This window comes from Accipiter gentilis, chromosome W (genome assembly GCF_929443795.1).
Source record: "Accipiter gentilis chromosome W, bAccGen1.1, whole genome shotgun sequence".
Lineage (NCBI taxonomy): Eukaryota > Metazoa > Chordata > Aves > Accipitriformes > Accipitridae > Astur > Astur gentilis.
The window spans coordinates 35,807,814-36,062,395 of NC_064918.1; the positions used below are offsets into that span (position 1 = coordinate 35,807,814).

The window sequence follows — 254,582 nt, forward strand, 5'->3', positions numbered from 1 at the left end:
ATTAATATGAGTAACATCAGATTGCCAAATCTGTAAAGCTTGTATACCTCTGGGATTAGTACCAAAATACACTGGAGTGTGAATTCCTTGACAATCAGGACAAGCAGCTACAATAGAACGAGCTTCAGCATGGGACAGACCAAATTGCCTTCGTAAAGCTCGAAAACCTTGGTGAAAAAATTGATGTGATAATATAGCTTGTTGCTTGATGTTAGGAACAGTAGCCAAAGCCATAGCAGAAGCAAGAGCATCCGCTCTGGCATTACCTTCCGTGTAAAAACCTGGTAAATTGGTATGACTACGGATATGCATGATAAAATAAGGTTCTGTTCATAATTGAATACTTTTCCAAAGTTCTAAAAGCACATCAAATAATAATTGATTGTCTGACATGGTCAAAGCCACTTTGTCTAGTCGAGAAACTAGATTAGCTACATATGCTGAGTCAGTTACAATATTTACAGGAGCAGAAAAAATAGAAAAGGCAACAGCCATTGCACGTAGCTCTACTACTTTTGAGGAACCATTTTGATGTACCGCTTTGCTGTTCCAATTGTTGTTCTCGTACCATACTACTGCTGCTTTACCCGTTTTTCCAGAACCGTCCGTGAAGACGGTAGGACCTTTCACAGGTTCCGGCTGGCTTAAATTTTTCTGACCAAATGGTATATCTCGAGCAAATTTCAGGAGCGGGTGCGACGGTAGATGATACGAGATCTGTCCTTGAAAGCCCGCCATAGCTGCTTGCAGCTCGTAATTGTTCGCCAGACACCATTCAAAGTACCAATTTTGAACAGGTAAAACAATCGTAGCTGGATCACGTCCTGTTAGTTCTACACAGTGTTTCCTGGCTTTTATGATTACATCAGCAATAAGTTCAAACAAGCCAGGAGCAGTTTTTCGTGGTCGGAATGACAAAAACATCCATTCTAAAATATGTAACAGATCATCCCACTCAGAATTCCACTGCACCAAGGCACCAAATGGCACGGTTTTGTCAATTAGTACAAAGAACTGCACCAATTGAGACAGATCAATTTGAGAAACAAATTTCTTGTATATACATTGTTCCACCATGTGAATTACATTTAATGCTTCCTTATTTAATATTCTGGGTTCTGTTGGATCATTGGAATGTTGTAATAAGTCCAATAGAGGTTGTAACTGCGAATTAGTCAGTCCAAGATAGGGCCTGATCCAGTTCAAGGACCCCATTAATTTCTGTACATCATTGGGGCACAACCTGTTTGTTTGTAATTGTCATTCCCAAGTATTTCCAGGGTGCTATTACTTGCACTTTTTCAGGGGCAATAACTAACCCATATTGTTGTAGTGAATTCGTGGTCAAATTTTTCATGTCATTCAACTGCTCCTTGTTGTCTGATGCTAACAGAATGTCATCCATATAATGATAGCAATAACTAGTAGGGAATTTTTCCCGTACAGGTGACAAAGCTTCTGCAACAAACGATTGAAAAATGGTTGGTGAATTTTTCATGCCCTGCGGCAGAACTCTCCATTGATATCTTTTTGCTGGTTCTGCATGATTGATAGAAGGCACGGAGAATGCAAATTTTTCTTTGTCTTGGGCAGCTAATGGAATTGTAAAAAAGCAATCCTTAAGGTCCATGGCAATGATTTCCCAATCGTGAGGGATCATGGCAGGTGAAGGCATGCCTGGTTGCAGAGCCCCCATCGTGGCCATGACAGCATTGACCTGCCGCAGGTCATGCAACAATCGCCATTTACCTGATTTCTTTTTATCACAAACACTGGAGTATTCCACGGACTATGAGATGGTTCAATATGTCCGGCAGCCAGTTGTTCCGCTACCAATTCTTGCAGGGCATTTAATTTTTCAATTGGTAGGGGCCACTGATACACCCACACAGGGTTATTCGTTAACCAGGTTAGAACAAGCGTGGATTGTTTAACACCCTGCAGCAGAGTGGCCCCCGTTAAAAATCCGTGGTAATTTTCACCCCCCATTGCGACAAGCAATCCCTCCCCCATAAAATGAGGGGAGCCGCCGCCACATATGGTTTAAGAACTGCCTGTTGGCCCTTGGGATTGGTAATCAGAACTGGAGTGGCTGCTACCTTTGTAGGCGTGGACCCTCCCAGCCCCAGTACTCCCACACCAGCCTCCTCTGTGGGCCAGGTGGATGGCCACAAATAGTCGGCTATAATAGTCGCATCGGCTCCGGTGTTCAGGAGCCCTGCGAGCCTTACTGTATTTGGCATTCTTCCATGATTCGACACGGTGCACGTCATATGTGGTCGGGATGATGAGACAGTCTGGGACCAGCAGACCTGAGGGGGTCCTGTAGAGCCGAAGCTTCCATCGCATCGCAGTCGCTGTTCTGCTTTCGAAACAGAACTCAAAAAGGGAACAAGTTGAGCAATACGAGTACCTTTAGGGATTGTTACTGGTGGATAGGGGGTTGAAATCATCGCGCAAATTTGACCTGTAAAATCAGCATCAATAACTCCCACATGTACAATTATTCCATTTAACGTGCTACTTGATCTTCCCAATAGTAATGCACTCAGTCCTCGTCCGATAGGACCCCTTGCATTAAGAGGGACCTTAACAATGTCTTTCGTGACTAGAGTTACTGTGTCGGCGGTGGATACATCCAGCCCTGCTGAGCCAGCTGTTGCGGCTGACAGTTGTTCACAGAGGGGAGTTGGCTCGTTGTTGGAGGGGGATTTGATGTCATCGCGTGCCCTCCCGCGCTCGTTTTGCGGTTTCCCTGTAGCGGCTGCCCATTAGCATGAAATTTAGAACGACACTGTTTGGCAAAATGCCCTGATTTTCCGCATTTCTTGCAAATAACCTCCGGTGAGTGGTGTACCGGGTGTTTACGTGGGGATGTTTTGTGTGGAGAAGTTACATCGACACGCCCTTCACTGCCACACCCAGAGCACTTTCCAGAATCTTTGATAGCATTGGCTATGGTGGTCACTGTGTGTACCAGCGTCCCAACTTTAGAACATGCAGCTACCATGTCAGGGACAGAAGGATCTCCTGGAAGAGCCTGTATGATCTTTTGACAGTCCTCATTAGCATGATCTTTTGCCAGCTGTTTGCATAACATTTGTCTTAAGACCTCATCGTCTACCTGTTTTTCCAGGGCGGCAGATATTTTTTCTACAAATCGTAAAAAGGGTTCTGTGGGGCCTTGGCGGATAGTGGCATATTTTTGCTTCGGAGCTGCCAAATCCATGGTTCTCTTTATTGCCAGAAGGCCTATATGTTGTGCCTGTTCGAGAGCCAGTGGAGGCCATGTAGCCTGTAGCTGAGGGTTACTATACTGCCCTTCACCAAGCAAGGCTTCCTCTCCCAGGCCCACTCTCGGGTCGTCCCGTGGCAGTCGTGAATTATGCAGCGCCGCCGCGCGTGCCATCTGCCTCCAGGTGGATTGAAATACTTGCAACTGTACGGGCTGAAACAGCACTTGTGCCAGATGCATTATGTCATATGGACACAGCAGATCTGTGCTAATTATACTAAGAAGTTGCATCACCTCAGGAGAATTAATTCCGTATTTTTGTACTTTATTCTGCAAGTCCTGCACTACTCTCCAGCCGATTGGAGTGTGCTCATCTTGCCGGTTTGTGCCCGCAGGAGCTTTGAAAACAGGAAATGTAACAAGAGCCCCTGCTGCGTTATCTAGAGGCTTTAGAAATGCAGGTGTTAGAGAGCACGGGCTGAGGCGTTCTACTAGATCCCAGTTGCCGGAGTCGGCAGCATATCTTCTAACTCCCTCCCAAAATTGATCAGGGGATCTCGGGACCACAGTTACTGTGGACGGAGGGAGAGTCCATGGCAGGGGTTCTTTTGGTATGGTTTTATCTGCGAGCTGCAGGGATCACATAGCCTCAGTTAGAGATTTTTCTGCCTCAGTTTCATTTTTGCTCTCATTTTCCGTGCGGCCCTCACATTCGGTTTGAGTCTCACCATCCTTTCGGCCCTCACGTACGTTACGGCCCTGGTTTTCTGTACGGCCCTGGCTTTCGGTACGGCCTTGGCTTTCGGTACGGCCCTGGCTTTCGGGCTCAGTGTTAATCGCCACTATTTTCTCTTCGGGGGGGGCTGATGGAGTCACCCCTTCTGCCGCCGCACCAGTAGGTGAGGAGGGCCCCTCATCGCTCGGTAAAGTGATTAATGGCGTAGGAGGAGGAGGTGAATAAGGGTATGATCTAATTTTGCTCGTGAGGGGTTTTCTACCCGCAACTGCTGAAATTGCAGCATCGGCCGCAGCTGTTGCTTGAGCCGAAGCTGTTTCCATGTTACCATTTACTGATTTCTCATCATTCTTTTGTTGATCTTTCGCATCACATTCTGCTTTCCCGTCCTTCAGAGTCTCAGTTAATAAACGCCATATGACAGCCAACTCGCACAGGTCTGTCTGCCCCTTAGAAATCTCCTCAAACATTTTCAAGGCCACAGATTGCCATGCTCCCACACTAAACGCAGTAAGTGTTGTGGCTTGAAAGCCGTGGGTCTTACACCATAATAAAATCCTCCTCAGGTTTTGTTCGGAGGTTTTAACCCCTTTTCTTTTTAACAGGGCTTTCCAGGTAGACAAAATTGTCTCCTCTTCCTTAGTTAATTGCTGCCCCATTCTAACAGTTTTAGTCCCCGGTGGCTCACCTCATTAGGTGTCTAGGCTCAGGTCCGGACCAGGCAGATTCTACTGCTCTCAGCTTCACCGGGCTCCGTCTCCGCAGCTTTTTTCTTGCTGCCGGTATACTCTCTCGCAGCTCTCGTCGCCGCTGGTATACTTCTCTCTAGTGCTGGATTTATCGCCGGTAGATGATCTGTTCGCTCAGGCGCATCGGGGTCACCATTTGTCGTGATAGAGACGGACACGACAAGTAATAGATCACACAAAATGGCTACTTTATTGTTCTAACACACCTTTTTATACCCTTCTTTAGAGTATGTGTTAGTATATGATTGGTTTGGTTAGTAACTAACAATTCATGATTGGTGAGTTCGTTAGGACGGTTCTTCTTATCACTATCTTGTTTTTGTACCGGTCTTCTCGGATCTTTCCAGACTCTTCAAGGATATACTACAAGCTGCTCGAGGTCACGCTGTTCTCGAACTGTCAGGAATTCCGTAGATTCGTTACATTCCCCGACAGTATAGCGGGCCTCGGATCCTCTGTACCCCGACTCCAAAACCCCAGGGGTCAGCCTTGGGTCTCCCCAGGTGCTTTCTGCCAGAGGCTCCAGGTAGGGCCATTCTCCCCGGCTATGGTATAGATCACATTTTTAACATCTTGTCCTGTCCAGACTAGCTCAAGGGCTACTGCATGAACAATCTCCCCTTTAATTTGTTCAAAGGCTTGTTGTTGCTCAGGGCCCCATTTAAAATCATTCTTCTTCCAGGTCACTTGACAGAGAGGGATTACAATCAAACTGTAATTTGGAATATGCATTCTCCAAAAACCCACAACACCTAAGGCGGCCTGTATTTCCTTTTCATTCATCGGTGGAGACATAGCTGCTATTTTGTTAATCACATCCATTGGGATCTGACAACGTCCATCTTGCCATTTTATTCCTAAAAACTGGATCTCCCGTGCAGGTCCCTTAACCTTGCTTTCTTTTATGGCAAAACTGGCTTTCAGAAGGATTTGGATGATTTTCTTCCCTTTCTCAAAGACTTCTGCTGTGTTGCCCCATACGATGATGTCATCAATGTATTGCAGGTGCTCCGGAGCTTCACCTTTTTCCAGTGCAGTCTGGATTAGTCCATGGCAAATGGTGGGGCTGTTTCCACCCCTGGGGCAATCAGTTCCAAGTGTACTGGACACCCCTCCAAGTAAAGGCAAATTGTGGACGACACTCTGCTGCCAGAGGGATTGAGAAAAACGCATTAGCAATGTCAATTGTGGCATACCACTTGGCTGCCTTTGACTCTAGCTCGTATTGAAGTTCTAGCATATCTGGAATGGCAGCACTCAGCGGTGGCGTAACTTCATTCAGGCCGCGATAGTCAACTGTTAGTCTCCACTCCCCATCAGACTTCCACACTGGCCATATGGGACTATTAAAAGGTGAGCGAATGTTGATGATCAGCCTTTGTGTCTCCAGTCGACGAATGAACTTGTGGATGGCAATCAGAGAGTCTTGGTTGGTGCGATATTTCCACCAGTGCAATGTTGTGGTAGCAATTGGCACTCGTTGTTCTTCAACCCTAAGCAACCCCACAGTCGAAGGGTCTTGAGAGAGACCAGGCAGGGTAGAGAGCTGTTCAGTGCCCTCTGTCTCCAAGGCAGCTATACCGAAAGCCCACCGATACCCCTTTGGGTGCTTGAAATACCCACTCCTGAGGTAAGTCTATGCCAAGGATGCACAAAGACTCTGGACCAGTCACAATGGGGTATTTCTGCCATTCATTTCCAGTTAGGATTACTTCAGCTTCCAATACAGTTAACTCTTGGGATCCCCCTGTCACACCAGAAATACAAATGGGTTCTGCCCCTTTATAACTTGATGGCATTAGAGTACACTATGCACTGGTGTCTACTAGAGCCTTATACTCCTGTGGGTCTGATGTGCCAGGCCATCGAATCCACACAGTCCAATAGACCTGGTTATCCCTTTCCTCCACCTGGCTGGAGGCAGGGCCCCTCTAATTCTGGTCAGAGTATCCAGTATTCACTTCTCGTAAAATTGGTTCAGAATTCCCTTCAAGAGGATCAGAAATAAGATCAGCCCTTCTACTCTGTTTGGAAACTGGAGTGGCATTTTTCCTGGTAGAATCCCCTTTTGTGGGGGTTTTTCCTCGCAGTTCACGTACCTGGGCATTTAGGACCGAGGTAGGTTTTCCGTCCCATTTCCTCATGTCCTCTCCCTGATCACATAGGTAAAACCACAGGGCACCTCGCGGTGTGTACCTTCTATATTCTGTCTCTCGGGCAGAGGAACGCTCACTCCTGATAGCTGAGATACTTCTCTGTGCAGGTGGGGAGTAGGACATATCCTCTTTGAATTGCTGGAAATCCCAAGAGAGCTTCTCCACAGCCGAGATGCAGGCTTGTAGGTAGGAAAAGAGATTTTCTTCATATTGCTGGAGTTGGCCAGCCTCTTCGTCTTTCCAGGTCAGTATCGCCAGTGAGTTGGCATAGGATGATCGTGCGCTCCGTACAAACTTCCGCCACATGGGTCATGTGCATGGGGCTTCGTCTGGATCTTTGGGTAATTGTGGTTTGTCGGAGTCATAATGAATCGTCTCTAGCATGGCTAATTCTCTCAGATATTGGATACCTCTCTCCATGGTGGTCCACTTGCCTGGTTGAAATATAACATCTTCCTTAAAGGGGTACCTTTCCTTCACGATTGACAGGAGTCACCTCCAGAGGCTGATGGCTTGTGTCCCTTTCCCAATTGCCTTCACAATGCCCCCTTCTCTGGAAAGCAATCCCAGCTTCTTGGCTTACCTACCCTCTAATTCCAGGCTACTAGCCCCATTGTCCCAGCATCAGAGCAGCCAGGTGATAATGTGCTCACCTATACAACAGCTGAAATCTTTTTGCATATCCCCACACCTCACTCAGGGATAGGGATCGGGTGATTACTTCTGGTTCTGCCTCTTCCTCCTGTTCCTGTGATGACTCTGGTTCACTTTCATCCTTCACTAAGCGAACTGAATTTTTGTATATTTCTTCTGTATGGGGGCAACTGATACTGGCGCGGGTTGGTCCACTGGTTCAGTTGCAGTACTGCTTGCCGAGGTTTGGGTAGCTGCAGTGCTCATCATTTTGTTGTTAGATCCAGAGACCTTCTCTTCCCCTTGAGGATACTGAATAGTGTTCAACAGGACTCTATAGGCATGGGCCAGGCCTCAGCACATTGCTGTAATCTGTATCTGCCTGGAGTTGCCAGGGCAACAGCATACCTTTTCCAAATATTTTACTAGTTCTTCCGGATTCTGCACTTGTTCAGAGGTGAATTTCCAAAACACTAGAGGTGCCCGCTGTTCTAGGTACTTGCCCATACTACCCCACACACCCTGCCACTCATAATTATCCAGCCTCGGGGCAGAACTCTGGGTGATCTTCTTAAGTAGTTGTTTAACCTTAAACAAGAGCTGAACCACATTCAGGAGCATGCTAATTCCTAGCAGTAGGGCTAGGACCGTGCTGGTCTCAACATCCCAAGAGTATTCAAACTTTTCAAAAAGTTCCCAAATGCCACTGAAACTGGACTGAAGGAGAAGGGAAAGGGGAAGAAAGGGACCCCACCCATAGATTGGCTCTCTGAGGAGGAAAGGTAAATGGTGTAATTATTAATAGTTTCCCACAGATGGCTCCTGGAGTATAGAGGTGATGACAACGCTGAGTGCAAATACCAGATTAATCCCATGACCGATGACTTTATCATACCATAAACCAGTGTTACACAATACATCAAAGCAAAAACCTTAATCCACCTCCCACGGATGATAAACAGCAGAAAAGGGACTACATACAGCAAGCGAGGTGATACATAACAGAACTCTAAGAATGAGTGTCACAACTCTAAGAACGCTTAAAACATACTGACCAGCAAGTATTAGACCAGTGTAATGAATACTTTTAACAAATTTGTTTTAACCAGCTCTGGTCAGGTTTGTCGTTATCTCAACCCTTCGTGCCCCACGTTGGGCGCCAAAATGGACTGTCGTGGTTTAACCCCAGCCAGCAACTAAGCACCATGCAGCCGCTCACTCACTCCCCCCCCACCCAGTGAGATGGGGGAGAAAATCGGGAAAAGAAGTAAAACTCGTGGGTTGAGATAAGAACGGTTTAATAGAACAGAAAAGAAGAAAATTATAATGATAATGATAACACTAATAAAATGACAACAGTAGTAATAAAAGGATTAGAATGTACAAATGATGCGCAGTGCAATTGCTCACCACCTGCCGATTGACACCCAGTTAGTCCCCGAGCGGCAATCCCCCCCATCCCCAGTCCCCCCAGTTTATATAATAGATGTGATGTCACATGGTATGGAATACCCCGTTGGCCACTTTGGGTCAGCTGTCCTGGCTGTGTCCCCTCCCACCTTCTTATGCCCCTCCAGCTTTCTCGCTGGCTGGGCATGAGAAGCTGAAAAATCCTTGACTTTAGACTAAACACTACTTAGCAACAACTGAAAACATCAGTGTTATCAACATTCTTCTCATACTGAACTCAAAACATAGAGTTGTACCAGCTATTAGGAAGACAATTAACTCTACCCCAGCTGAAACCAGGACAAGATATTGGCAGCATATGAAGTAATTCGAGCTGATTGGTTCGGCCTTGGCCGGTGGCGGGTCCGTCTTGGAGGTGGCTGGTATTGGCTCTGTCAGACATAGAGGACGCTTCTAGCAGCTTCTCACAGAAGCCACCCCTGTAGCCCCCCTACTACCAAAACCTTGCCACCAAATCCAATACAGACTCAAAATATTTATTCACTTTTCTTTGTATTAATAAGCTCTTGACTATTTATCTTTTTATTAATTCAATTCTCTGATGTGTAAATTATGGGTAAAACAGGTAATGCAGGCAGTAGTGAAGTTGCTGTATCGGGGTTTTTTTTGGTCTTGAATCTGGTGTAAAGATTTAAGAGCACAGCATGTATTTGCTTTTCTGAACCAACTACTGACAACTTCATTTGGCATATGTTAAGCCCTATATTTTTTGTCTTTAAATTCTTTTTATGTCTTTATAATCAGCAGCATGCCAAAACCTATGTGGGCCCAAAACTTCATTTTTCAATTATGTGCGTAACAGTTATTTTATTAAAAGATATCATCTATTCCCATACACTTTGCCTCTCTGCAGATGCAAAGAATTTAACATGTATAACTCATGTCATTGTTCTTTCTTTTTCAGCAACTACCAGATTCTGAGAAAACTATGACTTGTAGCTTTGAGTGTGAAATATTGCTGTTGCCATTAGAAATTATGTCTGAATGTTGTGGCTTAATTCCAGCCAGCAATGAAGCACCATGCAGCCGCTCACTCGCTCCCCCCCCTGCCCAGTGGGATGGGGGAAAGAACTGAAAAAATGGTAAAACTCATGGGTTGAGATAAGAACAGTTTAATAGAAGAGATAGGAAGAAACTAATACTGATAATAACAATAATAAAGTGACAATAATAATAATAAAAGAATTGGAATATACAAAACAAGTGATGCACAATGCAATTCCTCACCACTCGCCGACCAGTGCCCAGTGTATTGGGTTTGTGTGGCAAGGTTTTGGTAGCGGGGGGGTTACAAGGGTGGCTTCTGTAAGAAGCTGCTAGAAGCTTCCTCTATGTCCAACAGAGCCAATACCAGCTGGCTCTAAGACGGACCCACTGCCGGCCAAGGCCGAGCCAATCAGCAACAGTGGTAGTGCCTTCTGTGATAACATATTCAAGAAGGAAAAAAACTGCAGGGGGCACAGAAATGGCAGCCAGAGAGAGGAGTGAGAACATGTAAGAGAAACAGCCCTGCAGACACCAAGGTCAGTGAAGAAGGAGGGGGAGGAGGTGCTCCAGATGCCAGAGCAGAGATTCCCCTGCAGCCCGTGGGGAAGATCATGGTCAGGCAGGCTGTCCCCCTGTAGCCCATTGAGGTTAACGGTAGAGCAGATATCCACCTGCAGCCTGTGGAGGACCCCACGCTGGAGCAGGTGGGTGCCCGAAGGAGGCTGTGACCCCGTGGAAAGCCTGCGCTGGAGCAGGGTCCTGGCAGGACCTGCGGATCTGTGGAGAGAAGAGCCCACACTGGAGCAGGTTTTCTGGCAGGACTTGTGACCCCACAGGGGGACCCACGCTGGAGCAGTGTGCTCCTGAAGGACTGCACACCGTGGAAAGGACTCATGCTGGAGCAGTTCATGAAGAACTACAGCCCATGGGAAGGACCCACGTTGGAGAAGTTCATGGAGGACTGTCTCCTGTGGGAGGGACCCCATGCTGGAGCAGGGGAAGAGTGTGAGGAGTCCTGCCCCTGAAGAGGATGAAGTGGCAGAGACAACATGTGATGAACTGACCCCAACCCCCATTCCCCATCCCCCTACGCCGCTGTGGGGGGTAGGTAGAGAATCTGGGAGTGAAGCTGTGCCTGGGAAGAAGGGAGGGGTGGAGGGAATGTGTTTTGAGATTTGGTTTTATTTCTCATTACCCTACTCTGGTTGAATGGCAATAAATTAAGTTAATTTTCCCCAAGTCAAGTCTGTTTTGCCTGTGACGGTAATTGGTGAGTGACCTCTCCTGTCTTTATCTTGACCCACAAGCCCTTTGTTATATTTTCTCTCCCCTGTCCATCTGAGGAGGGGGAGTGTTAGAGTGGCTTTGGTGGGCACCTGGCCTCCAGCCAGGGTCAACCTACCACAGAGTCTTAAAGAGGAGTGCTGTATAGGTTGCATCCATGATGTCATGGTGTGAGAGACTGAAAGAGTTAATGTCTCAAACATTGTGGTGGGGCAAGTTCTGCATAAGGACAAACTCTACATGACAACAAACCCCACATAGCAAGGAACCACAGGTGAAAAGAAGCTGAGTGGTGACACATGGTGAGGCTGCTGAGCCTGGTAAAGCCTGTGGACTGTCACCCATTCCTGCTATTTCAAGTAGGGTCGAATGATGCTGCAACAAGGCAACTCAGAAATATCAGAAGAGACTTTATGTCCCTCAGAACTATGTTAAAGAGATTGCGAACACAGGTGGTGTTCTCCTCTATCATCCCAGTCGGAGAAGGGGGTTTGAGAAAAAGGAGATGAATTGAATAGGTGAATGACTGACTGCATAGCTGGTGTGATGCTCAAGGTCTCAGCTTCTACAATCTCAGGCGTACCTTTGAGAAAATGGGTGTGTTAACAGCTGACAGGGCTCAACTGACCAAGTGGGGCAAGAGTGTTCTGAGCAATAAGTTGTCTGGATTTATAAACAGAGCTTTAATCTAGGTTTAGCGGAGGAAGGGGATGGTGTTCTAAGCACTCGAGAAGAGCCAGGATCTGCTGATACATTAGGAAGCAACAGGAAAACACCTGTGAATTGCCTCAAGGGAATTAGGGAAACCTCCTCTAAAAAGGTGATGTGACTGATAGCCCAGCTGAACTGCCTCTATACCTGTCACAACCTGGGCTGGACAGACCAGGGAGTTGTGTTGAGTTCAGATTTCCCTCCTGCTAAATTAAGGTGAAACGACACCAAACAAACAGTTAAACATTTTATTCATGGCAAAAGCAAACTGAACTTGGGAGGCATAACAGTAGGTGGCAGGGTTTCTCTCAACAGGAATTGGCATGAAACTACCTCAGTAACCCATGTAACCCGTGGTAACCATATACCTCAATTCAGGGAATAAGGAGATCCCTCCCATTAAGTCACGAGGTTCAGAGTGGACGCCCTTGCTTTCTAGACTCCTTCTCAGAGAGGAGCCTAGGGGCAGCTAGATCCACTCTTAGTCCCAGACTTGGTCAACGGTTTTATGTCTAAAGGGATGAGGTGTAGGGATTATGGAAAAGGAAAGAGAAAGAGAGAACAAGACAGAGAGAGAAAAAAGGGAAAGAGAAAGATTTCACCAGTCATGGGTCCAGCATTGGTTCAGTCAGCCAAGGGGTCCAGTTCTGGTGGGTGCAATCACGTGGAAGGGACCCATGCTGGAGCAGTTCATGAAGAACTGCAGCCCATGGGAAGGACCCACGTTGGAGAAGTTCACGGAGGACTGTCTCCTGTGGGAGGGACCCCACGCTGGAGCAGGGGAAGAGTGTGAGGAGTCCTGCCCCTGAAGAGGATGAAGTGGCAGAGACAACGTGTGATGAACTGACCCCAACCCCCATTCCCCATCCCCCTACACCGCTGTGGGGGCTAGGTAGAGAATCTAGGAGTGAAGTTGTGCCCGGGAAGAAGGGAGGGGTGGAGGGAATGTGTTTTGAGATTTGGTTTTATTTCTCATTACCCTACTCTGGTTGATTGGCAATAAATTAAGTTTATTTTCCCCAAGATGATTCTGTTTTGCCCATGACGGTAATTGGTTGAGTGATCTCTCCTGTCCTTATCTTGACCCACAAGCCCTTTGTTTATTTTCTCTCCCCTGTCCAGCTGAGGAGGGGGAGTGATAGAACAGCTTTGGTGGGCACCTGGCATCCAGCCAGGGTCAACCCACCACAAGTGGTGTAATTCCATTGAAGATGATGTATTTACAGTTCTTTAAAACTTGAATGAAATCAGAAGTAGGCTGCATATACCAAATAATAGACTGTAGGAGAAGTGTAGGGTTTAGGGATTAATCCGTGCGGGGCCCGGACGACGGAACACCAATGTGATGATTAAAGTCGCCAGTTTATTGAGCTTAGCTGATCATTTTTATACAATTCTCTAAGTTGTTTAGAAACTTTGATTGGCTACTACATGCAAGCACTTGGTGTCCACACACACAAGCATAAGCGGTGATTGGTTACATCAGTACTGTCCACGCGCACAAGCATAAGTGGTGATTGGTTACATCGGTACTGTCCACGCGCACAAACACAAGACATAATTGGTTGTGTTAATTAAAGCATACAAGACTTGTCTTAGTCCAATTGGTCAAGATAAGCCCCTGAATTGAGGTTGTTTGTGCCAAGTTCCCTTTATCGTGGAATGTGCACCTGTGTTTTTCTAATTGGGATCTTTCTTCTTCTATCTACTTATTTATTCTGTTCAAGGCCTTCTAAAGGTGCCTGGAACAGTCTTGTGACCATGAGCTATTTTCAGGCCCAATAACTAAGTTCCATATAACTGAACCCTACATCTCCCCCTCTCTTTTTTTTTTTTTTTTTTTTTTTTTTTTTTTTTTTAATATATTGCTGTCTTGTTCCGCAAACTTAGCCCAACAATCAGTAGGTGTCAGTTTTATGTGGGTGTCCCTACAGAGGCAACTATGGTTTTGCTGCACACCAGCCTGATGCTCTTCGGAAAATCCCGGTATTTATACATTTGCAGAGGAATGGATTTTAGCACACGTGGCCAGCGGGTGCCAAAATCCGCCTCAGTTGAAAACCTATGACGCATGCACTCGCTGGCCAGGCGCACTGCAGGAGTCATAGTTATCTTATCAATTGGTTCATGGGCTTTGTGATGCGGTTGTAATGCACTGAGAATTTTAACCTGTTATGTTAGCTAAGATGACCTACGCATTAGTTTTTGGCTGAGGTGGTATTCGTATTGCCACACCATCTATGATGCTTTGGATGATGATGGTCGTATAAATCAAACAGAAGTCCATCGTGGGCTTGCACCTGTGAAAACACAAGCATAATCTCACCCCGAGGTTATTAATGAAAAATGGACTTTCCCATTGCCCTATTTCTAGATTCTTAACTGAGTCTATGACCTTACTTCTAATTTTAGTTTTAAGTAACTGTTAACAAAAATTATTTTTTTTTAATTTTTTATTTTTTATTAATGAATAAATGTCTACATATCAGGGTATCTTAAAACTACTTCCACACTCGGCTCTTATGAGTAATGTTTCGCCGAGTGTTGATTGACATTAAATCATATATATATATATTTGCTATAATAACTCTAAACTGCTTATTCTCTATACGATTAGTTATAGGTTAGTAGGTTAGTTGATTAGTTAAATGTCTGTTACAATGGTTACAAAAAAAAAATTATTTTTTTTTTTTACTCTTAACTATCTTTTCTACCCACTTGCACTAAAATACATATCCAAACCCGATATCATACTCCGTGTTTTTTACACGCATTCTTAATCTCCGCATTGACTGTCGGTCTCTGTCGTGATTTGTCTAGTCGGTCTATCTAGGGCTTCGGGACCTGCTGACGTCTCCGCTGCCTCTTGCTCTTGCTCTTCTGAGTTGTCTGTGGCATCTGGTCGCTCAATCCATGGCTTGACCCATTTCGCCAGTATCCAATGGGGTTGTTCGTTACCTGTGGAAACACAAGCATACCCTCTTCCGCACGTAAATAATTTGCAAGGTCCTTGCCATTGCTGTAAAACTGGATCGAATACTGAAACTTGCAGCTGATTTTTATCAACATTTTTGTTCCCACACATATGCCTATTAATTGGGATCTGATCCTCAGTACCACGTGGCTGTAGCCAATTCAAAACATACAGTGCTTTGCTTATTAACTCTTGGGGGGTACAGTGCCGCATGTCTTCCCCCGTTTTTAAAATGTTTAAACGATCCTTTAAGGTCTGATGTGCACGTTCAACAATAGCTTGACCAGTGGAATTATGGGGTATGCCAAAATTATGAGCTACATAATTACATCTGTAAAAATGTTTCTAATGACTGTGCATGATATCCCGGGCCATTGTCTGTTTTAATTTCTGTTGGCACTCCCATGGCGGCAAATGCTGCCAAAAGGTGCTTAATTATGGTCTTAGCATTGGTTGATACATGAACAGTAGCCCACATAAGGTTTGAATATGTGTCAATAGATACATGAATAAATTTATATCTCCCAAAACTGGGATATTCCATAACATCTGTTTGCCAAATTTGCAATGGTGATAATCCCTGGGGTTTCACCCCTTGTGGTTGTAAGCTTGGAATATTCACACAGTCTGGGCAAGCAGCAAGAATAGCTCTGGTTTGCTGCAATGGAAGATTAAATTGTTTACTCAGCGCTTTTGCCGACTGATGATAAAATTTATGGGATAGCAGTGCTTGTCCAAACAAATCAGGTTTGGGTGTATTAAAATAGATGTTTGCATTGGCTACTACCAGTTGATCCGCGTGCGCATTACCTTCCACAATGAATCCCGGCAGCATTGTATGGCTATGAACATGATCGATAAAAAATAAGTCTGTCCGTTTTTCTAGTAACATCCATAATTTCAAAAGTGTCATAAACAGCTGCTTATTGTTTACAGCTTTTAGTAGGGACCTATGCATATGTTTGACTATCCCCACGACATATTGAGAATCCGAAATAATGTTGACATGTGTTTTATCCCACTTTTTAAAAACAGAGCATACGGCTAATAACTCGAGCACTTGTACTGACCCCTCTGACAGAATGACTTTGGATTTCCAGGATCCATCCTGGAAATATACAAATCCTGCTTTACCCATCTTGCTGCTAGCATCAGTAAAAACAGTAATGGCCTCCAGCAGCTTATTGCTGCAAATAGAGTGTGGTTCCATTGTTAACATTGTTTTAAATAATGGGTGAGGGGGGTAGTGATTATCCGCTTCCCCCTTGAAGTCCAGCAGAGCTACTGCAAGGCAGTCATTTTTCATCATGGCATTACTCACAATATCAAGTGACATAGGTAAAATGATTTTGTCCATTTGCCTCCCTGAAATTTGTATCACCCTTACACCTGCTTTTTGAATGCACATCCCCAGAGCTTCAATTCTAGTGACTACTGTTTTTGACATGCTAGCAGGCAAGAATATCCATTCTAGTATTACCAATGGGTTTTGTTTCCGCCGCTCATCCCACTGACCCAAAATTCCCACAACTTCTTTATCTGAGTTATACACATATAAATTTATGGAGAAATCAGGGATGTATCTGCCAGACATGGATGATGTGATTTTTTGCTCAATTGCTGTCAAGGCTTGCCGCCTGGGCGCACTTAGATGTAGTACAGAAGTTAGGCTATTGCTGCCCCGCCATAAGTCCAACAGTGGTTTTAAGTCCATATTTGTAATACCACAATAAGGCCGGATCCACTGTAGGTCTCTGACAAGTTTTTGTACATCACGTATATTTCATATGTCTTTGTGTAGGGACAGCTTTTGTGGACAAACAGAGGCTTCCGCAACATGCAAACCTGGATATAGTGTTAACAGTGTTCCGTCTTTTTTAAACCTTGATCGACAGTCGCTGTCTTTGTGTCCGAACTTGTCGCACCTCTCACAGACCCCAGGAAAGTTGGATCGGCTGCTGTTAGTCTGTGTCGGCACAGATCGAGGCTGCGTTGAGGGCATGCACGTCTCAAATGCCCTGGTTGACCACACCGATAACACGCTAAGGGGTCTTTGTGTGGGCCGCGGTCTCCTTTTCCCTGTTGCACTATTGGTCGTAATGCTACCGCGAGCGCTGCAGTGTGAGCTTCAGCATGTATTTTAGCTTTCTCTTGTTCCTGTATTAGAGGTAAGCGATTACAAGCCTCGATGATATCCACTAATGTAGCTGTACGTGGAAGTGACGCAATGATTTGTCTGCATTTTGCATTCGCGTTTTGAATAGCTAAGTCCTTTCTGACCGCAGCTTTCGCTTCGGGGGTTAAAGTGGGTGATGCATCGACAGCAGCTTTCAAATGGTCAAGGAATTTCATGTACGGCTCCTCTTCCCCTTGTATGATTTGAGAATAGGGTGGAACCGGCTTACCCACTTGCGGCACCTCTGAAATAGCTTCCAGAGCTAGTTGTTGTGGCAATTGTAAAACCTCTGGTCTTAATGCAGCCTGAACGGGGCCAGTAGCAAACTGTCCCGTGCCGAGTAACATATCAACACTGACAAATGCAAGTGGATTTTGTGCCCCAGCATCTAAATTTCTCACCTGGGCTTCCTCTGCTTTCTGTCTCCACCGATCGTGAAACAGCAACCTCTGAGTTGGTTCGAAGAACATTTCCACCAAAACCTTTATATCCGCTGGCACTAAGGTTTGTGCCTTGAAAAATTGTTGTATCATTTGTTGTATGTACTTATTGTCTATTCCATATTGCATGATGGCTTTTTGCAGTTCTCGAACCGTTTTCCAGTCCAGAGGCGCCCATTGTCGTTTTCCTCCTGGTTCAGTGAACACGGGAAATGAGCTGATAGTGGGTGGCAGTATGACTCCTTCTATAGTGGCTTGCTCGATAATCCCACACCAGCATTGTCCCGGCAAAAAAGACGGATCGCTGGGTGGTGGTGGGGGGGGTGTCCTGCCCGGGCTGGTTCTGTGTTTCGTGAGGGCGGGTCTGTTAGCCGTCGCATTCCTTTGTATCTATCCTCGTATCTCCCTTCAGACCCTTTCCCCTCATCGGGCATTAATTCCCCCTTTTGTACACACAGGTCAATCAGTTCTTGCATTTTATCCCTGGGGGATTTTTCTTCCCCATTGCCCACCACTTTAGCAAAAGAATCCATACTTTCTATGATCGCAGTTGCTGCTTTCTCATATGACTTTCTCGTCAATGGCTGCCCACCTTTACCCCCGTCTCTTTTCCGCCTTTCCTTTAACAATTCTAACATTGTCTCTTTTTGCTCTATTATTACAGTAGCCAAGTCCTTGTTTGCATTATTTGAATCAGGGTATATGCTAGGTATAATTTGTTCATGTTGAACGGTGGTATCTGGGGGCTGTTTTCTCGTAGGCGGATTTTTACTCACTCCCTGATTCTGTAGGGTTTCCTTTAATCGTATGGTTAGGGAGGCTTGGGAACTGTCAGATGGTTGATTAATATCGGCAGTCCCAGGGAGTGGAGCAGAAGTCAAGGGCACAGGAGGAGGCGGACAAGCTCCAAAAGTCTCTCTCGCTGCATTATGTTTTTCTCCCCGCTTTTCCCTTTCGCTTGCGGTTGGAGAGAGAGAGCAGCAAAAGCAGACGCAGACACTTTACGATCTGCTTTCATTTCTTGCAGAGTTGTCTTAATCAATTTCCATAAAGTTGCAAGACCTTTAACTTCTTTAGACCCATCACTAATTTCATCCCATAGGGAGGTTCCGATAGCATTCCAGGTACTAAGCTCAAAAGCTGTACCCACACTAACTGAAAGGTTTCTGTCCTTTTTAATATTTGTCTCTGTTTTTTCAACCAGCCTCATAAATATCTTTCCGGCTGCCTTTTCCCTCGCAGATGCTGCGATACCCATGCCGCCCTTTTTACCAACGTAAGCTTACGATTTTACCAGCTTCTCCTGAGCAGTGTCCTGCCTCTCTCGAGCACTGCCTGCGCTGTCTTTCAAGCCACCATGGTCCGCGGCAATTCCCCCGCCTTTTCAGTAGCGTTGCCTCTTGTTCCTCTTCGGATCACGTTGGAGGTTGCCAAATGTAGGGTTTAGGGATTAATCCGTGCGGGGCCCGGACGACGGAACACCAATGTGATGATTAAAGTCGCCAGTTTATTGAGCTTAGCTGATCATTTTTATACAATTCTCTAAGTTGTTTAGAAACTTTGATTGGCTACTACATGCAAGCACTTGGTGTCCACGCGCACAAGCATAAGCGGTGATTGGTTACATCGGTACTGTCCACGCGCACAAACACAAGACATAATTGGTCGTGTTAATTAAAGCATACAAGACTTGTCTTAGTCCAATTGGTCAAGATAAGCCCCTGAATTGAGGTTGTTTGTGCCAAGTTCCCTTTATCGTGGAATGTGCACCTGTGTTTTTCTAATTGGGATCTTTCTTCTATCTTCTTATTTATTCTGTTCAAGGCCTTCTAAAGGCGCCTGGAACAGTCTTGTGACCATGAGCTATTTTCAGGCCCAATAACTAAGTTCCATATAACTGAACCCTACAGAGAAGAGTAAAAGCTACAGCAGGAAAAGAATGTTTTTGGTCTTAGATACATATCCCAAGCATCTAATGTTGTTAACCCAGAAAAGCATGAGATGGCTGCAAATAAACTAGTCAGTACACAAAGTGTCTATAGGTTAATAAGAATGCATGATCATATGCCCAAGAGTTTGAGTTGCACAAAAATAAAAACCCTATAAAGAATAAAAGCTGCCTTTTAAAAAGTTGAAAGGAAAGGATAGATGTACTTGAATGCTGAAAAATGTGATAAATAAGCATAAAAGGAATCTTGATAGAAGTGACAGTATTCCTAGTCTGTCAAAATACAGATTTATAAATTAGGTTGCTTGGCATCCATTTCACGATAAAGACAGTAGATAAACAACAGGAAAAAAGTCATCAAAGAAGTGGCAGATGCTCATATTGAACACTTAACTATCTCCCTTTTCTGAATTGCTGAATTACTGTGGTATCAACTTGTACTCTACCGATGTAACGGTGTAATTTGTGTCATATGGCTATGTCAAGTGTTTTTTCATTGCTGGAACTTAAGATCCTTTTCCACCAGACCTATGTGGACTATATGGGAACAGTTGGCTGATACAGCTGATCCAGTGGCTCATTGCCACAGAAAGGGTGGTCCCACCTCCCTGCCATTTCCCTTGCACTGGTTCTAAGATTCATCTGAACCTTTGGGAAGCCAATTCAACTCCTATTCCAATGTAATTCCTGAGCGCCAGAGCTGGCAAGAGAGGAAGAGGATGAGATGGTGCAGAGTAGGGAAGGGAGCGACAGAGGTTGATGGAGGGAAGGATCTCCCTCTGTCTTTTCTGTCCCACTTGACTGCACTGTGAGCACCAGAGCCCTCTTTCCACAGAAGCCATATCACCCACAGAGCCCACTGCTCATGGCAGCCATCTCACACTGTCACAGTCCACTTGAATCTCTCAAATTTACATGACATTACTCTGTAAATCAAACTTTATTTCATGAGCTCATTAGGTTAAAAAACCCCCAACCATCAAATCAAACAAGGGCTCAATCCCCTTTGTACAGACTAGTCTAACAAGTGAATTTGCTAATTCATTACTTCACTAATTCATGAGCCCGCTGCCCACAGGAGCCATCACGCACACAGAGCCTGGCACCAGGCCTCCATGTCTTTTTTGCCCCTGCAGTTGCCATGGCACCTTCCCTTCTCATCAGCCTCTCTCTACACTCTTGAGCCAGAGGAAAATTGAGCTGTGGACAAGACTTTATACTGCCCTGACCTCAAACTACCTCTCTTCAGTAGAGACACCAGAAGGCAAATAACAGGCCATAAGAGACATTTTACAGAGGATTTTCTCTTGGCTACAAGGCACAGTTTCTGGAAGTAGCTAGTATGTCACAGTAAACCAATATGGCAATGTGCCCCCTGTTGGGTGCCCAGGACAGATACAGCATGATGCAAGGTGAACAGTACACAAGGTACTATTCCCCATGCAAAGCCAAGGAGTACTAATGCTCACCGCGCTCGGGATTTGAACTGAAAAGCAATGATAATAACATCATAAGGGTCCTTGAGTGAGGGACGGAGGGATAAGTTACTATTCCCGTTTCAAAGAAGGAACAGGAAAAGGGCAGGATCACCGTGTGTACCCTGGGCACCGTTCTCTCTCCCTCCTTCTGCCCTGGCTGGTGTAGCACGGGCTCACGGGGGGTAATCCGGGTCAGCAGGGAAGCCGGGTTGCGCGGGGCAGTGGCATGCCTTCCAGCCGGCAGGTGGCGCCGCAGCTGCGCCGCAGGGGCGTGGCACCTCCTCAGGGCCGCCCCTCAGTGGAGGCTGGCTTCCCTTCTCCCTCAGAGAGGGGCGCCCAGGGGCACGGGTGTCGCCCCGAGGGAGGCACATCACTAACACCCATCAGGTTCTACCTAAATGCTCTCAAAATGCCTTAGTTTTTACAAGTGAGGGAAGTTGTAACAGGGTTTAAACATTCTTCAAGAAATAAAATCTCCCATTAGTTTTACACAAACATATATATACATACATACACAAACTTTCCTTCTTTCAAATGTTCTATATAGTCAGAAAGATACGTAGGATACATCTGCGGTGTACTGAACCCAGCTCTATGCACAACATAGGAGTGAGGCTATATACTTGCCTGGCAAGCAATCCCCTTCTGATAGTTTCTCTTGTGTGTATTTTATTTTCCTTTCTGTGTTGCATTGTCAACAAATTAAAAAATACTTTTTTAACCCTTTCTTAGTCATTAGTCTATACCTTAGGACCTTGGCAGATAGCTATTACTTCTAAATAAATATCACTGGGGAACTCATAAACAACATACTGGAACAAACTGATTATTTCAGTTGAAAGGATTTGCAAATACTGAATATTACTCATTTAACAGTAGACAACCAGCAGATACAATTTGTTCTTCAAAAAAAAAAAAATTATTAGGAAGGCATACTGGAAGGGTAATTTGCTCTACTCAGACATACTGATGGCCTCTAAATTAATTGTAAGCACTCAAGACTGAGATATAATTATGCATAGCACTGTGAAAACATCTTCCTAATGCACAATGGCAACCAAAAAGGACTTGTAAAATATTCCATTGCTTAAGATGGGATGTTGACTAACAATAAAAATCAACAATGCTGTTATATATGGTCTGCTGGTTTACTGTCATGCGAGTACCGAGTTCAGATGCTAGTTGCAATCTTTCAAAACATCACAGAAAACATATCTCAAACAATAAATATCTTTAGGTATATGGAAAAAATGAAACACTGGGCTTGATTAGTGCAAAGAAAGATACAAATATGATAGTGTGGTGGTTCCCCAATCTTTGTTGGCTTGTGAGCAAGAATACTGAAGATGCAGCATGTTTAATATCATACTTTGCTCCCTCTGACAGTCTCACTTTTAACTTTTAAATTCCTGTGACAGTGAGAAACATTAAAACATCTCGCAGGCAATGGGTTTGCTATAAGACATTACTTGGATAGAGAAATATGAAATTATTAATGTTACAGGGAAGGTTTATCAGGAAGTATCTGTACAGGATTAGGTAACAGTATGGATAATATCTACGGATAATAATCTGCATGGGTAATAATTGTATCTGTTATTTATTGACAGTTCTTATTAGGATAAAATATTTATAAAGGTTGTTCTGAGACGGGAAACCAAAGAAACCTTAGTAGATATAGTAGATATATGAATGTAGATAGGAATTGTTTAATAATTATCTAGCTTATAATGAAGTTAAAGAAGTTTCAATAAGAGGTAGACATGGCCCAAGGGGATGAGAAGTGATGTTTAACGCTTGCATTGTTGAGGCTGGCTGGGACAGGAGATAGTCCCTGATAAGAAGCAGCAGTCGACCCCAAGAACCAGCCAAGACCGGCCTTGGGATTTGGACAAATGCCAAGGGACAACTGAGTCTGCACAGGGACAGAAGGTTAAGAGTTCACCGTGAAGAAGACATACAGCCTTCATCTTCAAGACCACCAGACGACCACCATAAGGAGGCACTGCGCAAGCGCAGTTGAGAGGAGGCTATGGAAATGACTTCCTGGAGCTAATTTTAATATGAAGCGGGGATAGGTAATGCCTATGTATAGGCGTATTGCGAAACTCTATGTATATGTAACACTTGACTGTATAAATTTAAAGTGAACTGCCAAATCAGGCGTGCATGACTTTGGTGGGACTACCCCCCGTGCTGCCCAGCGCTGAATGAACATACCTACTTTACAATCTCACTGATTGTGGAGTCTGTTTTCCGCACGTCAGTTCCATGTTTCAAAACAAAAGCCAACCATTATGGAGATGAGGGCTGAAAAAAATTTACTCATAGGTTTATTATCACATAATTGTCCATTATGGGAGTTCTAACTTCCACTAAGTCACAAAGCAAATGGGTAAAACTGTGTAATGACTATCAGCTGATGCCTGATTCAGGACTACATGGCTCATCCATTAAGAATCTGAAGATATTTATTAAGTAGTGATTTTGAATCCATGATGTCAATAGGAGTGGTATATACAGATTAAATTTATGGCCCCTGGGGTGTCTTTTCTCACTAAAAATGCAAAATTAAATTACTGTTTCACATTTGAGGTACACAAAGTGCTCATGCCTTCTACACTGAGCATGTAAAAGAGTTGGTTAAGAAAGCTGAGTCAGACTTCATCTATTGGGGAAGGTTACAATATTGTTTGAGGTATGTAGTTTTTTCATAGGACTGCTGTGCCCTCAGTTTGGGGAGGGATTTTGATCAGTTGATCCATATGTCACAAAATCATTGACCCATTATAGCCTTTCTTTAGACTTGACACCAGATGCTGTTTGCTGTGGACTTGAACTCAGTGCAGCAATGTTTCAGGCACAGAGCAGTTGTACATCCATTGAATATTTCTTGTAACCTGCACCACACACCCATTTTCATCTTTTTGGGCCACAACTTTTAGGAGGAAATTCTGATATGTTGAGAATTTATTTAATGAAGAAAAAACTTTTCCCTTCAGTTACTTATTTGCATTTTTACATTTATCATATTTGTAATTCAATGTATAGAAATCTTTATCACTGAATTTAATATTAACACATTAATCTGGGACCACAAGATAGATAAATACATACATATACCTACATACATATGAATTTTAAAATCCACATCAGGTAAATAAAGAAGATGCTTTTACTGAAATATCATTTTTGATTAATAAATAGGATTACAGATTTTAGAATAAAATTCACATATTCATTTACTGGAATAAGAAACATACTTGTAAAAATATTCCAAATTTTCTCAAATGCTTTTATACATTATACATAAAAATACAATATAGATCTAAACAAAAATAATGCATTTTTAAAGTAACAAAAGACATTTTCATGCTTTAAAAACTGAGAACTATATTATTCTATTGATTATTACATTTTCATTTTTTAATTTCCTCTTAGTCTTACACCTTATGATGGACTCTACTTAATTGATATTGTCAGCGTATATGAACAGTTGTAAGAAAGAGCATGTGATTTTCAAAACAGATGACAACAGGTGCTGGAGAGGACAGCACACATGAAACTAGAAGATAGAGTGATTCACCCCTCTACCTACTTAATAGACTACTGTGACTTTCCTGGAAGATTTTGCAACATTCCCAGATAGCTAATTTAATATGGAGGTGGGAAAAGGTAGGGCAGGTGTGGGAATTTTGAAATATTTTACAAATCCATGAAAACTAGAACTTAATATGTCCATCAAATTGTGTGCTATCACTCTGGGGTTATGTTAAAGGTTATGTTAAAGACAGGCTTTCTAGTACTGGAATCAAAAGCAAGCTGGTCTGGGGTTCTGAAAAAGGATAGTAGTTAAAAGCATTGGTTAAATAAAGGTCACAACAACAGAATATAAAATGCAATATATTGATGCCTTGATAGAATATTAGGTTCTTATAAGCAAGGGAAGTATCCTACTGTTTTTATTTGTTGTAAACATCTTTTATTTCTTCTGTATATGACAGAACTATTCAAATACCATTTTCAGGATTGTCAGCATAAAAAGTTACTAGTGTCTAGTATACTTTTATCCCCCACATTTTAATTTCCAGCTTAAGGTGGAGAAGATACTTCTCCCCTCATATAAATTACTACATTTTCCCCCTTTTTCTATGAACTGAAGACATCTCTTCTAGGAAGAGAATGCAAGGGTATAATAAAAATGTGCATTATCGAATAAAACCAAAAGTAGCAAAAGCAAATAAAACGTGCAGAATGTAAAAAAAATATCTGCCCCACAGGACAAATAAGAGAAGGCTGTGTTCCTCGCGGCTGTTTGGTGTGAGAGACCGTCTGCTCCCCTCCCGTCTCATCCCCTCCCCGACGGCTGCAGGCCTGGCCGCCCCTGCCTTCGAGCGCCGGGCTTGGTCGGGGGCAGCATCCCGGGAGTTCCTGGCTCCACCAGCCGCTCATTCCCGGCGTGCAGCGGCGCAGGAGAAGAGTGGGAGAGGCAGCGGGAGAGAGTCCGCCATATTTCTGCCTCACCACGCCCGCAGAGCCAAGCCATTGAAAAGCCCGGCGAGCTGGGCTCACAGTGTGCATGCCCCAGTCTCTGCCTGCCTTCTCTTACTCTCTGGTGGCGCCCTTTCTACCCTCCCCCTCTCTCTTTCTTACTGTTAGGGCAGGAACGAGCCGCAACAGCTCTTTGGTAGCAGCTCTCCTTGCGAGAGAGGCGAGCGACCGTGCCTGGAAGAAAGGTCCACCGTAGGAAGTTATCCCGCCAGGCGCACGCCGAGATTGCCGGGCGGAGGCAGGCTTGCCCACTTTCGGAGGAGCCCAACTGTCGCTTTAGGACAGAGGGAGCGACAGGGAAGTGGGAGGGAGGGATTAACGGCCATTAGTATTTCCGTGGGGGGGGGGTGGTTTGCGAGGGACACTCGGGGACCGTGTTGGTTGCAGGAGGAAGTGGTGGCAGAGGTAGCGGTGAGGGAAGGAGAGGGGTGACTGTGCCGAGCAGCTTGGCTCGCCTAGATAGCGCTGCTGTCGCCGCGGCTGCTGTGGTGGATGTTTTCATGTTGCTTGGTGCATAATTTAGAGGAGGAGTTGGAAGCGGCGACTATTAGAGGCAGGGAACGGGGAATCTGCTGCCGGGGGCCTCCCTCTCTTCTTGCCCGTGTGTGGCATCGAGGCAGCTCCCTGCACTTGCCCTGCAGTGCCCGGGTGGGGGCTCCCGGCCAGAGAGCGTCTGCGTCCCCTGGGGCTAGTGCTCGGGTGGGGGTGTGTGTGCGCGCGCGTTTTTAGGGTGGTGGGGGGGGGTGGGGGTTGTGGGTTGTGTCTGAACCAGTTAGGAAGAATGACTTTGGAGTCCATCATGGCGTGCTGCCTGAGCGAGGAGGCCAAGGAAGCCCGGCGGATCAACGACGAGATCGAGCGGCAGTTGCGCCGGGACAAACGGGACGCCCGTCGGGAACTGAAGCTGCTGCTGCTGGGTGAGTGCGGGCCGTAGTCGGCACACACGCCTTAAGTGCCGCTGGGGGTGCATCGCCGCCCCGGGCTCCCTCCGGCTGGCCCCACCGGTGTGTTACATGGCGCGGTCGGTTCGGTTTCCCCCGGGCGCTCGCCACCTTCGCTGCGGGGCGGCCGTGGTGATGGCGACGGTGACCCGCTCATCGTTCCTCCGCCGCCTCGTTGTGTGTGTGCGCGCCCGTGTGCAGGCTTCACGGAGGCGCTCCTATGGGTGGGTTTGATATGGTAGGGAACTTGAACTTCCAAAATGGAGAGGGAAAGGATGGCTGGTGAGTGAGGGGGTTTTGGGGGAATATCGGTGATGGTAAGGAAGCAGATTAATGAAATAACTCGCAGGGGGAGTTGCTTTGCAGATTGATGGTGACAGGATTTAATATCTGCATTGTTCTGTGAGCCTTGGAAAGGTTGTCGGGTCACCGGTTGCATTTTTTAAATTGTGATTTTTATTTAAGGAGGCAAACTGGGATAAGGGGCTTATGCCCGGACTGTAGACTGATTTTTAAAGCAAAAGGAGAAAGAAACCATAAAGACCCAGATGCACCCATGAAGCTGAAGAGTAACCTTAAGTATGCTGGAGGATAACAGGATCTTTAATACCTTTGGAATCCACCCACTGTTAAGGAAATAAAAATCTAATATCATTTCTCTTTAGTTAAAACAGAGGTTGTTATTTTGGAGCCACAAGTGTGCAAAGGCAATGTTGTTTAATAGGAATTTGGCTTGTGTTAAAATAAGCCTTTTGAATTAAAATACATTTGTCTATATCTGATGTGGTCTACTACATTGTGTAGTTCTTGTGGTAATACAGCTTCTGACTTAGACTAGCAGGCATTGAAATATGTCTGCACCAGTGTTTGGTGTGTGGACGAATGGGAATGTTCCAAGTGGATGTGGGGTGTTTATGCTAAATAATTTTGTCTTGGATCATGTACATGAAAGTAATGATTTATATTGGGGGAATAAACTGCCTTTTCAATAAGGTGAGTTGAAAGGAAGTCAGAATTTATTTTGATGCTTGCTTATTAATGTGGAGAAAGGTATTGGGATCCTTAACTGATGTGGAAAAAGGAGGGGTGGAGACAGATACAATGCTACCAGCAATAACGTTCTGTCTCATTTTGGCCTAATTTTTGGTTGATGGAAGTGTGTGTTGTGGCTATTTCAAGATCCAAACCCAAGATAAAATAGAGGACGGATAGCTTGCATTTGTTTAATTTTATGGATGTTTAAGTATAATTACTAAACTATATACATTTGTTACAGGAAAGGCAGTTGACATTTGACCTGTTACTCAGGTCCAAATTGTTTCTGCATTTCCTGATTTTCTTGCAGTAATGCTAGAGGTTTCTCCCAAGTTTTTAAAAATGCATGAAACTTTTTGAATGATACCAACATATACCACCCAGAGAAGGAATTCAGAGATTTGGTTCTACAATCAGTAGTGCAGAACTTGTATTGTTTTATAAGATCCACCCACTCTAATATTAAGTGTATGGATAATGGTAGATTAGGGCCTAATTGTGGCATTACTTTAGACCAAATGTAATAAGGTGTTTTCAGAGCAAATAGATAAGAAGCTATCACTTAGAAAGCTTTGGAAAAAACTCACTGATTGCCTGTATGAACATTTTCTGCATATATCAGTATCAGTATAAACCATGCTTCTGAAGATGTAAGCATGATGTATGAGAAACCGAGGTAAACATTCTGCTTCATACTTAATAGCATATCTGTATTTGAGTAGAAACCAGTATAGAAATTGTTATTGTGTACACATTTTTCATATTGTACTTTATCAGCCTCAGTCATATATTTAATTGAAAGTGTTTGTGCATGTGCAGCTGTTTAACAGTTAATGATCTCATCTTGTAAAATGCAGTATAGCAGTGAACCACTGTTGAAGTCATGGGGGTGGATAGAGGTTCAAATTTCAATTTACTAAAAAAAAAAAAGCCCCTACAACAAAACTTTCTAAAAATTTGTTTTAATTAGCGTGTTTCTCTTGGGTATCTGACAGTACTTCTTTCAGTCACTTTCACTGCTTCCCCAGCATAGTCATTTGTTCAGTTCTTAACATTGTGTGTTTGGGTCATTCATATGGTTGAGATGGACAAAACCATTTTAAAAATAGGAAAATAATAATTAAAATGGTGAGACTGGGAACATAAATGTCTGAAATTGCTTAAAGTTATCCATTTTTTTAATTGACTTGACCTCTACTGTCCTATTACATATCTTTGTCCCTGAAAACTTAAAGTAGCAGTATTGCTTAACTCTATTTTATGTAAATGTTAGGCAAACTTTTTTCAAAAGTGCCAACTTCTCAGTCCCACTTCGAAAAATGTTGTTGGACTTAGAAGCCTAAGTGAGTTAAAGGCTTTTAAATATGGGACAAAGGTATATCCTTTTGATCATAAGGAGAGAACACAGCTTAAGCTGATCTGTGTTAATTGACCATGTGTGCTCTTTGAACTTGTTGCAAGTGCAGAGTAAAAGGTATTAACTCAAAAGGTTTTAAGGAACAAATGAGCATATCTATGCCATGTTTTTTTTCTTGTTTAAAAATTAGATGTACATACAAATGTACATATGTAGCAAATATAAAGAAAAAATTCTGGGTCAGAAAAGAGGTGTGGCTTTTTTTTTTTCTCCTCCTCAACTTGTAGAAATCTAAGTGCTTCCTTGCAAAGTGAAATATTTCCCTCCTAACTGTGTAGGTTACTGTTACTGTGTGACACACACTATGCTGTGTACACCCTTCTTGTGTATTAATAATGATATCTTTTTACTTTTCATGGGATCAAAGAGTTTAAAACGTTGAAAGTAATTTCTGGAAAACTTTTTTTGCATGGTAAGATTATTTTAAATTGTTAGTTAAAAAATAAACCCTCTCCATAATTAAACATTAAAATAACACTTTTAAGTACTGCATTGAACATCATTGTCCTGTTCTAATCTATTCTAAAAATTAATTAAAGTATCTTTTTTATTATAATTCTAAAAAGTGAGAACTCTAACATATGCACTAAAGTGTATTACAAAGACATAGTAATAGTTCAGCTAGCATAACTTGGCTGTACTGTTTAAGGTACTTTGGAACAAATTCAGTCTTCCACTGAATTTGGTTTTAATCTCCTGTATTTTTCAAATTCTTCTGGATTTCATTACTACTGAACATTTTGTAAAACCTTATGATTGTTCTCCAGAGCGTAAAGTTGTTAATATCCATCTGTTGTTTGCTGTTGTAAAAACATTTAATGTTATAGTACGAAAAAAAAGAGGTGTTTTATATTGGTATGTACCAAACAATGTACAGTATTCTGCATGCTTGTGTTTTAAGCATGTATGTATGTATTTATTGTTAAGTAGTAAGAGCCGTGTGCTCTAGCTTTCTATGTATATAATTTTGACTGTCATCAGTGGAAGCTTTGCCTGGTCTCAGAAAACAATGTTTGGGCCTAAATGTTAGATTGTAGCCATAAACTTTCACTATTGGACATACTATGCCTGTACACTGTATATACTTATGCATTATTTTCTCATCAGGAAAGTATCTGGAGTATCTAAGAAAATAATTAGCAATATCTTGCTAGCTATGTCTTGTCTATATATCTATAAGCTTTGGCAAAATTAAGTATTGGAGGGCTTGACAGTGCGTTTGCTATTTTGTATCATGCTTGAAGGTATTGTGACATGTGCAAAACATGGCTCTTAAGGCAAAGGTGTTCTTTCTATTTGAAATAGCATATGAGTCAGTGAAGCAAGGTGTCAAATATGAGTATCCTTTCATTCTCTATATGTTACCAAAGGAAACAGGTGGGAGGTAAACCATTTGAATTTAGCATGAATTGCAACTAGTCTTAACTAGAAGACTTTTTTTTGGTTCTCCAAACCTACAGGAGATATATATATATATATGTTTGGTTGGGTTAGTTTGTTGGGTTTTTTGTGTTGTTTTTTTTTTTTTTTTTTTTTAAATACCTGTGTTAGCTGAATGAAAGAACTGTCGTGGTTTAACCCCAGCCGACAATTAAGCACCACACAGCCGCTCGCTCACTCCACCCCACCCAGTGGGATGGGGGAGAGAATCAGAAAAAAAAAAAGTAAAACTCATGGGTTGAGATAAAGACAGTTTGATAGGACAGAAAAGGAAGGGAAAATAATAGTAGTAGTAATAATAATAATAGAATATACAAAACAAGTGATGCACAATACAATTGCTCACCACCTGCTGACCGATGCCCAGCCAATCCCGGAGCTGTGGTATCCCCTGGCCAACTCCCCCCCAGCTTATATACTGGGCATGATGTCATATGGTATGGAATACCCCTTTGGCTAGTTTGGGTCAGCTGTCCTTGCTGTGTCCCCTCCCAGTTTCTTGTGCACTCCCAGCCTCCGCTGGCAGGGCAGTATGAGAAGCTGAAAAGTCCTTGACTTAGTCTAAACACTGCTTAGCAACAACTGAAAACATCAGTGTGTTATCAACATTATTCTCATCCTAAATCCAAAATACAGCACTATACCAGCTACTAGGAAGAAAATTAACTTTATTCCAGCTGAAACCAGGACAAGAACTCAGTGAATTAGCAAAGACTTAGACTTAAAAAAAACTTGAAGAGGAAGCGGGCCCATCAAGCCAACAATGAATCTTCCTTCCGTGCTGTAATCTGAAATACCTATGCAAGTAGACAGTCTCCTCTATTTATATAAGTAGGTAAATGGATACTATGCATGTTTCAGTTTTATGCACACAAGAGAAAAATGCTGATATTGGATAGTGTATTCTAATTGGCTATTTTCTTTTCATTAAAGCAGAAAACGTAATTATTTTGAAACAGCATTGCAACCTTTTCTTATTATCTTGTATTGATCCATACTTATATTCGCACAGAACACTTGAAAATAATTTTAGGTAGTTCCAACAGTATGTATTTACGATGAGAAAACAAACAAATACTTAATATAAATCTTGATGATATGTGTTGAAACTAGACTGGTAAGTATCTCTTACTTTGGAGAAGCTGTTTCTAAGGTTATCTAATTTGATTCTGGGTGACAAACACTGATATAGTCTATTATATATAGACATATACATCCATATATAAAAATAACTGGTTTTGAGGATAACATGAATCATCATCTTGGTATCAATGTGATATCATGATTTCACATTTTCTGGAAAAGAGCATATTATTTTTTTTTAATGCATGATAAAGGAATATTTTATTTTCAGCACTTATAAAGGATTTTCTTGTGGGTTGGGTTTTTTTTGTTTGTTTTGATTTTCCTTCTTTAGAAGTGATCTACTGTAGTTAATGGAAATTAGCTTAGAACCTCAGTAGTCAAAGAATGCTGACTAATTTAATTTTGCTCATATGTCAAAAAGCCAAGGGACCCCAAATTTGTACTTCCCATTAAAAACAGTATTGAATTTGTACAGGAGGGAAACATATATGCTGAACAGAGGAATCTCTTGAGAAGGGACTTTTGGGTATATATTGTAATGTTAAATAATTCTGTGTTTTTAGCTGCTTCAAATTATTTTTGTTGGTGTATAAAGGCAATGGCAATTTCATAAGGGACAGCATTTCTTTTGAAGTAATTTTGCAGAGATTGTCATATTAATCCCAGGAAGGTGTGAAAACAGCATTATAAGGTAGATGTGTGTTTCTTGCTCTGCTGAATGGAATAACACTCAGGAAAGATGTGTTCTCATACTTGAACAAGACTGTATGAACAACTCTTGCTAATAAAATTATGGGAAGTTTTTCAACATTCACCTTTTATTTGCTCTACTTATTCTTGCTAGTCAGAATTTTAAAATCAAGAGCAAGAAAGCAATATCAAATCTGGGGAAAGACTTGAATGTAGGAAATACTATGAAGCCATATATACGGTATTCTTAAGATCAAAGAAGTAAGCGTGCAGCAGGTTTTAAGTATTGTGTTAACCCTATGCAAAGAAATGAGATACATTAATACTGAAGGGCATGAGTCTTAAGTGATACTACAGTTTGGAAAGTTTTAAAAGTTACTAGGGAAGTTCCAGGAACAACATAGATGTGGGTGTTTTGGTTTTTTTTTTTGTTTAGGTTTTTTTTTTTTTTCAAGCTAAATTTAAGAATAGAATAGAATACTTCAGTTGGAAGGGATCTACAATGATCATCTAGTCCAACTGCCTGACCACTTTAGGGTTGACCTAAAGTTAAAGCATGTTATTAAGGGCATTATCCAAATGCCTCTTAAACACTGACAGGCTTGGGGTATCGACCACCTCTCTAGAAGCCTGTTCCAGTGTTTGACCACCCTCTCAGTAAAGAAATGTTTCCTAATGTCCAGTCTAAACCTCCCCTGGTGCAGCTTTGAACCATTCCCACGCGTCCTATCGCTGGATACCAGGGAGAAGAGATCAGCACCTCCCTCTCCAATTCCCCTCCTCAGGAAGCTGTAGAGAGCAATGAGGTCACCCCTCAACCTCCTTTTCTCCAAACTAGACAAACCCAATGTCCTTATCCACTGTTCATAGGGCATTCCTTGCAGCCCTTTCATCAGCTTTGTTGCCCTCCTCTAGACACATTCAAGGACCTTCACATCCTTCTTAAATTGTGGGGCCCAAAACTGCACGCAGTACTCAAGGTGAGGCTGCATCAACACTAAATACAGAGGGATGATCACCTCTTTTGATTGGCTGGTTATGTTTTGTTTGATGCACCCCAGGATGTGGTTTGCCCTCTTGGCTGCCAGGGCACACTGCTGAGTCCTACTGAGCCTGCTGTCAACCAGCACCCCCAGGTCTCTTTCTGCAGGGCTACTCTCCAGCCACTCCTCTCCCAATCTATACTTGTGAGAATATTTCAACTCTTAAGTCTTTAATCTGAATGTTAATTCTCTTGCTCATGTTAGAGAATGTTGGATAAGAATGCCTGAAACTATTTCAACCCATGTTTCTGGGTAAATGGGAGTTGGCCAGAAAGTCAGACAGAAGGTTTCCGTAGCAGCAAATGCTAACTTATAAGGCCAGAAAAACTTAAATGCATAAAAGTTGGGAAAGATGCCATCGTTCCTTGTACTTTTAGGAACCTATCAGGCTTGGGAATACTGAGGATCTTATATGGGACTTTTTTTATTTTTTATTTACTATGATATTGGATTTACTAAGCACTATGTGTGCCACTTCATGTCATAGACCAAAAAAAATTAAATGCTTGTACTGGGTCTGGCTGGGATGGAGTTAATTTTCCTCATAGCAGCCTGTATGGTGCTGTGTTTTAAATTTGTGACTAAACCAGTATTAATATCACCAATTTTTTGGCTACTGCTGAGCAATGCTTTCACAGTATCAAGATTTTCTCCTTTTTTTCCCCACTCTGCCCGACCCCCCACAAGTGAATAAGTGTGTGTGTGTGGGTAGGAAGTTTGGAGGAGACACAGACAGCACAGCTATTCCATAACATATGATGTCATGCTCAGCAATACAAGCTCTGGGAAAGAAGGAAGAAGGGGGGAAATGTTCATGGTTATGGCATTTGTCTTCCCAAAGAACCATTGTACATGCTGAGGCCCTGCTTTCCAGGAAGTGGCTGGACATCTGCCTGCTGATGGGAAGTAGTGAATTAATTCCTCTTTTTGCTTTGCTTGCATGTGAGGCTTTTGCTTCACCTATTAGTCTGTCTTTATCTTGATCCACAAGTTTTCAGCTTTTGCTCTTCTGATTCTTTTCCTCATCCTGCTGTGGGGGGAGTGAGCAAGTAACTGGGTGGGGGCTCAGCAGGAGCAGGGAGGTGATTGTTCCCCTGTACTGGGCACTGGTGAGGCCACACCTCAAGTACTGTGTTCAGTTTTGGGCCCCTCACTACAGGGAAGACACTGAGGTGTTGGAGTGTGTCCAGAGAAGGGCAACAAAGCTGGTGAGGGGCCTGGAGCACAAGTCTTATGAGGAGCGGCTGAGGGAGCTGTGGCTGTTTATTTTGGAGAAGAGGAGGCTGAGGGGAGACCTTATCGCTCTCTACAACTACCTGAAAGGAGGCTGTAGTGAGGTGTGTGCTGGTCTCTTCTGTCAGGTCGCTGGTGATAGGATGAGAGGAAATGGCCTCAAGGTGCGGCAAGGGAGGTTGGATATTAGGAAAAATTTCTTTACTGAGAGGGTTGACAAGCATTGGAACAGGCTGCCTAGGGAAGTGGTTGAGTCACCATCCCTGGAGGTATTCAAAAAGGGCATAGACAAGGCACTTCAGGACATGGTTTAGTGGGCATGGTTGATGGTTGGACTTGATGACCTTAAAGGTCTTTTCCAACCTAAATGATTCTATGATTAGCTGCTGGCCAGGGTCAACCCACCACAGTGTTAAAAATAAAGGAATGGCTTATGCATCTTCAGCAGGTTCTGAGGGGGAGGGGAGAGAGTGAATGTGAATGCCTGAGGGTTAATCTTCTACAGTGGCAAGTAGTTGAACTTGTGGCCCACTATTTAAAGGTGTTGAGCATTCACCTGTCCATTGGCTTTTAGAGGGTCAATGCGGGTGTATGAATTCACCTGTATAAAAGCTTTTGCGATATATATGAACCTATAAGAGAAAAGAAGACTCTGTGATTTTTTTTTTTTTTCTTCAAATAGGAAATGTATGACCAAGACCATTAATTTTAGGGCAAAAAATGCAGTCTTGAGCTAAAAACTCTTAGAGATGGAGGTACTTGCACAATTCTTGGTATATTATAAAAAATAACTTTCCCCTGTAAAACATTGTCCCTGTTCTTAGCTTGGATTTATCCAGGATTTACTTCTAGTCACTTGTTATTATATCTTGTTTATTTTGACCTCTGATATTAGATATCTGACCAGTGGACACTTAGAAACTGAGACCAAGATACTCATTAATCTTTGTATCTATTGTGGAGCTAAATGAATTGATTTCCTAATGCTAACTGTAGGGTGAATTTTTGAATCCTTTAATCATTCTTATAGTTCTCTTTTTAATCCTTTCTAACATTACTTCTGAATTACAGACAATGAGAAATGAATGCTGAGTCGTATATATTCTTTACTACAAGTACAGAAGTAAAATTTCTCTTCTGCTAGTTGAGATTTCTACAAGAAATACAACAGCCTTTTTAGTCATGGCATCAAACTATTTGTGTTTAGATGACTATCTACCATAACTAAAATATTTTTCAAATTAATTGCTTTTCAGGGTGGATTCATTCATCATTTGCAACGTGCTTTCTCTGTTCCTGTGTAGTTAACCTTACATTTGGCTGTATTCAGAAGCACAGTCTCTGCCTGTTCCTGGTTTACGGGTTATTCCAATTACTTCACATCATATCTTCTTCTTAATTTACCAGTTCACAGCTTTTGTGTCACCTATAGGTATTGTCAGTAATAATTTTAGATTTTTCTTCTATCTTGTGGGTAAAGATACTTTAGTTTCTTATCAGGATGGGGGTATCACTGGGATGCTATTAGAAACAGAGCTGTCCGAGGACTTTCTCTTATGTAATTTAATACTTACTGCTTAAACAACTCTAATGCGTGCTACGTTTGTTTGTTGTATGACACCAAATCAGTTGCTTAGCAGAAGTCTAGTTCCTCAAAACTGCTGCATTTATAAACCAAACCATTAGAACTGTTGTAACTGCATAACTCTTGGTATGCAATCTGTCTCTCATCCCATTCCCATCCTTGCGTGTTTTTTTTTGTTGTTTTTTTTTTGTTTGTTGATATTTCAAGACTTATAAGGCAGGAGGGCTTCTCAGTCAGTTCTTCTAAAACTCTTTGATAAGAGGTGTCTTGACCTGCTGAGTAACAGTGTTCTAACTTTAGTAACTGCTCTGTAACATCTTAAGTAACTGCTGTAGTGGAAACTCTTTCATTGTCACTTTAAATATGATCTGTGTTTCCCTAAAAACAAAATAAATATTTACAAACTATGTGTGAATTTTCTATGTTAATATCTATTTAGTAAAGGACTAATGCTGTTTTAAGTATTTTTTTCTGTATGAAAATGTGAAGTTTAAAAAACAACACTACCAAAAAATAATCTCTGGAACCCTTGAGTTTTTAATTTGACTTTTTTTTCTTCCCCGCCCCCCACAATTTTTAATACTTCCCAAGGTTTTGGCTTACCTATTTCAACTTTCTCTTTTTATCTCCCCTGTTATCCAGACTGCTTTTATTGTTTTTCAGGCTTGCTTGTTTTGTGGAATTGAGGCCCTCTAGCTAATTAATGAAGTGTTCTGAAATGACTCTCAGTTGTTCCCATTTTAAATTTAAATGCAGTTCTTCTCACTCCTAATTCTGTTGGGTTTTGTTCAAGTATCTCTCATGATACAGAAAGTATTTGTACTACTGGTTTTGGACTTCTTTTGCTTGCACATAGCAAATGTAATGGAGTCATGATCACATCCTCTAAAAGTTACTTTTTACTTCAGTTCTGCCACAAGTTCTTTCTCTTAATATGCTAAAATGTATTTCTGTATGGTGCTTTTCTGTGTTAGAAAATTATAATTTCTGAAATACAGAAATTCCAAGGTCATTTGCTTGAGACTTTTAGCATCAGTTACGTGCCCCTGGGAGACTATTACCTCCTTCCCTTTTCATTAAACTTAACTGTTTAAAGAGCCCCACTTAGTTGTCTGTCAAATCAGCTGTGACTTGGTCATCTGTCATGGCTCCAGCTTTTGTATCAATTTTTGTATCTATGTGGTGGGTTGACCCTGGCTGGACACCAGGTGCCCACCAAAGCCATTCTATCACTCCCCCTCCTCAGCTGGACAGGGGAGAGAACATATAAAAAAAGGGCTTGTGGGTTGAGATAAGGACAGGAGAGATCACTCAACCAATTACCGTCATGGGCAAAACAGAATCATCTTGGGGAAAATAAACTTAATTTATTGCCATTCAACCAGAGTAGGGTAATGAGAAATACAACCAAATCTCAAAACACCTTCCCTCCACTTCTCCCTTCTTCCCGGGCACAACTTCACTCCCGGATTCTCTACCTAGCCCCCACAGTGGTGCAGGGGGATGGGGAATGGGGGTTGGGGTCAGTTCATCACATGTTGTCTCTGCCACTTCATCCTCTTCAGGGGCAGGACTCCTCACACTCTTCCCCTGCTCCAGCGTGGGGTCCCTCCCACAGGAGACAGTCCTCCACGAACTTCTCCAACGTGGGTCCTTCCCATGGGCTGCAGTTCTTCATGAACTGCTCCAGCATGGGTCCCTTCCACAGTGTGCAGTCCTTCAGGAGCACACTGCTCCAGCGTGGGTCCACCTTGGGGTCACAAGTCCTGCCAGAAAACTTGCTCCAGTGTGGGCTCTTCTCTCCACAGATCTGCAGGTCCTGCTAGGAGCCTGCTCCAGCACGGGCTTCCCACGGGGCACAGCCTCCTTCAGGCACCCACCTGCTCCAGCGTGGGGTCCTCCATGGGCCACAGGTGGATATCTGCTCCACCGTTAACCTCCATGGGCTGCAGGGGGACAGCCTGCCTCACCATGGTCTTCCCCTCGGGCTGCAGGGGAATCTCTGCTCTGGTGCCTGGAGCATCTCCTCCCCCTCCTTCTTCACTGACTTTGGTGTCTGCAGGGTTGTTTCTCTTACATGTTCTCACTCCTCTCTCTGGCTGCCGTTTCTGTGCTGCCGCAACTTTTTTTCCCCTTCTTGAATATGTTATCACAGAGGCGCTACCACTGTTGCTGATTGGCTTGGCCTTGGCTGGCGGCAGGTCCGTCTTAGAGCCGGCTGGCATTGGCTCTGTTGAACATAGGGGAAGCTTCCAGGAGCTTCTCACAGAGGCCACCCCTGTAGCCCCCCTGCTACCAAAACCTTGCCACGCAAACCCAATACAATCTATTAGAATTTAAACTGAAAACCTTAAATATCACTGCCTAGAAGCCAATTTTCAAGCACAGAAATGTTAATCGCTGAACTTTCACTCATGTAAATCTTTGCTTCAGTTATACTTCTCTGTTTGAATTTAATCTGTATATTAGCAAATTTTCAGGTTTATCACCTACACATCTAGCATTTTTGTACGGACAGTTGAATTTCCTCTATTAATTTGATGCTTTGTTTAATTTTAATCTTATTTGTTTGTTTTTTTTTTTTTTTCCTGCCAAATAAGTGCACTATTTTTTTCCCCTCTTAATCTTCCCTTTCAGTAGTGAAATGATACTCTGGCCTCTTTGGCCGGTCTGTCTTTCTGAATGTTGTTCCTTTTAACGATGAGAACTATCCAAACTCCACAACTCCAACTTCCATATATGTCCAGTGACTGTTCCGCAAAACAAAACTCTCTATTGTATATTCTTTACCTGTCCAGGAGTTCACCACTAGGTTTTGTGGTGGTTTTTTTTTCTCCTGGTATGGAACAGGATTGTTGTTTAAATTGGGTGTCAAGCTAATAAATGTGGGTGTTGTGGTTGTGGGTGCCTCTGGACCAGTCACAATGGGGTGTTTCTGCCATTCATTTCCAGTTAGGCTTACTTCAGCTTCCAATACAGTTAACTCTTGAGATCCCCCTGTCACACCAGAAATACAAATGGGTTCTGCCCCTTTATAATTTGATGGCATTAGAATACACTGTGCACCGGTGTTTACTAGAGCCTTATACTCCTGTGGGTCTGACATGCCAGGCCATCGAATCCACACTGTCCAGTACACTCGGTTGTCCCTCTCCTCCACCTGGCTGGAGGCAGGGCCCCTCTAATCCTGGTCAGAGTATCCAGTATTCACTTCTCATAAAATTGGTTCAGAATTCCCTTCAAGAGGATCAGAAATAAAATCAGCCCTTCTACTCTGTTTGGAAACTGGAGCAGCATTTTTTCTGGTAGAATCCCCTCTTATGGTGGTTTTTCTCGCAGCTCACGTACCCGTGCATTTAGGACCGAGTTAGGTTTTCCGTCCCATTTCCTCATGTCCTCTCCATGATCACATAGGTAAAACCACAGGGCACCTCGCGGTGTGTACCTTCTATATTCAGAGGAATGCTCACTCCTAAAAGCTGAGACATTGGTCCTTACAAGTGTGGAGTAGGACGTATCCTCTTTGAATTGCTGGAAATCCTTGAACAGCTTCTCCACAGCCGAAATGCAGGCTTGTAGGGAGGAGGAGAGATTTTCTTCGTATTGACGCAGTTGGCGAGCCACTTCATCCACTGTCGGTGCCTCTTCGTCTTTCCAGGCCATTATTGCCAGTGTGTTGGCATAGGACGATGGTGCGCTCTGTACAAACTTCCAGCACATGGGTCGTGTGCATTGGACTTCGTCTGGATCTTTGGGTAATTGTTGGTTGTCCAGGTCATGATGAATCGTCTCTAGCACAGCTAATTCCCTCAGATATTGGATACCTCTTTCCATGGTGGTCCACTTGCTTGATTGACATATAACATCTTCCTTAGAGGTATACCTTTCCTTCACACTTGACAGGAGTCGCCTCCAGAGGCTGATGGCTTGTGTCCCTCTTCCAATTGCCTTGTCAATGCCACCTTCCCTGGCAAGCGATCCCAGCTGCTTGGCTTTCCTACCTTCTAATTCCAAGCTATTAGCCCCATTGTCCCAGCATCGGAGGAGCCAGGTGATAATATGCTCACCTATACGGCGGCCAAAATCTTTTCGCATATCCTGCAGCTCATTCAAGGATAGGGACCAGGTTATTACCTCTGGTTCTGCCTCTTCCTCCTGTTCCCATGATGACCCTGGTTCACTTTCATCCTTCGCTAAGTGAACTGATTTTTTTGTATATTTCTTTTTCTGTACGGGGGCAACTGATACTGGTGCGGGTTGGTCCGCAGGTTCAGTTGCAGTATCACTTGCCGGGTTTTGGATAACCGCAGTGTCTGTTGCCAAGGTTTGGGTAGCAGTAGTGCTCGTCGGTGGGGCTGGAGGGGCTGCAGTGCCTGTTGTTGAGGTTTGGGTAGCCGTAGTTCTCGTCACCGGGGCTGGAGGGGTCGCGGTGCCTGTCGCCAAGGTCTGGGTGCCTTCAGTGCTCGTTGCCGGGGCTGGAGGGGCCGCAGCGCCCGTTGCCGAGGTTTGGGTTGCTGCGGTGCTCATCGTTTTGTTGTTAGGTCCAGAGGCTTTCTCTTCCCCTTGAGGGTACTGAGTGGTGTCGAACAGGGCTCGATAGGCATGGGCCAGGCCCCAGCACGTTGCAGTGATTTGTATCTCTCTGGAGCTGCCAGGGTGACAGCATACCTTTTCCAAATATTTAACTAGTTCTTCTGGATCCTGCACTTGTTCAGGGGTGAATTTCCAAAACATTGGAGGTGCCCACTTTTCTAGGTACTTGCCCATACTACCCCACACACCCTGCCACTCATAATTATCCAGCCTTGGGGCAGATCTCTGGGTGATCTTCTTAAATAGTTGTTTAACCTTAAACGAGAGCTGAACCACATTCAGAAGTATGCTAATTCCTAGCAGTAGGGCTAGGACCGTGCTAGTCCCAACACCCCAGGAGTATTCAAATTTTTCAAAGTTCTCAAACACCATTGTAACTGGAGTGAAGGAGAAAGGGGAGGGGAAGAAAGGTACCCCACCCATAGACTGGTTTTCCATGGAGGAAAGGTAAATGGTATAATTATTAATAGTTTCCCACAGATGGCTCCCGCCGTATAAAGGTGACAATGCTGAGTGCAAATACCAGATTAATCCCACAGCCGATGACTTTATCATACCATAAACCAGTGTTATACCATACATCAAAGCGAAAACCTTAATCCACCTCCTATGGATGATAAGCAGCAGAAGAGGAACTACATACAGCAAGCGAGGTGATACATAGCAGAGCTTTAAAAGCCAGAGCAACAGCTCTAAGAACACATAAATCAACATAATGAACGCTTAGAACAAATTTGTTTTAACAAGCTCTGGTCAGGTTTGTCGTTATCTCAACCCTTCGTGCCCCACGTTGGGCGCCAAAATGGACTGTCGTGGTTTAACCCCAGCCAGCAACTAAGCACCATGCAGCCGCTCACTCACTGCCCCCCATCCAGTGGGATGGGGGAGAAAATTGGGAAAAAGAAGTAAAACTCGTGGGTTGAGATAAGAACGGTTTAATAGAACAGAAAAGAAGAAACTAATAATGATAATGATAACACTAATAAAATGGCAACAGTAGTAATAAAAGGATTGGAATGTACAAATGATGCTCAGGGCAATTGCTCACCACACGCCGACTGACACCCCGCCAGTCCCCGAGCGGTGATTCCCTGCCCCTACTTCCCAGTTCCTTTATTAGATGGGACGTCACATGCTGTGGAATACCCCGTTGGCCAGTTTGGGTCGGGTGCCCTGGTTGTGTCCTGTGCCAACTTCTTGTGCCCTGGCTGGGCATCAGAAGCTGAAAAATCCTTGACTTTAGACTAAACACTACTGAGCAACAACTGAAAACATCAGTGTTATCAACATTCTTGCATACTGAACTCAAAACATAGCACTGTACCAGCCACTAGGAAGACAATTAACTCTATCCCAGCTGAAACCAGGACAGTGGGGTATTTAGATATTTATGATTTGGAAGAATCAACATTATTGGTTTCATAGTAAAACTGAAGTATCATCAGTGGATACTCACAGATGACATATTCACATATGTTCAATTTTGCTGTCATTTTCTGTGTTAAATATAGTCATGCAAGTCCCTTGATCTATTGTCAGGGATCCAAATAGAGTGCACTTTAATGGAATAGCTATCCCCGCCATATGTACCTACTCCTTGGGATACCTGCACATTTATCTTATGTACTATATGCACTGTGCTCGTTGCTCATGTACCGCATGAGCACTATATGACTATACACCAATGCCTTTGTGCAAGGGGCAATGCTTGGTGAATGTTGGCAGCGGCTGTTTAGCACTTCTGTGAAATATGAAAAAAGTGTTATGTTACACCTTGAGAAACAGTGACTTTGGAGGACTGTTATAAGGCCTTCTGCATTTTCTGCAAAGGGTTCAAGTGTGTCCTTAACAGCTGTGTGGTTCTCCTGAAGGAATTGAATGCTCCAGGAAGAGTCTGGGATGCTTACAGTGTATCTTCTCTCTCTGATCATAGTCTAGCTTTTGGTCATGGCCAGACTTAATCTTACCAAAATTAGGGTTTGGGGCCTGTGGGACTACGTTGTCCTACGTGCCTGTGGTGACCAGCAGGTTGTGCATAATTTTCATATGTGGATGAACACAGCTGAAGCATGGTTGGGGTTTGACTCCTGCTCTCCAGCACTGATACATGCAGCCTGAGCTCCTGTACCCCCTGGAAATTAGTTTCCTCGTCTAGTAGAACATTTAAACCCCTGACTCATTCTGCGGTGGGCAGGGATTTTGTGGTTAGTGAGTCCACAGTGAATGTGCTGCAGCATCATCTTGCAGATGTGTATGAGCTATGTTGCTAGTTCACCCAGAACCTTTAATTAGCGTGGCTGGAATCTTACTATGCTGCCCCTCACTTATCAGTTGCTCATGTGTTTAAGGATTTAAAAAAGATTATTTTGCAGACACTCCTGGGCCACTATGACTGGCTACTTGAGGAAAATTAGTGAAACCCTTAGTTCTGCAGTTTGGAGGGCTTCCAGCAGTAGTAAGCCAGTACACTTCTCGGGGAATAGCAGCCTCTGTGCTGGTAATCTATCATGTGGGGTAGACAGCAGGATATCTTGTTACTCTGGATTATGGGCTCTATTGGGTAGCCTAGGTCTACGTTTCAACTGAGCCCTGAACTTCTACAGGATTGAGGCAGAATGTAGCTTCAAGTAGTTGACTGTAAGCCAAGGCACCTTCAGGACTGACCTGGTGTCAGTATCCCCAGCGTGGTCAGCATCATTGTGCAAGGAGTTTGGCAAATAATTACTAATGGAGTGGTCACAGCAGGACTGAGACCTTCCAACTCAGGTACACACAGGTTGGCAATGCCCCTAATGCCATATGTGAAGTACTTAATGATACTGTGCACATAAGCCCAGGTCAGTACCAACACATCCTGATAAATAATGCTTGATCATGATAAAAAACTTGGCTCTTCTGCCCAGTGCTCAGGTGCTCTCTGTCTACTGCCAGCAAATTCCCTTTGTGCACAAAACAAAAACTTTTTTAGGTAACACAAGATAAAAACACTTTCTTCTCTTTCCCTCCCAACACTCTTGCTAACATAAATGTGCTACAAAGTCAGGAGATCTTGCAAAGGCCAAGATCTATCTGTAGGTTCCTTTTTTAATGTAAAACTGATGCTCAGTGCTCTTATGGTAACTAGGCAGTGAAATCCTTGAAGAGGGTTAGGCCTCAACAAACAGGAGATCTCCTTTAGCCTTCAAGTAGTCATGCTTGGCTCTTTGCCATTATTTTCTAAAAAGGGCAGGCAGACTTCTGATTTTTCCTTTTATATTCCTGTGTTTTGTTTTTATTTGTAGTGGTCTTCTGAGCCCTCAATCTGTGGAACTTCTTTGCATCTTGAGCTGAAAAAGCAAATAATGACAAGTCATTTCCCAGGCTCTCCTTAGCTGTTTCCAATAATGGCTATTAGTGGAGTTGGCTTTTTGATGCTATACTATTTTCTTTCTCTCTGAAAATCCATAAATTATAAGAAAAAAATCAATTTGAATACTGGATTATCTTTTTCCTGTCCTTTCCCAGTAGCCTGCTTTAAATGTACTAAGACCTTTGTTTGCTATAAAGATTCATCTTTCAGTCTCTTTCTCTACAGAATAAATTTTTTAAACACCCCCCCCAAAAAAAAACTTCCATATTATTGAATAGAAGAAATGGAAAAAAACCTTGAAGCTTTAGGTGTGCACTTTTCCTCCAGCCAAGTATAGTGAACATGTTAGTTTTCAAATATATCTTCTCCTATGATGAAGTATTCTAGAATATCCCAGGTTTCCTTCATTGAGAGGACTGTAATGAGGAAGTCTAGAAATTAAGTTTAGGATTGCAGTTGTAAATGAAGGTTTTCCTGCCATTCTCCTTTTTTATTTAGTTGCCTTACTAATGAATCCTCTTTCTGGAGATCATAGGTCAGGATCTTTCTCACTCTCTTCCAATTTGGATAGTTTAATTGAAGAGATTAAGTCTATAGGAAGGCTACTTAAAACCAGACAGGAAATATTTAATTATTTTCCTTAGCATTTTCTTTCAGAGCAGAGGGGAAAATGATTCTCTCCAAGTCTTTTTGAAGTGGAAGACCTCCCTGACCAATTGATATTGCAAATTCAAGCATTTAATGCTTTCACAGTAATCTTGTTCTGGATTTGGGCAGTCCTTTAAGTCTGTCAGCAAGCAAGGTAGATTGTTTTTCTAATAATGCAGACTATTGCAATTCTATATTGTGACATAAATGTCACCTAGGAGTGTTTCTTCTTTTCTTAAGCTAACAGTATCTCTGTAATGATAAATATTGTGGGTGTTATTCTCCTCCCAGTAATCTCATTGTAATTATAATTCTTCATAAAAATTCTGGAAATGACACTAGGCTTTGTTCCTGGATCAATTTAATGAATCCACACTCACCATCATTTCTCAAACAAAACACTGATTCAGGCTGATCTAGGTTTTGAGTGTTGGGTTTTTTTTGGTAGTGGTGTTTAGTGTTTGGGGGTTTTTTTTGTGTGTACGTGTGTGTTTTTTTTTTCTTTCCTATTTGCTTTATAGTGCATTTGATATTGTAAATTATCAGGGAGTCAGACCAACATTGCAATTTGTCTTTGAACCACTTAATTACTATGGCTTGGATCCTGCTGGATGATTCTATTTCTAGATGATCGGGAGTTTGCCTTCAACTGAGGACTCTGGGTCAGTATTTTCATATAACAACTTTTCTCTTTGGAAAAGTATCATACTGACATTAAGTATTTGAGTTGGGGGAGGAGAGAAGAGGAAGGAGATATTACTCTTGTAGATGATACTGTTCCCCATCTATCTTATTATCCAGTTTATATGCTGAGATGGAGAAGAGACCAAGGTACCAAAGCGGTAGCTTTTAGTAATTTATGTTGCACTAGAAATGCTTGCCAAGGAGTAGTAAGATTTTCATGTTACCCAGACTTCACTAAATGTCTGAACTAAGCTTCACATTTAAATATATTGGGAACATCATCTTGTTATAATTCCATTAAAAATTGCTATTTATAGGACTTCCTTGAAAGATGCAACAAAGGATATAAATATAGAGATTTCTGTAAACTAGTTTGCATGAGTAAAACAGCAGAGTAATCCAGCAACTATTGCTTGTAAATATTTCTGAAGCTTAGAAATGTTCATGAAGAATTAGACAACAAGTTGTGTTTTAAATAAGTTGCAATAGTTCAGAAAATGAAGGGAACCAGAAGTCAAGAAAACAAAATATAACAATTAAATATAGCTATTCAAAAGTGAGGGGGAAAAGAAAATTTACAGCAGTTTGCAAAAATGCAGGTGACAAAAATGCTTTTATTTCACCTGTAGCATTGTGTGGCTGTGTTGAAAAGAACCTAGTTAATCAGCAAATCTACCCTTTCATTATCTGTATACACTGTTTGCACGTGTCAGTTGTCTGACCGAAGCAATCTTCCACAAGAGGATGGGGTTGATCTTGCTGCAGCTGGAAGAAATAATCCTAGTTTCAGCACACAGTCTGCTGCCCCCAGTGCTGGCTCTGGTACTTAGCAGACCCCTCATTTCAGCTCTCTAAACTGGCAGAAAACTTTTCACCCTTTTGTACTGATTACTGAGAGGTACTAATATTTTTGGTGACACTGGTAGTCATTTGTTCTGAAAAACCTTATTATGAGATGTTCTAGACTATGCAGTCATACTGGTGTTTGGAAAGAATTTTGACTAATATTTTTGAATGTGTATATGGAAGGTCCTGTCACTGTCTCCTCTAAATGTGTTTAAAACCACTGAAATTCAAGGCGTTTATTTCTGGTACATCTGTCTTTAGTTACTGGCTCCTCACACTGCAGCTATTGGCAGACTTGCACACCTGAATGCATGCATTTATCCTCATCATGTCACATTGTGTAGATGAAGAATCTATTTCAAGAGATTCCAGGATTCTCAGAGAGAACTGGGTCCTCCATCAGGGAGCACTTCAGTACCTGACTTATTTGCCCATTGACCTGATTTAGAAGCCTAGGCAGAATAGGATTAGTGAGTAGGTACATGTATAAATAATAAGAACTGTGAGGTCAAGGCAGAATCAGAAGCCAGGACTCTACCTTTTGACTGATGATGAGAACATGGTTCCTTTTATCTGATGATGCTTCCTACTTTTTAATACATGGAAGAAAGATATACTGCAGTGTAGACTGATAGTGAGTTTGCTTTCTTGAGAGATTGAAGATGGGAGTTTGAATTGTATTAGGCAAATTAATTAAAACTTTTCCACATTCAGCATGACTGCTAAAGACTAAGCTGTTTTATGTAGAAGAGGTTATTGCCGCCTCTGTATTTTGAAGCAGAGAAATTGCCCTCACACTGTATGACAAGCTTGCTTTGGTAGATAAAACTCTGGTAAAAAGATGTTTTAGTTTCTGGACTCTGGTGCTTAAGAATGTGGGACTAAACTCCTTTGTCTTGTCAACAATGGGATGCTTTAGGATGTCAGAAGCAAAATCCTAACCTTCTGAGGACCTTAAATGTAAAAACCAGAGGCAGTATGGATTTTTTGCACAGTAGAAATACAAAACAGCAGAGCAGATATGTAGAGACTTTGCATTTGTGGAGTTGGGCCTAAATCCCAAACCATTCTTTCTTGTTGCTGTGAAGGGAAATTCAGACTGAACATGTCTTACAGTCATTGACAAAGGCCCCGCTAAGGATAATCAGTGAAATTCTCAAAAAGAACAGCAGGACTCACATCTGGAGTGTAAGTCAAAGCCTCAGTTCTGAGCCCTAGTTTCCAGGTAGAAAATGTGTTCTCATCATATACCTAATGAGTGACTTTTTGTAATAGTATGTGTATTGCTCTAGCATCTTCTGCCTCACATTCAGGGGTCTGCAAGTTTGGGTCTTCAGATTCACAGCAGACTATTGCTGTACTGCCAAATCTGACTAGTTAAGGAACTTTGGAAGCCTAAATATAATGCTAAATAGATATGTTAAAGATATTTTTGAAAAAGCTGTTTTGTTAATTAATATCCACACATTCCTTACATAATCTTTGGTCAAATTAAGCAAGAATTAATAAATAGAGTAGATTAACAAAATACTAGCTGGTATTTGTTGCTTCTGGTTTTGTAGCAATGACATTGAGAAGGGTTCAGTTAATTTTTTTATTTTTTTTTTTTTATTCCTGGTTGGTAGGTATTAAATATTCTTCTCAGGCCTATGAAAAACTTTTACTATATAAAGGGCAGACTTCTACTTTACAAAGCAGTATCCTAACTAAAATCAACAACACACTTTGTGTGGATGTGTCAGAATTTTATCAACTTTTATGAAATAAATATGCTATGATCAGAGTTTAATCAACTGGAACAAAGTTTAACAGTAGAGAAATTGAAGATATTCCAAATTAATTCTTGCTTTCATTCTGCTTTCTTTTTGGATGGTAACAGCTCAATAGTATTTGTAATAAAAGGGAATAGTTATTTAGCACTTTACATGTTCAGTGTGTTGTACATCCACTAGCTAATCAGTCTGTCACCTTGGTGAGGCAGGTAAGTAGGTAATTATTATCCCAGTGATTGTAGGTGGGGCAATGGAGACAAAGGCTATGTCTACATTAGCAAGTAATGTGGACAGGAGAGAGTGGGTCTGTAGGGCAAAACAGTATGTGTTGAGATCCAGATGTCCATGTTCCAGGGCTTGGGGTTGTTTGTTTTTTTTTGCTTCAGATCAAGTCTAGTCTGATCTCAGGGACTAAATGCCTATTTGTGGCTAGAATGTATTAAGTGTGGTCTTGGAGTACATATTTCAAGATGTATTTAGTTTCCATTTCCCTTCTTAATTTCATTCTAAAGGAATCCAGTTCCTCACTTGGGGATTCTTAGTTGCTAATGAATAGTATATGCATAGTAAGCAGGGACAATTGGGAGGTTCACTTCAAAAGTGTGCTCCTGAACCTAACTTAGGTCCAAAGGGATACTCTGGAGAGTGATTTCAAGTGGGAGTTTTGCCATGCCTACAGACTGAGAAAGCCAAGCATTCATTTACGGTTGGACCCGATGATCTTAAAGGTCTTTTCCAACCTAAACAATTCTATGATTCTATGATTTTCAGAGCTGCTAAGCACAGCTCAAGTGGCAAAAGGCTTATGTTTGCTTGACATCTCTAAGTAGTGTTTTATGTACACAGAATAAAAACTTGGCCCTAGTGATTGAATACTACTTTGCACAAAAGTGGTAGAACTGGCATTTCACCTCAGGAACTTTCCTTCCCTGTTAGTGCTGGGTGATAATGAAATATTAATCCTTTAAATAGATCGTTTTAGTTTTAGAAACATCTGTTAATTACGTCTGATTCTCATGAAGAACTTGAACTGTGTATTCTCTTTTTTCTGTATATCAGTGTCAGTAATAACATCAAAATCATTAGTCTGTTAGGTGAAAACACTTTGAATGTTTTGTACTCTTTATGGTATTTCTATATTTTAAATTGTCTAAGCCATTGACGGTGTTTCACTTGTCCATTGCCTTGCTTTCCACGTTAGACTGTAGAAAGTTTATATAGTAACCTAATTGATTAGGGAAGTTTTTATTCTTTGATTAGGCAGTGTCAAAACTATTCAGTTATTTGTCTTTGTTGACACCTAAATTACCAGTCTTTTTTTGTTTGATTTGACTTCCTTTCAGGTAATGGTTATAACTACTGTCAATTCACATCACTGAATTCAAGGGAAGCATCAGTGAAGTAGGAGACTAGAATTAATGTTTCTGATGGTTTTAAAAATAAGAAAGCAAGCAGGGAAAACTGCAAACAAAATTTTCAGGCTGTCTTTGTCAGGAAGAAACAAAAGACAGCTCCCCTTCTGCTTCTCTTTGCATGTGCATGTATATTCACACAGCCTTTAAATTAACTTTGACCTAGGCAATATGTGTAGCTGCACAACAGTATTCTTAGATTGAGAGGTTTGAAGTTGACTTTCCCATGTGTCAGTTCTAAGTCTACCAAAATGACCCTGACTTCTGAATTTTCTCCTACACTTAAACTGAGCCAGGTGTCTGTAACTTGATTTACAATTATCTTTTACACATTTCTCAGAAGTGCTTTACAAAGGTTATTGGTCACCAATAAAAATGGAAAATGAACAGTTTAAGTTAATAAAGAGATGGGAAGCTTTTGGTCAGATAGATAATAGAATAGGTTTAGAGTGTTGGAGAAGTGTGTCTCAGAAAATATCCTAGATTAATTAGAAGGGGAAAAAAAAAATCTTACTCAGCTGAGTTTGTAAGGAAGTGAACTATTACATTCTAATGTTATAAGAATCAAATACTCCCCTAATTGTGGTCTTCTTGACAGCAAAAGGCTCCCATCCTTAGGTAGGCTATAGAGCATTGCTATAGGTGATGTATTATTTTTAAATAATAAGAAAAATAGTTGTTTCTTAAGTGAGATGAAGAAGACAAAGCAAATTGGGTGGAAACTGAGACAAGACTGGATTTGGACCTAGGAAATGAGCTAGCTGAATTCACAGGACATGGAAATATAAAACATGAACTTTCTTGTCGATCATTCTCCAACTTCATGGACCAAGAGAATCTCAGACAATTTTTCTCTTATGGTTTCAAAGAAAATTAATAAATATCTCCTGAATTTAATTAGAAAGATGATAATTTCAAGTAAACAAATCATAGTGTAATTGCATCATGCATTAGTTTCTAAGATTGCCAGTAAAATTCATAATGGTAAATATGAACAGATGCATCTTTTTATGTTAGCAATCCTTCCTAGCAAAAGCCAAGACAACATTATTCTTTAATAACATCTCTTTCCCTGTATTGGGTTTACATGGGGGGGGGGGGGGCTGCGGGGGTGGCTTCTGTGAGAATTCACCAGAAGCTGCCCCCATGTTGGGCAGAGCCAGTTTCGGCCAACTCCAAGATGGACCCGCTGCTGGACAAAGCTGAGACAATCAGTAAAGCTGGTAGCGTGTCTGTGATAACGTATTTAAGAAAGGGTAAAAAAACACTGCACAACAGCAGCTGAGAGGAGTGAAGGAAGTGAGAGAAACAATCCTGCAGACACCAAGGTCAGTGAAGAAGGAGGGGGAGGAGGTGCTCCAGGCACCAGAGCAGAGATTCCCCTGCAGCCTGTGGGGAAGACTGTGGTGAGGCAGGCTGTCCCCCTACAGCCCATGGAGGACCCCACACCACTGCAGGTGTATATGTCCTGAAGGAAGCTGCAGCCCACGGAGAGCCTATGCTAGAGCAGGCTTCTAGCAGGAACTGCAGCCTGTGGAGAGGGGCTCACACAGGTGCAATCTGTTCTTGAAGGAAATGGACCCATGCTGGAGCAGTTTGTGAAGGACTGTCCTGTGGGAGGGACCCCATGCTGGAGCAGGGGAAAAACATGAGGAAGGAGCAGCACAGAGGAAGTGTTATGAACTGACTGCAACCCCCATTCCCCTGGGCTGTCCTGGGATGGCTGGGGGGAAGGATGTAGAAGAGTTAAGTGTGAAGTTGAGCCTGAGAAGAAGGGAGGGGTGGGAGTAAAGTGTTTTTAGTTTTGTTCGTATTTCTTACTATCCTACTCTGTTACAATTAATTGGCAATAAATTAGATTAATTTCCCCAAGTCTAAAGATGAAGTCACTTTTCAGGACAGCATTTATAAAGCTTGGTATTTGTACATAACTAAGTTATACATGCAAAAAAAATTATTGTGGAGCAGCTGATATGTGATAACTATTCACACCATGGTAACTTGGTTCTTGGACTCCTCCTTCCTTCCCTTTTGAAAAAGCTATTTAGATACTTGGGTTACTAAGTGATGTGCAGAAATTTTTCTAAAGCATCTAATGCTTTTTATTCTTTATTTTTAAAGAATGCCTCTGAAATTATTAAAACCCCTTGCAATATATTATCTTTATAAGTTTTCTACCCTTATTTACATTAATAGAGCCATAGTTTGCAGTAATCTGTTGGGAATACTTAAAGAGTAAGGATGTAAAAATAAAATCCTTAATAAGGTTTCTATGATTAACCTTTCCTGAGGTCATTATCACTTTCCTTAATTTATTTTTTCCAAGCTGTTCTGTAACTTAATTTTTTTAAGAAGTGTGACTGTATATTTGCTGTACTACTGAAAACAGTAAAATTGGTAACAGGAGATCATGAAATGGTTTATTATTATTATTGAAAATGGTCTGAAACTCTCTTCTGTTCACTTACATGGTGTCCTGGTTTCAGCTGGGATAGAGTTAATTTTCTTTCTAGTAGCTGGTATAGTGTTATGATTTGAATTTAATATGAGAAGAATGTTGATAACACACTGATGTTTTCAGTTGTTGCTAAGTAGTGTTTAGACTAAAGTCAAGGATTTTTCAGCTTCTCATGCCCAGCTAGCAAGAAGGCTGGAGGGGCACAAGAAGTTGGCACAGGACACAGCCAGGGCACCTGACCCAAACTGGCCAAAGGGGGATTCCATACCATGTGACGCCATGCCTAGTATATAAACTGGGGGCACTGTGGCCTGGTGGGGGTGGATTGCTGCTTAGGAACTAACTGGGCATCGGTTGGCAAGTGGTGAGGAATTGCATTGTGCATCACTTGTTTTGTATATTCCAATTCTTTTTATTATTATTGTCATTTTATTATTGTTATTATTATCATTATTAGTTCCTTCCTTTCTGTCCTATTAAACTGTTCTTAACTCAAGAGTTTAACTTTTTTTCCCCATCCCACTGGGGAGGGGGGGGGGAGTGAGTGAGCAGCTGCATGGTGCTTAGTTGCTGGCTGGGGTTAAAGCACGACACATGGTTCAAAGATCTTCAGGGGGACATTGAACAGCTGGATGTGGGTTTGTATGAAGGAGCTATGTCTGAATGGCACACAGTCAATGGAGGTGATACTTCATTCTTTGGTGGTGAATGGGGATCTCTAAATTGTAAATTCTGCAAAATGATATCCAAAGCCATATGGGGAGTCTGTAAATCAGAAATTATGAAGTTAGTGGAAGGCGTAGTGTTTATATTAATATTTTTCCTTGTGTTGAAAAATAGTAGTTTTCAAAGGGACTTTTATAATAAAAGATTGAAGGCCTTTAGGGCAACAGTAGTGTTATGCTGTTATTTTTTTATACATCTAAAAGGGCTATTTTTTTAGTCATTATAAGTATTATCTGTAGTTTCTGTCTGTGTGTCCAGGGCAGGCCTGAGAACAAAGAAAACATTCTTAACTTCTGTTGTATTTCCCAGAGTTTGTTTTTCACAAGACACAGTGTTCCAATCCCACTTAAACTGTAGCCTCTAAATCTGTTTTATCTGATTTAGAGACTAAAATTCATCAAAAAGTTTTTCTATTTTTAACTTAAAATAATTTAAGATCAATTAGGCTTCCTCCACAAGTTCATGTACATGTGCCTTCTTGCAGTTGCTGAAGAAGGACTTACAGGCTTGGTGTAATTTTAAATAAGCCAGTTGACAGCTGTTGTGTGTTGTTATTGACAGCTGGTTGTGTGCCTGGTTACTTGTTTTTTTTGGTTGAACTGAAATTATAATATAAAAAATTTATGAAGAATGTTGACTTGTGTGGATAACACTTTAACAGCTGAAAATGTAAGCTAAAAATCTGGACTTGAACACTCTTCATTTGACTGTTGTGAAAAGGAATGACATAAAATAAATGTTTATTTCCTGGAAGTAAAAGTTTCCTTTCGAAAAAGGAAGAAAAAAAAAAAAAAAAAGACAAACAAGCTACAAGTCCTCCCCTCCTTGTGTGAGCTGAAATTGCGTTATGATTTTTGTCAGGATATCAGAATAGGAAATGATTCCCTACCTAAGTATGTTCTTAAGTATCTTGTTCCCTAACAAATAAAAATGACTAGAAATATATTTGAGTCAATTTTGCAAAACCATAAGTAAGTATATGTATTGGGTTTGTGTGGCAAGGTTTTGATAGCGGGGGGGGGGGGGGGTTACAGGGGTGGCTTCTGTGAGAAGCTGCTGGAAACTTCCCCTGTGTTCAACAGAGCCAATGCCAGCCGGCTCTAAGACGGACCTGCTGCCAGCCAAGGCCAAGCCAATCAGCAACAGTGGTAGCGCCTCTGTGATAACATATTCAAGAAGGGGAAAAAAAGTTGCGGCAGCACAGAAACGGCAGCCAGAGAGAGGAGTGAGAACATGTAAGAGAAACAACCCTGCAGACACCAAGGTCAGTGAAGAAGGAGGGGGAGGAGGTGCTCCAGGCACCAGAGCAGAGATTCCCCTGCAGCCCGAGGGGAAGACCATGGTGAGGCAGGCTGTCCCCCTGCAGCCCATGGAGGTTAACGGTGGAGCAGATATCCACCTGTGGCCCATGGAGGACCCCACGCTGGAGCAGGTGGGTGCCTGAAGGAGGCTGTGCCCCGTGGGAAGCCCGTGCTGGAGCAGGCTCCTAGCAGGACCTGCAGATCTGTGGAGAGAAGAGCCCACACTGGAGCAAGTTTTCTGGCAGGACTTGTGACCCCAAGGTGGACCCACGCTGGAGCAGTGTGCTCCTGAAGGACTGCACACTGTGGAAGGGACCCATGCTGGAGCAGTTCATGAAGAACTGCAGCCCATGGGAAGGACCCACGTTGGAGAAGTTCGTGGAGGACTGTCTCCTGTGGGAGGGACCCCACGCTGGAGCAGGGGAAGAGTGTGAGGAGTCCTGCCCCTGAAGAGGATGAAGTGGCAGAGACAACATGTGATGAACTGACCCCAACCCCCATTCCCTGTCCTCCTGGGGGAGGGTAGGTAGAGAATCCGGGAGTGAAGTTGTGCCCGGGAAGAAGGGAAGAGTGGAGGGAAGGTGTTTTGAGATTTGGTTTTATTTCTCATTACCCTACTCTGGTTGAATGGCAATAAATTGAGTTAATTTTCCCCAAGCTGAGTCTGTTTTGCCCATGATGGTAATTGGTTGAGTGATCTCTCCCTGTCCTTATCTCAACCCACAAGCCCTTTTTATATATTTTCTCTCCCCTGTCCAGCTGAGGAGGGGGGAGTGATAGAGTGGCTTTGGTGGGTACCACTAGTGAAAAGTAGAAATATTGAAATACTTATAAAACCTTAATTATCCAGTGGCTTAAGTGAATTTATGATTTTTTCTCAGATGCAGAGTTAAAGCAGTATTTATAATGTTAATAACTTTTATGCCAGTGAACAGCTTGTGGAGTAATATTAAACAAAAAGCCACATAACATTTCAAGTGAGAGCAGAACTATGACGAAAATTTGGGAGAGAAAGGAGATGGCTTTTTATAAGATACATAAAGCTGTACCTCATTAGTATAGCTTATTTGCTAGAGCTGATGCTGTTTGAATAAAACAGTAGTTGTAACTCAGTGCTTCTAATTCTTGCATTCATTAAGACTTCTCATACTGTAAAAGTATCAGTGAGTAGATACTGTTTCTGAAAGGCAACAAGGAAGACTGCTTATCTATAATTTCCATTGTGTTCTGATTGAGATAATCTTATGATTTTTAATGCCTTTTGAATAGGGAGCAGTTATTAATCTAGCCATTTTTGGTTGATATTTTATGTGTGTGTTTATATAAATTCTATAAAAACATTGCAAAAAAATTATAAAAACTTCTTGAGGAGTTGCTGATTTGGTATATACAAGGTTATGTCATCAAATCTAAATAAATACGTACTTTCAGCCTATAACAAGCTGCTAGGTAATTATAAAGAGAAGCAGCAGCTTTTCTTGAAGAGAATGTTGGGAGTATTAGAACCATTAGTTTTGATTTGTCTGAAAAGGCCGGAAACAATTTTCCTTTTAGCTACTGAATTAGCTCAGCTGAGCAGGTGGACAGAATGGAGCTGAATTCAAGCTAGTCTGGCTGAATGGGCACTACAGGTGAATGCTGTCTGCATAATAATGCAATGCTCTGTTGTGCTGCTAATAATTTTGCAGAAGAAATGGAATATTATGCTGTTCTTTTCAGGCATAGGAAAGCAATGCTTTAAATGACACAGTGTGTTAATACACTGTGTTGTTATGAATGCAAATGCAAAATGAAGTGACCAGATGCTTTGACTGGTAAAAGCTGGCTGTTTGTCCTTGGTATCTTCTAATCTCATGTTCTTAGTGACCCAATAAAAGCTTATGTCCTTCCTTTCCCCCAAGGTTAATTTTTTTTTATATTTTTTTTTTTTTTAGTTTTCATTTATTTTCATGAGCAAATACTGCACCTGAAAGTGACATTGCATTTCAGTAATCATGTAGTTAGCATCAAAATACCTGTATGGTATAGTGCATAAGGCTAGCAAGGATGTCATCTCAGAACTTAGCTATTCAATTTGCTTTCTCTTGCTCTTTTTTTGTTTTTTTTTTTTTTAAAAGAAAAAGCAGGGATTTCTTTGTGTGTGTGTGTGTGTGTGTGTGTAGAATCTAATTATTATTTTAATTATAAACTTGTTCTTTGATAATATTGCCCTTGACCTGATTTTTTAAACCTGCAGAGTACCAGTGGTAATTTGTATCTATAAAGTCTTCATCACTCTGTGTGTGTCTGTGTACACACATGAAAGTATGCACATAGGTATATTGATATTAAAATATACAAGGAACATGATTAAAACATGAATTTATTTAATGACTTCTTATTACCTGTCTTGCTAGATTTGAAATGGTTGAAATTATACTTGGAGTCTCACCTGAGATACAATAATATAGAAGTTGTATTGTTCCTGTCCAGCTAGAGAGCTGGCTGGCCCTGGTTAATCTGTATGGGAACATGGCCAACTTCCATGAGGTGTGCTGGTGAAGGGGAGCTGGCTGGGCTCCCCCCTCTCCTTGCTGGTGGATAAAGTCTGTGGAGGGGCTAGTTTCCTTTGAGAGGGGCTGCTTGGTTCATATACAGCTCCTTGCAATGGCTATGAAGACATAGAAGTGCAAGAGGACAGCAAAAAATAAATTGCTGGTGACTCTCTCCAAGGGAAATAACCGTTAAAAAGCACTCTTAAGTTAAGGACAACCCACTGTAAGCAGCAGGAAATGTGTCACAATATTTGGAACTGTGCTTCCTTCTGGGTGGATTTATAATGCTGTTGCCCTTGGAACCAGTATGGATTTCTCTGTGTGCACATGCATGTGGGTGGGTATTGTGACCGACAGATAAAACTGTAAGTGACCCTTTAAATTTAGGACCAAGGGGAAATACAAATTCAACACTTGAGTCTCTCAGATTATGTGAGAGATGAAAATAAAAACTGAGTAGTGTTTTCATCTTCCTATCATGTCAGAGCTCCTTATTGTGAACTTTGATCTAGTTTGGTCTGTGCATACTCACGGGGGGAAAAAGGATGACAGAATATTATTAGTTTTAAGGAACAAGTCTTTTGGGGACATAGCCTCTCTTAGCATTTCTTAATATCCTGTGAGAAACTGTCACTTTGAACAGTGGCTTTCATAAGGAAGAACTATGTTTTGTGCATAGCCAAGGAAGCAATAGCTGCAATCTTAGAGCCTTAATGTGAGGGGAAAGAGGGAAATGATTTCACAATGCATTCTCAAGGCTGGTAACTGGAAAGTTATATCCTCTTTAGTTTAGCCTTGCCTTCCTACCTCCCTCAGATTACCTCCTATTCTATTCCTTTCTTGGAGGTTATGGCTAGAATTAACCATATGATTTCTAGGTAAAGATTCCTCTGTGTGTGTGCTTTTTTTAAAAAAATCTTATTTTATTTAATTTTATGGAAGAGTGTTTTTGTTTGTTCCTTATCAAATGGCTAATGTACCTCTTCCCCCCCCCCCTTAAGTTTAATTATGTAATCACATGTAATGACACTGAGGCAAATCTGAGACAACAGAGTAGCCAGGATGACAAGTATATGGGAGTGAGATGAATGCTCTTTTAAGAAACGTCTATGAGTTGCTTGAAACTAGGTAGGTGTAGGTCTAGATAGTTACTGCTTGTTCAGTCTTAATAAGAAAGAGGAGCGTGAAGAAGTTCTTTACACTGGTACAAGGAAAAAGGGTTAAATATGAGAAGAAAATATTTACTGTAAGACTTAATACTATCTTAACAGTGTAAGTTAAGTATTTATGTTTATGGTACTCTCAAGATGTACTCTCTTTGGAAACCAATAAAGATATACAATGAGTAATAAATATTGTAAGGTATATTTTTTAAAAATTCATGTTATCCATGAGGATTCAAGTTGGTGGAAGGCTTTGGTTGCAAGACCCTGGACTTGTATTTTTTTGTGTTTGTTTGTGGTTTGATTGAAGAAAGAATTACTTTATCATTTTAGTACAGGTGGTATGTTTGAGCCTTGGAAACTTCTCTCTTTTGGGTGTAGTGCTGACTGAGCAAATGGAAGTTATGGATAATGGAAACTATAAGACAAGCATCTGAATACTGATATTTGATATATAGTAGCTTTATGTTTCTAACATAAGTTGATAATAATACTAGTAAGTTGACTGTCTAATTATGTATTCATAAACAGCTATCATGTTTTTATCTTACTAGTACAAAGGATGTGGAGTGTTCTGAAGCACAACCAAAAAGCACAAGCAGAAGAGTCATGGGGGATAGTTTTACTATCTTCCCCAGGAGTATATTATATAGCACAATGAGATCCCAAATAGCTGCATGGGAGAAATGTTCTTAACCCATCATGTTAGAAGAACCAGCTTGATCTGCATTTATGTTTTGTACCAGCTAAACCCATATGATAATGTTCTTTCTTTTGTGCAACTAAATAACATATAAAAAGGTTCTAAACCAAAGTATCAGTTGCCAGCAGGTCAAGGGAGGTGATTCTCCTCCTCTGCTCTGCTCTGGTGACACCCCACCTGGAGTACTGCATCCAGCTCTGGGGCCCCAGCACAAGAAAGACATGGAGCTGTTGGAGCAGGTCCAGAGGAGGGCCGCGAAGATGATCAGAGGCCTCCTATGAAGAAAGGCTGATAGTCAGGATTGTTCAGCCTGGAAAAGGCTCCAGGGAAATCTTATTGTGGTCTTTCAGTATATAAAGGGGACTTATACAAAAGCTGGAGAGAGACTTTTTGCCAGTGCCTGTAGTGACAGGATGAGGGGTAATGGCTTTAAACTGAAAGATGGTAAATTCAGATTAGATATTAGGAAGAAATTCTTTACAATGAGAGTGGTGAGACACTGGAACAGGCTGCCCAGAGAAGTTGTGGATGCCCCCTCCCCGGAAGTGTTCAAGTCCAGGTTGGATGGGGCTTTGAGCAACCTGGTCTAGTGGAAGATGTCCCTGCCCATGGCAGGGGGATTGGACTAGATGATCTTTGAATGTACCTTGCAACCGAAGCCATTCTATGATTCTATTTGTGTTTGGTTATTATAAGGAAAAGTAATTCTTTTCAGAAGGAATGCTCCATGATATCTAGGCTAAAGCCTAGAATTTGAGTGAATATCTCTTCTGGAAACAGTGGCCAACCATTTTTGAGGGGAAAAAAACCATGAAAGCACTAAGAAGCACTTGCTGTTCTTAGTCTCTCATTTAAGATAGTGATATTTAATAATATAAAAAATGCTGCTTGACGTAAATATTGCACCGTAACAGAAGTATAACTATTCCTATGACTTCTGTTTTCAGTAAAGAGATGTTTATGCTGGCTTTGGTATGATAAAATAATTAATTTTGAAAGCATTTATACATTCTAAGAAACAAAATGCTTTGCAGTATCCTTGATTTCCTGGATGGAGGCCCTTAATACAAGTGGGAGGTCAAAAGTTAATGTTAGGCTGTCAAAACAGACCTTAGAAATGTAAAATATGTTAAATATTACCATCACACCCCCCACCCCCCCCCTTTGGAAAGTGTACTTTTATGTTTTTGCACTTCAGTTTTTAACATATTATTAAAAATTAATAAATTATATAACATACCGGGTTTTAATCTGCATTTCTGATGTATACAAATATATATCAAGTATGTTTTCCAGATATTACAGTACTTATTTAAAATATCAATTAGAAAATCAAGCATCAAATATTTTATCTACAATTCATGAAAGCAGAATGTACAAAGTATAAAGTTGTATTTGTGAGGTAAATGTGGTTTTCTTTGTTTCCTAGATATGTTTTGGTACATGATAATTACGTATAATATTAGAAAACATCAAGATATCCAGACTCATCTTTTCCAGTTATAATGACTGAAATTTCATTCAGTGGAGAAAAATGTTAGTCAGTGGGGCTGGAGGGGGACAACAGGACAAATTAGGAGGAGCTGTTGATTCCCTCGAGGGTAGAGAGGCCTTACAGAGAGATCTTGATAGATTAGAGTGCTGGGCAATCACCAACTGTGTGAAATTTAACAAGAACAAATGCTGGATTCTGCACCTGGGATGGTGTAATCTTGGGTGTACATATAGACTGGGGGACAAGAGGCTGGAGTGCAGCCCTGCAGAAAGGGATCTGGGGGTTTTGGTTGATGGTAAGCTCAATATGAGTCAACAGTGTGCCCTGGCAGCCAAAAAGGCCAACTGTGTCCGGGGGTGCATTAAGCTCAGTATAGCTAACCTGTCGAAAGAAGTGATTGCCCCATTATACTCAGGATTGGTGCGGCCTCACCTGGGCTCCACAATATTAGAAGGACATCAAACTGTTAGAATGTATCCAAAGGAGGGCAACAAAGATGGTGAAAGGCCTTGAGAGCATGACTTATGAGGAGTGGCTGAGGATACCTAGGTTTGCTCAGCTTAGAGAAGACTGAGGGGTGACCTCGTTGCTGTCTGCAACTTCCTCAAGGGGGGAAGTGGAGGGGGAGGTGCTGATCTATTCTCTGCTGTGTCTGGTGACAGGACCTGAGGGAATGGCTTAAAGCTGCATCAGGGGAAGTTCAGATTAGATATTAGGAAATAGTTCTTCACTGAGATGGTAGTCAAGCACTGGAATAAGCTCCCCAGGGAAGTGGTCATGGCTCCAAGCCTGTCAGTGTTAAAGAAGTATTTGGACAATGCACTTAGATATATGGTTTAACGTTTAGGTTGCCCTCTGTGGAGTCAGGAGTTGGACTCCGTGATCCTCATGGGTCCCTTCCAATTCAGGATATTCTATGATTCAAAGCATATTCTGCTTTACCAATTTGTACTTTAATTTTTGCAGGGTGTGCGCCAGAAAAAATAGTAGTAATAAATTGTGCATGATGTTTGTGTATAAGGGGTTACTGCTGCATTTAAGCAACTTGACTACCTTCTTGGCTCTGCTATGAGTGTGGTATCAGTGAATGTTTTGATCTTCTCATAATGCCAATCATGGGAATTTAAAAGGTCAAAAATATATAAAAATAGTGAAATCAAGGTTTGACTTCAGTGCTGTAATAGTTTTAAACCCCACTCTCCACTAGGAATAATGCTGTAATCATTGCAGCTTTGCTTAGATAACCTCAGAGATTCGTTATTCCCACCTTTTCCTTGTTTTCTTGTAGTTAATAATGTTGTTTGTGTTCTTCTTTAAAAAAAAAAATACTTGAAACTTTCTTTTTGTGTGCTTTTCTTGTAACAGTATAAAAATATTGACTTTCTTCCCCTTGATCATAACAATCTAAGAGAAGCTATTAATGTGAAGATTTCATAAGTCCCTGTATATTGTGCTGAAAATGACTGTATTCACTTCTGTCCTGGTTTTGGCTGGGATAGAGTTAATTTTCTTTTTACTAGCTGGTATAGTGTTATGTTTTGGATTTAGTATGAGAAGAATGTTGATAACACACTGATGTTTTCAGCTATTGCTAAGTAATGTTTAGTCTAAAGTCAAGGATTTTTCAGCTTCTCATGCCCAGCCAGCAAGAAGGCTGAAGGGGCACAAGAAGTTGGCACAGGATACAGCCAGGGCACCTGACCCAAACTGGCCATCGGGGTATTCCATACCAAGTGACATCATGCCTAGTATATAAACTGGGGGGGGAGTTGGCCTGGGGGGGCGGACTGCTGCTCAGGAACTAACTGGGCATCAGTCAGCGAGTGGTGAGCAATTGCATTGTGCATCACTTGTTTTGTATATTCCAATTCTTTTTATTATTATTATTTTCTTCCTTTCTGTCCTATTAAACTGTTCTTATCTCAACCCATGAGGTTTACTTTTTTCCTTCTGATTCTCTCCCCCATCCCACTGGGTGGGGGCAAAGTGAGTGAGCCTAGTTGTGTGGTGCCTAGTTGCTGACTGGGGTTAAACCACAACTTTCTAATAATTTCTGTGCAATCCCATAAATTTTATTAGATCTATAATTCATATTCTGTTATTCTATTTTAGTGCATTCTGTGCTGGAAATTTTCCATGATTTCCTTTTTCACCAGGACTACTTTTCACACTTTGCCCCTGTACATATAATCATAGGAACATTTAGGTTGAAAAAGCCCCTTAAGATCATTGAGTCCAACCCTTAACATAACACTACCCAGTCCACCACTAAACCATGTCCCTAAGCGCCATGTCTACATGTCTTTTAAATACCTCCAGTGACGGTGACTCAACCACTTCCCTAGGCAGCCTGTTCTAATGCTTGATAGCCCTTTCAGCCATTTCCTCTTGTCCTATCACCTTTTACCTGGGAAAAGAGACCAAGGCCCACCTCACTACAACCTCCTTTCAGGTAGTTGTAGAGAGTGATAAGATCTCCCCTCAGCCTCCTTTTCTCCAGACTGAATAACCCCAGTTCCCTCAGCCACTCCTCATAAGACTTGTGCTCCAGGCCCCTCACCAACTTGGTTGCCCTCCTCTGGACATGCTCCAGCACCTCAATGTCTTTCCTGTAGTGAGGGGCCCAAAACTGAACACAGTACTCAAGGTGTGGCCTCACCAGTGCTGAATACAGGGGAACAATCACTTCCATAGTTCTGCTGGCCACACTATTTCTGATACAGGCTAGGATGCCACTGGCCTTCTTGGCCACCTGGGCACACTGCTGGCTCATATTCAGCCGACTGGACCAACACCCCTGTCGCGGTAGAGACGGACACGACAAGTATTAGATCATGCAAAATGGCTACTTTATTGTTCTAACACACCTTTTTATCCCCTTCTTCAGAGTACGTGTTAGTATATGATTGGTTTAGTTAGTAACTAACAATTCATGATTGGTGAGTTCATCAGGACGGTTCTTCTTATCACTATCTTGTTTTTGTACTGCTCTTCTCGGATCTTTCCAGACTTTCAAGGATACACTACAAGCTGGTCAAGGTCACACTGTTCTTGAACTGTCAGGCATTCCACAGACCCGTTGCATCCCCCGACAATTCCCCCTTTTTGTATTTGTGCTAAAAATATTGTCCTGGCTGCCCTCTGCAGGGCCCTTTGCAGAAGACTGAAAAGACAGGGTAACATTAGGAGCATAGTTATCACAAGCAAGATCACTACCCCCACAGTCTTGAGCAGAGATATCAACCATCCAGACAATCCCCAACCCTCGAACATCTTTGTTAGCCAATCTAATTCATCGCTTTCTGTCAGCTTCCTGACTCCCTTCTTTAATTGTTGAATACTACTGAAAATGGATTCTGAGTGATCGGATAGATTCATACAACACATCCCTTCAAACTCATCACAACCATGTCCTTGTGCTAAAAGCAAGAAATCAATTGCAGCTCTATTTTGTAGCATAGCGTGTCTGACAGTATCAATGTCTAGCAGTAAATCAGATAATACTACACCAGTCTGTATTCAGGGACCCCAGAATTTGTGATTCCTGGGGTGACAATGAGGGTGAATGCCCAATCCGTGGAGACTAGGCATTCCCATCCATTGAGTCCATGACCTGCTGCACAGGGGTCTCCATCAAGAAGTTCTTAAACTTTGTTGATGTCAGTGTAACCCCCTATTAAACCTGTGTAAAAGGGATTGCTTGGTGTTGCTGTACTAAGGTATAAGCAATCTTGTCCGGTCACGTCAGCCAGGGTCATCCAGATGTTTTCTTTGGTTTGCGGTGGTATCCATGCTACGTCCATCCGAGGACTGTGAGGAAGATGAACCATCTGTACATTCTTGTGCCATCTTGCTCCGTGAACTCAGCCCAGCAATCGGTAGGTGCCAGCTTTGCATGGGCATCCCCATGGAGGCAACGATGGCCTTGCCGTATACCAGTCCGATGCTCTTCAAAAAATCCCGGTCTTTATACATTTGCAGAGGAATGGATTTCAGCACACATGGCCAGCAGGTGCCAAAATCTGCCTCAGTTGCAACCTATGATGCATGCGCGCGCTGGCCAGGTGCGCTGCACAAGTCATAGCCATCCTGTCTATTGGTTCATGGGCTTTGTGATGCGGTTGCAATGCACAGAGAATCTTGACCTGTTATATTGGTCAAGGTGACCTACACTTAGTTTTTGGCTGAGGTGGTATTCATATTGCCACACCCTCTGGGATGTTCCAGATGATGATGGTCATACAAATCAAGCGGGAGTCTATTGTGGGCCTGTATCTGTGGAAACACAAGCATAACCTCGCCCCCAGGTTAATAGCTCACATGGTCTACTCCACTGACCAGTAACTAAATCTTTAACATGTACTTTGATGCCTTTTTTTAAATTCTGTCTTGAAAAAAGAGAAGTGTTGAAAAAGAGGAGGTAGGGAAGAATTATCTCCATAATGGAGAAAGTTAAGAACATAAACTGCTTTATCTAAACATGCCTGTGGTGGCTCCCCAATCATTCCCCCTTTTTGTTTTTGAAGCAGCCGCTTCAACGTGCCATGTGCACGCAGCTCTACTACTTGTGGAGAACCATTTTGATATACTACTTTGCTGTTCCAGTTGTTGTTTTCATACCATACTACTGCTGCTTTACCTGTTTTTCCAGAACCATCTGTAAAGACAGTGGGGCCTTTCACAGGTTCTGGCCGGCTTAAATTTTTCTGTCCGAATGGTATTTCTTGAGCAAATTTCAGTAGCGAGTGTGACGGTAGATGATACGAGATCTGCCCTTGAAAACCCTCCATAGCCGCTTGCAGCTCGTAATTGTTTGCCAGACACCATTCAAAATACCAATTTTGAACAGGTAAAATAATTGTAGCTGGATCACGTCCTGTTAGTTCTACACATCATTTTCTGGCTTTTATGATTACATCAGCAATAAGTTCAAACAAGCCAGGAGCAGTCTTTTGTGGCCGGAATGACAAAAACATCCATTCTAAAATATGTAATGGGTCATCCCACTCAGAATTCCACTGCACCAAGGCACCAAATGGCAGAGTTTTGTCAATTAGTACAAAGAATCGTACCAATTGAGACAGATCTATTCGAGAAACAAATTTCTTGTATATACATTGTTCCACCCTGTGAATTACATTTAACGCTTCCTTATTTAATATTCTGGGTTCTGTTGGATCATTGGAATTTTTTAATAATTCCAATAAAGGTGGCAACTGTGAATTGGTCAGTCCAAGATAGGGCCTGATCCAGTTCAAGGATCCCATTAGTTTCTGTACATCATTGAGTGTCTTAACCACAAGGTTGAGTTTCACAGGTTGGGGCACAACCTGCTTGCTTGTAATTGTCGTTCCCAAATATTTCCAGAGTTCTATTTTTTTGCACTTTTTCAGGGGCAATAATTAACCCATATTGTAACGAATTCATGGCCAAATTTTTCATGTCATTCAACTGCTCCTTGTTGTCTGATGCTAACAGAATGTCATCCATATAATGATAACAATAAGTAGTAGGGAATTTTTCCCTTACAGGTGACAGAGCTTGTGCAACAAACGATTGACAAGTGGTTGGTGAATTTTTCATGCCCTGCGGCAGAACTCTCCATTGATATCTTTTTGCTGATTCTGCATGATTGCTAGAAGGCACAGAAAATGCAAATTTTTCCTTGTCTTGGGAAGCTAATGGAATCATAAAAAAACAATCCTTAAGGTCCATGACAATGATTTCCCAATCTTGAGGGATCATGGCAGGTGAAGGCATGCCTGGTTGCAGAGCCCCCATCGTGGCCATGACAGCATTGACTTGCCGCAGGTCATGCAAAAATTGCCATTTTCCTGATTTCTTTTTTATCACAAACACTGGAGTATTCCATGGACTCTGAGACGGTTCAATGTGTCCAGCAGCTAGTACCAATTCTTGCAGGGCCTTTAATTTTTCAATTGGTAGGGGCCACTGATACACCCACACAGGGTTATTTGTTAACCAAGTTAAAACAAGCGTGGGTTGTCTAACACCCTGCAGCAGAGTGGCCCCCGTTAAAAATCCGTGGTAATTCTCACCCCCCACTGGGACAAGCAATCCCTCCCCCATAAATTGAGGGGAGCTGCCGTCACATATGGTTTAATGACTGCTTGTTGGCCCTCAGGATTGGTAATCAGAACTGCTGTAGCTGCTGTCTTTGCTCGCGCGGATCCTCCCAGCCCCACTACTCCCATACCAGCCTCCTCTGTTGGCCAGGTGGATGGCCACAGATAATCGGCAATAATAGTCACATTGGCTCCGGTGTCCAGGAGCCCTGCGAGCCTTACTGTAGTCGGCGATCTTCCGTGATTCAACAGCATGTACGTCATATGTGGTTGGGATGATGAGACAGTCTGAGACCAGCAGACCTGAGGGGGTCCCGTAGAGCCGAAGCCTCCATCGCATCGCAGTCGCTGTTCTGCTTTCAAAATAGAACTCGAAAAAGGAATAAGTTGAGCAATGCGAGTACCTTTAGGGATTGTTACTGGTGGGTAGGGAGTTGAAACCATCGTGCAAATTTGACCTGTAAAATCAGCATCAATAACTCCCACATGCACAATTATTCCATTTAACGTGCTACTTGATCTTCCCAGTAGCAATGCACTCAGTCCTCGTCCTATAGGACCCCTTGCATTAAGAGGGACCTTAACGATGTCTTTTGTGACTATAGTTACTGTGTCGGCAGTGGATACATCCAACCCTGCTGAGCCAGCTGTTGCAGCTGACAATTGTTCACAGAGGGGAATTGGCCAGCTGTCAGGAGGGGACTTGTTGTCCTCGCGCGCACTCTCGCGCTCTTTTTGTGGTTTCCCTGTAGCGGCTGTCCATTAACATGAAATTTGGAACGACACTGTTTTGCAAAATGTCCTGATTTTCCGCATTTCTTGCAATTAATCTCCGGTGGGTTGTTCACCGGTTGTTTACCTGGTGATGTTTTGTGTGGACAAGTTACCTTGATGTGCCCTTCTCTGCCACACCCAAAGCATTTCCCTGAATTTCTCATAGCATTGGCTAGGGCGGCCACGTGTGCTGCCGAGAGGATGGCCACCGTGTGTTCCACTGTCCCAACTTTAGAACATGGAGCCACCATGTCGGGAACAGAAGGATCTCCTGGTAAAGCCTGTATTATCTTTTGACAGTCCTCATTAGCGTTATCTTTTGCTAACTGTTTGCACAGCATTTGTCTTAAGACCTCATCTTCTACCTGTTTTTCCAGTGCGGCAGATATTTTTTCTACAAACTGTAAAAAGGGTTCTCTGGGGCCTTGGTGGATAGCGATGTATTTTTGTTTCAGAGCTGCCATTTCCATGGTTCGCTTTGATGCCATAAGGCCTGGATTTTGTGCCTGTTCAAGAACAATCGGAGGCCATGTAGCCTGCAGCTGAGGGTTACTAAATGGCCCTTCACCAAATAAAGCATCGTCTCCAAGACCTAATCTTGGGTCACCCTGTGGCAGTCGTAAATTATGCTGTGCCGCTGTGCGTGCCATCTGCCTCCAAGTAGATTGAAACACTTGGAATTGTACGGGCTGAAACAGCACTTGTGCAAGATGCGTAATGTCATATGGACACAGCAGATCTGTTGTATCACCTCAGGAGAATTGATTCCAAATTTTTGTACTTTATTCTGCAAATTCTGCACTACTTTCCAGCCAATTGGATTGTGCTCATCGTGCTGGTTTGTGCCTGCAGCAGCTTTGAAAACAGGAAATGTAGCAGGAGCCTCTGCTGCGTTATCTAGAGGCTTTAGAAATGCAGGTGTTAGAGAGCACAGGCTGAGGCGTTCTACTAGATCCCAGTTGCCAGTGTCGGCAGCATATCTTCTAACTCCCTCCCAAAATTGATCAGGGGATCTTGGGACTACAGTTATTGTGGATGGGGGGAGAGTCCATGGCAGGGGTTCTTTCGTTATGGTTATATCTGTGAGATGCAGAGATCGCATAGCGTCAATTAGAGCTTCTTCTGCCTCAGTTTCAGTTTGACTCTCACCGTCCTTTCGGCCCTCATTTTCATTATGTCCCGCACAGTCAGGTTGGCCCGCACTTTCTGGCTCGGTGTTATTCACCGGATTCGCCGCATTTTTCTCCTCGGGGGGGGGGCTGATGGAGTCACCCCTTCCGCTGCTGCACCAGTAGGTGAGGAGGGCCCCTCATCGCCCAGTAAAGTATTTAATGGCGCAGGAGGAGGAGGTGGATAAGGGCATGATCTGCTTTTGCCCGTGAGGGGTGTTCTGCCTGCTACTGCTGATACTGCAGCATCAGTTTTAGTTGTTCCTTGGTGAGAATCTTTTTTTTTACTGATTTCTCTTTTTTTGCTGATCATTCGCATCACATTCTGCTTTCCATTCCTTCAGGGTCTCGTGTAATAGACGCCATAGGATCGCCAACTTACACAGCTCTTTCTGTCCTTTAGAGATCTCACCAAACATTTTCCATCCTACTGATTGCCATGCACCCACACTGAATGCAGTAATTGTTGTGGCTGTAAAGCCTTGCATCTTACACTATATCAAAATCCTTTTCAGGCTTTGTTCTGGGGTTTTAACCCCTTTTCTTTTTAATAGGGCTTTCCAGGTAGACAAAATTGACTCCTTTTTATTTGTTAAATGCTGCCCCATTCTAACAGTTTTCTCCCCGGTGGCTCACCTTTTTAGGTGTCAAAGCTCAGGTCCGGACCGGGCAGATTCCCACTGCTCTCAGCTTCACCGGGCTCCGTCTCCGCAGCTCTTCTCGCCGCTATTATACTCCTCCTCAGCTCTCGTCGCCACCGGTATACTTCTTGCTAGTGCTGGATTTATCGCTGTTAGATGATCTGTTCGGTCAGATGCGTCGGGGTCACCATTTGTCGCGGTAGAGATGGACACGACAAGTATTAGATCATGCAAAATGGCTACTTTATTGTTCTAACACACCTTTTTATCCCCTTCTTCAGAGTATGTGTTAGTATATGATTGGTTTATTTAGTAACTAACAATTCACGATTGGTGAGTTTGTCAGGACGGTTCTTCTTATCACTATCTTGTTTTTGTACCGCTCTTCTCGGATCTTTCCAGTCTTTCAAGGATACACTACAAGCTGGTCAAGGTCATGCTGTTCTCGAACTGTCAGGCATTCCACAAACCCCTTGCATCCCCCGACACAATCCCAGATCCTTTTTCTGCCAGGCATCTTTCCAGCCATTCTTCCCCAAGCCTGTAGCATTGCATGGGGTTGTTGTGACCTAAGTGCAGGACATATGGCACTCCATGCAGTTGAGGAGGGCTAGAAATGTTCTCTTCACTCTTGCTGCTGGCTTAACCACAAGATTAGTGTGTGGGAAGAAACAGCATGGTTTATTGAGCATTGATTTAAGAAGGGACAGACCTGAGGAATCACATAAGCAGAGAGAAATTACATTTTTATATGTGTATGTGTAGTAGTATACTTTTTTTGTGTATGTGTGGCTATATGAACAAAGACATTTGGTTCAATTCTGTTCCCTTACAGACTTCTAGAAAAGCTGAAGATAGGAGTAGAAACAGTTTTAATTCAGCACCAGTGATTCATAGTCTTTGCAAGTTTTAGCATACCTTTAGATCTCCAAATACAGTTTATCATCAGCCTTAGGCTGACAAAGCCTTAGTACGGTGCCACCCAATTAAAGAACCACAAAGCTGAATAAGATATAGACTCCTTAGGTTTTACTTTCTTCTTTGGATTTTAATTTGTTTGCCTATATATTGCAATTTTTATAGACTTACAAAGTGTAAATAATCTGAAATACTGTTTTCTTTAATGTAGTGCAGATGGCTTTATCAGCATGTTTTCTTTCCAATTGTGTGTGATTTTGATTGCTACCTAAATTTCCAGCAGAGTTACAAGCTAAAAAGCTTTACAAAATAATTACAAGCTTCAATTTTTATTTTATTTTAAAACAGAGTAGATAATACAAACATGTTCTTACCATCTCAGTGGCTAAATTTGTACCTAATGACTTTTTTCTTAGTAATATGGATTCCCTCTTAAAGAAGCATTTTGTTGAGCAAAAATGGAAGTTACTTTGTATTCCAGTGATGTAGAGACATTTGGTGCAAATAATTTTGTTACGCATTAGTTAAAGCAAAATTTTTGATAAGAGTTAATCATGTCAAAAAGGCATACTATATACTATTCTGTGCTTTATGGGTTCATATCGAACAGACTTTTGTACTAAATGTGTGACATATATCTTGCAGGAAAAAGTGGAAAATATTATGGAATTATTAAAGCAATGTGTGATATGGTACTTGATTTCACTTCATATATAAGAACATGACTCCATTTTATAGGTTTCAGAAAAAGGGAAAAACTGAGATCTAAGGGTAGCCTGAAGCATTTTTTTTGTATGCATATGATGGGTTAACTGTGGCTGAACACCAGGTGCCCACCAAAGCCACTCTAACACTTCCCCTCCTCAGCTGGACAGGGGAGAGAAAAATATAACAAAAAGCTTGTGGGTCGAGATAAGGACAGGGAGAGATCACTCAACCAATTGCCGTCACAGGCAAAACAGACTCAACTTGGGGAAAATAAACTCAATTTATTACCATTCAACCAGAGTAGGGTAATGAGAAATAAAACCAAATCTCAAAACACCTTCCCTCCACTCCTCCCTTCTTCCCAGGCACAACTTCACTCCCAGATTTCTCTACCAACCCCCCCCCCCCCCCCCAGTGGCACAGGGGGACGGGGATGGGGTTTATGGTCATCACACGTTATTTTCTGCCACTTCGTCCTCCTCAGGGGGAGGGCTCATCACACTCTTCCCCTGCTCCAGCGTGGGGTCCCACCCACGAGAGACAGTCCTCCATGAACTTCTCCAATGTGGGTCCTTCCCACGGGCTGCAGTTCTTCATGAACTGCTCCAGCATGGGTCCTTTCCATGGTGTGCAGTCCTTCAGGAGCACACTGCTCCAGCGTGGGTCCCCCACAGGGTCACAAGTCCTGCCAGAAAACCTGCTCCGTGGGCTCTTCTCTCCACAGATCCGCAGGTCCTGACAGGAGCCTGCTCCAGCGTGGGATTCCCACGGGGTCACAGCCTCCTTTGGGCACCCACCTGCTCCAGCGTGGGGTCCTCCACGGGCTGCAGGTGGATATCTGCTCCACCGTGGACCTCCCTGGACTGCAGGGGGACAGCCTGCCTCACCAGGGTCTTCCCCACGGGCTGCAGGGGAATCTCTGCTCTGGCATCTGGAGCACCTCCTCCCCCTCCTTCTTCACTGACCTTGGTGTCTGCAGGGCTGTTTCTCTTACATGTTCTCACTCCTCTCTCTGGCAGCTGTTTCCATCTGTCCGAACTTTTTTCCTTCTTAAAAATGTTATCACAGAGGCGTTACCACTATCACTGATTGGCTCGGCCTTGGCCGGTGGAGGGTCCATCTTAGAGCCGGCTGGTATGGGCTCTCTCATACACAGTGGAAGCTTCCAGCAGCTTCTTACAGAAGCCACCCCTGTAACCCCCCCCCCCCCCCCCCCCGAAAACCTTGCCACACAAAACCAATATAATGCAGTAGTTCTGCATTGCCTAGGTCTGTAAGTTTATAAACTCTTGAGAAAAGTCATGTTTTCTCCCCTTTGATAGATTACATCCTGGTGGCCAGTCAATGCCCTGCAGAGATGGTCTGTGTATTTGGTGCTTTACTCTTGACCACAGCACAGTCTGGGGATCATAGTGAAGGCTGATTGTGGAAGCAGGCTTGGTCTAACTTTTCAACTTTGGAGAAGTTTGATTGCAATAGCAACCATTTGTGTTTCCACAGAAGAAGTAAAATAGGTCTGTATATAACATTGTGCTTGATTTTCCGTGAACGTGTGTGTAAGGAAGACTTGTGTTAGAAGTTTGTTTTATACATGTGGGAGATGGGGCTAAAGGCTTCACAACAAAAAGTCCACAGTGTCACGGTCTGTTTGGATCTCAAATTTTCAGGACAACATACTCTGTGATTTAAACTTTATTTCATGATCTCATTAAGAAATACAACAAACACACACGATAAACAGGGGCTCAATCCCCTTTTGCTTAGACTAGACATGAATTCACTTATTTACCATTCGAGTCATAAGGTTTCATAACTTATAACCCATAACTCTTAATATCGTGTACCTATGAGCAAAAGAAAAGAATTAGTTACCTAGCCGACAGTGAGAGTGCTCATCCTTCCTCCTCCACGGTGCAGGCATCCCCTGTGTCACACCAGGAAGCATGAAAGCCTCAGCAGTCCAGCTGCTGTTGGATCCGCTTCAAAAGCTTTTTGGGTAAGCTAATGTTTTATACCTTCTAGCTTGGAGGCTTGGTCTATACCGTTTCAATAAGTTAGCAGATTCTGATGAGACTACAGAACAAAAGATGATGGCTGCAGGAGACAGGAATTTGCAGGTGATAATGGCTGTACAATAGCCCTTTAGTGCTTTCTGGTGTCTTGCCTACATGGTGCTCTGGCTTTGACCTAATGGCGCTGCTCCCAGCATACATCAGGCCTTAGCATGAGCTGTGTTAGCCAAAAATCTAAGCAGGAGTTGAGTGAACAGTCACGCACAGTAAAGACAAAAGCATTTAGAGGCTTCCAGGTTAGATTTTGCAGTGTACTACCTCAGAAATAATTAAGGGTTGGCAGCACAGCATCATGCTTTAACCTTACATTGCACTGCTTATGAAATACACTACTCCGAGGCAACTAAAACATTATGTAAAGCATAAGGCTTTCTTTGTCCAGGAAGCCAAATATTAGAGCATGAATGAGGCATGAAAGCTTTATAAAAATGATCAAAATAAAATCCAGGCTGAAAGGCTAAGCAGCACTGCACGCAGGTAAATGCATTGCATTTCTTAGGGGGCTAAGTAGCTAGGTGAACATACAGCATTCATATGGCTGTGCAACTGTTTGTTCTAAATTTCAATTCCTCCTCCTAATTATTCATATGATTTGTTTTCTTAGATAAGCTCTCCTAATCACAGAGAGACTTAATTGGGCCAAAGGAAAAAAATGCTGTGTTAAATTCCCAACAAGCAGATCTTAACTTTAATTTGTTAAACATTCAGAATGTTAATTTATAACCTATTATATGTGCTTTGTGTAAAGTACAAAGATGCAAAGAAATTTAAAGGAAGTAATGACTCTCCACTAACAAATATGAGCCAAATTTTAATTAAAGCTGATTTTATATGTTTCTGATGTTGAAGCTTGCAGAACTATAATTGTTATATTATTTACCTTTCTAACAAATTTATGTATTGGTTGCATATTGCTGCTTACCATAAATGTCCTGAAGGTTGGTGTCATGGTTTAACCCCAGCTGGCAATTAAGCACCACACAGCAACTTACTCCCCCCTCACCCAGTGGGATGGGAGAGAGAATTGGAAAAAAATCCACCCAAAAAACCAAACCAAAAAACCCCTCGTGGGTTGAGATAAAGACAGTTTAATAGGACAGAAAAGGAAGGGAAAATAATAGTAATAGTAATAATAGACTATACAAAATAAGTGATGCACAGTACAATTGCTCACCACCCACTGACTGATGCCCAGCCAGTCCCCAAGCCACAGTGCCCCCTGGTCAACTCCCCCCAGTTTATATACTGGGCATGATGTCATATGGTATGGAATACCCCTTTGGCTCGTTTGGATCAGCTGTCCTTGCTGTGTCCCCTCCCAGTTTCTTGTGCACTCCCAGCCTCCGCTGGCAGGGCAGTATGAGAAGCTGAAAAGTCCTTGACTTAGTCTAAACACTGCTTAGCAACAACTGAAAACATCAGTGTGTTATCAACATTATTCTCATCCTAAATCCAAAATACAGCACTATACCAGCTACTAGGAAGAAAATTAACTTTGTTCCAGCTGAAACCAGGACAGTTGGCCAAGCAAGATAATTTTTTTTCTTACTCTATGAATTTTTGTGATAGAACGTCTCATAGTAATTCCCTAAAGTTAGTTGTTGAGAACTATATCTTCAGGAATGCAAATTTATGCTTATAATTTTAAATACACAGTGGTATATTCTAGATATTTTGGAGTGTATATTTTGTTTTAGTTGTTAGTTTAGTTATTAACTCATTGCTGTCTTTTTTTTCTACTTCTATTTTGTCTTAAAAATAAAAGTTTTAATTCAGTGTTGCTTCAGTTGTTACTGTGTTACTGCTGGTTTGATATTGAACTGGTGCTTGTAGCAAGCACCTTGCAAGCACCATAACCACTTGACAGTGTTCTGCCCTGGACAAAGCTGTCTGCTTTGTGCAGAAAAGTCATGTTTGTGTCCAGTGGCTGAAGTATATTCTTATTTGTCTTGCAGGCACAGGAGAGAGTGGCAAAAGCACGTTCATCAAACAGATGAGAATCATTCATGGATCAGGTTACTCTGATGAAGACAAAAGGGGCTTTACAAAATTGGTGTACCAGAATATATTTACAGCAATGCAGGCCATGATCAGAGCCATGGATACCCTCAAAATCCCATACAAGTATGAACATAATAAGGTGAGATTTTTGTTTATTTCCATAGCTGAAACTTTTCCCCTTTTATTTTTAGGAAATGTACTGAGGTCACTAAAAATTATATATCACGTACAAATTATATTTTACCTAAAGTTTAGAAGGGCTTCTTGCCTCTAGTTCTCTGCCCTTTGCAATGCTCTGACAACACAGGTGTTCTTGAAAAGATGTCTGGGGGGGTTTGTCATAGTGAGAGGGTAAAGGGCAGGCTGGTGTTTGCCTGTGACTTTAGTTGTCTTTTTTCCTTTCCTCCCAGCCCATGTTCTGGCCAGAGCACAGTTAAGCCATTTTTCTGGTTTGTACCAGTACTATTTAAGGTTTTCCATTAATATTATATGGGGAAAAAATAAAATTATTAGAAAAATAGGTGGGGATATCTGTTTCTGTGTGAGTATATTATGAAATAAAACTTTTGATACAAGGCCTTAGAATAAGCAAATTCTTTTGAAAGTGATGATATTGAAATTTAGAAAGAAAATACATTTAAAGCATTTTGTAAGGTTTATCTTTGATTAGCCTAACTTCTTTCCATTTTTTTCCATTCAGAAATTGAAATCAGATGTATAACTGCTATAACTAGTATTGAAAAGGAAATTTGCATGTGTATTTCAGCTCCATGTTTTTTCTGTACATAAAGCACTGAATTTCCTAACAAGCTGACTTATAAAGGTAGTTGATTGTGAAACGCACATTTTTCTTCAGAATTGGTATTGACTGTCACTTTGCTGTAGTATATGAAAGTCCTAATCATAAATCAGTAAATTATTTCCTTGTATTATACTACAAAGTATATATTCTACAGTTATTGTTCAAATTGAGTGTTGAATTTATATAGAATGTTTTTATACAGTTGAAGTGAATTAGTTAGATGTAGCATAGCTGTTTACACGTGGCCAGACCTTTCTCATTAGAGCTGTTCCCTTTCTCTATATAAAAATAACTTGACTGAAAGTGAGCGAGTCTGTGCTCAGCTACTTCACAAGCATTCCCATCAGTTCTAAAAGGGCTAGGTGTGGAGTAAAGTAAAACTTGCCAAAGTTGTCAGGTTCTAGATGCAATTCCTTTTAAAAACTCGGGGATTTTTTTATTCAGGGGAATTAAAAAATGCAAACTTGGTTTCCCCCCCTTTTTTTTTTCTGTCCATTGAAAGTGAACTCATTAGCCTTGCAACCTAAAAAACATAGGAAGGGTACTTCCTATTAATTTGAATCTCATATCAGGAAATTCAGTCTCTGGAGAGAATATCTCAAAGTTTGATTAACAGCATATTTTTAGCACAGTACTTGTTTTACACAATAGCTTAGAAAACTACAGCTCAAGCTGATGTTTATGTGGCTGAGCCTAAAGAAAAGAGAGTGAAGTGACCCTTTTATCAAATTCAAAAAGTTCAGTTAAGCAGGCAGTTGGGATCTTTGTACAGTATAAAAAATGACATCTAGGCTGGATTATTTTAATATCATCAATGTAGGAAGAGGCATGTTTTAAGTTAAGGAAGTTAGTTCTTCCAGCGTTCTGTTGGCTTCATAGTCACCAATATAAAAAGGCAAGAGTCTGAAATGCATTGTCCTATATTATAATAATCTAGGCTCTTTGAAAGTTTTATTATCAGAATAGTGAAAGTCAATTGAGAAATGTAAATATTAGTGTTTACACTGTAATGTCTCAGAACTGATGGTAGGGCATTGTATCATACTTATTTCATCACACATTTCATTGCACTTCTTTCTCTTGTCAACTCCAGAATATGAGCTCTGCTGATGTTTAAGATAATGGGTGAGGATTATCTCTTCTCTTAGGGATGTGACATAGGAAATGGTGGCTTATGGATTGTTTTTTAGTTGCCTTTTGAGTAAATGCTACTGTGTTTCCATTATTTTTTAACCAGAAGATGTGAAGTTTTTATATGCACCTTGAATTTTGGAGAAGCAGTTTATAAAATACAGAAAAGCCTTAGGTGTGGGGTTTTTTTGTTGTTGTTGTTTTGTTCTGTGTTTTTACAGAAATGGACGTAAGGAATTCTCAAAATTGTCTGTCTGCAAAATTTTTGTGAATGTACAATAGTAACTCATGTGCAACCACTGACATCCAAATTCAGTTTTTTAAAATCTAATATATAGATGTATATATTTTAAAATCTTTTAAAAAACTGTCTTTTTAGAAATCTGACCTGTGTATCTATGTTCCTGTCAGTCCTTTCAAATACTGAATTAAGAAAACCATTAACTCCATTTTTTTTAACTTCTGACATTCCCAGTGTTGTCCATAGTGGCTTAGAAGCCATTGCTCCAGGTAATGTAGTCCCCCATATCTCCTTTTCTATCTTTTTTTTCATGTCTAATATTGCAGAAGGATGGCTTTTTATTTTTTCTCTCCTGTTGTTACAGAAGTTTTGCTAAATAAATCTACTACTCTACTAAAGAACTACTACCAATTTTACCCCTTATTGTTATCTTTCAGTGTAATTTCCAGAAGACAGTTGCCTCTCTTACAGACTGTCAGGAAGGTGTCACTCAGTAGTGGTTAGCAGGCAGGAAATCTTACTTGAATCCATGCCCATAATTTCCTGTGACACTTCTTAAATATTTATAATAAGATACCTAATGTGAGTAAGATAGTAACAGAACAGGTAACAAGAAAATATAGAGACTGAAAACATAAAATCACATCTTATTGTAGACCAAAAAGTTTGCTGTAAGTTTCAAAGAATGGTTCCATTGCTGAAGTTGTTTCTGTATTTAATCCTATTTCCTATAGGAAATGTTTAAAAATTAAAATAAGCAGATATAGGAAAATGTTTTTAAAGTCCAAAATCTTACTGACATGATCTTCAATGCCAAGTTTACTTTGTTGATAGCTTCTCATTTACTCCTCTTATGCCTAGCTGGCCTCTCCAGTCTTTTTACATTTGACCTTATAAAGTTTTGATCTATTTACCTGTGACCTTACCATATTGTCCTACTCTCTACTGTTTTCATTTTTCATTATATTTGAAGCAAACTTTTTTAAAAATCATCTTTTTATCAATGTAGTAACTTGTCTCCTGGCCTCCTCCTACCATTTTGCTTACTTCCCTCATTTGTTTACCTTTTGGTTAGAGCAGAGATTTCTTGCATTTGTCTGTATTGCTCCAATGAATTTGTTGTCCTAAAAGCAGATTTGTTACCCGGTGTGCAATAGACCAATCTCACACACTCAGGAGAGAGATTGCTTTATTCTGCGCAGGGTGCTCGGTGGACTTTCCACAAATCAAGCACACCAGATTCATCAGGTGTGTCCCTTTTATACAGTAACAATTGCATCTAATTTATTAAACTACTCCTGCCTAGTACATATTCAAACTATCTAATGCATATGCATAGGATTACATAACCATGACACATCAGATGCCTTCTCTGCATGCGCAGGGTCTTGGGTGGTCTTCGGTGGTCGTTTGAGGAGGTAGCCCCTCCTTACTTTGACCGCTAAGTCGCTCTGTATCGGGTCAGTGGTTCATTTTCCTGCCAAGAGGGTTGCACCATCAATCAGGAAGAATAGAAAGGATCAGAATTGGTGCTCCAGGTGAGGCACCATTAAACAGGAAGAATAGAAAAGATCAGAATGATCTTGGCTAACTAACTTAATTTAAAACAGGACTTTCTAATCTACCACAGGATTTTCTGTATCTGACATCCAATTTGTAAGTTACTTGTTTCCATCTCTTGTATTCTACTTTACAATTTCATATTTCATCCTAACAGAAGTGACTTTTAGATTCATTTTTTTTCCAAGTGTTACCTGATCAGAAAGTAACTCCTGAAAAACACAAAGTATGTTTAGAGAGGAGACATTGCTTTATTCTGTGCAGGGTGCCAGGTGGAAGATTTCCACAAATGGAGCACACCTATTGAGGTTTTCAGTCCATACTTATACACTACAGTTAAAACTCCACGCCTATCTAATACATATGTTACACCTAACAATTGGATATTCATTATGTTGAGCAAGCATGATGTGTTGTTCTCTTGAGCAATCAACCCAGAGTCTTCTACACCTGTGCGGGGGACTCTGGTGGTCTTCTGTGGTTGTTTGGGGAAGAATACCCCTACTCCTTTTGTCCTTTTATGGTCATGCATCATCTGAGGACACCAGGGTCTTTGTTTCTCTTGCCACCCCCTCATTTCTCAATGCCCAAGGAGGATGTATGTCCTTAATTAGCAAGTCTGTGACTCTGAAATGTCCGTTATCTGGTGCCTTGATTATTATCCAAACACTTCTTAAGCATCCTCTATTGTATGCAGAATCTTAAACTAGATAAACTTTACACACAATCTAAACAGTCCTTGAATAGCAAGCATGTCACACTTATGTTTTAGGTTTTTTTCTTTAAGCTATCACCACCTTCTTATTTGTTAAATAGTCTTTTAAAGGCTCGAGGCAACACAAGTGTTGGAAAAATGATTGTGTATCACAGATAAGGTAGGTTAGCAGGGTCACTCAAAGAGCTGAGAATATTTTTCTTAAAACTAAACACATAAATATACAAGTAAACATTTTTCACCTTCGCAGTAAAATTATGGGTAATTTCACCTATATGAAATGAGAAGACTGTCTAAGTCTTCAATGCTGCAAACTTAAATGTTCACATTTTAGAACAGCTGCGAGCCCCAAAAATTCACATTTAAGTTCATGCACATGCTAACATTTAATTTTTAAAAGAGTAGGATCTTGATTATGGAATATATATGCCAAATATAGGATACTGTAGACATAAGTTTGAAAACTCAATGTTAGCTACTCATTTTGCAGTGGATTAAAATTTCTTCATTCCTCCTTTTATGTTTCATTTTAAGAGACGCACTTTATTTTTTAAAAAACATAGTATTTTAAGTGATTAACTACCCTTTGCTAATGGGAAGTGATAAGTCATCTACAAAAGCATATGTGTTGGGTGTGATGTCCATGTTTTATCTTTCTATTTCCACCATTTTACTGCTAGTAGAGAGAATGGGTGTTGAAAATGCTTGCTTACAGATTCTTGTAGATTTTGCGATTGCTCCTTCAGGGGTTAAAGGACAGTAACTATAGGAAGATGTTTCTAGCTTTTTTTTTGGTCATTGTTGTTTCTTTTCCATAAGTATTTTCTCTTTTACTTCAGATGCATTTGTCACAGTTATTTTTCTTATTGTGTGTCTGAAAAGAAACAGTTATGTGAGCATGCATTCTGACAATAAAAATGTGAAATACTCTTGAGGCAACTTTTCTATGTAATAGAGGTCTGCAGTTTATTTGAAGGTAATGAGTGAGATGTCAGAGTCTTGTAACAATTCTGATTTTTTCCTTTATTAACAGTAGTTATATAACTATGGGCATTTATATTATATATAATATTTAATATACAAATATAAATATTTTTTCTTAGAGTAAAATATTTGTTAACTTCTGAATTAGTTCATTCATTTGTACAAGTTATGTGTTTAGGTAATCCAGCATTTAATTCTGAAATAATTTCAGATTGAAATACTTTCTTAAAATTCCTCTGAAACTTTAAGAAAATATTTCCTTCCCCCAGTAAACATTTTTTGGGAAACGGACTGATCCAGTTATGTTCCATTTATGTTATATGAAATTATTAAAACTCTTCAGTCTCGTGTCTTCATTATTCATTTCTAACTCACAAGATTTGCTTGAAATAAGATTTACTGCCATGAATTAAGAAACTATCAGCTAAAATGGGCCATTTTTTCTGAAGATTTTGTCAGTGTCTCTTTTTCAGTTTGCACTTCCTATGTGGTAAAAATCGTAATGTCTTAAATGCAAGAAAGCTTCCTCTTATTATACAATTCAGCTTTGGTTTAGAAAATTGGCTAATTGTTAAGCAAAGGAGTTGCGGTTTTTAAAAAAATTATAAATTAACCAACTTTTTTAATCAAATGCTTGATTTTTTTTTAATTATTATTATTAGTAGCTTTGTATTTATAGTGGGATGTATTGCCCGATAGAGGTATTCACATAATTACTTTGTCTACTTTTTTCTTGCATTTTTTTTCTCCCTGATTAAAGTAGGTATAAAGTCTAAACATTAGAGTTGATTACATATTCACACTATGCAATTCTGATGACATGCCTACCTGTTTTCAGAATATGGACCCATGCACCTCCATTCTTACAGTAAAGTGAATACAATGTCTAACCTTAAGTGACTACATAAATAAAGGTGAGGCATGAGACAAAGGCCCAGTGTTTTATTTCTTGAAAAGGAGGTTGGCAAAGAAAAATCTTGAGTATGACATTATTGGTGTTTGTTTTAATTTCCTTTTGATAATATGCTTTTCCAGAATCAAAGCATGTTTGGCAAAAATGTATATACATTTTGACTGGTTTCTGTAGATTATTTAATATTATGGTGGACCTAAGATATTGGATAAGTAGAAAATTATTTGTTACGAGCAAGTGACTTCTGTGAACAGTCTTGAGTTTGACAAAACAGAGTTTAGTATTGGGCTGGAAGGGTAACAGAGACCGAGTTGCTTAGAATCCCTTCTTACACTTCTCTCATTCTCATGTGGCTCTCAGTTTCTCAGTTCTTAGTCCGTATTGTGCATCAGCATTCATGAAATGTATGCCTTGGCTGGGGCAAGTAATACTGTGAAAAAGCTGTTATGATTAAGGGTTTTTTCATGCTAACTAAGTTTTTTTCAGGTTGATGACTTTCCATTTTTCTTCATGTGACCAATAGGGCAGAGTTAAAATTTGGCTTGGTTTTTTTTTTTTTAGTTAACCTTGTTAGCTAATTTGTATACAATATACATGTAACAATAGATTGCATGTACATGTTTTGCAAATTTGGAGTTTTTCTTGAAAATTTTCAAAATGTAAATTATGTGCCAAGTAGTTTGTTTGAAGATGTTATTTTTAGATTTTATTTTCTTTAATAAAGTATGACCCTTGTTTTGAGAACATATGCTCTCAATATGTATTGTTGGCTGTACAAGCAGATAAATGAGTGCTCTTGGGGTGTGCATATGTTCTTTGTGTCTTGCCTTCAGTCCTTATCCAGCTATTTTTTTGGACCAGAGAACCAAGTGCTGCCAATTGTACAGGTTGTGCAAAAAAGTAACTGTCTGTCACTGGAGCATAAAAAAAGTCTTGGTCATACTTGCTTCCCTTCTGGACTCTGGTAGAGCTATATACTGAGTGGAGGGAGAATGGGAACATGCCATGGAGTAAGAGGTATTAACACAGCAGTTGTGTAACCCTGGTGAATCCCATAGCAGTCTTTGTGGTGCCAATGTCATAAATTGCGACCACAAGGGATCATAATCCAATTAAAATTTTATTAATTATAGCAAGTAGAATATGAGCAAATACAGCGCTGGACGGCAGGGGAGTCTGCGCTCCACCAACTGCCGTCCTGAGCAGTTCAAACAGTCCCTTTTTATACACCTTTATTTCCGTGTTCGTGAAGTAGTGGAGATACTCTGCGCATGTTTCGGTTGTTGTTAGGGGGTCGCTGTCTGTCTCTTTGAGGCCGAAGTAAGAAGTCTTTCTCCTTTGTCTCATAGTTAATCCCTTACTCATATGTCCTTATATGGGGTTGTCTGTCCTGTTTCTGTGGGTTCCTGGATACCTGGCGGTTATCTTGCACAATGGTAAACGATTGTGGTTATCTTACCTTATCTTACACAGGCGGTGTCTGGTAGCTGTTTGCATGAGCGATTTCCTGACCTTTACATAAATCCTAATAACAATACCCTAGTCCATAGTTTCTCACACCAATTACACCACTTCATGACTATTTTGATGTTTTTATTTCTGAGCTCTCCACGGGGTCACAGCCTCCTTTGGACACATCCACCTGCTCTGGCGTGGGGTCCTCCATGGGCTGCAGATGGATATCTGCTCCACTGTGGACCTCCATGGGCTGCAGGGGGACAGCCTGCCTCACCAGGGTCTTCACCACGGGCTGCAGGGGAATCTCTGCTCCGGTGCCTGGAGCATCTCCTTCCCCTCCTTCTTCACTGACCTGGGTGTCTGCAGGGTTGTTTCTCTTACAAATTCTCACTCCTCTCTCTCTGAGCTGCTGTGTGCAGCAGGTTTTTTTCCCCTTCTTAAATATGTTATCACAGAGGCACTACCACTGTTGCTGATTGGCTCAGCTTTGGTCTGCGGCGGGTCTATCTTGGAGCTGGCTGGCATTGGCTCTATTGGATGTAAAGGATGCTTCTAGCAGCTTCTCACAGAAGCCACCCCTGTAGCCCCCCCCCCCAACCTTGCCACACAAACCCAATACAATTTTATAAATTCTCTTGCAGTCAGTCTGCAAATTAAAATAAAAAGAACATAGGAAAGAATGAAATGTGACATTTTTCAAAAGTAGTTTGTGGAACATTTAATTTAGATGTGCAGTAATAATTTGGTGAAGAAAATAACTTCAACATTTATTCTCTTTTTTAAAAAGTTTTTTCAGCTACCTACCATTTCATAACTAGGTTGTGTTTTTTAAAACCTTTTCTGTAGCGAAAATGTTAACTGGTTCTGTGGTAATGCAGGTGCCAACAGTATTGGACTGAGATATCACTAAAAGATATGAAGAACATTTGACTAGTACATGTAGTACATGTATGTATTGTGGCAGACAGTATAAAATGGATTTTTCTAAAAGAAAATTTGAGTTACTTTCACATTTGCTCATGGGGAAAGGTGTTTAAGGATATGCATGAGGAAATTGATGAATACATGAATGGACAGATTTTTTCAGGGGTTGCAAAGGAGTCTCTTGCACAGTGGGATCTCTGCAAGGGAGAACAAAGAACATTCAGGTAGTTTCTAAACTACCTTCAGGAAGTTTCTAAGAACCCTATCTGTCCCTTTTTGGATGCTTGTCATCTTTTGTGGTCTTCCTGTAGAGCTTCCTGTATACTGTTCTTGGATACCATGTGAATCAGCAGTGTGTGTGGTGTTTTACCCATCTGACAAATAAGAAAACTGCAACAATATTTTAAATATTCTTCATTGAGATTGGCTCTATTAAGATAACTACTTTCTTACATTGCACTGGAATGAATTTATGTGATCCAGTAGGTCTTTTTTAATTTCTGTCATCTACTAGCTAGGATAGGCAGTAGAAAACAGCCTTTTATGAATGCATCCCAAGCAGATGTTACAACCATCTGGGTGTACTGAAACAAATGCCATCTACAGAAGCCTTTTCAACATAAAATGTAATCAAATTGTGGCTGTTCCACATTCTAATGCAAGTTTTCATCATGTCCTGTATTACTGGGTTGAATTACATGAGAACTGGATTATATGATTTCTTTCCCCTTGGGAAAGGAATGAAAATTAGATTTCTCATATGAAGCTATCCCAATGAGAGGAAATGTACATAAATATGCTTTGGAGGGGATTTGACACTATAAAGGTAGTGATATAGTTGAGATGCAGGTTGAATTGTTGAACCTACTTTTAAGGTCAGGGTTAATGCCTGAATAAGTGTATTCAGTAATGTTTCTCCAGTATTCAGATGGTCTCATTAAGTCATTATTCTTTAAACATGACAGTTATTTCTCAGCAGGATACCAAATTAAGTTTTTTCACTAAACACCTTTTTTGCCTATTCTGGGTTTGGCGATTAGATCTCTTTGATCATGTTAGGGTTGTGTGTGCATATGGTGGTTTGGGGGCTAGGCAGGTTGGTGGGGTCTTTCACCTTGGGTATTCTCCACATCTGATCTTGTACAATTGTAATTTGCTGAAGAGAGTAAGAGGATGAAAATAAACAAGAATGTTATACTGCTGCTTTTTTCCTGGTTCCCATATTCCTTTTGAGTATTTAGTCTTCTTGAAACTTGGTAAGTTCCTCAGCAAATTTTCTTCACCAGTATGGATCATGAAATTCATCACATGGGGGTCATTCTTTGACATAACCTCATTTTGTCCAGCTATATGAAGCTAAGGTGGCTGTGAAGTACAGTCTTTCTGATTTAGTAGTATTTCCAAACACTCATTTTGTGGAGAGAGGGTTATACCAGCTGCAGAGTTTTGGAGAATTTGTAATGCAATGTTTGTTAAAATAAGTATGCCAAGTGACTGTGGAACCAAACAGAAAACAGTGTCATAATTTTAGGCTTTACAGTTGATGGTATTGTACAAAATACAAAACATCCCTTCTATAAGCTATGTGTAAAGAAGCAACAGTATCTTTTCCTTATGAAGAGCAAAAATGTAATGCATATTTTTACTCTGAATTAATTTTGTCTCAGAAAATGGAGTTTATAGATACTTTGACAGGCTGAATAAAATGTGCTTAACCAGAACCATACCACACCCAAAATTCAGACATCTGTATTTATCTCCATCTCCTAATTATGCCTTAGTGCATCAGCAGACGAATGTAATGAGTAACAAGAATAAGTCTCTGTTATGATATGTTACTGGTGCCAGCACTGTTGTAGTTTATAAATAAAATCAGTAACTGAGCAAAGCATTTTTTTCTGCACTGTATAGATATTTTTCCCCAGCATAACCAATTATAGAATAAGGGAAAGGCTTGTGCACTTTAAAATGTTTCTTCTGTTTTGATGGAATCTTGCTATTTTGAGTGTTAGTCTGTGCTATATTTCATGCTTTTACAGCATCTTGCTATTCAGCAGCCCAATGCTGTTAGAGACCAATGGGTAGGACTGAAATATTATAATAGACTTTAAAATGAAGAAGAGTGCTGGAAAAGTGTTCAAAGCTGTTAGCGAAAGACTATTGGAATGTAGACCTCTTCTCCCCCTCCCCCTGAGTGCTGAACTGTGGCACTATCCACTGCCCCAGCCTCTCCATCCCTTGCCCTACTTGCACTCTCATAGTGAGCATCCCAGAATAACCCAAGATTTGATTTATGGTGCAAAGTCATGAATGGAAAGCAGCAGTAGCATACCCAGCACATGCTGACTTGGATTACCATGAGGTAAAAAATCTCTTTGGAACTAGGTCCTCTTTGTGTAAATGATGTGTGGTGGGCCGTAGGGATCCTTCCATCTTTGATCCCTGTCTCTGTCAGCAACTCATTATGTGGCTACAAGAAAGTCAAGTTTTGCCAGAAGTGTTGAATATGCCTGTTAAATTTGGGTAATTCAATCTAAATATCCTGTAATAATGCCTTAATTTGTTTTACTTGCTTTACATGCTTAATGCAGCATATGCTAGCTATTGAAATTGATGTACTTATTGGTAGCTAAGAACCTGAATATAGATCTTGGATTGGATCATACAGAATTTAAAATTGCATTAATGTTGTTTACTTTAAAGCTATAAAACTTTAAAGAAATAAATTTGAATATGTTAATTGTCTCTTTTATCCCCCTCTTTTCACCTTTGTGTAAAACAAAGTTGTTTCCTCCCTTTATAACTTTATTGTACCAAAGTGTTAATTATACTAGTTTGGGGTTGCTGCAAAACCTGTATGATCATAGAAGCGAATGCTGGAATCATGTATTTGTGGCTCAGTGCCTTGTGCCACTGTGCTGGAGTACAGAAATACATGCTCTGCATATTACAGGAGCTAGTTCAGCTCTCGTAAATGAGTCCTAATTCTGGAAATTCCAGGAGTGTACATAGTCAATTTGTAATAAATAAATGTTGATGCTTTCCCTCATCATCATCCTTTTTTTTTTCCCATCTTACCTTTCTCCCTCCTCTTTTTAATGCACTTCCTTTTTAGCTTTCCACTATCACTTTTCAATTATATGAAAACAAAAGGATAGATTTTGCAACTGAATAGAAATCAGATGTAACTGTTAGGAATAAAAAACTCCTTTTCATCATCTTCCAGCTCTTTTAATTGAATGCTGTTAACCAGAAATAGATTTTTGCCCAATAGATGGACAAGTAGGAGTACAATGAATGTACTGAGAAGATTCCTCTTTTTAATTGCCTAACATGGGTAGAAAGAGACTGACTTAGCTAACCAGTATTTTCCTCCACCCCATTTGTGTTTTCAGTGTTGGTGCGCAATATGTATTGATAGTGTATGTGACTTCCATACAAATAGTACGCTCACACAAATGTAATCTTTAGTGTAGGTAGGTCAGTTCAGTTGGATGTACTGACAGCGTGGGGTCTACAGGGCAAACACAGTAAGCTGATTCTTGCTAGGAAAAACACTCAGCTCAATCACCCAATTTTTACATATTTAATTTGCAGTTACTTGGTTGGTTGTTTTTTTTTTTTAAACCAATACCCCACTACCACCCCAGACCAGCTGTCTGTGATCCAGCTGCTGTGTGAGTTGCATGCAGTTAACAGGATAGTTTACCCCAGAGCTCTTTCTTGCATAGGAACCCCTTTGTCTCTGAATTTTATGAAGATTATCTGTTGTGAGTTATTCTTTGCAGTTAAGAAATACTTAGCTGCTCATCCTGGACCCCCAGTACCTGCATTTCAGATTAGAAGAGGATGGTTAAAGGCTTTCCTACTATTTACCTCAACAAAACAATAAAGATGAAACATGTAGTTGAAATTGTAACTAAAAATGTGAGGGCTCTTGCCATGTATTCACTCTGCAGGCAGAGTCCCTCTTAACATATGTTCCTCTAAGCATGCTTCTAGTGGAAGCTTCAGGCAAAAACCTTTTCATAAAACTAATTTGAAAAAATATTTGAAGAAATCTTTAAACTTTATAGTATGAATTGAACTAGATTTGGCCCATAATTTTTTTTTTTTTCCTCCCTCAAGGGCATTCATGACTCAGTGTTAATTACGATGAGTCCACTGGTTGTCATCTTAATCAAGTTGATGAGTACTTGCTCAAACTGATACCAAATTATTCACATAAGAATTCATGAACATGAATGCTTTCAATATTTGTGGTTAAGGAAATTTTGGAACAAACTGGATAAAACTATGACAATCCTAAATTACCTGTGTTAAAATAATTTTATGTTAACTTGGTTGTAAATGTTTCACTATTGTAATAAAAACCCAACATCTTGGATGATCTCAGTTAAAAGCATAGAGAATGCCTTCAGCTCTGTGTGCTATATGAGAAAAGCAACAATGAAAATAAACTTAGAACCTAATTCTGGTTTAAGTTTTTTTTAAAAAGTTACATTAATGTATATGACATTACATATCTTGAGATATTATAGCATTTGTAGTGCTTAAGGAGTTATGAATAAATGTTCTAGAAATAAGAAGGAAAATAATTAGTTAATTATAAATTAGGGCCTAAAGAATCAGGAAAATTCTTAAATTTCTTACTTTTTATGCATTTCAGCAGTCCTATGCACTAAATAGCTTTTTGCTTCTTTTGTATTGAGCCTCATGAAAATTAGCAGGTTGGTTGTTTTTTGGTTTTGGTTTTGTTTGGGTTTTTTTATTATTTATTTGTTTAGGGTTTTTGTGGTTTGTTTTTTTAATGTGAGCTAAAAAAAGGGGGGAGAAGAGGGTGAAGGGTATAATTAGAAGTCTCATAGGAGTTTGGGGGCTTATATTATTATACATTTCATTATACAATAATGAAACTTTGTATAGTTATATCACTATATAGTGTTGCCCCCCCCCCCCCAGTAGAGTAGAAATACACACTGTAATTTTTTCATCATGTTCTCTTGCTGATAATTTGATTGTTGTTCAGTATGCGTGTGGGTGGTAAGGTTAATCTTATACTGATTTTCAGGTAAATAGCAGAGTCTGCATACTTCTAAAGCAAAATTGAAATTCATCTGTGATTCTCCATAATGCCAAAAATAAAAGGAATACGCGTGAGACAGCAAGAAGTAAAACATTTACATGTGGCCTTTATTTTTATTCAAATAACATACTGCAAATTGATTCAAACTATGTATATAGGTCAAGGAAAATGTACAGCTTACCAACACTTGCTCTAATGTTTCCATTTTACTTTATTCTTAGTCTTGTGGTGTTTAATCATATGGAAGTATGCTTACTAGATGGCATGCACAGGAAGTAGTCTGAGGAAGAACTCATTGAAAAACATAGTTGATACTATCCTTGCACTGTTTTGCTAAATTGGTTTACAAAAAAATCATCCAGTACTCTGTCCCACTCAGGAATGTCTTCTCTGGAGCCAAGAGCTCTGTCAGCATCTCTTGGTCTGCCAAGATTCCAAGCTTATGGGTGTGCTGCTCTAAGAGGACAGGAAGTTTCTTGTTTCCTATACCTTGGCCTTACTGTGGTACAAAACATGAATAAGCACTCAGTAGTTTTAAAATATAGACATATTGAACCTGTTTTATTAATTTCCAGTATATTCAGAATTGCCCTCAGATAACTTAGACTTAGTAATTACATGAAACGTATTCAGTCATTAAAACCTCAGTGTATTCTGTGTTTTTCTGGAAGGGTAGGTTGGGGGGAGGGGCTTTGGTTGGTTGGGGGGGTGTTTGGGGTTTTTTTTGTTTTGTTTCGTTTTTTTTAAGATAAGTTTGAATTTGGGGAGATTGGAATAATCTCAAGAATGTGCTCGAAGCCCCTCATTTTTAAGGTTCAAATATATGAAGAGTTGGAAAACATTATAGACAACAATCTTGAATGTGTAGGTAGATAAGATTTTTATACTAACTAATTTTTTTCTTTAAAGTTTGTTGATAAATCAAAGGTAAGTTCTTATATTAAGTATACTGTTGTAATACAATTATATATCACCATAGGCATGTATCAGTTACAAATGTTTTCACTGGGCACACTTCTATTTTTCCATGTTACCAAGCTGCACACACCTTTTGGAAGCTGGAGTGTTTATAGGTAATTTGGGGACTAATGTGAACTGTTTAACAAGTTCAGGCAGCAACTTGAAAGGATACAGGGGAAGAGGGTGCGAATAAAAAAAGGAAATACTTGGAACAATGGAAAATACATGAAAAATGGAAAGGAATACTAGAGGAATAGAGTAGAGGCTGCAAAAATAAGATGATTATAACTTGTCTTACAGCAGCATGTGATCTGGTATAAGACCCTACTTAGTTTTATTTTAACTAATTTAATAAAACTTTTGTATTAAAAATGTTTCTTTTTGTAAATAGATCTAAAAGGTGATCACACTCCCATCATCATTATTTGTCACAGGTAGAGTTCATATGTGTTAGTTGTAGAGTTCAACAGTTATTTATTCCTACTAGTATTCTCAAAAGGATAATAAAAAATAAAGGAAATGTTATCAAAAAAGGAATATAGTTCTCGCCTTTCCTTGAAGTTTTTTGTTTCAGCATTTATATAGGGTCTCCTAGTTCTCCTGCAAGATCTTTAGTAACCTATCAAGCCTTTCTCTTCTTTTTTTTTTTTTTTTTTTGTTCATTTGTTGAAATTGGACATTTTCATATGTCCTCAGAGACTTCAAAGCAAGAACAGTTAGCCTGTAAATAGTTTAGGAATTGGGGTGTTTCTCTTATGCTGTCAGAAGAAATCCACAGTAAAAGCTTCTACTGAGAGCATACTTCTGCACTTGCCTCCAGAATTGGTTGATTCCAAACTGTTCTAATAGGTTCCTCTGACTCATTTCATTTGCTGGGTTACCAAAGGACAAGTAGGAATTGCTTCAGGCTTCCCCCCCATCATAAAAAAAAAATAATCCCTTGGATTCTATCTAACCCTTTTACTCCTCTAAAAAGGGTTTCATCCTTGTCGTAGTTTAACCCCAGCCAGCAACCAAGCACCATGCAGCCGCTCACTTACTTCCCCCCCATCCAGTGGGATGGGGGAGAGAATCAGGAAAAAAAAAAGTAAAACTCCTGGGTTGAGATAAGAACAGTTTAATAGGACAAAAAGGAAGAAACTAATAATGATAATAATAACAATAATAAAATGACACTGATAATAATAAAAGAATTGGAATATACAAAACAAGTGATGCACAATGCAATTGCTCACCACTCGCTGACTGATGCCCAGTTAGTTCCTGAGCAGCGATCCCCACCCCCCAGGCCAACCCTCCCCAGTTTATATACTGGGCATGACGTCACATGGTATGGAATACCCCTTTGGCCAGTTTGGGTCAGCTGTACTGGCTGTGTCCCCTCCCAACTTCTTGTGCCCCTCCAGCCTTCTTGCGCCCCTCCAGCCTTCTTGCTGGCAGGGCAGTAGGAGAAGCTGAAAAATCCTTGACTTAGTCTAAACACTACTTAGCAATAACTGAAAACATCAGTGTGTTATCAACATTATTCTTATACTAAATCCAAAACATAACACTATACCAGCTACTAGAAAGAAAATTAACTCTATCCCAGACAAAACCAGGACAATCCTAATGAGGAATTTATCCCTATTTTTATTGCTTTTTCCACTGATGTTTCAGAAAACTTAAATTTGGAAAAATGTGACATTTCAGACAATTTGATTTAGGATTTCAAAACTGTTGCAGTTTTTTTAATGTTGTGTTCAAAGGTTACTTATGCATAATATACTAAATAAACTTATCTTTGTGCTATATATTATGTTTAACTGCGTGGATTTATTGTTTGCCTTCAGTGGGATTAACAAACAATAACTAGAACAGTAGAAAAATTTCTTCCAACTTTCTTATTTGACTAGTCTGGAGATTTGCTTAAATGATTACTGTACAGAAAGACTAAAATATTGGTTATTGATGATAGCAACTGTGATAAGCACTAAAATGCATAGCAACTTTTTTTCCCCTGAATTCTCAAATTGTGGTACAATGCAACATACCCTAGAGGACTGATATTCTGTTGATCGCAGAATTGTTTAGGTTGAGAGGGACCTATTGAGATCATCTAGTTCACCTCCTTGCTCAAGCTGGGTCATCTAAGAGCAGGTTGCCCAGGACTGAGTCCTACAACCTCTCTGGGCAACCTGTACCAGTGCTCAGTCACCCTCACAGTAAAAAAGGGTTTTCTTATGTTCAGATGAATTTCTTGTGTTTTAATTTGTGTCCATTGCCTCTTATCCTGTCAATGGGCACTATTGAGAAGAGTCTGGCTCCCTCTTCCTCATTCCCCCCATTAGGTGTTTATACACATTGATAAGACACCACCCCACCCCTCCTGATGTATGAAACATTCTCTGATTCTTTTCACTTATTTTAAACTAAGATAATTTCAGTTATTCCATACTAATAGCTATATATTTCCAAGTGTAAAGCCCTATGATTGTCTTCATGAGTCTGGAAACAGGGAACTATTATTTGGATCAAATATGATGAAGATGAATTGAAATGAAATGTTGCTTTAAATGGTCACTGCTCAGAGAAGAACAAAAGTTCTTTCTTCTGGGGAATCTAAATACAATAGTAAAGAAAGAACAAGCACTTCCAGTTTCAACAACAAGGAGTGTTCAGCCAAGAAATGTAATGCAGGGAAAAAAAGCGCAATTTTTGTGCCAGTGAATCCTGTCCTATTTCAGTGACTTCTGTGTACACACACATATCCACCCACCTCACCTCCATTTTGCTGAGCTGTAGTTAAGCTTTTAAATACTTAAAGGAAAAGCCCTAAATAGAGAAAGACACTGTTTGCTATTTTTGTTGTTACTTTCTCATTAATCAGAACTATTGGCCAGGATATTACATGATGGACTTTTAATTTCCTTTTTTTTTTCCCTTATAATTTGAAGAAGTTGACATCAGTAGAACAGTTTTAAATGTACACTCTTTTTCCTGCAAGTTTCTGTAGCTACACCTGTGATAAGTACTTATAAAATTGAGACATTGTGCTTAACACACTTTTATAATTGTGCCAAACACATTCTTGACTACTTTTATTTCTAGTTGCTCCTTGATACTAAAATTTGCAGTGGATCAGTGATACTTTTACTTCTGCAACTTCATGGATTTGGGTAAATGGGTTTATTTGCTGTTTTGACAACTGGTTGGTGAAGACATGTAGATATCCTTTTTTGTGGTTGGATGGTCCTTTTGGAGCAATTTGTTTTAAGATCGGATTACTTTGATGTAATGTTTCTATGTTACAGTACAGTAACAAACTTAACTTTGCTCAAATAATTTGTTAAATTTCAGAGTCTGGATGAGATAAAGATAGCTTTGTGTTTGTTACTGTTACCTGAGGCAGTGGTCCCCTCCCAACTTCTTGTGCACCCCCAAGCCTACTCACTGGTCGGGCAGTGTGAGAATCAGAAAAGGCCTTGACACGTGTAAGCACTGCTCAGCAGTAACTAAAACATCAGTATGTTATCACACTGTTTTCATCACAAATCCAAAACATAGCCCCCATACTAGCTACTATGAAGAAAATTAACTCTATCCCAGCCAAAACCAGTACAACTTTGAATGAATTTATCTTGTTTTGAAATAGTATTCAGCCTTTACAATTTGAATAAGCATATTGAAACTGGAGGCTAAATCTGGTCCTCACTGCTGTACTGTTAAGTGCATTATAATCACTATATATTTATAATAATTATAGTTTCCATATTATAATATGGAAATAACATGTTCAGTTCCCAGGATTTTTTTCTAGCAATATGATTTTCTTCTGCATCTGCATATAGCATTGGATCTCTGTTGACTTATTTTTGAGCCCTTCTTATTTACAGGCCCAACTGTGTTTTGACACAGAAGTAACTTCATATATTTCAATCTTTTCTACAAATTTCAGTTTTTTCCTAGAAAAATCTCCTTCCTAGTGCATCTTTAAAAATATTTCATATCTTTCTGTGACACAACATTTTGTTGGAATCATGTTTAAGGAATACATGGGGTTTGAATTTATTTTTTTTAGTATTCCATCAAAGACCAGGCTAAAAATTTGTTTTCCAGTATAACTTTACATCTTACTCAGATTTAAATATTTGATAAAGTTAATCAGAATCTTCTTCTGTTGAATTTAAATTATTTTCTATGGATTGCAGTATATACTGTTTAAACATCTAAATGCAAAATCAAACATAAAATATAAATTTTAACTGTGAAGACCTACATTCCAAACCAAGTGGGATTTAGATGAATCAATATCAGACTCGATCCCCCTTAATAGAAAGATTTACTTGTTATATAATGATCTATCTTTTGTTGTTGTATAATATACCATGAAAGGTGTTTGTCATATACGGGTGTTGTGGTTTAACCCCAGCCAGCAACTAAGTACCACGCAGCCGCTCACTCACTTCCCCCATCCAGTGGGATGGGGGAGGAAATTGGGGAAAAAAAGTAAAACTCCTGGGTTGAGATAAGAACGGTTTAATAGAACAGAAAAGAAGAAACTATAATGATAATGATAACACTAATAAAATGACAACAGTAGTAATAAAAGGATTGGAATGTACAAATGATGCACAGGGCAATAGCTCACCACCCGCCGACCGACACCCCACCAGTCCCCGAGCAGCGATTCCCTGCCCCCCCCCCACTTCCCAGTTCCTAAACTAGGTGGGACGTCACATGGTATGGAATACACCGTTGGCCAGTTTGGGTCAGGTGCCTTGGTTGTGTCCTGTGCCAACTTCTTGTGCCCTGGCTGGCCATGAGAAGCTGAAAAATCCTTGACTATAGTCTAAACACTACTGAGCAACAACTGAAAACATCAGTGTTATCAACATTCTTCGCATGCTGAACTCAAAACATAGCACTGTACCAGCTACTAGGAAGACAGTTAGCTCTATCCCAGCTGAAACCAGGACAACGGGGGCAGGTTCTGTTTCAGTTGCAGAATCTTTTAAGAGATCCCAATAACTACTATGAAAACCGGAAATTAATTTCATTCAATAAGGAGTGTCAGGAAGAGAGTTCTTAAGACTCATACTGAATAACAAAGTAAAAATTTTAAGACATGTACATTTTCCTTCAAAACAAAATCATTGTATTTCAAATATAATGTAAGTCCATATCTTCCAATACATCAAACCCCATTTAAAGATTTCAACTTTTCAAAAATAATTAAGTTTTAGTAGTGTAATAAATATATAACTAATGTTCTCTCTTTAGTGAGGTAGGAGCGATATTGACATAGCAATGGATCTCATTTAAAAAATTGCAAACAATAACCAAGATGTGTGGTGGGATTTTTTTTTGTTTTGTTTTCTTAATAAAAGGTCTTTAGCCTAGGTCAGCTTTTGAGAGAATTTGTTATGCTTAAAAAAACCTGCCGTGTTGTAAATCTCTGTTCAGATATTATTGTAGTTTAGATGTCAGAAATCAGAACACCTCTGAAATTCTGTCAGCCAAGGATTGCACATTTTGAACAATTTTGTTGAGATTGTACTAAAATAAAATACTGTAAAATATTTTACAACATAAGCCTAATTACATTCCCCCTGAAAAAAAAAGTTACTTTCTTTTATTACCATTTATATGTCACATTTCTAGCAGATATTTTCTTCTAACATGAGCAAACCCCCCCCCCCCCCAACCAAACCTGAAAAAAGGAAATAGACATTACAAAAGTTTCTGTCTTAGTGTTTGATTCAGTAATGTTCCATACAGTCATTCTTGCATCTTTCTCTTTTGTCAGTGGGTGGGCAAGGACTGCTGTAGTGGAAGTTGCAGCAGGGACACACAATACACTGACTATTTCTGGTTACCTCCTCCTCCCATTATTTTTCACAGTGAAACAGGATTTGGGATGCTTTTTGATGTTGGCCAGAACTACTTACAGGCTTTCCACCTGCAGTGTCCCATCTGAGTGATTCTTTGAGGCAAATATAACTCAAGAGTGAATATATAGTTCAGTGAGTGATAAATCTAAATGACCTAATTTAGCTACAAACTCCTGAACATTTATTGTAATGTACTTCTCTAGAGAAGCAAATCTAGGACCTTGAAAATTGCATTAGTCTATCCTATTCTCAAGAGGCCAAAAATCCCACAGAAGGCTTTTCCAATCTCTCATTCTTGGACCAAGTAATTGAGAAAAGGATAACTAACAATCTCCATTAGCATGTTTCATGTATTAACATTTCAAATGCCTCTATATCAAGGTTCAAACTAGGGCAGAGCTCAAAGATTAGCTCTTTATAATAATAATAATAATAAAACCTTTCAAGAGTAGACTTAGTTTCCAAAGACTGATCTGAATGAAAGACTGTTTACTGAATGAGTATGTCTACACAATGATGTAATGTGGTTTAATAAACCTTTTAAAAGTGAATTCCAATTAATTTTCCCAAGTGTTTGTGTGGAGAAGCCATCGGATTTGATAGTGAGTGGCACCTAGGATGCCTTGTAATACAGGAAGATTTTTTAAAAGTGGAAGAAAAATATAGGGAGTACTTAATTTATTCTTAAAAGAGATTTATGGTGTGGTACTGTATTTCTCACTATTCACAAAGGGGGTCACAGAAATGCAAATATAAATATAAAAACATATTCTCTATAAGCAATAACCTAATTCTATATCAAAATAAATCAGTGAGCATAATTGCAGCAAGCATAGCACTTACTGGAGCTATAGCTGTGATATAAAACAGGCTGTATAATGTACCAGAGAAAAACTCAAAGCAATTATTTCAAACCCTGTTCGTCAAGAACTCCATGATAAATGCATGTGGCTTTGGAATCCAGCAAAGCCTGTGAGTCAATAAAAACTCTTATACTGCCAAAGAATGAGCTCAATTTAAATGTTTCTTTTATCCAGAAAAGAAGTTGGTTATTTCCAAATGAGTCATTTTGGTGGTAAGCGTATGTTCAAGACCATAAAAGCTAGCTGACTTCCAAGCTGTCTAAAAGAATCCATAACAGTTTAGCAGCTTGAAAGGAAATAAAGGGTTAAATGTCTGGCTCTTGAACTGAATTTCACAAGAAAGTGAGAGTGCTAAGAATTTTGCAGTGCAGTAACAAATGAAGTTTTTATTTCTTTTTCTGAAAGGGGGGCAAATTTATCAACCCATCTACAAGGCCTTCAATAAACAAAACTAAAAAAATTGCAATGTGTTGATCAGAGCTGTTCATATAAAAGTTATTCCTGTATATCTGGATGAGTATTGCTTAATGTGAGATAAAAATAAAGAAAGAAGTAATGGGTAATAGAAGACTGGGCAGGGGGGGAACAGGAGCATGGTGTGGGTGAAAAATACAAACAATATTGATAGGAATTCAGTGGTGAAATGCACATGAATGAATTTATTTTCTTGACAGCTTTCAGTTTTGATGGTTTGTCTATTTAATAGTTCTGCTGGCTTCAAAAGATTTTTGTCTGGCTCCAAAGTAACCCGAAAGCTATCTTCCAGCAGCTTACCATGTTATTAACACAATTACATATGTTTTCTTGATAGTTTTTTATGACCTACTATTCTTTTCACCAGCTGAGCAGTATAAATACTTGGACATTAATCTCCAGGCTAATTGTGATATAGACAAGGGGCTCTATTCTGAATGCATGATCACTGATTTCAGCTGTTAATTAGAGATGTGATTTTTTTGGTAAAGGTTAGAATAGCAAAATGATAGATTCTAGTTATAAGATGGAGAATGCCCTTTCATCCATATTACATGATATCAGGGAAAGAAATTCTAATCTCAAAGGGATTTTGCTTGTCTCTGTTTTCTTCTATCACTGATTATTTTTCTATTTTTTTAATCCTATTTAGACTATAAATGTGCATATTTTTGCATAAGTCAATAAATGCAGTTCTTTTCTAGGTCCTGCTTCAAGCCACAGTAGCTGCCCTGTTTGTTCCTTTTGGGGATATTCTAGTGCACATTTTGAGACATGATGTAGTTGATAAGTATCTTAGGATCCCTTCTACACCATTTCCTATATTTGCTATTTCCTAATATTAGCTCCATGTTTTAATTTGCACCAAGAGTTTAGAAATATTTCTAGGGACAGCTGTCTTCTGCTCTGTTTGATTGTCTCTTTGCACTGGTGAGACTGCACCTCAAATACTGTGTTCAGTTTTGGGCCCCTCACTACAAGACATTGAGGTGCTGGGGCATGTCCAAAGAAGAGCAACAAAGCTGGTGAAGGGCCTAGAGCACAAGTCTTATGAGGAGCGGCTGAGGGAACTGGGGTTGTTTAGCCTGGAGAAAAGGAGGCTGAGGGGAGACGTTATAGCTCTCTACAACTACCTGAAGGGGGGTTGTATTGAGGTGGGTACTGGTCTCTTCTATCAAGTAACTAGTGATAGGACGAGAGGAAATGGCCTCAAGCTGCACCAGGGGAGGTTTAGATTGGATAGTAGGAAAAATTTCTTCACCAAAAGTGTTATTAAGCATTGGAACAGGCTGCCCAGGGAAGTGGTGGAGTCACCATCCCTGGAGGTATTTAAAAGACGTGTAGACATGGCACTTAGGGACATGGTTTAGTGGTGGACTTGGTAGTGTTAGGTTAACGGTTGGACTTGATGATCTTAAGGGTCTTTTCCAACCTAAATGATTCTATCATTCTGTGATTTGTGTATGGCTCACAAGTTCTTGGCAAGCTGCCACTGATTTTTGGATAAGTAATTTGTTTTTCCCCAAAGTACTTATTCTGCTTGTTGCTTGTTCTAACATCTTTACTCATCCTGTTGAAAGGAAGGACCAGAATTAATCTGGGCAAGGCCTCTTGATGAAGAGAAAAGGGCTACTAATGCTAGCAACCTCTGTTTTTTTTTCAGGGGCGTGAACTCCTAGCAACCTTTAAAGTTTAGCAGTCAAGTTCCTGTTTTGGTACCAAGAACATAGCTTGAATGTTTAATACTGAAAAGGGACTTATCTGTAATGAGGTTTTGAGAGGGTTCTACATGAAAACAGCCAATATGGTGGTGCCTTCACCATGGAAAAATAATTTTTAAAAATATAAATATAGCCAATATTATTAGAGCTGTGTTTCTCAGTTACTTTTAATAAATAATTTACCTGACCTATTGAATCTCTGAATAAAAGTGAGGAGACCAATACAGCAGCATCATTTCAAATATGCTTCTAAAATATTGTTTTAGGAATTTTTTTAATACTTCCCTTGGTTTTAAGATATACGCCCTTCCTTTTATAATTGTACTCCTAGGACAGTAAGAGACAGCACTGCCCACAGGATGTCCTCTTTAAAGAAGTAATTTCCTTTCCCATCTCTTCCTCTTTCTTGCTGTCACATTTTTATGGTACAACAGGAGAACGTACTGAGTAGCAGTATTATCTGTTATATTAATAATAGTAGATTTGATGTGAATTAAGGCCACTGAATAATCCTTACAGAAGATTGCAGGGCACTTTTCAGCATACAAAATGTTGTAATTAGGCAACATAGCCTTTTGAACCAGTTATCATCATTCATCAAATACATATGGTAGTTGGATTTCCATTATGGTCTGATGTCAAGGCAAGGAGAAAAACACAACGTCCAGATCTTTGTAAGACCATTATGGAATTTATCTAATTTATCTGGTTCATGTAGGGATAGTAATTTCTAGAGTGCTCATTACTTATTTATTTATTTATTTATTGACATAAAAGTATTAGTGCCAGAACCAAGATACTGTTAGTCATAGAGGTGAAGAAGGTTTTGGTAGGTTTAAAGGTTAGTATCAGTCAATCACTGTGATTATTTTTTTTGTAAATCAAAGGCTTTGCTCACAGTCATAGCAAAGTTATAGGGACTTATGGTATTTACGATATATCAGGACTGATGGACAGAATTCATGGGCTCCTGTGAATATAGTAGGTTATATGGGAGAAAAACAAACAATGATATCTCTGATAACATTGAGAGGCTGACCAGAAATGTATGCTTGCCTCAATTTGATGAAACTGCTTGTTAAGCCTTTGGTCTTTATGGAATCAAAATATGATTGGACAGGGCTCTGCGCAACCTGACCTAGTTGAAGATGTCCCTGCTCATTGCAGGGGGAGTTGGACTAGATGACCTTTAAAGGTCCCTTCTAACCCAAACTATTCTATGATTCTATGATTTTTAATTAGATTTTTGTTTCCTCCTCAAGAGCCCACATTTTATAAACATTTGGTACTTTTTTCTTCACTAATGGGTCTTGTAAAGATCGTGCACAGAGCCCACTTATCAGAGTTGAAACAGTATTTGTGACCCTCACAACACTGCAATATCTGTGGCTGTAGTACAGGAGGCTGAGACAGCTTCTGCAGAGCAGCAGCCATGGAAATGTGCATAGGCAGAGCCTTCTATTCTTATCCAGAGTTTTTTGTTTTTCATGTGTAGGGTTTTGTTCCACCCTCACACTATTATACTGGAGCTTTGCATTGACTCCCAGGAGCAGACGCTAAAAACATTTCTGTCTTTTTGCTGCCTAAATTGAACAGATGGTGACCTACAAAGAGCAAAAGACTTTCTGACCTCTTTTTCTGAATGAAAATACTTATTTGCCAGGTCCAAAAAGGAATTATGATCATTTTCTTATTGAGGGGGAGTTTAAAGCTCACTGAAGAAAATAGAAATCTTAATAATAACATCAGTTGGTACTGGGTTGGGTCAATAGTGGTTTTTTGGCTTTTTCAATATAATCCTCTCTTGTTCCTTAAGGTTGATTAATGCTATTTTCTGTTTTGACTTGCAGGCTATTTTGCTAACTGTCTAGTTCAATCTTAATTTGCATTAAAACTGTAATTCCAGTTCAAAGTGTGTGTGTGTGTGTGTGGTAGCTGTATGCTGATTTCTTAAGTAGTTGTCTCTCTCTGATAGTACTTATGGACAGAGTAGATAGGTCCTATTAACACGCTTCTTTCTGGATAGTAGAATTTAACAAAAAGCCTGTGTTTTCTGCAACAACACTTTCCCTAAATTAACTTGATTAATTTGTCTCCCAGTTTTTCTGGGAAAATGCTTTGGGCATTTGTGAAAGAATTATTATGGGGGTAGATTCAGAACATTTGTGACTAAGTAGAACATTTTGACTCCAGGACATTTGATAAAATATGTCAGTATTTTGCTGTTGACTTTGTCCCAAGTTCTTCAGCTCCTTGTTGCATCCTGGAGAATCTCCAGAGTATATTGCACAGAATGATTAAGCAATTTAGTATAGATATCTTGGTATACTAATAATGAGAATACATATTTTTTCTCAATAGACTATGTTATCACTTTTCTACCCTTTTTATTCAGTTCCTAAAAGCTTCTAAACTAAATTAATTCTTAAAAGCTCAGTTTTGCTTTCCTTCACATATATTAAACACCCACTGAAAACAGGGGCTTACTAGAAACATAATACAAACCAACCAACCAACCTCCAAAAACTGTTTTCATGACTAATGGTCCATTTTATAGGGACCATGTCCAGTTTTGGCTAACATCTTGTATTGGTTTTGTGTGGCAAGGTTTTGGTAGCGGGGGGGGGTTGCAGGGGTGGCTTCTGTAAGAAGCTGCTGGAAGCTTCCCCTGTGTTCGAGAGAGAGCGAGCCCATACCAGCCGGCTCTAAGACGGACCCGCCGCCAGCCAAGGCCGAGCCAATTAGTGATAGTGGTAACAACTCTGTGATAACATTTTTAAGAAGGAAAAAAAAGTTGGGACAGAGAGAAACAGCTGCTGGAGTGAGGAGTGAGAACATGTAAGAGAAACAAGCCTGCGGACACCAAGGTCAGTGAAGAAGGAGGGGGAGGAGATGCTCCAGGCGCCAGAGCAGAGATTCCCCTGCAGCCCGTGGTGAAGACCCTGGTGAGGCAGGCTGTCCCCCTGCAGTCCAGGGAGGTCCACGGTGGAGCAGATATCCACCTGCAGCCCGTGGAGGACCCCACGCCGGAGCAGGTGGGTTCCCGAAGGAGGCTGTGACCCCGTGGGAAGCCCACGCTGGAGCAGTGTGCTCCTGAAGGACTGCACACCGTTTAAAGGACCCATGCTGGAGCAGTTCGTGAAGAACTGCAGCCCGTGGGAATGGCCCACGTTGGAGAAGTTCATGGAGGACTGTCTCCCGTGGGTGGGACCCCACGCTGGAGCAGGGGAAGAGTGTGATGAGCCCTCGCCCTGAGCAGGTGAAGCATCAGAAAATAACGTGTGATGACCGTAAACCCCATCCCTGTCCCCCTGTGCCACTGGGGGGGCTTGGTGGAGAAATCCGGGAGTGAAGTTGTGCCCGGGAAGAAGTGAGGGGTAGAGGGAAGTTGTTCTGAGATTTGGGTTTATTTCTTATTACCTTACTCTGGCTGATTTGTAATAAATTGAGCTAATTTTCCCCAAGCTGAGTCTGTTTTGCCCGTGACGGTAATTAGTGAATGATCTCTCCTGTCCTTATCTCGACCCGCAAGCTTTTTGTTATATTTTTCTCTCCCCTATCCAGCTGAGGATGGGGGAGTGATAGAATGGCTTTGGTGGGCACCTGGCATCCAGCCAGGGTCAACCCATCACACATCTTCAGAGGATACTCCATTTATGCTTTGGCGTATAAATAAACCTTCCCAAATGATGGTTAAATAACCTACCTTGGCCTTTTCCTGTCAATACTGATTAGTTAGTAAACAGAATTAATCACTTTAAAACACATGTTAATTTGGTTAAGTCAGAGTATGGATCAGTTTTGCACACACCAGGCAACACAGGAAGAAGCTTTCAAGCTCTTATATAAGAATCAATTTTTTTTTTTTTGCAAATAGGAAAGATGTGTTTTTATTTGGTTTTCTTCCTCCTTCCTAATAATGGAAGTTTGCATGGTGTTTCAGTAGGCTGGTAGTTGCCTGAAGCCATGAAAGACAAGTCAGCAGTGCTTTTCTGTCCTTCTTTAAATGAGCTGTGCTTGGCATCTGATTTGACAGAGCAGAAATAAGGTATGTTTCTAGCAATGAAAAGATTGTGACTAATTTATAAAGAAGCTACCACTTTTTTATGTCAAACATGACATAAAACTTTAATCTCCCTCAAGGCATATTTCAAATAGTTACTCATTACTATGCTATATATGTCTGTGGTTACTCTGGAGAAAACAATGTTGGGTCGCTATCTTTAAAAAGACTAAATTCATTCTTCCGTGACCCTGTTCAAGACAACAGCTTTTCATCTGATATTAAATTTTACCATTTATTCAGTCCTGCCAGTTTTTCACTCTAGACAAATGCTTGCATAAAGGGCTTAGGGAAAGCACCCAAAAGAAGTAGGTGATCAGATACTATGTAGCTTTACATGCCTAGGATAAGTCTAAATCTAATTTTCAGAGTTTATTTCCAAAAAATGAAGTAATTGTTTAGAAAGATAGTCATCTTGGTTAGAAAACACACAAATGCAACCATTTAATTTTGATGCATTTTTTTCAGAGGAAAATTCCCACTGGAATCATTCATTATTTTCAAAGGGACCCTCCCAATCCTGGTATTTCTAGAAATATCAGTTTGAAATTATTGCTTTCTTTGCAATGTGTTAGTCAGCAGAGGGCACCCTCTTTGAAAATACAAGAAAATATGGCTTAAAAGTACAGAGAATAAATGCTTCTCTTTGCAGTGCTTTTATTTGAATTATCTCTGTTTTAAATTTCATAAATATAATTTATAAGTACAGATTATTTTTAATGCAATACTTCCTCTTCTAAATTGAAATAGAGATATGATGGCATTTTTTTTTTTAAATAATCTGCTATTTGTTTCCCTCTGCCTGTCCTATATACATTTTAGTCTCTTCTCTAGATATTAAAGGCAGTGAAACTTCTGCAGTTCCTTTGTTTAGGCAATTGAATGGGATTGCTGAATTTCTGAACTGCCTGAATCAACTGAATATAACTTCTACTCTACAAAGAGGCATACAGTTTTTTCAGTTCTAGCTATTTAAATCCATGAAGCCAAGCAAAGCTGTTATTCCTCTGATCCTTAAAAACACTGTCCTGGTTTCATCTGGGATAGAGATAACTGTCTTCCTAGTAGCTGGTACAGTGCTATGTTTTGAGTTCAGTATGCGAAGAATGTTGATAACACTGATGTTTTCAGTTGTTGCTAAGTAGTGTTTAGACTATAGTCAAGGATTTTTCAGCTTCTCATGCCCAGCCAGCGAGAAACCTGGAGGGGCACAAGCAGTTGGGAGGAGACACAGCCAGGACAGCTGACCCAAAGTGGCCAACAGGGTATTCCATACCATGTGACATCCCATCTGACGTGCAGAAAACAGACTCCACAATCAGTGAGATTGTAAAGTAGGTATGTTCATTCAGCGCTGGGCAGCACGGGGGGTAGTCCCACCAAAGTCGTGGGCGCCCGTCTCGGCAGTTCGCCTCAAGTTTATACAGTCAGGTATTACATATTCACAATACGCCTATACATATGCATGACCTATCCCTGCTTCATATTAAAATTAGCTCCGAGAGGTCATTTCCATAGTCTCCTCTCAACTGTGCCCGTGCAGTGCCTCTTCTTTATGGTGGTCGTCTGGTGGTCACAGAGATGAAGATAGATGACTCCTCTTCGTCACCGCTAGTAACCTCTTTCCTTGCACAGGCTCAGTGATTTCTTGGTATTCACCCAAGCTGCAAGACCAGTCTTAGCTGGCTCTTGGGGCCTGCTCCTGCTTCTTATCAAGGACTGTCTCTACCTCATTGGCTGGTTCTTGGGACCAGCTCTTCTTATCAAGGACTGTCTCTACCTCAGCTAATTTCAACAATGTAAGCACTAAACATCATCTTTCACCCCCCTTTATTATATCTACTGAGATTCTTTTGAATCCCCTTGTCTCAGTCCCCCTTTTTCTAGAAAATAGTAAATTCTTTTACTATATTTAATCCTAGTACTTCTAATACATTGTTTCCCTATCTAGCATCCTCTCAAAGTATTTGTTGGTCTCGAGTTTTCATCGTAACTGATTCTTTTTCCATTCACTGTAAGAGTCTCCTGTACTCTTACATCACAAAAAGCCACATCGAACCACTATGAAAAGGACCACAGACAAGAGAATGATGATTATTATAGTGACAAACAATTGCTTTAACCATGTAAAATTTGGCAACCAGGAGGTTAGTTTTTCTAATATGCCTGTCAAGCCCCAAGAAGTGTCATCTTGGGAAACTTCACGTAGTATTTTAGTCTTTTCCCATATATCCTCAAGATATGTTTCAATTCGTTGGTTTTGATTGATATAGGTACAGCAAATTTGGTTTATAACTACACATAATCACCCTTCTTTTTGCTAAAAGCATGTCCAATCCCATTCTATTTTGGAGTACTACTTAGGGATTGTATTTCCAGTTGCAGCCCTCGAATTGCATCAGTTGTAGCACTTTCTATAATCTCTAATGTAGCAGATATATTCACGATAGCTTTCTCCAACTCGCTTAACCCTAAAGAGGGGATTAACCATCAGACAAAACTATGGTACCCAGTACCTCGAATAACTAGTGGGTTTTCAGCCCGTTTTACACGAAGCCGCCAAGGTGTTCTCAAAAACCCTTGGGGAGGTGAAGCTCCCTCGAATATACTGGTCTGAGGTGCAAGGTACCCTCGAACACAGTGTCCCTTCCAGTTCTGGGGTAAACTCTTTCTGGCCCTGCCATCCCCACAGAGCCACCAGTATCCGGGCCCTATGTTGCATCTTGGGCCGAGATGCGTCTCCCTTCTGTCTTGTTCTTGCCCCTTCTTTCCTGGCCCCCCCTTTGGTTTCCGGATATAATAGAAACTGATACTTAAGTTTAGTGCAAGACGTTCTAATTTTCCTTTATCAAAAAGTTCCCAGATTTTCCGCAAGGCTACAATTATCCATGTCTCCCCAAATATTATCAGTGATATTTAAGCAACGGCCAGTAATTAAGACCTCTTTAGGGTTGGGCACCTCCAGATCAAAGCTGGGTCCCCGCTGGGTATTTCCCTTTCCACGAGGGCATGATCCATTCCTGTCTGGCCCGTCTTTAATAAGAGATGTCCAATTTGTGGTTGGGATTCCTAAAAAGGGGAGTTCCATGTTCCCCTGAGGAAGGGGATTACATACCCAACAATCTGAAAAATTTAGTACTTTCGAGATACTCTCTGTCATATTTAAATAAGTATTTCGATCCCAAGCCTGCCCCTTGGACAAGGTCCAACTCAGGAACATAACAATCAATGTCTCACAAATTTGAGCTTCAAAGGTCCTTTTTCTTGCGAAGTCCATTGTCCTTTGGGTGCCTTCACCCTAGTGTGATGGATCCAGGCGTTCTGTTCCTTGATCTTAATCACGGTGAAGGAGGCAAGTAGTACTTGAAATGGTCCTTCCCACTGCGGCTCCAGAGTTTTTTTCTGTAAGAGACTTTATATACACATAATCTCCTGGTTGTATATTATGCACAGGCCCATCCAAACCTCTCCCTCGAGTCCCTACCACATGCTTCCTGATTTTATTAAGTTGCTTACCTAATGCTACCATGTAAGAAGTCATAATTTCATCCCCCGCTTGTACAGACACCCCTCTCTGTATCCCATAGGGTTGTCCATACAGGATTTCAAAGGGGCTCAGTCCTTCCCTCGCCCTTGGTCTTGTTTGTATATGCAGAAGGGCTAAAGGGAGAGACTGAGGCGATGTCAAATTTGCTTCTTGTCCTAATTTCACAGTTTGCTGTTTGATTAAGTGGTTCATTTTTTCCACTTGACCACTCGACTGGGGGTGATATGGAGTATGAAGCTGCCAATCTATACCCAAGTGGCGGCTAATTTGTTGTACTATTTTTGAGACAAAATGTGGTCCTCTGTCAGAGGATATGGTTGCTGGAACCCCAAAACGTGGTATTATCTCTTGTACCAGTATTTTAGTTACCTCCCGAGCTTTAGCCGTTGCTGTTGGGAATGCTTCTGGCCAACCTGAAAAGGTATCAGTTAATACCAATAAATATCGATACCCCCTTTTTCTTGAAAGTTCTGTAAAATCAATTTGCCATTGTTGTCCAGGCCCATTGCCTTTTCCAATTTGGCCCATTTCCGGCTTGGGGGTATTCTTAGGATTAGTCTGGAGGCAAAGATCACATTGTTGTGTCACCTGTCTCACCGTGGTGTATAAATTTCTAGCCACAATTTCTCTTATCAAATGATTATACAGAGCTCCTGTTCCCTAATGTCTTTTCCTATGTTCCTCCCGTATCGAATGCCATAATAAGCAAGAGGGAACGATTAGCTTTCCCTGTGGGGTATGATCCCACCCCTCTTCATTATATGACCCTTCTAAATCTGTAATGAGCTTTTGATCTTCCTTAGTGTATTCTGGCTTACCTTCTAGGGAAATCTGCCTATCAGGAATTAAGGTCCCTTCTGTTTTTACCTGTTTTGGCCACTTCTTTTGCTTCTCTGTCTGCCAGCTCATTCCCTTTTTCCAAATCTGAGCTCACTTTCTGGTGTGCCTTAATATGCATAATTGCTACTTTCTTAGGGAGCTGGACAGCTTCCAGTAACTTCAGAATTTCTTCTGCGTGTTTGATACTTTTCCCCTGGGAATTCAATAGTCCTCTCTCCTTCCAAATTGCTCCATGTGCGTGTACAACTCCAAAGGCATATTTTGAGTCTGTATAAATGTTCACAACTTTGCCCTGGGCCAATTCCAGGGCACGGGTTAGAGCAATTATTTCTGCCTTCTGTGCGGAGGTGTTCATAGGCAAAGCCCCTGATTCTATTACCTCTTGGCTGGTGGTGATGGCGTATCCCGCATGTCGATTACCATTTAGGACGTAACTGCTTCCGTCTGTGAACCAAGTTTCCCCGTTTTCCATGGGGCTTTCTTTCAGGTCTGGGCGACTGGCGTATGTTGCTTCGATGGTTTCCAAACAGTCACGATGTACCGGTTCTCCTGTGTTCCCGCTGAGAAAAGAAGCTGGGTTGACAATGTTAGTGACTATAATCTCCACGTCATCCTGCTCTACCAATATAGATTGATATCTCAGGAATCTTTGTGGAGAGAGCCAGTGTCCACCTTTTGCTTCCAGTACTGCTGATACTGTGTGAGACACCAGAACAGTAATTTTCTGGCCCAGAGTAAACTTTCGGGCTTCCTGTATATTCAGTATCACAGCCGCAACCGCCCGCAGGCATCCAGGCCAACCTTTTGCAGTCGTGTCTAACTGCTTAGAGAGGTAGGCAACTGCCTGTCGATATGGGCCCAGGTTTTGTGCTAATATTCCCAGGGCAATGCCCTGCTTCTTGTGGGAGTAAAGAAGAAACGGCTTACTCACATCTGGGAGTCCTAAGGCCGGGGCCGACATCAAAGCCTTTTTCAGTAGCTCAAAGGCTCGTTCGGTCTCTTTATTCCGCTCAAGGTGTTTCTGCTCAGTGGCTGTCAACGCATACAGTGGTTTAACAAGCAATCCATAATTACAGATCCACAATCAGCACCACCCTGTCATTCCCAGAAAAGTCCGTAACTCTTTCACTGTCTGAGGTCTCTGAGTTTGACATATTGCCTCTTTACGGGCCTGTCCCAAAGTTCTCTGTCCCGCACTAATTTCATAGCCCAAATAATTCACTTTGCGTTGCATTACCTGTGCCGCCTTCTTGGATACCCGGTACCCCTGGAGTCCCAGGAAATTCAACAGACTCACCGTCCATGTCATATAATCTTACTCTGTTTTGGTGGCGATCAGGATATCATCCACATACTGCAACAGCTTCCCCTCCTCAGAGGGGGTTTCCCAAGATTCTAAGTCTTTCGCAAGCTGATTGCCGAAAATGGTAGGACTATTTTTAAATCCTTGTGGCAACACCGTCCAAGTGAGCTGGGTCTTTCGACCGCTCTTGGGGTTTTCCCATTCAAATGCAAATAATTTTTGGCTGGCTTCATGGAGAGGGAGGCAAAAGAAAGCATCCTTCAAATCTAAAACAGTAAACCAAGTTAATTCAGGTGTTAATACGGTCAACAGGGTATATGGGTTCGCCACTACTGGGTAAAGATCTTCAGTTATCTTATTCAGCGCCCGTAAGTCTTGGACCACCCGATATGACCCATCGGGCTTCCGAACAGGTAATATAGGGGTATTGAATTCAGACTCACACTCTTTTAATAAGCCCAAGTGCAAAAATTTTTGTATCACTGGCCGGATTCCTTCTCTGTCTTCCTTCTTTAGGGGATATTGTTTAATTATTACCGGCTTTTGGCCTTCCTTGATCCTAACTTCAACAGGTGGAGCACTTTTCGCTCTTCCAGCTACATCGGTAGCCCATATCCCCGGGTACACTTGGTTTAAGATGTCCTTGTTAATGCTTCCTTCTAGGGGGAGACTGGTTAAGGTTAGGCTCAATATTTGAATGTTTTGCTGATCTTTCACCTCCAGAGTAATTTCTCCCTTTTTGAATACAATTTTGCTCCCAATTGTTCCAACAAGTCCCTTCCCAAAAGTGCCTTTGGGGAGTTGAGCATATATAAAAATTTATGAATGCCCCACTGTTTTCCTAATTTATATTCTAAAGGTTTACAAAAATATGCCTTTTCACTTTGGCCAGTTGCTCCTTTCACCATGACATAATCATTTCCCAGGGGCATCAAAGCTTGATTCAGAACCGAGTATGTTGCTCCTGTATCTACCAAAAATTCTACCTCTTGTTGTGTTTTCCCTAGCTTAATTATAACCAGTGGATCCACTAGGGTAGATTCCCCAGGTTCCCGTCAGTCTCCCTTCACATGGGCTACCGTTCTTCCTGTTTGAGCCCTCTGATCCTCCTTGTTCCTTGGGCATTCCCTTTTCCAATGACCAAATTTCTTACACAAAGCGCATTGATCCTTGCCCAGTCGGGGCAAGTCTCGTCTAGGCCCTCTTCCTCTTTCTTCCTGAATAACAGCCATTAATTTCCTCTGCCCTTGCCTATATCCTTCTTCTCTGTTACTAAATACCCTCCATGCTTCATCCAAAAATATTTCTAAATTCCTACTCTCTGTAGGGCATAATTTCTGAAGTTTGCGCCTTATATCCCCTGTAGACTGACCCAAAAACAGGGAGACTAATTGTTGTATTCCTACCTCTGACCCAGGATCCAGCGGTGTGCTGCGGCGCATTACATCCCTCAGTCGATCCAGGAATTCGGATGGAGACTCGGAAGGACTCTGTTTAACTGCATATAAAGCTGACCAATTTATAGTTTTGGGGATTGCTCTCTCCATTCCTTTTATAATCCACTCCTGATACCCCTGCAATCTTTCCATATGTGCAGATCTATTAACATCCCACTTTGGGTCTTGGAGAGGGAAATATTCCTTAATGTCCCCTCCTGTGATCTTATAATGATCTTCAGCAAGGTTCCCTGCTGTTTTTAAAATCAGCTGTTTCTCTGTCTCAGTCATATATTCCAATAATAGCTGTATATCCTTCCAATCAGGGTTATGCTGTTTTACAATAAATTGGAAATGCTTAGCTACACTTATCGGATCTCTCCTATAATCTTTGGCAACCTTTTTCCATTGCCCTAGGTCAGCAGTAGAAAAGGGTACTTTGATTAACATCGTCCCACCATCTGGCCTCACCGCCTCTCGGAGAGGTACTTGTAAAGCTGTTGAGGTAATTTTCTTCCTAGTACGGGAAGATACAGGACTGCTCGGGGGGGTCGGAGTTCTATCCGAGTCTGCATCCTGTTCCTGTGGTCGAGGGGGAGGCTTAAACAAATCAGTTAGATCTTGTTCTGGTACCTGATGAATTTTATTTGTCTTTGTACATCTTTGTCCAATACTACATGCCGAACAACACCGTCTCAGTTTACCTCTAAGCTCCTTGTTGTTCTCTTGCTCAAGTGCAAGCACCATGGGGTCCTGTGGGGGTACCATTCCACAGTCCCTTTGCCACTCCGGATGATTTTGGAGGGTGAAAAACATGTCTGCATATGAAACCTCATCCCATTTTCCTTCTCTTCTTAAAAACAGCATTAGTTTGTAATAGAGTTATAATCTATTGACCCATTAAGTGGCCACTTAGCATCACTTTCTAACTTAGACAACGGCCACCATTGATTGCAGTATTTAATAAGGTTCTTTTTACTTTCCGTACCTCCGGTCCCAACAATATCTTTCCAGTGGGCAATTACACAACCCAGAGGACTTTTCCTCAATACTCCTCCTTGATTGTTTCCCATTTTATAACTTCTCCTTTTAATAAGCTTCCATGCAAATCGTTTCTTACACTTCTTTATAGTCTTCCCCAGTTTTCCTCCCACACGTCCCAAATTTCTGGAATTAAATTTTCCTTTACACACCAATCTCAGTATTTTGGATTCTTAGTGAGCTCTTTCCCAATCATAAAAGTGTGGAATTTGGAGAAAACATTCAAGGCAGTCTGGTTTCCGTCTGCTAGATGTACAGTACCAGCTTCTCCCACAAGATTTACACTGCAACAAAACCCAAACCGGATGCTGATTATTATATAGTCCAGTTGCAAGCCCACATACAAAGCAGGGAATCACTCCTATAATACGTAAAGACATTCACACATTAACAAACATACATACACCTATAAATTTCAACATATCATTTCCACACACCCACGCAAAATCTTTAACATAAATTTCCAAACATTCACATCATACAAGCATCGCTCCAGTTGACAACCTTCAGCAGCTGCAAAAATAAAACAAGCGCAATTGCGAGGGGGTGCGCTTACCCTTCTCCTGCCTCTTATATACCAGTCATCGACAGGTCTGTCCTGGCTCCTGATACTGGGATGCAGCAATCACCCCGGATTTGCTCAATCTACCCCCAAGATCGCTAGCGGCCGCTCTAAATCCCCCCATACAGGGTACCCTCCTCCCATACAGGGACTACGCTGCACGCCAGACGTCTCTGTGTGATTTACCAGCTGCCCTGGCCCGTACGATTTACAGGCTCCCTCTGTGACACATACCGTTTGGTCCGTGGCTTCAGGAGGTTGTTGTCTGCTCCCGCGGTGAGCGGCTGGCAGTGGAGGCTCCTCCGAGGAAAGTGCTTGGGGCGCGCCTAGGGGCATCCGCTCCGCAGTCGGTCCCGCAGCCGAGCGGAGTCTCCTGCCCGGCTTGTCAAACTGACGTGCGGAAAACAGACTCCGCAATCAGTGAGATTGTAAAGTAGGTATGTTCATTCAGCGCTGAGCAGCACGGGGGGTAGTCCCACCAAAGTCGTGGGCGCCCGTCTCGGCAGTTCGCCTCAAGTTTATACAGTCAGGTATTGCATATTCACGATACGCCTATACATATGCATGACCTATCCCCGCTTCATATTAAAATTAGCTCCGAGAGGTCATTTCCATAGTCTCCTCCCAACTGCGCCTGCGCAGGGCCTCTTTATGGTGGTCGTCTAGTGGTCACAGAGATGAAGATAGATGACTCCTCTTCGTCACTGCTAGTAACCTCTTTCCTTGCACAGGCTCAGTAATTTCTTGGTATTCACCCAAGCCGCAAGACCAGTCTTAGCTGGCTCTTGGGGCCTGCTCCTGCTTCTTATCAAGGACTGTCTCTACCTCATTGGCTGGTTCTTGGGACCAGCTCTTCTTATCAAGGACTGTCTCTACCTCAGCTAATTTCAACAATGTAAGCACTAAACATCATCTTTCACCCCCCTTTATTATGTCTACTGAGATTATTTTGACTCCCCTTATCTCACATCTAGTATATAAACTGGGGGACTGGGGGTGGGGGGATGGCCTCTCAGGGACTAACTGGGTGTCGGTCATGGGTGGTGAGCAATTGCATTGTGTATGACTTGTATATTCCAATCCTTTTCTCATTACTGTTGTCATTTTATTACTGTTACCATTATCATTATTAGTTTCTTCTTTTCTGTTCTATTAAACCATTCTTATCTCAACCCACGAGTTTTACTTCTTTTCCTGATTTTCTCCCCCATCCCACTGGGTGGGGGGGGAAGTGAGTGAGCAGCTGTGTGGTGCTTAGTTGCTGACTGGGGTTAAACGATGACACTCAGTAACAGAAATATTTATAAAACAGGTTTTACCATTTCAAGTTGACAGCAATTTTCTTCTACAGGACTGAAACCAAGTTCATTATGAGTTATGTATATACTTGTACTGTTGACATTTTATTATTATAATGGATCTAGTAGTCACTAGAAAATAGTTTTGTCTTATATTTGAGAATACCTTTTTGTGCTTTTTATCAGTTTGTATTTACCAAAGGTTTTTTATAATGCTAAATGGCATTCCTTTTATTCTTGTATTTAATAATCTGAGATGTAATAATAATATAGTAATAATTATTGTTATTTGGACAGTAATAGGTTTATGCTTTCATCAGTGAAAATGATAGAGCTGTGTGTTGTGATACTTTTATATAACTGCACTTCCTAGTGCTATTTATTACCTTTATAAAGTGTTTTGAGATCTTCTGGTAAAAAATACTGTATTATAGAATACAAAATCTAAATGTTAATATTTGCTTTGTAGAGTTGTCAGATCAGGAAGATTGTTATCATATTGAATGTGGAGTTATCAGTTCTCTTTTCAGAGTTTTTTTGTAAATTGCTCTGCTTAGACTTACCACAAACAACAGAATTAGGATGAGCATCCAAAATCTAGCCTTCTTTTGAGAGAAAGCGATAGCAGAGACTTTAACAGATGAAGTTATCTAAGATCATGTAAAGACTGATTCATTTAACTTCATCTGCCTGTTTGTCCTTTCAGTAGAGACTATATTGCTTATGGATGCTTCAGTTCTCTTTTTCTCCCTGTTTTGTTTTGCAAACCTGTTTTTTGTCCTCGTCCTCCTTCCCCCAGTTTCTTGTGCACCTCAGCCTACTCACTGGCGGGGCAGCGTGAGAAGCAGAATAGGCCTTGATGCTGTACAAGCACTGCTTGGCAATAACTAAAACATCCCTATGTTATCAACACTGTTTTGGTCATAAAACCAAAACATAGCACCATATGAATGCTATGAAGAAAATTAACTTTATCCCAGCCAAAACCAGTACACAGATCAGTCCGTTTGTCGAGGGTGGTCCAGTAGTTGGGCTGAGTCAGCAACTCTGGGCTCATCATGGGCATTATCACTACCTGAAATACAAAATCACAGTCTGTGATCCAACGATGAGATTTGGGCCCTGGTGTCCACAACTGAGTGCCCGTCATTCACGACAACTTCTAATCAGGGCTAGGACATAGGGTATGCAAAAAGGTCTGCCGGGAAACAGAACTAGGAGGCGATCTCCGTCTGGTGGTGGACACCCACCCACCAGTTCTCAGGCAGCACCTTAGAGAGAAGAAGGAGGGGCTGAAGGTGAGGCACTGCAAGGCTCACAGGGAAGGGGCAGGGGGCAGGGCATGGTGTCCGGGTCATCTGGCAGCAACAGCCAATCATGCAAATGCCTTTTGAATGTGAGTAGGAGTTGCACCGCCCCTTGGCTCCACCAATGGTTCTGTGATTTGAGAGTATCATACCTCACATGAATAATGTGGGTGGCACCCTGCCTACGCTGCCAGTGTCGGTCAGGGGGCAGGGTGTTGGCAGTCTGTCTACGCTGCCAATATTGGTCAAGGGGCAGGGTGTCAGGAGGTAGGGTGTCAGATGTGATGTTAAATATTTTTCTCAGTGTATTGATCTAACAGAATCACACTACCAGTACTGTGTTTTTAACTAGAGCCCAAGTGTGGAACATGAATGACACAAGGAAAAATAGTAATGCAAATAGCTTGCAGCATAAAATGCATCCTGCTTAACGGGGTAGAGAGAGATGAATTTAAGACTGTAATGTGTGCTATAAATAGGCTCCTAGTCTTTGTGAACATTTTGGTTTCTGGTAAATGTAAATAAAAATACATTGAAATAGTCTTTTTAGGAGGAGATTAAAGGGAAACCTCACTTTCACAATTTTGCATGGATGTTAGTGTGTTAAATTATTTATAACTTGGCCATCTTCTTTAGAAGATGGAAGAATATCTTCCTGGGCTTTCAGAGTATACAGTCATGTCCTTTGTTGTTATTAGCTAAAAGTGTTCACATGTTACGAACTGAATGGAACATATTGACTGAACATTTCCCTTCTGTCTTGGGCTCTCCTACCACTTTGAAATGACTGAAGTAATATTATTCCATGCCTTTTTCCAACTCTTATGAAAAAGAACTTACTCATAAAGCTGTCTTGATTTTTTCAAGTTTTCACTTTCAAAACAAAACGTTTTGGAGGTAAACATGGAGGTAAAAGTTCTAAAACTCCTCTTTGTCTTGAAGATGGTTCTTCCACCTCACTGCTAAACTATTTATGTTCCTTATTAACATCAGTGAAAAACTTTTGAAACTTTTTGTTTTTCAGTTTGGAATATGTTCATAACTGTAATTCAAAGCATTTTTTCAAGTCATACGTACAGAAACTTGTACATTCCAGCAGCCTTAGGCCTGCGTTCCTCTGGCTCTTGGGTGGATCCAGCCTGTCTTGGAGTTAAGCACCCATCTGGGCAGCTTAGTTTTGGCTTTCAGTAAGCTGTATCCTGTTTATTAGACTGTTGTGAGATAGGTTAGTTTTACCCTACTGATGATGTGTTGTTGCAATAGTAATCCTGTTCAGTACGAGAAGAACCGCAGATTCAGACCCCTGGCGCATGCGTTTGGCTGAGGAGCCACTGGCACGAGGCTACCATCTGCGGGCTTATGACGGAATGCCTCTAGAGTCAGAATCCCGCCTAGACGTAGCAATACTGCAGCGCCATTGGCACCTCGGTGGGCTTGCAACAGCCGGCTGGCGGGCCCAGTGCGAAGCGCCGCTCGTGGTCGGTCAGGACTGGAGGGGTGGACAGATGCAGTGCTGCCTCTCCCCTGTCACATACTGCATGATCCTGGGGCACTCGGCGCTAAATCATTCATAGACGACCTGATTCTGGGTCAGGGTTTCGTACATAGCAGAGCTGCTCCCTTGCTGCGATCTATTGAGAATCAGCCCTTGACACAAGCTTTTGTAAAGAATAAAAAAGCAAAAATTAAAAAATTAAAAATTGCACCCATTTTTAAAAAGGGTAGAAAGGAGGACCCTGGGAACTGCTGACCTGTCAGCCTCACCTCTGTGCCCAGGAAGATCATGGAACAGATCCTCCTAGAAGCTATGTTAAGGCACGTGGAGGTGATTCAAGATAGCCAGCATGGCTTCACCAAGGGCAAATCATGCCTGACTAATTCGGTGGCTGCCTCCGATGGAGTGACTACGTCAGTGGACAAGGGAAGAGCTACGGATGTCATCTATCTAGACTTCTGTAAGGCCTTCAGACATGGTCCCCCACAAGATCCTTGTCTCTAAATTGGAGAGAAATGGGTTTGATGGATGGACTGTTAGATGGAATGGATATGAAGTTGGCTGGATGGCTGCATCCAAAGAGTTGCAGTCGATGGTTCAATGTCCGGATGGAGACCAGTGACGAGAGGTGTCCCTCAGGGGTCCATATTGGGACCGATACTGTTCAATATCTTCATCAATGACACAGACAGTGGGATTGAGTGCACTCTCAGCAAATTTGCAGATGACACCAAACTGAGTGGTGTGGTTGACATGCCTGAGGGACGGGATGCCATCCAGAGGGACCTGGACAAGCTTGAGAAGTTGGCCCATGTGAACCTCATGAGGTTCAACAAGACCAAGTGCAAGGTCCTGCACCTGGGTCAGGGCAATCCCCAGTATCATACAGGCTGGGAGATGAATGGATTGGGAGCAGCCCTGCGGAGAGGGACTTAGGGTACTGGTGGATGAAAAACTGGACATTGTTGTCCTAAAAGTGGATTCGTTACCTGGTGTGCAATAGACCAATCTCACACACTCGGGAGAGATATTGCTTTTTATTCAGGCCTGGGTGCTCGGTGGACTTTCCGCAAATCAAGCACACCAGATTCATCAGGTGTGTCTCTTTTATACAGTAACAATTGCATATAATTTATTATTAAACTACTCCTACCTAGTACATACTCAAACTATCTAATGCACATGCATAGGATTATATAACCATGACACTTCAAATGCCTTCTCCGCATGCGCGGGGGTCTCAGGTGGTCTTCGGTGGTCGTTCGGGGAGGTATCCCCTCCTCACTTTAACCGCTAAGTCTCTCTGTATCGGGTCAATGGTTCGTTTTCCTGCCAAGAGGGACGTATCATCAATCAGGAAGAACAGAAAGGGTCAGAATGATCTTGGCTACTTCTCTAGGTATTATTAAAATTGTTTGAAGTTGAAAATGATTAACTAACTTAATTTAAAACAGGATTTTCTAAATACAACAGGATTTTTTATATCTGACATCAACATGAGCCGGCAATGTGTGCTCGCAGCCCAGAAAGCCAACCATATCCTGGGCTGCATACAAAGAAGTGTGACCAGCAGGTCAAGGAAAGTGATTCTGCCCCTCTGCTCCTCTCTGCTGAGACCCCACCTGGAGTACTGCATCCAGCTCTGGAGTCCTCTGTACAAGAAAGACATGGACCTGTTAGAGCAGGTCCAGAGGAGGGCCACAAAAATGATCAGAGGGATGGAATACCTCTCCTATGAGGAAAGGCTGAGAGAGTTGGGGTTATTCAGCCTGGAGAAGAGAAGGCTCTTGGGAGACCTTATTGAGGCCCTTCAATACATAAAGGGGGCTTATAAGAAAGATGGGGACAGACTTTTTAGCAGGGCCTGTAGTGATAGGACAAGGGGTAATGGTTTTAAACTAAAAGAGGGTAGATTTAGACTAGATATAAGGAAGAAATATTTTACAATGAGGATGGTGAAACACTGGAACAGATTGCCCTGAGAAGTTGCAGATGCCCCATCCCTGGAAATATTCAAGGTCAGGTTGGACTGGGCTCTGAGCAACCTGATCTAGCTGAAGATGTTCCTGCTCATTGCCGGGTGGTTAGACTAGATGACCTTTAAAGATCCCTTCCAACCCAAACCATTCTATGATTCTAAATAGATTTTTTTAGCATACCAGAACACTGTTTTATTCCCATCATTTTCCCTTCTCTTCCACTACCAGAAAGCAAGAATGTATTTATTTATTCCACATAAAGCAAAGTGTATTTTTGTCAAAATGTGGGTGTGACACAAATATGAAAAGGTTTTAAATGTGTTAGTTCTCACCTTATATTAAGAAATTTACATGAAATATTTTTCTTATTCCTCACTTTGATGTGAAAGGTTCATTAAGAAGATAATTGAAGTTGGAAACCTTGGTAATCAGTCAGTGGATATTTTTTCACACTCTGCAAAATTCAAATAACCTTTGAACTGTGAAACAGTATTAAAATTTCAGCACGAAAGTGAGAGAGTGTGTATAAATGCCCTACTTTTTTCTTATGGATAGCATCAGTGTGATACTATAATAGAATCTAATTGTTCTTCGATAGTTGTGCCTGTCATCTGTGTAAGAGATCTGACTCAAAAACTTACAACTGAAAAAATCACTGTGTTATCAACATTCTTCTCATACTAAATCCAAAACATAACACTATACTAGCTACTAGAAAGAAAATTAACTCTATCCCAGCTGAAACCATGACAATATCTGCCCCTTATTCTATACCATTTATGTCATGCTCAGGTCCCATGCTTTCCAATACATCCTAATCAATCACCATCACCTTTCCTGTCCTTTGAGACATATATATATATACACACACAGATATCATTCCCTTAGTCTATAGGCCATCTCTATAAAAATCTCCTTTGAGTTCATTTAGTCCATGACTTTGGGCTCCATCTGTCATACCAGTCTGTCTGGGCAGGAGGGATGGTGCAAAGTCCTCTCAGTCGGCAGAGCAGGATCGGGCTTCAGTGCGGTATGGTGAGCAGCTGACATTGGGCGTAGCAGGAGGATGGTGTGTAATGTTGGACTGTTGCATGCTGGAGTCAGTTCTGGTTCCATCACTACTGCGCTTTGCTCAATTTTATCAAAGTTCATTCTTGCTTGATCTAAGTGATTCTTACTGTAATACCATTGATATAGCATATAACAATTATAGTAATGATAAAATACGATGGCAGGGTTATAGAGCAACTAACATCATACAGTTTAATTCATTGACCATTCTTACCTAAAATCAAATCCCCTTGAGGCACATATTGGACTTCTCCATTCTTCCACATCACCTACCAAGTGCACCCAGGTCCTTGAGCAAAAGCAATCCCACAAATGGGTTTGTCTTTGCCTGAGGCAGGAGTAACCCACACTGTCTTCCCTAACATATGTTTTTATGTGCACTACAGGGACTTTATCCCCTTCTATAGTACATAACAGTTCTGACTGGGCTGGGCCAGCCTGATTAGCAGATCCTCTGGTGTTGACCAACCAGGTGGCTATTGCTAAATGTGTATCCCAATGTTTGAAAGCTCCACCCCCCCCACACTGCTCTCAATGTAGTCTTTAACAATCCATTCTATCGTTTGATTTTCCCAGAGGCTGGTGCATGACAGGGGATGTGATACACCCACTCAATGCCATGCTCTTTGGCCCAGGTGTCTATGAGGTTGTTTCGGAAATGAGTCCCGTGGTCTGACTCAATTCTTTCTCGGGTGCCGTGTTACCACAAGACCTGCTTTTCAAGGCCCAGGATAGTGTTCCTGGCGGTGCATGGGATATGTTTCCAGCCACCCGGTGGTTGCTTCCACCACTGTAAGCACATGGCGCTTGCCTTGGCAAGTTTGTGGGAGTGTGATATAGTCAATCTGCCAGGCTTGCCCATATTCATATTTCAGCCATCGCCCTCCATACCACGGGGGCTTTAACCGCTTGGCTTGCTTAATTGCAGCACATGTTTCACATTCATGGATAACCTGCGTGATAGTGTCCATGGTCAGGTCCACCCCTCGATCTCGAGCCCATCTATATGTTGCATATCTTCCCTGATGGCCTGAGGTATCATGGGCCCCACCAAGCCATAAATAGCTCACCCTTATGTTGCCAGTCCAGGTCCATCTGAGCCACTCCAATCTTGGCAGCCTGATCCACCTGTTGGTTGTTTTGATGTTCTTCAGTGGCCTGACTCTTGGGTACGTGAGCATCTGTGTGACGTACTTTTACAACCAGATTCTCTAGCTGGGACACAATATCTTGCCACAGTGTGGCAGCCCAGATGGGTTTACCTCTGCGCTGCCAGTTGCTCTGCTTCCATTGCTGTATCCACCCCCACAGGGCATTTGCCACCATCCATGAGTCAGTATAGAGATAGAGCACTGCGGGAGCATAATCATGGACTCAATGACAGATCAATATGATCATAGTTGAAGACCCTTTACTAGAGCATCAGACATCATTTTATACATTGGTTACATCTGTACATGCGCTTCGCTGTTTTACTATTGGTTACACACATTATTCACGCACTGTCCACACGCCTAGTTACACTTAATGATTGGTTTTATCAACACCGTACACGCGCATAAACATAAGACATAATTGGTTATACTAACTAAAACATGCGAAACTTGTCTCAGTCTACTTGGTCAAGATAAACTGCCGAATTGAGGTTGTTTGTGCCAAGTTCCCTTTATCGTGGAATGCGCACCTATGTTTTCCTAACTGGGATCTTTCTTTTTCTGTCTTCTTGTTTATTCTGTTCAAGGCCTTCTAAAGGCGTCTGGAATGCTCTTGTGACCCTTGGCTAAATATGTGTCCACAATTCCCCCTTTTTTGCTTTCCGTCAATTAACACAGCCTTACTTGATCTGTCAATTAATTTTTAAACACATTGCAACATACAAGGCACACAAATTAAAATACAAAAAAAAACCCCTACAAGATAAGTCAAAATTATCTTAACTAATGATTTAAGAGTAGCTCTATTTTGTAAGGTTGTGTGTCTAATACTGTCTACATCTAACAGTAAAATCAGATAATATTACACCAATCTGTATTCAGGGACACCAGAAGTTGTGATTCCTGGGGTGGCAATGAGGGTGAATGCCTGATCCGTGGAAACCAGGCATTCCCATCCATTGAGTCCATTACCTGCTGCACAGGGGTCTCCATCAATAAGTTCTTAAACTTTTGTTGATGTCAGTGGAACCCCCTATTAAACGTGTGAAAAAAGGTTTGCTTGGTGTTGCTGTACTGAGGTATAAGCAATCAGGGTCATCCAGGGTCATCCAGATGTTTTCTTTGGCTTGCGGCAGTATCCATGACTACGTCCATCCGAGGACTGTGAGGAAGATGGACCATCTGTACATTCTTGTGCCGTCTTGCTCCGCGAACTCAGCCCAGCAATCGGTAGGTGTCAGCTTTACGTGGGCGTCCCCACGGAGGCAATGGTAGCCTCGCCGTACACCAGCCCGATGCTCTTCGGAAAATCCCGGTATTTATACATTTGCAGAGGAACGGATTTCAGCACACATGGCCAGCGGGTGCCAAAATCTGCCTCGGTTGCAACATGGGGAGCCTATGACGCATGCGCTCGCTGGCCAGGTGCGCTGCACGAGTCATAGCCATCCTGTCTATTGGTTCATGGGCTTTGTGATGCCGTTGCGATGCACAGAGAATCTTGACCTGTTATGTTAGCCAAGGTGACCTACATGTTAGTTTTTGGCTGAGGTGGTATTCATATTGCCGCACCGTCTAGGATGTTCCAGATGATGATGGTCGTACAAATCGAGCGGGAGTCCATTGTGGGCCTGTATCCCTAATTTCCGGCCGCTCCTGATATGTGGATAAAAGGTGTCTAAATATCGGTGGACCACCTGCATCAGATCAACGATTTAGAAAATTTAAAACATTAGTGGCTTTAGCTAACTTTTCTTGTTAAGAGAGATTCCCTACTTTTGTTTTTTTGTTTGTTTGTTTGTTTGTTTGTTTTCCATCGATTAACACCTGCTGTATTGCCCTTTGCGAAGATCTATGAACACAGCTAATTAAACACGGTAAAAGCAACATTATACCTAATAAAATACACAGGAATAAAAGAAACCCCGATTTTTAAACAAAGATACAAACCAACTCCTCAGTCCCCATCCCGCAGCTAAATGCTCTAAGCCGAAATGACAGCTTTCTTAATTGCATTAAAGCTCTTGAAAAACTGCAACGACGACAAATGGGACAAAGTTGACCACTAGCTCTCGTTGTCTCCCTTATCTCCTGGGCCGTCTGTTGTGGTGTTCCTCCCATTCACCGTGGCGGAAGATTTCCACGGTTTTACCCAGCGAGCCGGTACCCACCTTGGTCCAGAATCTGCAATGACACACATATATCCTCTACCGGTTACTTGTACTTCTGCTGGGCCTGTCCACTGTCCCGTTGTATTGGGTTTTGTGTGGCAAGGTTTTGGTAGCGGGGGGAGGTTACAGGGGGTGGCTTCTGTAAGAAGCTGCTGGAAGCTTCCCCTGTGTTCGAGAGAGAGCAAGCCCATACCAGCTGGCTCTAAGACGGACCCGCCGCCAGCCAAGGCCGAGCCAATCAGCGATAGTGGTAACAACTCTGTGATAACATTTTTAAGAAGGAAAAAAAGGTTGGGACAGAGAGAAACAGCCGCCGGAGTGAGGAGTGAGAACATGTAAGAGAAACAAGCCTGCGGACACCAAGGTCAGTGAAGAAGGAGGGGGAGGAGATGCTCCAGGCACCGGAGCGAAGATTCCCCTGCAGCCTGTGGTGAAGACCCTGGTGAGGCAGGTTGTCCCCCTGCAGTCCAGGGAGGTCCACGGGGGAGCAGATATCCACCTGCAGCCCGTGGAGGACCCCACGCCGGAGCAGGTGGGTTCCCGAAGGAGGCTGTGACCCCGTGGGAACCCCACACTGGACCAGGTTCCTGGCAGGACCTGCAGATCTGTGGAGAGAGGAGCCCACGGAGCAGGTTTTCTGGCAGGACTTGTGACCCCGTGGGGGACTCACGCTGGAGCAGTGTGCTCCTGAAGGACTGCACACCGTGGAATGGACCCATGCTGGAGCAGTTCGTGAAGGACTGCAGCCTGTGGGAATGGCCCACGTTGGAGGAGTTCATGGAGGACCGTCTCCCGTGGGTGGGACCCCACGCTGGAGCAGGGGAAGAGTGTGATGAGCCCTCGCCCTGAACAGGTGAAGCGGCAGAAAATAATGTGTGATGACCATAAACCCCATCCCTGTCCCCCTGTGCCGCTGGGGGGGCTTGGTGGTGAAATCCGTGAGTGAAGTTGTGCCCGGGAAGAAGTGAGGGGTGGTGGGAAGGTGTTCTGAGATTTCGTTTTATTTCTCATTACCTTGTTCTGGTTGATTTGTAATAAATTGAGTTAATTTTCCCAAATTGAGTCTGTTTTGCCTGTGACGGTAATTAGTGAATGATCTCTCCTGTCCTTATCTCGACCCGCAAGCTTTTTGTTATATTTTTCTCTCCCCTGTCCAGCTGAGGATGGGGGAGCGATAGAACGGCTTTGGTGGGCACCTGGTGTTCAGCCAGGGTCAACCCATCACACCCGTGTTCAAATCCTTATACATTACTTTAATTCCTGTTGTTTTTACTGTTGATAAATCATTGCTCAAGGCACTGCTATGAATTACCATTGGAGGGTTATCGGCGTTGCCTGCCAACTGCAAAAAATTGAGTACATATAAAACTTTCCAATTTCTGTCTTGTGGGAGAGACCTATTTCCCCCGTTTTTTGTGTAGCTAGCATTCCTTTAATTACCTGATGTACCCTTTCGATAATACTGTAAAAGCAAACTTCTCTTGATCTTCAGGATGTAACAGTATAGTAAAAAAACCCAAAAAACAATCTTTCAGATCAATAATCAAAATGTTTCAATCTACTGAAATCATTACCGGGGAGGGCAATCCAGGTTGTAAGGCTCCCATATCATGCATTACTGCATTGACTGCATGTAGATCATGCAACAAACGCCATTTCCCATTTTTCTTTGGGATGGTAAATATTGGGGTATTCCATGGCTAGTAGAAGGAACTATATGTCCTGCCTCTAGCTGCTCTTGTACTAACTCTTGAATCTTGGACAGCTTTTCTGCATTGAGCGGCCAGTGATCAACCCATACCGGTGTTTCAGTTTTCCACCTCAGTTTTAGGATTGGCTGTCCTTCAATGGCCGCGATTAAAAAACCTTGAGTTGTCAGCCTCGCGCCCAGTTGGCTCAAGATATACCACCCAATCAATGTGATGGGAACGTTCCAAACGCATGGTCGCATATTCACCTCAGAGCCATCAGAAAAACAGAAATTTAAATGCTCTCTCTACAGTCCTCCTCCAAATTAGTTCTCTCTGGCTGCTATGTAAAAGCACTTTGACGTGCGGAAACAGACTCCACAATCAGTGAGATTGTAAAGTAGGTATGTTCATTCAGCGCTGGGCAGCACGGGGGGTAGTCCCACCAAAGTCATGCGCACCTGACTCAGCAGTTCTCCTCAAGTTTATACAGTCAGGTATTACATATTCACAATACGCCTATACATATGCATGACCTATCCCCGCTTCATATTAAAATTAGCTTCAAGAAGTCATTTCCATAGTCTCCTCCCAACTGCGCTTGCACAGTGCCTCTTTATGGTGGTCATCTGATGGTTGCAGAGATGAAGATAGATGACTCCTCTTCGTCACCGCTAGTAACCTCTTTCCTTGCGCAGGCTCAGTGATTTCTTGGTATTAACCCAAGCCGCAAGACCAGTCTTAGCTGGCTCTTGGGGCCTGCTCCTGCTTCTTATCAAGGACTGTCTTTACCTCATTGGCTGGTTCTTGGGACCAGCTCTTCTTATCAAGGACTGTCTCTACCTCAGCTAATTTCAACAATGTAAGCACTAAACATCATCTTTCATCCCCCATTATTATGTCTACTGAGATTCTTTTGACTCCCCTTGTCTTAGTTGGACTGGTCCTCAGAGATTTATGATTTCTGATTCATTAAGGAACACATCCCCCATCTGTTACTTGTTCAAGACAGTGAAATATAGCCTACTATTATTCTCCTTGAATGTTATACCTGTTTCAATTATGTGCAGGTTTGCAGGAAAGTCTTTACTTTTTCATTTGCTCTTGATTTAGTAGGTCCGAGGGAAAATAAAAGAAGGGTAAAGGATAGATGACGATTTCCTCCAAAGTTGCATATCTTGCTATACAGCCCCGTAAGGCAAGGTATTTGTATGTACCACAGTTATAGATTACAAGTCATCAGGGTCTGAACCGGTAAATGACTCATGACTTCTGTTGATTAGCATAAATAATTGTTTGTCCTATAAGCAAGAGCTACATTCTCAAGAAATGAATTACTTCAAGGTTTTAGTACTCTCAAGACAAGAGGGAAAAATTCATGGTCATGATGATGGCTTTTTGTACTGACTTCCATTCAGCTCCCAGACTGCTTGGATATGATCTCATGCCATTGCTTTCAATTATGCAGTCTATGTGAATTATACCATCCAGACCTACCTAATACCACCGTGCTTGATGATTTTGTTACTGACAGGCCAAGAACTACAACCTTTCTTATAGGTTTGGGAAATCCTTTTATAAAATGGAAAATATTTGCTAAGGTATATTTTCCCATGTGAGAGAGATTCTTTAAATGGGCATCTTAAAATCGGCTAGTCCACACAGACCATTGATATGAAACAACCTTGCCTACTGCATCTCAAGCATATTGCTGAAATGTGTCTAGTCTGAAATGAAGACTAGATTGGAGAATAGAATCCCTTGGGTTTTTTGGTTGTCTAAGTTTTCTTCTGTTCTTTTTCTCTCTTAGTGTATGTACATATAAATGAATCTCTTTAAAAGACAAATTTCTTCCTTCCTCTCCATTCTTTATGCTCCCATCAGTCTAACTCTGCCAAGTTGCTTAACTGGTTATCATTTAAAAAGCAGGTATATTATATGCCCTAAAATTGTACCTGAAAAATGAAAGCTTTCTTAAAAATTAGATTAATTAAATATAAATTTTAATATGAACATTTTATCCATTTCAGCTAAATAATACTGTATTAGGATAAGGTTATTCTGAAATAAGGATCCATATACACATTTATTAATTCTCCTTCTCTCATATCATCCCTATTACTTTTTTTGTTTGAACACACCTTATCATCGTTCATTCATAACCTCACATTGGTGAGATGGCCAGTCTGAAAAATTACTCCTGTTAATCACATTCACTGTATATGAACTATTTGTAAACATAGAAAACAAAATAAATTTTATTGTTTTCTTTGTTTCAAATTAGGCTCATGCACAGTTAGTTCGAGAAGTCGATGTAGAGAAGGTGTCAACTTTTGAGAACCCCTATGTAGATGCAATAAGAAGTTTATGGAATGACCCTGGAATCCAGGAATGTTATGATAGACGACGAGAATATCAGTTATCGGATTCAACTAAATAGTAAGTATATAGTGGTTACAAACAAGTGTATCTTATTTTCTGTCCTTTCTAACAAAGTAATTCTTACTTGTTATCTTTTTATGCTATATTTTTGTGTACGTACATGTACAGTTTTTTGTGTGTGTGTGTATAAGTATCTGTGTGTGCATGCATATTCAGCACAAACATACACTTAATAACTGGAATGTAAAGGCTACTGTAAGGAAGGTAGTGTATCTAGTTTAGTATTATTTATGTGTGTGTTTGTTTCCCAAAACATAAGCCTATTATAATTTGAAATCTTACATTAAGTTTATTACTAGGGAAGTGCAATCAAGGGTAGACCTCCATGCAAGTCATAAAAATTATAATGCCTTTGAACATCTCTTTTCCTAGGTTTTTCCCTTTCCCTTTTCTTCCCCTTTTCCCCCTTTTTTCCCCTTTTCCCCTTTCTCTTTTGTGGTCCTGGTCATGAGGTAAATAGTATCAAGCAAGTGTTCTTGTGTTTTGTTCAACTGTCTTTCTTTTGTACAAACAAGACCTAATCTTGAAAGAATATGGCTGCCAAGAAGGCAAACACATAACTGAAAACAGACTTCAATTTGTAAAGGGTGGAAAAAAAGCATTTTAAGTTAAATCCTATTTGTTATAGATCAACAACAATGAAAATGCATATGTGACTAAACTTGGTCTTGAATGGTATGCATGTACTCTCTTGTGGCAGGATTCTGATAAAATAGTAATATGGAATTTAACATTGGACCCTGAGCACTGTCTAAATGTTGGCTCCAAGATATCCAGTTGCTCTGAGTAATAATACTGTATAGCTCTGGTAAAATTTTTCATCTGTATAAAAAAAAAAGAAAAAAAAAAAGGATGATGGTAGAGGAGGATGACCTTTTGGTGTTGCTCACTAGAAAAAGAATTAGCATACTTAGTTATTAAAGCTGTGGCAAAAACTTCCATGGTCTCCACTGGAACTTTTAGATTAGCTATGAAAATTAATCTGATTATATCATTCTAGTCTTCATGTCAGGTTGGCATGAAAGGAAGCCTCTTATTGAGGAAAGCACAGAAGAAACTGAAAGGCACCATGAAGGTCCCATTAAAGTCAATGGAACATGGCCATACAAATAACAGAAGTCTGGGGTGAGATTTATCTGCACAGTAGTCTGAGGGTCCTTATCTAGCACAATCCTTTATACATGATTGAGTCAAGAAAAACTTAAAAATATCTTGCTGATGCAATTTAGGCAGCTAGAAAGCTACTAGTGCTTGAATTAGGTCTGCTCAGATTTGCTCTGATGCCCTGTTATTACTACACCACATTCTGCTTCTGCTTTATCAGCCCCGCATACAGGGTTCCTGTTGTCCTATGCAATCTGCTATCCTGTAGAGCTGGTTACCTTCCCAATCTACCACTGTTATTATTTGTATATGCATATTTTGGTACACAGTGGTGCAAAGTACAGTAAAATGTCTCTTGTATTGCACGGATTGTCAGTGTCCCCAAATATACAATATTGTGTTTTATTTTTCAGTGGTAAGAAAGCTAAAAATCATAGGAAATTACATATAAGTGATAATCTTTAGGGTACATAAGTGGTAAAAGAAAATTTTAGAGACAAATTAGGCTGACTATACTTTCTGATTGTTTTCATTTTGAAATGAACAGCAAACATAAGTAGGAGGTGAAATAGAGCTTTTCTTATACTTTTAATTTCTTATATTTGTAGGTCCTAACTTTTATTCCATGATAGATATAATACTGATTTCAATATTGAAATAAATTTATATATTTTAATGGTTGCTTTAGAGGAATACAATAAAATTAGTAAGTCTCCAAAGTAGGAAATGAGCATCTGATACTACTTCAGATCAAATTGTACTGAATATCTTAGTTTTGACCTATTTCTAATGAATTCATCACCATAGTAGATCTTTTGAGTAGTATTAAAATAGTGTAGCTCATTAAGGAGCTATAGAAACAAAATTTTCATGAATTTTCTTCCAAAAGGTAAATGTACTAGTTGATTGGTTATTTTTAAAGCTCGATATATGTAACCATTTAACAACATGATTTATTGCAGATTTGTAGATTTTAATTATAATAGATTATAGTACATTTTGTGGAGTTCTGCAAAAAATTGTTTTAGAATAAGTAATAAAACATTAGAATTATGAATCATTATATATGAGTCTTTATATGAGCTTCTCATATATTTATGCTTGCAAGTAGAGTTTCTTTACATATGTAAGTCCAGAAAAAGCAATTAGCAGAAACCAAAGAAACATTGTTTCAAAAATACAGTCCACGTGTTTAGGGATAAAACATCTAAACACAATTTGCTAGCTTTAAGTCCCTATGTCACAAAGCAGCAAAACATAATGCTTGAAATTTACTACTGGGATTCACAAAGCACTTAAAAGGAAGTAAGCATCCAGTGCTCACTGACTTGGTGAGACTTCAGTAATTTTATCTGACTTGATATATAAAACCAAAACAATAGTTTGATGTCCAGCAGATCTCTTGTATATGTTTTGAAGCATATGTGTCAATCTCATGCTGCTTCTTCCTTCATCCCTTGCATGAGTCTCTCCTTTAGTCTTCTCAGTTTTTTTCCCCCAGCGTTTTTACAGTAGTAGTTTTTTTAATCTGTTCCCTGTGTTGCCTTTTTTTCCCCCTCACCATTAGTACACATTGTCTTTCTAAATCTCTTTCCCTGTATTTTCTGTTTCTGTTGTTGTTTCTAAATTCTGCTGCTAGCTTCTAATATATCCTGTAAGTTTCTATACTTTCACTTTCTGTCATCTCTTGACTTGCTTTGTCATTCTTAGCAACACTTCTGAAGTTTTATATCCACTGCTAGTACACTGGAAGAATATGTCAGATAGATGTGTATTTACCAGAAGAGGTGAGAGGAGTGTCTAAGAAAGTAAGTTTCCTGAAAGGTGGGAGTTGATTTGAACCTCTTGGTAGCTCAGCAAATACATTCCATTCTCTCCCCTTACTGGATGCACCAATGGTTGGATGTTCATATTGTTTTTTAAGTAATTTCTAGACTTGTATCTGCAGTAAAGTCAAGAGCACATCATATAAATAGACATTATTCACTTCCCATATACATTACTGGGTGACTTACCCGCTTATTTACCACTAAACCACTTCCCTTTATGGCTTCAAAGATACCATTCACAGTGTGAGACAGATGTAAACCGACACCACAGTGTGGATAGCCTGAAATAATAGCTGTGTGAGATGAGATCTTTCTCTCTATATATACTCTACAGACCTTAACCCAAATAGAAACAAGTTACCGGTCAACAGTCTGATTATATCATGGTTTTTCAAAGTCTAAAGGGAAGAGAGGCAATGGTCTTGCCAAGAAGAGACAGTTGTTAGAAGTAACATTTCATGTTTGTATTACAACTTGCAAAGTTTGGGCTATAACTAGAGTTTGTGGAGACTCATGACCATAGGAAGCATTTAGAATGTAACCAGAAATATTCCCATAACCTTGCTAAAAAACTTCACCTTCGCTAGCCCCTTTGGATGGAAGAATTATGTCATTGTGTACCTCCAACCAAGGGTTTTCTGGTTGTTTACACAAGCACTGAGGATATTTGTTTAGCTTCTCTTCCCTGACTGTATTTTATAACACTTCAGATAATTAAATATAATTCTCCCCAAGTTCCTACCCCACTTTATCTATGCCAGTCAGTATTTAATGCATTGGTTTTAGTCATACATACAGAGAATCCTTCAGGCTTTTGTTTCTGCATTTGCCATCAACTTTAAAAAGGAAGACAAATAAAACTAAATTGTTATTGTATGATAATACAGTCTGCATATATCTGTGATAGCATGAGCTGAGTTAGCTGGGCAGTTAATGCATAAATGCAGAAATTTCAATACCTTCCTTTGTAATAAGAAGTGATGCAGAGCTCCAGTGTGCGACTCCCAGGACATCTTCAGCATTGTTAACAGGGAATGAAAGAGATCAATCCTGATTATGTCTTCTCATTAAACTTCATGTGTCAACTTTTGAAAAAAATATTGTATTAACTGTAGTGCTTTGGTCAGCTAGTAATTTTTGTATGATGGTATTCTACCAGAGTTTGAAGTTCTCCATAGATTCTACTGAACAATTAATTTCCTCATATGTATCCTTTAAAAGTAACATTTTGCTTCCATGTTCCACTTCAGAAGTAGATGCTTTCAGTGGAGTTGATTGTGTGCTAAATAAAATGTGATTAGGGACCCACAAGGAGAAAGATCAGTATATACACCTAAGTTATTACTATAACACTTTACTCTGTTAGTTGCTATTGCCTCTGGTGATCAGAACATAAAATCTTTTGTTTCATAAAACTATAGGGAATTCTTTGGGCATCCCACGTCTGTGTAATTTTGTTGCAGGTCTCTATAAAAAGAAGAGACTTGTTATGCTGCTAATATCACTGGGATAGTAAATTATGAACATCTATCTGTAAAAAACAGTTATTTGTCTGATGCGAGAACCAAATTCTCATGATTTATAATAATATACACGGGCGTACAATCATTTAATAAACATTTTTATATTGTTCATAGCTTTTTTTCCCTTTTTTAAAAATGTACTTGAAGGTTCTAAAGCTATATTTTTGCGTAATTTGTGCTGCAGAATAGCAGACCCTGATTTTATATATTCACGGTTTACATGACCTAATTTGTGTACAGTTTACAATAAGATAAAACAGCAAATAAAAATGACAGATCTTTACCACATGAAAGAGGCTGAAGCTTAAGATAAAGTAGTAGTGGTAGAAGTGTGCTTAACCTATCATGCAATAGACATAATAAATATAAAAGGAAGGTCTGAAGAAAGATGTGGAATTTGCTGTGTAGTGGTGCTTCCTATAGAAAAACTGAAGAGTAAGGAATTGAACTAGGGCAATTCAGAAACTGAAGTGAGATTACATTAAGTAGTATATAGCATGCATTTCTTTCAGGATTATTTTTGTCTGTGTGTTACTAAATATGCTTTTAATATCTGTATAATTTTTTAACCCCATTTCCCATTTAGAAGTTTTGAAAAATTTGCACAAGTGTGTCCAGATCCCTCTGTAGAGCCTTCCTACCCTCAAGCAGATCAACATTCCCACCCAACTTGGTGTCATCTGCAAACTTGCTGAGGGTGTGCTCGATCCCCTTGTCTAGATCTTTGATAAAGATATTAAAGAGAACTGGCCCCAATACTGAGCCCTGGGGAACACCACTTGTGACTGGCCACCAACTTGGATTTAACTCCATTCACAACTCTTTGGGTTTGGCCATCCGGCCAGTTTTTTACCCAGCGAAGAGTACACCAGTCCAAGCCATGAGCAGCCAGTTTCTCCAGGAGAATGCTGTGGGAAACAGTGACAAAGGTAAACAACATCCACAGCCTTTCCCTCATCCCCTAAGCCAGTCACCTTGTCATAGAAGGAGATCAAGTTAGTCAAGCAGGACCTGCCTTTCATAAACCCATGCTGGCTGGGCCTGATCACCTGGTTGTCCTGTATGTGCCATGTGATGGTGATCAAGATGATCTGCTCCATAACCTTCCCTGGCACCGAGGTCAGACTGACAGGCCTGTAGTTCCCCAGATCCTCCTTCCAGCCCTTCTTGTAGATGGGCGTCACATTTGCTAAGCTCCAGTCAACTGGGACCTCCTTGGTTAGCCAGGACTGCTGATGAATGATGGAAAGTGGCTTGGTGAGTACTTCTGCCAGCTCCCTCAGTACCCTTGGGTGGATCCCATCTGGCCGCATAGACTTGTGTGTGTCTACGTGGTGTAGCAGGTCGCTAACCATTTCCCCTTGGATTATCATACGGGGCTTCATTCTGCTCCCCATCCCTGTCTTCTGGCTCAGGGGGCTGGGTACCCTGAGAACAACTGGTCTTACTTAAAGACTGAGGAAAAGTACCTCAGCCTTTTCCTCATCCTTTGTCACTATGTTTCCCCTTGCATCCAATAAAGGATGGAGATTCTCCTTAGCCCTCCTTTTGTTGTGAATGTATTTATAGAAACATTTTTTTTATTGTCTTTTATGGCAGTTGCCAGATTAAGTTCTAGTTGGGCTTTAGCCCTTCTAATTTTCTCCCTGCATAACCTGACAAAATCTTTTTAGTCCTCCTGAGTTGCCTGCCCCTTCTTCCAAAGATCATAAACTCTCCTTTTTTCCTGAGTTCCAGCTAAAGCTCTTTGTTCATCCAAGTCAGTCTTTTTCCCCACTGGCTAGTCTTTCGGTACATAAGGACGGCCTGCTCCTGCGCCTTTAAAATTTCCTTCTCGAAGAATATCCAGCCTTCCTGGACTCCTTTGCCCTTCAGGACTGCCTTCCAAGGGACTCTGTCAACCAGTCACCTGAACAGGCCAAAGTCTGCCCTCTGGAAGTCCAAGGTAGCAGTTCTGCTAACCACCCTCCTTAGTTCTCCTAGAATCGAAAACTCTATCATTTCATGATCGCTGTGCCCAAGACAGCCTCCAACTATCACATCCCCCACAAGTCTTTCTCTGTTCACAAACAACAGGTCCAGTGGGGCACCTTCCCTAGTTGGCTCACTCACCAGCTGTGTTAGGAAGTTATCTTCCACACACTCCAGGAACCTCCTAGACAGTTTCCTCTCCACTGTATTGTATTTTCAGCAGACATCTGGTAAGTTGAAGCCCCCACGAGAACAAGGGCTAGCAATTGTGAGACTTCTCCCAGCTGCTTATAGAATATTTTGTCTGCCTCTTCATCTTGCTTGGGTAGTCTGTAACAGACTCCCACCATGATATCTGCCTTGTTGGCCTTTCCCCTGATTCTTACCCATAAACGCTCGACCTATTTGTCACCATTGTCAAGCTCTAGACAGTCAAAACACTCCCTAACATACAGGGCTACCCCACCACCTCTCCTTCCTTGTCTATCCTTTCTGAAGAGGTTATAGCCATCCATTGCAGCACTCTAGTTGTCTGAGTCATCCCACCATGTTTCCGTGATTGCAACTATGTCATAGTTTTCCAGCTGCACAATGGCTTCCAGCTCCTCCTGTTTGTTGCCCATGCTGCGTGCATTGGTGTAGTTGCACTTCAGTTGGGCTATTGATCCTACCACCTTTTTTGGGGGAGACGCCTTAATTCTTATGGGACTGTTCTCAGGTGCTTCCATGGTTTCTAACGCAACAACCCTTGCGTCTTTGCTGTCGCATAGATCTCCATCCCCTACCTCCACTGTGATGGCTAAGGTGCTGTGTGCATCAGTACAGGGCCATTTCAAATGTGCTCCAGTGCAGTCAGCATGTTGTGGAGCAGACTGAAGGACCTTACTAGCACACCGTCCCTCAAACATTGGCATGCCACCCCCAGGCTTATCTCATGGTTGGCTTTCTGGGCTGCAAGTGCTCATTGCTGGCTCATATCAAATTTTTTGTCCACCAGTACCCCCAAGTCCTTCTCTGCAGGGCTGCTCACAGTCCCTTCATCCCCCAGTCTGTATTGATACTGGGGATTGCCCTGACCCAGGTGCAGGACCTTGCGCTTGGTCTTGTTGAATCTCATGAGGTTCACATGGGCCAACTTCTCAAGCTTGTCCAGGTCCCTCTGGATGGCATCCCGTCCCTCAGGCATGTCAACCACACCACTCAGTTTGGTGTCATCTGCAAATTTGCTGAGAGTGCACTCAATCCCACTGTCTGTGTCGTTGATGAAGATATTGAACAGTATCGGTCCCAATATGGACCCCTGAGGGACACCTCTCGTCACTGGTCTCCATCTGGACATTGAACCATTGACTGCAACTCTTTGGATGCAGCCATCCAGCCAACTCCATATCCATTCCATCTAACAGTCCATCCATCAAACCCATTTCTCTCCAATTTAGAGACAAGGATCTTGTGGGGGACCATGTCTGAAGGCCTTACAGAAGTCCAGATAGATGACATCAGTTGCTCTTCCCTTGTGCACTGATGCAGTCACTCCATTGTAGGCAGCCACCAGATTAGTCAGGCACGACTTGCTCTTTGTGAAGCCATGTTGGCTATCTCTAATCACCTCCCTGTCTTCCATGTTTTTGGACATGTCTTCCAGGAGGATCTGTTCCATGATCTTCCTGGGCACAGAGGTGAGGCTGACTGGTCGGTAGTTCATCTGATGGAATTATTCCTGAGAAAATGCTAATATATCATGTGACTATTTCCAACAGAAATCTGACCTCAAAGATACTGAAAAATAGTAATTCATGGCTGGAGGTGGGTGTTTTTTTGAAGTGCCTGCCCGATGTTTGTTCATGTTGAAAATGTTTCAAAACTTCATTTATTGAAAATACATTCAGATAAGTTTTGATGGTCTGTCTTCATTAGGTGGCATAATTCTGGGTAATTCATTAAAGCTGAATGTTGAGTTACAAGGTTTTGGTGAATGGGGTTATATTTAACTTCTTCAAGAGGGTTATTGGTTAAAACTACTCTTGTTTGTTTATTACATTTAGGAGTCTTGTCACTTTGCCTGATTTCTATATGAGAAAAACATGGGAAAATACAGAGCTAATTAGTCTATTCCTATTATCACGTTCTTCCTGTTTATTTTGTAATATGGACAAACAGTACCTTTGAAACTCTCTTTCAAGGGTATCATTAGCACCTTCATAGCCTGGTAACTTCCTTGAAGTCTGGCTGCAATTTTGGCCCATGTCACAGGAAATATATAATTTTTTAAAAATAAGTACTTCTTTCTCAGCACTGACTAGGAAACAAAAGGTTTTCTTCTTTTTCTGATCAGTGTGCAGATCACAAGTATACTTTAGCAGTTTTTTCTGATGTTAAGAGACAGCTATTGTTAGCAGCTTGTTACACACACATTACTTTGGTAATGCACCTTCTGTCTGTTGCTATAGCAACCCCACAGAAAATTACCTCAGCAGCCATTCAAATTCATTTTTTAAAAAGTAGTTATAGCTATAATTAACTTTTTAAACTTGGTTTGTAGTATAAATTTACTCAGACCTATGTTACTGGGGTTTTTTTAAAGTAATTTTATGCAATTTTCCTTTTTTTGTTCTTTTGTATAATGCTTAGCTGAATAAGTACCATTTGGGTGAGAGGTCATAACTACAATATGTCTCATCAAAATAAGACATTTCCTAGCAGGTGGTAAAAATAAAATCATAGTGCCATGTAGTTCTGCCCTAAATTGTTTTCACAGTTGCTGATAACTGTATAACTGACTTCCCAGTAATAACTGTGATTATCTGGTTTTGGACTCCACGTTAAGAAAATGGCCAGGATATTTCCAATATCCATATCCTTAGTATTGTTTTAAATTTTGAAGTTAATAAACTAAGAAAACATCTGTTTTTGGCAGTTGTTGGCAACACTTTTTGTGAAAGTTCATGTTTATGACAAGTTTCCTGGTTTGTTTGCAAAAGTACATGCATGTAGCAACTTCTAGTGTATACTGGAGAAGCAGTTGTGTCACAAAATCTGATTGCAGAATTTGTGCATGCATGTGTGCATGCAAGCTTCTAAGGTCTTGCAATTTTATTTGGGTAGGGTTTTTTTTAGTTAGACCCTTATCCTAAAATCCCTCATGCATGCCTGTTATGTGCTTAAAATTTTTGTATGTGCACATGATTTGTTTGCCCACATGAGCAATGTATTTGTCAGTAGTTTGATTAAAACTGCAGTAGATGAGTGCTTAAAAGCCATGGTGAATTGTGTCTTTAATAAGTAATTATACATAGAAATAATTAAAAATCTTCATTTTCTCATAGTATTCACTTTCACTCTTCATCCAGAGCAGTCTGAATTCAGACAGAGGATCTCAAGACATTTCATGTAGCCCTATAATTTCATTGGGTGTCTTATAAATTAAATGTCTTCACAAGTCCTCTTCTAGTTGCAGATAAACCAGTGGAAGAGGTAACTCCATCCTGCTTCCCTGCTGGAGGTTACAGACTTCCCACACCCCGGTCTGTATCAGTCAAACGAGCTGGCTTAATTTGAACACTTTCCATAGTGTTTCTTTGCTATTCCAAATAATTTTCACAGCAATAGGTTATGGAGACATTGCACAAGTGCAAGAACTAGCAGCTAGGGGTGGACTGTGACTTTTGGGAAAAGGTACAGTGAGAAGCAGCTGGAGTAGGGTTTTGGCCTGCACAGTTACAGTTGGAAAAGGTGTTTGATATTTTGATGTTTTTATTTAAAGTTGCTGCTTGTGCCAGTGTCAATACCAATGTGATTCCCATTACTGTTCTTTATAATATGCTCACTGTCACGACGCTGGGTGTCCTCAGGTGCCAGGAAGGAATATGTGGATTGAAACCAGCTCAAGCCTGTTGCTCTCCTCAAAATTCTTTTGCTAATTGTTCAGTTCTTGCACTCTATATTGGGCTGAGCCAAGTATACACTCCTCCCATGCTGGTCTGGCTAATTCAGAGAGACAGTCACACTCTCTTAATGAAGTCAAGGAGAAACACACACACCACCAGTTGATCCACTCAACTTGTTGATCCAACCCTTTGATATGAAGCGGCCTTGAATATAATTCACTGCAACAATAAAGACTTATAAACTATGATAAACCCTTTATTCAAGGGTTATCTAAGGTGAGGCCTCACCTTGAATATTGTGTGCAGTTCTGGGCCCCACAATTTAAGAAAGATCTTAAGGTCCTTGATGTGTCTAGAGGAGGGCAACAAAGCTGGTGAAAGGGCTGGAAGGAATGTCCTATGAGGAGTGGCTAAGGACTTTGGGTTTGTCTAGTTTAGAGAAAAGGAGGCTGAGGGGCAACCTCATTGCTCCCTACAGCTTTCTGAGGAGGGGAATTGGAGAGGGAGGTGCTGATCTCTTCTCCCTGGTATCCAGTGATAGGATATGTGGGAATGGTTCAAAGCTGCACCAGGGGAGGTTTAGACTGGACATTAAGAAGCATTTCTTTACCTAGAGGGTGGTCAAACACTGGAACAGGCTTCCTAGAGAGGTGGTCGGTGCCCCATGCTTGTCAATGTTTAAGAGGCATTTGGACAATGCCCTTAATAACATGCTTTAACTTTAGGTCAGCCCTGAATTGGTCAGGCAGTTGGACTAGATGATCCTTGTAGGTCTCTTCCAACTGGAACTATTCTATTCTATTCTATTCTAAATAAATGAAATTCTAAATTTTCTGTGTTACCATAACAGCTATAATAATGGCATTTGAAAATTGCGCTTGCTGGTAGTGTGTGTTTAAATAATAATAGCATTCCAGTTGTCTTTTCCTTTTTATGTAAATATTCACTTCTGTTCATTTACACTTTCCATATTCTTGCTCAGCATTTTGAAATATTCTGTCAACCCAAGAAGGAAGTTGTTTTAAAAAAATCAAACCATCACCCCATCCCTCCTAATGGAAAATGTCTTGATTTTGTATATGCAATTCTAGAGGCATAAAAGTATACTGTTATGCAGTTAATACAAAAGTCATTATAATGATATTGGGCATAAGTGTGTTGATTTTGTTCCACTGGCATTTTGGGAAGATTCTACATGACTAAAGAGAAACAATTAATTTCTGCTATTTTGCATAGTATTCAGATGTGGTACAAAGCAGCGGGTGCAAGTACAGCAGAAAGACCCTGATGTCAATCCCGATGATACACATGCTTACCCAATGATGATTTTTTTTTTTATTTAATTATGTTATTTTGTATCAGAGGGGACGTGAGATTTAAAGAGAAATATAAGGAGATTTTATTGATTTTAGAGTATCTTGAAAGGAATTTTGTGTTGCTGATGCAGGCAAAGCTTTCAGTCTGATTTTCAGAAACATGTTTAATTCCCTCTAAGTTGATACAGGAATGGAAAGTTATATCTACTGATATGGTAACAGGAAGTGTGGCTAATCTCCTGCAAAAATGTGAAATTAAGTAACAAAATATGGTGATGAGAAGAAAGTTAAAATAACTCTCTATTCCTTTACTTCAGAGCAAGAATGTACAAATTGCATTAAAATCTGAATTCCAGCCCAAGTAATTCTTCTACACAAATGTCTCTGTTAAAAAAAAGGAAACCAAAGCAAAACAAAAATTTAAGAGGATGTGGTGGGTTGACGCCAGCCATCAACTAAGCACCCACCTAGCTGCTCACTCACTTCTTCCCCAGAGGGATGGGGGAGAGAATCAGAAGAGCAAAAGTGAGAAAACTTATGAGTTGAGATGAAGACACTTTAATAAGTGAAGGAAAGAGTGGGGGGAAAACCCCCAAGTGATGGAAAGGCATTCACTCACCACTTCCCACAAGCAGACCAATGCACAGCCAGTCTCCAAGCAATGGCTACCTTGGAAAAGACCAAACCCCCAGTTTTTATTGCTGAACGTAATGTTATATGACATGGAATATCTCTCCAGTTGATTTGGGTCCATCTGTCCTGGCTGTGTCACCTCCCAGTCTCTTGCCCACCCCCAGCCTACTCCCTGGGGCAGCAGATTGAGAAAGAGAGAAGGCATTGATGCTGTGCAAGCACTGTTCAGCAATAGCTAAAACATTGATGTGTTATCAACACTGTTTTGGTCACCAATCTAAAACACAGCACCATACCAGTTGCTATGAAGAAAGTTAACTCCATCCCATCCAGATCCAGTATAGTGGAAAAAGCTATTTTTATTTTAAAACAATTAATTGAATATTTTCTATATGCTCATGGCAGGAATATAAAAATAATAAAAGATTGAAAATAAGGTTGTGCAACAAAGAATTTTTAGTCTATTTTCATGAATACAGTGTTGTATTATTCATTAAGTTTTAAATTAGTGAGAAGGAAAAGTGGTAGGGGCTAAGTGTTGTCATTATTCAAAAACAAAAAATTGCAGGATGTATTCTAAATTGCTTTTGTTGCACTATAGATTCTGGTTGTGATTTGTTAGTAACAAAGATTTTTTTTCAATAATTTTGTGCATACTATATGAATTTTTCTGTGAGGTACTCTTACTGGTTTTGACACTGTTTCCATGATTATGGGTTTGAATGCATAATTTAAGAGACTTTGTAGAGAGCCCTACATCCTTTAAACTGTTAAGTGAAGATATCCAGGGAAGGAAATAGGACTCTATGAGGTTGTGTAAGGATTCTGTATAGCCTCTAGAAGGTGCTACTGGTGAAATGAGTAAGAAGTTTTCTGTTTAGTACATGTATAAGAGCAGAACTTGAGCAGAACTGAATGAGGATGAGGAAAAGATGTAATTTTAAAGGATAAATTAGTGCTTCTGGAACTTAATGACATCGGTGTTTTGTGCTAGGATACTAGCTAGGACACTTTGCTCTTTAAACAGTTTCCAGTAACACAAATGCGACATGACTATTTAATAATGTCCCTTTAAATTATTGTCTTTCTAAAAAACAGTCAGATGTGCACTACTGCATATCTTAGTAGTATGTCCTCTATCCCAAGGATATTCAAAATTTTCATGGTGCAGAGGTACAATAACCAGGTTCACATATTGGAGACTACAGCTGAGGCTTTCCAAAGGAATGCAACAAGCAATTGTATGAATCGGTCACCTACAAATTTATTCTCTTAAAGCTCTCCTGCTTTAATGAATACCACTATAGCATGTAATGATCCACAGTGCTTCTTTGTATCCTTCTTTTTTTCCGAAATAAAGTCACAAAACAAACCCAGTGTTTTTGATGGGGTGGGATGGAAGAAGAGGGCAATTAGTGTTTCAGCATCTCTTTAGATTTCCTATTGTGGTGGTTATGGATTTATTATGGATTCCCCCCCCAGCAAATTGATGATCAGCTTATCCATTCTGCTTTTTGTATAAAAGAACTAAGAGCAGATGAAACGCTCAGATTTTCAAGCCCCTTTTCCTATTGGCAAAAACTAGTCACAGTTCTGAGAAAATATTTTCAGAGTAGTAACTTCTGGATATGAACATTTTTCTGAGATATATGGTTCAATACATCTTTATGAATATGTGTAATATTTTCACATTTAAAATTTACTATCAGTTTAATCTTTCATGAATAAAATCATAGTGAGGAAAATTTGATAATATTTTTTGCTCCCTTCCAGAGTTAACAAATTAATTCTTCTGTATTTTTGCTGTAAAGTAGAACTCAAATCTCTTTGTTTCTGTCATTGTTCATAACAATTTACTTTCACTATTGCATAACAAATCATTCAGAGTATCTAGAAGTAGTCTATTTCTTGTGTGTGGATTTATTTAAAAAAGAACACCTTGAATAATAACTATGAAGAATACATTCAGAGCTTAGTGATATTTAATGATTTGATAAATTGCAAGGAGTACATTGCTACCCTCCCCTGGAATGAATCAGGGCAGCCTTAGGTTATCTTACCAGTAGCTAACTGACCAACTAGGTCATTCTGCTTGGAAGTAATCAAATACACAAAAACTTAATTTCCTGCAGCAGTCTTTTTCCCAGACATCTACCCTGGGGAGAGCCCAAGCTGCCTGGTGCACTGAATTCATGGACCATGCAACTCCTGGACCCAAACAGGCTATCACACATTGGTATATTATCCCTTCTTTTTTGAAGCATCTCTTATGAAAGTTAATTAAAACCTCCAGTGCACTGCTGCTTTATACTTGAAAATCACCATTAAGCAATAGCAAAAGAATTGTGTGTTGTAGTTAACAAGCCCTTACAAGCAATTTTATTGCAGTTTCAGATTATTTGCTAACTGACTGGGATGTATTTCATGTACTGCAGGCTTATTAACTTGATCAGAAGTTTCAGTCTGGATGCAGGAATTTCAGGTGCAGAGTTTTTTAATTTGTCAGTGTGGGTTTTTTTTCTTTTATGTCTGAAGACTGCCATTTATCCTCCTACCATTTAAAAACTGATAATTAATAGTTCACTATCACTTGGGAGTTTCATGTTTATCTATCCTTTGTAGACATTGCAGAGTAATTATCAAGAAATATGTTATAGTTTCAGATAAAATTATAGTCTTATATTTCTTACACATTTTATCATATTATTTGTCTTTAAATTAACCAGAATTGTATAACTGAAAATTTTGAATTGTTGGTGATTCAACATGTGAAAACCAGGTAAATTTATATGAAAATCATAATAATCATGCTCTCCTTTTATAGAATTTACTTGAAGCTATGAAAATGACTAGGAAGGGAGAATGGAGCACTACTTTATATTTCCTTCCCTCTTTTATGTCAATATTGCTCTTTTTCTGTTGCACTTCTTTCTATGCCACACCCCATTTCTTTTCCCAAGTCTTCCTTTCTCTTTTCCTCAGTGGGATTATGGTATCACTGTCTTGCATTCCTGTTGTTTCTCCCCATCTATAGTTACCTTAACGACTTGGACCGCATAGCAGATTCGGCCTATCTGCCAACTCAGCAAGATGTGCTTAGAGTTCGAGTCCCAACAACAGGGATCATTGAATATCCATTCGACTTACAAAGTGTCATTTTCAGGTAGAAAAAAAAAGTTTAACACCCATTTGCTTTGTTGCTTTGTTTCTTTTTACATTAGTAATACTGTGTATAGGATATTGGTTAAAAGTACAAATTATTCAATGTTTTTAAAATTTGAGCTTGTTCATTTTATTTTCATGGTTTTGTCCATATATGATTAGCAGCTGTTGTTAAAGATGTCAAGAGGATGAGAGACAAACAGACTTGTCTTTTTCTGAAGGTAGTTATTATTGATGGAAAAACTATAAGTCATTTTTCAATAAAATATCAGTTTTATTATTAATAATAAATTATGAAATGTAAAGGTACCACATCTGTACTTGATTTTTAGAGAGAAGTGACAATTTGTAAGTTTAATACCACTCCTACAAATAATTTTCCCCCAGCTCATTTTGAGTGCAAATACAATTGCTTAAAGAATAACTATGCAATTACAATTTCAAGTTAGACACTGGAGTGTCTAGTTACATTGAGATCCATAATGAATTTGGAGTATACTCTGCCAGCAAATTTGAGTTTTTATTTTGACTATTAACAACTTTAGTAAATACAGATTGTATTTTTATTTATACTCTTAAAATTAGGCAGCCTTGACAAGTTTGGAATTTTGACAAGTTTGGAATTCTGGCTGGTAATTTCTTTGGAGAAAGGCAGGCCACCAACTTCATTCTGTGGACATGTGTTTCTGCTGAATATACAGGGCATACATTCTAGAATTGTGGCTCAGAATGATGAGAGTTTTGAATATCAGAAATTTGAAGGCTTTGAGACCCATAATAATTCAAATTCAGAAAGCACATCAGACTAAAAAGCAAATACAATAACATTTACTTATAACAGATTCCATTAGTCTTTAATACAAATGGTAAAATATTTAAGAAAAACAAACCAAATTGTGTTTTCAACTGAATTCTTGAATTCAGTGTTCCATATGTGATTGTATGTTTATCTGCTAAGGTATTTGTGGAGCTGATGTGATCATTGTTAATTTTGCAGAATGGTGGATGTAGGAGGCCAACGATCGGAAAGAAGAAAATGGATACATTGCTTTGAAAATGTCACATCTATCATGTTCCTAGTAGCTCTTAGTGAATATGATCAAGTGCTTGTGGAGTCAGACAATGAGGTAAGCAAGCATCAGCATAAATCACCAGTTTTTAAGAAAAAATGATTTCACTAAAATTAATTTTAAATTTTTCATATTATTTAAAATTTGATTAAAGCACAAGTTTTTAGACAGCTTCAGTAGAAATGTGTGTCTTTTTACATAATTATTTGGATATTAAATTTGTTGGACCAGTAAAGTATAATGATTGAATACTTCATGCTAAACAGCAAAACTCAAAGTTGTTAGTTCTTTTAAGACATTTTCAAAGCAGACTGGCTTGTCCAGTCCTGGCTGTTTTCTAAATGTCTACCAGCAGTCATATGCAACTACATGTAATGAAATGAGAAGTTCTACAGGGATTAAGAGGCTAATCCTCAAATAATTGACACAAACTGATCTCCTCCATGGAGGGTCAGTGGAACCTCTCTATTTTGTGTTAGGTGTGGAATAGTTGACTGTAGATAAATGTTCTTATTGTAGCTATTTGCATAGTTAGTGTTGCATAGCAGAGCCATAAAAATAGACAGTAGGAATTAAAATAAAATTTGTAGGTTCTTTGCTAGAACAGACCCTAAACTAGTAAACTTAATTCCATCAACTTAAAGTATAGGATTTATATTGGCTTATATTTTCTACTTGTATTGCTGTTTCAAAGAATAAAAGAAGTAAGAAACTTGTGCGTGGTAATGTATGAACTAAGCAGGCAAAATGCAGTAGTACCCAGCATTTTGTATACAGTTTTACAAAGTAGGCGTGGAATTTAATATTTGGATTTTTTTCTTTCATAAAGACTATTCCCGTTATTCATCAAACTTAGTCACCAGCACTGTTCTATGGAAATTTTTAACATTCATTTACAAAAGTTAGATGAAAAAAACCACTTTAATGTTCTTCATGACTGTGTATATATGTTGATTTCATTGTTTAAGAGAAGGGTTGACATAGCAAGGTAAAACAGATGTCCCTAGGCAGTCATGATTGCATTCTCAACTTTCTTCAGTATTAATTTTTTTAAGAAAGACTGGGAGCTCTGAAAGCTTTTAAATTTATACTTTTCCCATAAAAGAAAGTAATCTCATTACATTATTTATATCATCAACCATCTCCTTAAAAAGTACAGCTGTTACAAAGAAGAAATTTTCAGTTGCTTATATAGTGAATACATCTTGTTATTTATTTTTGTATTCTTTTAGCTTGGCAGGTATCAGAATGTTTTTATTTTGTTTTGTAAGACATATATCTTTGATGTTGTGGTCCAAACAGTAATAATCTGACAACACGTTATAAAACAAAGCTTTAGTGAGGAAGTAAGAAAGATGAGCAACAATTCCACAATATAGCAACTCATCCAATCACCAATAGCAAACACAGGATCATGGCTATGTTAGACTGCCAGGGATGTTTGGTGTCTGAGTCCTCTGGCAGAAACAGCCAATTGTGCAAATGCCTTTTGAATGTGGAGAAGAGTTGTGACAATGTAGGTCAGCGGGCAGGGTGTTGGCAGTCTGTCTAAGCTGCCAATATTGGTCAAGGGGCAGGGTATCAGGAGGCAGGGTGTCACTTCTACCCCTTGATTCTCTCAAATGATCACTTGACATGGAGTTATAGGCTAGGGTGTTATTTTGGCGGGTTGTTAGTTATATAATAAGCTAGGTGAGGTTGATGCTCCAACACCTGCAGGTTATAAGTTACATAGTCAGAGGTTGAAAGCTGGTGTATCATGAGATCAGTGCCTATTGCCGGGGTCTGAGTAGCCACAGTGCCTGTCATCTGGGTTAGAATAGCCGCAGTGCCTGTCGCCAGGGTTTGAGTAGCCACAGTGCTTGTCACTGGGGTTGGAGTAGCTGCAGTGCCTGTCGCCAGGGTTTGAGTAGCCATGGTGCCTGTCACAGGGGTCGATCTTTGGGTGGTATTCTTAAATAGTTGTGCAACCCTAAACAAAACCTGAACCAAATTCAGGATTCCTAGCAATAGGAATTTGGTTTTAAAATCCCAAAGATATTCAAAATTTTCAAAGTTCTCAAATGCTATTGTAATTAGCCTGGCGGAGAAGGGGAAGATGTGGGAAGATGTCTCCTCCATAGGTTGGCTTCCCAAGGAGAAAAGGTTAAAAGTGTAATTATTAATAGTTTCCGCTAGATGGCTCTCGAAGTACAGAGGTGACGGCAATACTGAGTACAAATACCAGACTAGTTTCACGACCAGCAATTCTATCATATCGTAAGCCAGTGTTACAAAGTACAACAACATGATAACTCTAGCCCAGTTCCCACAAGCAATAAACAGCACAACAAGGAGCATATACTGGAAGTAAGGTATTACATAATGCAACTTTAAGAACAAGCATACCAACTTTTGAGAGCAAATAAGTCAACATTGTGACCAGTGACAATTGAACTAAGATAATAAATGCTTATAAAAAATTGTTCTAATGTGTTCCAGTCAGATTTGTCGTTATCTCAACCTGTTGTGCCCCACGTTGGGCACCAAAAAAGGACTGACGTGGCTTAACCCCAACCGGCAACTAGGCACCATGCAGCCACTTGCCCCACCCCAGTGGGATAGGGAGGAGAATAAGGGGGAAAAAAAAAGTAAAACTTGTAGGTTGAGATAAGAACAGTTTACTAATTGAAATAAAATTAATAATAATAATATTAATAATAATGAAAAGGAAGATAACAAAAAGAGAGTGATAAAACCCAAGAAAGACAAGTGATGCACAATGCAGTTGCTCACCACCTCCTGATCAATGCCCAGCCAGTCCCCAAGCAGCGATTGGCCCCTCACAGCCAACTCCCCCCAGTTATATACTGAGCATGACGTCCTATGGTATGGAATATCCCTTTGTCTAGTTCAGGTCTGCTGTCCTGGCTATAGTCCCTCGCAGCTTCTTGTGCACCTCCTTGCTGGTAGAGCATGGGAAACTGAAAAATCCTTGACTTAGGATAAACGCTACTTAGCAGCAGCTAAAACATCAGTGTGTTATCAAAATTATTCTCATACTAAATCCAAAATACAGCACTGTACCAGCTACTAGGAAGAAAATTAACTCTGTCCCAGCCAAAACCAGGACAGGTGGGTACCATAGAATCACCTCTATCAACTATCAGTTGCGCAGGCATCTGGGAGGTGATTACTACGGCATCTTCCCAATTGCTACAAGAGAGGCTGTGAAAGAGAATACAACCAGCATCCACTTATATCTAGTGGCCCCAACCTGGGTCAGGGACTGGCTTGACCATGACTGGGAAAATGCTTTACAGCACAATCTACAACCCCATCCACTGATATGAAACAAAACACAAACAATGACAATAAACAAGATAATTAAAAAAAGTACAGCCAAACTCTTTTGACAACTACCCTGAGATCTGGGAACCAAGACGTAAGCCATGACCACAATTCCCCAATCAATATTTTCGGTTGCCACCTAATGCAAGGGCTTTAGTTGTTCCTGGATTTTCTTAAGGTTGGTCTCAACGCATAGATCTTGGTTGACATAGACACAGCAGGTAGTGTTTACTAACGTACAAATGCCACCTTGCGTGGCCAGCAAGTACTCTGAGGCTAGTGATTTTGAATGGTAGTCTGTAATACTTTAGCAACTTCTTGCTGCAGTGCTTGGATGGCATTGGTTGTTATGTTTTCTATATTTTCTAGGGTAGCAGAGAGATTGATGATTGCTTTCTCCAGCTCAGAAACCCCTAGCCAAGGAAGGAGGTCTGGGCAAACTGGTGAAATCTGGATCCTCATTCTACCAAAGGGTTAATACCACACTGATGTCGCAGGGCATCAGCGTAATTGCAGACATGAGTCACATAGCGGTTTTCTTCAACATGCATCCTAGGCACTATTAGTCCAGGTGCGCAGGTCCCCTCTTGCTCCATGGAAGGGTTTTCATAGCACAGCTGCTGCACAGCCAGTATAGGCTGGGGGCACCTATTGTGCTAAGGTCACGGCAGCAAGTGGTTTATTTCAGGCAATTGTCAATATTGGCATGGTAGGTTTGCATGGTGTAGGATGGACCCTGCAGCATGGTTTGTAGTTGATCATGGGACAGAGCATAGCCCATAATGTTCTGGAGGACGTAGAATTCTGATCCATTCTTTACCAAGGCGGCAGTGGGTAGTCAGTGTTTGAGAGATTAGCCCGAATAGAGTAATATCTGACAAAAATTTTAGGTGCAATGGCCCAACAATTCCACCAATACCAGCATTCCCACCACAGGAACCCCTTGGTGCCCAGATGCAGGATGTTGTGTAGAAATCCAAAAATCAGTTCCCTTTCTGACATTTGCCAGCACCTGAGATGTGAGAATTAACAAGTTAGGATCCCAACCAGCAAGGCCCTGGTGGACTGTCCCTAAGAACAGTATTCACAGTATATTCAAAAGAGAGGCTTGCTTGGAATAAATGACGGTAGTACAAGTAAAACAACTACAATAAACAGCAATATAGCAGGAGGAGTTTTACAGATTGTTGTGGTTGAGATAAAGACAGTTTAATATATAAAGCAAAAACTGTGCATGCAAGCAAAGCAAAATAAGGAATTCATTCACTACTTCCCATTGACAATGGCAGATGTTTAGCCATTTCCAGGAAAGCAGGGTTTCATCACGTGTAAAACTAGGTAAACCATGGAAAACAAAATAAACTTGTTGAATTAATGGAATAAGGTCCTAATCAAGCACTTAATGTATATAAATGGACTGTACTGAATTCCATAATCAAAGAAGTGGAAGCTATTCCTTTGTTCACAATTAGAACACCATTGCATGTATGTTTTTTTTAAGGCGTCAGCTGAAGCGACAGTAATAGAATAGCATGTTTAAATATGCAGATTGTCTTGAGCAATTGCAGGGCAGAATATCTAGCCTCCTAACATGACATAAATAACGAGTAAAGTGTTTTCTTGTGTTCGGATGGAACTTCATGTGTCCTTTTCATGTGTCCTTTTCATGTGTCCATGTGTCCTCTTGTCCTGTCAGTGGGCACTACTGAGAAGATTCTGGCTCCCTTTTCTTCATTCCCTCCCATCAGGTGTTTACACACATTGGTAAGATTCCCCTGAGCCTTCCCTTCTCCAGGCTGAAAAATCCCAGTTCTCTCAGCCTCTTCCCATATGCAAGATGCTCCAGTCCCTTAATCATCTTTGTGGCCCTGTGCTGGACTCGCTCCAGTAAGTCCATATCTTGTACTGGGGAGCCCAGAAATGGTCACAGTATTCTTCAATGCAGCCTTACCAATGCTGAGAAGAGAGGAGGGATTACCCCCCTCCACCTGCTGGCAATGCTCTTCCTAATGCAGCCCAGGAGGCTGTTGGCCGCCTTTGTCACAAGGGTGCATTGCTGGCTTGTGGTCAGCTTGGTGTCCACCAGGACCCCCAGGGTCTTCTCTGCAGAGCTGCTTTCCAGCTAGTCAGCCCCTAGCATCTATTGGTGCATGGGGTTATTCCTCTCCAGATGGAGGACTTGGCATTTCCCCTTGCTGAACTTCATGAGGTTCCTACCTGACCATTTCTCCAGCCTCTCAAGGTCCCTCTGGATGGCAGCACAGCTCTCTGGTGTATCTCTTAGAATATGTAGAATTCTATGGTGTTTTGGTTAGAGGGAATGATGAGAACGTATAATTCTATCTCAGAATTACCCTCTTTCCCATCTTGGAGCCATAGTGTTCTAAAACACTTCTCTTTAAATAGTACACTATAGCAAAATGAAAAACTTTATTTGAGCAGTGAAGAACAGAAAGCTGTCCTGAAAAACAAAAAAAAGGAAATATAAACAAATACTGACAGAAAGATGAAAGGGAGTGTCATGGGTTTGATGGGGGAGCTTCCTGGGTCTTGCAACAAAAGAAATTTTTTTTTTTTCCTTCAAAGACAACTTGTACATTAGGAAAATGGGACTGAATTCTCTTAGCTATAGAAAGCTATGTTTCAGCTTCAAAGAACAGAGTATTCTCTGACTGTCAGACACAAACTTAATCGTTTCCACAAGCGGCAAATAACCTATAGCATACATTGTATTCTATCTGCAAAACTTGTTACTCAAAGGAAAACTTTATTCATATACGCACAGATAAATTTCCTAAAAACGAAGTGATTGTTTAGACAAAGTGTATTTTTGTATTCAGGGATGTATAGCAACGTATGTGTCTGTGTTTATGCATGAGTATTTGAGTAGCATGGTATAGTATGTCATTTAGTATTTCTATGACTAATAATGTAGGTAGATCAGATTTTGTACTGTGTCAGTGTCCTGGTTTCAGCTGGGATAGAGTTAATTGTCTTCCTAGTAGCTGGTACGGTGCTATGTTTTGAGTTCAGTATGAGAAGAATGTTGATAACACACTGATGTTTTCAGTTGTTGCTAAGTAATGTTTAGTCTAAAGTCAAGGATTTTTCAGCTTCTCATGCCCAGCCAGCGAGAAACCTGGAGGGGCACAAGAAGTTGGGAGGGGACACAGCCAGGACAGCTGACCCAAAGTGGCCAACAGGGTATTCCATACCATGTGACATCCCATCTGACGTGCAGAAAACAGACTCCACAATCAGTGAGATTGTAAAGTAGGTATGTTCATTCAGCGCTGGGCAGCACGGGGGGTAGTCCCACCAAAGTCGTGGGCGCCCGTCTCGGCAGTTCGCCTCAAGTTTATACAGTCAGGTATTACATATTCACAATACGCCTATACATATGCATGACCTATCCCTGCTTCATATTAAAATTAGCTCCGAGAGGTCATTTCCATAGTCTCCTCTCAACTGTGCCCGTGCAGTGCCTCTTCTTTATGGTGGTCGTCTGGTGGTCACAGAGATGAAGATAGATGACTCCTCTTCGTCACCGCTAGTAACCTCTTTCCTTGCACAGGCTCAGTGATTTCTTGGTATTCACCCAAGCTGCAAGACCAGTCTTAGCTGGCTCTTGGGGCCTGCTCCTGCTTCTTATCAAGGACTGTCTCTACCTCATTGGCTGGTTCTTGGGACCAGCTCTTCTTATCAAGGACTGTCTCTACCTCAGCTAATTTCAACAATGTAAGCACTAAACATCATCTTTCACCCCCCTTTATTATATCTACTGAGATTCTTTTGAATCCCCTTGTCTCAGTCCCCCTTTTTCTAGAAAATAGTAAATTCTTTTACTATATTTAATCCTAGTACTTCTAATACATTGTTTCCCTATCTAGCATCCTCTCAAAGTATTTGTTGGTCTCGAGTTTTCATCGTAACTGATTCTTTTTCCATTCACTGTAAGAGTCTCCTGTACTCTTACATCACAAAAAGCCACATCGAACCACTATGAAAAGGACTACAGACAAGAGAATGATGATTATTATAGTGACAAACAATTGCTTTAACCATGTAAAATTTGGCAACCAGGAGGTTAGTTTTTCTAATATGCCTGTCAAGCCCCAAGAAGTGTCATCTTGGGAAACTTCACGTAGTATTTTAGTCTTTTCCCATATATCCTCAAGATATGTTTCAATTCGTTGGTTTTGATTGATATAGGTACAGCAAATTTGGTTTATAACTACACATAATCACCCTTCTTTTTGCTAAAAGCATGTCCAATCCCATTCTATTTTGGAGTACTACTTAGGGATTGTATTTCCAGTTGCAGCCCTCGAATTGCATCAATTGTAGCACTTTCTATAATCTCTAATGTAGCAGATATATTCACGATAGCTTTCTCCAACTCGCTTAACCCTAAAGAGGGGATTAACCATCAGACAAAACTATGGTACCCAGTACCTCGAATAACTAGTGGGTTTTCAGCCCGTTTTACACGAAGCCGCCAAGGTGTTCTCAAAAACCCTTGGGGAGGTGAAGCTCCCTCGAATATACTGGTCTGAGGTGCAAGGTACCCTCGAACACAGTGTCCCTTCCAGTTCTGGGGTAAACTCTTTCTGGCCCTGCCATCCCCACAGAGCCACCAGTATCCGGGCCCTATGTTGCATCTTGGGCCGAGATGCGTCTCCCTTCTGTCTTGTTCTTGCCCCTTCTTTCCTGGCCCCCCCTTTGGTTTCCGGATATAATAGAAACTGATACTTAAGTTTAGTGCAAGACGTTCTAATTTTCCTTTATCAAAAAGTTCCCAGATTTTCCGCAAGGCTACAATTATCCATGTCTCCCCAAATATTATCAGTGATATTTAAGCAACGGCCAGTAATTAAGACCTCTTTAGGGTTGGGCACCTCCAGATCAAAGCTGGGTCCCCGCTGGGTATTTCCCTTTCCACGAGGGCATGATCCATTCCTGTCTGGCCCGTCTTTAATAAGAGATGTCCAATTTGTGGTTGGGATTCCTAAAAAGGGGAGTTCCATGTTCCCCTGAGGAAGGGGATTACATACCCAACAATCTGAAAAATTTAGTACTTTCGAGATACTCTCTGTCATATTTAAATAAGTATTTCGATCCCAAGCCTGCCCTTTGGACAGGGTCCAACTCAGGAACATAACAATCAATGTCTCACAAATTTGAGCTTCAAAGGTCCTTTTTCTTGCGAAGTCCATTGTCCTTTGGGTGCCTTCACCCTAGTGTGATGGATCCAGGCGTTCTGTTCCTTGATCTTAATCACGGTGAAGGAGGCAAGTAGTACTTGAAATGGTCCTTCCCACTGCGGCTCCAGAGTTTTTTCTGTAAGAGACTTTATATACACATAATCTCCTGGTTGTATATTATGCACAGGCCCATCCAAACCTCTCCCTCGAGTCCCTACCACATGCTTCCTGATTTTATTAAGTTGCTTACCTAATGCTACCATGTAAGAAGTCATAATTTCATCCCCCGCTTGTACAGACACCCCTCTCTGTATCCCATAGGGTTGTCCATACAGGATTTCAAAGGGGCTCAGTCCTTCCCTCGCCCTTGGTCTTGTTTGTATATGCAGAAGGGCTAAAGGGAGAGACTGAGGCGATGTCAAATTTGCTTCTTGTCCTAATTTCACAGTTTGCTGTTTGATTAAGTGGTTCATTTTTTCCACTTGACCACTCGACTGGGGGTGATATGGAGTATGAAGCTGCCAATCTATACCCAAGTGGCGGCTAATTTGTTGTACTATTTTTGAGACAAAATGTGGTCCTCTGTCAGAGGATATGGTTGCTGGAACCCCAAAACGTGGTATTATCTCTTGTACCAGTATTTTAGTTACCTCCCGAGCTTTAGCCGTTGCTGTTGGGAATGCTTCTGGCCAACCTGAAAAGGTATCAGTTAATACCAATAAATATCGATACCCCCTTTTTCTTGAAAGTTCTGTAAAATCAATTTGCCATTGTTGTCCAGGCCCATTGCCTTTTCCAATTTGGCCCATTTCCGGCTTGGGGGTATTCTTAGGATTAGTCTGGAGGCAAAGATCACATTGTTGTGTCACCTGTCTCACCGTGGTGTATAAATTTCTAGCCACAATTTCTCTTATCAAATGATTATACAGAGCTCCTGTTCCCTAATGTCTTTTCCTATGTTCCTCCCGTATCGAATGCCATAATAAGCAAGAGGGAACGATTAGCTTTCCCTGTGGGGTATGATCCCACCCCTCTTCATTATATGACCCTTCTAAATCTGTAATGAGCTTTTGATCTTCCTTAGTGTATTCTGGCTTACCTTCTAGGGAAATCTGCCTATCAGGAATTAAGGTCCCTTCTGTTTTTACCTGTTTTGGCCACTTCTTTTGCTTCTCTGTCTGCCAGCTCATTCCCTTTTTCCAAATCTGAGCTCACTTTCTGGTGTGCCTTAATATGCATAATTGCTACTTTCTTAGGGAGCTGGACAGCTTCCAGTAACTTCAGAATTTCTTCTGCGTGTTTGATACTTTTCCCCTGGGAATTCAATAGTCCTCTCTCCTTCCAAATTGCTCCATGTGCGTGTACAACTCCAAAGGCATATTTTGAGTCTGTATAAATGTTCACAACTTTGCCCTGGGCCAATTCCAGGGCACGGGTTAGAGCAATTATTTCTGCCTTCTGTGCGGAGGTGTTCATAGGCAAAGCCCCTGATTCTATTACCTCTTGGCTGGTGGTGATGGCGTATCCCGCATGTCGATTACCATTTAGGACGTAACTGCTTCCGTCTGTGAACCAAGTTTCCCCGTTTTCCATGGGGCTTTCTTTCAGGTCTGGGCGACTGGCGTATGTTGCTTCGATGGTTTCCAAACAGTCACGATGTACCGGTTCTCCTGTGTTCCCGCTGAGAAAAGAAGCTGGGTTGACAATGTTAGTGACTATAATCTCCACGTCATCCTGCTCTACCAATATAGATTGATATCTCAGGAATCTTTGTGGAGAGAGCCAGTGTCCACCTTTTGCTTCCAGTACTGCTGATACTGTGTGAGACACCAGAACAGTAATTTTCTGGCCCAGAGTAAACTTTCGGGCTTCCTGTATATTCAGTATCACAGCCGCAACCGCCCGCAGGCATCCAGGCCAACCTTTTGCAGTCGTGTCTAACTGCTTAGAGAGGTAGGCAACTGCCTGTCGATATGGGCCCAGGTTTTGTGCTAATATTCCCAGGGCAATGCCCTGCTTCTTGTGGGAGTAAAGAAGAAACGGCTTACTCACATCTGGGAGTCCTAAGGCCGGGGCCGACATCAAAGCCTTTTTCAGTAGCTCAAAGGCTCGTTCGGTCTCTTTATTCCGCTCAAGGTGTTTCTGCTCAGTGGCTGTCAACGCATACAGTGGTTTAACAAGCAATCCATAATTACAGATCCACAATCAGCACCACCCTGTCATTCCCAGAAAAGTCCGTAACTCTTTCACTGTCTGAGGTCTCTGAGTTTGACATATTGCCTCTTTACGGGCCTGTCCCAAAGTTCTCTGTCCCGCACTAATTTCATAGCCCAAATAATTCACTTTGCGTTGCATTACCTGTGCCGCCTTCTTGGATACCCGGTACCCCTGGAGTCCCAGGAAATTCAACAGACTCACCGTCCATGTCATATAATCTTACTCTGTTTTGGTGGCGATCAGGATATCATCCACATACTGCAACAGCTTCCCCTCCTCAGAGGGGGTTTCCCAAGATTCTAAGTCTTTCGCAAGCTGATTGCCGAAAATGGTAGGACTATTTTTAAATCCTTGTGGCAACACCGTCCAAGTGAGCTGGGTCTTTCGACCGCTCTTGGGGTTTTCCCATTCAAATGCAAATAATTTTTGGCTGGCTTCATGGAGAGGGAGGCAAAAGAAAGCATCCTTCAAATCTAAAACAGTAAACCAAGTTAATTCAGGTGTTAATACGGTCAACAGGGTATATGGGTTCGCCACTACTGGGTAAAGATCTTCAGTTATCTTATTCAGCGCCCGTAAGTCTTGGACCACCCGATATGACCCATCGGGCTTCCGAACAGGTAATATAGGGGTATTGAATTCAGACTCACACTCTTTTAATAAGCCCAAGTGCAAAAATTTTTGTATCACTGGCCGGATTCCTTCTCTGTCTTCCTTCTTTAGGGGATATTGTTTAATTATTACCGGCTTTTGGCCTTCCTTGATCCTAACTTCAACAGGTGGAGCACTTTTCGCTCTTCCAGCTACATCGGTAGCCCATATCCCCGGGTACACTTGGTTTAAGATGTCCTTGTTAATGCTTCCTTCTAGGGGGAGACTGGTTAAGGTTAGGCTCAATATTTGAATGTTTTGCTGATCTTTCACCTCCAGAGTAATTTCTCCCTTTTTGAATACAATTTTGCTCCCAATTGTTCCAACAAGTCCCTTCCCAAAAGTGCCTTTGGGGAGTTGAGCATATATAAAAATTTATGAATGCCCCACTGTTTTCCTAATTTATATTCTAAAGGTTTACAAAAATATGCCTTTTCACTTTGGCCAGTTGCTCCTTTCACCATGACATAATCATTTCCCAGGGGCATCAAAGCTTGATTCAGAACCGAGTATGTTGCTCCTGTATCTACCAAAAATTCTACCTCTTGTTGTGTTTTCCCTAGCTTAATTATAACCAGTGGATCCACTAGGGTAGATTCCCCAGGTTCCCGTCAGTCTCCCTTCACATGGGCTACCGTTCTTCCTGTTTGAGCCCTCTGATCCTCCTTGTTCCTTGGGCATTCCCTTTTCCAATGACCAAATTTCTTACACAAAGCGCATTGATCCTTGCCCAGTCGGGGCAAGTCTCGTCTAGGCCCTCTTCCTCTTTCTTCCTGAATAACAGCCATTAATTTCCTCTGCCCTTGCCTATATCCTTCTTCTCTGTTACTAAATACCCTCCATGCTTCATCCAAAAATATTTCTAAATTCCTACTCTCTGTAGGGCATAATTTCTGAAGTTTGCGCCTTATATCCCCTGTAGACTGACCCAAAAACAGGGAGACTAATTGTTGTATTCCTACCTCTGACCCAGGATCCAGCGGTGTGCTGCGGCGCATTACATCCCTCAGTCGATCCAGGAATTCGGATGGAGACTCGGAAGGACTCTGTTTAACTGCATATAAAGCTGACCAATTTATAGTTTTGGGGATTGCTCTCTCCATTCCTTTTATAATCCACTCCTGATACCCCTGCAATCTTTCCATATGTGCAGATCTATTAACATCCCACTTTGGGTCTTGGAGAGGGAAATATTCCTTAATGTCCCCTCCTGTGATCTTATAATGATCTTCAGCAAGGTTCCCTGCTGTTTTTAAAATCAGCTGTTTCTCTGTCTCAGTCATATATTCCAATAATAGCTGTATATCCTTCCAATCAGGGTTATGCTGTTTTACAATAAATTGGAAATGCTTAGCTACACTTATCGGATCTCTCCTATAATCTTTGGCAACCTTTTTCCATTGCCCTAGGTCAGCAGTAGAAAAGGGTACTTTGATTAACATCGTCCCACCATCTGGCCTCACCGCCTCTCGGAGAGGTACTTGTAAAGCTGTTGAGGTAATTTTCTTCCTAGTACGGGAAGATACAGGACTGCTCGGGGGGGTCGGAGTTCTATCCGAGTCTGCATCCTGTTCCTGTGGTCGAGGGGGAGGCTTAAACAAATCAGTTAGATCTTGTTCTGGTACCTGATGAATTTTATTTGTCTTTGTACATCTTTGTCCAATACTACATGCCGAACAACACCGTCTCAGTTTACCTCTAAGCTCCTTGTTGTTCTCTTGCTCAAGTGCAAGCACCATGGGGTCCTGTGGGGGTACCATTCCACAGTCCCTTTGCCACTCCGGATGATTTTGGAGGGTGAAAAACATGTCTGCATATGAAACCTCATCCCATTTTCCTTCTCTTCTTAAAAACAGCATTAGTTTGTAATAGAGTTATAATCTATTGACCCATTAAGTGGCCACTTAGCATCACTTTCTAACTTAGACAACGGCCACCATTGATTGCAGTATTTAATAAGGTTCTTTTTACTTTCCGTACCTCCGGTCCCAACAATATCTTTCCAGTGGGCAATTACACAACCCAGAGGACTTTTCCTCAATACTCCTCCTTGATTGTTTCCCATTTTATAACTTCTCCTTTTAATAAGCTTCCATGCAAATCGTTTCTTACACTTCTTTATAGTCTTCCCCAGTTTTCCTCCCACACGTCCCAAATTTCTGGAATTAAATTTTCCTTTACACACCAATCTCAGTATTTTGGATTCTTAGTGAGCTCTTTCCCAATCATAAAAGTGTGGAATTTGGAGAAAACATTCAAGGCAGTCTGGTTTCCGTCTGCTAGATGTACAGTACCAGCTTCTCCCACAAGATTTACACTGCAACAAAACCCAAACCGGATGCTGATTATTATATAGTCCAGTTGCAAGCCCACATACAAAGCAGGGAATCACTCCTATAATACGTAAAGACATTCACACATTAACAAACATACATACACCTATAAATTTCAACATATCATTTCCACACACCCACGCAAAATCTTTAACATAAATTTCCAAACATTCACATCATACAAGCATCGCTCCAGTTGACAACCTTCAGCAGCTGCAAAAATAAAACAAGCGCAATTGCGAGGGGGTGCGCTTACCCTTCTCCTGCCTCTTATATACCAGTCATCGACAGGTCTGTCCTGGCTCCCGATACTGGGATGCAGCAATCACCCCGGATTTGCTCAATCTACCCCCAAGATCGCTAGCGGCCGCTCTAAATCCCCCCATACAGGGTACCCTCCTCCCATACAGGGACTACGCTGCACGCCAGACGTCTCTGTGTGATTTACCAGCTGCCCTGGCCCGTACGATTTACAGGCTCCCTCTGTGACACATACCGTTTGGTCCGTGGCTTCAGGAGGTTGTTGTCTGCTCCCGCGGTGAGCGGCTGGCAGTGGAGGCTCCTCCGAGGAAAGTGCTTGGGGCGCGCCTAGGGGCGTCCGCTCCGCAGTCGGTCCCGCAGCCGAGCGGAGTCTCCTGCCCGGCTTGTCAAACTGACGTGCGGAAAACAGACTCCGCAATCAGTGAGATTGTAAAGTAGGTATGTTCATTCAGCGCTGAGCAGCACGGGGGGTAGTCCCACCAAAGTCGTGGGCGCCCGTCTCGGCAGTTCGCCTCAAGTTTATACAGTCAGGTATTGCATATTCACGATACGCCTATACATATGCATGACCTATCCCCGCTTCATATTAAAATTAGCTCCGAGAGGTCATTTCCATAGTCTCCTCCCAACTGCGCCTGCGCAGGGCCTCTTTATGGTGGTCGTCTAGTGGTCACAGAGATGAAGATAGATGACTCCTCTTCGTCACTGCTAGTAACCTCTTTCCTTGCACAGGCTCAGTAATTTCTTGGTATTCACCCAAGCCGCAAGACCAGTCTTAGCTGGCTCTTGGGGCCTGCTCCTGCTTCTTATCAAGGACTGTCTCTACCTCATTGGCTGGTTCTTGGGACCAGCTCTTCTTATCAAGGACTGTCTCTACCTCAGCTAATTTCAACAATGTAAGCACTAAACATCATCTTTCACCCCCCTTTATTATGTCTACTGAGATTATTTTGACTCCCCTTATCTCACATCTAGTATATAAACTGGGGGACTGGGGGTGGGGGGATGGCCTCTCAGGGACTAACTGGGTGTCGGTCATGGGTGGTGAGCAATTGCATTGTGTATGACTTGTATATTCCAATCCTTTTCTCATTACTGTTGTCATTTTATTACTGTTACCATTATCATTATTAGTTTCTTCTTTTCTGTTCTATTAAACCATTCTTATCTCAACCCACGAGTTTTACTTCTTTTCCTGATTTTCTCCCCCATCCCACTGGGTGGGGGGGGAAGTGAGTGAGCAGCTGTGTGGTGCTTAGTTGCTGACTGGGGTTAAACGATGACACTCAGTAACAGAAATATTTATAAAACAGGTTTTACCATTTCAAGTTGACAGCAATTTTCTTCTACAGGACTGAAACCAAGTTCATTATGAGTTATGTATATACTTGTACTGTTGACATTTTATTATTATAATGGATCTAGTAGTCACTAGAAAATAGTTTTGTCTTATATTTGAGAATACCTTTTTGTGCTTTTTATCAGTTTGTATTTACCAAAGGTTTTTTATAATGCTAAATGGCATTCCTTTTATTCTTGTATTTAATAATCTGAGATGTAATAATAATATAGTAATAATTATTGTTATTTGGACAGTAATAGGTTTATGCTTTCATCAGTGAAAATGATAGAGCTGTGTGTTGTGATACTTTTATATAACTGCACTTCCTAGTGCTATTTATTACCTTTATAAAGTGTTTTGAGATCTTCTGGTAAAAAATACTGTATTATAGAATACAAAATCTAAATGTTAATATTTGCTTTGTAGAGTTGTCAGATCAGGAAGATTGTTATCATATTGAATGTGGAGTTATCAGTTCTCTTTTCAGAGTTTTTTTGTAAATTGCTCTGCTTAGACTTACCACAAACAACAGAATTAGGATGAGCATCCAAAATCTAGCCTTCTTTTGAGAGAAAGCGATAGCAGAGACTTTAACAGATGAAGTTATCTAAGATCATGTAAAGACTGATTCATTTAACTTCATCTGCCTGTTTGTCCTTTCAGTAGAGACTATATTGCTTATGGATGCTTCAGTTCTCTTTTTCTCCCTGTTTTGTTTTGCAAACCTGTTTTTTGTCCTCGTCCTCCTTCCCCCAGTTTCTTGTGCACCTCAGCCTACTCACTGGCGGGGCAGCGTGAGAAGCAGAATAGGCCTTGATGCTGTACAAGCACTGCTTGGCAATAACTAAAACATCCCTATGTTATCAACACTGTTTTGGTCATAAAACCAAAACATAGCACCATATGAATGCTATGAAGAAAATTAACTTTATCCCAGCCAAAACCAGTACACAGATCAGTCCGTTTGTCGAGGGTGGTCCAGTAGTTGGGCTGAGTCAGCAACTCTGGGCTCATCATGGGCATTATCACTACCTGAAATACAAAATCACAGTCTGTGATCCAACGATGAGATTTGGGCCCTGGTGTCCACAACTGAGTGCCCGTCATTCACGACAACTTCTAATCAGGGCTAGGACATAGGGTATGCAAAAAGGTCTGCCGGGAAACAGAACTAGGAGGCGATCTCCGTCTGGTGGTGGACACCCACCCACCAGTTCTCAGGCAGCACCTTAGAGAGAAGAAGGAGGGGCTGAAGGTGAGGCACTGCAAGGCTCACAGGGAAGGGGCAGGGGGCAGGGCATGGTGTCCGGGTCATCTGGCAGCAACAGCCAATCATGCAAATGCCTTTTGAATGTGAGTAGGAGTTGCACCGCCCCTTGGCTCCACCAATGGTTCTGTGATTTGAGAGTATCATACCTCACATGAATAATGTGGGTGGCACCCTGCCTACGCTGCCAGTGTCGGTCAGGGGGCAGGGTGTTGGCAGTCTGTCTACGCTGCCAATATTGGTCAAGGGGCAGGGTGTCAGGAGGTAGGGTGTCAGATGTGATGTTAAATATTTTTCTCAGTGTATTGATCTAACAGAATCACACTACCAGTACTGTGTTTTTAACTAGAGCCCAAGTGTGGAACATGAATGACACAAGGAAAAATAGTAATGCAAATAGCTTGCAGCATAAAATGCATCCTGCTTAACGGGGTAGAGAGAGATGAATTTAAGACTGTAATGTGTGCTATAAATAGGCTCCTAGTCTTTGTGAACATTTTGGTTTCTGGTAAATGTAAATAAAAATACATTGAAATAGTCTTTTTAGGAGGAGATTAAAGGGAAACCTCACTTTCACAATTTTGCATGGATGTTAGTGTGTTAAATTATTTATAACTTGGCCATCTTCTTTAGAAGATGGAAGAATATCTTCCTGGGCTTTCAGAGTATACAGTCATGTCCTTTGTTGTTATTAGCTAAAAGTGTTCACATGTTACGAACTGAATGGAACATATTGACTGAACATTTCCCTTCTGTCTTGGGCTCTCCTACCACTTTGAAATGACTGAAGTAATATTATTCCATGCCTTTTTCCAACTCTTATGAAAAAGAACTTACTCATAAAGCTGTCTTGATTTTTTCAAGTTTTCACTTTCAAAACAAAACGTTTTGGAGGTAAACATGGAGGTAAAAGTTCTAAAACTCCTCTTTGTCTTGAAGATGGTTCTTCCACCTCACTGCTAAACTATTTATGTTCCTTATTAACATCAGTGAAAAACTTTTGAAACTTTTTGTTTTTCAGTTTGGAATATGTTCATAACTGTAATTCAAAGCATTTTTTCAAGTCATACGTACAGAAACTTGTACATTCCAGCAGCCTTAGGCCTGCGTTCCTCTGGCTCTTGGGTGGATCCAGCCTGTCTTGGAGTTAAGCACCCATCTGGGCAGCTTAGTTTTGGCTTTCAGTAAGCTGTATCCTGTTTATTAGACTGTTGTGAGATAGGTTAGTTTTACCCTACTGATGATGTGTTGTTGCAATAGTAATCCTGTTCAGTACGAGAAGAACCGCAGATTCAGACCCCTGGCGCATGCGTTTGGCTGAGGAGCCACTGGCACGAGGCTACCATCTGCGGGCTTATGACGGAATGCCTCTAGAGTCAGAATCCCGCCTAGACGTAGCAATACTGCAGCGCCATTGGCACCTCGGTGGGCTTGCAACAGCCGGCTGGCGGGCCCAGTGCGAAGCGCCGCTCGTGGTCGGTCAGGACTGGAGGGGTGGACAGATGCAGTGCTGCCTCTCCCCTGTCACATACTGCATGATCCTGGGGCACTCGGCGCTAAATCATTCATAGACGACCTGATTCTGGGTCAGGGTTTCGTACATAGCAGAGCTGCTCCCTTGCTGCGATCTATTGAGAATCAGCCCTTGACACAAGCTTTTGTAAAGAATAAAAAAGCAAAAATTAAAAAATTAAAAATTGCACCCATTTTTAAAAAGGGTAGAAAGGAGGACCCTGGGAACTGCTGACCTGTCAGCCTCACCTCTGTGCCCAGGAAGATCATGGAACAGATCCTCCTAGAAGCTATGTTAAGGCACGTGGAGGTGATTCGAGATAGCCAGCATGGCTTCACCAAGGGCAAATCATGCCTGACTAATTCGGTGGCTGCCTCCGATGGAGTGACTACGTCAGTGGACAAGGGAAGAGCTACGGATGTCATCTATCTAGACTTCTGTAAGGCCTTCAGACATGGTCCCCCACAAGATCCTTGTCTCTAAATTGGAGAGAAATGGGTTTGATGGATGGACTGTTAGATGGAATGGATATGAAGTTGGCTGGATGGCTGCATCCAAAGAGTTGCAGTCGATGGTTCAATGTCCGGATGGAGACCAGTGACGAGAGGTGTCCCTCAGGGGTCCATATTGGGACCGATACTGTTCAATATCTTCATCAATGACACAGACAGTGGGATTGAGTGCACTCTCAGCAAATTTGCAGATGACACCAAACTGAGTGGTGTGGTTGACATGCCTGAGGGACGGGATGCCATCCAGAGGGACCTGGACAAGCTTGAGAAGTTGGCCCATGTGAACCTCATGAGGTTCAACAAGACCAAGTGCAAGGTCCTGCACCTGGGTCAGGGCAATCCCCAGTATCATACAGGCTGGGAGATGAATGGATTGGGAGCAGCCCTGCGGAGAGGGACTTAGGGTACTGGTGGATGAAAAACTGGACATTGTTGTCCTAAAAGTGGATTCGTTACCTGGTGTGCAATAGACCAATCTCACACACTCGGGAGAGATATTGCTTTTTATTCAGGCCTGGGTGCTCGGTGGACTTTCTGCAAATCAAGCACACCAGATTCATCAGGTGTGTCTCTTTTATACAGTAACAATTGCATATAATTTATTATTAAACTACTCCTACCTAGTACATACTCAAACTATCTAATGCACATGCATAGGATTATATAACCATGACACTTCAAATGCCTTCTCCGCATGCGCGGGGGTCTCAGGTGGTCTTCGGTGGTCGTTCGGGGAGGTATCCCCTCCTCACTTTAACCGCTAAGTCTCTCTGTATCGGGTCAATGGTTCGTTTTCCTGCCAAGAGGGACGTATCATCAATCAGGAAGAACAGAAAGGGTCAGAATGATCTTGGCTACTTCTCTAGGTATTATTAAAATTGTTTGAAGTTGAAAATGATTAACTAACTTAATTTAAAACAGGATTTTCTAAATACAACAGGATTTTTTATATCTGACATCAACATGAGCCGGCAATGTGTGCTCGCAGCCCAGAAAGCCAACCATATCCTGGGCTGCATACAAAGAAGTGTGGCCAGCAGGTCAAGGAAAGTGATTCTGCCCCTCTGCTCCTCTCTGCTGAGACCCCACCTGGAGTACTGCATCCAGCTCTGGAGTCCTCTGTACAAGAAAGACATGGACCTGTTAGAGCAGGTCCAGAGGAGGGCCACAAAAATGATCAGAGGGATGGAATACCTCTCCTATGAGGAAAGGCTGAGAGAGTTGGGGTTATTCAGCCTGGAGAAGAGAAGGCTCTTGGGAGACCTTATTGAGGCCCTTCAATACATAAAGGGGGCTTATAAGAAAGATGGGGACAGACTTTTTAGCAGGGCCTGTAGTGATAGGACAAGGGGTAATGGTTTTAAACTAAAAGAGGGTAGATTTAGACTAGATATAAGGAAGAAATATTTTACAATGAGGATGGTGAAACACTGGAACAGATTGCCCTGAGAAGTTGCAGATGCCCCATCCCTGGAAATATTCAAGGTCAGGTTGGACTGGGCTCTGAGCAACCTGATCTAGCTGAAGATGTTCCTGCTCATTGCCGGGTGGTTAGACTAGATGACCTTTAAAGATCCCTTCCAACCCAAACCATTCTATGATTCTAAATAGATTTTTTTAGCATACCAGAACACTGTTTTATTCCCATCATTTTCCCTTCTCTTCCACTACCAGAAAGCAAGAATGTATTTATTTATTCCACATAAAGCAAAGTGTATTTTTGTCAAAATGTGGGTGTGACACAAATATGAAAAGGTTTTAAATGTGTTAGTTCTCACCTTATATTAAGAAATTTACATGAAATATTTTTCTTATTCCTCACTTTGATGTGAAAGGTTCATTAAGAAGATAATTGAAGTTGGAAACCTTGGTAATCAGTCAGTGGATATTTTTTCACACTCTGCAAAATTCAAATAACCTTTGAACTGTGAAACAGTATTAAAATTTCAGCACGAAAGTGAGAGAGTGTGTATAAATGCCCTACTTTTTTCTTATGGATAGCATCAGTGTGATACTATAATAGAATCTAATTGTTCTTCGATAGTTGTGCCTGTCATCTGTGTAAGAGATCTGACTCAAAAACTTACAACTGAAAAAATCACTGTGTTATCAACATTCTTCTCATACTAAATCCAAAACATAACACTATACTAGCTACTAGAAAGAAAATTAACTCTATCCCAGCTGAAACCATGACAATATCTGCCCCTTATTCTATACCATTTATGTCATGCTCAGGTCCCATGCTTTCCAATACATCCTAATCAATCACCATCACCTTTCCTGTCCTTTGAGACATATATATATATACACACACAGATATCATTCCCTTAGTCTATAGGCCATCTCTATAAAAATCTCCTTTGAGTTCATTTAGTCCATGACTTTGGGCTCCATCTGTCATACCAGTCTGTCTGGGCAGGAGGGATGGTGCAAAGTCCTCTCAGTCGGCAGAGCAGGATCGGGCTTCAGTGCGGTATGGTGAGCAGCTGACATTGGGCGTAGCAGGAGGATGGTGTGTAATGTTGGACTGTTGCATGCTGGAGTCAGTTCTGGTTCCATCACTACTGCGCTTTGCTCAATTTTATCAAAGTTCATTCTTGCTTGATCTAAGTGATTCTTACTGTAATACCATTGATATAGCATATAACAATTATAGTAATGATAAAATACGATGGCAGGGTTATAGAGCAACTAACATCATACAGTTTAATTCATTGACCATTCTTACCTAAAATCAAATCCCCTTGAGGCACATATTGGACTTCTCCATTCTTCCACATCACCTACCAAGTGCACCCAGGTCCTTGAGCAAAAGCAATCCCACAAATGGGTTTGTCTTTGCCTGAGGCAGGAGTAACCCACACTGTCTTCCCTAACATATGTTTTTATGTGCACTACAGGGACTTTATCCCCTTCTATAGTACATAACAGTTCTGACTGGGCTGGGCCAGCCTGATTAGCAGATCCTCTGGTGTTGACCAACCAGGTGGCTATTGCTAAATGTGTATCCCAATGTTTGAAAGCTCCACCCCCCCCACACTGCTCTCAATGTAGTCTTTAACAATCCATTCTATCGTTTGATTTTCCCAGAGGCTGGTGCATGACAGGGGATGTGATACACCCACTCAATGCCATGCTCTTTGGCCCAGGTGTCTATGAGGTTGTTTCGGAAATGAGTCCCGTGGTCTGACTCAATTCTTTCTCGGGTGCCGTGTTACCACAAGACCTGCTTTTCAAGGCCCAGGATAGTGTTCCTGGCGGTGCATGGGATATGTTTCCAGCCACCCGGTGGTTGCTTCCACCACTGTAAGCACATGGCGCTTGCCTTGGCAAGTTTGTGGGAGTGTGATATAGTCAATCTGCCAGGCTTGCCCATATTCATATTTCAGCCATCGCCCTCCATACCACGGGGGCTTTAACCGCTTGGCTTGCTTAATTGCAGCACATGTTTCACATTCATGGATAACCTGCGTGATAGTGTCCATGGTCAGGTCCACCCCTCGATCTCGAGCCCATCTATATGTTGCATATCTTCCCTGATGGCCTGAGGTATCATGGGCCCCACCAAGCCATAAATAGCTCACCCTTATGTTGCCAGTCCAGGTCCATCTGAGCCACTCCAATCTTGGCAGCCTGATCCACCTGTTGGTTGTTTTGATGTTCTTCAGTGGCCTGACTCTTGGGTACGTGAGCATCTGTGTGACGTACTTTTACAACCAGATTCTCTAGCTGGGACACAATATCTTGCCACAGTGTGGCAGCCCAGATGGGTTTACCTCTGCGCTGCCAGTTGCTCTGCTTCCATTGCTGTATCCACCCCCACAGGGCATTTGCCACCATCCATGAGTCAGTATAGAGATAGAGCACTGCGGGAGCATAATCATGGACTCAACGACAGATCAATATGATCATAGTTGAAGACCCTTTACTAGAGCATCAGACATCATTTTATACATTGGTTACATCTGTACATGCGCTTCGCTGTTTTACTATTGGTTACACACATTATTCACGCACTGTCCACACGCCTAGTTACACTTAATGATTGGTTTTATCAACACCGTACACGCGCATAAACATAAGACATAATTGGTTATACTAACTAAAACATGCGAAACTTGTCTCAGTCTACTTGGTCAAGATAAACTGCCGAATTGAGGTTGTTTGTGCCAAGTTCCCTTTATCGTGGAATGCGCACCTATGTTTTCCTAACTGGGATCTTTCTTTTTCTGTCTTCTTGTTTATTCTGTTCAAGGCCTTCTAAAGGCGTCTGGAATGCTCTTGTGACCCTTGGCTAAATATGTGTCCACAATTCCCCCTTTTTTGCTTTCCGTCAATTAACACAGCCTTACTTGATCTGTCAATTAATTTTTAAACACATTGCAACATACAAGGCACACAAATTAAAATACAAAAAAAAACCCCTACAAGATAAGTCAAAATTATCTTAACTAATGATTTAAGAGTAGCTCTATTTTGTAAGGTTGTGTGTCTAATACTGTCTACATCTAACAGTAAAATCAGATAATATTACACCAATCTGTATTCAGGGACACCAGAAGTTGTGATTCCTGGGGTGGCAATGAGGGTGAATGCCTGATCCGTGGAAACCAGGCATTCCCATCCATTGAGTCCATTACCTGCTGCACAGGGGTCTCCATCAATAAGTTCTTAAACTTTTGTTGATGTCAGTGGAACCCCCTATTAAACGTGTGAAAAAAGGTTTGCTTGGTGTTGCTGTACTGAGGTATAAGCAATCAGGGTCATCCAGGGTCATCCAGATGTTTTCTTTGGCTTGCGGCAGTATCCATGACTACGTCCATCCGAGGACTGTGAGGAAGATGGACCATCTGTACATTCTTGTGCCGTCTTGCTCCGCGAACTCAGCCCAGCAATCGGTAGGTGTCAGCTTTACGTGGGCGTCCCCACGGAGGCAATGGTAGCCTCGCCGTACACCAGCCCGATGCTCTTCGGAAAATCCCGGTATTTATACATTTGCAGAGGAACGGATTTCAGCACACATGGCCAGCGGGTGCCAAAATCTGCCTCGGTTGCAACATGGGGAGCCTATGACGCATGCGCTCGCTGGCCAGGTGCGCTGCACGAGTCATAGCCATCCTGTCTATTGGTTCATGGGCTTTGTGATGCCGTTGCGATGCACAGAGAATCTTGACCTGTTATGTTAGCCAAGGTGACCTACATGTTAGTTTTTGGCTGAGGTGGTATTCATATTGCCGCACCGTCTAGGATGTTCCAGATGATGATGGTCGTACAAATCGAGCGGGAGTCCATTGTGGGCCTGTATCCCTAATTTCCGGCCGCTCCTGATATGTGGATAAAAGGTGTCTAAATATCGGTGGACCACCTGCATCAGATCAACGATTTAGAAAATTTAAAACATTAGTGGCTTTAGCTAACTTTTCTTGTTAAGAGAGATTCCCTACTTTTGTTTTTTTGTTTGTTTGTTTGTTTGTTTGTTTTCCATCGATTAACACCTGCTGTATTGCCCTTTGCGAAGATCTATGAACACAGCTAATTAAACACGGTAAAAGCAACATTATACCTAATAAAATACACAGGAATAAAAGAAACCCCGATTTTTAAACAAAGATACAAACCAACTCCTCAGTCCCCATCCCGCAGCTAAATGCTCTAAGCCGAAATGACAGCTTTCTTAATTGCATTAAAGCTCTTGAAAAACTGCAACGACGACAAATGGGACAAAGTTGACCACTAGCTCTCGTTGTCTCCCTTATCTCCTGGGCCGTCTGTTGTGGTGTTCCTCCCATTCACCGTGGCGGAAGATTTCCACGGTTTTACCCAGCGAGCCGGTACCCACCTTGGTCCAGAATCTGCAATGACACACATATATCCTCTACCGGTTACTTGTACTTCTGCTGGGCCTGTCCACTGTCCCGTTGTATTGGGTTTTGTGTGGCAAGGTTTTGGTAGCGGGGGGAGGTTACAGGGGGTGGCTTCTGTAAGAAGCTGCTGGAAGCTTCCCCTGTGTTCGAGAGAGAGCAAGCCCATACCAGCTGGCTCTAAGACGGACCCGCCGCCAGCCAAGGCCGAGCCAATCAGCGATAGTGGTAACAACTCTGTGATAACATTTTTAAGAAGGAAAAAAAGGTTGGGACAGAGAGAAACAGCCGCCGGAGTGAGGAGTGAGAACATGTAAGAGAAACAAGCCTGCGGACACCAAGGTCAGTGAAGAAGGAGGGGGAGGAGATGCTCCAGGCACCGGAGCGAAGATTCCCCTGCAGCCTGTGGTGAAGACCCTGGTGAGGCAGGTTGTCCCCCTGCAGTCCAGGGAGGTCCACGGGGGAGCAGATATCCACCTGCAGCCCGTGGAGGACCCCACGCCGGAGCAGGTGGGTTCCCGAAGGAGGCTGTGACCCCGTGGGAACCCCACACTGGACCAGGTTCCTGGCAGGACCTGCAGATCTGTGGAGAGAGGAGCCCACGGAGCAGGTTTTCTGGCAGGACTTGTGACCCCGTGGGGGACTCACGCTGGAGCAGTGTGCTCCTGAAGGACTGCACACCGTGGAATGGACCCATGCTGGAGCAGTTCGTGAAGGACTGCAGCCTGTGGGAATGGCCCACGTTGGAGGAGTTCATGGAGGACCGTCTCCCGTGGGTGGGACCCCACGCTGGAGCAGGGGAAGAGTGTGATGAGCCCTCGCCCTGAACAGGTGAAGCGGCAGAAAATAATGTGTGATGACCATAAACCCCATCCCTGTCCCCCTGTGCCGCTGGGGGGGCTTGGTGGTGAAATCCGTGAGTGAAGTTGTGCCCGGGAAGAAGTGAGGGGTGGTGGGAAGGTGTTCTGAGATTTCGTTTTATTTCTCATTACCTTGTTCTGGTTGATTTGTAATAAATTGAGTTAATTTTCCCAAATTGAGTCTGTTTTGCCTGTGACGGTAATTAGTGAATGATCTCTCCTGTCCTTATCTCGACCCGCAAGCTTTTTGTTATATTTTTCTCTCCCCTGTCCAGCTGAGGATGGGGGAGCGATAGAACGGCTTTGGTGGGCACCTGGTGTTCAGCCAGGGTCAACCCATCACACCCGTGTTCAAATCCTTATACATTACTTTAATTCCTGTTGTTTTTACTGTTGATAAATCATTGCTCAAGGCACTGCTATGAATTACCATTGGAGGGTTATCGGCGTTGCCTGCCAACTGCAAAAAATTGAGTACATATAAAACTTTCCAATTTCTGTCTTGTGGGTGTTATAGACGCTCATGACAAATTGGAGTAGCCAATTTGTATTGAATAAAAAAAGTCGAATTTATTAGCAAGCAATAAGAGAGCAAAACAGCGCTGGGCGGCCGGGGAGGCAGTGCTCCGCCACAAGCTCGCAACTTTATGTTATAGTTACATTCCTTATATACAGTTCATGCACCTCTTTCTTGCAAGTCTCCGCCTTGTCCTGTTTCTTCTTTCTTCATTCATGCAGGTCTGTTACTAAGCAGATTTGGTCTATCTTCTCAAGGACGAGTGTCTTTTGATGTAGAATGTCTTTTGATGTGAAAAAGTACAGTTTTGGCAGAGTCCATCCCCTTATCTGGTAGATTATAGCTGTTGTTCTTTTCCGTCCTTAGCTAGTAAGTTATAGCCGTTGCCCTCTTTCTGCGACCTTTACGCACCAATTAACCAAGCTTTGTTATTTACACAATGCATCTGCTAACTCTCAATATGTCTCTTCTCCCTTCCCGATTTCATGAACAAAGTTAACTCGTTCATTACAATCCCCCCTTTTCTATTTTATCCTGATTTTGTTCATTAAATCGATCTAATACTTCTTTTGCCTGCCCGAGGATAGGAGTAATTCTTTTGTCCTTGATTTGATTATATTGCTTTCATAGCAGCATTAAATGTGCAGTTTCTAAGTGTCTTTTAAGAATAGTGATTAATTTTTTAAAAATGCATGGTTTAAAAGTTAAGGTTAGCAGTAAGACTATTAGGGGTAATTGTGGAATCTTCCCATCTTGACAGAGTCCATTCGTATGGCTGATGGAGATTTTTCCCTTGTACCGAGCCCATCCATACCAAAACTAATAATTTTACATTTCTAAGGCCTAAAATTACATAAAGCAAACATTAGAGCTTGATCCCAACGTCTAGGGAACAGTGGTGGTATCCATGGACCATCGTGGGTATTATTTTCCCAACTTAATATATTATCGTAAGGTGTCTCTTTTATACCCCAAGATCTTTGCCTTTTTATGTCTTTAATTTTTAAATCTTTTAGGTCATTGTGGAGTGAGGTTGGGTCAGTGGGAAACATTAGGGTGTTTTCAACTTGGTAGCGCTTACTATATAGGTCTGTAGCTTTATATTTTAAGGCAGCTCGTCATCAACAGTCCCCACAGTAGTACATTTCTGCCTTCTCCGTCTACTCGGTTGCTTCGAGCAACGGGGTGTACCATCTTCTCAGCAGCAAATGTATTCTTCAGGGGAGCATTGTTAGGTTGTTTGGCTTGTTTTATTTTGTAAGCACTTCAATTTTTATTATTTTTTTTACTTCTCACAAGTAGGAACTCACTCTCACGACTGTTTTCTACACTTTATGTCAATTATTATTGTTACGTTAGGGTAAGGTTCGTTGAATGATAACAATATCGTTTGGGATGTATTCCTTTTACAAATATTTCCTACCACTTAGCGGAATCCTTTTTAATTTTTCCTATTAAAACCCTTAGGCGTAAGGCTTTGTCAGTCAATTGTCTTTCCCGATCGTGTCACTCCTGACAAACTCCTCTGGGGGAATACCCGTAACGGCAATGGCTCCACCACTTTCCCTGACACACTATACACTTATATTATACAAATGGATAGCAATTACAATCTAGATTTATACAGTTGATGATCACAGGTTTACTTATCGGTTCTTTTTTTTTTTATCAGCACGTGGTTCCTAAGCTTAATTTTATGAACAGGAAATCCTAAGGGGAGTGTTTGCTCTATTATTCCTTTCTGGCAGTTGTTTCTCATGACTTTTGTTAAGGTAGTTATATAGGCATGGATACATGCATCTTTAACCTTGGGGTGTTGGATTGGTAACAAATTTGTTTCAACAAGATCTGGTCAGGTTTGTTGTTATTTCAACCCTTCGCGTCTCATGTTGTGTGTCAAAATGGACTGTCATGGTTTAACCCCAGCCAGTAATTAAGTATTACGCAGCTGCTCACTCCCCCTCCATCCAGTGGGATGGGGGAGAAAATCGTGAAAAAGAAGTAAAACTTGTGGGTTGAGATAAGAACGGTTTAACAGAACAGAAAAGAAGTAACTAATAATGATAATGATAACACCAATAAAATGATAACAGTAGTAATAAAAGGATTGGAATGCACAAATGATGCGCAGGGCAATTGCTTACTATCCGCCGACCGACACTCAGCCAGTCCTCAAGCGGCGATTCTCCCTCCCTTCCCAGTTCCTATACTAGATGGGACGTTACATGGCACAGAACACCTCGTCGGCCAGTCCGGGCCACCCGCCCCGGCCGGGTCCTGTGTCAACCCCCCACGCTCCTCCAGCCCTCTTGCCGGCCAGGTATGAGAAGCTGAAAAATCCCTGACTACAGTCTAAACACCACTGTAGTCTAAACACCACCAAGCAACAACTGAAAACATCAGTGCCATTAACATTCTTTGCATATTGAACTCAAAACACAGCACTGTATCAGCTACTAGGAAGACAGTTAACTCTATCCCAGTTGAAACCAGGTTACTTTGGTAATTCAGTGAAATCAATTTGTATTCTCTCAAAAGGTCTATAAGCCGTTTTCCTCTTTCCTGTGGCTGCTTGTTGATTGATTTTTAAAATGTTATGAATGTTTATTAGGGTTCAGTATATCTCTGCATATTAGTATTCTATATGTCATATTCCATAAGTAACTCTTTAGTAGACACTGTCTCACATTCATTATTGACAAGTTAAGTAGTTTTGTGTATATATAAATTTTAATTTGTCTTTCTTAAGTTAATAAATTTAATGAAATATTTTTAAAATATGTACTACAACTATCAAAGTATTTGAAAAAAGCTGCTGTTATAAATACCTGTGAGACAACCTATAACAGCCATATGAATTGGTTTTTACCTTAATCGATTATAGTCCTTTTCCAAATCAAGTAAGACGCAAGTAACTAGTTTAAAATAGTTATACATTTTTAACAACTTGAGTATTACTTTTCAGATAGTTTAGTAAAGTCTTTGAATTTTGCCTATAAACACAATTAGGTATTAACACAGGACTGTATAGTGTTTATATTCTTATTAACCTGCCAACAAGAATAGTTTATTGGCAACCTTAAATATTCAGAGGCAAAACACAATTCCTTGTCACAGAAGTTTTACAGCAGAGTAACATATTTTACTCTTAGAACTATTATATAGGAACATAAAGAAAATTACTATGTTACTTTTGGTGATCTGAGTCCTCAGGGCTGTTTCCTGGGTCTCTCTATTTGACAAATTATTTTCTCTGATTCAGTAATCTAATTTCTCTTGATGTTGTCTTGTGTACTATTGTTATCTCTTTTGGGTTTCTAAATGTTCTTAAAATTTTTCTTATTAATTTCTGATGTATAAGATTTCTCCCTTGAGTATTAATTAAACCTTTTTCTTTTCAAATTTTTCCAAAAGTGTGAACTACTCCATATGTATTTTTGTAATCTGTAAATATAGTGTCCCCCCCATTTTTTTATTTTTTTTTTTATCTGTGAGGCTTAATACAGGTGTCTCTATTAATGCCCTTTTTATTTCCTCTAATTTTTGATCATCTTTTGTAGACCATTTAAGTTGGTTATTAGTTAATTTCACCTTTTCACTGTAGATTTTAAGCTGTGGTTTACAATATCTTAGTAATCCCAATATTTGTCGAATTTCCTTTTTAGTTTGTGGCGGTTTTACAATTTCATAGTGGTTTCTCAGGTTCCTTCTTTAGTTTCTCCCGTTATTAATAGATCGTCCACATATTGTAATAACTTTACTTCCTTGGGTAAAAATGAAATCTTGTAAAATTTTCTCTAAAGTTTGTCCAAATAGATTTGGTGACTCTGTGAACCCTTGTGGTAGCACAGTCCATCTGAATTGTTGTCATCGATAGCGATACAGCAGTCGCACAGAAAGCCCTACTCTCTTTGGCTGTTTACAGAGTTGACTTCAATTGTAGCCACGAGGTGTGAGGAGAGGCGGCGGCCGCCGCCGGGGGGGGGGGGGGGGGGGGGGGGGGGGGGCTGCCGCCACCGCCGCTACCACTGCTGCTGCAACAAAGGACGTTGTCCGCTGCCGCTGCAGCACCGGCTCCGCCGCGACCGCACGCAGCCGGACTCCTCTCCCTGACACTGAACGCTCAAGTTCAATTTCAAATCAAATCCCCTCTTAACAAACCGTATTCTGCCACAGGGAGCCAGAGTAAATCACCAAGGACCTCAAAAGGTTTCCCTTTTGCACCTACAATATTCACGGTGTTCCCAGCAAGGGTGTAGCCGGAGGGCAGCCCCTGAACGGTGGATCCTTCGGCCCCTGCATCCACCAAAAACTCCACTCCCTCCCTTTGGGGACTCAACTTCAGTTCCACTCGGGGCTCCGTAGATGTTCCAGTCCCCAATAAGCAGAGCCCCTGACCCCCCCATTCACCTCCAAACATCTGTTCATCCTACTGTTTCCTTCCACAACTCTGCTTCAAGTGCCATCTCTTCTCACAACAATAGCATTCAACTCCTGCTTCTCTACTTTCCGGTCCAATCGGCTTTCTTCATCTCCATGTACATACACCCTCTGAGTCTCTCTCAACAACTCGTCCAACCCTCTGTCCTGCCAGTCTTCTAACTTCTCTAATTTCTTTCTTATGTCCACTTACAATCCAGCCACAAACCGTGTCCTCAGCAGGGCTTGACCCACAGCTGCACCAGGGCCAACTCCAGAACACAACTGCAAACCTCTCTCCAATCTTTCCAACTAGTCAGTCAGAGCTTCATATCCCCTCTGACACTCACCGAAGGCTCCATTTGCATCCTGACCTCCGGGAACCGTTTCCCGCACTCCCCAAATCACCATGTCTCTCAAATCACTCACACTCTGTCTATCTCCTGCAACCTGACGGTTCCAACTTGGTTTCTGTAGGGGCTATTTCACATCTTCCTGGGGCCTGTGTTGATGTCTTTGGTCCCAGTGTCTCATCCCTGATCTCCTAATCATATCCCTTTCTTCAGATGTGAAGAGTATTCTTAAGATAGCCTGAATTTCATCCCAGGTGTAATCACTAGGGTCTAAAAATTGATCTAGTCTTTCGGAGACCCTTAGAGGGTCCTTGAGTAAACTTCTCATTTCCTTCTTAAATTCTCGGACATCCCCAGAATTTATGGGTACCGATACAAATCCTACTCCACCCTGATTTCCCCCCATGGCAACTTCTCTTAGGGGCAAAAAATGTGTTGTTTTCTGGTCTCTCCGAGTCCTACTTCGATTTTTCATCCCCTCTGTTTTTACCGGGGCAGAAGGGGTCGGGTGAGTGGGTAATTGAGGATGTATTGGGGGTGGGGGTGGAGGGGGTGATGGATTCGGGGATGGCAGGGGATTCGGAGCTGGGACATACGGGGGTGGGGAGGGTTGGTTAGTTGGGTCCCACTATTCGCGTGGGGGTCCCTTTGTTTTTTTCTTTTCGGTTAAGGCAAAAATATAATTTCTAGCTGAGGATATGTATTGGTTTTGTTTGGCAAGGTTTTGGTAGCGGGGGGGGGTTACAGGGGTGGCTTCTGTAAGAAGCTGCTGGAAGCTTCCCCTGTGTTCGAGAGAGAGAGAGCCCATACTAGCCAGCTCTAAGACGGACCCGCCGCTGGCCAAGGCCGAGCCAATCAGTGATAGTGGTAACGCCTCTGTGATAACATTTTTAAGAAGGAAAAAAAAGTTGGGACGGGAGAGAAACTGCTGCCGGAGTGAGGAGTGAGAACATGTAAGAGAAACAAGCCTGCGGACACCAAGGTCAGTGAAGAAGGAGGGGGAGGAGATGCTCCAGGCGCCGGAGCGAAGATTCCCCCGCAGCCCGTGGTGAAGACCCTGGTGAGGCAGGCTGTCCCCCTGCAGTCCAGGGAGGTCCACGGTGGAGCAGATATCCACCTGTAGCCCGTGGAGGACCCCACGCCGGAGCAGGTGGGTTCCCGAAGGAGGCTGTGACCCCGTGGGAACCCCGCGCTGGAGCAGGCTCCTGTCAGGACCTGCGGATCTGTGGAGAGAGGAGCCCACGCTAGAGCAGGCTTTCTGGCAGGACTTGTGACCCCGTGGGGGACCCGCGCTGGAGCAGTGTGCTCCTGAAGGACTGCACACCGTGGAATGGACCCATGCTGGAGCAGTTCGTGAAGAACTGCAGCCCGTGGGAATGGCCCACGTTGGAGGAGTTCGTGGAGGACTGTCTCCCGTGGGTGGGACCCCACGCTGGAGCAGGGGAAGAGTGTGATCAGCCCTCGTCCTGAGGAGGTGAAGCGGCAGAAAATAACGTGTGATGACCATAAACCCCATCCCTGTCCCCCTGTGCCGCTGGGGGGGGTTGGTGGTGAAATCCAGGAGTGTAGTGTGCCCGGGAAGAAGGGAGGGGTGGTGGGAAGGTGTTCTGAGATTTTGTTTTATTTCTCATTACCTTGCTCTGGTTAATTTGTAATAAATTGAGTTAATTTTGCAAACTGAGTCTGTTTTGCCCGTGACAGTAATAGTGAATGATCTCTCCTGTCCTTATCTCGACCCGCAAGCCTTTTGTTATATTTTCTCTCCCCTATCCAGCTGAGGATGGGGGAGTGATAGAACGGCTTTGGTGGGCACCTGGTGTTCAGCCAGGGTCAACCCCTCACAGGATATTATCCAGAGGCTGGCATATTCACTTTCTTCTAAACTAAAAGGTTCTTTTTGGTTCACGTATACATTCAGAGCTTGACATATCCAATCCTCAGAAGACCCGAACACAGGCCAGAGTATATGAGGATTGCTGAGAGGTTTCCCACCCCAAATCTCAATACAATAATTAATCATTTTTTCTTTAGACTTATCTTTTCTCTTTGGTGAACTGTCCCAATATCTTATCATCAGGCCTAAGGGACTATCGGTGGTGTGCCTGGTAACTTATCTTTCTTCCCCATCCCCATGGATCCAGAGGGCTTGCTTTTCCTCTGTCCCATCTTCCGAGGTGCCCTTATCCACACACACACTCACTTTCCCTCGGTCGTGACTCGCTCCCTCGTGGCCTACAAGAACTGCACTACTGGAGGTTCCACACTCGTGTGATCTCAGAGAGACCTCTCACACAGTCGCACCTCGGGATAACCACCCCAACCAAACGGCTCACAACTTATATACTCACCCGCTCGTGGGGTCTTCGCTTGGTCTTCGTGCACAAAATTTAAGGGGTCCTGCAGGTTCTTTTGCTCAGTTATCGTAATTTAAAGGGGTTCGCGGGTCCAGGGTGTGGTGGCAGCACCTCCTCAAGACGGGGCTATCCGGGGATAGGGCACCTCCCCGCTTGCGAAGGCCCGCACCAAAGAACCTGGATCCGAGTCACGGCACCAAATTTGTTATAGACACTCGTGACAAATTGGAGGAGCCAATTTGTAGTGAATAAAAAAGGTCGAATTTATTAGCAAGCGATAAAAGAGCAAAACAGCGCTGGGCGGCCGGGGAGGCAGTGCTCCGCCACAAGCTCGCAACTTTATGTTATAGTTACATTCCTTATATACAGTTCATGCACCTCTTTCTTGCAAGTCTCCGCCTTGTCCTGTTTCTTCTTTCTTCATTCATGCAGGTCTGTTACTAAGCAGATTCGGTCTATCTTCTCAAGGACGAGTGTCTTTTGATGTAGAATGTCTTTTGATGTGAAAAAGTACAGTTTTGGCAGAGTCCATCCCCTTATCTGGTAGATTATAGCTGTTGTTCTTTTCCCTCCTTAGCTAGTAAGTTATAGCCATTGCCCTCTTCCCGTGACCTTTACGCACCAATTAACCAAGCTTTGTTATTTACACAAGGCATCTGCTAACTTTCAATATGTCTCTTCTCCCTTCCCGATTTCATGAACAAAGTTAACTCGTTCATTACAGTGGGGAGAGACCTATTTTCCCCGTTTTTTGTGTAGCTAGCAGTCCTTTAATTACCTGATGTACCCTTTCGATAATACTGTAAAAGCAAACTTCTCTTGATCTTCAGGATGTAACAGTATAGTAAAAAAACCCCCAAAAAAATCTTTCAGATCAATAATCAAAATGTTTCAATCTACTGAAATCATTACCGGGGAGGGCAATCCAGGTTGTAAGGCTCCCATATCATGCATTACTGCATTGACTGCAGTAATCATGCAACAAACGCCATTTCCCATTTTTCTTTGGGATGGTAAATATTCGGGTATTCCATGGGCTAGTAGAAGGAACTATATGTCCTGCCTCTAGCTGCTCTTGTACTAACTCTTGAATCTTGGACAGCTTTTCTGCATTGAGCGGCCAGTGATCAACCCATACCGGTGTTTCAGTTTTCCACCTCAGTTTTAGGATTGGCTGTCCTTCAATGGCCGTGATTAAAAAACCCTGAGTTGTCAGCCTCGCACCCAGTTGGCTCAAGATATCCCGCCCAATCAATGCAATGGGAACGTTCAAAACGTATGGTCGCATTTTCACCTCAGAGCCATCAGAAAAACAGAAATTTAAATGCTCTTTGCTCACACTAGTGCATTGCATCCCACCAGTTCCATAAATACCTTCAGTGGTATGTATTAGCTGCCATTCATTAGGCCATTTACTTCTGGGAATTACGGTAACATGTGCTCCCGTATCAATGATCATTTTTAAAACAATGGTTTCGTTTTTTGGTCCCATAATTCTCGCTGTCTCCTCTGGTTTTGACTTTTGAATATTTAAGGCCAATAGCACTGCAGGTGAACTAGAGGATCCAAAACCTGTATCTCCTCACAAGAGTTCGCCAGATTTTGGTACTCGGGATTCAAACGGAACTAACTTCGCTATGCGTGCACCTTTCGCAATATTCACGGATGGCGTTATTGTTTGGACCATGATCATGATCACACCAGTGTAATCAGCATCAATTACTCCTGGTAAGACAAAAATCCCCTGTCGAGATGTTGACGATCGCTCCAACAATATCGCACATAATCCATGACCAAGAGGTCCTTTCATGTTTGATGGAATGCAATGCACCTTTGTGTCCAACAAAGTTACTTCTACTGCTGTTGCCACGTCCACTCCGGCACTTCCTGCCTTGGTGGAGGGGACGCTGTCCAGACACCCTGTATTTGTGTCGTATCGCGTGGGGATCACGCGCTCAGTTGGGAGTTTCCCAAAACTCTGCCGCTGACATGATACTTCGATTTACATTCTTTATCCATGTGGCCTCTTTTCCCACATCGATCACATGGTGTTTCACCAGAGACTTTACCATAAACTTTACATTGAGCCTTAAAATGCCCTGGCTTTCCACAATTAAAACATTTCTTTTCTCCTGGCCTTTCCCTGCTTTTTGTTCGTAGCAGAGGTCGCACTGCTGTGGCAAATGCAGAAGCAAACAGAGCAGCTTTCCCTTGTTCACCCATACGGTCGCAAGCTTCTAACATCTCACTAGCAGTAACACCTTGAGGTAACGTGCACAATACTCGCTTTGTTTTCGCATTTGCATTTTCAAACGCCAACTGATCAAGCAACTTAACCTTCATGTTACTATCAAGATCTGCGTGAGATTCCAATGCGGTATGCAGTCTGTCTATAAGCTGAGCAAACGGTTCAGATTCTCCCTGTCGAATATTAACATAGGAAGGAGAAACTTTTCCTTGCTCAGGTATGCTCTGGAAAGCTTTAAATGCCAATTCCTGTGATTGCATTAAAACTTGAATATCAAATTGAGCTTGCCAAGCGGCGTTTGAAAATTTTCCAGAGCCCATCAGCATTTGAGCAGTACATTGAGATAAGGGATCATTTTGTTGACGTCCCCTATTTTCTGCCCCTGCATCATCGCAGAGTTCCTGCCACCTATGGAAAAAAATATACCTATTGTGGCGGCGACAACAAGGATTTAGCAAGCATTCGTGAGTCATGTGGAGTTAAGGTTGACCCAGAAAATATATGAGACAAAACTGCCTGCGTAAAAGGAGATTTTAAACCATACTGAGCAATTGCACCCTTTGCTTCTTTTATGATTTTCCAATCAAATGGAACCCATTGATTAGGTCCACCCCCAGCCCCAGCAATAACCGGAAACACTGTGGGAGCTATTATGATTTCTCCCTCAATTAAGGCATCGCGAATAATTCCCCGCCATCTATTCTGGGGGTCCGTTGTTTCTGGAAAGATGGGGATCGGTTCCCTGGGAGGTGGAGAAGGCAGAGGTATAGATGCAGGACAAGGAGGGGGCAGAGGTAAAAAGGTTTGAAGAAGGGGGGGGGGGGAAGAGGAGGAGGGGATGCATCAAAGGATATGGCTGGCAGTTTTCTCGCTTCACAGCAGCCTCCAGCTCTGCCAGCTTTTCTATTACTGACTGCAACTGCTGCGAAGTGAGCTCCGGCCCCTCTTCATGCTCTTGAGGCAACCCAGGCATAGACAGAGGCAATGGAGGGTATATGCTAGGTATAATTTGTTCATGTTGAATGGCGGTATCTAGGGGCTGTTTTCTCGTAGGCGGATTTTTACTCGCTTCCTGATTCTGTAGGGTTTCCTTTACGCATACAGTTAGGGAGGCTTGGGAACTGTCAGATGGCTGATTAATATCGGCAGTCCCAGGGAGTGGAGCAGAAGTCAAGGGCACAGGAGCAGGCAGACAAGCTCCAGGGAAGCTAAAAGTCTCTCTCGCTGCATTAAGTTTTTCTCCCCGCTTTTCCCCTTTGCTTGCGGTTGGAGAGAGAGCAGCAAAAGCAGACGCAGACACTTTATGATCTGCTTTCATTTCTTGCAGAGTTGTCTTAATTAATTTCCATAAAGTTGCAAGACCTTTAGCTTCTTTAGACCCATCACTAATTTCATCCAATAGGGAGGTTCCGATAGCTTCCCAGGTACTAAGCTCGAAAGCTGTACCCACACTAATTAAAAGGTTTCTGTCCTTGCTCTATTGTAAAAGCCGCTTTAAACAAGCTTTATCATATCTTTTGCCTCTCTCTGAGAGTATATGTTGGAGGAGCTTAACTACAGATTCTTCTTCTTTGGAAAGCATAGACCCCATCTCCTCCCCTGACCGCTCACCTCCTTTACGGGTGAGTCCTCACCTCGACGGGCGAAAAAACTACAGCGCTGTCTTGTCTGCCTCTATGGGCACACCAGCCGGGGCAGCTGGTCTTTCGGTCGGGATCCTCCTGTCCTCCTCTTATCCTGCCGTTCGTTCTCCAAACGTAGCACAGAATTTGTGGGTCCCTGTCTGGGCGCCAATTGTGGGAGCATAATCATGGACTCAATGACAGATCAATGTGATCATAGTTGAAGACCCTTTACTAGAGCATCAGACATCATTTTATACATTGGTTACATCTGTACATGCGCTTCGCTGTTTTACTATTGGTTACACATATTATTCACGCACTGTCCACGCGCCTAGTTACACTTAATGATCGGTTATATCAACACCGTACACGCACATAAACATAAGACATAATTGGTTATACTAACTAAAACATGCGAAACTTGTCTCAGTCTACTTGGTCAAGATAAACTGCCGAATTGAGGTTGTTTGTGCCAAGTTCCCTTTATTGTGGAATGTGCACCTGTGTTTTCCTAATTGGGATCTTTCTTTTTTTGTCTTCTTGTTTATTCTGTTCAAGGCCTTCTGAAGGCATCTGGAATGCTCTTGTGACCGTTCGCTAAATATTTGTCCACAGAGCAATGGCCATTTTTCTCTTTCAGCAATGATGTCTAACACTAGCTGGATGGCTTTCACCTCTGCAAACTGACTCAATTCACCTTCTCCTTCAGCAGTTTCTGCGACTAGTCGTGTAGGAATCCATACAACAGCCTTCCACCTCTGATCTTTTCCCACAATGCGACAGGACCCATCAGTGAACAGGGCATATTGCCTCTCATTTTCTGGCAGTTTATTATACAGTGGGGCCTCCTCAGCATGCGTCACCTCCTCCTCTGGCGACATTCCAAAATCTTTTCTTTCTGGCCAGCCCGTGATTACTTCCAAAATTCCTGGGTGACTGGGATTTCATATGCGAGCCTGTTGTGTGATCAGTGCAATCCACTTACTCCACGAGGCATGAATTGCATGATGTGTAGAGGAGACCCTCCCTTTGAACATCCAGCCCAGCACTGGCAGTCGGGGTGCTAAGAAGAGCTGTGTTTCAGTACCAACCACTTCTGAGGCAGCTCAAACTCCTTCATATGCTGCCAATATCTCTTTTTCAGTTGGAGTATAGCAGGCCTCAGATCCTCTGTATCCCCGACTCCAAAACCCCAGGGGTCGGCCTCAGGCCTCCTCAGGTGCTTTCTGCCAGAGGCTCCAGGTAGGGCCATTCTCCCCGGCTGCAGTATAGAGCACATTTTTAACATCTTGTTCTGCCCGGACTAGTCCAAGGGCTACTGCATGAACAATCTCCTGTTGAATTTGTTCAAAGGCTTGTTGTTGCTCAGGGCCCCATTAAAAATCATTCTTCTTCCTGGTCACTTGATAGAGAGGGCTTACAATCAAACTGTAATTTGGAATATGCATTCTCCAAAAATGCACAGCACCTAAGAAGGCCTGTGTTTCCTTTTTATTAGTCGGTGGAGACATAGCTGATATTTTGTTAAATCACATCCATTGGGATCTGACGACGTCCATCTTGCCATTTTATTCCCAAAAACTGGATCTCCTGTGCAGGTCCCTTGACCTTGCTTTCTTTTATGACAAAAACAGCTTTCAGAAGGATTTGGATTATTTTCTTCCACTTCTCAAAAACTTCTTCTGCCGTGCTGCCCCATATGATGATGTCATCAATGTATTGCAGGTGTTCCGGAGCTTCACCTTTTTCCAGTGCAGTCTGGATTAGTCCATGGAGAATACTGGGGCTGTGTTTCCACCCTTGGGGCAGTTGATTCCAGGTGTCCTGGATGCCCCTCCAAGTAAAGGCAAACTGTGGACGGCACTCTGCTGCCAGTGGGATTGAGAAAAACGCATTAGCAATGTCAATTGTGGTGTACTACGTGGCTGCCTTTGACTCTAGTTCATATTGAAGTTCTAGCATATCTGGAACAGCAGCACTCAGCAGTGGCGTAACTTCATTCAGGCTGCGATAGTCAACTGTTAGTCTCCACTCCCCATTAGACTTTTGCACTGGCCATATGGGCCTATTAAAGGGTGAGCGTGTTTTGCTGATCACCCCTTGGCTCTCCAGTTGACAAATCAACTTGTGGATGGGAATCAGAGAGTCTCGGTTGGTGCGATATTGCCGCCAGTGCACCGTCATGGTATGAATTGGCACTCGTTGTTCTTCAACCCTAAGCAACCCCACAATCGAAGGGTCTTGAGAGAGACCAGGCAGGGTAGACAGCTGTTCAATGCCATCTGTCTCCAAGGCAGCTATACCGAAAGCCCACCGATACCCCTTTGGGTCTTTGAAATACCCACTCCTGAGGCAGTCTATGCAAAGGATGCATGGGGCCTCTGGACCAGTCACAAATGGGTGTTTCTGCCATTCATTTCCAGTTAGGCTTACTTCAGCTTCCAATACAGTTAGCTGCTGTTATCCCCCTGTCACATCAGAAATACAAATGGGTTCTGCCCCTTTATAACTTGATGGCATTAGAGTGCACCGTGTGCCGGTGTCTACTAGGGCCTTGTACTCCTGTGGGCCTAATGTGCCAGGCCATTGAATCCACACGGTCCAATAGACCCGGTTATCCCTTTCCTCCCCCTGGCTGGAGGCAGGGCCCCTCTAATTCTGGTCAGAGTATCTATTACCCACTTCTTGTAAATTTGCTTAGAAATCCCTTCAAGAAGATCAGAAATGAGATTAGCCATTCTACTCTGATTGGAAACCGGAGCGGCATTTTTCCTTCACGCTTGACAGGAGTCACCTCCAGAAGCTGAGGGCTTGTGTCCCTTTTCCAATTGCCTTGTCAATGCACCCTTCTCTAGAAAGCGATCCCAGCTGCTTGGCTTACCTACCCTTTAATTCCAAGCTATTAGCCCCATTGTCCCAGCATCAGAGCAGCCAGGTGATAATGTGCTCACCTATACAACAGTTGAAATCTTTTTCCATATCCCGCAGCTCACTCAGGGATAGGGATCGGGTTATTACCTCTGGTTCTGCGTCTTCCTCCTGTTCTCGTGATGACCCTGGTTCATCTTCATCTTTTGCTAAGCAAACTGCTTTTTTTGTATATTTCTTCTTCTGTATGGGGGCAACTGATACTGGTGCAGGTTGGTCCGCTGGTTCAGTTGCAGTGCATGTCGCCGGGGTTGGAGTGGTCGCAGTGCCTGTCGTCTTACTGTCAGATCCAGAGACCTTCTCTTCCCCTTGAGGGTACTGAATAGTGTTGAACAGGGCTCAATAAGCATGGGCCAGGCCCCAGAACATTGCATTAATTTCTGTCTGCCTGGAATTGCTGGGGTGACATCATACTTTTTCCAAATGTTCTACTAGTTTTTCAGTATTCTGCACTTGTTCAAGGGTGAAGTTCCAAAACATTGGAGGTACCCACCAGCCTAGGCATTTGCCCATACTACCCCACACACCCTGCCACTCATAATTATCCAGCCTAGGGGCACATCTCTGGGTGATCTTCTTAAATAGCTGTTTAACCTTAAACGAGAGCTGAACCACATTCAGAAGTATGCTAATTCCTAGCAGTAGGGCTAGGACCGTGCTAGTCCCAACATCCCAGGAGTATTCAAATTTTTCAAAGTTCTCAAACACCATTGTAACTGGACTGAAGGAGAAAGGAGAGGGGAAGAAAGATACCCCACCCATAGACTGGTTTTCCATGGAGGAAAGGTAAATGGTATAATTATTAATAGTTTCCCACAGATGGCTCCCGCAGTATAAAGGTGACAATGCTGAGTGCAAATACCGGATTAATCCCACAGCCGATGACTTTATCATACCATAAACCAGTGTTATACCATACATCAAAGCGAAAACCTTAATCCACCTCCCACAGATGATAAGCAGTAGAAGAGGAACTACATACAGCAAGCGAGGAGATACATAACAGAGCTTTAAAATCCAGAGCAACAACTCTAAGAACACATAAATCAACATAATGAACGCTTGGAACAAATTTGTTTTAACAAGCTCTGGTCAGGTTTGTCGTTATCTCAACCCTTCGTGGTCCATGTTGGGCGCCAAAAAGGAGTGTCGTGGCTTAACCCCAGCCAGCAACTAAGCACCACGCAGCCGCTCACTCACTCCCCCCCACCCAGTGGGATGGGGGAGAGAATCAGGGAAAAGAAAAGGTAAAACTACTGGGTTGAGATAAGAACAATTTAATAGAACAGAAAAGAAGAAACTAATAAGGATAATAATAACAATAATGAAATAACAGTAATAATAATAGAAGAATTCAGTATACAAAACAAGTGATGCACAATGCAATTGCTCACCACCCGCGGACCGATGCCTAGTTAGTTAGTTCCCGAGTAGCGTTCTGCCCCCCAGGCTAAATCCCTCTAGTTTATATACTGGGCATGACGTCACATGGTATGGAATATTCCTTTGGCCATTTTGGGTAAGCTGTACTGGCTGTCTCCCCTCACAATTTCTTGTTCCCCTCAGCCTTCTTGCTGGCTGGGCATGAGAAGCTGAAAAATCCTTGACTTAGTCTAAACACTACTTAGCAATAACTGAAAACCTCAGTGTGTTAACAACATTATTCTTATACTAAATCCAAAACATAACACTGTACCAGCTACTAGAAAGAACTCTATCCCAGCTGAAACCAGGACACATATATAAATAAAAATCTATAAGAATTATTTTCCATTCAGTGCATCTGTGTTTGTGTATATGACCCTTTATCATTCTGAAACTGTTTTAGAGTTCTTAAGGCTCAGGTTTGTATTTTCAAAACGTAGTGCATGATACACTTTCTGCTGTAAATCTGTTTCTTTTCTTCTTTAGCTTATTCAAGAGAAATACATTTGGATTATAAATCAGATGAGGCTATAGTAAGTTGAGAGGTTTCGCTAGTGTATCTCAAAGGCTTTTACTTACTGGGTATGTTTGGGATTGAGTTAGACACCATTTCTGACTTAATATACTTAGAGGAGATAAATCTTCAGCTACTCTGTAAGGGGACATCATGCACAGAAATGAGAGAAGTGTTCAGACTGCCTGTCTTTCAGAGCCCTGTGTAGGATGATGCTTAAATGATATATCCATGAATTGCAATCCAGTGACAAAGATCTGCAATTAAAGAATTGGAGGTTTCCAATGGGAAGAAAAGCATGCACAGCTACCCAAGTTGTATCATAACTATGACTCCTCTAACAACCAATGCTTAGAAACAATATCATCTCTCCTCTCTTAAGTATGTGTCTAGTTTGTACATATGTGGTGGGTTGACCCTGGCTGGAGGCCAGGTGCCCACCAAAGTCATTCTATCACTCCCCCTCCTCAGCTGGACAGGGGAGAGAAAATATAACAAAGGGCTTGTGGGTCAAGATAAGGACAGGAGAGATCACTCAACCAATTACCATCACAGGCAAAACAGACTCGACTTGGGGAAAATAAACTTAATTTATTGCCATTCAACCAGAGTAGGGTAATGAGAAATAAAACCAAATCTCAAAACACATTCCCTCCACCCCTCCCTTCTTCCCGGGCACAACTTCACTCCCGGATTCTCTACCTACCCCCCCAGTGGCACAGGGGGATGGGGAATGGGGGTTGGGGTCAGTTCATCACACGTCTCTGCCACTTCATCCTCTTCAGGGGCAGGACTCATCACACTCTTCCCCTGCTCCAGCGTGGGGTCCCTCCCACGGGAGACAGTCCTCCACAAACTTCTCCAACGTGGGTCCTTCCCATGGGCTGCAGTTCTTCATGAACTGCTCCAGCATGGGCCCCTTCCACGGTGTGCAGTCCTTCAGGAGCACACTGCTCCAGCGTGGGTCCCCCACGGGGTCACAAGTCCTGCCAGAAAACGTGCTCTAGCGTGGGCTCCTCTCTCCACAGATCCGCAGGTCCTGACGGGAGCCTGCTCCAGCGTGGGTTTCCCACAGGGTCACAGCCTCCTTCGGGAACACACCTGCTCCGGCATGTGGTCCTCCATGGGCTGCAGGTGGATATCTGCTCCACCTTGGACCTCCATGGGCTGCAGGGGGACAACCTGCCTCACCATGGTCTTCACCATGGGCTGCAGGGGAGTCTCTGCTCTGGCACCTGGAGCATCTCCTCCCCCTCCTTCTTCACTGACCTTGGTGTCTGCAGGGTTGTTTCTCTCACATGTTCTCATTCCTCTCTCCGGCTGCCGTTTCTGTGCCCCCTGCAACTTTTTTTCCTTAAATATGTTATCACAGAGGAGCTACCGCTATCGCTGATTGGCTCAGCCTTGGCCAGCGGTGGGTCCATCTTAGAGCCAGCTGGTATTGGCTCTGTTGGACACAGGGGAAGCTTCCAGCAGCTTCTCACAGAAGCCACCCCTGTAACCCCCCTGCTACCAAAACCTTGCCACACAAACCCAATACAACATAACTAAGCATATGATTTTGGTGCATAAATACAAAACATGAAAAATTGCCAAGGATAGTATTTTTAACCATCTCTTTTAAAGATTTCAGATAGTGTACAGATTTGAAATTCATCTCTCTTCTTAAATGAGTATAAAAGGGCAGACTGTTCCAAATTCTGCCCTTAATAATACAGTAAGTCTATCTAGATTGATTGGTGGAAATGAAGACAAAATTTCATCCAGATGACATAATATATTCATTACATTATTAATACTGTAAATTAAGTAAATCTTCCCTTAATTTGATATGATGTGATGAAGGGAAGCATAAGTTAAATTATCAGATGTGTCTGACCTTTTCACTTTTCCAGAAAAGTCTGACAGAATTAGTAGTGAGAGGAAAAATGAAGGGATCAACTCTCTGATAAATTGATGATGTCCTATAGGTCAAATTTTTCCTGCGTTATATCAGTGGATCTGGAGAAACTTGCAGTTTTATCAAAAAGCAGAGTTTAGAACTTATTTTTAAATAAGTTAAACTTATTTTTAAATAAATTTATTTAAATCAAGTTCTTTCGTTAAATAAAGGATTTTTCCTACGTGAAGTATATTATTATTCCCTATTACAGGATAACCTGCATTCAAACACAGATCACAGGTAAATATATAAATATAAATATATAAAATCTCATGGTCTCAGGGCAATAAATACCGAAATGAGTTCCAGTTTTCCGGGAGAACTAGTAATCTAGTGGACTAGAGACAGCAGAGTATAGTTTTAAAATCTGGGTTGATAGAAAAGAGATTTTAATGACCTTTGCAGAGTTCGTTAAGTACTTAGTACTAATAGGAATGGCAAAACAAAGAATGGTATTTACTGATGATTGGACAAATGTATTTTCCATTTTCAAAAATCAAAAGTATTTTCTGAGACGTTATTGGAGACTGAAAAGCTACAGAGGCAATGGAAGGCATAAAATATTCATTGATAAAAGATGATTTTTAGAAGTAAAGCAGAACATCCATTGGCAAAAATAATTGGGGAAGAAATGCCAGTTTAAATCATTTTGGTTAGAGTTAATATATATAAAAAAATATTATTGTAAAATGCGAGTTTGTAACAGGATTGGAGATCAGTTTCACTAGTATTTAGAACTGTAATATTCTTTCCACTTTGACTTTTGAGTAAGGAATTTCACTAGTGACCTATATATACATAATATGTATCCTATATATGTACACATATATCGTATATCTATCTTTATGCCTTAGGAAAACAATATTTTCTCCATTATTTTACTTGTTAAGCAGTTTCTTTTTGTTGATAAATTAAACCACATATAAAAGAATCATTGAAATGTCTCTTTCTTTGTTGAAACAGACATCTTAATATTTTAACATTAATAGAATTTTAAAAGCTTATATTTCATAGGAGGTTTACTTCCTGGGTTTTTACTGACTGAGTAACAAAACAAATAGAATTAATCATCTTTATTTTTAAGGTCTAATTCATTTATATGTCCTATTCAGACAGATAATTTGTAATCCTCTTAAGAGAGTTTTTTACATTATTGGTTCTAATTAATTAGGGAAGTGTTGCATTAAAGCATAACAAAGTTTAGCAGAAAATATACCCCCTTGCGTTCCAGCTTATCCTCAGATATCAGAGAGGCTGGAGGCAGCTAGGCTTAGATTCTGAGTGATACCCAATTAAGCACTACAAGTCCAGTCATGTTCAATATATTGAACTACCACAGTGACGGATGCACTAATAGCACACTGTACTTTCAATTCAGTTGCGTTCAATGAACTAGAACAGCCAGACTTAAGGAGTGTGGTCACGTTCAACAAACTATCATGGCTAGATTAATGAACAGTACAGTTTGTTAAAGCAGCAGGAGTACAGGTTCTTTTGGATTGCCGGTGATAAATACATTGTCTGCAAAGCACATGCAAATAATAATACAGTTGACTACAAACACACTAAATTATGGAAAAACTCTATAGAGCTTTTAAGTTTCCCAGGGAAGCACTCGTTATAACTGAGGGTTTGAATCTTACCCAATAGGCATCCCTATGGGGGGGAAGAGAGGTTCAGCCCATTGACTGCTCCCAGAAGTCAGCAATGTCCTCCTGACTTGTCTATGATGGTATCTTCCCTAACAGTCTGTCGTGGTTTAACCCCAGACACGCAGCTGCTCACTCACTCCCCCCCACCCAGTGGGATGGGGGAGAAAATTGGGAAAAGAAGTAAAACTCGTGAGTTGAGATAAGAACGGTTTAATAGAACAGAAGAAACCAATAATGATAACACTAATAAAATGACGCAGTAATAATAAAAGGATTGGAATATACAAGTGATGTGCAGTGCAATTGCTCACCACCTGCCGATCAACGCCCAGTTAATCCCCAAGCGGTGATCCCCTGTCCCCACTCCCCCCAGTTAATATACTAGATGTGACGTCACATGGTATGGAATACCCCGTTGGCCACTTTGGGTCAGCTGCCCTGGCTGTATCCCCTCCCAACTTCTTGTGTCCCTCCAGCTTTCTCGCTGGCTGGGCATGAGAAGCTGAAAAATCCTTGACTTCAGACTAAACATTACTTAGCAACAACTGAAAACATCAGTGTTATCAACATTCTTCTCATACTGAACCCAAAACATAGCACTGTACCAGCTACTAGGAAGACAGTTAACTCTATCCCAGGTGAAACCAGGACACAGTCCCCCTCTTTTAAGACCTTTTATACTATTTTCCTATTTAGGTGGAGCTTGAGTGACTCTAGTCATATATACCTTTATTATGATTAGTATAAAGTTCTGTCCCTTTGCTTTTAAAGGTATATGCTAGAGAAAATTCAGAGCACATGCTCAGTGAGGGGTGGTCGCACCTTGGAGGCAGGTAGCTTTTGGGATGGAGGTGTGTTTTGGTTTTATAATGAGATTATAATGAACAAAGTTCACCCAGAGGACATGATTTTGCGTGTCAGTACTCCAGAACTGGGCACTTCTGATATAAATCAGAAGTAGGGCAGTAGTTCAACAGAACCCCCATCATTTCACCTCCTTGCTTCAGTGGATTCAATGCAGGGACCTTCCATTCTTGTCCAGTAGTTCCAGTTCCCTATCCCTGCGATGATATCACAGAGCCTGGCCGTGGTATCTCCACTCTGCTCCACCCTCTGTGTTACTTCTCTTAGGGTTGGCATACCAAGCTGCCTTGGTGTTGCTAACATCTAAGGTTGCAGGTTATGTTGCTTAGGTAATTATTATGGAACAGATTTCTTGCATATCCACTGCATTCTACCTTGGAGGTTTGCCTCCCCTTAAGAGGCGGGGGAACATATCGATAAGTCACTTCCAGCAATCATTCCACAAGAAGGAAAAGGTTCTTTTCAAATAAAGAGTGTTGCTCCTTTTTTTAAGCTTTTGTTTGGGTTCTAAAGGTCATATTGCATCTTAATAAACTATTCAGTTTAGCTGAAACTAAAATTTTTAGTGTTTTAAAACAATAGGAATATAGGAAATTTTTTTATCCTTAAGTTGTCCTAGGTAGAATAGATTGAAGTTGTTTGGGTTGTTAAAAAATATTCAAGTTAAAGTCTGTTGTATTAAAATTACATGAAATACATGAATACAGGATAGGTATTTTTAGTGTGTATTTATTTGTGCTTGTATACAGGTATGTAGATGCAGGCCTATATGCTTATGTTTTGAATCTGGACAAAATACATCTGTAAAATAGATGAGTGTCCAAAGCCTAGATGGAACTTCTGTAGCATTCATCAGTGTGCTCTGGCAAATTGGTACAATGTTCCAGTCATACTTTCTTTTGATGTGGGCCAAAAATATGAAACGACATGAGGCCACAGAGTTCAGAATACTTTCATTTTTCATGGAGACAATTATCTGAAGAATGTATTTCATTTTTACATCAGAACTATCTTTCTGTTCACATCTAGGCATGTTTCCAATTTTCATCCATCACTTTGAGTTCCTTATTCACAGGCTAGTCCGACATGGATTACCATGAAGGCTGAAAGAAAACGATGTTGAGATCAGAGCACTTTGTTTTTTCTGCATCATGTAAAAAAACATGTAAAACATTTAGTTGCCTTTTTTTATTCATCAGCATTCAGCAGTCCAGAATAATTGGGAATGGAGCAGAGGAATAATATGAACTCCCAGTCAGGATTAAAATATTATTTCCATGGGAAATAAAATCTCCAGAACTTGTTTATTTGGAAACTAGAGAAAATAACACATTTATCTTCTGTGCCAAAATTATTTGCTGTATATATTATATCTGTTCATGCATGTTCACACACATGCATATATATATTTTCTTTTTTTCTGCAGATAAAAAAACCTTTTGAACACAAAATATCAGTACTAAGAAACATTTGCATAATGAAGAGCTAGAGCTTGTTCCTCTGTGTTAAAATGGAACATCCTTTACATGGCCCCTGGCTAGCTTTAGCTGTTCTTCCACAAATTTCCAATCATGCCAGTTATCACAAGCCCATTCCTCAGAAAATCTGGGACTTGAACTAATTCCATGTTTTTGTAAGTAAGTAATCAGTGATACTACTTACCATCCTGCTGACTACGCCAATTTGTCACGAAATGGAGTGGTTTGGACCACTTAAAGAATCACCTCCAATGGTATTAGTAAAAATGATTTAATAGGAATTTATATAAAAGCGCAACTTCACAGAATTTGATGGCAAGGTTCACTCTGTTACTTAATACATGGATGAAATGCACAAAGGAAAATTAAGTCAGAAACAAACTAAAATTATGTATACAGAGACCAAAGATGTAATTGGGTAAAAGAGAACATACAAAGAAAAATCGAGTTAGAATTGATTTCTCATGATTTGTACAGAGATTGGGAATGTAAAAGGGTAGGGAAGACCCTCCCGTTGAGTCACGAGGTTCAGAGGAGACCCTCTTGCTTTCTAAATTCCTGTCGGAGTCTAGGTGCAGCTGGATCAACTCCTAGTCTCAGACTTGGTCAATGGTTTATATCTAAAGGGATTATGAGTATATGTGTAATAGCAGCCTGAGAGTCATTCACAGTTGAATAAAGTTCATGACAGTAATTTAAGTATAGATTTTAAAAGCAATAACTTGTAATATACTTGCTATAGAATATTCAGGTTAGTACTGTTATGGAGGCTCATACAATCAAATCCAACAGGTGTTAAAACTCAGATTTATTCTTCAGTAAAAAGTTAGTTAGAACTCCGATAACATTTGTGAACCACAGGTTCAGTGATGTAAGGGGAATTAGTACTACACAGCCGACTTACGAATTCTTAAGTTTTAAAATGATGACTCAAAAAGTGCATATCACTCACCTAAAAGATGAGGGCTCTCAGCCTCAAGGAGTTACCTAGGGCAGTGTCCCGACCCAAGGGGAGAAAATTCTCCAAATGTAAGTGCCCCAGTATCTTAGTGCAAAGAATGTAGGAGGTTCCTTCTTGGGAAGAGCTACTCAACAACAGAAGAGCCTATGATGATATTTTCCTACTCGGTTCCTAACAGAGCAGCTTACAGCACAATTTCTCTCTTGACTTATGCCTAATGATAAGCAAATGAGTAGTTTTGCAGAAGTACATACATATTTATAGTTAGAATTAGGCTTAAGTACTTTGCTGAACCCAGATTGTTTACATATTATGGAATCACAGAATGCTTGAATTTGGAAGGGACCTCTTGAGATCATCTAGTCCAACCTCCCTGTTCAAGCAAGGTCAGCTAGAGCAGGTTAGCCAGGAATAATAATAAGGAATTAATAACATTAAGAAATTAATTCTCCTAATATTTATCCTTGAAGCTTAAATTGGATATTTATCAGCTACCCCAAAATAAATTTGCTGTATCTGCTCCTCATTGTAAATGAGTGACAAGTTTAACAAAAACAGTCCTTAAACTCAGAAATTCAAATTGTAATATTTTCCTAAAAAGTCCATTACTTTCTATTAGTATTTAAGGTATAACATTTCATCTCTTTGCTTCTTTTGTTATGCCTTTGCTGTCTTTTAAACTTTCTGATTCTGTCAAACAGAAACTACAAAAAACAAAATGTTTTATTCATGTGGGCCGTTTAATAGAAGCCAGAGGCTAATAGTTTTTCATAATGATACGTTTTAAATTCAGGTTTACAGTGATGGCTTTTGGGGCAGTTTTTAAAAACTGCTGAGAGTTTAATATGTGTTTAATGAGATGCTGTCTACCTTCCTTATAACAACAGGGAAAGGGAAAAAGCCTGATAAACATTTTTATTTACTTCTTAAGGAGGGGCTCAGTTTTGGAACAACCACCCACCTGAAGGTGGCAATTACAGGGATAGAATGGAAGAGTTAGATCCTACAGGATTTATTATCGCTAAGACATCAGGAGAAGATACAGGTATGCTCTTGTCTTTAGAGCATGTTAGGTATTTTATTTTCTCAACCCTTAATAGTTAGAGGTACTACTGTCCATAGTGTAAGTGTAGTTTGTGGCAGTCAAAAAAACCCAAAAAAAACACAAAACCACAGAAAACAAAAATGATAAAAAACCCACTGTGTGAATTTAGGATATGTATTCCCTCTTTTTTTCCCCTCCTCTGTCTCCCCTCGAGTTTTAACTATGATATTATTATTAGGTCGATATATTATAAAGTTATAAAAGGAATGGTCGCAATTGTGCTTTAACACTTAACCTAAGGACTTATGTTTTATGCTCAGCTCTGTTGATATTTCAGGTTTTATCCTTCTTGAATGAAATTCTTGCATCATTGAAATCAATGTAACCGATTGCAAAAAAGCAAAGATTTTACTTATCTGCCCTAGTTTCTCCATCCATAAATCTGTCTGTTTACTTTCACTCACGAGTCCAACATGCTGTAAAGATTAATAAATTGCTTGAAGATTCTGTGGTGATACAAGATAACTAAACTATCAACGTCTACAAAATTGAATTTTTTAGGTGGTGGGGTTTTTTTACAGTTCCTGTTTTCCATTCTTCTGCAGGTCACTTTAAAATGTAAATTAATACAAGTGAAAATACTCTTATAGCAAAACTGTCTGAGTTTTCTAACAGAATGTTGCATACATTACTAACAAAAGGATGGCTAAGGAGAATCTCCATCCTTTACTGGATGTGAGGGGAAACGTAGTGACAAAGGATGAGGAAAAGGATGAGGTACTTAATGTTGCCTTCTTTGCTTCAGTCTTTAATAGTAAGACCAGTTGTTCTCAGGGTACCCAGCCCCCTGAGCCAGAAGACAGCAATGGGGAGCAGAATGAAGCGCCGTATGATAATCCAAGGGGAAATGGTTAGCGACCTGCTACACCACGTAGACACACACAAGTCTATGCGGCCAGATGGGATCCACCCAAGGGTACTGAGGGAGCTGGCAGAAGTGCTCACCAAGCCACTTTCCATCATTCATCAGCAGTCCTGGAAAACCGGGGAGGTCCCGGTTGACTGGAGGTTAGCAAATGTGACATCCATCTACAAGAAGGGCTGGAAGGAGGATCTGGGGAACTACAGGCCTGTCAGTCTGACCTCGGTGCCAGGGAAGGTTATGGAGCAGATCATCTTGATCACCATCACACAGCATATACAGGACAAACAAGTGATCAGGCCCAGCCAGCATGGGTTTATGAAAGGCAGGTCCTGCTTGACTAACTTGATCTCCTTCTATGACAAGGTGACTGGCTTAGCGGACGAGGGAGGGAAAGGCTGTGGATGTTGTTTACCTGGACTTCAGTAAAGCCTTTGTCACTGTTTCCCACAGCATTCTCCTGGAGAAACTGGCTGCTCATGGCTTGGACTGGTGTACTCTTCGCTGGGTAAAACACTGGCTGGATGGCCAGGCCCAAAGAGTTGTGGTGAATGGAGTTAAATCCAGTTGGTGGCCAGTCACAAGTGGTGTTCCCCAGGGCTCAGTATTGGGGCCAGTTCCATTTAATATCTGTATCAAAGATCTGGATGAGGGGATCGAGTGCACCAGATTGTTGAGGATTTCTTGGCTGGGCGAGGGCATGTGAGCAATCCAGCTGTTAGGTGGGAACGAAGCATAAGTTTACAAAGTGCTAGAGTGCACAAGGACGCTGTGTCCTTGTACGCTGGGAAATGGAAGATAAGAAGAGCCTGACAAACAACTCCTTGATGCCGAAGAATGAGATAAGTAACTGCTGGACACCTCGTGAAGAAGCTTGCACAGCCAATAGAGGATAAGATAGCGTCGCATGAAACAGGGTATTGGACCAATTAGAGTATTGTATAAGGCGCGTGCACAAGCGCATAAGGTATATAACTGTGCTAAAAGTTGTAGTAAATGGACTTCACTTGATCATATTGGTCTGTGTGTGATGTCCCCTGTGGATCCTCCGCAACACCAGATGACACCGAGTTGTGCAGGAGTGTTGATGTCCTTGAGGGTAGGAAGGCCCTACAGAGGGATCTGGACAGGCTGGATCAATGGGCTGGGGCCAATTGTATGAGATTCAACAAGGCTGAGTGCCGGGTCCTGTGCTTGGGTCATAACAACCCCATGCAATGCTACAGGCTTGGGGAAGAGTGGCTGGAAAGCTGCCTGGCAGAAAAAGGATCCGGGGGTGTTGGTTGATAGTCGGCTGAATATGAGCCGGCAGTGTGCTCAGGTGGCCAAGAAGGCCAATGGCATCCTGGCTTGTATTAGAAAGTGTGGCCAGCAGGACTATGGAAGTGATTGTTCCCCTGTATTCGGCACTGGTGAGGCTGCACCTTGAGTACTGTGTTCAGTTTTGGGCCCATCACTACAGGAAAGACATTGAGGTGCTGGAGCATGTCCAAAGAAGAACAATGAAGCTGGTGAAGGGTCTAGAGAGCAAGTCATATGAGGAGCAGCTGAGGGAACTGGGGTTGTTTAGTCTGGAGAACAGGAGGCTGAGGGAAGACCTTATCACTCTCTACAACTACCTGAAAGGAGGTTATAGTGAGGTGGGTGTTGGTCTCTTTTCCCAAGTAGCAAGTGATAAGACAAGAGGAAACGGCCTCAAGTTGTGCCAGGGGAGGTTTAGATTTCTTCACTGAAAGAGTTGTCAAGCATTGGAACAGGCTGCCCAAGGAAGTGGTTGAGTCACCATCCTTGGAGGTATTTAAAAGATGTGTAGACCTGGTGCTTAGGGACATGGTTTAGTGGTGGACTTGGTAGTGTTAGGTTAACAGTTGGACTCGATGATCTTAAGGGTCTTTGCCAACCTAAATGATTCTGATTCTACGGTTCTATGGCTCAGCAACAGCAGAACCTGTAGGATCCGCTTCGTTGATTTTGTTCTCTGGCAGCCTGTTTGGTGGTGAAACTTGTTTTCAGGAGGCAACTCCTAAGAAAAACTTCCATATGTAGCTAATCAGGCCTGCCTTAGAGTTTTCCAAATAAAGAAAGAAGTAGAGTTTGTACTTCTTGTACTGAACTCAATTTGTTCTGACTCTTTATTAGCTGCATCATGTCAGCCTAACAGTTCTTCAGAATTTTATCAAAGCGCAACAGAATTTTTCAGTGTCAGAAAGCCTTTACAAGCAACTGTATGCTTTACTTACTTACATTTCCACTATAATGAAAAATGCCTTTCAGGAGCAATTAAGCAAGGTTTACCCAATGATGTTAGAAACAAATTTACCATTTTTAATATTTTATGTCAAGCCTTTGATTTGGGGAAATATTCTCAGGTTATCAATGAATAAATTCCAAATATACCTGTAACTATTTTAAAGCTGATCTCTTTCAGAAAATTAAGGATTACTTGCATTTAAAGTTCAGGAAAGTCATATAAAATGGTTATTATGTCTTGTTGCACACTTGTCTCTGCTTCGGACCACATGCATTTCAGTACCCATGAATTTGTTGGCTGATCATAACTGCGCATAGTCAGTATTTACAACAGTACCTGTTACAGCTATCATGTCTGTGTCCTGTGTTTTAAAGAATAATTATGCTTGTGTCATTGAGTTTGCAAAAGGAAACTGCCTGCATATTTAATTTACCACTTACCTATGAATTGTAAATGAATTGGTTAAATCTTACATTTCAGTAAGAAGTTGGAAAACATAAAATGGATCTGTTTATCAAATAAAATGGAATTACATGGATTGATTTAAAAAAATTTAAAAAATTATTTTCACGACCACATAAATTAGTCTCTCTTTTTTTATTCCAGAATCGAATGGAAGAAAGCAAAGCACTCTTTAGGACAATTATCACATATCCATGGTTCCAGAATTCTTCAGTCATTCTGTTCTTAAATAAAAAAGATCTCTTAGAAGAGAAAATTATGTACTCCCATTTAGTTGATTATTTCCCAGAGTATGATGGTAAGTATATTGCCACCAGAGCTCATGCCCCATTTATACTGCAGTAATGACAAAATGTAATAGCCTTGCCCATATTTTGCTTAGAGGTTCTTAGGACAAAGATTATCACCCATTCTTCATTATGCCCATTTTCTTCTTTACAAATTTTACTTAATACACCAAATGGTTTGTAGTTGAATGACTTGCTTTTCAAGGTTTTTTTAAAAACTATATGAAAAGGAAAAAATTATTTTAAATGTCAATTTTTAATACTCCAAATTTTTAAAGTCACTGAAGTCTTGTAGGATTTTCTAGATTACTAGGATTTTATTTTATACCTCCAATAATTGTGGATAGGATGGCAGTACCTTTCATGTGAAACTATTGATTCTAGATGAGTAACATCATATTAGCATTGGACCTTATTCTGTCCTTGTTCATAAGTTGGGGTGATGGTTTGAACTGAAGTATAAAGCTAAAATTACATAAAAATACATTTCTCATTTTTACACAGTGTCTCACATTTTCTTTTTTGATTTTTTGTTTTGTTTTTGTTTGTTTATTTTTTGCTGTTTTGTTTTTGTTTAAGGCTGGATATCTGAGAAGAAGTGTCATAAATTCTCTGTGGCTGTCAGAGAAACCAGTATCACTTTTCCTACCCTTTCTTTATACCATTTCTTTTTTGATTCCTTTATTTTAATTTTATGTTACTTATGTGAAGTTTAATGTGCTTGTCCCAGAAAACATGTGGAACACACAGCTGTTTCTAAGGAAGCTGTACTTTCAGGAAGTTATCCTGAGGTGAAAAGTTAGGTATTCTAAGGTAAGTGAGTGGAGGCTTTAGTAACAGAGAAAAAAATCAAATTCCTACAATAACATCTCTTTTGTCTCACCAGAGGGTGAAAAGCAGATTCAAAAGCTACAAAAAAGATTAAATCTCTCATTTTCAAAACTAGAGTGATAAAAGGAAAAAGTTATATTTTTTTCCTTTTTGAGAGTAAAGGATGTGTTCATAGTGAACAGCTTGCAGGATCAGACCATACTTATTTATGAGTCAGTGTAAGTTTAGTTTGATAGTACTATACAGAAGAGAACTGACAGTTGAATAGAAAATATTCTTGCCCTTTCAAGTTACAAGTGTGATGGGTGCCCTAGATGACATCCTGCAGGTGAGAAGGCTCTATGGGCCTTTCTGTTATCATCACTCAAGTGGAGATACACCTGTATTAAATGCTTGTCCAAAAAAAACCAGACAAAATTCACACAGAATAGTTGAGGTTGGAAGGGACTTCTGGAGATCATCTGGTCCAAGCCCCCTGCTCAAACAAGGTCACCTAGTGCCTGTTGCCCAGGACCATGTCCAGATGGCTTTTGAATATCTCCAAGGAAGGAGACTCCACAACATCTCTGGGCAACCTGTTCCAGTATTTGGTCACCCTCACAGTAAAAAAGGGTTTCCTGATGTTCAGATGGAAAGTCTTGTGTTTCTGCTTTTTCCCATTGCCTCTTGTCCTGTCACTGGGCACCATCAACAAGAGCCTGGCCCATCTTCTTTATACCCTTCCTTCAGGTATTTGTACACATTGATGAGATCCCCGCCTGAGCCTTCTCTTCTCTAGGGTAAACAGTCCCAGCTCTCTCAGCCTTTCCTCCAGTCCCTTAATCATCTTTGTGGCCCTTCATTGGACTGTCTCCAGTATGTCCATGTCTTTCTTGTATTGGGGAGCCCAGAGATGGACACGGGACTCCAGGTATGGCCTCACCAGTGCTGAGGAGAGGGGAAGGATCACCTCCCTCGACCTGCTGGGAACATTCCTTCTAATGCAGCCTAGGATACCATTTGTAGTCTTTGCCACAAGAACACACTGCTAGCTCATGTTCAATTTGGTGTCCGCCAGGACCCCCAGGTCCTCTTCTGTCAAGCTGCTTTCCAGCTGGGTGGCCCCCAGCATATATTGGTGCCTGGGCTTGTTCCTCCTCAGGTGCAGGACTTCGCACTTCCCCTTGTTGACCTGCATGAGGCTCTATTGGAGACAGTGTCAGACCAGTTTAGGATGTAACTTGATTATGCTATGTTTTAAAATAATGTACTTAAATATAGTTTAAATATAGTAGATATAGACTGAAAATGGACCAATTCTATTAATATTTTAAAATATTTATTAGTATAAAGCAACTATTTCTTCTGTTGTTCATTTTGTGTGGTTATAGATCAATTTCATCTCTCCATTTTAAACATCTTATGGAAGAAAGAGGATAGTCAGCAGGAAAAGAACAGCTCCTGTATGATCAACTTCTGGAAATTCCTTTCATTTTTATTTTTTAATGGTTCCTACTGGGAAAAAATAGTGTATATGGTAGTATTTATTAGTAAGGATTTTCCCTTCTTCTCTTATACGAGGATCACAGACTGTTTTTCTTCTGTTTTCTGCTCCTAAGGTTCCCTTCCTAAAGAAGCTCAAATATTGAATTGACTAGGAAAAACTGACTTTCTCTTCTTAATTATCAGGACCACAACGGGATGCGCAAGCAGCACGAGAGTTCATCTTGAAGATGTTTGTAGACCTGAATCCAGACAGTGACAAAATTATCTACTCACACTTCACATGTGCTACAGACACAGAGAATATACGCTTCGTCTTTGCTGCTGTCAAGGACACAATCCTACAGTTAAACCTGAAGGAATACAACCTGGTCTAACTGTGCCTAAGAGGCCCTCCAAGACCACCTTTGCGTGATTGAAGATACACAAGATGGACTGTATTATCTGTGAAAACAAATTGCATAATACTAATTTATTGCTGGCCTGGACTCTGTGAATGTCCACAGAGTTTTTAGTTAATATTATGATTTTATTTAAACTGTATGGAGGAAAAACAAAAGATGCTGATGTGCATTCACAGTACATTTTCTTATTTTTTGTGGTTTAAATTCTCAGTCGTACACTCACAAAGGACAACAGTTTTTTGCTATTGAAGCAAAATTAAACTAGTTTCCTCTTTCCCTAACCCTTTCTCTCTTTTCCTCCTTCCTCCCCCCCTTATGTTTTTAAAGGTACAATGGCCGTTTTCACAGTTGCATTCCTTGGTAAAATATTTTCTGTTGAGTGATTTGGTCAGGAAAAATGCCATCATCAGAACTGAAGTTATCAGTCATTCAAATTTTACAGAATGTACTTTCTCTGAAGGATCAAAAGTATTGATAGTGTGATATTTAAATTCTTGACATGGGTGTTTTCATTCTATCTTCAATTCTGAGGCTAGAATATCGGGATTGCAAAATAGAAATAGTTGTGTATGGATTTAGAATTTAACCATACTTTCACAGTTCAGAAAGATGCATAGAAGAAAGTAATGAAATAATTAAAGACACAAACCTGGGATGTTCATGGAATATAATAGAATCTCTTTTTAACTGTCATGTGCCATTATTTTCTCTTTTCTTTATTCACAAATGCCAAACAGAAATGTCATGGACACTACATTTTCCCCAGTGGCTACAGCCTGAAACAGTGGTGTTTGGGGTTTTTTTCAGTTGTGTGCATTTTTTCTTAAGTTAGAGCTTTTTTAAAGTGTGTTTTTCCACAGTAGAAAAAATATTTTTGTTGTATAATATCTCGCCAAATCTGGCTTTTTATAAAACAAATATTTTTGAAACATAAGATACCACTTGAAATGCCAAACTGATGGATTGGGTACTGACCTGATTGAGTCAACTGCTAAATGATAAACAAATATAGTTTCAGCTCATATGTTCCCTTTTTTAGAAAGTGTTCCATTTTCTAATGCCAAAAACAAGCGTGAGTGCTACTAGGTATACATGTATAGAAGACATTTTAACTCTCTCCTTATGTCAGAGATGGCATGAGATTGCATACAATGTTTTCTGTAATAATATCAAAGCACCTTTGTATAGCATGAAATTATTGATGAGTGATCACATTCAGGAACCTTTCTTAATAAGGTTGCCTCTTAACCGATTCACAGACATTTGATAGGCTTCATGCAAAATAGCCTCTCTTGATGTTCTTTAGAAAGATTTAGTAATGTAAATGAAACAGTGGAAAGATCACTCTTGAAATTTAAACATGCAAATTTTTAACAACAAAAAATGTAGCACACATAGATGAGCAGCTTAGGTTGAAAGGTGTTTTTCTGACCAGGTGCATGATTGCTAGCAAGCTACAGAGAACTCAGAGATCAGATGTAATTGGATTGATTACAATGCCAAGTAGCACTAGAATGCACTTAGCACAGAAATTCCTGCCTCTCAGCTGCAAAGGAGAGGTGGAAAAAGAATGACTTATCAGTAACAAAGTTAATAAATACTAATTAGATGTTTTTCATCCTTAACCCTCCCAATTCCAAAACAACAACAAGAACAGTTGCTATTTTTTTGCTGCCTCATAAAAAAACCCTTATAATTGAAAACTGATTGTAGGTATAGTGCAATTATGAATGTTATAATCATTGTACATACATCTATATATATGGCAGCATCAATATTGGCTTTGTAATTATTAATTTTTAGCAAATTGGATGTGCTGTGTTGATATGTATCTATGTAATTGTATCATATGTCTTACAGCTAATTTACATTTTAAACAATGTTGGTTTATTTACTTTTTTAAGAGAAGAATGTAAATTTGGTCAGTTTATTTCTGACTAGGGATTTGTTGTTTTTATTTAAAAAGCAAAAAAAGCTTATTATAGTACAGAGTTGTACTAGCATCATGCTGTATAAAATCATTTGTACATTCCTGAGTAAAAGTAAATTGGAGACACACAGAGGACATTCACAATCACAATCAAAACAATGCTTAAAACTTGTCAGGGCTTTATACAGATGTAGAAACAATTTTTGCTGGAAGAATGTATGCCATTATATCTAGGATTGGAACATAAGCTCTTAAATATGAATTTGTATTTGGCAGATTCAACTTCAGTTAATTTTACTTTTCTAATAGCCTTTATTAGAAAAGTGAATTTGGAGACATTTCAAACTATTGAACATAAGTACTAATGGGTATATGCTATTTCCCTAAAAATATCATGAAAAAATACAGAGCATCAGATCAGTTAAACATTGTAGGAATTACAGAAACCTTAGATCTAACAACAACAAAGTTGCTAGTGTTAACAATTTTAAGGAGTTAAAGAATTTTATTTAATAAAGCTAAAGCAGGTAGTTGTAGGTTATAAAAAGTGACACTGACATTTTAAATATGTGATCAGAACAGTTATTCTTGTTATATATGTCATTATAAAATTGGTCCTGATCTTGCTTATAAACATAACAAATCTTCTGTTTCCACTGTTGACTCTGGAGTGCATGATAATATCCCTTCTTTTAACCTGGGAATACATTGGCCACCTTGGATTTAGTAATATAAATAGAACTGCAGGAAAAAAACCAACAACAACAAAAAAAAAACCACCAAAAAAAGCCAGTGGTGTCTATTGAAGGTTTGGGGTTTGTTTTCTTTTGTTATGGGATATTGGGGGGAGGGGGGAGAATGGGGTTTTAAGTTTTGTATAAAAACAAAACAAAAGTTTACTCATGCTTTATAGGTATATTGTGATTGTAAAATTAAAGAGTGAGTGCCACTGGGCTACTTCTGGTATATTTTAATTGAGTTGAACCTGTGGCAATGTTTAGATCATTTGAGCATATTCTGAGAAAATATATATTCAGCATGCTACTGCAAGCCTTACATGACTCACCTAACACAGCATTGCAGTGTGACTGTTTACAAAAACATTTCCTTTTTAAATGACATAGCTGTTCCCACTTGCAATATATTCCATTGCTGTTGCTGTTTTAATTGGTGATTTACACTATGCATTATAGTGCTTGAGTCCAAAAGTATGTGCCTCTAACATGAAACTGAAGGCAAAAACAAGACAGAAACCCTTTTAACTTTGCCAAAATTATGTGCTTTCATTGAATGTCATAAATGGGAGAGGAGGGAAGGAAAACATCTTGGGAACCTGTGTATTCTAGGTGTTAACTAGTACAAACAAGCTATAATATGTGTTTTACAGAAATCTTAAACTTGCTTTTTTCACTAATTAACTGGCACTGTCCTGACATATATAGGATGATGTAGGTATAAGGGCAGTTTACTTTTTATAATTCAGACTCTCTTGATTTTCAAGGTGTATGAACTGTAACTTTTAATCATACTGCCACATGATTGTGAAACACTTTTTTAAGCTTGAAAGTGGAGAAGAGACTTTATGCTGGCTATCAGTCTGGACTGACTGCATGATTTGCAAATACTTTAAAAGGAGGTAAAAGGGCTGCATATGAAGACATTGCTAGACTCTGAGCTTTTGGTTGTAAGATGCAAAAGACTTTTAAGATTACTCAACCTAATGCCCCTTCCCTTGTTATGCATTCTTCACGAAATAATGAAATAATAGGAGAAAACAAAGATATGTTAACCCACATGAAAGAAAAAAAAAAGCCCAAATAATTTATTATATGTGCTGCTGTTCTTGGAGCTGTGCATGGTTATCCTGCATTACATTAGTAAACTAATTAAGTGTGCACAGTATATTAACGAGGCCTACAAATTACCTACCTCTAGTTAAGAAACCAATAAAGTAAATATGTTTTGGAGAGACTGTCACAAGTTAGGAAATTAAAATGGCCTGTTGTAGATATTTAATGGCTATTTCAGACATTCACACTTTTGTAGATATGGTCCCTCTTCAGACATAAACAACTAAGGTCATATGTCCCTGTCCAATTTGTTAGTTTAGTAGAGATCTTGAAAAACAATGTGTTTTGGTTTGATAAGAACCACTGATATCTCATCTTTTTTTTTTTTGCTTTTATTTACCCATAATATTTTGAGTTGTATCAATCAAAACAAACATTTCCATGTAATCAGTAATCCATTGAGGGTCATTATTTATCTAGTTACAGGGATTTTACTGTAACTTTCACTCAAGCTTTTTTACAGTAGCCATGCTGCAGGAAAGAAAGGAATAGAAGAATTATTTGAGCAAATTTGATGTTGAAGATGATAGTGTCAAAAATGCAAGAGAATTCAACCAGATAAATCTTATTCTAAAGCTGGTTTTGTGGTGTTTTTTTCTCTCTCAAAAGATGGTCTAAGCTGAAGTCTATTGCTGGATTCCTTATTTATCATGCTGCAGGAAATGGTTATTTGATCAATATATGAGGGGATCAGATACATTTTTTAATTTGCAGTGTTTAAAAAAATAAAGATATTTGCTATTCTTAAAGTGTCATTTAAATGCATGTATTGTCTATTGTTTGGGGGAAAAAAATAGGGTGTGGGTTTTTTGTTTTTTTGTTGAAAAAACTAATGCATAAATACTGTTCCTCAAAAATCTTGCTGGTTATAAATACAGTATTTTTGGCCATAACTTTGTATTACAGTATCTTCGTTCCTTGACATTTAGCTTTTCTGAAATATATTTGGGCTTCTTGCTCTCCCAAAATGTTTCATATGATAAACATTGTATAGATGTATTATTCCAGTGATTACTTTTTTAATTATACATGCTCTGTCCTCATTGTCCATATATTAAAATTTCCTGAATATCTTTATTGCAGCCAGAAAGTTCAAAACATTTAAGGTTCAGTACAGCGAATACAGTTATTTGACATTATTACTAAAATTTTTTTGGCTTGTGTACAACAGAAACTCAGAAGCATGGGGAAAAAGAAATAATAATCTATGTCTTTATTAATAGAAAACTTTCAGAATTTGTAGGCTGTTAAGTGAATTTCTTAAGTGTTTTTCATGATTGCAGTAGTACTGCAAGATCAGACTGTTTATTTTATCTTTTTGTTTGCCTTTGTGATGATAGGTATAACAGAAAGATGCCTACATGGTACTTTTCAGGATTCTGGCTCATACTTGAACAACAATCATTGGATCTCACATCTTTACCACTGAAGAAACAGAATTTCAGGCCACTTGCAAGAATGACTTTGTTCTCTATTATGTGATTACAACAGTTTAAATAAGATTCTTTGAATGCAAATAATCTGCCTAAGGACTTCAGTGAATTGCTAATTATTTTTCTTTCCTGTTGCAGAATGTAAAGGAGAGGGATCAGTGAGGAAGGATTTATTTTACCTTTATGTCTCAGTGAGAAAAACATCAACAAAAATACAGGTGCAAGTTGTGATATTTTGATATGTGATATAGATATACAAACTGTATTTATGTGATAAATTGTGCATAGTTGTGACATAAACTTACATCACATACTATTATCATATGACCTGATTGCCAAACCATTTTGTACTATACTGTCCCAAACACTTGGGAGTTTCAGACTATTTGTAAACAGAGAAAGCTTCATCTGCCACAAAATATGCAGTTGCCTGCTCCTCGTGAACACTTCCGGTATCAGTGACAGTGAAGTTTCACAAAGCAGCTGACCCAATTTCATAGCTCATTGCTGCCAAAATGAACCACCCTCTAATTCCTCCTCAGTTCCTGGATCTCAGTTACATGGTGCTTTCCTTCTCCCTTGTGTCAGCCCTTGGTACTTGGTAAGCCAGTAAACTGGGTGAAAACAACCCCACACATTTCTGCTCTTCTTGCTTGGCTGGTTTAGTACTCTACTTTTCCATTTTTTTGAGCCAGTTTGGCTAATCAATGGTTCAGACAAGCACCAAGCTGACTAAAGAGAAGAGGTAGAAGTGTGTGGCCAAAAGAAAGGCTTACAAGTTAGAAAACAAAGAGTAAGACTACCCTCCTCTTAAAACCTAATCCTGAAATATCCATGAACAGTGAGTAGTATCTAAACCCCTCATTTTAAGCACTTCATGGGCTACTAGGTATTCTGTTTTGGGATGATTGCTCTTTTCACTTTGAAAGGTCTTGATTTAATTTGTATTCAGAAAAAAAAGCCTTTAAAGAAAATGGTAGGACAAGAAGAACTTTCTGCTCCCCTGTAAGAATAACAAGTTTGTGTAAATATGGACTAAAACCAACTGTATTCAGACTGAAGCCAACAAGTCATGTTTGGTTTTAGAAATGGAAAAGAATAAGAATTGGGCTTTCATTTGTCTCACAGAAAAAAAAATTAGTTCCTGTTTATTTCCAGTAAGTTCTTAAACAGAAAAAAAAATAATCTTCCTTCTGAAGGTATTGAAAATGCCATGTCACTGCACATGACAAGGTTTACAAGGTTTACTGTCTCCTTGGCCAAAACACTCCTTCCTTCTCCCTTCACACTTGCCTATCACACTGATCACATTTCTTGCCTAATTTGTCACAAAAGATAGAAAAGTAATGCAGGTTAAGAGCTCTTTCTTCCTTACTCTCATATTCTGAGTTCAGAGTTCAATAATATATACTATTGTAGAGTGTTCAGAATGACAGCTCCAAAGTGCAACAGAGGGGAACAGTGCAATGCAGCAAGACATGGAAAACTACACTTGCATCCCGAATTAATTAAGTGAAACTAATTCTAATAGTTGACCTGCAAAATATGCATAATTCAATTATTTCACAACGTTCTTATTAATTTTTCATAGAAAATGTTATTCTTATTAGAAAATGTAATTGTGACTTCAGTAGCTTAGCTGATCATATTTTTAGGTCTTAATTCTTTTAATTCTTCATTCAATTGTTTTAATTAGAATATAAAGAATAAGGATTGCCTTATTCTAGGCTATTAAAAAATGGAAGGTAAATTCCTCTCCTCAACCCTCCAGCACATAATATGTCTTGATTTGTTTTCTTATAGAGCCACAGATATGTCCTTTATTTATTCTTTTATTGCACAGCAAGTAAAAAGACAGTTCTCTCTCATCAGAAATTTAATGAAATAGCATACATATCGGCTGTTCCAGACTTCATTTTCTGCAATCTATTAATATTATTTTAGACTTTGCTTTCAACATTTTAATAGAATAGTATAAGGTCCTGCACCTGAGATGACATAACCAAAGAGCCCAATACAGGCTAGGAAGCAGCCTTGCTGAAAGGGACCTGGGGTACTGGTAGACAGCAAACAACATGAGTCAGCAGTGCACCACTGCAACAACAAAGGCAAATCGGATGCTGGGCTGCATTCACAGGGGCATTATTAGCAGAGATAAGAGACGTGATCATCCCACTCTGCTCAGTGCTTGTCAAGCTGTGCCTGGAATACTGTGTCCAGTTCTGATCCTCACAATTCAAGAAAGACGCAGAGAGACTGGAAAGGGTCCAAAGGAGGGTCATGAAGATGATCAAAGGGCTGGAGAAGCTGCCTTATGAGGAAAGATGAAGGAGTTAGGGCTTTTCTCCCTGGGGAAGAGAAGGCTTGGGGGACATCATCACAGTGTTCCAGTAGTTAAAGGGCAGCTGCAAAGAGGACGGAGACTCTCTTTTTACAAGGAGCCACATGGAGAACACAAGGGGCAAAGGGTGCAAGTTGCACCAGGAGAGGTTTCATCTTGACATAAGAAATACATTTTTTACAGTGAGAATCACTGAAACAACCTTCCCAGGGAACGTGGCAATGTCGCCATCACTGGAGGTTTTCAAGATGTGATTGGACAGAGTGCTAGATAATCTCATCTAGGCTCCATTTCCCACAAAAGGTTGGACCAGATAATCTTTCAAGGTTGTCATGGTTTAACCCCAGCCAGCAACTAAGCACCACGCAGCCGTGCACTCCCCCACACCCAGTGGGATGGGGGAGAGAATCGGAAGTAAAAAGGTAAAACTCGTGCATTGACATAAGAACAGTTTAATAGGACAGAAAGGAAGAAAATAATAATTATAATAATAACAGTAATAAAATTACAATGATAATAATAACAAAAGGATTGAAATATACAAAACAAGTGATGCACAATGCAATTGCTCACCCCTCACCAGCTGATGCCCAGTTAGTTCCCGAGCAGCGATCCCCTCAAGCCAACTCCCCCCCCAGCTTATATACTAGGCATGACGTCACATGGTATGGAATACCCCTTTGGCCAGTTTGGGTCAGCTGTACTGGCTGTGTCCCCTCACGACTTCTTGTGCCCCTCCAGTTTTCTTGCTGGCTGGGCATGAGAAGCTGACAAAACCTTGACTTTAGACTAAACATTACTTAGCAACAACTGAAAACATCAGTGTGTTATCAACATTCTTCTCATGCTAAATCCAAAACATAACACTATACCAGCTACTAGAAAGAAAATTAACTTTATCCCAGCCAAAACCAGGACAATGTAGTTCTGAAAATAACTATTTAACTCATGCTGAGTGGCACAAAGCCATTAGATATCACCAACGATGCCAATAACTGATTTACAAAACACATCTTAATGACACAAATAACACTGAGAAATATTGTACCCTTAGCATGTACTTCTAATCTTATTTTGATTATAAATTTCTTTTAAATGTTTTATGCTTTGTTTATAAGCTAGCTTTGTATTATTCTATTCACAGGAAGAGTTATCATCTCCCACAATATATATCTTACAATCAGAAATATCTGTCTATATCTGTCCTGAGACCTTCAAAGGAGTACTCTGGTAAATGCTAGATCTTCCTTGATTCTCTTCCCAGACTAGCTGGCAATTTATAAGGTGAGCTTTTGTGTCATCAAGGTAAAATGCAAGGGAAGAGCCAAGAGTATTGCATGTATTATTCTGTTATTTTATTCTGGCCACAAATGGATCTATTTTGAGTTACGTTTGAGGGAAAACAATTTAAATATGATTTAAATATGGTTTACAGTTATTTCATTACTGACCCTATCAGCCATAATATTTAACTATTTCAAAATCTAATGGGCAGAACTTAGAATCACTTGGCATTGCTGTTTCTTTCCCAGTCAACACTCAATCTGATAGTAGGTACATTTCTCCAGCTTTGTCTGTCTTTTTTTATAATCTAGTTCCTTAAAAGATTGCTACATTTTTAATATTTCAGTTAAATTAGCTTTTTTTCTCCTAGAAATAAATAGCATTGCCAGAACTTGCCATTACTGCTGATATTATCAGCAGCTCTAGTGTTTTCCATTGTGCAAAATTAGCAATATGTATTTTAATCATTTTTTATTATAATTATTGAAGTCAAACTTCCTTTTATGTATTATGTCTAATTCTTCTTGAACATTTACCTTTAATATTTTCAGAAACTTTGTGACTGATTTCATAGATGATTTCTTTTCTTAATTCATTTCAACTGAATGAATCCAAAAGCCTGTCTTCACTAATGTTTCTCAGTCTTTTGATAATTAAATTGGGTAGGCAATCATCCATTCTATTTCCACTGCCTGGTTCGCAGAACATATTGAACCATAAAATGTTCTATCTTAAAGAAACCGACAGTGCTGTCTTTTAGAGACCAGCCTGTATATTCATAAAAGGCAGCATTCATATTACTTTCCATATAATTTATGGATATAAATTACAGGATTTAAATTATTTTCAATATTTTATATGGTTTTGATTCAATGGACTTTATTTCCAGACATAAACATGATTTTGTTTTGTTCCTAATCTGTTTCATCCAAGTCTGTGAATATTATTTTGGGATAGAATTTCACTCCTACTGTGGTATAAAAATTCAGTGTTTCCTGCAATCTCTGGTTACAGCTTAGATTTTGCCCAAAATTCAGTCACTCAAAAATTCAGAGTATTATTTCATCTATCCCTATGTGAACCCTTTAATTAAGTGCTCTCCGTTAAACCCAATTTAAAATTTTAACAGTAGCTTTCAAAGCTCTTTATTTAATATGGCTTGCAACTTATATATATATATGTTGATTTTTGTAACTTAGCTTATACCTCAAGGAATAAGTTACAGGAAAGGAGCATTGATATATCTGATTACAACCTCTGTACTAAGAGTGCATAAAACATGCTGCTTGGCATTCTCAGTTAAACACACAATTTCTAAGTCTTTAGTTCATGGTAACTCAAAGCTTTAAGGATATTAAATGTATGGGAACACACGCGTGGTTAGGAAGAGAGGGAGGAAGGATGTTATAAACTATTGACTTAAAAAAGAAAACAAGTAATTACTCCTAAAGGTCTTGCCTGTAATGTGTTAGAAACTTGTGTTGGGGGGGGACATTAACCTCTTCAATAATAAAATCTAATTTATTTTTCTAAAAATTATATGCAGGAACTTTTAGAACACAAATTTGCGGACGATCTGAAGTGGCCTTTTTAAAAACTGAATTATGATGAAAAAGATTAGTCATCTGACCAGAAACCAGTTATATAAATAGGCTTCCTGTTCCCACTCTGCCACAGTCATTGTATGATCTAGTGGAAATTGATTCATTCCTCTCTTCCATTTCAAATAGGGGTGGTAGACCCCTTTGGGTGCTTGAAATACCCTCTCCTGAGGCAGTCTATGCAAAGGATACATGGAGCCTCTGGGCCAGTCACAATGGGGTGTTTTTGCCACTTATTCCCAGTTAGGCTTATTTCAGCCTCCAATACAGTTAGCTGTTGGGATCACCTTGTCACCCCGGAAATACAGATGGGTTCTGCCCCTTTATAGCTTGATGGCATTAGTATATAAACTGGGGGGAGTTGGCCAGGAAGCGTGGCTCCCTGCTTGGGGACTGGCTGAGCATCAGTCAGCGGGTGGTGAGCAATTGCATTGTGCATCACTTGTCTTTCTTGGGTTATATTTCACTCTCTTTTTGTTATCTTCCTTTTCATTACAAATATTATTATTATTTTCAATTATTAAACTGTTCTTATCTCAACCCATGAGTTTTACTTGTTTTCTGTTCTCCTCCCGATCCCACTGGGGGGGGGGGGGGGGTGAGGAGTGAGCAAGTGGCCGCATGGTGCTTAGTTGCTGTCTGAGGTTAAACCACGACAACAAGGAACTCCACAGTCACTGAGAAATCCTCCAGAATTTGACTGTATTATGGCACACAAGTATTTTGAAGAAACACTGAGCTAGAAGCCTTACCCTGCTACCCATAAGACAGGAACCTGTGTAGCTTCTCTTTTCCTCTCCCTTCCTTTGCTTGTTGCATTAAAGTGCTTTTTTAAAGAATCACTGATGAGGGAATTGGGATCCTCACGTTTTGAAAAAAAAAATTTACTGCTGCTCCTTAGGAACTGAGCAGGTGTATTTCAGTGGAACCAAGTAGAAAAACCTCATGTAGCACAATCCTGAAAACTCTTCTGTAGATGCTTATTTTTGCCTTTGAGTAACACTAATAAAGGTAAGGGAGGTACATTAAGACAAAATTTGGATTACACGGACCTTGAATTTTTCCTTGGAGAGCCAGTACTAATGTGGGAACAGAGATATGATGTGAATTTTCAAAGTTGTTAGGGTAGTGGGAATTGTACTACTGTGTACACCTTTCTGTCATTCACCAAAAAACTAATTCTGACATTTATCTCAAACTGTATGTACTGGTCAACAAATATTGCTTGGCAAGGCAAATATTAACCTGCACTAGCAATGAATAACATTATTCACAAAATAACCACATTTCTATGAAACTCCAGGATCAGCAAACTTGGAGGATCCTGACTCCTTTAAATCCTGCTCACATTCTTTCTCATATTAGGGAGATATTACAAAAAGTTACTATCACTAAAAGTACAAAAATATTTAGCTTTCAAATTATGTAGTAATTTCTTTCTAATTGCTTACTCTCACATATTTAATTGGTGAAGGTGGATATAGTTTTCTGTGGACCTTGAAATACTTAGCTTTATCTTTTTTAAAAAATATTTTACATTTAAAACATAAATATATGCAACTACCTTTGGTCAAGAAATCAACAAATCAACCAGTTGTGCTTCTTTAAATAAATATTTACTTATGGTTCTAGCAGATTCACCTATCGCTGTTGCATAAACTTTGAGGCTTGTTACTGAATGCATTTAAAACATTGCAAGTTCAAAAGCTCAAGTACCATTACTGGGTTTCTGTTTTCTTCAGAATAAACCAGAAAAGAAAAATATGATAGGAAGATGACAAAGTAAAGAATCGGAGTCAAATAAAACTTTGAAGAAATACACGGAGAAAGCAGATAAAGCTCCAAGAATTTGATTTTTAATGTATACACTGTGTTGTTACAAACTTGAGGGTCTGGCTTCTGTATAATAAATATCTCCCCCACCAAAACCCCACCCAACCCCCCCCAAAAAAACACAAACTAATGACAAACCAGAAAAATTGCTTTCTAAACCTGAAATAACTTGGAAAACATACATGTTTAACCAATTTTAAAATTATGTGCTGATTTTACGGACATTTATTAGAATTAGAAACTCATAACACATTCACCACCTTTTGCAAATTCATTTATGAGTCTTCAATGTCTGGGACATGGTGTATGATGTAGGAACACACGTGTTCCTGTAATGCAAAACAGCTCTAGAGATTATTCTGCCCACAGAACATAAGGGGCTGAACTGAAAGCATTCCTGAAACCCCATGGATCTCTAACCTGAAGGACTTGCCAACTTGGCCACCCTCAGCATACAGTTATGTTTGCAGTTTTAGCAAAATTGACTGCGTAGTTCTTTCCCTTTGGCACTACATTACTTCAGGAGCTAGCTTGCGGTTCCTCAAGAGTGGGTGATGGTTCTATAATAAGTCAGCGTTTTGTATATTTAGGAACAGCAAACACACCTTTTGTAATAAAGCTAATTGCTACTTGTTAGCAGGATTCACAGTAGCAGTGAAATAGCTCAGCTCAGATCCCACTGACACTGAACAACTAAGTAGCAGGCAGCAGTCAACTATTTTCCTACCATGCAGTAAGGTGGATTCCTGGGACATTGGCAGAGCACCTGAACCAGACTTCCCCAGCTGGGAAAAGGTTTTCCTCGCGTCCCCTCTGGCAGCAGGAGCCAGGGTGCCGCTGGCTATGACCGGCTGCTGCATCTCTGCTAAGGAGCAGTTGCAGTGTATCAGCCTGGAGATCAAGTGGCAGCTGCATCATAAGTAGGACACCTGCCGGGAACTCAAGCTACTGTTGCTGCTGCTGAGTGAGTGCAAGTTGCTGCTGCCAGGTCCCCAGGGAACTGCCCTCCTGCCTTGAGGCAGGGAGAAACCTTGGCCTGCCTCTGCCCTGGCAGGGCTGGGAGGTTTCTGCCTGGCATGGTCTGTTGTTTTGCATTGTGTGCTGTAGCTAGTTATTAAGTGGCAAGCTCCTGTGCCTGTCAGGGAGTTTGTTGGCTGCATTGATTATCTCTGTTTTAATGAGCTTGGGAAAATAGTAATACAAATAATGGCTATGATGTGCTTTGCCCTGACACTGATGGCTTTGCTGTGCTGGTGGAGATATTTTGTGGAGGAGATGAGGGAATACGTCTCCCTCTCCCTACTGGGCATTGATGTGAATGGTTTTACTGTGCAGGATCCCAAGGTCCTTGTTCACCCTTATGTGGCCTGTTCAATGCAAATAATACTGGTGGTATATTATGGGTATTGTGGAACCTGGTCTCGTCCTGGTATAAGAGAAGACAAGTTTTGGGTGAGGCAATACTGAAAGGTGCCCTCAAGCGACCGGTCCCTGGGTGGCAGGGTGTATGGAAGGATTTGGGTAGATTCCTAGGATGGTTATCACCTCCCATAACCTGGGACTTTACACCTGAACAAGTAAGCGACCCTGGCAAACTGACGTGCCACCTGATAGAAGGGTGCCTTGCCTACCCCAATGAAAACCAGCAACCTCTCGCACTGTACTGGGGCCTGGCCTATGCCTACCGAACCACAGTACAGTACTCTCAGAGGACTGTGGGTGAGGCATGGACCCAAACTACATCTGAGGACACCATGCTTGAGATAGGGACCCAAACAACAACAACTACAGTAATTACCCCAGTAGTGAAAAAGAAACAGTGGACAAGGAGATCAACGAATCCATATCATCGATTAGTAAGGGAAGAGGAAGAAGAGGAAACATTTGATCAAGAAGCCGGTCCTTCTATAAAGAAATTGGAGGAAGGAGTGTGAGAACTTACACAGGAAGTGGAAACTACGCAGTCCCTGACCTCCTCGGAACTTCGGGACATGCGGAAATACTACAGCCACCAGCCAGGTCAGTGGATGCTTGGATAATGGGGCCAACAGTCAGCAACTGGAAGGCAAGGAAGCCCAACAGCTGGGATCCCTTGCTAGAAACCGGGGAATTGAGAGAGGAATAGGAAAAGAGGCAGCAATTTGCAGTCTCTGGAGACGGCTCCTCTCAAGTGTGAGGGCAAGATATCCATTCAAGGAAGATCTTGTGAACTCCTCAGGAAAGTGGACTACTGCAGATGAAGGCATCCAGTACCTGAGAGAGTTAGCAGTGCTGGAAGTCATCTACCTACAGTGATCTAGATGATGAGGAAGTCTCCAAAGATCCAGAGGATGTCCTGTGCACACGGGCCATGTGGAGGAAGGTAATTTAAAATGCCCCAGCATCATATTCTAACAGCTTGGCAGCGATGTATTGCCCAGATATGGAAACACCAACTGTGGAGAAAGTGTTGTCTTGGCTCCAAAACTTTGAGGAAAAACTCTGTGTCTCCTCATCCCTACAGGACAATGCTTGGCTGTTAGGGACGCCCCAAGAAATCAGTCCTCTCCTGCCCCGGTCAGAGGGAAAGGGACCCCCAGGCATATGCTGTGTGGTACACTCTGGTTCTTCCTGCGTGACCAAGGGGAGGACATGAGGATGTGGGATGGTGAACCCACCTTTAAGCTGGAAGCCCATGTATGTGAACAGGGAAGAGAGGGAAGACAGCTGTTAAGAAGGGGTCACCCAAGAAGAAGGCTGTCAGTGTCATTGCTGTAGAGGCCCAAGAAAGCAATCGGCAATCCTCCAGGCACAGAAGAACTGAAACCACCTCCCTTGATTCTGGTGAGGGGACTTTTGGTCTGGCACTGCAAGGGTCATACAGTGAATACTGTGATGAGGAAGAGCAATAGAGGGTCCCTGCCTTTGGCCAGGAGGAGGAAAGGGATGACTGGATATACCGGACTGTGTGGATTCGATGGCCTGGCACATCAGACCCACAGAAGTATAAGGCTTTGGTAGACACTGGTGCCAGCAGGGTACAGGGGCACAGAACCCATCTGAATCTCTGGAGTGACAGGGGGATGCCAAGAATTGACTATATTGGAGGCTGAGGTGAGCTTGACAGGGGACAAGTGGAAAAAGCACCCCATTGTGACCGGCCCAGAGGCCCCTTGCGTCCTTGACATAGACTACCTCAGGAGAGGGTACTTCAAGGACCCAAAGCTTTACTGATGGGCTTTTGTTGTAGCCACTGTAAATGCAGAGAAGATCAAACAGCTATCTACCCTGCCTGGCCTCTTGAAAGATCCCTTTGTTGGAGGATTTCTGTGAGTTGAAAAACAGCAGGTGCCAATCGCTACCAGGACAGTGCACCGGCAGCAATTTCGCACAAACCGAGACTCCCAGGCTCCTATCCAGGAGCTGATTCATCACCTAGAGAGCCAAGGAGTCATCAGCAAGACTCATTCACCTTTTAATAGTCCTATATGGCCAGTGCAAAAGTCTGATGGAGGGTGGAGGTTAACAGTAGACTATCGTGCCCTGAACCAAGTGACACCACAACTGAGTGCTGCTGTACCAGACATGTTAGAGCTGCAATATGAACTGGCGTCAAAGGCAGCCACGTGATATGCTACAATTGATATTGCCAATGCGTTTTTCTCCATTCCTTTGGCAGCAGAGTGCAGGCCACAGTTTGCTTACATGTGGAGAGGTGTCCAATACACCTGGAATCAACTGCCCCAGGGATGGAAGCACAGCCCTACCATTTGTCATGGACTAATCCAAATGGCACTGGAACAGGGCGATGCCCCTGAACATTTACAATACATTGATGACATCATCGTGTGGGGCAACAAGGCAGAAGAAGTGTTTGAGAAGGGAAAAAGAATAATTCAGATTCTTCTGAAAGCTGGTTTTGCCATAAAGAAAAGCAAGGTCAAGGAACCTGCACAGGAGATTCAGTTCCTGCGAATAAAATGGCAGGATGGACGCTGTCATGTCCCTATGGATGTGGTTAACAAGATAGCAACTATGTCTCCACCAGCTAACAAGAAGGAAACACAAGCTTTCCTAGGCCTTGTGGGGTTCTGGAGAATGCATATTCCAGGTTATAGTCAGCTTGTGAGCCCTCTCTATCGAGTAACGCAGAAAAAGAACTATTTTGAATGGGGCCCTGAACAACAACAAGCTTTTGAGCATATCAGACAGGAAATAGCTCGTGCAGTAGCTCTTGGGCCTGTCCAGACAGGACCAGATGTACAAAATGTACTCTACACTGCAGCTGGGGAGCATGGTCTCACCTGGAGCCTGTGTCAGAAAACAGCAGGAGAAACCCGAGTTTGACCATTAGGGTTTTGGAGCTGGGAGTACCGAGGATCAGAAGCCCACTACACCCTGACTGAAAAAGAGATACTAGCAGCATATGAGGGGGTTCAAGCCGCTTCAGAAGTTGTTGGTACAGAAACATATCTCCTCTTGGCACCACGATTGCCCGTGCTGCACTGGATGTTCAAAGGAAACATCCCCTCTACACATCATGCAACCAGCGCTACATGGAGTAAGTGGATAGCATTGATCACGCAACGAGCTTGACTGGGGAAATCCAACCGCCCGGGAATTGTGGAAGAGATCATGGACTGGCTGGAAGGCAGAGATTTTGGAGCATTGCCTGAGGAGGTGACTCGTGCCCAAGAGGCACCACCATATAATGACTTATCAGAAGATGAAAGGCATTATGCTTTGTTTACTGATGGATCCTGTTGTGTGGTAGGGAACCATTGGAAGTGGAAAGCTGCTCTGTGGAGTCCCACACGACAAGTCATTGAGGCCACTGAAGGAGAAGGCGAGTCAAGTCAGTTTGCAGAAGTGAAAGCCATCCAACTAGCCCTAGACATTGCTGAACGAGAAAAGTGGCCAGTACTCTACCTCTATAACGATTCCTGGATGGTGGCTAATGCCCTAGGGGGGTGGCTACAGCAGTGGAAGAAGACCAATTGGCAACACAGGGGTAAACCCATCTGGGCAGCAGCATTGTGGCAGGACATTGCTGCCCGTGTAGAACACATGACTCTAAAGGTACGTCCTGTAGATGCTCACATGCCCAAAAGCCATACCGCTGAAGAACATCGAAATAATGAACAGGTACACAAGGCTGCCAAAATAAAAGTAGCTCAGGTGGACCTGGACTGGGAGCATAAGGGTGAGCTATTTGTAGCTCGATGGGCCCATGAGACATCGGGACATCTAGGGAGAGATGCAACATATAGGCGGGCTCGTGATCGAGGGGTGGACTTGACCATGGAGGCCATCACACAGGTCACTCATGAATGTGAAACATGTGCTGCAATCAAACAAGCCACCAGAGTAAAGTCTCCCTGTAACAGAGGGTGGTGGCTGGGCTTTCGATATGGCGAGGCCTGGCAAATTGACTACATTGGACCACTGCCACGAACAGGCCAAGGCAAGCGCTACGTACTCACGATGGTGGAAGCAACTACTGGTTGTCTAGAGACATAGCCTGTAAACCATGCCACTGCCCGAAACACCATCTTAGGCCTTGAAAGGCAAATTTTATGGTGACATGGTACCCCAGAAAGAATTGAATCAGACAATGGGACTCATTTCTGAAATAACCTCATAAGCTCCTGGGCAAAGAAACATGGCATTGAGTGGGTGTACCACATCCCCTATCACCCGCAAGCATCTGGAAAAATTGAGAGATATAATGGACTGTTGAAGACTATGTTGAGAGCGCTAGCCAATGGGACATGGAAGCATTGGGATACAAATTTAGCAGAAGCCACTTGGCTAGTTAACACCAGAGGATCTGCTAACTGTCCTGGCCCTGCCCAAACAAAGCCCCTACATACTGTGGGAGGAGATAAGGCCCCCGTAGTGCACATGGGGAAGTGGCTGGGGAAGGCAGTGTGGATTTCTCCTCCCATGGGAAAAGGCAAACCCATTTGTGGGATTGTCTTTGCTCAAGGACCTAGGTGTACTTGGTGGGTAATGGGAAAGGATGGGGAGACCCGGTGTGTGCCTCAAGGACATTTAACCTTGGGGGAAAAATAATGTGTGATGTGAGTTGTATGTTGTAGGAAGTAATGTAGCAGGAATGACCTGAACCGCAAAAGAATGAACTTCGCAAGGAACCAGACAAGTGCATCGGTGACCCAAACCAAGCTGGTGTTGGTGCCCAACGATCGAACATACTGCTTCTCCTGACTTGACCACTCATCTTGATGGATGGGGCCCAAGTCAGAACCTGTGTGTGAACATCTGAAGGAGTGGAAGAAGCCCATGGAATATCTATCTCTTAAAGGACAGGGTGTAGGGTTTGGCGTTCGGAAGATCTCGCGATGTCACGGAAAGATGGAGGGTTAGTCGCAGCCCTATGACACATCTGTAACCCCGCCTGCCTTTGTTATTATAAAAGGAATTAACTGAAATAAAAGGCAGAAGTTGGCGCTCACACCACGTGTGTTATCTGTCTCTTTCCCTGGTCCGGGCCGACCAGTGATCCGATTGTGGCACCTAGATATGTAGCAAACGCTACATAGTGGTGACCCCGATGTGATCGGTCGCACAGCGACGATGGAGCTTGAGCAGGTGATTAAGGTATTGAAGGTGTTAGCTAATGAGGTGGGTGCCCGTGGAACGATTAAGGGTCCCACGGGCGAATGCATCCAGTGGATGCTGCGCCGGGGAGGCATTGGTTCTCCTAGAGAAGTTTTAAAACCCCCGAAATGGGGAGAGATCCGGGAACTTTTGCTCCAGTCGGTGCTCAGGGGCGAGCTCGGAGCTACTGAGCGATTGCAAACTTGGGGAAAAGTGGAGAGGGTGGTTACGGAAGGACAGAAAGCCGGGGCGTGCTGGTTGGCAGTGCGAACTGCTTTGTTTGCGGATGAGGAACAGTGGGAGACGGTGCCCCCAGGGATAGTAACTCAGACTCAGACGGAGTGGGCGGTCGTGGAGTGGGGCACACAGACCGATCTCTCTCTGATTAAGGGCGGGGACGCGGGAGGTACGGCGGAGGCGAAGGTTTTTCCTATTGAAACGGCACCAGCGGGGCCGGATACGCCCCCCCCTCGGAAGTTTCCCTGGGAAGAATTACAGCAGGTGGTTCAGAAGGACTTAGAGGAATGCCTCTTGGACTGGGTTCCAGGCAGGGATGTTAAGGGACATTTATACCATAAGTTGAGAGAGTGGGAGGAACGGCCACCCGCGGAGGAAACAATTAGGAGGCTGCGGGGGTTGGAGACTGTGACAGAGGAAGAAACACCCCCATGCGAGGGAAATCAGGCTCCCTTGTTGGGAGAGCGGGCTGAGCCTCCCGGGACTGAGCCTCCTGCGCCTGCTGAGCCTGCGCCTGCTGAGCCTGTGCCAGCGGAGCCTGTACCTGTTGGGCCTTTGCCAGAGCCCCAGCCTGCTGCGCCATCTGCCGCACCTTTGCCGGAGCAGGTTAAGCCCCCGTCCGGATCCTTCCGGAAGTGGTGTGAGGTGCCAGTACAGGGCGACTCCGATAGTTCTGACGAGGAGAAGGTGGGTGGCGCAATACGGAAGCGATCGAAACCTGTGCCACAGGTTTGGGCAGAGGAGGGACCGAACACCTTGCAGGAAATACAGGGTCTATTGCAGAGGCTTGAGGGGGCCATACAGAACGCTGAGCGTGTGGTGCCGCTAATGGCCCCCACACAGGGGGTGGGGGATGGCCAGGAAGGGGGCGCCCAAAAGGGCACAGATTGGCGGCTGATTGCCAAAGAATGTTGCCTCTCGGGGTGCACTTTCAGCCAGTCGTTCTCCCTATTCGGGCGGCGGCGCGGGGAGGCTATGAGGGGACGCCTTTTGACGTAAAGACCATTCGAGAACTCGCGAGTACTGTGCAGGTGCATGGAGTGAATTCTGCGCAGGCGCTCACATTGTTTGAATATCTGCTTTCAACGACTGTTTCGCCCTTTGATGTGATGCAGCTGATGAGAGGGGTACTGCCCCCATTGTAATGAACGAGTTAACTTTGTTCATGAAATCAGGAAGGGAGAAGAGACATATTGAGAGTTAGCAGATGCCTTGTGTAAATAACAATGCTTGGTTAATTGGTGCGTAAAGGTCACGGGAAGAGGGCAATGGCTATAACTTACTAGCTAAGGAGGGAAAAGAACAACAACTATAATCTACCAGGTAACGGGATGGACTCCACCAAGACTGCACCTTTCTACATCAAAGGACATTCTATATCAAAAGACACTCGTCCTTGAGAAGATAGACCGAATCTGCCTAGTGACAGAACTGCACGAATGAAGAAAGAAGCAGCAGGACAAGGCGGAGACTTGCAAGAAAGAGATACATGGAATGTATATAAGGAATGTAACTATAACCTAAAGTTGCGAGCTTGTGGCGGAGCACTGCCTCCCTGGCCGCCCAGCGCTGTTTTGCTCTTTTATCGCTTGCTAATAAATTCGACCTTTTTTATTCACTACAAATTGGCTCCTCCAATTTGTCACGAGTGTCTATAACAAATTTGGTGCCGTGACTCGGATCCAGGTTCTTTGGTGCGGGCCTTCGCAAGCGGGGAGGTGCCCTATCCCCGGATAGCCCCGTCTTGAGGAGGTGCTGCCACCACACCCTGGACCCGCGAACCCCTTTAAATTACGATAACTGAGCAAAAGAACCTGCAGGACCCCTTAAATTTTGTGCACGAAGACCAAGCGAAGACCCCAGGAGCGGATGAGTATATAAGTTGTGAGCCGTTTGGTTGGGGTGGTTATCCCGAGGTGCGACTGTGTGAGAGGTCTCTCTGAGATCACACGAGTGTGGAACCTCCAGTAGTGCAGTTCTTGTAGCCCACGAGGGAGCGAGTCACGACCGAGGGGAAGTGAGTGTGTGTGTGGATAAGGGCACCTCGGAAGATGGGACAGAGGAAAAGCAAGCCCTCTGGATCCATGGGGATGGGGAGGAAAGATAAGTTACCAGGCATACCCCCTGATAGTCCCTTAGGCCTGATGATAAGATATTGGGACAGTTCACCAAAGAGAAAAGATAAGTCTAAAGGAAAAAATTATTAATTATTGTATTGAGATTTGGGGTGGGAAACCTCTCAGCAATCCTCATATACTCTGGCCCGTGTTCAGGTCTTCTGAGGGTTGGATATGTCAAGCACTGAATGTATATGTGAACCAAAAAGAACCTTTTAGTTTAGAAGAAAGTGAATATGCCAGCCTCTGGATAATATCCTCGGCTAGAAATTATATTTTTGCCTTAAGCGAAAAGAAAAAGACGAAGGGACCCCCACGCGAACAGTGGGCCCCAACTGACCAACCCTCCCCACCCCCGTATGTCCCGGCTCTGAATCCCCTGCCATCCCCGAATCCATCACCTCCTCCATCCCCACCCCGAATATATCCTCAATTACCCACTCACCCGACCCCTTCTGCCCCGGTAAAAACAGAGGGGATGAAAAAATCGAAGTAGGACTCGGAGAGACCAGAAAACAACACATTTTTTGCCCCTAAGAGAAGTTGCCATGGGGGGAAATCAAGGTGGAGTAGGATTTGTATCGGTACCCATAAATTCTGGGGACGTCTGAGAATTTAAGAAGAAAATGGGAAGTTTACTCGAGGACCCTCTAAGGGTCTCTGAAAGACTAGTTCAATTTTTAGACCCTAGTGTTTACACCTGGGATGAAATTCAGGCTATCTTAAGAATACTCTTCACATCTGAAGAAAGGGATATGATTAGGAGATCAGGGATGAGACACTGGGACCAAAGACATCAACACAGGCCCCAGGAAGATGTGAAATAGCCCCTACAGAAACCAAGTTGGAACCGTCAGGTTGCAGGAGATAGACAGAGTGTGAGTGATTTGAGAGACATGGTGATTTGAGGAGTGCGGGAAACGGTTCCCGGAGGTCAGGATGTAAATGGAGCCTTCGGTGAGTGTCAGAGGGGATATGAAGCTCTGACTGACTAGTTGGAAAGATTGGAGAGAGGTTTGCAGTTGTTTTCTGGAGTTGGCCCTGGTGCAGCCGTGGGTCAAGCCCTGCTGAGGACACGGTTTGTGGCTGGATTGTAAGTGGACATAAGAGAGAAATTAGAGAAGTTAAAAGACTGGCAGGACAAAGGGTTAGATGAGTTGTTGAGAGAGACTCAGAGGGTGTATGTACGTGGAGATGAGGAAAGCCGATTGGACCGGAAAGTAGAGAAGCAGGAGTTGAATGCTATTGTTGTGAGAAGAGATGGCACTTGAAGCAGAGTTGTGGAAGGAAACAGTAGGATGAACAGATGTTTGGAGGTGAATGGGGGGGTCAGGGGCTCTGCTTATTGGGGACTGGAACATCTATGGAGCCCCGAGTGGAATTGAAGTTGAGTCCCCAAAGGGAGGGAGTGGAGTTTTTGGTAGATGCAGGGGCCGAAGGATCCACCGTTCAGGGGCTGCCCTCCGGCTACACCCTTGCTGGGAACACCATGAATATTGTAGGTGCAAAAGGGAAACCTCTTTAGGTCCTTGGTGATTTACTCTGGCTCCCTGTGGCAGAATACGGTTTGTTAAGAAGGGATTTGATTTTGAAATTGAACTTGAGCGTTCAGGGTCAGGGAGAGGAGTCCGGCTGCGTGCGGTCGCGGCGGAGCCGGCGCTGCAGCGGCAGCGGACAACGTCCTTTGTTGCAGCAGCAGCGGCAGCGGCGGCGGCGGCAGCCCCCCCCCCCCGGCGGCGGCCGCCGCCTCTCCTCACGCCTCGTGGCTACAATTGAAGTCAACTCTGTAAACAGCCAAAGAGAGTAGGGCTTTCTGTGCGACTGCTGTATCGCTATCGATGACAACAATTCAGATGGACTGTGCTACCACAAGGGTTCACAGAGTCACCAAATCTATTTGGACAAACTTTAGAGAAAATTTTACAAGATTTCATTTCTACCCAGAGAAGTCAAGTTATTACATTATGTGGATGATCTATTAATAACAGGAGAAACTAAAGAAGGAACCCAAGAAACGACTATGAAACTGTAAAACCCCCACAAACTAAAAAGGAAATTCGACAAATATTGGAATTACTAAGATATTGTAAACCATGGCTTAAAAACTACAGTGAAAAGGTGAAATTAACTAATAACCAACTTAAATGGTCTACAAAAGATGATCAAAAATTAAAGAAAATAAAAAGGGCATTACTAGAGACACCTGTATTAAGCCTCCCAGATTAAAAAAAAAAAAAAAAAAAAAGAACTTTTTTGTGTGTGTAAATAGTCCTTGCTCAAAACTGGGCAGGAATTAAGAAACCCGTGAGGTATTGTTCTAAGTTACTTGATCCAGTTAAGTAGAGAATGGCCTACTTGTCTCCAAGCTTTAGTCACTACGGCGTTATTAACAGAAAAAGTTAGAAAGATTACCTTTAGTACCCCTTTAAAGGTGTATACTCCACATAATGTCAGAAGTGTTTACAACAGAAAGGGGGGAAAAAAAAAAAGGCTAACAGATAGCTGGATCCTAAAATATGAAACAATATTAATTAACTCCCCCAATTTAAAACTGAGAGTAACCTCGGCTCAGAGTCCAACACATTTTGTTTGGAAAACCATCAAAGAAATTACAACATAACTGCTTAGAGGTAATTGAGACCCAGACTAAAGTGAGGCAATAATTAATAACGACCTAAAACCTGTAAAATCAGGACCTCTAAACCCATCATAGTCAGCTCAGGCTTGTGAGCTGTATGCCCTATAAAGGGCCCTAGAATTAATTAAAAAAAAAAAAAAAAAAAGGGATATTTACAGATTACAAAAATACATATGGAGTAGTTCACACTTTTGGAAAAATTTGAAAAGAAAAAGGTTTAATTAATACTCAAGGGAGAAATCTTATACATCAGAAATTAATAAGAAAAATTTTAAGAACATTTAGAAAACCAAAAGAGCTAACAATAGTACACGAGAGAACATCAAGAGAAATTAGATTACCGAATCAGAGAAAATAATTTGTCAAATAGAGAGACCCAGGAAACAGCCCTGAGGACTCAGATCACCAAAAGTAACATAGTAATTTTCTTTATATAATAGTTCTAAGAGTAAAATATGTTACTCTGCTGTAAAACTTCTGTGACAAGGAATTGTGTTTTGCCTCTGAATATTTAAGGTTGCCAATAAACTATTCCTGTTGGCAGGTTAATAAGAATATAAACACTATACAGTCCTGTGTTAATACCTAATTGTGTTTATAGGCAAAATTCAAAGACTTTACTAAACCATCTGAAAAGTAATACTCATTTCAAGTTGTTAAAAATGTATAACTATTTTAAACTAGTTACTTGCTTCTTACTTGATTTGGAAAAGGACTATAAGCGATTAAGGTAAAAACCAATTCATATGGCTGTTATAGGTTGTCTCACAGGTATTTATAACAGCAGCTTTTTTCAAATACTTTGATAGTTGTAGTACATATTTTAAAAATATTTCATTAAATTTATTAACTTAAGACAAATGAAAATTTATATATACACAAAACTACTTAACTTGTCAATAATGAATGTGAGACAGTGTCTACTAAAGAGTTACTTATGGAATATAACATATAAAATACTAATATGCAGAGATATACTGAACCCTAGTAAACATTCATAACATTTTAAAAATCAATCAACAAGCAGCCACAGGAAAGAGGAAAACGGCTTATAGACCTTTTGAGAGAATACAAATTGATTTCACTGAATTACCAAAGTATCCTGGTTTCAACTGGGATAGAGTTAACTGTCTTCCTAGTAGCTGATACAGTGCTGTGTTTTGAGTTCAATATACAAAGAATGTTAATGGCACTGATGTTTTCAGTTGTTGCTCGGTGTTGTTTAGACTACGGTGGTGTTTAGACTGTAGTCGGGGATTTTTCAGCTTCTCATACCTGGCCGGCAAGAGGGCTGGAGGAGCATGGGGTTTGACACAGGACCCGGCCGGGGCGGGTGGCCCGGACTGGCCGACGAGGTGTTCTGCGCTATGTAATGTCCCATCTAGTATAGGAACTGGGAAGGGGGGGGGGGGCAGGGAATCGCCGCTGGAGGACTGGCTAAGTGTCGGTCGGCGGATAGTGAGCAATTACCCTGCGCATCATTTGTGCATTCCAATCCTTTTATTACTACTGTTATCATTTTATTGGTGTTATCATTATCATTATTAGTTACTTCTTTTCTGTTCTGTTAAACCGTTCTTATCTCAACCCACGAGTTTTACTTCTTTTTCACGATTTTCTCCCCCATCCCACTGGATGGAGGGGGAGTGAGTGAGCAGCTGCGTAATACTTAATTACTGGCTGGGGTTAAACCACGACAGTCCATTTTGACACACAACGTGAAGCGCGAAGGGTTGAGATAACAACAAACCTGACCAGAACTTGTTGAAACAAATTTGTTACCAATCCAACAACCCAAGGTTAAAGATGCATGTATCCATGCCTATATAACTACCTTAACAAAAGTCATGAGAAACAACTGCCAGAAAGGAATAATAGAGCAAACACTCCCCTTAGGATTTCCTGTTCATAAAATTAAGCTTAGGAACCACGTGCTGATTAAAAAAAAAAAAGAAGAACCGATAAGTAAACCTGTGATCATCAACTGTATAAATCTAGATTGTAATTGCTATCCATTTGTATAATATAAGTGTATAGTGTGTCAGGGAAAGTGGTGGAGCCATTGCCATTACGGGTATTCCCCCAAAGGAGTTTCTTAGGAGTAACACGATCAGGAAAGACAATTGACTGACAAAGCCTTACGCCTAAGGGTTTTAATAGGGAAAATTAAAAAGGATTCCACTAAGTGGTAGGAAATATTTATAAAAGGAATACATCCCAAATGATATTGTTATCATTCAACGAACCTTACCCTAACGTAACAATAATAACTGACATAAAGTGTAGAAAACAGTCGTGAGTTGCTACTTCTGAGAAGTAAAAAAAATAAAAAAAATAAAAATTGAAGTGCTTACAAAATAAAACAAGCCAAACAACCTAACAAGTGCTCCCCTGAAGAATACATTTGCTGCTGAGAAGATAGTACACCCCGTTGCTCGAAGCAACCGAGTAGACGGAGAAGGCAGAAATGTACTACTGTGGGGACTGTTGATGACGAGCTGCCTTAAAATATAAAGCTACAGACCCATATAGTAAGCGCTACCAAGTTGAAAACACCCTAATGTTTCCCACTGACCCAACCTCACTCCACAATGACCTAAAAGATTTAAAAATTAAAGACATAAAAAGGCAAAGATCTTGGGGTATAAAAGAGACACCTTACGATAATATATTAAGTTGGGAAAATAATACCCACGATGGTCCATGGTGTAGGGATTGGCGCTCGGAAGATCTCGCGATGTACGGAAAGAGAAGGGTTAAAGGAGGCGGGATGACCGACAGACAGTATGTAAGGGCGTGACGCAGTTGAATAAACGCCATTTGCAGCATCCTCATATTGGTGTCAGTGCTCTGTGGCCCAGGGTATGGTGGACCCTGTGCCGAGTCCCACGGGGTGATCAGACGAATGTCTACAAGTGGTGACCCCGACGTGATTGGACATCGGCGGATTACGCGGGGCGTAATCGAAGGCCTGGCCAGGCATGGAAGCAGTCCTGAAGGTGTTGGACTCGTGCTCTAGAGAGGTAAAAATCCCTATGGGACAAAAAGAAGCGAAAGCTTGCCTAGAGCGGCTCCTGAAAGAGGAAGCGATAGAGCGCCCGGGGGACATATTGTCTCCTGAGTGCTGGCCGAAATGCACCGCGGCTTTAGCGGAACGGGCTATGGCGACGCAGCATAGTCCGGAGTTAAAGACGTGGGGGCGGATTAGGGCGATTTTCAGGAAAGTGCGGGAGGAGGGCTTAACATGGAAGGAAGCAAAGAGATTGATGCACGCGCAGGCGGAGCGGGGCGTGCAGGCGGATGGGGAGGCGCGGACAGAAGGGCTGACGGAGGTAGCGGAGCAGACGCCTCTGGTGCTCCCAGTGCAGCCGTCGGCACCGGCCGAACCACCGGGATACCCTTGGGAGGAGTTTGAACGGGAGCGTGAACGGGCGAGAGAGGGGGAGCGGGAGAAAGAGCGACAGTTAATTCAGGAGGCAGAGGAACCCGTGGCTGAGCAAAGGAGACGGGAGAAGGAGAGGCAGAGACTAGAGGAGGCGGAGAGGGCTGTGATGAAGGGATCAGAAAAGGAGCAGGTAGAGGAGGGAGCGGTTCCCCTGTGTGATCCTGTGAGAAACTATGGACTAGGGTATTGTTATTAGGATTTATGTAAAGCTCAATGTAAAGGTCAGGAAATCGCTCATGCAAACAGCTACCAGACACCGCCTGTGTAAGATAAGATAAGATAACCACAATCGTTTACCATTGTGCAAGATAACCGCCAGGTATCCAGGAACCGACAGAAACAGGACAGACAACCCCATATAAGGACATATGAGTAAGGGATTAACTATGAGACAAAGGAGAAAGACTTCTTACTTCGGCCTCAAAGAGACAGACAACGACCCCCTAACAACAACCGAAACATGCGCAGAGTATCTCCACTAACTTCACGAACACGGAAATAAAGGTGTATAAAAAGGGACTGTTTGAACTGCTCAGGACGGCAGTTGGTGGAGCGCAGACTCCCCTGCCGTCCAGCGCTGTATTTGCTCATATTCTACTTGCTATAATTAATAAAATTTTAATTGGATTATGATCCCTTGTGGTCGCAATTTATGACAATTTTGGTGCCGTGACTCGGATAAGGAACGGTGGGCTTCTGTCCTCCGGGGAGGCGCCCCGCGGCAATCCGCGGCCCCGTGACCGACAGCCTACCTCAACCTTACCGACGAACCTAAATTCTAGAATAGTGAGCAAAGGAGAGACCGGTAAAATCCCATAAAAATTCTGTGCACGGGAGTCCGGACGAAGACGCAGGACGCGTAAGTATATTGCGAATTTGTTCGCGGGTTTGCCGTTCGGGCGGGATTGGGTTTCCTGGATTATAACAAATGAGAGGTTCGATATACTGAACCAAGCGAGCGTGGACTCTTAAGTACTGCGTTTCCCATCTCCCGCGAGGGACTGGGCCAGGAACAAGGGGAGCGAGTGAGTGTGTGTGTGTGGATAATCCAGAAGATGGGGGCGAAGGGCAGCAAGCCTTCGACTCCCATGGGAAGGGTACCCACTGTACCTAGGAATACCCCTCTGGCATATATCTTAGACAATTGGAGATATTTCCCTGCAACCCTAAGGAAAGATAAGCAGAAAATGATAGAATATTGTACTAAGATATGGGGAGGGAAGAAGATTTCTAAAAATGTCTTTTGGCCAGTCTATGGGTCAGAAGAGGATTGGGTAAAACAGCAATTAAACCTCTGGGTTAATAATAAAAACCCCCTTAACCCGGAGGAGAGTCAGTATGCGGAAGTGTGGCTAGAAAGACCGGGAGCTAGACTTTACCCACTGAATGAAGTAAAAACTAAACAAAAGAAAAAGAAGGAGGAGTTAGACGAAACCCTTCTAACCCCCGCCCCTTACATTCCTCCTCCTGCTCCCGCAGCCCCTCCAGAGGTCCCCAGAGCGCCCACTCCCCCACCAGAGTCGGAACAAGGGTCCCCCCCCTCCTCCTAAACGCGTGACTAGAAGTCAAAAAGGGGCAGCTCAGATGTATCCTCTGAGGGAAATGCCCATGGGGGGACCTCAACCTGTGATTGGATATATTTCTGTACCCCTAAGCTCGGTTGATCTACGAGATTTTAAAAGAACCGAGATGGGAAACTTAATTGAGGACCCACTCGGAGTGGCAGAAAGATTAGATCAATTTTTGGGACCAAACCTTTATACTTGGGATGAGATGCAATCTATCCTTGGTCAATTATTTACTACCGAGGAAAGAGATATGATTAGACGAGCAGGAATGAGACTGTGGGATGCTCAGCATGCCCAGGGACCCCAAGCAGATATTAAATGGCCACTCCAAAGACCTAATTAGGATAATCAGGATCCGGTGCATAGAACTCATATGCAGGACCTGAGAACTATAGTAATTCAGGGGATTAGAGAAGCAGTACCCCGTGGCCAGAATATCAATAAAGCATTTAATGAAATGCAAAAGAAAGATGAGAGCCCTACTGAGTGGCTAGAACGACTGAGGAAAGCCCTTCAGCTATACTCTGGGGTAAATCCAGACGACCCTTTAGGGCAAGCGCTCCTCAAAACTCAGTTTGTGGCAAAATCATGGGAAGGTATCAGAAAGAAAATTGAAAAGTTAGAAGACTGGCAGGACAAAGGGTTAGATGAGTTGTTGAGAGAGACTCAGAGGGTGTATGTACGTAGAGATGAGGAAAGCCAATTGGACTGGAAAGTAAAGAAGCAGGAGTTGAATGCTATTGTTGTGAGAAGAGAGGACACTTGAAGCAGAGTTGTGGAAGGAAACAGTAGGATGAACAAATGTTTGGAGGTGAATGGGGGAGTCAGGGGCTCTGCTTATTGGGGACTGGAACATCTACGGAGCCCCGAGTGGAATTGAAGTTGAGTCCCCAACGGGAGGGAGTGCAGTTTTTGGTGGATGCAGGGGCCGAAGGATCCACCGTTCAAGGGCTGCCCTCCGGCTACACCCTTGCTGGGAACACCGTGAATATTATAGGTGCAAAAGGGAAACCTCTTGAGGCCCTTGGTGATTTACTCTGGCTCCCTGGGGCGGAATACGGTTTGTTAAGAAGGGGTTTGGTTTTGAAACTGAACTTGAGCGTTTAGGGTCAGGGAGAGGAGTCCGGCTCCGTGCGGTCGCGGTGGAGCCGGCGCTGCAGTGGCAGCGGACAACGTCCTTTGTTACAGCAGCAGAGGCAGCCCCCCCCCCTCCCCCCCCCGCCCCCGGCAACGGCCGCCGCCTCTCCTCGCGCCGCGGGGCTGTAATGAAAGTCAACTCTGTAAACAGCCAAAGAGAGTGGGGCTTTCTGTGCGACTGCTGTATCGCTATCGATACCAACAATTCAGATGGACTGTGCTACCACAAAGGTTCACAGAGTCACCAAATCTATTTGGACAAACTTTAGAGAAAATTTTACAAGAATTCATTTCTACCCAGAGAAGTCAAGTTATTACATTATGTGGATGATCTATTAATAACAAGAGAAACTAAAAAAAAAGGAACCAAAAAAAAAACAACCGAGTATGAAATTGTAAAACCCCCACAAACTAAAAAGAAAATTCGACAAATATTGGGATTACTAAGATATTGTAAACCATGACTTAAAAACTACAGTGAAAAGGTGAAATTAACTAATAACCAACTTAAATGGTCTACAAAAGATGATTAAAAATTACAGAAAATAAAAAGGGCATTAATACAGACACCTGTATTAAGCCTCACAAAAAAAAAAAAAAAAAAAAAAGACTCAGAGAAAATAATTTGTCAAATAGAGAGACCCAGAAAACAGCCCTGAGGACTCAGATCACCAAAAGTAACATAGTAATCTTCTTTATGTTCCTATATAATAGTTCTAAGAGTAAAATATGTTACTCTGCTGTAAAACTTCTGTAACAAGGAATTGTGTTTTACCTCTGAATATTTAAAGTTGCCAATAAACTATTCCTGTTAGCAGGTTAATAAGAATATAAACACTACACAGTCCTGTGTTAATACCTAATTGTGTTTATAGGCAAAATTCAAAGACTTTACTAAACTATCTGAAAAGTAATACTAATTTCAAGTTGTTAAAAATGTATAACTTTTAAACTAGTTACTTGCTTCTTACTTGATTTGAAAAAGGACTGTAAGCGATTAAGGTAAAAACCAATTCATATGACTGTTATAGGTTGTCTCACAGGTATTTATAACAGCATCTTTTTCCAAATACTTTGATAGTTGTTGTAATACATATTTTAATAATATTTCATTAAATTTATTAACTTAAGACAAATGAAAATTTATATATACACAAAACTACTTAACTTGTCAATAATGAATGTGAAACAGTGTGTATTAAAGAGTTACTTATGGAAATATCGAGGTAATCGACTCAGAGGAACACACTTTGTGTCGAAAATTGTTAAAAATCTAACAGAAAGCTTGGATATTAAGTGAGAATACCATACGCCATGGCACCCACAAAGTTCGGGAAAAGTTGAAAGAATAAACGGAGAAATCAAAGGTATTTTGACTAAATTAATGATAGAAACCAAATTATCATGGATTAAGTGCCTACCTATGACACTATTAATTCTAAGAACCAGACCCCGAACAGATTTAAGAATATCAGCATTTAAAATGGTGTATGGGATGCCCTATAGAATTGAAAGTCCACAAACAAATGTTTTGATTCAAGATTGTGTAATTAATGAATATGTTTCACAATTAGCAGAACATCACAACAAGCTTTGGGAACATGGACTGATTGTGCAACAACCTCCGTTGGACTTAAAAATTAACAATTTTAAACCTGGGGACTGGATATTGGTTAAAACGTGGAAAGAAGAAACCCTAAAACCCAATTGGGAGGGACCTTATCTTGTTTTGCTTACAACAGAAACAGCTGTCCGGACTGCTAAACGTGGATGGACTCATGCCAGTCGCATTAAAGGCCCAGTGACAAGACCCCGCTGGAAAGTAATCAGTACTCCAGGTGACACCAAGATAACCTTGAAAAGATAACGTAATGATAGAGACTTTATTTGATTATTTTGCTGCATTACCTTTTAGTATAAAGTGTATATTGCTGTTTATATTTGCTATAATTACTTCTTCTTTTATCTATTATACATGGAAGCATACAAAGTGTACTAAAAGAAATTGCTAAATTTATGCAAACCACACAATATTAAATACAGAAAATGTACTAATGTAAATAATATTCTAGATATACAAATTAGGTGTAATAATTTGAACTGCAATTGTTATCCATTTGCTTGTTTCAGGTGTAAGGTATGCCAGAATAAATGGTGGACACACTGTGAATATGGATACCCTCCAATAGGAGTTTGCACACAGTGTTGGAAAATCCAATGAACTCTCACTGAATGAAAACTAAAACAATTAGAGTCTAAACAAGAAATTATTTGAGAATCCCATGAATGGTGGGAAATTTTTACCAAAAGAATAAACCTTCAATATTATTGTTACCATTCCAACGAACCAATCCCCTTTGTAGCTGAAACCTTGGCTATAAAATACAGAAGGGGAATACTGACTGTGTCTTGCTTTGCCCCATTAGTTAAAGCTGCAAAGTGGGAAGCCTATATAAACAGGCAGAAAGCCCGAAACAGCTGTTCTCCTGAAGAATTCCCTTGCTGCCGAGAAGATGGTATACCCCGTGGCTCGAAGCAACCGAGTCGACGGGCGAGGCAGAGGAGGAACAAACTGTGGAGAAAAGAACCAAAACAATGGGACGCAAAAGCAACAATGGTCGAACTTCCCCAGGACTGGTAAAAATAAACTTAAATTGATAAAATTGACAGACACCCTTTTTCCTGGTATACCATTAGCTTGGTTATTAATAATAACCCAAGCAAATGGAAACCCTCATGAACCTATGGCCTGGAAATTATATAATTTACCAGAATCAAAATTAATTCAAACTCAGATTGGTCCAGGAAAGTGGAACTTCTCCGTGCATCTATATTCCCTGATACCTATAGAAGGGGGCCCCCAAGATGCAGCAGTGCTTCAAGTCCAATGCAAGGCATTTTATATATGTCCAGCAAGTAACCCTGGCAAAAGTTATTGTAATTATCCAGGTCATTTTTACTGTGGCTATTGGGGTTGTGAAACTATTGCTTCAAGTTGAAAAACGCAGGGAGATAAATATATAGATGTAACTTGAGGACCCCCAGGCTACACTCCCTCAACACATGATTTTAGTGAAGACCCTATAAAACCCTGTGTCGAAGTGTCCTGTAAAAGAATTGAAATCACCATAAAAAAACCCCAAGATGACACATGGTTAATTGGCCGTATCTGGGGAATTAGATATTGGGAACACGGAACGGATAGGGGAAGTTATTTTAGAATAGTTAAAGAAAAACTTCCTCATGATCCTTTGTCAATAGGACCAAATCTGGTCCTGAATCCACCCACTTCTTCTGAAGAAAAAGTTGCCCCCGTAATTGTTGTAATCCCTTCTCCAGACTCTCTTTCAAAAACAACTAATGATACTGTGACTGAATTCTCCTTATCCAGGGATCTAGAGTTGTCAGAATCCAAAGACCCCTTATGGAATCTAATGCAAGCCTCTTATCGTGCCCTTAATGAAAGCAAACCAAATTTAACTAAGGAATGCTGGTTATGTTATAATGTTAGACCACCATATTTTGAGACAATTGGAAAACTAGGTAAGATTCAATGGTCTAATGGTTCAAACCCACGAGAATGTCCATGGAATGACCAGAAGAATCATACACAAAGAATTACTATTCAATTAGTAACGGGTCAAGGAAAATGTATAGAAACAGTGCCCAAAAAGTATCAGCCTTTGTGCAACCGAACAATCACTAACACCGATATAGAAAAACACAAAAATCAAAATGACAAATAGGCTATCCCGACACCGGGAGCTAAATGGGTTTGTTCAGACATCGGAGTAACGCCTTGCCTATCCCTAAACGTGTTTAATCAATCTCAGTTTTGCGTACAGGTGATCTATCACACCTCTGAGGAGGTGCTACGCCACTTTGAAGGAGACCTGAATAGACAAAAAAGAGAACCAATTACAGTGATAACCCTCGCTACACTGCTGATAGCGGGCGAAGTTGAAATAGGTACAGGCATAGCCTCCCTAGTAAAAGGTCAGGAATTACAAAGTTTGCAAATGGCTGTAGATGAGGATTTAACAAAAATAGAACAATCTATCCAGAATTTAGCCACTTCAGTAAAGTCTTTATCAGAAGTAGTGCTGCAAAATAGAAGAGGATTAAACCTATTGTTCTTAAAAGAAGGACGGTTATATATAACTCTCAATGAAGAATATTGTTCTTTTGCTGACCGTACGGGAGTAGTCCAGAACACTATGTCTGAACTCCGGAAAAGATTAGATCAACGTAAAAAGAATCGTGAAACGGGCAGGTCATAGTATAAAAACTGGTTTAATGTTTCACCTTGGCTAACCACTTTGTTGTCTGTTTTAGCAGGACCGCTTACTATGTTAATTCTAGGACTAATATTTGGGCCTTGTATATTACGCTATATTTTACATTTTATTAAAAAACGGTTTGACATAACTAAATTGCTTATTTTTAACTACGAGGTCTGAGGTAAAAGATAAAAGTGTTGTTGTGAATGCGTTATACCACGTGAAAACTATGCCTATTGTAATTGTGAAGTATTACCTTGTGAGTGTTATGATAAATGTTGGGATTGTGGAAAAAGATTTGCTTACAGTGCCCAAAATGAAAGAAGCGTCTAATAAACAATAATAGGATAAAAAGAAAAAGGGGGGATTGTGAGAAACTATGGACTAGGGTATTGTTATTAGGATTTATGTAAAGCTCAATGTAAAGGTCAGGAAATCGCTCATGCAAACAGCTACCAGACACCGCCTGTGTAAGATAAGATAAGATAACCACAATCGTTTACCATTGTGCAAGATAACCGCCAGGTATCCAGGAACCGACAGAAACAGGACAGACAACCCCATATAAGGACATATGAGTAAGGGATTAACTATGAGACAAAGGAGAAAGACTTCTTACTTCGGCCTCAAAGAGACAGACAACGACCCCCTAACAACAACCGAAACATGCGCAGAGTATCTCCACTAACTTCACGAACACGGAAATAAAGGTGTATAAAAAGGGACTGTTTGAACTGCTCAGGACGGCAGTTGGTGGAGCGCAGACTCCCCTGCCGTCCAGCGCTGTATTTGCTCATATTCTACTTGCTATAATTAATAAAATTTTAATTGGATTATGATCCCTTGTGGTCGCAATTTATGACAATCCGGAGGATTGGGTGCCGGGACGTGTTTTGCGAACCGCGCCACAAGCTCACCCTAAGATGGCGCCGACATCCGCTTTCTCCCCGGATGTCTCTCCGGAGGTCGGGAGAGGCGGAGCACGGCCAAAGGAAGGAGGAAGGAAAGTCAGGACACCCCCTCTTACGCGCGTAGCGGAAGAGGAAGAGAGTGGGCCGGACTCAATCGAGGGGTCGGCTCAACGGTTAGAGGAGGCGTGGCAACTGGTGGGCGGACACCGCTGTCGTCCGCCGCACGCAGCGGTAAAACAAAAGGCTATCTCCGGCTGTAAGGCGCAGTCGGCAGCAGCCAGTGAAAAGGCAACGCCTATGCCTTTAATACCTGCGCCCGACCCAGCTACAGATCCGCTGCAGATGTTGCAGCGAGTAGTAGAGGAGATACAGGAGCAGGTGAAGCAACAGCGGGAGCTGCTACAAGCAGCTGGGGAACAGAAAGGAGTTCCCGATTCACCGAAGATCACATTGCCAGACTGGAAAATTGTAGCAAAGGAATGTGTTATGGACGGCATACGCTTTGAAGGACCCCCTTTAGTTTGCCCAGTCCGAGCTGGTCCAGGTGGTGTGGGGGTGGAGTGGTCTCCATTAGATAGCAAGCTTTTGCAACAAGTGAAGAAGACCGTGGATGATTACGGCTTCGGACATCCCATGACAGGCTCTCTTTTAGATGTGGGTTTTTCCGGTTCACTGACTCCCTGGGATTCGCGACAGTTTTGCAGTATGATTTTGACTCCCATTTTTTTTTGATTTAGAAAGAAGCTTGGACAAACAGATTACAAGCAGCACTAGTTGAGACCCAACAAGAAAGACCCAGAAACAGGAAAGTGGGAAGGTGGGAGGCGCTTGGTGACACAGGGAAGAGGGTATGCTGCAGTACAATCATCAGAGCACCCAGACTCACGTGTGCGCTGGGTGCCGTCACGGTGGTTGAAACCAGACCTCAGTCAATAACGATTTGTTGTGAGTTATTTTGCAGGATGCCGTTCAGAAGATCATCTGAGTACCTGCACTGTGGTCGTTGTGACCCTTGGGTGCTTGTCAAGTATGACCGCTGTGGACAACAACTCTGGAGACGCACCAACCGAGCATCAAAATGGTGTGACCGATGTTTTGAACACCGCAGATCCACTTTACAGCAACCGCTGTGTGTACCCCATAAGCAGGGGACTATGATATGCTTTTAGACAAAGCCAATCAATTACAGGAGGTAGGTGACAGTGGCTTGACAATCTCCTCTCGTCGACCTGGCAATGGCTCCTGTCTTTGATTGACTGAAAAACGTTGACCCTATTTGGAATCCTTTTGGTGGTGGTTATTATGGTTTGTTGTGGGATACCAGCACTGACTGTTTGCGTGCGGAAACTCTTTATACAGAGTGCGGGTACCCACCAGTACACGAATTACCATGAGGTGGTGGGATCGATTATAACTGTAACGCCAGTTTGTACCGTCGGTCATCCGCCATAGTGAGGGGGGACTTGTAGGGATTGGCGCTCGGAAGATCTCGCGATGTACGGAAAGAGAAGGGTTAAAGGAGGCGGGATGACCGACAGACAGTATGTAAGGGCGTGACACAGTTGAATAAACGCCATTTGCAGCATCCTCATATTGGTGTCAGTGCTCTGTGGCCCAGGGTATGGTGGACCCTGTGCCGAGTCCCACGGGGTGATCAGACGAATGTCTACACATGGATACCACCACTGTTCCCTAGACGTTGGAATCAAGCTCTAATGTCTGCTTTATGTAATTTTAGGCCTTAGAAATGTAAAATTATTAGTTTTGGTATGGATGGGCTCGGTACAAGGGAAAAATCTCCATCAGCCATACGAATGGACTCTGTCAAGATGGGAAGATTCCACAATTACCCCTAATAGTCTTACTGCTAACCTTAACTTTTAAACCATGCATTTTTAATAAATTAATCACTATTCTTAAAAGACACTTAGAAACTGCACATTTAATGCTGCTATGAAAGCAATATAATCAAATCAAGGACAAAAGAATTACTCCTATCCTCGGGCAGGCAAAAGAAGTATTAGATCGATTTAATGAACAAAATCAGGATAAAATAGAAAAGGGGGGATTGTAATGAACGAGTTAACTTTGTTCATGAAATCGGGAAGGGAGAAGAGACATATTGAGAGTTAGCAGATGCCTTGTGTAAATAACAAAGCTTGGTTAATTGGTGCGTAAAGGTCACGGGAAGAGGGCAATGGCTATAACATACTAGCTAAGGAGGGAAAAGAACAACAACTATAATCTACCAGGTAACGGGATGGACTCCACCAAGACTGCACCTTTCTACATCAAAGGACATTCTATATCAAAAGACACTCGTCCTTGAGAAGATAGACCGAATCTGCCTAGTGACAGAACTGCACGAATGAAGAAAGAAGCAGCAGGACAAGGCGGAGACTTGCAAGAAAGAGATACATGGAATGTATATAAGGAATGTAACTATAACCTAAAGTTGCGAGCTTGTGGCGGAGCACTGCCTCCCTGGCCGCCCAGCGCTGTTTTGCTCTTTTATCGCTTGCTAATAAATTCGACCTTTTTTATTCACTACAAATTGGCTCCTCCAATTTGTCACGAGCGTCTATAGCACCCATCATTGCTGTTGTTGTTTAAGGAGGAATGGCGAGCTCAGTGCCTTAAGATCGTGACCGATGCTCAGGATCCTGGTCACCACCTAACGGGAGTGACCATAGAGCAACTCATGGGGGAGGGGCAGTTTGCGACACCTCAGGCGCAGGCACAGGGCATGCGCGGATATGACTTTGCGGCAGTCGCCGCTACTGCCTTGGCCGCGTTCAAACGTGTCGCGGCTATGGACAGAGCAGCTCCCCCTTGGGTAAAGATTCGCCAGGGGATTGCCGAGAGGTTTACTGCCTTTTTAGATCGGCTTCAGCTTGCTATACAGGCTGCAAACCTTCCGGAGGCGGCTAAGGCAGCGATTGTAGTCGAGTGTGCTAAGGCTCAAGCCAACCCACAGACCGCGGCGATTCTCTGTCATTTGCCAGCGGGCTCCTCGCTAGGCGAAATGATACGTCACGTACTGGAAAGGGAGCAACAACAAGAATCGCGTCCGGTGGCGGCGCCTTTGGAACAAGTTTTGCACGGGAGTACAGGCGCCTGTCACCGGTGTGGGGGTAGGGGTCATATAGCAAGGAATTGCGCAACCAGACCCGGAGGGTCGGCTCAGGAGATGGGGGCGGGCAACCTCCGTTGCTGGAGATGTGGTAAGCCCGGACACAGGGCTCGAGACTGCTGTGTACGCGGGACCCAGCAGGGGGCTCCGTGTTGTACAAAACACCGACAACCGATGTCGGGAAACGGGGTGAGGGGAGGGAAGGGGTCCAGGCCCTCCCCTTTGAATATTGTGCAGGACCCAGCGATGACGCCTCAGGATCAAACGACACTTCCCTGGAACTGACTGCCGACACGGAGGGACAGGATCAGGGCAATGTAACAACAGTTCCAACAGTTCCTCCTGTTGCCCAAATAGCACTGACCATGGGTATGAAAACCCGTCCAGAATGCGTAATCACTTTAGAGGTGGGACCGCCCCTTTCTCTGCGAAGCATTACTCTACTGGCCCTATTAGATAAGGGGGCAGATGTCACAGTAATTCCGGTTCATGTCTGGCCCCCAGGGTGGCCCACCATAACACAAGGGCAATTGATAGGGGGGGGGCGCAGGAATCGAAGAAAAGTAAAGCCCTGGTGAAGATCACCCTTGCTCAGCCTACAACTGCTGCAGATGCTGACAGGGTAGCATGGTGCAACCCAATGGTGGCAGTGGTCCCAACAGCTATTGTCAGGCGTTGCTGCCTGCAGAGTTGGGGATGTCACCTTTCCACGGATTTTTAATGATGGCCACTGCTGTCTGCCGTCCTTTGAAGCTCACTTGGCTAACGGATAAGCCAGTGTGGGTGGAGCAGTGGCCAATGACTGAGGAGAAGCGGGCGGCAGTAGTGCAATTAGTGCAAAGGGAAGTGCAAATGGGCCACCTTGAACCCTCTACTAGTCCCTGGAATACTCCTGTATTTGTCATAAAGAAAAAGTCAGGAGCGTGGCGATTCCTCCATGACTTGCGAGCAGTCAATGCCTGCTTACAGGACATGGGGGTTCTACAGCCGGGGTTGCCCTCCCCGGCCATTGTGCCAAAAGGGCAAGGTGTCATTGTAATTGATATAAAAGATTGTTTTTTCAGTATTCCCTTGCACCCAGGAGATCGCGAGCGGTTTGCATTCTCTATCCCGGAGAGGAACCATCAAGCGCCTATGCAGCGGTATCAGTGGAAAATGCTCCCCCAAGGCATGAAAAATTCGCCAACTCTTTGTCAGATTGCGGTAGGTAAAGCCTTACATTCTCTGCGAACAGACCACCCGGAGGCCACCATTATACATTACATGGACGACATTTTGCTGTCCCATCAAGATGAGTCCGTGTTGCAGCGCCTCTATGATCAGACAGTCCAGCAACTAAGTGCATATGACCTACATATATCTCCCAACAAGACACAAATTGGACCTTCTGTTAGTTATTTAGGCACTCAGTTAACCCCCCGCACAGTCACCGCTCAAAGTTTTATGGTCCCTGACCAAGTATGTACTTTACATGGTGCCCAAAAGTTAGTAGGCAAACTGTTATGGCTGAGAAACTTCATTCCCATTGCAGAAGATGAAATGAACCTCTTGTACCAGCTACTCCGGGGGGGGGGGGGGGGGAACCCTTGCAGACGCCACGTGTATTGCAACCATCACAACGTGCGTTACTAGAAAACATAGCCCAACGGGCCCAGCAGTGGGGCCTGCAGAGGTTCCGGCCCACACAGCCAATTGATGCGCGGCTTTTTGTGGCGAGTCAGAGTTGCCACGGTGTACTGATACAGACTGCAGAAGGCCCGGAGTGGCCCTTTGTGTGGTTACATCAGGGTAGGGCACACACGGCTATCATTACTTGGCCGCTGTTGGTAGCCGCCATGATTATGCATTGCCGAGGGGCTTGTCAACATTTTACTGGCAGAGAACCAAACCGCATTGTCTTACCCTGCTCCCTAACACAATGGAATCTGGTTTATCCGCAGGTGTCTGCGTTACAGGGTGCGTTAGCAGAGTTTACGGGAACAACAGCGGGATATGAGGTCCATCCTTGTGGGGAAATCTTACACGCCCTACCCATTCTTCCAGCGCAGCACGTGGCAAAACACCCTAATGACAGGCGCACAATTTTTACTGATGCATCCTCCAAGACCAGTAAAGCTGTTTGTGTTTGGAAGGAAGATGGGGCGTGGCACGAGGTGGTCTACACTGAACCGAGTCGCTCAGTACAGTTTCTGGAAGCCAAGGCAGTGACCATGGCTTTATTGCGTTGGCCGACAGAGCCCTTAAATGTGGTCATGGATTCATTATATGTGTATAAGCTTTTGGTGGCAGGGGAATGGGCGCTAGCTTCTTCTACGGAGATAGCTGGTATGTTGCTGAACGCTTTACAGTTACGTAGTGCACCCGTTTTCCCTGTTCATGTTGCCAGTCACTCTGGTCTTCCTGGACCACTGGCTGAAGGGAACAGCCGTGCTGACCAGGCGGCGCAAGCGCTTTTGGCTGTCATTGGCGATGATAACAGCACGCCAGCAAGGGCACGCGCGATAACACTACACCGCCTTTTGCATTGCGGTCCACGAGGCTTGGTGACGTTAACAGGCGTTTCTTGTGCTGAAGCCAAAGAAATTGTCGCAGCTTGCCCTCATTGTGCCCAAGGACCCCTTTGGGAGGCTGGGGTCAACCCTCGTGGTTTGCAACCAAATCAGATCTGGCAAACGGATATTACAGAATATGTTCCCTTTAAGCCACAGCAGTATTTACATGTTACGGTAGACACTTATAGTAGGTATATTCTTGCTACACCGCATACTAAACAAAATAGTTTGGCAGTTATACAACACTGGCGTGCTTGCATAGCTCAAGTAGGTATTCCACAACAGATTAAGACAGACAATGGCGCGGTTTATACGGGAGAAAAGGTGAGACGGTTTTGTGCAGTCTGGGGTATTAATCTTGTACATGGCATCCCTTATAATAGCACCGGCCAGGCCATTGTAGAGCGAGCACATCGAACCTTAAAGACCTTGCTCGATTGGCTTAGGGAGGGGGAGCAGGAGGAGCCATCCTGGTTACAAGATAACACGCCTGCTCTCCATACACAGCGTCTTCTATTAACTGCATTGACCTCCTTAAATCAGACGGTTCGAGGGGACCTGGAACAGATGGTGGCGCAATGACATTTTACGAACACGGAAGAGAAAGGTCCCTACCCGCTGGTCCGCGTGCGTGACTTTCAGACACGCCAATGGGATGGGCCGTTTGAGCTGCGTTGTCTCGGGAGAGGGTATGCCTGTGTACAGACGCCTGAAGGGTTGCTGAAATGGGTCCCTAGTCGTATGGTTCGTCCTGCCCTAACCTCATAGTGTTTGAGTGTTTTTCCTTACAGATTGCTGGCATCCTCTTCTGGCCCGTGATGCCTTGGGTATCCACTACAGATTTCCGGTACTGCGGGCAGTACCAAGTGGGGGAGTCCGATGTGCATCCAGATGACGTCCCTCTCGGAGCCCATCTGTGCATGTCTTTATGGGATCCAGATGTCAGAGACTGAGCTGAGAATATTGTGTGCGAATGAGTATCAACAGAGGAGTTAGAACTACTCACCGCCGGGACTCTGGATGCCTTAGACGGCAAGCCTTAACATCGAAGTGCCAACGATAAGCTTTATAAAGTAGTAGAAGTAATTCTTTTCTAGCCTTAACTTTCCATTTACCACTTGTGTGAATTACATTTAGGTGTGCTTAAGATGCAATGCTTCAACTTAGTTGTAGGAATACGCCTATACTCATAGCGCTTACTTGGTTATTCCTTTGCGTGTGATTGTTTATAACCATAGAAACTAGTCATAGGGAGGGGGAGATATAGGGTTTGGCGTTCGGAAGATCTCGCGATGTCACGGAAAGATGGAGGGTTAGTCGCAGCCCTATGAAACATCTGTAACCCCACCTGCCCTTGTTAGTATAAAAGGAATTAACTGCGCAATAAAAGGCGGAAGTTAGCGCTCACGCCACGTGTGTTATCTGTCTCTTTCCCTGGTCCGGGCCGACCAGTGATCTGATCGTGGCACCTAGATATGTAGCGAACGCTACAACAGGGGATAGTAGTTAATAAGAATGTATAAATCTGTATGTTGGGTATAAAGGTTGTTTAAGTATATAGTTTCAGTTGTAAGTGTTGGTAAGAAGGGATTTCAGTAATGAGAATGAAATACAGTGGCATGGTTAGAAGATATGTGTATTAAATTATGTGGGACCTGAGCAGGACGCAAATGGTATAGAATAAGGGGTGGAGATTGTATTGGGTCTGGCTGAGATGGAGTTAATTCTCCCCATAGCAGCCCTCATAGCGCTGTGCTCTACATCAGTAACTAGAAAGGTGTTGACAGCACACCAGTGTTTTGGCTACTGCTGAGCAGTGCTGGCACAGCATCAAGGCTGCCTCTCCAACATTTTTGCCCTCCCCTCAGTGGCAGGCTGGGGCAGGGCAAGATCTTGGGGGGGGACATAACCAGGACAGCTGACCTAAACTAACCAAACAGATATTCCATACCATATGATGTCAGCTCAGATATAAAAACTAAGTAAATGAAGATGGAAGGGGGGCATTTTTTGTCTTCTGGAGAAACCACTACATGTACTGAAGCCCTGCTTCCCAGGAAGTGGCCAGACATCACCTGCTGATGGGAAGTAGAGAATAACATCATTTGTTTTTCTTTGCTTTCGCGTGTGACCTTTGCTATCACTTTATTAAACTGTCCTTATCTTGACCCACGAGCCTTTTGTTATATTTTCTCCCCCCCTGTCCAGCTGAGGAGGGGGAATGATAGAGCAGCTTTGGTGGGCATCTGGCATCCAGCCAGGGTCAACCCACTACAATGACGATGCCCGTCTTGCCATTTTATTCCTAAAAACAGGATTTCCCATGCAGGTCCCTTGACCTTACTTTGTTTTATGGCAACACCAGACTTCAAAAGCATTTGGATTATTTTCTTCCCCTTCTCAAAAACTTCTACTGCTGTGTTGCCCCACACTGTTGCGGAGGATCTACAGGGGAAATCACGCACAGACCAATGTGATCAAGTGCAGTCCATTTACTACAACTTTTAGCACAGTTATATACCTTATGTGCTTGCGCATGCGCCTTATACAATACTCTAATTGGTACAATACCCCGGTTCACGCGACACTATTTTATCCTCTATTGGCTGTGCAAGCTTCTTCACGAGGTGTCCAGCAGTTACTTATCTCATTCTTCGGCATCCAGGAGTTGCTTGTCAGGCCCTTCTTATCTTCCTTTTTCCCAGCGTACAAGGGCACAGCGTCCTTGTCTGCTCCAGCACTTTGTAAACTTATGCTTCGTTCCCACCTAACGGCTGGATTGCTCACATGCCCTCACCCAGCCAAGAAATCCTCAACAATTCCCCCTTTTTGTTTTTGAGCAATCCAGGCTTGCTTAATAACTTGGGATGCCATTTTTCCTCAACAAACTGAACAAGGTAAAATTATTACAGTAGCTAAAATCACAATAACTACAACAATGCCCATAATTCTTTGAGCCAACCTGTTACCCCTAATGACCTGAAGCATGAAGACTATGAGGAAGATGAACCATCCATACATTCTTGTGCCAACTTGCTCCGCGAACTCAGCCCAGCAATCGGTAGGTACCAGCTTTCCGTGGGCATCCCCACAGAGGCAACGATGGCCTCACCGTACACCAGCCCGATGCTCTTCGGAAAATCCCAGTATTTATACATTTGCAGAGGAACGGGTTCCAGCACATGTGGCCAGCGGGTGCCAAAAGTCCGCCTCGGTTGCAATCTATGACGCATGCGCTCGCTGGCCAGGCGCGCTGCACGAGTCATAGCCATCTTGTCTATTGGTTCGTGGGCTGTACAATACAGTTGCGATGCACAGAGAATCTTGACCTGTTATGTTAGCCAAGGTGACCTATACATTAGTTTTTGGCTGAGGTAGTATTCATATTGCCACATCATCTATGATGCTCCAGATGATGATGGTCGTGCAAATCGAACAGGAGTCCTGTCCATGGGCCTGTATCTGTGGAAACACAATCAACCTCGTTCCCAGGTTATTAATGGAAATAGACCTTACTCCTGATTTTGGCTTTAACTAACTTTTACATTTACCCCACACTGTCTTCCCGTAATCACACTATGTTTAATCAAATTATGCTTAACACACTTTTTACCTAAAGCAAGTTCTATATACAATAAGGCACGCTGTTCTAAAAACCTCTCTGAAGGACTCTGTGTCCACTAGTCCTTCAAAGTGTAATATTCTATTAGTCAGAATCTGTCAGATCAGTGGCTCCAGCACCCGCCGGTGCCATGCCACTTGCCATTGGGACAATTCCGGGTCCAGCATGAGTGCAAAGCCGTGGCTTGACCCACTTAGCAGGGATCTCCGAGTAAGTTTTACTTCTCCTGATCCGCACCATTTCCCAGATTCTGGATCCTTATACATTACCATGATTCCCGTACTTTGTTGCGTCCTTTCTGCCTGTAAAAGAACATGATGCACTACCATTGGTGGGTCTTTGTGATCACCTGTCAATCTAAGATAATTTAGCACAAATAAGGCTTTGGCCAATCGTTCCTCTGGGAGTAAGCCCTGAGTTCCCCCCTTTTGTTTTTGCAGCTTGTTCTTTAGGGTCTGGTTGGCCCGTTCGACAATAGCCTGTCCTGTGGGAAGATGTGGAATACCGGTACCATGGTGAATTCCCCACAAATAACAAAATCGAGCAAATCGTGTAGAACCATAGGCTGGGCCATTATCCATCTTAATTTCTTTAGGCACACCCAGCACTGCAAAAGAAGCGTGAAGATGTCATTCAACATGTAAGGCCTTTTCTGCAGTTTGTGCCGTGGCCCACATGGCAGCAGGATAGGTATCAATACACACATGCACAGAACGCTTTGCACCAAACCACGTGACATGGGTGACATCCATTTGCCACAACTGCAATGGCAAAAGACCTCGTGGGTTAACCCCACAGCCCAAGACCAGCCCTTCCTTTTGACAGTCAGGTCATGCTTTAACAATACCTTGGGCATCAGTAAGTGGTAAGTCAAATTGCTTTGCTAACATCCTAGCGGGTTGGTGCAAGAACGCATGTGATTGCTGTGCTTGTTGAAAACGGTTCCCTGGAGGAGGCTCCCATGGCGCTGCAACCAATTGGTCAGCTCTGTCATTTCCCCTTTCTCATCGGCACAGTGCGCTCATACACAAGAGTTCTACCAGAGGGGCCGTATCGTCATTAGTGATACCGCAAAGATTCTGCACCCACTGGATATCTCCCACAAGCTTCTGGACATCATGTACCATTGAAATTTCTCATGTGAACCTTCTGAGGTTTAACATTGCTAGCATCTATGTGCCACCCCAAATACTTCCAAGGTGCTGCCTTTTGCACCTTTTCAGGAGCGATTATTACTCCGCAATGGCTTAAGATGTCCTGCAATTGAGTTAAAATTTCATCCTGTGGCAAGTTCCTTCCCGCTATCAAAATGTCATCCATATAATGATAAATAATTAACTGAGGAAACTGCTTTCTTACAGGCTCTAATGCCCAGGCCACATACACCTGACACATCGTGGGGGAATTGCGCATTCATTGCAGTAACACGACCCAATGGTATCTCTTATAGGGCTCTGCCTTGTTAATAGATGGTACCGAAAAGGCGAACCGTGCAGCGTCATCTGGGTGCAAAGGAATGGTGAAAACCCAATCTTTTAGATCTATACTTTGTTGGGAATTGGCTTGATGAGAAAGGACATGGGTCTATGGAAAAGTTGTGCGAGCAGAGTTGTGTGTGAAGGAATGTCAGTTTGAGCAGCAAGATTAGGCCTTGGCCGAAAATAGCTGGCCTTGCTGATATCAGGAGAAAAACAACAGCTGGTCTCGCTGTTATCAGGAGAAAGACAGGGACGGTGTGACCTTGGAATAACTTCACAAGTAACTTTTGAAGAAGATCCCATGAGAAAGTTACGGAACACGCATATCTGCAAATCACAAGTGGATTTGTTTTAGTAATGAATAAACATTAGCAATGTACCAATCATATTAGAACTAGTAGGCATAATTATCGCAGACTGTATAAATATGAGCTATCCGTGCAAATAAAGTTGAATCACTTCTATCACTCATATTGAGTCGACTTATGTGCATTCCTCCGCCGCTCCAACAATAATTAACAAATCCCATTCTTCTGGAAGCATAACTGGAGACTGCAAACCTGGCTGCAGGGCTCCCATACTGTGCATCACTGCATTCATAGCTCTGAGATCATGTAACAGTCTCCATGTCCCACTTTTCTTGGGAATGGTAAATATTGATGTATTCCATGGACTAGTAGAAGGAACAACTTGTCCCGCTCTCAATTGGTCCTCAACTAACTCTTGTATTTTTAGCAGCCTTTCAGAATTTAGCAGCTACTGATCAATCCAAACTGGCTCATCTGTTTTCCAGTTAATTTTCAGGATTGGCTGCCCCTCAATGACCGCTCCTAAAAAGGATGGGTCACTAACATTGCCTTCATTTGGCTCAATAAATCACGGCCTATGAGGCCAAACAATTCAGTTGGGGTAGTCATGATATATGGACGCATCGTAACGTGTTCACCATCGGGGAACAGAAATGGGTAATCGGTAGCTGACTTACTAAGGTGGCTTGTGTGCCCCCTATCCCTGCAATACCAAAATTTGGATTGATCAATGGCCATGATGGAGGCCAAATGCATCGTGAAATAATCGTAACATCAGCTCCTGTATCGATTGTCATCGGTTTCTTGACGATAACTCCATCAGGCCCTTCCAATTGCACTACCTTTTCTGGTTTACCTCTTGTTGTGTCCATGGCGAAGTATACCTGCGGTTTCCCTGTGGAGCCGAATTCACCATCTCCATGTTGTACTTCACCTGGGTTCGGAACACACGACTGAATGGAACTAATTGTGCTATTCTGGTACCTTTAGGAATAGAAACAGGAGGGATTAAAACATGAATCATAATTTTTCACAGTCCCACAATAATCTGCATCAATAAGCCCTGGGACTACCAGAATTCCTTCTAGAGCTGTTGAAGATCGCCCCATTAAAAATTCACTAAGTCCAAACCCCAACGGTCCCTTTATGTTGGATGTGTACTGCGGTTTCCACATCCACTCCGGAGCTTCCTGCGGTGGCGGATCTGGTGGTTGCGAGGCTGCCTGAGGGCTGGCAGCCCAAGCCCCTTGCATTCGTGTCGTTGCGTGAGGGGCCTTCGCGGTCGGTGTGAATTTTCCCTGCTTCCTGTATTGTTGGTGGTATGGTTATCTTTCTTACACTTCTTGCAGCACTTACTGTTAGCAGTAACTGTGCATTTGCTCCTAATGTGTCCACGTTTGCCAGAGTTAAAACACTTGACCAAGGGTGTCTTACTGGCCTTATGAATCTTTATAGCTCCCTGTAGAGCTGCGGCAACATAGGGTGCTCTCTGTGAGTCCACTGATCGATCCATGTATTCTATCATATCAACGACGTCTGCATTTTTTGGCAAATGACACAATGCTTTGTGTGTCTTTTCAGTAGCATTTTCAAAGGCAAGCATTTTGAATATATTTTCTTTCATGCCCTCGTCCATGTCAGGGTGGCCATAGATTGCCCTATGCAGTCTATCAATAAACTGTGTTAAAGGTTCGTTAGGCTCCTGTTTCACCTGGGTAAAAGCATGGCTTCGCATTTTGTCTGGTATGGTAAGAAAAGCTTGATACGCCAAGGTCTGTGATAGATGATGAACCTCAGTGATACATTGTACCTGGGTGTTCCCTGATGCGAAGGGTCCAGTACCCATCAGCATCTGCGTGGTTACTCCCCATAAGGGATCTGTTTGTTGTCGTGGTGTTGCTTGTTCCCTATCACAGAACATCTCCCACTGCTGGAAAACCACTAACATTTGGGCGGGTGTCAAAATCAACTGTGCTAGCTGTTTAATATCTTGAGGTATCAGCGTATCAGCAGAAAAAATGAATTGCAGTATTTGGTGAGTTAACGCAGATTTGATTCCGTACTGACTCACAGCATTCCTTAATCTCTCAATGACCTTCCAGTCAAACGCCTCCCATTTTTTCTGTCCATTTGATGCAATAACTGGGAATGCTTGGAGCATAGTCCCTTCTATAATGGCATCTTTTATTACACCCCTCCAATGTCTCTGCCTTTCTTCTGCAGCGGCTATTACAAGGGGCTCCGCATCTATCACGGGCGCGGTTGGTTTCACCGTCTCTGGTCCCGAGAGGCGGGATGGATTAACGGGCGGTTCTAGGGGCGCAGATGGTTCTGCCCGGGGGCCGGCCGTGGCCGCGGCTGGCGGCAGCCATTCCATGGCCGGCTGACACGCGCCGCTGCAAACGGGCGGAGGGGGGGGCGGAGAGGGAGGGGAGGAGGGAGGGGGCGGGAGGGGAGGGAGGGGGCGGGGAGAAGGGGGCGGGAGGGGGAGGGGGAAGGGGGCGGGACTGGTATACGGCCAGAATGTTCATTCTCTTGCCTTCTCGGTTCATCCTTTCGGGAGGGTGAAAGTTTCTCCCTCACTTCTGGCTCTCCCGACCGTACTGTCAGTTTTTGTAATTGGTTCACCACCTCCCTTAGCTCTTCCATCGCACTACCCGATGGAGATGGTTCCCTCACCCCCTCAATCTGTTTATCTGCATTAGTCACCCCCGAGTCTATCGGCTTCGGATCTGTCGGGTGACAATCGGCCCCCCCTAATTCCCCTCTTTCTTGTGGAGTAACAGAGGGGGGAATTTTTTTGGTGCCAACGGCCTGGCTGGGTATAGGCAAAGGCTGCGTCTGTGCAGGCATCTCAGCGTTAACGGAAATGGATGTCGGGGGGGTGGAGATAGTTGTGTAGAGAATGTCCCCCCAACTCCAGCAGGGTAGGCTGACGCGGCAGCCGTGGAGGCAGCAGAGGGGGTAACGGCTGCGCGGGCAGCGGCGGCTACCTCCCGGTCCACCCTCATTGCCTCCAGCATGTCTCGAATTACTTTCCCGAGTGCTGCGTATTTTTTCATCTCCTTCACCTTACCCCCTTGCAGTTAGCAGCGTCCCACAGCGCCTTGCCTATAGCTTCCCAGGTTGCTTCTTCAAATGCGACATTTACATTCGGGATAAGTTCTTTCTCCCAGGTCCATAAAAGTAACCCCTTTAACACAGAATTATCGAATTTCAGTCCTCTCTCAGAGAGAAAATTACGAAGGAGCTTTAGGACTGCTTCCTGCCTTTTGCCCAACCCCATCTCCTCCGACCGCTCACCTAATCAGGGAGAGATTCAAGCTTACGCGCGTCTCCTCGTTTTCCCAGGTCAGGGCGAGATTCAAACTTACGCGCATCCCAGCTTAGCTGAAGCTCATGCCATCCTGCTGGGGCAGCAGAAATACTTTTGGCCGGCTCCTCCGCTTCCTCGTCGGTTCAGCTGCACCAGAAATTCCCATAGAGACGATAAAGTGCTGATCTGAGGGTCCCTGTTCGGGCGCCAGATGTTGCACAGGATCCACAGGGGAAATCATGCACAGACCAATGTGATCAAGTGAAGTCCATTTACTACAACTTTTAGCACAGTTATATACCTTATGTGCTTGTGCACATGCCTTATACAATACTCTAATTGGTCCAATACCCCGGTTCACGCGACACTATCTTATCCTCTATTGGCTGTGCAAGCTTCTTCATGAGGTGTCCAGCAGTTACTTATCTCATTCTTCAGCATCCAGGAGTTGTTTGTCAGGCTCTTCTTATCTTCCTTTTTCCCAGCGTACAAGGGCACAGCATGCTTGTCTGCTCCAGCACTTTGTAAACTTATGCTTCATTCCCACCTAACGGCTGGATTGCTCACATGCCCTTGCCCAGCCAAGAAATCCTCAACACCACACGATGATGTCATCAATGTATTTCAGGTGTTCCGGAGCTTCACCTTTTTCCAGTGCAGCCTGGATCAGTCCATGTCAAATGGTGGGGCTGTGCTTCCACCCCTGGGGCAATTGATTCCAGGTGTACTGGACACCCCTCCAAGTGAAAGCAAACTGTGGCCTGCACTCCACTGCCAAAGGGATTGAGAAAAATGCATTAGCAATGTCAGTTGTGGCATACCACTTGGCTGCCTTTGATTCCAGTTCGTATTGAAGTTCTAGCATATCCAGCACAGAAGCGCTCAGCGGTGGCGTGACTTCATTCAGCCCACGATAGTGTACTGTTAGCCTCCACTCCCCATTAGATTTCTGCACCAGCCATATGGGACTATTAAAGGGTGAGCGAGTCTTGGTGATCACTCCTTGGCTCTCCAGTCGGCAAATCAGCTTATGGATGGGAATCAGGGAGTCTCGGTTGGTACGATATTGCCGCCAGTGCACCATCATGGTAGCAATTGGCACTTGTTGTTCTTCAACCCTCAGCAACTCTACAACAGAAAGGTCCTCAGAGATGCCAGGCAAGGTGGACAGCTGTTCAATTTCCTCCGTCTCCAATGCAGCTATACCAAAGGCCCAAAGGTACCCCTTTGGGTCCTTGAAATACCCACTCCTGAGATAGTCTATGCCAAGGATGCACGGGGCCTCTGGACCAGTCACAATGGGGTGTTTATGCCACTCATTTCCAGTTAGACTCACTTCAGCTTCCAATACAGTTAACTCTTGGGTTCCCCCTGTCACACCAGAAATACAGATGGGTTCTGCCCCTTTATAACTTGATGGCATTAGAGTGCACTGTGCGCCAGTGTCTACTAGAGCCTTATACTCCTGTGGGTCTGACGTGCCAGGCCATCGAATCCACATAGTCCAATATACCCGGTTATCACTTTCCTCACCCTGGCTGGAGGCAGAGCCCCTCTAATCCTGTACTCACTCTTTTCTGATTGCTTGTTCTCATAACTCACGTACCTGTGCATTATGGACTGAGGTAGCTTTTCCATCCCACTTCCTCATGTCCTCTCCATGGTCACGCAGGTAAAACCACAGGTTAGCCCGTCATGTGTACTTTCTCTCTCCTCTCTCTTGGGCAGAGGAATGCTTACTCCTAGTAGCTGCGATGCGGGCCTGTACAGGTGGGGAGGAGGACATATCCACTTTGAATTGCTGGAACTCTCGGGACAATTCCTCTACAGCCGAGACACAGGCCCATAGGGAGGAAGAGAGACTTCCTTCGTATTGCCAGAGTTAGACAGCCAATTCGTCTACTGTTTGTCTATAGCTTTGTTTCCAGGACATTTCTGCCAATGAGTTGGCATAGGTTGGTGGAGCACTTCATAGACACTTCCACCACATCAGTTCTGTGCATTGGACTTCAGCTGGATCTGTAGATGACTGCCCATTTTCTGGATCATTATAAATCACCTCCAGCACGGCTAATTCCCTCAGGTACTGGATACCTTTCTCCATGGTGGTCCACTTGCCTTGGTGACATGTAACTTCATCCTTGAAGGGGTATCTTTCCTTCACACCTAACAGAAGTCACCTCCAGAGGCTGAGGACTTGTGTTTTTCTCCCAATCACCTTGTCAATGCCCCCTTCCCTAGACAGGGATCCCAACTGCTTGGCTTCCCTACCCTCTAATTCTAAACTACTGGCCCCATTATCCCAGCATCGGAGCAGCCAGGTAACAACGTGCTCACCTGGGTGGCAGCCAAAATCTTTTTGCATGTAGCACAACTCACTCAGGGATAGAGATCGGGTGATTATTTCAGGTTCTGCCTCTTCCTCCTGTTCCCATGATGACCCTGGTTCACTTTCATCCCTCACTAAGCGAACTGATTTCTTTACGTGTTTCTTTTTCTGTACAGGGGCAACTGATACTGGCACAGGTTGGTTCTCTGGTTTAGCTGCAGTGCCTGTCACCAAGGTTGGGGTAGCCACGGTGCCTGTCGCTCTGTTTTCCCTCTCTTCCCCCTGAGGGTGCTGCCTAATATAATGCAGTGTTTGGTAGATACTGGCCAGGGCCCAGCACAGTGCAGTGAGTTGTGTGTCTCTGGAATAGCCACAGCATTTTCCTTTCAAATATTCTACCACTTCATGAGGGTTCTGTTGTTGTTTGGGAGTGAAGTTCTCTCGATACCTGCCCATATCCTCCCACATACTGTGCCACCCATGAATATCTAGCTGTGTGGCAGATGTCTGGGTGGTATTATTAAAAAGCCTTTTTGTAGCCCTAAACAAGACCTGGAACATATTCAGGAGACATAGCACTAACAGCATGCTGGCTTAAGCATCCCAAGGATATTCAAAATTCTCAAATCTGTTGTAATTAGCTGTTGAGGATTTCTTTGCTGGGCGAGGGCACGTGAGCAATCCAGCCGTTAGGTGGGAACTAAGCATAAGTTTACAAAGTGCTAGAGCGGACAAGGATGCTGTGCCCTTGTACGCTGGGAAAAAGGAAGATAAGAAGAGCCTGACAAGCAACTCCTGGGTGCCGAAGAATGAGATAAGTAACTGCTGGACACCTCATGAAGAAGCTTGCACAGCCAATAGAGGATAAGATAGTGTCACGTGAACCGGGGTATTGGACCAATTAGAGTATTGTATAAGGCCCGTGCACAAGCGCATAAGGTATATAACTGTGCTAAAAGTTGTAGTAAATGGACTTCACTTGATCACATTGGTCTGTGCGTGATTTCCCCTGTGGATCCTGTGCAACATTTGGCGCCCGAACAGGGACCCTCAGATCAGCACTTTATCGTCTCTGTGGGAAATTCTGGTGCAGCTGAACCGACGAGGAAGCGGAGGAGCCGGCCGAAAGTGTTTCTGCTGCCCCGGCAGGATGGCATGAGCTTCAGCTAAGCTTGGAAGAACAACATGAGCTTTAGCTGAGCTGGGAAGATGAGGAGACGCGCGTAAGCTTGAATCTCGCCCTGATCAGGTGAGCAGTCGGAGAAGGAGATGGGGTTGGAGAAAAGGCAGGAAGCAGTCCTAAAACTCCTTTGATATTTTCTCTCTGAGAGAGGACTGAAATGCGATAATTCTGTGTTAAAGGGGTTGCTTTTATGGGCCTGGGAGAAAGAACTTATCCCGAGTATAAATGTCGCATTTGAAGAAGCGACCTGGGATAATATAGGCAAGGTGCTGTGGGATGCTATTAGCGGCGGGGGGGATAAGGCAAAGGAGGCTAACAAATACGCAGCGCACTGGAAGGTAATTCGAGACATGCTGCAGGCGTTGACCCCCTCTGCTGCCTCCACAGCTGCTGCGTCAGCCTACCCTGCTGGAGTTGGGGGGACATTCTCTACACAACTCTCTCTACCCCCCCGAACATCCATTTCCGTTAATGCTAAGGCGCCTGCACAGACACAGCCTTTGCCTATACCCAGCCAGGCCGCTGGCGCCAAAAAAATTGCCCCGTCTGTTACTCCGCAAGAAACAGGGAAATTAGGGGGGGTCGATTGTTGCCCGACAGATCCAAAGCTGACAGACTCGGGGGTGACTAATGCAGATAAACAGATTGTGGGGGAGAGGGAATCATCTCCATCAGGTGATGCGATGGAAGAGCTCCTGAGGGAGGTGGTGAACCAATTACAAAAAATGGCAGTACGGTCGGAAGAAGCATAAGTGAGGGAGAAACGTTCATCCTCCCGAAAGCATGAACCGAGAAGGCAAGAGAATGAAGATTCTGGCCGTATACCAGCCCCGTTTTCTCTCCACGCCTTCTCGGCCCCTCCCTCGGGCCCTCCCCCGGCCCCTCCCATTCCACCCCCACCGCCCACTTGCAGCGGCGCATGTCAGCTGGCCATGGAATGGCTGCCGCCAGCCGCGGCCACGGCCGGCCCCCGGGCAGAACCATCTGCGCCCCCGGAACCGCCCATTAATTCATCCCACCTCTTGGAACCAGAGACGGTGAAACCAACTGAGCCCAAGATAGACCCGGAGTCGCCTGCAATAGCCGCTGCAGACGAAAGGCAGAGACATTGGAGGGGTGTAATAAAAGATGCCATTATAGAAGGGACTATGCTCCAAGCATTCCCAGTTATTGCATCAAATGGACAGAAAAAATGGGAGGCGTTTGACTGGAAGGTCATTGAGAGATTAAGGAATGCTGTGAGTCAGTACGGAATCAAATCTGCGTTAACTCACCAAATACTGCAATTCATTTTTTCTGCTGATACGCTGATACCTCAAGATATTAAACAGCTAGCACAGTTGATTTTGACACCCGCCCAAATGTTAGTGTTTTTCCGGCAGTGGGGGACGTTCTGTGATAGGGAACAAGCAACACCACGACAACAAACAGATCCCTTATGGGGAGTAACCACGCAGATGCTGATGGGTACTGGACCCTTCGCATCAGGGAACACCCAGGTACAATGTATCACTGAGGTTCATCATCTATCACAGACCTTGGCGTATCAAGCTTTTCTTACCATACCAGACAAAATGCGAAGCCATGCTTTTACCCAGGTGAAACAGGAGCCTAACGAACCTTTAACACAGTTTATTGATAGACTGCATAGGGCAATCTATGGCCACCCTGACATGGACGAGGGCATGAAAGAAAATATATTCAAAATGCTTGCCTTTGAAAATGCTACTGAAAAGACACGCAAAGCATTGTGTCATTTGCCAAAAAATGCAGATGTCGTTGATATGATAGAATACATGACTCGATCAGTGGACTCACAGAGAGCACCCTATGTTGCCGCAGCTCTACAGGGAGCTATAAAGATTCATAAGGCCAGTAAGACACCCTTGGTCAAGTGTTTTAACTGTGGCAAACGTGGACACACTAGGAGCCAATGTACAGTTACTGCTAACAATAAGTAGCTGCAAGAAGTGTAAGAAAGATAACCATACTGCCCCAGAATTCAAGAGGAAGGGAAAATTCACACCGACTGCGAAGGCCCCTCACGCAACGACACGAATGCAAGGGGCTTGGGCTGCCAGCCCTCAGGCAGCCTCGCAACCACCAGATCCGCCACCGCAGGAAGCTCCGGATTGGATGTGGAAACCGCAGTAGACATTATGTTGATGGATGCAGGGGTACACTTGGTGGATAGCAACATAAAGGGACCATTTGGGTTCGGGCTTAGTGCATTTTTAATGGGACAATCTTCAACAGCTCTAAAAGGAATTTTGGTAGTCCCTGGGCTTGTTGATGCAGATTATTGTGGGACTGTGAAAATTATGATTCATGTTTTAATCCCTCCTGTTTCTATTCCTAAAGGTACCAGAATAGCACAATTAGTTCCATTCAGTCGTGTGTTCCGAACCCAGGTGAAGTACAACGTGGAGATGGTAGATTCGGCTCCACTGGGAAACTGCAGGTATACCTTGCCATGGACATAACAAGAGGTAAACCAGAAAAGGTAGTGCAATTGGAGGGGCCTGATGGAGTTATCGTCAAGAAACCGATAACAATCAATACAGGAGCTGATGTTACGATTATTTCACGACGCATTTGGCCTCCATCATGGCCATTGATCAATCAAAATTTTGGCATTGCAGGGATAGGGGGCACACAAGCCACCTTAGTCAGTCAGCTACCAATTACATTTGTGTTCCCCGACGGTGAACACGTTACGACGCGTCCGCATGTAATGACTACCCCAACTGAATTGTTTGGCCTCATAGGCCGTGATTTATTGAGCCAAATGAACGCAATGTTAGTGACCCATCCTTTTTAGGAGCGGTCACTGAGGGGCAGCCAATCCTGAAAATTAACTGGAAAACAGATGAGCCAGTTTGGATTGATCAGTAGCTGCTAAATTCTGAAAGGTTGCTAAAAATACAAGAGTTAGTTGAGGACGAATTGAGAGTGGGACATGTTGTTTCTTCTACTAGTCCATGGAATACACCAATATTTACCATTCCCAAGAAAAGTGGGAAATGGAGACTGTTACATGACCTTAGAGCTGTGAATGCGGTGATGCACAGTATGGGAGCCCTGCAGCCAGGTTTGCCGTCTCCAGTTATGCTTCCCGAAGAATGGGATTTGTTAGTTATAGATCTAAAGGATTGTTTTTTCACCGTTCCCTTGCACCCAGATGACGCTGAACGGTTCGCCTTTTCGGTACCATCGATTAACAAGGCAGAGCCCTATAAGAGATACCATTGGGTCGTGTTACCGCAATGAATGCGCAATTCCCCCACGATGTGTCAGGTGTATGTGGCCTGGGCATTAGAGCCTGTAAGAAAGCAGTTTCCTCAGTTAATTATTTATCATTATATGGATGACATTTTGATAGCGGGAAGGAACTTGCCACAGGATGAAATTTTAACTCAATTGCAGGACACCTTAAGGCATCGTGGAGTAATAATTGCTCCTGAAAAGGTGCAAAAGGCAGCACCTTGGA

General features: G+C 42.0%; 1 protein-coding gene and 1 long non-coding RNA gene across 4 annotated transcripts; both read left to right on the top strand.

The window, feature by feature from the left end:
* The first annotated feature begins 25,900 nt into the window (after positions 1-25,900).
* Positions 25,901-201,720, top strand: LOC126035475 (guanine nucleotide-binding protein G(q) subunit alpha). 2 transcript variants are annotated; one of them, XM_049794107.1, is made up of 8 exons: positions 26,357-26,445; positions 71,896-71,974; positions 74,006-74,190; positions 124,996-125,150; positions 140,451-140,579; positions 141,576-141,705; positions 195,107-195,260; positions 197,749-201,720. In XM_049794107.1, the coding sequence occupies exons 3-8, from the start codon at positions 74,044-74,046 to the stop codon at positions 197,937-197,939; spliced, it is 906 nt and encodes a 301-aa protein (XP_049650064.1). In that variant the 5' UTR covers positions 26,357-26,445; positions 71,896-71,974; positions 74,006-74,043; the 3' UTR covers positions 197,940-201,720. The 2 variants fall into 2 exon arrangements, with proteins under 2 accessions (XP_049650063.1, XP_049650064.1); XM_049794106.1 differs by lacking the exon at positions 71,896-71,974 and having other exon boundaries at positions 25,901-26,445.
* A 22,073-nt stretch (positions 201,721-223,793) lies between these two features.
* LOC126035520 (uncharacterized) lies at positions 223,794-233,099 on the top strand. Of its 2 annotated transcripts, XR_007504963.1 has the most exons (4): positions 223,794-224,853; positions 225,584-226,134; positions 229,555-229,818; positions 230,407-233,099. It is a non-coding gene; the product is annotated as an uncharacterized LOC126035520 (long non-coding RNA). The 2 variants fall into 2 exon arrangements; XR_007504962.1 differs by lacking the exons at positions 223,794-224,853; positions 225,584-226,134 and having other exon boundaries at positions 227,915-229,818.
* Positions 233,100-254,582: the final 21,483 nt, after the last annotated feature.

What these genes read in the sequence shown, in the direction of transcription:
- LOC126035475 (XM_049794106.1), top strand. Translation starts at nt 26,310, where the DNA reads ATGACTTTGGAGTCCATCATGGCGTGCTGCCTGAGCGAGGAGGCCAAG. An exon ending in ACTGAAGCTGCTGCTGCTGG is followed by an intron (nt 26,446 to 74,005) that starts GTGAGTGCGGGC and finishes TTTGTCTTGCAG; the next exon opens with GCACAGGAGAGAGTGGCAAA. An exon ending in TTACAAAGTGTCATTTTCAG is followed by an intron (nt 140,580 to 141,575) that starts GTAGAAAAAAAA and finishes TTAATTTTGCAG; the next exon opens with AATGGTGGATGTAGGAGGCC.